We start from the raw sequence: 229,108 nt of genomic DNA on the forward strand, positions 1-229,108 counted from the left end.
TGTTTGATATCTATTGCTGTTGTTAATTTAATTCTTCCTTGAAGACAATGCAGAGATGAAAAGACAGAGCAGTGCACGCACTATTCTGTTTATATCACTGTAATTTAGCCACACATAAATAAAGCAAGGTCAACAATTGGTTGGCCTCTCTGTGTCTGTCGTAGATGTCTAATTTTACTTCATCTCTACCACCCAGACCGGCAAATGTGAAATATCCAGATAACTTTAGGTTATTTCCTCATGCTGTGTTGCATTTGTCAGAACCAAAAAAGAGCCCATAACCATAACAAAATGTACACAGAAGCATGAATACTTAAACTCAGAATGGTCCTAACAAAAGTATTTCATATACTTTTCATACCCTCATATCATACTTTAAAAACAGCATCTTTCCTTAGAATAAGTTGGCACAGACTGGTTTGAAAAACAGCTCATGATAAAAACTTTGCAACACGAAGGAAACTACGAGTTATTGCCACACGCAAGATTAGATGGAACGCCGTGAAAACAGCAGATAAGCTAATGCTGAAACCCAGCGAATGATACAGTGGAGTAGTGATTTTAGTTGTGATGGTGATGACTCAATGGAATTTATGCACGGCTGATGTTTCCTTGTCAGTAATCTGCTCTAAAGCACAAATAAAGGCTTAACTCAAGCAGAAAGGTCATTTCATACCCTGTCAGAGTAAAGGCCAATTAGACTAATGATAGTGACAATCTCACTCAGATACATGAGACTGAAGCCTTTTTATGGCCTTTGTTGAAATGTCTTTCTCACCACTTCTATATTTCAATTCAATTCAATTCAATTCAATTCAATTTTATTTATATAGCGCCAAATCACAACAAATGTCGCCTCAAGGCGCTTCATAGATACAGAGAAAAGCCCAACAATCATATGACCCCCTATGAGCAAGCACTTTGGCGACAGTGGGAAGGAAAAACTCCCTTTTAACAGGAAGAAACCTCCGGCAGAACCAGGCTCAGGGAGGGGCGGCCATCTGCTGCGACCGGTTGGGGTGAGAGAAGGAAGACAGGATAAAGACATGCTGTGGAAGAGAGACAGAGATTAATAACAGATACGATTCAATACAGAGAGGTCTGTTAATACATAGTGAGTGAGAAAGGTGACTGGAAAGGAAAAACTCAATGCATCATGGGAATCCCCCGGCAGCCTACATCTATTGCAGCATAACTAAGGGAGGATTCAGGGTCACCTGGTCCAGCCCTAACTATATGCTTTAGCAAAAAGGAAGGTTTTAAGCCTAATCTTAAAAGTAGAGATAGTGTCTGTCTCCTGAATCCAAACTGGAAGCTGGTTCCACAGAAGAGGGGCCTGAAAACTGAAGGCTCTCCCTCCCATTCTACTTTTAAATACTCTAGGAACAACAAGTAGGCCTGCAGAGCGGGAGCGAAGTGCTCTAATAGGGTGATATGGTACTACAAGGTCATTAAGATAAGATGGGGCCTGATTATTTAAGACCTTGTATGTGAGGAGCAGGATTTTGAATTCAATTCTGGATTTAACAGGAAGCCAATGAAGGGAAGCCAAAACAGGAGAAATATGCTCTCTCCTTCTAGTCCCTGTCAGTACTCTTGCTGCAGCATTTTGGATTAAAGCTTACAGCACCTGGTATTCCCAGGTGGTTTCCCATCCAAGTACTGGCCAGGCCCGACCCTGCTTAGCTTCCGAGATCAGATGAGATCAGGCGTGTTCAGGGTGGTGTGGCCTGTAAGCAAGTATATTTACCACTTTAGTCTACACTCTGCTGAAGAACTGTTTCACTTGCCCTTGGCATGCTGTCTCGCATTTCGAAATCAGTCGCTTAGGATCCTCGTCTTGATGCCTCCCAAGTGAGTGAGAGTCTGCTCAGTCTGCACCTATGTGTGGAGAATCCCAGCGACTATCTCATAGCAGAGGTCCCTAATAAGGTCTTGTCACAGATGACTGGAACGGACGTCTTCAATGACTTGAACCGAGAGCGTAAAAGCAAGGATCACACAGCACTCACAGTAAAGGTCTGTAATCACAGTTTTGATCAATGAAGCAGGGGTCACACACAAGTAAGCAACAACAACAAAACAACAAAAGGGTCAAAGTCCCAGATCCAAAACTCAAAAACTCAAAAACTCAGACGCTTAGAGGGTACAGGATGCAGAAACAAAAGGGCAGAAGTAGAGCCGAAATCAATTCAACAGATGAGTAATTTCAAAATAAAAGAGGAAGTGATTATTTACAATCAGTTTATTTACAATCCATGGGAGTCATGTGATGCTGTGATAAAGCAGCCCTACTTTAAGAGAGCCTGTGCCACACTGTTTATTCAATATGGGCAAAACGTTACCTGATGCTATAAAGTGTCTTCTCGAGGCAGTTAACAGAGCTCAAATGTGAAAACTAGAATTATGAACAGCACCTTTAACCTCAACCTACGCAATAATAAAGATGCTACCGTTTATTTCAAAGTACGCTGCTTCACTTCAGATAAATTAAAGTACGTGTTTGGGTTCAGACGTAAAACCCATTTGTTTTTTTGAGGAAGGACACAGCTGCACTTGGAGCTGACAGAGGCCATTTCATCTCCTTGCAGAAGCTCCTCACGGCCGCAGAGTGCCAGCACCACCAAGTGGCTCCTCGGAGCATTTCGCCCTGGAAAATATAGACGCGGCGGCACCCTGATGAACAGTGACAGGAACACTTAGTCCTTGCTTCTTTTTTTTCCTTGTCTTTTTTTTTTTCATTTAATCACTTACACAAATACGCACAGGCACTCGTGTCCACTCATTTCATGTCCAACATTTCTAACCAGCCACTCTCGGATGATTTAAGACTGGGTCCGTTCTTGTGGCAGAGCAGATAAAATGCAATTTCTTATTTACAGAACTGCAGTCTGCAGAGTGTGTTTGCACTTGATCCAGCTGTCAAGATGTGATTAAAGCGTTGAGTGTACTGCGCAGTTTTATCTGTAACATGCTAAGAATACCCAACAAGAGCACGAACGTGGTAAATGATTATTAGTTTTCAGCTCAACACAGTTCAGTTTTATTTAGAAAAGCACCAAATCACAGCAACAATCACCTAAAGGAGCTTTATATCGTAAGATAAAGACCCTACACTTATAGAGGAAACCCTGACAATAAAACAACCCACTTTGAGTAAGCACTGGGCAAAAGTGGGAAGGAAAAACTCCCTTGTAACAGGAAGAAACCTCCAACCCAACCGGACCCAGGGAAAGGCAGCCAACTGGCGTGACTGCATGGGGCTGAGTTTTAATTACTTAGGATGTATTTGTTTAATAATTTTAGTATTCTACACGTTATTGCAGTGTACATTTTATTAAAAGAAATGGAATAATAAAAAGAACTGAAGATTCTTCAGGTGAAAAGATGTTTTTATGGGTTTTTAATAGGTGTGATTTACTTTTGAGTTGCTCAATTTGCAGTGGATTTGCTTTTGCTTGGGTCTCAGTGTGTCGATAAGGGTTGCTTGCTGTTTTTTTCCTGACAAGTCTTCCTGTGGGTGTGTGAGTGTCGTCAAGGCAGACAACATCGGTAATCTATTACGCTGGATTTGCGAACGCGTCTCTGAAAACAGCTAACAGCTAACCATATGTCCTGTCCTGTTGCTTCTTTAACGTTTTTTTTTTTTCATTATTCTTAAAAAAGCAAAAAAAATAAATAAAGCACTGTGCAATTTCAGAAGATCCAGATTAGACAGGGCGACAGCAAAATTTCCACTTTAAGTGGGGGTTATGATGACAGATTGTCAACTGAAACTGTGTTTGCGGGTCTTTTTTTTTCCCCCCGTCTCCTGTGGAGCTGAAGAAAATGGCCAAAGGCTTAGCGGTGATGTCATGCAGTCTTCAAAAGTCCTTTCGCTGCATTTGTCAAACTTAGAGGTGATGTCATTCAGTCTGGAAGAGTCCTTTCACTGCATCTGTGACACTCAGGAAGCACTACGGTGCCAGGCCCACACACACAAACATGCACAGTACACACATTCCAGTAACATCATCCTCTCAGCCTATATTTTTCAAGGCTACTGCTACTGCTTTTATGTCCTCATCCATTCTTTCCCAACATATAATTATCAATTTATGCCGCTCCTTGAGTTTCTCCCTGGAGTGTTTGTGTCAATAATATCGAAACAGCTGCTCTTTGGAGAATGAGCCTTGAATAAAACAAACGATTTTGGGTGGAAAAAGTCACAATGGAAGCAACATTTACAAGTAAATCTTTTGTTTTTTTTACATTTTTAACACTAGCTACCTGATCAGTGCTTTATTACCAAATTCAGGCAGCTAATCAGCGTTTGTTATTCACATAAATAGTTATTCTTTAATGCGTTCTCCTCCTTGTATACTGTTCTGTGGGATTTTGATCTGCTGTGATTTCTTCTCCATTCAGCCAAACAAACAGCTGCCTGTCTTTGTACTGAATCACTGGTCTGTTATTAAAGGTGTATTTATCCATCACTCTGCGTGGCTGCACAGATAGAAACTCATTGTTCCCATCACTCTCACACACACACACACAGAGTGATGGATCTCTGGCTTCATTATCACTGGACCTCTCTTTACAGTGGGGAGAGAGAGCGCAGGGTGCCGTCAGCCCGGGTCAAGGGGCTGGAAAAGATTCTCACTACAAGGGAGTGTGTGTGTGTGTGTGTGTGTGTGTGTGTGTGTGTGTGTGTGTGTGTGTGTGTGTGTGTGTGTGTGTGTGTGTGTGTGTGTTGACCGAGCAGGGGTTGGTCAGGTATGTGTGCTGTCTTCACTGAAATGCCTTGTTATCAAGGTCGCTGCTACCCAGTTGAGCTTCACTATTAAACTGACCAATTGTAAACTAGAAAACTCTTTTTTTCCCCATTATAATTGTTACATTTCTTCATATTTGCGCTGCTCTGCACTCACGTCTTTTCTCATTTTTCAAACTAATGCTGTATATTTTCTGGCCTTATCTGATGTAAACAGCCCATCATAGACTCCGTGTCCTATTTATCCTCCCATCCCTCACTTCTCCAGCCCTCCTTGTCCTGGCAGCCTGTCATTAGATCTGAGCTCACAGACTCATGGCTTTAATTGTGGCCTGCCTCTCTGCGTCTCTGGCAATTTTCTAGCTGGGTTCTACACAAGGGTGTAGTGTGTGTGCGTGTTTAGTGTTCATACGACACATCCACTGTAGGTTCGGTCTGTATGGCAGGCATAGGGGCTTTCATCTGCCTATGCATTTGTTTCCATCTGTCAGCGACTCCCTACAACCTCAGTGAAGGCTGGACATTTATCCAGGGTTGGGCTGGCAGACGTAATTGACCAGGGAAACAGGATCAGCTCTGTTACTGGTCATTTTTTATATATATGAGGCACAGAGGGATGCTTTCATTTGTTAATGGCTCGGGTTTAATATTACCTAGACACACCAGGGTCTGAAATTGTAAATGCATTAAGAATTTGAAGTTTTTTGAGTGGCACATTTCTATTCTGAGCAAGCCCCGAGTGGAAGTTAAGCAATTATCTGATGGTTAATTCTGCAGCTCTTACATGTGTAAAAATTTAGTGCATGTTGTAGCAGAAGCTAGAAATAGCCCAGTAGTTGTATTAAAATGCTGGAAGGCTAACCTGTGATGTCTACTGTTAGATTCTAGCACATAGGTAGGTGCTTGGGGGATTCTGGACATGCCAAAAGTTCTAAGTAAGTTGCAGTTTCACATAAAGGGTAAAGTCAAGGGCAAGGAGAGTATTTACACGCCTGATTGATTTGAGAACAAAAGTATTCAGCACACAACCAGCTGTGGTGCCCCTGAAGGGAAGCAGTATGAATCATTTGTCCCCTGTATTGTCCAAAGTACAAGTTTGTATAACTGAAGAGCATGAGCACATGGTTATTTCCTGGAAGAGGCGTTATTTACCAGTGCAGACATGACAAATTCACAAAACTATCTGCATAAAAGATTAATTCTTTCATTTCTGGTCTGCACTAATTACATCTCTCCGTGACTTCATAGGCTCATGTTCGGCTAGAAATGTGGCAAATGCCCAGGTTAGCACACGTGCAAACGATTCAGTTAATCAAGTTGAAGTAATTAATTTTATACAAAGAGGTCTTTTTCCCAAACTGAAGGAGGCAGTGACTGAAGGAGAAACTAACCTATTCAAACAAATGAATTCTAATGACGCTTCAGAGACAAGATGTTTGGAGTTGTTCATTCGAGTGAGAGACGAAGAGAAAGCCCAGACTTCCCCACTGGAAAGGACTGAAAGGGAGGAAAGTAAAAACAAGAGAAGGGACCCTGAAGAAAGTAAGCTGGGAGGATGAATAATCCTGTAATGAGAGGAGTCTGAGTTTAAGGTTGTGTTCAGATTTAAGGATTGTCGGCCTCAAAGACCAAACCTTGAGGTTTAAAAGCTTCATATCAGACAAAGCTTATTGTGACTGTGCACATACAGTCCATTGTTCAGTGGTGAAAGGTGTATGGGGCACATTCGACAGTATGTAGAATTTAAATGAAGTCAGGCTTATTCCAAATTTGAACTATTGTTCTTTACTGTGGACTTCATTAAGGTCTAATTAAGTTTCAAATCTAAGAGAAAAAATAAGTGTTTAACAGTATACAAATACTAAACACTCTTCCTATTTTCAAGTTACAAAAAAGAGCTATAAGAACTATAAACCAATCAAACTATATCGAACCAACTAATATTTTGTTTATTAATCTGAATACCCTGAAATTTTATGATTTAGTTGAATATAAAATGGCACAGATAATGTATAAAGCACAAAATAACTTGCTTTGCCCCAGTACTCAGAAGCTGTTCAAAGTCAGAGAGAGTCAATATGACTTAAGGGGAACAGATTTCTTTAAAAAAAAAAACAAGATAAGGACAAATATAAAGCAGAGATGTGTTTCTGTTAGAGGAGTTAACCTGTGGAATAGTTATGACAGTGATTTAAAAAGGTGTAGTTCATTTTCCTTGTTCAAAAATATGTTTAAAAATAGAGTATTAGAAAAATATATATATCAAGAATGAAAAGAGCAAAAAAAACAACAAAAAAAACAAACAAACAACAACTCTTGATTCTTTTGCTTTGATGTAGTTACTTATCTAAGGTGGAAAGGTTTTTTTTTGTTTTTTTTTTTCTTGTTTTGTTTGTTTGTTTTGTTTTTGCTTTGTTTTATTATTTGCTTCGAGCCCTGTGTACAGGAGCTGCATGCAAAAAGATCTTTTGTTAAAAGGGTTGGCGTAATAAGCAAATGCTTCAGCCAATACCTTTTGATTAGCCTTGTCTCATGCTTTCTTGCTTTGTGGTAGATCTTTGTTCTGTCTTCACTGAGATATTTGAATGCTAATCAATAAAACATATCACTCACATGTAAAAAAAAACAAAACAAAAAAAAACATTCTGTAGCTAATATGCCTTACATAAAGTGAAGTTATTGTTAGAAATCTTTTTCACTTTTAAATTGTATATAATCTTCTTAATCTCACTATCGCTACAACATCAGTACACCTTTACCTATGTAAATATTGTCACTTTTTTACTTTCTTATATTACACTACATAAGTTTTTAGTATGAGCAGATCACTTGGACGGTGTTCCTAAAAACAGAAATATTCTGTTAATCCATGGAAAAGGTTTGTTTATTCATTCACTGGCTCATTCATTTATACTGGTTCATACGGGTTTGTCAATAATTTATGCATTCCAGAAATTTAATAGAATACCTAAGGCAAAACAATAAATAAATAAATCTCATCTTCGGTCATTGAGTAGTTTATCTTTTACTTACTCCATTTATTCTTAAGGAGAAAATAGAGTCAAAGTCCAGTATGTACATCTTCCTTCTCTGAACTTTTATTTTACAAAATCATGTTGTGGGTCAGATTTGACGCCATATTTGCCACCAACGAGGTAGAAAAACACATATTAGTAATTAAACGAATCAAGGTTTTATTTTTATTTAGGCACAGAATTAATATGATTACCAACACCTGTGTGCACGTTTACTATATATAAACAATAAAGCTCTTGAATCTTGAATATATGAAAGCGCCCATGTGCACTAGGAATAGGCTTCTGATCATACAGAATGTAGAAAAAATTACAAATTTTACAATTACAAAATAAATCTTCCAACAGCCCCAGAAAAACGAATTTGTAGTTTTATATACTGTGGGGGGAAAAAACAAAAACAGTGTCGCCAACAATATCGCTCACGTGTCTGCCGCGCTCAGCCCCCGTCCACGTGGGTTCCCCTGGCAACCAAAGGTTTCCAAGGTGACGAGCACACACAGCTACATGGTTCACTGTAAAGGGACAGGAAGGACCAGATAGACGAACATTTGTGTAATTAAGTTTGGTCACAATGACCTGACGAAATGTTTGTTGTTGTTTTTTTTACCGGTTTACAGCTGTCATGTCGGAGGGTTTAAATAGAAAGGTGAAGTAAATATTTTTGCTGCCGAAGACTTCTCTCCAAAGGTAACGACGTCGCTAAAACTTTACCAACTGCCTAAACTAGCATGTGGTAAGCTAGTCTGTAACACTCATGCTACAGTAACGTAATCATAATGGTTTACTAAACTATATACGTGTGTGTGTGTGTGTGTGTGTGTGTGTGTGTGTGTGTGTGTGTGTGTGTGTGTTAAACTTGATGCTTCAATTCACTGCTGCACTGTAGGCTGTGTCGTATATTCGTGTCCTTAATCTTTCACAGCCATAGAGAAAGAACAGAAAGCTTGACGCAAAAAAGAAGAAATGGAGGAGGAATACTCTAAGGCTATTCGTCAGGTGACTGATTTAGAAATTAAACTTCTTCTTCCACCTTAACGAGTTGTGGCAATTATTAATCAACTTTTCCTCCCCACTCCTCTACACATACTCATCCTTTCATCTCACTATCATCTAAGTTGTTCATCGACTGTGTGGCTATTTCTGGTGTAACCGAAGAAACATGGACAGAGGAGAATGAGAAAGCTGTGGATCAGTTCATTGAAGACGCCTCTATCACAACCATGGTAGTCTACCTGGACACCAAGGTTGGACTTCGGGTGGAGTACTCGATGCCCTTACTGGTACAACACTCTTTCCTCTCAGCATTGTGGTTGGTGATTTATTTCAGTTGATTTTACTGGTCTTGTAATGTTTGAGGGGAAAATATAAAAGTGGCTTTTTTGTTTTACTGTGCAGGGTCTTTTCAGTCATTTTTTATAACTGTACTATAACTACTAAAAATCAATGGTAAAAGGAAATACTGGCTAAAACTCTGTGAGCTGGTCGACCTTATCTGAAGGGTTGGAGTGCTTCTTCTTCCTAATGTTTTGTTTGTTAATTCAGTTCCCCCCTTTGCCTTCTTTTTCTCTCTTTCACCACTGCATCTGAATATTTATCTTCATAGGGAGAGGTGGTAGGGCAGTTGTCCTATTTTGTCCGCGTGCCAGAAGCCATAATCACACTAGAAACGTTTGATACAGCCATACAGTTTGGCACGGTGCGGGGCAACCCCATCCAGAAGCTGCTTCAAGACATGACCTGTTTGCACGCCCCCCCAGTTGCCATTAGCGCCTACAGGGAGCAGAGCATCAAGGACAGCTATACCAAACACATGCACTTATATCTCGCCTGCCTTACAGGTGGGTAAATTATTTTATTTTTTTTAAAGAAACAGGCTTTTCACTCTTTCAACACTTAGTCTCACATTATACGGTTTATTTGACTTCTTTCAAGTTATTTAGCTTTGCTTTTCGCACTATGATTTGTCATTGAGACTCTTTAGGGCTCATTAAAGAGTCTACACAGGCAGTTTTGTTAACTTCCTTTGAAGTATTTTTCCTCATCTTACTTAACAGAAGTAGTTCTGCTTCTACAAATATGTCCCCCCCAGCCCCGCTTGTTTATGCTTCCAATCTGCAAATCCTTAATACAGGCAGTGAAAATCACACATATCTTTTACTTCCGACTTTTTGCTGCTTTCCAGTTTGACTTTAGGCTTACATAGTATAATGTACGTTTGTACCAGTGCCTTGTACTCTTGATGATAAATACGGAAGCTTTTCTTGGATATGTCTCCCAATATTCCTGCAAACTCATTCAAGCTCAACCCCACTGGCTGGTGAGCATTGTTAAACAGAAGTGATTCAATCAAGCTCCTCTGTGACTGTGAATTGTCTATTTATAGTATGCGTACAGTACTTGTTTATGGGCCTCTGAGTGCAGATTGTGCTGTGTAACAGGCAGGGTTTTAATAGTTTTGCAATTTTCATTAGTTTTTATTTTTATTTAGTTTTATATTTATTTTATTTTATATCAGTTTTAATTAGTTTTTACCAATTGTTTGCTAGTTTAGTTTAGTTTTTATTTTTTTGAAAATCCTTAGTTTCAGTTTAGTTTTGATTAGTTTCAGTTATAGTTTTAGTTGTTTGCAATAATTAAGTGTAACAAAATCCCAGTTTCATCATATCAGTCATTCTGCTCATCCTTGGGTATGTTGCTATTCCAGCTACCATACTGCACCCTGGATAGGTCGCCTGTCTGTCGCAGGGCTAACACGCAGAGACAGACAACTCACATTCCCACCTATGGGTTCTTTAAATAAATAAATAAAGGCAGATGAACAACCATTGATACCAGGCAACTATAAAATGTATATCTTGGCCCCAATGAGACTATTAACTCTCGCAGCACTGGGTGTTCGTAATTTTGGTTCAAGTGAATTGATAAACTTTTTGAAGGTAATTGACTCACACAGTTGTGTAGATATCCCCGTCCTGTTGTCTCGGGATGCATCACGCTGCCTTGCCTGGGGTTAGCTTCTGTTTTCTGGGGATGAGGGTTGAGTGTGCTCCCTTACCTTCTCAAGGTAAGCTAGGTTAGCCTTCTTGTGTGAGCTTTTCAAGTGCACTTTAAGGTTTGTGGGATTTTTTTCCCTTTAGAAATGTCCCTCATAATTTGTCTGTTTCCACTACAAGACACTTGCTTTCTCCCGACTTTTCCTGACATGATTCTGCGCGTGGACGGAGCAGCAACACAGACGTCTCGACTAACGTACTGCCACCTGCTGGCATAATGAGACACAGCAAGAAAAAAATCTGGAAACTAAACTTCATTTTCACCCTTGACTCTTGTATGACACGCACACATCAATGAAAACTAAACACATTTTTGCTATAAATTCAGTTAATTTTAGTTAGTTTTGTGAACACTCATTACAGTTTTAGTTAGTTTTCCTTTTTTTGTTTTTGTTTTTATTTTTATTTCCGTTAACGAAAATGTTTTTTCACTTCTAGTTTTCGTTATTTCGTTAGTTTTCGTTAACGATAATAACCTTGGTAACAGGACTATAGGTAGGAAGGATGAAAAGAATGGAACTTGTCAGATGACTTCAGTTGATGCCACGAGTAGTTGATGGTCACATGTGAGCATTACACACGTGGTGTAATTTTCTTTTCTTTTTGAACAGATGATGTACATAAGAAGTTTGGGAACACTGTTCTCTACATCCCAATGGAAGGCCTGCAGTGCAGTGCTGTGGAGGCCAGCAAGGACAGGAAGCTGATACAGAGAATGGAAAGTAAGCTAGCGGAGCTATTTGTATGCATCTGCATGCAGCTGACAAGGGTTGCTTTTGGTTTCCATGTGTGAAGTGTATGGGTTAAAAGGGTCACACTTACAAATGTCTGTTCTCTGACTTTATACTGAAGACAACATTGAAACTGCACCATGAGCTTTCTGTCTCAGGCTCTCCAGTGATTTTATTTCATTCAAGGTCCATCTTACAAAATTTGCACCTGTTCATGTTTTTGGCTGCTTCTTTCTATTTCCATCATCTATGTTCAGAACTCTGTTGCATTCTCATATCCATGACATTTCTGTAGTCATGCTTAGTAGTTATAGCATAACACCACTAGTTTATGTCTACTTATTACGTGTCTTTTCTATATTGTTTGTTCCTACCTTAATTTCCTGTGTCCTCCATTCACATGTTCTGCATGTTTTAGTTGTAATGATCCACTGGACTGATCAAATCAAGGAGCTACTAAATGCGCAAGACATTGTGAACATGAGAGACAGCTGTGGTCCACTGCGGGAGATATCCTTCTGGGAGACTCGCTCTACCCAGCTGTTGAACATCAGCCGGCAGCTACAGAAGCCAGGGGTCAAGCACATCCAGAACATCCTCCAGGTTGCAAAGTCTCTGTATGTACAGCGCTTCTGTCAGCTGGCCCATGAAATACAGGTAAATCTGCGCAAAGTCAGCTTATAATAAAGATTGAATCAAAATAATGTCAACATTTTATTTACAAAACAAATAGCATCATAAGCGCAAAGTGTTGTGCTTCATATGTTACAGTCTAGCTGGAAGGCCTCAATATGTGAACGTGAAAGCTTTGGTGAATGTGACTGAAATAATAGTAGTAATCATTAATTTCACCTTGACTTTGTGTGTGTGTTCTGCCCAGGATTGTTCTCTTCAGGCCCAGTCAAATCTGACCTTCTTGTCCATATTGAAGGAGCCTTGCGAAGAGCTTGAGCAGCTCAAACCAAGTCAAATGGCTTCCAAGTTTAAACACATTGTCAGTCTCATTCGAATCATCTGGATCAACTCCCCCCACTACAATACCATTGAGAGGATCGTCAACCTCTTCCGCCAGGTACCTGAAATGTTAAACTCTCGCTAGATTTCAACATTAGACTTAAACCAGTGTCCTTTTCATGATACAGTTCATTTTATGGATTTTATTTTGACAGGTCAGTGCTCATTAATCAACAACTGTCAGTACTAGAGATGGACCGATCCGATATTACGTATCGTAATTTACTGACCTAAATTACTGGATCGGATATCGGAGAGAAATAAAAAATGTAATCCGATCCATTAAATATCAAAAAAGCACCTCACAAAACTTGCGACACGGCGTAACTCGGCTCATAACCGTAGCACGTTGGAGCAGTGTGGTCACGTGATAGAGCGGCTGTGTGTATTTGTAGCCTGCTAGCAAACATTTCATCTCCGAGGAAGTTTTCCCAGAGAGAAGTAAAGCAAGTGTGTAAGTTCATCTCTGAATGTTTGTAAAGCATTCCCACGTTAAGCTTAACAACCGATATATGGAGCGACTGCCTCTCTCTCTCTCTCTCTCCTGCTGCTACTTCAATCGTGAAACTGATTAATGATCAGCTGATCGTCTTTTCTGTCACAAGTCCGTCTCTCTTCTTTGTTTTTGGCCCACTTTGCACCAGAAAGAGGAAACCAGCGGCTGAACAACAGCAGCACTATTAACCTTGATAATCTGTTGTTAGAATTTATTTAATATTACTTTCTACACCAGGATCTTTTCTACGTAGCTGACGGCTGGTAACTGTGCAGGGGCGGATCTAGCAAAGTTTAGCCAGGGGGGCCGATAGGGCATGAACAGGGAAAAGGGGGCACAAAGACATACTTTTCTTTCTTATTCTCATTTAAAATGTCTCGCTTTTAATAAATAATTATCTGAATCTTACACCCAAAGTTTTAATCTGATGTAAAATGTATAGAAGTCCATTACTGTATATAGTAACTGTTAAGTCTAATATATCCTAGTAAGCTATAGTACTTTTTCCTTTGGGAAGATACCATCTGTGCAGTCTGCAGTTCTGTTGAAGAAAGATGTTAAATCAATTTAATTATTCTTGAAAAATACTTTATTTCTGTGAATTTTTTTCCCCCTGCATCAAATTAAAGTTGATTACATTGATTAAGCATCATGAGGTGGAGGGTTCCCTATTTTCTTTTGCTGGGAGTTTGCAACCCTATTAGTTAGGTTGCTTAATATTTCTGCTAAGTACTCTTTAAAATACCAGAATAGGGAGGATGGAGTAGGTTTATTTTATTAGATTGATCAGTGTTGCTGATCTATGAAATATTTTGGGTGCAGTGTGTTTTTTTTACATACAGGTATAACAGAATAGCTTTAGTGTTGTTGTTGTTTTTTAACTTGAGTATGAACTTATACAAAAAGCAGCAAGATATTAAAAAAACAGTTTTATTGATTAAAAAACACACTGTATCGGATTCATATCGGTATCGGCAGATATCCAAATTTATGATATCGGTATCGGACATAAAAAAGTGGTATCGTGCCATCTCTAGTCAGTACTTAACACTTTAGGCTCATTTTTATCTATTATCCCTGGCTTGTACTGTGTAATATCCTAAATATCAAAATGAAAAACAGTGTTTATATAAAAGCTCTGGTACTTTCATTGTAGATTTGGTGGATTGTATCTAACTTGTCATACACTATATATCAAATGTGGAGTGCTCATACTGGTTGTTTTTCATCATAGCTACAATAGAAGCTATATAAACTATATCAGCTTTATTTAAATAAACCTAAAACTGAAGTCCATCCGCGGGCCAAGAGAATCTCTTGAAAGGCAGCTGACTGTGTTATACATTGTTCTGTTATTTACTTATCACATATTTTCATTTTGTGATAAAATGTTTTTCTAGGATCAGCTTTTTAAGCTGTATTATTTTCTGTTTTTGTGCCTTCTTTTTCTCACATACTGGTGCTCATCACCATCACCATTATCATCATCAGAGAGACCATGAGCACCCGTTTTGAACATTTAGACATCAGAGTTCTGATAGCTAGCAAGTCAATGGACCAAATAAAATATCTGATCATTTTCATTGCACGACTTATTTTTACATTTGAAATGACAGCTCCACAAGCAGAGGGATAAATTATAATAATTATAAAATTATTATGTTTTGGGTTAGCATGCTTGCATTACTTTTTTTTTGTTGTTGCTCAGATTCACTTTGTCTGGTTAATATAATTCATATAATTTGTAAATCTTGAAGGCTGCAGGGTAATGACCTGTGACTGGGGTAATTTAACAAGTAGCAGACGGGCGATGCTTTCTTTGTTTTCCTTATAATAAGTTAATAAGAGCAAGAAAAAGCTCAGCTGCCAAATACTTAAAATATATGTCCCTGTGTTGCAGATGACTAATGAGATCATCCGTCTGTGCTCTCAAAGGATCTGTCTGGACAGGATTTTTGAAGGCTACGTGTTATCTAGCAAACAAATCCTCAGCGACTGCATGCAGTGTTGCCTGATCTGGAAGGAAGTTTACCTCCGTGCCTCAAAAATTCATCACAAGTAGGAGAAATTTTACATGCATAGAAATACAAAACAGAGTTTTCTTGATTGTTTTAAATTCCTAAATATGTTGTATATAGATAGTCTGAACTTGAACCTAAATTCATATTTAGGTTCATATTTACTTAAATAAGTTCAGCCATGTTGGTTACAGTGATCATCACCTCTGATCTTCTCGTATTTTGTTCTCAATAGAGCAGGGCGATATGACCAAAAATATTTATCACGATATACATTTGAAAATTTGCGATAACAATATAACTGACGATATAATTGACACTAGACAAGATACTTTACAACTCCACAACTTTATTTGTGCAAAAAAAAAAGTATTTTCACTTAAACAAGCAGCTGTTTTTTATGTGCATTAAAGTTATATAAAAAGTTAACAGTGCAAATGCAAATTCCTTGCTGACAGTTTAACCAAAAGGCATTTCCAGTGGAGATTGGCCGACATATCCTCAGCATAACCATGTAGAATATCCACAAAACTTAAAAAGAGGTTATACACACACAATATGGTAATATTATGTTGAAGCACAGTACATATCACTCCGCGAGGCTCCGCCTACGATAGCCGCAACGCTCCGACAATCCATCAAGTGGTGTGGATTCCAGATTTCGAGCGCCGTGTACCACATAAAATCGTTTCCAGGTCAGTAAACACAACCAGAATTCATACATAAGGCACACGGGATTATAAGGGGCACTGTCGACTTTCAGAAAAATCGAAGGATTGATTTTAAGTGTGCCGTATTTTCTAAAAAACACAGTAATAACGACGGCCCGCTAGCATGCTAGCTACCAAAAATAGTGCTTTGTTGTGTATCTGACGGACGAAAGCTAAACCAGTTCCACACCACTGAAGTTGCTGCATTTTTACAAACCAGTTCTGGTTCATCAATTTCATTCAACGATCCGCTTTCGTCCTTCTCATTCTCCGTCGCCGCCATGCTTTTTCCACCGTGTGCGTATGTAAACAAAGGCACTGCGCACGCGCGTTTTACCCATATTCTATCGCCATATTTCATTTTCTTATCGTTGCCCGACATTACACCGGTATTACCGTGAACGGTATGATATGGCCCAGCCCTAGTTCTCAACCTTGAAATAAAAGCTGAATTCCAAAAGGCTGGAGGAACATTTTGTAGCTAATTAGGTTAACTGATAACAGTCAGTCAGTAAAGTGATTATCTTAGAGAGGCAGTTTGGTGGTCAGAGGTTCATCAAAGAACAAAAAAACTATCACATCTAAAACAGTTTCAGAATAATGTTTCTCCAAGTCAAACTGCAAAGACTTGGAATATCTTGCCAACTACATAATATAATCAAAAGATTCAGAGGATGTGGGGAAAAAAGTCTGCGCACAAAGGACAAGGCTGAAAATCAATATTAAGCCTGTGTCTTTGGGCACTCGGGGATCTGCATTAAAGAAAACAAACAAACAAAAAAACAGCAATATGCATGTTTCTGTCTTGAAAATCACTACATGGACTCAGGAACACTTCCAGAAATGACTGTATGTAAACACAGTTAACCGTGCCATCCACAAATGCAGATTAAAGCTCTACCGTGCAAAGAAGAAGCCACATGTGAACATGATGCAGAAATGCCATCTTCTTTGGGCCAAAGCTCATTTAAGATGGACTGAGGCAAAGTGGAAAACTGTTCTGTGGTCAGACGAATCCAAATTTAAAATTCTTTTTGGAAAGGCACCACATCCCCTGCACTAAAGAGGAGAGAGGGACCATCTGGTTATCAGTGCTCAGTTCAAAAGCCTGATGGTGCGTGGTGCCTATGGAATTGGTAGCTTGCACATCTGGAAAGGCACCATCAGTGCTGAAAGGAATACACAAGTTTTAGAGCAGCATGCACGCTCCCATCCAGATGATGTCTTTTTCAGGGAAGGCCTCGCATATTTCAGTAAGACAAACCACATCCTGCATCTATTACAACATCGTGGCTTCGCAGTAGAAGTTCAGACCTTTCACCATCCAAAACGTTTGGCGCATCATGAAAGAAAAATATGACAAAGAAGATGTAGAGCAGCTAGAATCCTCTATCGGACATGAATGTTCAGCAGCTGTTCTCCTCAGTTCACAGATGTTTACAGACTGTTGTTAAAAGAAGAGGGGAGCTACACAGTGGCAAACATGACCCCGTCCCAACTTTTTAGACATGTGTTGCTATCAAAATCAAAATGAATGTTTTTCTTTAAATGAAACACATTCTCAGTTTAAACATCTGATATTCTGTTCTATTGTGAATAAAATGTAGATTTTTGAGATGTACAAGACCTTGAATACCGTTTTATTTACAATTTTATACAGTTTCCAGACTTTTTACAAATTGGGTTCATAGTAAGCAAACAAATTTTAGACACTCTGAAGACTTTAGAGGGATTGGAACTCAAACAGAGGTCAGAGATGCCCTTCATATACACAGCTGTATAATGGTATATACCAGCAGTCCCCATCCCCTGGGCCACGGACTGTACTGGTCTGTGAGTCGTTTGGTACCGAGCCGCGAGAGTTGAGGCTCAGGTGTGAAGTTTATGGTTTTCAGGGTTGTTATCGGTTTTTAGCGCTATTTTTTTATTGTTTTTATCATTTACTCGGATTCCCTGGTTATTTTCCTGTGTGTTATGAATAAATCTTCTTTTTTTTGGTACCAGTACTGGTTTTATGTTGTTGTATTTATCCACGACACCTTAAAGGTCGGTCCGTGGTGCAAAAAATGTTGGGGACCGCTGATATATACAGTGTCCTTTTTCTTTTTAAAGATTTCACAATTGATAAACTTCACTCACTATTTATAACCTCTAAAGATATATTATAAAATGAAAAAACACTTCATTTAGTGTTGCCCACCAACCTCCAGTCATCCAAGCCCATTTTCTGCCTTTTTTCTGTTTCTCTTTGCTCTCTTTGCTCCGTTGTTCTAGCCTTTTCCTTTATCTTTATCCTTTTTCATTCATATCAGGTATTCCCGAAAAGGCTGGGTCCTGGACAAAAAAACGTTTATCGTGGTGATTGAGTCGTATGTTCAGAGGCTCAGAGACCTAATTGAGGTAAATATTTTCTCTCGGTAGAACAGAACAAGTAACACTGCATACTGAGTCACAATTATCAGGTTAACCATCATGAGCAAAGGAACAATACTAAAAAGACATATTTCAAAAAAAAGAAAGGAAAAAATGGCACCCACCTTGTGCTGTCCTACTCTTTCAGTAGCTCTTCTGTAGACAGAACTCTTCTATAAAAGCAGCTTGGGCTCCTGTAAAATGGAGACTAATCACAAAACACCCAGAACAAAAACTGAAAAGAAATTTTGTTTCTATTTAAATACCATTTCTTTAACAGTATACAAAGTATAGTGACAGTTTGCTCATTTGTGTGAGTAAGTTGGCCTTTATTGTTGACAATTTTATAGAAAATCCCTTGTGTGGGATAGATATATATGTTGTTTGATATGAGTTTATTAGCTTCTCTTGTCTGCTCTCAGATATGTGACTGCCAGCATCAGTTTGCCCGTTGGGAGGATGGTCAGCAGAGGGCTCTGCCATGCTTAGGTGGTTGCAAGGGACCAGGGTTTACTGGCACCCTCCTGAAGAATGAAAGCGACTTCCACCGTAGCCTGGAAAAACTACGCTCTGTTGACAAGGGCATACTTGATGTCAAGGATACCACATGGTGCAATGAATTCAACAGGTCAAGCTTTGTTTGTTTTAAAATAATCAAATGAATATGGAATATAATAGGTTGAAAGGGTTTTTTCATGTTTATAAAATATAATTGTTGTTTGTGGGGAGCCGCGGGCAGTTAAATAAAAGGAGCACCAGAACCTATGCAACCCAAATGAGTGGTTTGGCAGAAGGTGCTTATACTGGTGAACAAATATAAAAGCTGTTTTTCTGATCTTACCTCTGGATGCTTATTATATTAATACATCCCTACACGATTTTAACTTCTCCTCTACATTAATGCGTCTCTGCGGATATCAGTGTTAGTATGCGTGTCTACACTTCTGTTAGCGTGCTTTTGCTAAATTCATTACGTATTTTGGCATGTAGACATGTTTTGGTGTGTGTATGCATGTGTACAGGTTTTCTGCATTTGTAAAAGATCTGGAGATGAAGATTCAGGGCCTGATTGGTTCAGTGTTTACGACAGGGAACACAGTTGAGGAAGGAATTCGGCTGCTGGACATCTTTACGCCTTTGTTTGCTCGCAAGGTACTCTTTCACAAAGACATTCACAGAAACAGTTACACAAGTTTTACCATTGGCTAAATTTGTATTAAACAATGTAACACATTTTCATTTGTTTTTAATTAAATGTTACAGGTTAATATCTGGTCCTGTGTTGCTAATTCTAATAAATCAACCCAGTATCATGGCAAAACCCTGCTGTGACTGCAACTTCTGCACATGTGTCCAAAGACACGATGGAATAGCATATTACACACTTTGCCATGACAACGGGGTGAATAAATTGCTGTGCTTAAGTTTGTGTGTTTGTTAGAGTAAAAGCAGTTGCACACATGGGTGAATAGTTTGCTTTTGTTGTACTAGAGACCTTCAGATTTGTTCCGATTACAGGTTTCATTCAGTGCAATGATCGATCAAATGCTATTTTTCTGTTTTCATTACAGCTAAACTTTTCTCTTTGCCCTTTTTTTTTCTGTTACCATCATAACATGTATCTTTGAATTCCTCCATCACAGTCCATTAAGCGCACTGTAGAAGAGAAGCTTCAGGAAACCTGCAATATCTTTTACAAAGAGCTTAAAATCGGAAACAAAGAGCTGAACCAGACCTCAATGTTTTACCCTGATCATATGCCCCGGAAAGCAGGCCAGGTCTACTGGGTGACGTCCCAAAGACAACAGTTAGAGAAATTCATGGAGGTGAGGCGTTTGGACAATAAGAAATACCTTTGATTTTTAGTACACAATTATTGCTTTGTGCAATCACTAACCAACCTTACTTCCATCTCCTCTGCTCTGTTTGCTCTCCTTTGCCTCCAGGTGCTTCAGAAGGCCCACTTAATACTGGATTCTCAGACCTGCAAGGAGTTACTTACCACTTGTGGTCAAACTATGCAAATTTTGGATGAGATTGTGAGGAAGAACTTCAGTGAATGGACTCAGAAGTTGGATGTGCAGTATCTTAAACGCCTGGAGCAGCCGCTCATGGTGCGCTGCAAGGACAAGAAGCTGGACATCAACTTTGACAAGTGGGTCAAACAACACGAGCACACATGACTTAAACACAAGAGGTACAAAGCTTACATGCTAAACTCTAAACATAGATGCACTATAACTGATGGTAAATACACTTTACTGTTAGGTGAATACACAAATGTGCTCTTACACAATAGATTCATGCAAAGACCAAACATTTGGGCATGAATACAAACACACAAATGTGTACATGTGCCGTTTTTATATAAATGTGTGCAAACAGATTCATGACTTCATGTATGAGTTATGAATATTATATCATGTGCAGCCTATTGGGCACCCCCCTAAACAAGTATTTACAACAGCCAGCTAAAAGTAGGCCCTGGTGGACTTTCAGAGATGCTTTTGCTCAGCCTTGTGTTGCAGAAGTTATACTTGAAATGTTTCCAACAAGATAGCTGTTTACTGGAGGCAGTGTATTTAATGTTTTAGCTTAAAACAGTCATTAAAGTGTATGATTTCCCAGGGGTCTCCAGAGATTTACGTACAACTTTACATTTCAGTGTACTTACTCTGTATCGTTATTTTGTATCTTTTTTGTCTAGCGACCTGTTGAATCTGTTCTCTGAGATCCAGTGCTGGGATCGACTAAAGTTTGAGATCCCCCAGAGTGTATCTGACATTTACCAGGACAGAGATGACCTCAGAGGCCTGAGGCAGCAAGTACTGCTGCTGGTCCGCGAGTATAACAGGTCTGACTTGGAACACTCGCTTGCAGCATTACACAGCATCACCATTCATCTGGAGAGCTTGACCAGTTTTTGTGTTGTGAACACGTCTTGTGAATTAACAGCCTTGTAATTGTGAGCACTATCAGAAGATTATTAATCAGTGAGCTAATGAAAATCACTTCAATTAAAGGTCCCGTGTCCTTCCACTTTTATACAAAATGAGAAGCGTGACACCAATACTGATCAACACTTTAAAATGGATTCAAAATTTCGCACATTTACACACCTACAAGCACAGAGAAAGATGTACATGCTGTATTTGATAATCCTGCCTGTTCAGATATTATTCAGTCAGTAGAAAAAACAGATTTACCTAATGCCCTTCTGATCTGTGGGTCCCGTCTGTGTGGCAGGATCACAGAAATGCTCTCTCCTGAGGAGTTGGGTCTTTTTTGGGAGAAAATACGTTTCATTGATAAGAAGATCCAGCCGGGTCTGACCAAACTCCTGTGGTTGTCTAAAGGAGCTTCTAACGTCTTCATCCGTGACTGTCTCCTGCATATTGACAAGGTTGTAAGATTGCAGTTCACCACTTACAGATATTTTTAGGGATGCACCGATACCGATACTGTTATCGGGTATCGGGGCCGATACTGTAAAATGTGTGTGTACTCATACTCGTAAAAGTTACGTGAACCATACCATGAACCGATACCAACTTATTTCATTAATCAGAGGGTGGCTTGTCATTTTTGTTGTAGTTTTTTAGATTGGCCACTAGGGGGCCAATTATTATTTTATTTATTATTTATTTTATAATTTTTTATATTTTATTATTTATATAATAATAATTATTTTGTTTGTTTACAATATGGACACTCTGCAATAATTTAAAAGTTTATTTTATTCTCAAACCTAATTTGTATTTATTTTATTCCAAACAGAAGTGTTTATTTATTATTCTGAAAGCTCGAGACAGTGCCAATAGTTCAGTGATATTTTGTTAAATTACAATGTGGAGACTCTGCAATAATTTAACAGAAGTGCTTATTTTTCACTTGAAATTGTTTTGTGGTCATTTTTATTAAGATTTTATTTTTTATCGGCAGGGAATATGATAAAACCTGTCTTCCAATTAATTGTATTTGTGTGTGTGTGTGTGTGTGTGTGTGGTAGAAGTATCGGTTTTTGTACTCTGTATCGGCAAGTACTCAGATCCAAGTATCGGTATCGTATCGATTTGAAAAAATTGGTATCGTTGCATCCCTAGATATTTTTCTTTTGAGCCTCAGATTGGTGACAACAGTAACTAAACTAGCAACAATCCCATTTTCCTTAACTGTAGCGTATTTTTTTGAACCTGTAATAAACCTCTGTGGATGAGTCTTACTTAGCAGCTTCACTTGTCTTCTTCCCTCTACTTCCTCTTATTTTCAGCTCCATGTGATAATTGATAATTACAAAGTGTCCAGTCAGTCCATCTTCAAACACTGTCATCGGATTAGTGAAGCACTTCTGGTTAAACTGGATGGAAAAACTGTGTACAGGTAAGAACTGATTTAACAACTCATTTTCATTACATTACAAGTCTAATAAATACATAAAATAAATTCAATGTAAAGTATTATTTATTTAGTTCAATTATTTTCATTTAGGAATCTGGAGTTTGAGGATGACCAGCAGGCTCACCAGCAGAACATTCTCCAAATACTTGGCTCAGCACACCAGGATATTGTCAATATCATGACCCGGATCTATGACATCTTGGCAGATGATGGACCTGAGGTATGTCCTCTGTTCATGTTGACTCATTTATACCAAAGTGCTCTGGTATTTTGGTGAAACGCTTTGAAAAACACTATGTGATAGGGTTACGGTTATGGTTAGGGCTGGAATGGAGGGCTGGAGCCTCTGTTCGAAGTGTGTGTCAGCGCCGCGAGCAGAATTCTTTTAAATGGAACACAGAGCGTTTCATAAGGACGTATCTTTCGTGTCTGTATGTTACGCGTTGGGAATGAGAAAGCTCTGGATCAGCAGTGGTTTTTGCCTTGGAACTATCCCATGGATGCCATTTTTGCCCAGTTACTTTCTTATTATTGAATCATGAACACTGACTCTTAACTAAGACCAGGTGAGGCCTGCAGTTCTTTAGATGTCGCTCTGAGTTCTTTTGTGATCTCTTGAGTGTGCGATGTCCTCTTGGGATCATTTTGGTCACTGGCCACTTCTTGGAAGTTTCACCACTGTTTTGCATGTGGCCGGCAATCACTTTGTTAAATAGATCTGGAAAGCTTTTTGCTCCTAATAAATGAAATTGTCCTTTAAAAACTACATTTTGTTCTTACTCTGGTCATTTTTGTCAGAAAAAAAAAATCATAAACAAGTCTAATACAGTATAAAAGAAGTATAAACAAAAAGACACTTATTCCAAACCTTATTCACATGCGCTTAGTGTCTTTAAATATATAATAAACAGAATAGGCAGCACGGTGGCACGGTGGTTAGCACTGTTGCCGCACAGCAAGAAGGTCCTGAGTTCAATTCCACCATCAGGCCGGGGTCTTTCTGTGTGGAGTTTGCATGTTCTCCCCGTGTTTGTGTGGGTTCCCTCCGGCTTCCTCCCACCGTCCAAAGACATGCAGCTTGTGGGGATAAGTTAATTGGATAATCCAAATTGTCACTAGGTGTGAATGTGTGAATGTATGTGAGTGCGAATGGTTGTCTGTCCTTGTGTGTTGGCCCTGCGACAGACTGGCGACCTGTCCAGGGTGTACCCCGCCTCTCGCCCTATGACAGCTGGGATAGGCTCCAGCGCCCCCCGCGACCCTGAAAAGGATAAGCGGATGGATGGATGGATGGATAATAATAATAATAATTAATAATATTAGTTTCTATTGCAGTATTTTGTATGTTACAATTGTGAAATGTTTTTTAAGGTCCAGGAGCACTGGGTGAACTACATAGAGAGGGTGGATCATATGATAGAAGAAGCTTTCAACAGTAACATCAAAAACTCCTTGAAGAAGCTATCCAAAGCCATCAACGGTGACAGCAAGACTACACCCAGCCCCCTGTTTAAAGTCCTCGTTACCCTCCACAGAGCAGCTCCACAAATGGCTCCAAAGGTACTAGATACCTGTTTTAATCCGGTTCAGTCATTGATATTGATTTGTTGACACTGTGAAGGGACATGTCCATATATGTTAACAGTTTAAAACACAAGTATGTGGGTCTCTTTAACAGGTAGAGTTTTCCCCAACTCTCAGAAAGCTTGCTCAGGTTGTGAATGTTATGCCTCAGCTCATCAGTCTCATCTCAGAATTTAAACGACTCCAAGAACTTCTCTTCAACCAAGAGTCCCAGAAGGATCCCATACACATCCTTATAGGTCAGAACATTTTTTTTAAAACATAAAAATACCATATAAACATATATGTCACCATGTGTGTAATTCTATCCTTTACTGGGTGACTCTGATGCTGTTTGATCCACCAGGGCAAGATGAGGGGATAAAAAAGATTCAGGCTGCAATTGCCTCAGGGATGACAGCCAATGCCAGCCAATTGCAATCTCATTTAAAAAACTGGGACAAATACAGGGACATCTGGGAGATGAATAAGGATTCCATTATACAACGCTACCAGAGACTTAACCTACCGCTGTCTTCTTTTGATGCAGATATACAAAGGTACTGTGAAATATAATCTAAATATTTAACGTTGTTCTCTTGAGTCGAAGTTTGTTTTTTCTGCAATATTTTGTGACGTCTTGACTTCCAGGTACTCAGAGAAGGCCAGCAGTGTTCAACAAGAAGAGACGGTGCTTAACATCCAGTTTGTCATGCTGGACTGTTCACCGCTCAAGTCTTCCTTGGTGCAGCACTGTAATGAGTGGCAAACCAAGTTCACTCAGCTTCTCAGTGACATGGCCAGCATGCGCCTAAAAGAACTTCATGCCTCCCTGGGAGACAGTGCCAGCAGGTGGGAAATTAGTGAAATAACCTTATCGTACAGGGGGGTTTATGTCGCTGACTCTGGGACCTAGTAGATGCTTTCTTGTGAATATAATTAATGAAGAGTTAATGTTTGAGGTGTATGTTTTAAGGTCAATATTTAATGTTGTTTGAAGTGAAGAAGTCTTATAAAAGTTTACCAAAAATATCATTGTACTGTAGAAAAAGACGTCAGTTATATAAGTGTTATCAAAGAGGAGTTTGTGTGAGCTGTGCGCTATCCAGTACATGCTTTGATCATGATTTACGAATTGAATGTCAGCGCTTGTTTGCCTGAAGCCCATAACAGCAACATCTACAGGTCAGCCCACGCAGTGCAGACTGCTTTGCCCACACACACTTGCAATCTTGTGCACTTTTAGCAGAAAAATGTAATTGTATGCTACACTTAACCGGCATTTGATACAATCTTTTCCAAACTTAGCTTCGGAGCAGTCGGCAGCGCTAAGTGTATTTTATTAAGCAGAGACCTTGTGAAAGAATTGAAAATAATTTATCGAAGCACAGAGGTTGGGAAGTAACATGCAATTACAATCACATAACAAGCAGTTATTTTAGATGTTTGGATGCTGGGTAAAATATAAATAGAGCAAAATACAATGATTTTATTCACATTAAAACACAGAAAACAAGTTAATGTTTAAACTGAAAAAATATTCGCTTGTTTATAATTTAATGGCAGTAACACATCTGGGACACAGACTGTGTTGCATCCCATCTTCTGTGAATAACAATCCATTTACAGCTATAAACTAAGTAGACCAGCTGCTGGACTAAGTAGACGAATGCTTTCCAATAGTATTGTAGCTGTTCAACAGTCGGTCTTCTTTGTGTTTTTCGTTTGATGATGCATGTTTTCAATTGGTGAAAGGTCTGGACCAGGGTTTTAATAGTTTTGCAATTTTCATTAGTTTTTATTTTTATTTAGTTTTGACTTCAGATTTTCAATTTTATATCAGTTTTAATTAGTTTTTACCAATTGTTTGCTAGTTTAGTTTAGTTTTTATTTTTTTGAAAATCCTTAGTTTCAGTTTAGTTTTGATTAGTTTCAGTTATAGTTTTAGTTGTGTTTGCAATAATTAAGTGTAACAAAATCCCAGTTTCATCATATCAGTCATTCTGCTCATCCTTGGGTATGTTGCTATTCCAGCTACCATACTGCACCCTGGACAGGTCGCCTGTCTGTTGCAGGGCTAACACGCAGAGACAGACAACTCACATTCCCACCTATGGGTTCTTTAAATAAATAAATAAAGGCAGATGAACAACCATTGATACCAGGCAACTATAAAATGTATATCTTGGCCCTAATGAGACTATTAACTCTTGCAGCACCGGGTGTTCGTAATTTTGGTTCAAGTGAATTGATAAACTTTTTGAAGGTAATTGACTCACACAGTTGTGTAGATATCCCCGTCCTGTTGTCTCGGGATGCATCACGCTGCCTTGCCTGGGGTTAGCTTCTGTTTTCTGGGGATGAGAGTTGAGTGTGCTCCCTTACCTTCTCAAGGTAAGCTAGCTTAGCCTTCTTGTGTGAGCTTTTCAAGTGCACTTTAAGGTTTGTGGGATTTTTTTCCCTTTAGAAATGTGCCTCATAATTTGTCTGTTTCCACTACAAGACACTCGCTTTATCCAAAACACAGTCATATTCAAAGTAATCCCAAATTGGACTCTGGCGCTTTCTTCCGACTTTTCCTGACATGATTCTGCGCGTGGACGGAGCAGCAACACAGACGACTCGACTAACGTACTGCCACCTGCTGGCATAATGAGACACAGCAAGAAAAAAATCTGGAAACTAAACTTCATTTTCACCCTTGACTCTTGTATGACACGCACACATCAATGAAAACTAAACACATTTTTGCTATAAATTCAGTTAATTTTAGTTAGTTTTGTGAACACTCATTCCAGTTTTAGTTAGTTTTCCTTTTTTTCTTTTTCTTTTTATTTCCGTTAACGAAAATGTTTTTTCACTTCTAGTTTTCGTTATTTCGTTATTTCGTTAGTTTTCGTTAACGATAATAACCTTGGTCTGGACTGCAGACAGGCCACTTCTGAACCCAGACTCTTCTACTGTGAAGACGTGCAGTTGTATTAGATGCAGTATACTGCTTAACATTGCTTTGCTGAAATAACCACTAGATGCATTTTTCTTTTGCCCATGTTCATTTCTGAGAAACTGTCTCTCTAAGGTGCTCATTTTACACCCAGTAATGTCAGTGAGCTGCTGCCAATGAATCTAATTAGTTGCAAGATGTTCCTTTTGTTGCCTTATCCCATCTCAGTTTAAACATTTTATATGTTTTTAATGTATTAATGAGTATACAGAGTGGGTTTATGATATCGCAACATACACAACTTTTATGCTAATGGGGTTACAGTTATGCAAAACATCACATATGTCATTAATTTATTCTTAATAGGCTATCAAACTGTAGCCTAACGAGACTTTTAGTGGGTCTTATAGTCTGTTGTATTCGGGTTTTCAGGAGTGACATGACATTTCATCTGTCTCTTCTGTCCTCTGAACACTTGCAGTCTTAGTGGGCACTTAATTGACTGTTGACTTTTTACAAATCCTGCAAGTGTGACTATATCGTGCATATACGGGCATGTTTTAGGGTACAGAACACAAAGATGAAGGAACGATCCAGTTAACATTGCCGAAATGAATATAATAAAAAGCAAATCTGACTTTGTGTTGTATTTGTTTGTATGTACTATGTGTGCTTAGGCTGAAAAAATCTCCCCAGACACTGACGGAGCTCAGTGAGAGCCAAAAGCTCTTGGAGACTCTCCAGAGCAATTTGGCCAAGACCGAAGCTCAGATTCCTGTCATCCATGAACAGTTTGCTATCCTCGGAAAATATGAAGTCCCAGTGGAACAAGATGTAGGTGCCTTGTTCATCCCTAAACAAACTGAAAAAGCACATGTTTTTGTGTATGTATTATATACAACCACATTGGATTTTCACATTGTCTTTGTGTCGCTGTAAAGTCTATCCAGTTATCTCTCTCAGTTAGTGCAAGAGTACTGCTGGTGTTGCTTATGAGCGACATGTCTTTCATATTGTTTTGATATTGACAGTAACTGTGCAGTTACACAGAGGGTGAAGTTTATCATTCATTGGGCTGAGATAGTATCAACATATAGTTTACCAATCAAAACATATCTTTTCTAATCAAGGCCAAATTTATTTTGTATACCTTGAAGGTTTCTGAGTGTCTGCACACATATACACACTGTTGGAACATGTCATGAAGAAATGCATTCCCTCTAATCATGATTCAGTTCTGCTGATTGTGTTCGGTTTCTCTGCAGGTGCAGGAAATGCGTGACAGGCTGAATGAGGAATGGGTGTGGTTCCAGCAGGTGTTGATCGACAGTGACGTCATGCTGCAGAAACTAAAGGAAAAGTTTAAGAACAGCCTCCTCCTCTCGTACGAGGAGTTGAAGGAGAAGGTTGAGGCCACTGTGGAGGAGTTCAGTGCCAAAGGTCACAGTCTCTCTCTATCTCTCTCCCTCATTTGCTCTTTCACATATTCACATACTTTATTTTCAAGTTTCTCATGATTTTTTGATTGCGCACCTTTCACTTGCTCTGTTTCTTTTTTTCTCATTAATGATCTAAATTAAGCCTCTTTTGGAACAATACCCAGTTTCTAATCTTTTCTTGACCCTGTATCTCTGCTTTGTTACTCATAATACTTCATCTTTATAATGCCCCTCACCTTTTCCACCTCTTCTGCCTTTTCCTGCTGCTTTTATGTCCAATATTATCTTTTTTTTCCTATTTAGAAAGTTTTACTTTTGTTTCATGTCCTATTTTCATTACTTCCAATCAAGTCTTTGTATGTTCAGTGGTTGGTGAAAAGACTAATAGACCAATATTAAATCCTTTGTACGCACTCTAAAAAATCTATAAAGTGATAAAAGAAATGTTTCCACAGTTAGATAATATAAACAGAAATATTACATTAGACATACTACTGAGGACAACTTGGTAGAAACAGTATGACTTAATCTTTGCTCTTATTTTTTCAAGGCTTAGGTCAGTCTTAGTGTGTTCGGACAATGTTTGTTTCTTCATTTTTTGTCCAGTGCTAAACAGATGATAAATGTTTAAACACATAAGTGTCTGTGTTTATGAGTGCATACCTCACTACGTTTTTACATTTGCATATCCAGGTCCATTTAACAGTGCACTGAGCACTGACTTGGCCTTAAAACAAATAGCAGAGCATCGTAGCCAACTGGAGACTCTGAAACAGGAAGAAAGCACCATGCTCGATGGGCTGAGATTCTTCAAAATAGAACAAGCCCCCTCCAAAAGCATACGGACTCTGGAGAAGGTGTGGACCAGCACTAGGCTCAGAATCTTAACGTAGCATTGGTGCAACACAGTAACATTTGATGACAATAAATTGTGCTATGTGGTTTGTAGGACTTGGACCAACTGCAGCAGGTCTGGGATATCACAGAGGAATGGAACGCCAACTGGAATATCTGGAAGGCTGGCCAGTTTGGTACACTGCAGACAGAGAGCATGGAGACTGCCGCACAGGACATGTTTAAAGAACTCCATAAACTCCAGAGAGATCTGAAGGTCAGTTCTTCACTGAAGACAGTCTAGTGACTGCTAAATTTGCAAAATTTGTTGCCAAAATCACAAAATGCAGTACTTAACAATACTTGACATTTTTTATCGCACAGCTGTGAGGATGTGATCTCTGTCTGATTGCAGGATAAACAGTGGGATATTGTAGATTTCTCCAAGAACAAGATTGACCAGTTTAGGCAGGTCATCCCGCTCATCGCTGATCTGAGGAACCCAGCCATAAGAGACAGGTACTGACTGAAAACAAGCTCTCTGTTGTCATTTCAGTATATGTTGGATGTGTTAAAATGCATGAAGCATCTGTGTGCCTAATGGGGTTGGTTTACAACTACAAATGAGCCTCATTAAAAGATGTGAGCGGTTTATTGCTTGTAGCTAGTGTCTCAAATCAAGCACTGCCACAAAGTGTTAGCTGACACTCCCTCTCTTTTACACTTTGTTTCTTTCTCTTCTTACAAACAGAAGATTTTCCTAGCGTTGTATTTTAGATACAACAGACATGAGTTACATTACTGCATCACTATTACCACACTGTTTACACACTAAAAATTCACGAGTGCTTTTGAAATAAAGACCTGTGTGTTCTTGCGATTAGCCTTGCATATTTCTTCATCTGAGAAAAGTGGGACAAGAATAACTTCACTTAAAATGCGTCTTTCAGGCACTGGAAGCAGATCTCTGAGGAGCTGCAGTATTCTTTTGACCCAACCAGTGTTGAATTCACCCTGGAAAAGATCATATCTCTCGGCTTCAACATGTACACTGGCAAAATCTGCGAGATCTCTGGAGCCGCCACCAAGGAACTCTCCATAGAACAGGTGTTTTTTTTATAAATATAGACAGGTGCTCAGTGGGAACTTTTGTAGCGCTGTGAGTGAAAGCGAGCCTGAAGGGAGCAATTGTTTGATGTGGCTTACTCAGTATTATCCTGTCAGAATCTGAAATTTTAATTCTCCAACAGGTTTCAGAAAGTGTTTCCTTCCAGGGGTTTTAAGAAGGAAATGTACTTTTTGTATTACTGATAAAAATCTTTTCCCTTAATAGACATACAACGCCAGAAAATTCAGAGTAAAATGAAGAAAAACTTAAGTCCAAAAAGTATCTGCCAAAAGAGATCTATGTGTGGGTCACACAGTTCATCCAGCCATCCATTTTCTAGGTTATGGAGCCAGCACTCTAAGCCAAGACCTCCCTCTCGTCAGCCTCCTCCTTCGGCTCATTCGGGTGGGAGATTATATCTCCAGGCCTTCCGAAGTCAGCCTAGAGAATTAATCGCTCTAGCGAATGCGATGCCCAAACCACCTCAGTCGGTTATAGTAGCAGTAACAGAGTCGCAGCTATAATCTGAGTCCTTCCCAAATAGAAGAACTGCTCACTTTATTGACAAGGGAGATCTCAGCCACCCTCTGGAGGAAGCTCATTTCTGCTGCTTGTATTTCCAACCTCATTCTTTAATCCCTACCCAGAGCTCGTGGCTATGGGTGAGGGTAGGAACATAGATCGAACACACTCTTTCACACTCTTCACTACAACAGACCGCTACAGCGTCCGCATTACAGCAAAAACAGCACCAATCTATCACTTTCCCCTCTCCACTCTCCGATCACTCATTCAGCACCTTGTCCCTGACCTGGCCTGGGCACTCCACTGTATCCCAGCTGAAACCAGCTCGCACTCGGAGGTGCTAATTCTTATTCCCGCCACCTCAGACCCAGTGATAGGAAAAAGAATCTCTTGTAAGAGGTCACAAAAGAGCGATTGGAAAAGAAATTTTGTCATTATGCAAATTTAAAAGTTCTCCATCCCCAGTGAATTCATACACTAAAACTCAAAGCTAAGGTGAATTGTGTTCTGTTATTAATCGGGTCATATGACTGTCTCGTCAATCAAGTTGGGTCAATATGAAAAGAGTGGAAATATTTCCTCATTATTTTGCTAGGTCAGTGTGGTTTTTCTCTTAACAGTACTTTTTATGTGACATTGAAGGGTCTGAAGGGTATCACCAAGACGTGGAATGAAATGACCCTGGACATAGCACCTTACAAAGACGAAGGCCACTATCGACTGAGGTGAGAAAGTGAGCCTTGAAGGCGCGGTTTAGAGAAGAAAAGAAAAAGAAGTTTTCCATCAAACCTCAGTATTCATCATACCTTTATGTATTTGCATCACCGACAGTTCAGTACAGCTCAGCACTGTCATGAGGTTAGGTTTTCATACTCTTTACATACGTCTCTATATACTATAGAGCGTATATCCAATGGATCTGAGAGTAATGTGATTGTTTATGAAGTTAGAATGAGCAGATGTGTCAGCGGGAATGTTTAAGCCATCCGCTGCATACAAACTGAGTCAGACCTCAGATCCAGTTTAATCAGCAGGCCTGAGCCATTGCCGCTGATTTTACAGTGCCGCTGATCCACACTGAACATGATGAAAGCAGGCAGAGGGGAAGATACACAGTGACACTGCAATTCAGCAGACTCTGTGCACGGTTAATGCAGAACAGGGCACCACAGCTGTGCAACAGTTTCACTGAAACATTGCTGCTGCGTGTAAACTAACAGAGTGACGTAATATTAGTCTCACAATCCAATTTTAAGCAGTCCTCAATGGTCATGTTTACCCTCCTCTTGTCTCCCAGGAGTACAGAAGAGGTTTTCCAGGCACTGGAGGACAACCAAGTTATTTTGTCCACAATGAAGGCATCTCGGTTTGTCAAAGCCTTTGAACAGGAAGTGGACCACTGGGAGCGTCAGCTCTCCCATGTGCTGGAAGTCACTGAGATGATCCTTAATGTGCAACGGCACTGGATTTATTTGGAGGTACAAGCAACCCAGGCAGAGTACTTCTAAAAATATATTTGGTAGGGATGCACCGATACCGATACTGGTATCGGGTATCGGGGCCGATACTGTAAAATGTGTGTGTACTCATACTCGTAAAAGTTAACCGATACCAACTTATTTCATTGATCAGAGGGTGGCTTGTCATTTCTGTTGTAGTTTTTTAGATTGGCCACTAGGGGGACAATTATTATTTTATTTATTATTTATTTAATAATAATTATTTTGTTTGTTTGTTTACAATATGGACACTCTGCAATAATTTAAAAGTTTATTTTATTCTCCAACCTAATTTGTATTTATTTTATTCCAAACAGAAGTGCTTATTTTTCACTTGAAATTTTTTTGTGGTCATTTTTATTAAGATTTTATATTTTATCGACAGGGAATATAATAAAACCTGTCTTCCAATTCATTGTATGTGTGTGTGTGTGTGTGTGGTAGAAGTATCGGTTTTTGTACTCGGTATCGGCAAGTACTCAGATCCAAGTATCGGTATCGTATCGGTTTGAAAAAATTGGTATCGTTGCATCCCTAATATTTGGTCATTTTATTGTATTTGAACACTAGTTATTTGATTTATACATGTTTCTTGTATTGATAACAATTTAGTTGCATGTTGTCATTCCTTTTCAGTCTTTATCCATCGCTGTCTTGTTTTGTTTTCTCATTTCAGTTTTCTTGCTGCTCCCTTCGAGCATTTCATTTTCTTTTCTTTTTCAGGATAGAACTGAGCTTTGTCTGTTCCTTAGTGTCTGTAACTATATATTTAAATGCTCTTTTATTCCCCCAGAACATTTTCCAAGGAAAGGACATCCGGGAGCAGTTGCCTCATGAGTGCAAAGAATTTGAAGACATAAGTTCTAGTTGGAAAACCATTATGGGTTGTCTCCACAAGGATAAAAATGCCTTGCAGGGAACACACAAGCCTGGTATGACATGTTACTTTTTTATTAAAACTGTAGCACACAGTGTCTTCAGGCCCTAAAAATCCCTTAACAGCTCTATAAGAATATTTCATGAGTTCAGAGCCCAAATGTAAGTTTGAAACTTTTCTGATGATATTAAAAAATATTTAACATAATATGTAACAGGTGTAAGAGGTTAGCTAAACAAGGATTTGGATTGAGCAAAAAGAATTCCAAGCCATCTAATTTGTAAAATAAAAATGTGTTTTAAGTCTATGATCAACCTCTGTGCCTTGCAGGTTTGCCAGAGAAGCTGTCACAGATGGGTTTTGAGCTGGAGGAAATCCTTAAAGCCTTGGACACATACCTGGAGACCAAAAGGCAGATCTTCCCGAGATTCTATTTCCTGTCCAATGATGACGTTCTGGAGATCTTGGGACAATCACAGAATCCACAAGCCATGCAGCCTCACCTGAAGAAGTGTTTTGACAACATTAAGAGTCTGTCTACTGAAAAGGCAGGGACAATCATACTCTGTGATCAGTGCTACACATTTAGCCATGTAAATATGTAAGGAGCCGTAATCGTTACAAATTTTCATGGCTTGTGTTTCTTCATATCTGCTTTTTGATGCAATTTCATACATATTTACATTTTTTGGATTGACCAGAGATAATTAAAGAGAGATAATTAAAAGCCCTTGTGCAGATTTTACTTAGTGTTCTTAAGGAAACTGGTGAGATTTTCTCAGCTTTCTCTTTGTGTTGATTGTGCTTTAAATAATATAAAACCACATTATGTGTATTGGAAACACTCTGCTTTGTCCTAAATAACTGGATTTCCTTCAAAATGTGTGTTTTCTAGACAAAGCTTAAAACACTAGCTGCTGGGATGTTCTCTGCTGATGGGGAGTTTGTTTCTTTATGTGAAAAAGTGGAACTGAACAAACCTGTGGAGGTACAGCACTAACAATGATCCGAATTATAATATGACAGGGGTGTTGTGGTGATAAATGCAGTGGAGAAGATCATGATGCTGAATGTGAGCACCAGTTTATTTGCATGTGTGCATGCAGGAGTGGCTGTGCGAGCTGGAGCATAGCATGCGCCTTTCACTAAAGGAGTCCCTGAAGGACTGCCTTGTAGATTTGAAGAGGATATCAGGACCAAGAGACAAATGGGTCCGAGCTTGGCCAGGACAGGTATGTCCGTTTTTGGCTTTCCTGTCCTGCCTTTTCTTCTTCTCTTATCTGATTTTCTCATTCACTGGCACTGATGCAGTTACTGCTCCTGCACATCCTGTTAATAATGTAGAAATCCCAGTGGCTTAAATAAAACTTATTTCTTTCCAGTTTAAAAGAGATTTACTCATCTTGTGTATTTGGTTTAAGTAATAAGCTACTTTACTCTTCTTATATATTATTTGTATCAAATTTATAGCATTGGCCTTTTAGTTTAGAAAGTTAATAAGTCATTACATTTGCAACCTGTATAATTTTAATATTAAAGTAAGATTAAAACAAGGATTATTTCTCCCTGTTTTAGATGATAATCACAGCTAGTCAGATCCAGTGGACTGCTGATGTCACAAGAGCTCTCATTAACTGCAAAGAGAGAGATGACAAAGCCCCCCTGAAGTCCATGAAGAAGAAACAGGTTTGACTGACTTTTTGCCACTTCACTAAACTTTTCTGAAAGTGTTTAAATACTTACATTTTACATATTCTTTTTTGTTGGTGTCACACTATTTTATGCTTATAAAAACATGTGGGTATTCAAGTCAAGGCCGGTATTGTGTGCGGTTATAGTGCACAGCTGTTATGTTGACAATAAAAAATGACCACGCATCAAATAAATTTGTCAAATTTTTGGCACAACTGTCTTTCTCAGGTCTCCATGCTTCAGTGCTATTCAGAGATCATTCGTGGTAACTTGCCCAAAGTCCTGCGTTTGAAGATCGTAGCTCTGGTGACAGTAGAGGTTCATGCTCGGGATGTTATTGATAAGCTGGCCAAGGCAGGTTGCTACGATGTCAATGCCTTTGAGTGGGTCTCTCAGCTGCGGCTTTACTGGGAAAAAGACCAGGTAAGCTGACTGCAAGACACTGATAGAACAGCTGAGTTGATAAATTGCTTTTATCAGTGGATTGTGGTGGTTAAAGGAACATTTATGCAGGTGGTATAAGTAACATTTAGTAAAGATGGGATTAAATTAGCATCTTGTTTGTTAAAAGTTAAAAAAACAGTACTTAGTCTGAGCTAGCCTGCTGTGCTATGTTGGTATATACAGCTTCTCATATCGAATAGACAAATGAAAGTACTAGCTAATCACTTTCATTAGTTTAATGTAAGCTTAGTAATTTAGACTTAATTAGAATTTAAGCACGGTGGCACGGTGGTGGTTCACACTGTTGCCGCACAGCACGAAGGTCCTGAGTTCAATTCCACCATCAGGCCGGGGTCTTTCTGTGTGGAGTTTGCATGTTCTCCCCGTGTTTGCGTGGGTTCCCTCCAGGTACTCCGGCTTCCTCCCACCGTCCAAAGACATGCAGCTTGTGGGGATAGGTTAATTGGATAATCCAAATTGTCACTAGGTGTGAATGTGCGAGTGAAAGTGAGTGCGAGTGGTTGTCTGTCTCTGTGTGTTAGCCCTGCGACAGACTGGCGACCTGTCCAGGCTGTACCCCACCTCTTGCCCTATGACAGCTGGGATAGGCTCCAGTGCCCCCCGTGCCCCTGAAAAGGATAAGCGGAAGCGAATGGATGGATGGATAGAATATAATTTAAACTCTTTTTGTTTTAGTTTAGTTTTGTTTTGTTTTGACTCCAGGGGAATGCAATGAATTGTATAATCCGACAGACCAACACAGAGTTCAACTATGGATATGAGTACCTGGGCAACTCGGGACGGCTCGTCATTACTCCGCTTACTGACAGGTGACATCATATTACTCAGTTAATGCACACACAGACATCCAGAGTGTAATGATTTTCACCTTGGGCATCTTTTTGGTCCTAGAAAAAAATCTACTGTAGCACGCACTGGCACTAAAGTGTTTGTCAAAAAGTGGGCTGGAGTCAAATTTTCATTTCTTCAAATATTTGTTTTTTGTTTAGCATTACGTGTTCTGTTTTTTTTATTTGGCTAATATTTGTAAAAATATGGAAGATATATAGCAATTCAACTTGGATGCTTTGGAAATGATAACTAGTGCTCAGAGCACTGTTCCCTGACCCTTGCTGAGCATCATGTACAGTTCCTGTGTAAAAGTTTTCTGTTTTCTACATTCAATGATCAGATCTATGATATGCCGAGGTTGTGTTCTCCCACTACAGGTACACGTCTTTCCATCTGTTCTTTTCATTGGCTGACAGAGAGATGCACATAAACGAGTTCTTGGATAGTCACTAGACTGTGTGTGAAAAATAAAACGAAGACCTTCTGTCTGTCAAGATGGTCTCTGAGTGCTATTTTTGCATGTGAATGTAGACAAAACCACAGCACAGCTATGTGGTGCATTTCGGTCATATGTCCTTACAAGTCCTTAAGTACAGATTATACAAGTCAACACACCTGAATCACATGAGTAGTTCGTTACCAGGCCTCTGGAGAACTTCAGGACATGTTGAGGAGCTAATTTAGCCATTTAAATCAGCTGTGTTTGTTCAAGGACACATCTAAAACCTGCAGGGACACCGGCCCTCGGGGCCTGGAATTGCCCACCCCTGTTCTAGAAGTGCATTTGTGAGGTCAGACACTGATGTTGGACGAGTAGGTCTGGCTCACAGCTTTTCTGTCAGGTTGAGGTCAGGACTCTGTGCAGGCCAGTCAGGTTCTTCCACACCACACTCACTCAGCCATGTCTTTATGGACTTTGCTTTATGCACTGGTGTGCAGTCATGGTTGAACAGGAAGGGGTCGTCCCCAAACTGTTCCCACAAATTTCAAGCATGAACTTGTCCAAAATGTTGGTGCTGAAGCATTAAGAGTTTCTTTCACTGCAACTAAGTGACTGAATTGGCTGCACTCCACTCTTTCACCAATCTTTGTAGAAACCGTCTGTATGCCTAGTTACTTGATTTTATACACCTGTGGCCATTAAAGTGATTGGAACACATGAATTCAATGATTTGGATGGGTTAGTGAATAATTTTGACAATATTGTGTACATATTAAGTAACAAACACCATGATTCCATTTCGTATGGAAGCTTGTTTTTGCCACTGGAAAAAAAATGGCCCAGCAGACGTAACCTGAGATGTTGAATTATTATCTCACAATTTCAACTTTATGTAGCTCAAATTTTGGCTCACTGACCAAATTTCTTGAAATTTTGACTTCTGAGTGACATTTTTTGAAAGCTTTTTTTTTTAATGATTTGCATCTTGTGTGCAGTGTTGCCAACTCCTCAGTAAAGAAAATCGCTATTGGTTGTCCTAAAAGTCGCTAGAAGTTGCTAAATGACGTCATCACCTAATTTGCATAATTGGTCATGCTAATGTAATTGTAATCTATGTTGTTGGAGAGAGAAATAACATCGTAGAAGAGACATAAAGTGAGTAAAAAACGTCCTAAATGCAGTTAGAATTTATTTAGAACTACAAATGAAACTTATTTTAGCAATTATTGTTTTTTTAATGTCACAATTCCAACCCTGCTCCTTAATCCGGGCTTGGACCGGCAAAAGTGACCCGAAATAGGCACTCTGGTGGAGTTACTTTGTGTGTGTGTGTTTATAAGTAGTTTTAAACCGTGATCCACAAAACAGCATAAGAGTAAAAGAAGAACTGACTGCGTTACAGCACCCGCTGCTTGTTGAGAGTAAAAGCGATATGCGCTTTCACGTCTAGGGGGTCTGAAAACTCGCTAAATATAGCGACAAAGTCGCTAAGTTGGCAACACTGCTTGTGTGTGTTACAAAAATATTACTACCATGTTGCACAATAGTTCCAGTATGTGTTTAATACTTGTATTACGACATTTTTATTTGTCTGTAAAGTAAATGTCAGTGTTTTACTTCAGGTGTTACATGACACTGACCACAGCACTTCATCTCCACCGTGGAGGCTCTCCTAAAGGCCCAGCTGGTACTGGAAAGACAGAGACAGTAAAGGACTTAGGAAAAGCTCTAGGCATGTATGTCATCGTAGTCAACTGCTCTGAAGGACTGGACTACAAGTCCATGGGACGCATGTACTCTGGTCTGGCTCAGGTAGGAAGTAGTAGAGATGATGATATCAGGTGACCACAATAACTGTAAAAATTGGTACATTAATGCTTTTCATGCCTTGAGTAATTACCAGCTGTGATGCTGTATCTAGTACATGACTGTACAAAAAATATCTAGCTGAAACCGTTTTGGCTTCAGTAAATTCTGAATAGCGTTTTCTTTTTGTGGCATTGACCCTTAGGCAGGCCAAAGGTTTTGCATGTCAGCTAAGGAAAAAACATAATCTACATAATCTGATTTCAAATTTGTGTGTATTTCATTATGTCCACCTCAAATAGACAGGAGCATGGGGATGCTTTGATGAGTTCAACCGTATCAACATTGAAGTGCTGTCGGTGGTGGCCCAGCAGATCCTGTCCATCCTGTCTGCTCTCACAGCTCTGCAGTCCAAGTTCTATTTTGAGGGACAACACATCCGTCTGGTCTCGTCATGTGGCATCTTTATCACCATGAATCCCGGTAGGTCAACAAAATTGTGCAATTGTCACCATATGTTTATAAGATAAGATAAGATAACCTTTATTAGTCCCACGCGTGGGAAATTTGTTGGGTCAAGGCTGCCGACCTTCGCCAGCGCCATCTTAGCCTTCCGACCATACATACATTACAACATCACGTGGGGAAGACAAGTCAGAGAGGTATAACAATGGAAAATGCACAACATGCATTTTCCATTGCATTTCACTCACACACTGAGTGAGTGTGAGTGTGTTCCGTGTTCAGCTGAGAGAAAGTGTCCCTTCACCCGGTTAGGCAAAAGTCAACAGTCTTCGGTCGACGCGGGTGGCCTTGAATGAGGAGGGAGAAAGTCACAACACAGTCTTGTTATCTAAGGCAGAATTTTGTTATTCCCATCAGCTTTTGCCTTGAGCATCCAGCTGACGCCAGGGGGGCAGCATGAGATGAAGATGGTAGTTGTTTTGGTTAGTGCGAACAAACTGCATCCAATTTTACAGTTGGTCTAATGTCCGTCAATGGTCACCAGGTCTCTCAATTCCCGTTGTTCCGTTCCAAGATGTTATCCATATAGCAGAGCCATGAGCTTCTCCAAGATCTTGTCCATACTGTGTTCAAAAAAACAGTCTGAGTACTCACAGCCCTGCCCATCGTCTATCATGTCGGCCAGCCTTGTGGGATTTTGAACAGCCGTAGCCGCTTCTTGTTCTTCGATAAGCCAGGTCCGAGCCAGCTCCAATCAGCCAGAACTCTGTTATCGTGGTTCCGAATTGGTAGAAGTCGTCCAATGTCCTCCATGGAGAGTGTCCCCAGACACGCGACGCAACCGACCATCGAGTATCCAGCAGCAAACCTCTCCTCAGGACAATCAGGCTCTCCCAAGCCCAGGAGTTGTCAGTTTCATTAAGGGACCAGTTGATCAAATCCATAATTCTTCTTTAGGTTTTTAGAGAACAAGTCTGGGAGACTCTCTTAGGGTTAGAGAATAAGCGGGACTATACAAAAGACATGAGAAGCCAAGCAGGAAAGATAAGGGAGAGGGAGAGGGAGAAAGTTTGACCGCCTCTGTCAAGAGCCAAGAGAAGAACATTAACCTATAGAGCAAGAGTTGACAGAAGAGGGGACCTGTACATGAAGATCTCTTTTATCCAAATCTAATCTATTTTCTCGCTTTATTTTCTTTTCCTCAGGTTATGCTGGTCGTACTGAGCTTCCTGACAACCTGAAGTCCATGTTCAGACCTATATCAATGGTGGTGCCTGACTCTACTCTAATTGCTGAGATCCTGCTCTTTGGTGAGGGCTTCAACGACTGCAAGGTACTAACACTGTATGGAAACTGCATCCCAGCACTGTTCTGGCATTAATGCTACAAGCAAAATAACGGCAAGCGATATTAGCATTTAAGACTGAAGTGCGCTCTTTGCTAAAAGCATTAGATTTGTTGCTCTGCTGGTCTAACACAAATATGTTGCTTTGGTTTTAGTGCAACAAAACTGTAATATATTCTGCAGGAATGATGCTGCAAGCAAGTGTTTGAATGGTAATGTTGTAGTCTTGGTTACTGCTTAAAAGAGTTGGAGTTTATCGTGGAGCATGAAGAGATTACATTACAGTATGTAACTGTTGGGATAAATTGAGATTTATGAGGTGCAAGAACAAAGTAGGTCAAAGACAGTATTGCAGGTAGTTTTCATCTATCTATGTATCTATTTCAGGGTTGCAGGGGGGCTGGAACCTATCATAGCTATCATAGGATGAAAAGGCAGGGTACACCTACGTACAACACAGGTTTGCAGTATACCTTAACACAGAGAAACATTCACACTTATGGCCAATTTGAAATAACCACACTGTTAGACTTTTCATCGCCACTTTACAGTAACATACAGTAACATATCTCACTGGCGACAGTGACGCCGTGTGAGATACCGTTATGTCGTAAATTACGTCAACAAAGTAACATCATACTGTGATTAAGAAATTGGTATACTACCGTTTATTCACGGTATGTCACTGTAAGCCCGCTGCAAGGTAATAAACTGCAATATATTTACCAGTAACTTACCGTTATCACGCATCATCAGTACCAAAAATATTCATCTCTGCTAGAGGACACCGTGTCCCAACAGGCGGTCATTTACTGTTTGACAGGTCGTAATTGACCGGAATTTCAGTTAACAGTAACATACTGTAAGAGACTGGAGGGTTCCAAAAAAATTGGATGGATGGATAGACACACACACACACACACAAAATATAATTCATGTGCTTTACACCACTATTTCTGCTGAAATACACATTTCCAAAATCAAAAACTGAAAAGAACTGAAAACATATTTTCATTGAGGAAGCACTTGTTTTTACTAAACCCTGTAATCCATTATTTTCTCAGATGGTTGTACAAACAATAACGATATTATGTCATATCCATATCATGGCAGATAACATATGCTCAAGTGTTGGGTTTTCTTAGTTATATTTTGTAGGGTCTTAAACCTACAATGTGAAGTGCCTTGGCATTTATTTTGTTGGCACCATACAAATAAACTGAATTGTAATGAATATAATATCAAGCCCCACACGTCTGCCTTTATATACACTTTGTCCAAAATACTGTCTCACACCACCAAATCAATGCACAAAACAGGGTCCACAAGGACATGGATGAGCGTGTGTGGTGTGAAGGAACTTGACTGACCTGCACTGAACCCTGATCTTGCTTTGTGGACTGAGTTCATTGATTTGTAGGGTGAGCCAATACATGTGACAATTAAAGTGTAAGTAGCTGAAATAATTTTTAACAAACGGGTAAAAGAAGGAAAAGAAAATCAAAACTGTTGCACTCAAAAAAACCTATTGGACAGAGACAGCGTCTTGCAAGATGGCAAGAGAGCTTGTCTTCATTGTTGTTCGTCTTGTGTAAATGTCCAGAAAGCATGGGCCATGGATCATCTGTGGAGACACAGGTAACAACACATTGTTCACTTAAATTATACAAGAAATTCACTAAAAATGGCAAAAACAGTTACCTAATTTGAAGTTTTCCACTCAAATTCAGTAAGCTGCTGGAGGAAAGTTGTGACATGAGGGTTAATCGCTTCACAGTGGTCCCAGTCTTTCTGCTTGTCCCAACCTTAGAGGTACATTTTGTTCCCTCTTCAGGGTTTATCCTTACAAAAAAACCTTAAAACATGCCATAATAAATAGTAACATACAGCAACATTGAGTTGTGATTTGAAATAATGAGTTACTTAGTGATAGATGATGAATAAATTATAACTATTAGCTAACTGTTTAAACATACCTCTGAATTAGTTCCAATGTTGCACACGCTGACTCCTGGTATTCCAGCTTCAATACATAGAATGAACCAAAGAAGACTGACATCGCATCAGCAAAGGTGTTCTCTTTGTCCAGCTCGACAATTACACGCCCCTCTGCACTCACCATCCAGCAGGTGGCGGTCATTGAACTTTGTCCTTAAATGTATAGGGGCAACATGTTGTCATTATGCAACATAAAATAATTTCAATACTTCACTTCTTCACACTGTCTAGATAGTCATAAAGCAAATAGCTACGTACAGTTAATTATTAATGGCCTTATGTACATAAGTCCGTCTTAACATATTATAATTGTACATAATTGGGAATTATTCTGCACATTAAACACACCTAACAAAGAGTCAGCCCAATTAAATTACCGGAGATGAATCAACTGTATGGTTATTTTGGAGTTTATAGTCTGTGCTGCTGTTAAACTTTACAGTATTTCTGCTGTTGGTGTAGCTAGACTACCATGTTGATCAGTAATATGTAATGTGAAATTTGATATTGTTACTTTGCTGGATTCACTGAGACACATGTCCAACAGCCTTGGTTTATAAAGGAAATTACAGGAATTTGAGCTAACAAAACAGAGACTGGATACCTGTGTCCACGAAAAGCTCCTGTGCCAAACAGAAATTTTAATATGGTCTAATCAGCTCTATTTCATGAATGACGTCTTACCAAGCATAATCAGCCTTGGGGTGCTTGGCAGGTTGCTCTCTGCTTCAAGGGACATCCTGGTAGGTGTTTCCTGCCAGAAAGAGGACCAAGACATTTTATGTAACAAAAAAAACCAACAAAAAACAGGACAGCAAGCAACAGCATCAAACATAGAGCTGTATGAAAAAAGCTTACATCTGCTAAGACAAAGAGGGAGTCTTCATCTTCCTTGTAATACTTCATCATGAGAAGTATGGCTGCTGTGCCAACCTTGTTGTTGGTCAAAACTCCCTCACTTTCTATCTGCTGGATGAGTGTCCTTATACCAAGGTTCCATTTGAGCGTCTGGCTGGAGAAATAGTTAATAATCCTTCCGCCTTTGGTTATGAGGGCCTGACCTAAGCGCTCACTGATATCGATGCCTGTGAGTTTGTAAAAGTGGTTCGAAAGACCTTTCCGAGTAAACAAGAATGGCCACTGCTCCTGAATTTCAGCTACTGAAAGTGAGGGACAACTGTTGATAAGCTGCCGCTGAGAAATATATGTGAGGCACATGAAGTCATCCACATCAGGTCTCTCCACAGCTCCAGGTCCTTCTGAATTAAAAATTGTTAACAGGATGTGTTTCTTTTCCTCTAAAGAAGCTTGTGTTTCCCCCTAAGGAAGTTCAACTGGCTGCCAATTTATACAACCATAGCTATCAACAAGGCATCTAACTTTTTTAGGTGAGGTTGCATTACTGTTGGGACTACAGTCTTCCTCATTCCTGGTTCTCTTTGTTTGACAAAGTCTATGTGTTGTATTATCTTGATTAACATGTTCAACTCTAGATTTGATTCTTCTTAGTAGTGAATAATGTCCACAACCCAGTCTTTCTCCCTTTTCAGTAAAATCTGCAAATGTTTGAGGATATCTGTTTACAATGATCTTAGCAACCTCTTCGCAGGATGCACGTTTAGGGTTTCTGCAGTTAACTTGCACAACTCCACAACAATTCTAATCATACTTCTCCTGTCCTCTGGATGAGCTCTGTCTCCTCTTGTGATTGCATGCGACAGTTGGAGTGGAAATCTTTCACAAGCTCCAGAGTAATGGCGTCATTCAAATTCTTTGGTCTGCCATCTAAAAAAAAGAGAGAGAGAGAGATCATTGGAAAAGCAACTTTATATGGCTATTTCAACAAATATGTCCTCACTAAAAGATCAACCCTGCAATTAGGATTGAGTACTAACAGAAAGGCAGTTTTGGGGACCTTGTCTGAAGATGAAAATCAATCCCAGGACTGCAAAAGAACTACAAACTGTAGTTGAAAAATACATCGTAAAATACAGTATATTTTACAGTTTGTCACAATTTCCACCCTTAGTCCTACCATTACCAACGAAAGGTTAATGGTGTTAGATTCAGTGTCTACTTTTGCTTCGTGCATTGCACAGCTGCAAAGATCCTGAAATTCCTCTATGATGCTCTGTATAGTGCTGGTTGGCAAGAGCATTTTAGCCTGCATTTTTAAATGACACAACGTCAACTGTCTTCTAATAGATTAACTGTGTCCTGTCCTTGTATTATGGCAAATCCCCCAATTTCTTGTTGCCTTGACTGCTGAACTGTCTACTTATGTTTTTGAGAAATATGGCTGGAAAATGATGTTCGGACACTGAAGTATTTAGAGCAACCTTCAAATGGACATAATACTCCCCCCCCCCCCCCCCCCCCCCCCATCTTTGTGGTGGTCTCCCTTCTTGTTCTGTGATTCCTAGGCATATGTGAATGAAGGCAGAAAATGTTCTGAAAGTGGCAGAGCAGTTCTCAGTTCCACAAGAAAGCCTATACTTAGCTACATGTTTGTGGCTTTTAACATGCAAACTGAACAATATAAATTTCCGTTCTAAATTTTGTGGCACTGAAGCCACAAAATTTAGAAATACACATAGTTGCAAAAAGTTCAGTGGCCAATTACCTTTCCTAAATGACATATGCAATGCAAAAAATAAGAGTATTGTCAATAGGGACCAATTCCCAGTTTTTACATGATCAAAATTATTCACAAAAGGCTTCAATAAACAGAAAATGTGTGCCGACAAGAGAGCAGTGCACAAAAATGAAAAGATATTTGAGCTGGACGCTTTAATGGGTTTAACATGACTTAGTCAGCACTCCGCACCGTACAGGTAGTACAAGCACGCCTGAAAACACTGACCAGCTAACAGCTTTAAGCATTTGGGAGCAACCTCGGTAGTTCACCGATTCACCTGTTGCAAACGTCCAAGTTTTCTATCAAGTCTCATAAATCCATCGGCAACTATTACCTAACTAGTCTTTTGAGTCTCCACATTCATAGATATTGACATTTTGTCTTAGCATTTGAATGAAAATATCCTGGTAGGGTAGCTTAAAAGTCAAAACAAACAGTAATAAGAACGCATTTCAGACTTCTGTCGATTAGGTGAAAAAAACACTTACCTTCAGACTGATTAGCTGGTGTCAATCCAACTTTAATGTATCCCATGTCAGTTTTAGGGAAAAAGTGTTAAGTGGTTTCATTTAATTTTGAAATACTCACGCATGGACGAGCAATTTGGAGTCTAGCAGAGTTATCACGAATAGCATACGATCTTCAGATATAATCCAATCAACCTTGCATTTAACCCGATTGAACATCCAGTTACCTCTGACTTCTTTGAAGGCTTCATTTGTAGAGAACTGCACCCATAGTTCAAGTACCAGAATTATATTGTGAACAGGTGAGAAAAGGTTTTGAGAGTTGAGGTTTATTAACTATTGACCCTTTTCACTCACGGTTTGAACAATTTCATTTTCTAAATTAATAATTTAGCCCCACTTACTCTGTTCAAAAGGTAAAAGACATTGCACAAGAATTTTTGACAAATTCTTGTTTTAAAACATCAATCATTTGTTTCATAGTTGTTTTAATTTCACAGTTAAAGCACTGCAATGCATGTTGGGTATTTCTTTTTACTTCTTAGTAAACCTCAGGTATACTTCAAATAAATTACATACTACATAGTATACTACAAGCACTACTATACTACAAGTATAGACTAAATGTACTTATACTTTTCTGTATACTTCTAACTGTACTTAAAGTATGCTTAAATGTAATTTGGTCTAAAAAAAAAAGGAGGAAAATACATACAAAGTAATATAATATATGAGGTTCCATTCAGTTCATGGAATTACATTTTCGTGTGGCTACAACTTACTCCTTAAGTTAAAAATCATGCTGTATATTGTAGTTTATATGTTATACTACTTTCACAGTGAATCGCATTTTATAGTAATACACTCTGAATGAGGATTTAAGTAATTACTCTTAGATCTACAGTAGAAAACAACAGAAATCCAGATGGTGTAATAGTATAATCTCAGTAACATCACCAATTGTTACATTTGCTGTATTTTACAGCTGTTTCCATGGGTACGGTGAGTTACCGTAAAAATAATGTAATCTCATGGAATTTTCCCACAATTACATGCAAATTACAGTACTACACTGCTAACATCCTTTATAGTTTTTTACTGTTGATTTTGCAGTACTAAGCTATGGAAATTACTGCAAAGGCTAACAGTGCAGTTAATTAATCATGTATGTTTTCAGACTGTGGGAGAGAGCCACAGTAGCTAGAAAGAACCCATATAAACTCCACACAGAAAGGCCAGGTGAAGTGGATTTGAACCCAAGACCTTCTTGCAACCATTGTACCATCATGCTGCTAAGATGCCATAGGGACTATGTTTTTTCTGTACCAGAAAGCAGTTCCAGTGAAAAATGGTACTATTTTGAATTATTGTTACTAGTATGCCTTAAATTTACTCTAATTTAATTTTCCCAGGGGGCCACATGAGAAACTGGAGCTGTTGTGGAGACCTACACTAATAAGCTGAACTCAGTTCTGCTCATTATTAATTTCATGTCTTTATAAAGTGCTACTGATAAGAGGATATGTTACGTTTAGGCAATGGAAATGTGAAATGCACAGTAAAAACACCAACGTTTTATCACAATTTAATCAAAACTCCATAAAACACTTATGTGGATGTTTTTGAAAAATCTAAAAAACTGTTAACTCGGGCGCTGGTTTAGCTCCGTGGCATGAGCAGGCGATCACATGCCGCACAGCTGAGAGCAGCTTTGACTCTGACCCGTGGCACCAGGTCTTCCCCTCTCTCACTTGTTAGTCTTCACTGTTCTTAAAAAAAACATAACATTAAAAAAGACAATTAACTTTATACAAAATGCTACTGTTATGTTGGTTAGAGTGTAATTACTTCATCTGCTATGATATCAGGAATGAAAGCAGCTATAGTGCTTTCATTGAGTGCTTGGGTGCCAGCTCCTCCATTAGCTTAAACTCTTCAAATATCCCATATATAACGATGAGTAACAGAGCAATCTGTAAACTAAAGCAGGTGAAAAGGAATAAACTGCATGATATATACTTCTTTATGTTTGAATACTAATTTTACATTGACCTAAGACAGCGGTCCCCAACCTTTTTTGCGCCACGGACCGGTTTATGCCCGACAATATTTTCATGGACCGGCCTTTAAGGTGTCATGGATAAATACAACAAAATAAAACTAGTACCGGTACCGAACAAAGGAAAATTTATTCATAACACACGTGAAAAGAAACGATAAAAACGATAACAAAATAACGCTGAAAACCGATAAAAACCCTGAAAACTATACATTTCACACCTGAGCCTCAACTCTCGTGGCCCGGTACCAAACGACTCACGGACCGGTACCGGTCCGAGGCCCGGGGGTTGGGGACCGCTGATGTAAGAGACTGGATGTGGACCCAGGTCTGATCTACAGTAACATATAAACAAGTGTGATTATCATGTTTCATTTTTGCCTTATTCTTTATTTTGTATAAGTAATTAGACTGTTTGCACTGATGCCACTGTAGCAAATATTATTGAATTTCTTATTGTAAACACAAAACTAAAATGCTGTGTGAGTCTGAGTCCTGATGATACACCAGATTGGATTTTTTTTCTTGCTTTTTTTCCTCTTAGTCTAACTTCTCTGCAGGTTTTATCTGCATACCTCAGGTGTCAGCCTAAGAAATGCTATCTGTGCGGTAGTTTTACCCTTTACACAGTTCTGAATGCAAACAATAATTTCTGTATCGTGTTAAACTATCACAGCTTAAACAAAGAGCTGAACCAATCAGCAGATGAGATATTTTTACACAGTATTGCCTTACCTTATTAAGTTCATCACATTCTACAAAGCCACTGAGTTATTCAAAGACACGGCATGTGGAGGAGGTGGGGTGGTTAAAAACCCACGTAGCTCCAAAATGATGCCTCACATTTTAGTGGTACCTGTTAGTGTATTAGTGTTTTTTTTATTTGCATCTACCTAAAGTGAAGCCTTCTTTGCTGTGACTTTGCTGAACACATGTGATCTCCCTCTGGTAAAAGATGAGTGCTCTCTGACCTTGTGTGAGCATTGGAGAGAGTGGAGGGGCATTGACTTTCTAGGTTAAATTGTTCTTTTTCAGTGCTGAATCCTGTTGGGAGCTGCAGCTAACCAAAGGTCTAGACAATTAAGGATATCGACCAAGAAACAAGGGCAACAAAAACACACTTGTACTGAAACAGCACAGCTTCCCAGTGCTGCTAAATTTAGAAGTGCATGTTGTTGTTCTGTGTATGTGCAAGCTGAAGAGTCATACATACATAAAGGACACCAACTTGGGAAGTTCTTGGTTCCTGTTATCAAAAATATTTTCATATAATGCTTTAACAAGTAATAATAAGTATGCAAATGAAGCATTAGTGAAGCTTAAGTAAATGAAAGTGGTAATTGTGCATGAGCTGTGAATACTCACATCCAGTACAGTACACACAGACACAAAAAGGGCTTCCACAGCTACAGCTTTGGAACGTTTTAAATGGACATTTTATTTTATTAACCTTGTTTTCTTGCAGCGTGAAGATTACATACCCATTAATGTTTTGTCCCACAGAAGAAGCCGCTGGTGTGGTTAAATACACGATCTGCATTTTGTGGATTGTCTCATTTCTGTCACACTGTAATTTTAATCCTGTGTACCCTTCTTCCCTTTTCCTCCTTTTTTCTGTCTTTATGCTAATTTTAATTTCCCTCTGATGTTGTCCTTGTAGGTCCTTGCTAAGAAAGTGTTTACTCTGTACTCTCTGGCGGTGCAGCAGCTGTCCAAACAGGACCACTATGATTTTGGCCTTCGTGCTCTCACCTCTCTGCTTCGCTTTGCTGGAAAGAAGCGGCGCTCTTGCCCAAATGTTCCTGATAAAGAAGTATGTATCTCTCTCTCTCTCTCACACACACACACACACACACACACACACACACACACACACACGTGGTTTGAAGGAAATTGAAAAGAATAAAAATATAAATACTGGAACTTTTATCTTTTAGGAATTCTTAGGCATCTACAGCCATACACTGTCATGATCCGGAGTCTGCGACTCCGTGTTTATGTTATTATTATTATTATTCTGTGGTTATTTTGGGGTTCTTGTACATTCCCTGTTCACGTTTCATGTTCCTATGTTCTGTGTTCCCCAGTCTGTGTGAAGTCTGCGTGTATGTGTTTCCTGTTTTATTGTGAAGGTCTGCGTCTTATGTGAGTGTTTTCAGTTTGCCTCCCTTGTCTCGTCACGTTAATCACTCCCAGCTGTGTCCCCCACCTGTGTGTGATCTCCCTGTGTTCTCTGAGTGTATTTTGGTCGTGTCTTCTGTCTTAGTAGTTGCTGGTTCGTCTGTGTTATTCCCCTCCATTTTCCTGTGTATTCTGGCCGCATTACTCTCCCTGCATCTCCGTTTCATGTCTCAAGGTTTCAGGTTTGTTTTGCTTAGCTTTTCCCAGTTTAGTTTACCCTTAGGTTTTTGTCCACCTCATCTCAGTTTGTGTCACCCTTTGGTTAATAAAGCTTGCTCACCACTTAAGCAGTCTGCATCTTGGGTCCATTTATATTCACACACGGCCTGCCTCGGCACTCCGTGACATACACACTACAGAAACTAAATGATATTGGTCACAAAATAAGAGATAAAGACTTTTTTTTAAGTTTAAAAATGTGTCAGGTTTTTCCAAAAACACTGAAAAGGCTTGTTTTCTGTGTTCATATGAGCGCATAACTATACACCACGTTCCAAATTATTATGCAAATGATATTTTTCTCTGTTTTTCCTAAACAGTCGATTCAAATGACAGTCGGCATAATTTTTGAGTCATCGACCAACAGAGTATAATTCAAACGTTACTGAACAAAACTCCCAATGAAATCAGTATGTTTTTCAGAAATAAAACACTTAAAATGCACTATTCCAAATTATTACGCGCACAGAGTTTCAAAAGATTTTATAGGTTGTAGAGAATTGAAAATGGTCATTTGTATTGTCAATTTGCAGCATTGGTAGATCAATGTCATTGAAATCAAAAGCTGTTTCAATCAAAAACATCTTAACAGGTCAAGTTACATATTAACATAGGACCCGCTTTTGATAGCAGTTTTACAATTCTTGCATCCTTGGAACTTGTAAGTTTTTGGAAAGTTTCTACTTGAATATCTTTGCAGGATGTCAGAACAGCCTCCCAGAGCTGCTGTTTGGATGTGAACTGTCATGTTTGGTTGGGGACCACTGAACTAGACAACGTTTGCCTTCAAAGTAAACATTGTGTCATGTTTCGGCTGTGTCCAGGCAGGAGAAGGACCCAAACGCAAGACTCACCACACAGGAATTAAACTCAAAAAGCTGCTTTATTGCAGAATGGCACGAAAAATATAACTAAACTGGGACATGGATAACTAACACACAGGGAAACAGAGCCATGAGGGAGACTACGACACTGACAAAGAGAAACACAGGGCTTAAATACACAGAGGGATAACGAGGGAATGAGACACAGAAGGAGAGCACAGCTGGGAGTAATCAGGCTGGACGAGACAAGGGAAGCAAAACTAGAAACACTCACATGAGACGTGGACCTTCAAAGTAAAACAGGAAACACACTGACTAAACTCAAAACATGTAAACTTAACAGCAACTGAGACAGAACATAGGGAGCTGAAACATGGGACAGAAAGGCAAAGTAGACACAACATGAACATAACGACGCCCACAGGGAAAGAGCAAAACAGAGCACCGAAACACAGGACCTCTTTCAAAATAAAATAGGAAACAATGAAACACTGACATGACTACATGAACTTGACAACATAAGAAACAGACATGAAACACATGAAGGATAAAGCAGGCTTAACACAAGGGTAGAAAACACAAGGGGAATATAATAAGCAAATGAACATAGAAATCTAATGAGCTTAAACATAAACTATAAACATCAAAATGAACTAAAACTCAAAATGCTGGGTCATAAGACCCAGGATCGTGACATGAACTGCCTCCCACCCTCATATTTTTTTGCTTGAGGATGCTCCAAAGGTTCTCAATAGGATTGAAGTCAGGGAAGAATGGGGACCACACCATGAGTTCCTCTCCTTTTACGTGGATAGCAGCCAATGATGCAGAGGTATTCCTTGTAGCATGAGATGGCGCATTATCTTGCATGAAGACGGTTGTGTTGCAGAAGGCACAGTTCTTCGCTTTCTACCATGGAAGAAAGTGGTCAGTCAGAAACTCCACATACTTTGCAGAGGTCATTTTCACACCTTCAGGGAGCCTAAAGGGGCCGACCAGCTCTCTCCCCGTGATTCAGGCTCAAAACATGACTCCACCACCTCCTTGCTGACAACGCAGCTTTGTTGGGACATGGTGGCCGTCCACCAACCATCCACCGCTCCATCCGTCTGGACCATCCAGGGTTGCACGGCACTCATCAGTGAACAAGACTGTTTGAAAATTAGTTTTCATGTAGATCTGGGACCACTGCAGCCGTTTCTGTTTGTGAGCACTGGTTAGCGGTGGCCGAATAGAAGGTTTATGCACAACTGCAAGTCTCTGGAGGATCCTACACCTTGATGTTCGCAGGGCTCCAGAGGCACCAGCAGCTTCAAATATGTGTTTTCTGCTTTGTAATGGCCTTTTAGCAGCTCCTCTCTTAATCTGATGTATTTGTCTGGCAGAAACCTTCATCATTGTGCCTTTTTCCGCACGAACCCATGTGTGCTCTGACTCAGCCACAAATCTCGTAACATTATGGCGATCACGATTTTCATGAAATATCCAAGGTTTTCATTACGTGTCCAAGCCATTCAACTATTTCACGCTTTTCAGCAGCAGGGAGATCATTTTCTTTCCTATATTGCTTGAAAATAGTGGTCTGCTTAATAATGTGGAGCATCCTTCTTTAGTAGTTTTTCCTTTGATTGGGCTCACCTGGCAAACTAATGATCATAGGTGTCCGAGATTGTTTTCAGTGATACAAAGAGTCCTGAGACACAGTTCCATCCATGGGTTTAATTGAAAAACAACTTATTTAATCTTTATGACACTTAAACACAATTTGCATAATCGTTTGGAACGCGGTGTATGTGTTTGCTGTGACTGGAAATCAGTGGCGTGCAGTGAGTTTTAAAGGAAGGCGAACAAAGCCCCCAATAAAATTCTACATGAAGTATCAAAAATAAAAATATTTATTCTTGAGAAAAACGTTCCCCGTAAGTGTTGTTATTGATCAGTATTACTGGTGCAGATGTTTAAGGTTGAGCTTGTTTTAAACACTTGATATTCTGTTTACTCTGCAGTAGTGCATCATTAAAAAACAGTCACAGCTGAATTAAAAGCCTTGAGCATCGTATCATGTGGCTTAGTTAACTGTATGTATCTACAGGAGGATGAAATATTAATAAAAACTGAAGGTGGTATATTAGCAAAACACCTGTTTAAACTTTATCCATTTGGTCAACTAAGTGATTTTTCAGATATGTTAATCTGAAAGTGTTGGTGAACCTCATCGTGCCCGTTTATCCACGGCATAAATGGCAGAAGTCCCCCTCTCCATCATTAAAGGTTTCATTCTTAATGTGCTAAACGAGTTATTAAAAGTTTCTTACAGCACACGAGATGGTTACAAAGAGAAAACTCATCTGTCACAACCACAATTGAGAGTGCTAACTTACTTGCTAATGCTAACTGTGTTTCTACACAAAGTGCAGTTCATAACTGATCTCAGATCAGTAAAAACAGAGCCAGCAGCAGCTTACCTTGCACGCTAATCTCCCATCAGAGAGTCAAAGTCTGAATGTGCACACCACTAACTGCAAACTGCTTGTCTCTGAGTCATGAACGTGCCCCGTGAGAATGCCAACCACATACAGATTTCTGTGGCTCTGTTGTCAAACTGCCTTAATTCTGCTTCCAGAGATGGTAGCCAACTGCGGTCACAAGATGGCAGTAATGTAAAGTATTGATGCAAACATTCATGAATGAAGCTTTATGACAAAATGCTTTCTTATGAGAGGAGAGCGATCGCTGTCCTGTTATTCCATTCCTATCTAGTGAATAAAGCTCTAAAAAAATAAGCTGACCATTGGGAAATCATGAGTAACTCTCTTCCTGTATCTGTATTCTTAGGTCCTACTGATGGCTATGAAGGATATGAACATTGCTAAGCTGACCTCTGCTGACGTGCCATTGTTCAGTGGAATCATTCAAGACTTGTTCCCTGCCGTAGAAACACCTGTAATAGACTATGGCAAAGTAAGTTAATCTAAATCAGCAGTCAAGATAAGCACGGATTTGATATACAACTGGTAAAAAATGGAAACATTTTAGGACTGTCTTTGTGTCCCTGTGTGCACAAAGCCAAACAAATAATATAATATCTCTTTTGGTCAGTGTTAGGGATGGGTATCGTTTAGGCTTTATCCGATACTGGTGCCAAACCAGTACTTTTGAAATGGTGCCGGTGCTTAAACGGTGCTCAAACCGGTGCTTAAAGAATGGAGAACACAAAATTGGTCCAAAAACCTCTCATGTTCAGCTGTTTTTTTGTAAAAAGATGACAATGTTAGCCTTTTCTGCAGCTATGAGGCATATATGGTATCACTCTTGGCTGGAAGCAGTGCTTAAACAATGGAAAAAACACAAACTTTGTCCAAAAACCTCTCATGTTTAACTGTTTTCCACTTTTTCTTTGGTCATTTTAGCCTTTTTGGCCAGGGTGAAGGGAGTATCTGCCATCAAACAAGAAGACAGCCGCATGTAACTACGACGGTGTTTGCTAGTTCACCTTACATGCATTAATTTAATAACGTGGTTAGCCTACTCAACGTAAATTACACACGAACAACATTAAGCTACTCACGCAGAGAAGAACGGCTGCTGCTGCCATCATCATCCGTCATCATTTCTGCTACACTAGCAGGGCTCCGGGTCCGATAACAGGCACCACACCCGCAGCAGATGCGCTCGGTGTGAGGTCTCGCAGCAAGCTATCAAATACGGCGCATTTCTCGGCTTTAAAAAAAAACGCTATGCGTCGCCAGGTGTTTCATCGGATTTGAGGTGTTACCTCCTTTGACAGTATCACAGTATCACCTTAAAGCACTTGTTGCAGGCTGCTGAGTTTGCATATTTTGCTGTGAAGTACAGCCAGACTTTTGACCGCTTCGCCTTGGGCATTTTTAATCTGTAGCTCTGCTCTAAAAGAACGTACGTACCTGGGCCCGCCTACTATCCTCGGAAACGTAAAATGATTGGCTAGAATCTAAAGTGTATCACAGCTCATGAACAAAAAAAGCACCAAAATAAAGCACCGAAATGTGCGCTGCTTTTCGGTCTGGTTACTACCGTTTATGTCAGAACCAGTGCCATCATGGCACCGGACACCGGTACCCATCCCTAGTCAGTGTTCTTGTGCAATAAGATGTCAGAAATAAGTTTAAAAAATGTGACCCTATGATCTTTCATAATGTATCACTTTTTTTCTGATATGTGCAGTCTCACTTAGTGCATCACCGATCACTGACTCCTTGTCTATCTTTGGTCCCTTTATTTTCACAGTTAAAGGAAGCTGTGGAGGAGGAGCTTAATCGGAGTGGTTTGCAGGTGACACCCTTTACCGTGACCAAAGTCATCCAACTTTATGAGACTAAAAACTCTCGACACTCCTCCATGCTGGTGGGCAAGACAGGCAGTGCTAAGAGTGTTACCTGGAGGATCCTACAGAATGCCATGACTGCTCTGCATCAAAAAGGAGAGCCAGGCTTTCAGCAGGTCCAGGTTAGTTAGGATAGAGAAGAAAGCATTTATTTTTTCTTTTTTTAAAAAAAATTGTAATACTGCTTGCTTTTTTAATGAGAAAGAATGTTTTGTTGCCGGACTTTGAAGTTTGTATTCTTAATGGTAAAAACGCATGCAAACTGATGAACCTAAAGAAATACAGTAATGAGTGAAGTTTCTTGGATGAGCAGTTTTGGAAAAAAAACTAAGTACTGCATTGGGGTTGGTGGTAGGGCTGCCACAAACCATTATTTTGATAGTCGACTAATCAGATCATGCATCCATTGTAGTAAAACGGACAGCTTATTGCACCAGCAGCATCTGCTCTTATATAACTATCATTAGCTTACAGCTTGAAGTGGTTAAGGTATGTGCTAACTAAAAATAAAGACAAGATGGTAGTTTATTAAATTTTAATTAAATTTGCAGATTGTTTCGGTGGAGTTTAATAAACTCAGCCGATTTACTCAGGAACAAATAAAATACTAAAAAAGCCAAACAATAACATTTTTAAGTTATCTAAGTGACTTATATATGTTTAACCTGAGTAGCGAAAGACGGCGGTGGGTTTGGGCTCTAGTGAGCCTTGCCCCCGGTTAGCTATCGAGCTAGTGGGTAACAGACGTCTCCGAAAATGTCGGAGCGCTTTTGAAAATATGTGGTGTCTTGATAAACTGAGCAGATATTTGAGGTTTACACAGCTACATTCTCGCCTGAAAACACGTTAAATGTTTATTTTGTGACCCAGAAAGAATAATTAGAGTAATATTAAAACTAACTAGCTGCCGCCATTGTTGGAAACTGAGCTGGGCCGCGCTATGAATTCTGGGACACAGCTTCTTCTTCTTTGGTGTTTAACGGCAGCTGGCATCCTTGTACATGCAGTGCTGCCATCTTCTGTTTCAGTCCGTTATTACACTTAAATCCTGCTACTTATTCCTGCGTCTTTTGGGATCTTACAAAGCTTCAAACGACGCGTCGACTATTAAATTAGTCGTCGACGATTTTGATAGTCGACGTAATTGTGACTAGTCGACTAATCGTGGCAGCCCTAGTTGGTGGCACTTATCAACATGATGGATTGCACAGATGGCTCTGTTCAGCATGGGTTTCCCAGGAAAGCACGCTGCAACTATGAATCTTCAACTACTGTCACAGGATTATTTTTTCCTTTTTCATGCAGTTACAGAACAGGCAGTAAGCATCACAGTGTTTAGATCTAAACGGAATTAAAGGGACTGAAGCTGGCTGCTTGCTTCAGTTTGATTAAATGAGGTCAAAGCTTGTGTCCATTGTACGTTTTTGTCCCAGACAGACTGAACCCTCCCACTTCTTCCACATTAGACACTGAAGCGTCATTTCAGCAGAGCTCTTCTCAGTGAAGTAATTGGAAGTCACATACGCCTCTAAGTGTGTGACCTTTTGCTCCTCCAAGCCCATCACTGAGAGGAAAACTCACAGTATGAACTCCCTCTGTAATAGAGAACAACTACACTCTCCACCACCACCGGCACTTTTTTAATATTTATCATAATGTGGCTGAAATCCAATTCTTACTAAAAGTTAGGCGCACTCAAATTTTTCAACCACATCGCTTAACACCGCAGTTTTACATGTGCACTTTCTTTGGGGGGGGGAGTCCACACAGACAATATTCATTTCTAAATTATTAACTAACAAACTTGTGCTTAAAGTGCTTTGTCAATATTGTAGAAAATGTTCAACTTAATCATCATCTTGGCCTCCTCTGACGACCTGTTTGCTGCTGTCTGTTGCTGAAAGGCAGTGGGGAGAGGGGACACTTGGGCAGTGCATTTATTGCAGCAAATAATGTGTTTCCTGGATACAAGATTGCTTTTTCAGATTGCTGAAAAAGCAATCTTTGAATGCTTTTTCAGCATTCAAAGATTGATGGCACCGTGTCAGAGCACTGGCTATGAATTTCAGACGGATCAGGCCTTAACTTAACAAAAAAGTTATCAATAGTTCTTTTCATCTTTTCTTATTACCCACAGCTACATCCACTTCTCTCAGGCCTAGGCTGCTCACTAGGGCTGGGTATCATCACTGATTTCTATAATCCATTCGATTCCAGTTCTCAAAGTCCTGATTTGATTCAATTTAGCCTCAGACAGTCAGAAATATTATAATTCTGATTATTTATCAGTACTGATACATGTGAGACTTCATCAGAACTATGAACATCACAGCAGATGCCTTTGTGTGAAAGTAACTGAGAATAAAACACAGAAAAACATGAAGGAGATTTTCCTGGTCTGGCTTTTTATAGCAGGTAAGCTTAAAAATATTCTGCAATTTTGCATAATTTTAAGAAGTTTAAATTTCTTCAGTATTGAACAGCAGAAATTAGGCTTTCTTGTCCGAGATCATTTAAGTGAAAAAAGAAAAAGACAGCGCTGTAAACAACGGTAGACTGGTGGGTAATAAGTAGAGATGGCACGATACCACTTTTTTATGACCGATACCGATATCATAAATTTGGATATCTGCCGATACCGATATGAATCCAATATAGTGTGTTTTTTAATCAATAAAACGTTTTTTTAATATCTTGCTGCATTTTGTATAAGTTTATACCCAAGTTTAAATAAATAACAACACTAAAGCTATTCTGTTATACCTGTATGTAAAAAATACACTGCGCCCAAAATATCATAGTTCAGCAACACTGATCAATCTAATAAACTTAAACCTGCTCCATCCTCCCTATTCTGGTATTTTAAAGAGTACTTAGAAGAAATATTAAGCAACCTAACTAATAGGGTTGCAAACTCCCAGCAAAAAAAAATAAATAAATAAAAAATAGGGAACCACCCCCCACCCTCCACCTCATGATGCTTAATCGATGTAATCAAATTTAATTTGATGCAGGGGGAAAAATGCACAGAAATAAATTATTTTTCAAGAATAATTAAATAGATTCAACATCTTTCTTCAACAGAACTGTAGACTGCACAGATGGTATCTTCCCAAAGGAAAAAGTACTATAGCTTATGTTACGGATTCAAATATTGGGAATGGATACAGGAGGAAAACCAAAATAACCACACTGGTCCGGCCGGGTCAAGTCAAACGATGATTTAATGAACACACGCGTGGGAGATGGACACCATACACAGACAGCATCAGATCTCAAAATGGTGGAGCCTTGATCAAACTCTTATAGCCTCTAGTGGCCCCCACCTAATCATCAGAGCCTAAACATTCTTTCTCACACAGCGCCTAAGCTACGACCTTGGCTCCCTGTTTATCTGCTCCTGATGAAATGGGGCAGTATGCTCTGTTCTCTTCTAATCAGACAAATGAGACGATGACTTTCTGTGAACAGTATTTCTTATAACTCAGCAGTATAATGCATCATAAAACAATATCATTCATTCACAATAAATCAACAGTCTAATGTAATGCAAATCAGTTTACCAAATGTAATAATTATCACCTTCTTCTAGTTCAGGAGCATAATGCAAACTGAAACTACATAATAATTCACAATCTTTAATTAGGGGTCTAACATGGCATAAAATAATATCATAATCCCACACTTACTAGGATATATTAGACTTAACAGTTACTATATACAGTAATGGACTTCTATACATTTTACATCAGATTAAAACTTTGGGTGTAAGAGTCAGATAATTATTTATTAAAAGCTCGACATTTTAAATGAGAATAAGAAAGAAAAGTATGTCTTTGTGCCCCCTTTTCCCTGTTCATGCTCTATCGGCCCCCCTGGCTAAACTTTGCTAGATCCGCCCCTGCACAGTTACCAGCCGTCAGCTACGTAGAAAAAGATCCTGGTCTAGAAAGTAATATTAAATAAATTCTAACAACAGCTTATCAAGGTTAAACGTGCTGCTGTTGTTCAGCCGCTGGTTTCCTCTTTCTGGTGAGAAGTGGGCCAAAAACTAAGAAGAGAGACGGACTCGCGACAGAAAAGCCGATCAGCTGATCATTGATCAGTTTCACGATTGAAGTAGCAGCAGGAGAAAGAGAGAAAGAGAGAGAGAGGCAGTCGCTCCATATATCTGTTGTTAAGCTTAAGTGGGAATGCTTTACAGACATTCAGAGATGAACTTACACACTTGCTTTACTTCTCTCTGGGATAACTTCCTCGGAGATGAAATGCTGGTTTGGTAGCTAGGCTCCAAATACACACAGCCGCTCTATCACGTGATGCATACTGCTCCGACGTGCTACAGTTATGAGCTGAGTTACGCAGTGTAGCAAGTTTTGTGAGGTGCTTTTTTGATATTTAATGGATCGGATTACATTTTTTATTTCTCGCCGATATCCGATCCAGTAATTTGGGTCAGTATCGGACCGATACCGATACGTAATATCGGATCGGTCCATCTCTAGTAATAAGCGAATGAATAATGCAGAAAACAGAGTTTTGAGACGGGAAACTGTTCCTGAAGTACACAGAGAGAGAGAGAGCTGTGCAGGAAGTGTGATTTTTATCGTGGTGGAAGCAAAACAGCACAAGTCAGAGGGAATTCATGACGACATTGATCAAATGTGAAGCGTAGTTTGCTGCTACTTTTGCTGCTGGCTCGGCGAATTTTGGTTGGAGAGACACAAAACCTGCAGCTCAGAATCTAGCGCAAAGAAGACGTAAACACAGCGGACCCGACGCATCAGGATTGCTGAGCTCCGACAGCGTGTCCGTGTTCAGGCCGTCGGGTGAGAAAGCCGAGAAAGACAAAGCTGATTCTGATGCGTCGGGTCCGCTCTGTGTTTACGTCTTTGTGTGGAATCCGTTAATGAATCGATATCGCTTTATTCAAGCTACTCACCTCTCTCTTCCACCTGGACCACGGCCAATCAGAGAGGTCCCGCCCTTGACTATCTCTGATTGGTTTAGTCCACGATAGGGGCGCAATGTGTGCATTCACTTATCTAGGGTTTTTTACAGCCTATAAATGATACATGAGATCCTCATGTGGCAAACTCTGCTACATGTTCTGCAAACAATGTAGCAGGACTATGATCTGCTGAAGAAAGAACACAATTTTAAAATGAGCTCAGACTTTTTTTCTTTTCTGTTCTGTAAAAAAAAGTTTTCATATTGTCATATATCAGACAATAACCATGTCAAACCCCATAAATCCAAGCACTGAATGATTATAGATTGGCTACTCTTCACAAAATCTTCTGACTTATGAGCCTGTTTCTGTTGGTGTCTGTACACAGAGTGAAAATCCAATAGTAAAAATGTAAAAACAAAAATGTATTTACGCAACTGATGAACATTGGTTTGGCCAAATTCATCTAACTAAAGCCTTGCATTTCTTTACATGCTACTCTCCATGATTTTAAAACAGAGCAGATGACTCAATTTTTACCGTTCATGTCTCATTTGACAGGACTATCCTCTGAATCCCAAAGCTCTCAGTTTAGGAGAGCTGTATGGCGAGAATGATCTCTCTACTAACGAGTGGACTGATGGAGTGCTGTCATCCCTCATGAGATCAGCTTGCGCAGGTGCGAACCCCAGAAAAACACACACACACTGTCTGGATGATTTTTCCCCATAGCCTGTTCTACCTTCTAAACTGACTGAAATTGTCACAGGGAAGTTTTTTATATGTTCAGTTTTTTTTAAAGTCATGATGAAAACAAAATAAGTTCTTTGTTCCACTTTGGAGCTTCATGAGTACTGAGAAGCTACAGCATGCTGTGCAGCTTTATCTGCATAATCTTACATAGGGTGAGCTCATTTACAAACATTTATTGGCTTCACTTGTTACCAGAGATGGGCAGTAACGCGTTACTGTAATCTGATTACTTTGTTCAAGTAACAAGTAAAGTAAGGGATTACTATTGCAAAAATGGTAATTAGATTACCGTTACTTTCCCGTAGGAACGCTGCGTTACTGCGTTACTAAAACCGTGATTTTTTTTGCGAGAATGTCTCATGACAGTGACGTAAGCGAGTGCGACGTTCGTGACAACAGCTGTGTGCAGATCAACAATGGATCATATATCGAGTGCAGAGAGAGTATGAGCGTGCAGCGTTTAAAGCGTGGAAGTACTGACCTTACTTTGAGTTTGATTCCATAAAAAGTGACAAAAACATTAGCGTCCGTTGTGCGTGGGAAGAAAACTTCTTTTTACAGCAAAAAAAACCCCTAAACTTCCGAGCAAGCACCGAGTAGCTACGACGTAATGGGAAACTCACAGGGAAACTCGCGGATTCTTCCACTGACCGCTGCGGCACACCGGCACCAGGGTAAACCTCCGCCTAACCCCACTCCTGCTTTACAGGTGAAAATAGAGCAAAAGGACCGCTAGTCTTTGACTTTATTTATTTTCTGCTGTGTTTTACTTGCATTTATTTGAAAGAGTGAGTGTAAACACACAAAAACTATTTTATTTTATGTGCTTGAATGTGCAGAAAATAGGTTTAAATTTTAAACAAATTTCTTCCAGTCAGAGAATGGTGCATATAATTAAATTTTTGCTTGATGCATAAAGTTAAAAGATTAAAACTAATAAAACAAGTTTTAAAAAGAGACTTTTCCATTTGATTACATTTTGTATGATGGATTATGCAGAAAAAGTAGAATTGGGCTGAAGATCTATCACTTTATCGCCTATTCAGGTTGTAAATGGTGTTTTTAAAAGGTAACTAAGTAATTAATTACTTTTGAAAATAAGTAATCAGTAAAGTAACGGGATTACTTTTTTGGGGAAGTAATCAGTAATTAGTTACTGATTACTTTTTTCAAGTAACTTGACCAACACTGCTTGTTACAATAGTCAAAATTTAAAATGAGATCCAGCACTAAAGAGGGATGATTCCTTTTTTTTTTGGAGCTTAGAGAAATAATTAATCGATCTTGTTCACAACAATGTGTCACATTTAGCTAACGGACTCAGGCGCAGCCAAGAAATCCTTGTAGAGAAGACAGTTAGTTTATTGATACTGACAATACCAGGTGATACTATATACAACGTGCTGGAGGGGGGGGGGAAGAGGGGTCCAGGGCTCCGGGGTACGTGAGGGAAAGGAAGGGGATCAGACACGCTCCAAAGAATCACTCTCCTCTCTCCACAACTGGGTTACACAAATCCACACACTCGTCCACGGGATGACAGGCAGGCAGGGAAAGGTCTGTACACAGAAACTTTAGTTAGAGGCGAACAGATGGAAACAACTCACAGATTCTGATTCTCAAACGACTGAGCGACTGACGCTGATAGCTCAACGATCCAGCGACGAGTAGCACAGTGCTGCCCTCTTAAGTAGGACTCGCAATTACGCAGATAAGCAGCAGGTGTGGAGATGGCAGGTGCGTGGGCCAGGGGCGGGAGCCCATAATGAGCACCGCCGCAGCAAGGGAGAGCAAAAACAACAAAAACACATGTTGCCTAAGACGGGATCAGCTGGAGAGGCACAGGGACCACGACACAATGGTTTCAAAATGTATATTACATAGTGTTGATTTTAGAGTTTCTCGTGAAGCCAGTTTACAAAGGAGAGATCTAAAGATTGAAAGTCAGTGCTTTTATTTTTATGAACTATTAAACAATACGTCGACTTCTTACTGTCTTCTTGTTGTGAGTGTGAATGTTGCTATCACACACGTCTCTGTCACAATATCTCCTTTCCTCACTTAAGATGAGAAACCAGATGAGAAGTGGATTGTGTTTGACGGGCCAGTTGACACACTTTGGATTGAAAGTATGAACTCAGTTATGGATGACAACAAAGTGCTCACGCTCATCAACGGAGAGAGAATCTCTATGCCTGAGCAGGTGAGAACAGATCGTGTAACAACACTCATTTTTTCATTATTTGACCTTTGACTTTTTCTAATATCATTTATGGTCGCGCCGTCCTCTTCAAGCGCTCCAGTGTGCTGGTGAGAAGGCCAAGTTTTGAATCGGTTTCTGCAAGGGAAGCAGCAAAAATGCAGCGGCTAAAATAATTTTGTTCAGCCAGACTGTTTTAGATTCTGTTCAGTAAATCCAGAAAAGCAAAAGCTCAAACACATGATAAGATTAGTTTTATAAGACAAAGAAGCAGCATTCAAGTGGCTTAATCCTTGTTATCCGGCTCACATATGAAATGGAAGAAAATTTCAGCTTATCATCAGCCAGAATCGTCTGTGCTTTATTTGATTAACTGAGGGATGGAGCTGAATCACACATGCTGGCAACAAAGCTGTGCACACGCTGGAAGAGATTCACTTGTCCACATAGCTTTGAAGCTGACAGCTGGCTGCTTGCAAACATTTCAAGCTTCGGTTGCCTTGGTGACCCTAGGTGTGTTTACTGCTGGGTTATATGTCAAACAGCGATTGTCACTCTCAGTGGTAGTCAATTTAGTCGGCTGACTGGAAGTTGGGAAAAGTTTCTCTCAGGTCACGCTTTCTTCCTGTTGCCAGCAGTTATTTAACCTGCTGAGTCGCAGATCTCATTCAATTACTATGGACTAATTACTGGTTGCTACATTGCTGCCAGTTGCTTCCTGTATTTATGCAGCTTTAGTGAATATGTATAAAAACTACAATTCATTTGTTGCAGGTGTCTCTTCTATTTGAGGTGGAGAATCTAGCAGTGGCTTCTCCAGCTACGGTGTCCCGCTGTGGAATGGTCTACAATGATTATACCGATCTGGGATGGAAACCCTTTGTGCAGTCCTGGCTGAACAAGCGACACAAAGTACAATACAGTCACTCATAATAACTCTCATTAGGACATGCGTTTCAGTTAAGAGTATGTATAGTTAACGAGTATGATTAGTAATGTTTTCTTTTCTCTGGCACCGTTCTCTTTACTTCCATGTGTCACTCTATGTCACTTCACAGGCTGAAGTGAACCATTTGAAGCCCTTGTTCGAGAAGTACATAGAGAGCACGATCAACTATAAGAAGAGCAACTGCAAGGAGCTGATCCCCATCACCGAACTTAATGGCGTCACCTCTCTCTGCCGCCTCTATGACTCCCTCGCTACATCGAGCAGTGGGGTATAATAAGCAGAGTGCAAATGTAGATTGTAATCCCATCCATGGGTCATTGCACCACAACAGTGATGAATTGTCGATCTCTAATAGGTGTAACTAAATGCATTTTTCCTTTGCTCTATCTTCAGGTGAATCCTTCAGACACAGATAGCCTGGGTAGGATGGTGGAACTGTGGTTCATCTTCAGCCTTATCTGGTCCATATGTGCCTCTGTCAACGAGGATGGACGCAAGAGGATGGACAACTTCCTACGGGAGATGGAGGGAACATTCCCTGCCAAGGTCTTCCAGAGAACATTTTTGTTTACACACTAATGGCATATGAAATGAGTTAACTTCTATTCTATAACCTCATTACATTCCCCAATAAAGGTAGGGAATTAACCAGTGTCAAGTGTACTTATATTGTCATTGTAAATAAACTGTTTTTTTTACAAAAATTTTAAAAAGTAGACCAACACAGTAGCCTGTTTTTTCCCCAATTATCACTCAAACCTTTCAATTCTATGAATTTGTTGAGTAGAGAGTAGATTTGTTGAGTATCAATTCTTGCAGGACACAGTTTATGAGTACTACGTGGACCCAAAGAACAAATGCTGGGCTTCATTTGAAGATAAATTGCCAAAAGGCTGGCGCTACAATGCTTCGTAAGTAATCAGATGTTATTATGCGATCTGGATCTATGACACATTTATGTATCTCCCTGTCTTTTCCCTCAGAGCTCCATTCTATAAGATTATGGTTCCAACTGTGGACACCGTTCGCTATAACTTACTGGTTAAGGCTCTGGTGTTGAAACACTACCCTGTGCTGCTCACTGGGCCAGTGGGCACCGGTAAAACGTCAGTGGCTCAGAGTATTCTGCAGGGCTTAGATAACAAATGGAAGACCCTCACCATCAACATGTCTTCACAGGTCAGTTCATTGTATAGTCTGTGTTTAGCTTTGTATGCCATGTGTGTGCTGATGTTTATCTCTGTGCTTTAATTAGGCCTAATTAGTGCCTACTTGTTCTGGTTACATTTATAAGCTGGTAGATGCTCTGAAGAAATATTTTAAAGATTTATGATTATTCACGTCGTTTCATCTTTCGTTTGCTGTCCAGACCACCTCTAACAACATCCAGGACATTATAGAGAGTCGCATAGAAAAGAGAACCAAAGGCGTGTATGTGCCAGCAGGTGGGAAACACCTGCTGTGTTTCCTTGATGACCTCAACATGCCGGCTCATGACCTCTTTGGCTCCCAGCCACCCCTGGAGCTTCTGCGCCTATGGGTTGACTATGGCTTCTGGTATGATCGCAAGAAACAGACCCTAAAGGTTGTCAAGGTGAGAAACTGAGTTTTAATGAAGGCGTGAGTGAGGCGTGTTATAATTGGAGAGATAGTTTTGCTGCTTTCTAAGGGGGTTTAAAGTAGGGATGCACCGATACCGATACTGGTATCGGGTATCGGGGCCGATACTGTAAAATGTGTGTGTACTCATACTCGTAAAAGTTAACCGATACCATGAACCGATACTAACTTATTTCATTAATCAGAGGGTGACTTGTCATTTCTGTTGTAGTTTTTTAGATTGGCCACTAGGGGGCCAATTATTATTTTATTTATTATTTATTTTATAATAATTATTTTGTTTGTTTGTTTATAATATGGACACTCTGCAATAATTTAAAAGTTTAATTTATTCTCAAACCTAATTTGTATTTATTTTATTCCAAACAGAAGTGTTTATTTATTATTCTGAAAGCTCGAGACAGTGCCAATAGTTCAGTGATATTTTGTAAAATTACAATGTGGAGACTCTGCAATAATTTAACAGAAGTGCTTATTTTTCACTTGAAATTTTTTTGTGGTCATTTTTATTAAGATTTTATTTTTTTATCGGCAGGGAATATAATAAAACCTGTCTTCCAATTCATTGCATTTGTGTGTGTGTGTGTGTGTGTGTGTGTGGTAGAAGTATCGGTTTTTGTACTCTGTATCGGCAAGTACTCAGATCCAAGTATCGGTATCGTATCGGTTTGAAAAAATTGGTATCGTTGCATCCCTAGTTTAAAGTGTGTGACAATGTGGAATGTTTTCTGTTTTATAAGCAGAGGACACTACACTTTTTCTGTTGTATTTCAGGACATGTTCTTGCTAGCATCAATGGGGCCCCCTGGTGGTGGGAGGACTCACATCACGCCGCGTTTTCAGAGTCGATTCAACCTCATTAATATGACTTTCCCTAATGTAAGTGTTGCTCTCTTTATGTCTTCCTGTCTTTTCTTCCGATAATTAAGCAGCGTGATATTTTAGCAGGCAGTTATGTTTTACTTTCTCTGTGTAACGCCTTCTTCATTTACACAGGCACATTTTTGCATTTCTTCAGTGTTGACTGTGGTTTTACTCCTGTTGGCGTTTTCTGATTGTTAGTGCTTTTTTTCATGGCACCCTACAGGAATGACCCTGATTGTAATTATAGCCACGATGACAAATGCTGTAAAATTGCGTTCTCTTTCACATTTCTAACACCCTCCAGTTTACAATTGTGTTCTAGCCTGCCTGTGCGCTGCCCTGCTAATTTACCTCCTACCATCTCCCCCCCCTCCCTCTTTGTCCCCTTATGTGTTTGTTACTCTTATTTTGTAGTTTTGGGCATGTTTATAATTTTCTTGTTTTATTGTTCACTCCCTTCTTCGCTCCCTTCTAATCACCGTCTCTTTTTAGTATTTTCATTTATCAGCTAGCATCAGTTATCTGACTCCAATCTCAACCCTGTTTTCTGTTGCCTTAGAAATTAAATTTGCTTTAAAAGTTGCTGGAGCCATGCTGCATTCAGGATCTAAACACTTGAAATTTTAGTTGCTTTGCCTGGTTTATGTGTGAATTGGGCAGCATGAAATTAGATTTTAAGAAATTATCTTGCTGTTGTAACCACTACACCTGCATTATCCTGGTATGCTACTGACATGCCTGCATGTTGTGTTTTGGGAATATTGTTGCCTTTCCTCTCTGCGTGCAGGCCTCCCAGATCAAGTGCATCTACAGTGCCATGATCAACCAAAAGCTCCAGGAGTTTAAGGAGGAGCTGAAGCCCATTGGAAAGCTTCTCACTCAGGCAACCTTAGAGCTGTATAATGGCGTCACTGCCTTTTTTCTTCCCACACCAGCCAAGATACATTACCTCTTCAACCTCAGGGACATCTCCAAGGTACATTTGTGTACATCAAATTCAAATTCAAATTTTATTTGTCACACACACACAACCATACCCAGTATGACATGGGGGTGAAATGCTTGTAGCTGTACAATGCCCGACCATTAAATGACAGAAAAAAGTTTTACAGTATTTACAATTTACTACAAAATTTACAAATTAACTTAGGAATTTACAGTAAAAAAAAAAAGAAAAAAAAGTGCAAATAGCAGAAAGGATTATCAAGATTATAAATTATAGGAAGAGTGTGGTGGTGCGTGTGGTGATGTGATGTGTGTGGGAGAGTCCAGTCCTACACCTGGTTCAGGGCCCGAATAGCCTGGGGGAAGAAGCTCCTCCTCATTCTCTCTGTTTTGGCCTTAAGGGAGCGGAAGCGCTTCCCAGACCTCAACAGTGAGAAGAGTCCATTGTTGGGATGGGAGAGGTCCATCATAATCTTCCTTGCTTTGGACTTGCACCGCTTGGTGTAGATGGACAGCAGGTCAGGAAGCTCTGATTGAATGATGCGTTCGGCCGAGCGCACCACTCTTTGCAGATCTCGTCTGTCCTGCTTGGTGCAGTTCCCAAACCAGGTGCAGATGTTTGCCGTCAGGCCGTCAGGATCAGTATGAACTTCTGTTGTACGGCACATAAATAGTACAACCAAAGACTGCTTAAAATGCATTTTCTATAAAACACTTACTAACTAAACTTCACCTTGATAAGAATAACACATATCTACTTGGTTACACATTTTCTTGCCTAAAATCACTTTTAGGTAACAGTCTTCATGAGTTCATTCAGGATTTAATGAAAACTCTGAATTATTTAGTACCTTTGAAATTAAAATGCTCTGTGATATATCCCCCCCCCCCTCCCCCCCGTTTATCTCTCGTAGGTGTTTCAGGGTTTACTAAGAGCTCATCCAGACTTCCATGAATCCAAAACCAACATTACTAGACTGTGGATCCATGAATGTTTCAGGTGATCACAGTATTTGAATGCCTTTCTGCAGTGCTTTATAAATTAAAATGCACGGGTACTTTTGTCATGTATACAGAGAATAATATCTGGATGATGTGATTTGTCAATTTCAGGGTTTTCTCAGATCGGCTTGTAAACCACAGTGATATGGACACCTTTATTTCTCTCCTAGAGGAAAAACTGGGTTCACTCTTTGACTTCACCTTCCACAGCATCTGCCCGAACAAGCAACCGCCATTATTTGGTACTTAATTATTTGCATACTGTGCATAAACATTGTGTCTCCAATATGTGTAAAAATACTCCCACAGATGAGTTCACGGGTTGATGGCTAATTTCTAAGTCCATTACCAGCCCAGAAAATGTGAAACTGTTTAAATGCGTTTATTGTTGTTCTGTGGGGTAGGTGATTTCATGAGTGAGTCGTCTGTCTATGAGGACCTGCATGACATGAAGAGTCTCAAGAAGTTCATGGAAACACAGCAAGAGGACTACAATCTGACACCTGGCGTGGTGCCTACAAGCCTGGTGCTCTTCAGAGATGCCATCAAACACAGTACATCTGAAACGCAACACACACAGCCACGCACATTTGCGTGCATGTTTAAAACAGGGCAATACACCTGATGCATCAACCCACAGTGTCAGTTCCAGCCACAAGTCATTGTACTGTTGAACTGTTCTGATCTGTCTTTGCTGTGATCAGTTTCTCACTTTGAACAATCAGATCTATCTTGAAACTGCTTTGAAAAACAGAGAAAAAGAGCAAAACTAAAAGCTGAGAGACTAAGGACCTATCAGCACGCTCAATACTGTCAGCATGCTATTTTGTGGCATGCTATTTAAGTCAGTAGCAGTGCACAATTGTCTAACTCACACTAATTTTAGTTTTTATATTGTATTTCCTCCTGGGATTTCCGGGCACGGTGAAGCCGATGTGTTATATCTTTCTGCTCCCTTTGCAGTTACTCGGATCATTCGAGTGATCAGTCAGCTCAGGGGCAACATGCTGGTGGTAGGTGTCGGGGGCTCAGGTCGGCGAAGCCTGTCTAAGATAGCTGCCTTCATATGTCAGTACCAGGTATTCCAAGTGGAAGTCACCAAGCAGTACCGCAAACTGGAGTTTAGAGAGGGTGAGGTCCGCCACACAACCATTACATTCGCAGACTTTTGAGAAACTGCAATTTATCTACTACCTTCCAGTTAAAATGAAAAAAGCGAAAACCAAACATGCCAATTTAATAATATTAGGAAATTCGTGGATGTCAGCATTGCATAAGTTGAATATGTTTACGAGTACAGTGAGGGATTTTAAGTGTGCGTGTGTCTGTGCGTGTGTGTGTGGCTTCTAGACATCAAGAAGCTGTACCGTTTGGCGGGCGTGGACAACAAGCCCACAGTCTTTCTGTTCAATGACACCCAGATTGTTGATGAATCCTTCCTAGAGGATATCAATAACATCCTGAGTTCAGGAGAGGTGCCTAACCTATATAAGCCAGACGAGTTTGTAGAGGTGTGTATAGCTTTCATCTGGCCAGTATGTCTTTCTATCTCTAGGACATATCATTTGATTTCCATACCATATTTATTCATTCTACGAAGCCAACAGGTAGCATATGGGTAAATGAAATCGGTTTTCACAAAGCGTAGATTCACAACGCTCATATCCTCATGCAGTGTGTAATGCTGTCTCTTTGCCTGTAGGTATGCAATGCTCTTTCAGAGTCTGCCAGGAAAGACAATGTGGCTGAGACTCCTGACTCATTGTTCAGCTACCTGATCGAGCGAGTCAGGAACAACCTGCACATTGTGCTCTGTTTGAGTCCAGTGGGAGAGCCATTCAGGTAGAGTCTATTTATGTAATGTATCCTGACTGACAAGAAGTTCCTGCCCTCTTTTTGGGGGGGTTGTCTCCAGATTTTTTTAAACTACTGAATAAATGTGGGGCTGGAGGAAGAAAGGGATGAAAGTGCTTTTTGCTGTGCTACAGTATTCAAACTGAGAAATCCACTTTGTGATTCCAAGTAAAATGAACACAATAAACCCTCTATGATATCATTTTAGTCATGGAGCTTTGTAAATAAATACATTTAAATCCACTGGCAGCCTTTTACAGAGTGACTGGTCCCTACACCGGTACCGGTCTGTGAGTCGTTTGGTACCGGGCCGCGAGAGTTGAGGCTCAGGTGTGAAATGTATAGTTTTCAGGGTTTTTATCGGTTTTCAGCGTTATTTTGTTATCGTTTTTATCGTTAACGCGGTTTTCCTGGGTCTTTTCACGTGTGTTATGAATAAATCTTCTTTTTTTCGGTACCAGTACTAGTTTTATTTTGTTGTATTTATCCGCGACACCTTAAAGGCCGGTCCGTGAAAATATTGTCGGGCATAAACTGGTCCGTGACGCAAAAAAGGTTGGAGACCGCTGATCTAAGATAAATAAGGTCAAGTTATTTGAGTGATTCTAGAGCAAGGACTCGTGCTGAGACAGACGGCCAGCTGTCTGTACACACAAACATGTAATGAGCAAACAGATGAACACACATTTTCTTTTGTTGATAAAAACAGCTCTTCACTGACAAGCATTAAGGGAAGAGCTTGTTATTATGAGTGGTAGGCCTTTTAACCCTTGCTGCGATTAGCGGTGCAGTGTAGCAGTCGCACAATGTTGAGAAGTGGCTGTTTGCCTACAGGAACCGCATCCTCCAGTACCCAGCTCTTGTTAACTGCACCACTATAGACTGGTTCTGTGAATGGCCCAAAGATGCCCTCCTGGAGGTTGCTGAGAGGTACATGGACGGAATGGAGCTGGGCTCAGTGGAAGGGGTGAGGCATGCACACACAAAGACACATATGTGCACTTTTACCTTTGAGCATTTAAGCAGAGGGGAGAAGATATTACATGATTTGTCTCAAGGTAACATTTCTATGTTTCCGTGTGACGTTTTAGATCCAGACAAAGGTTGCCAGTATCTTTGTGACCACACACCAGTCAGTAGCACAAGTCTCCCAAAGAATGAAACTGGAGCTGAGGAGACAAAATTATGTGACTCCAACAAACTACCTGGAGCTGGTGTCTGGATACAAGAAGTAAGCAGCTTTTTACCTTTGAATTCCTCCTTTGCTTGTCTTCACTTTTCCTACCACACTGAAATGCTTCATAAGTGTTTTACGCTCACTTGGATAGCAATGAAGATACACTGCGCTGTTGTAGGTTATGAGTTTGAGGGTATTTACAGTTGCAGTCTGTCTGACTCTTCTCTACTGCGCTTCCCTGCTTGCCCGTTCCATTCCCTAAATGCGCATCTCTGTTAAAATCAGCTTGTCGGGCGTCTGTTTGCGAATGTGTTTGTGCCGATCCAGACTGCTGGCGGAGAAACGCGGTGAGTTGGGAGAGCAGGTGAGCAAGCTGCGTAACGGCCTTCTGAAAATCAGTGAAACGAGGGAGAAAGTGGAGGCCATGTCTCTAGAGCTCGAGGAGGCCAAAAAGCAGGTTGCCGAGTTCCAGAAACAGTGTGATGAATATTTGTCCGTCATTGTGCAACAAAAGAAAGAAGCCGACAGCCAACAGAAGGTATGCGCTACAGTACATGAACATAACTCACTGCAGAGATTACTTCCACGAGTCACCTAAAGATCCTTTTGAATTAAAACTGAAAACTGATTTTTTTGAAGTGTTATGTGGTAGATTGTTACTGAAAAAACAGAATAAATGATAACAGTTGAACTCACATTCACTCACATGTGTGCTTGCATTCAGACGGTGAGTGATGAAAAGGAGAAAATCGGGGCAGAAGAGTTGCAGTGTAAAGCCATGGCTGAGAATGCACAGAGAGACTTGGACAAGGCCCTGCCTGCCCTGGAAGAAGCCATGAAGGTATGTTTGTCCCGCTGACTGCTCTCATGGTATTTGGTGAGTAATTTGCTACGAGTACCACTGTACTGCATGTGTTTTTTGTCTTATTTGTATTGGATTATCACATGACTGAGCCTTCTAACAACCACACATTGATGTTTTTGCACATAGGCTCTGGAGTCTCTGAATAAGAAGGACATGACAGAGATCAAATCATACGGCCGTCCTCCTGCACTGGTGGAGACAGTGATGCATGCTGTTATGACCCTTCTGGAGAAAGAGCCAACCTGGGCAGAAGCCAAGAGACAGCTGGGTGAGCGACAGCAGCAGTGCAGGAATTAATTGAAATAACAGGCAAAACTGTAGTGTAGTGAAAATGAGTACAGCACAACCAGAGAATTACAGTCCACAGTTACGATCAGCTTTTTTGAGGGAAAAGGGTGATTGTAGATGTTATATTAGGGGTTAAATGTACTCATTCTTTTTCATCTTTAATACAGCAATTGATTGTTAACTGACTGTCATGTGTCTCTGGCAGGTGAGGGCAGCTTCATCAAAACATTGGTTAATTTTGACAAAGATAATATATCAGACCGTGTTTTGAAGAAGATTGGCCTGTACTGCAAGCAAGTGGACTTCCAGCCAGAGATCATCGGCAAAGTATCGCTGGCTGCCAAGTCACTCTGTATGTGGGTCAGAGCCATGGAGGTAAGAGGTCACTACACACGGTCACAAACACTTTTAAACATACTTACAAATAACAATAATCACCGTGGACCTGCTGGCATATGGTAAGTGGTAGTTGGTTATAGTTAAACATGGCGATATATAACGGATTGTAGAGAAACAAAAGATACTGTCGTCCACAGTGCAGTTTAAGCACACTACAGCAAAAGAAGAAAGCACATGCCCAAGAAAGTAGAATATAAGAAGAGTAACAAAAAAGTAGCTTCGTTACATATGAAGGGAAACAGTCTGGGGCAAAACTAAATCCATGAATGTTTATATGGTTTTTCCAGGTGTACGGTCGTGTCTACAGGGTAGTAGAACCAAAGCGTGCCCAGCTGAATGCTGCCATGGCCCAGCTAGCAGAGAAGCAGGCCGCGCTGGCCGAGGCTCAAAACAAACTACGAACGGTACGAAGAACCAGTACATCATGGAACCACCAGACAGATATAAGCGTTTGATTGATGAGAGCTCAGTTTGCAAAAGAGCATAATGGCGTTCCATTATTATAATCGATCTGCATCTGCGTGTGTTTGTGAGCAGTTGGGGGAAAAATTGGAGCAGCTGAAAAAGCAGCACAGTGAAAAGCTGGCCATGAAGGAGAGTTTGAGGAAGAAATCAGATGAGATGGAGGTGAAACTGGACCGTGCTGGCAAACTGGTGACTGGACTTGCTGGAGAGAGGGTCCGCTGGGAGGAGAGAGTTGTTGTACGACACCCCCCCCCACACACACACACACACACACACACACACACACAGAGCAATGGAAAGAGTACTAAAAAAGTGTACTGTAACTTTATGTGTAGGGATGCAACGATACCAATTTTTTCAAACCGATACGATACCGATACTTGGATCTGAGTACTTGCCGATACCGAGTACAAAAACCGATACTTCTACCACACACACACACACACACACACAATTAATTGGAAGACAGGTTTTATTATATTCCCTGTCGATAAAAAATAAAATCTTAATAAAAATGACCACAAAAAATTTTCAAGTGAAAAATAAGCACTTCTGTTAAATTATTGCAGAGTCTCCACATTGTAATTTAACAAAATATCACTGAACTATTGGCACTGTCTCGAGCTTTCAGAATAATAAATAAACACTTCTGTTTGGAATAAAATAAATACAAATTAGATTTGAGAATAAAATAAACTTTTAAATTATCGCAGAGTGTCCATATTGTAAACAAACAAACAAAATTATTATTAAATAAATAATAAATAAAATAATAATTGGCCCCCTAGTGGCCAATCTAAAAAACTACAACAGAAATGACAAGCCACCCTCTGATTAATGAAATAAGTTAGTATCGGTTCATGGTATCGGTTAACTTTTACGAGTATGAGTACACACACATTTTACAGTATCGGCCCCGATACCAGTATCGGTATCGGTGCATCCCTATTTATGTGCATTGAATTTAAAAAAGCAGCACCTCATCGTGTTCCCAGGTGAGCTGCATCACCTGTCTGAACTTAAAATACTACTTAAAATATGGCAAAGAACAATACTTAACACAAAAACCCACATTCATGTTTATGTAATCAAATCTGTGTGTTTTTCAGGGCCTTGAAGAAAATATGGGGTATCTGGTGGGAGACTGTTTGCTGGCAGCTTCTTTTCTCTCATACATGGGCCCCTTCCTTTCCAACTATAGAGAGGAGTTGCTTCAAATCTGGATGAAGGAGGTCAGACAGCCAAACACACTGTTAAAACAGCCAGTAAATCCTACTGTGCAGTAAACTTCTAGTGAACGTCTAAGAAGAAAATGCCCTCTTAAAATGTTTAACTGAACATCTGAATAACCCATGTATACTGTACTCTTTTATTTTGCTTGTTTTTTATTTCTTCTTTCTTTCTGTATCTGCTTACACTCTTTTCAGGTAAAGGGCTTAGGGATCGCATGTACACCAGGATTCAGTTTTGCAGTTTTTATGTCCAAACCCACAGTGGTGAGAGACTGGAACATCCAGGGCCTGCCCACTGATGCTTTTTCTACTGAGAACGGAATTATAGTCACCCGTGGAAACCGGTCAGTGCATCATTCGGTATCTTATTATACGTTTTATTATTATTAGTTCTGGGGAATCTCATTTTATTAGTTTTTTTCTGGATTTAGAGTTGTGTGTGTATGTTTTACATTTTACAAACCATGTGTGAAGGTGTTAATACAACTTCTTATATCTTTCTCTGCTCTTTTTGTCAAGATGGCCACTGATGGTGGACCCTCAAGGCCAAGCTTTGAAGTGGATTAAAAAGATGGAACTGTCAAGGGTAAGAACTGGGTTCTTTCTATCCCACCAAGTGCTGGGTGGGAACATTACATCCTCAAATATAACTCAAACTACATTACTAAACTTTGTTTGACTGCCCGTAAAGGTTTAGTAGATACATTTTCATCAACTCTAACTGTCCTCTCTCGTCTTTCTTTTTTCTTGCCGTGCCTGGTAGCAATGCATTTCCCTTATTTGAGCTGACCTTTTACTTTTCTGAGACTATCACAACTCATCTCAAATTCACTGCACCAACATACTCATGATCCCCCTCAAGTAATTACTGAACCTATGAAGACTGCCTGCCAGTACTTTTTACAAAGCAAATAAGATGAACTTCACTGACATTTAAAAATCTCAACTCAGATGAGTTTATAAAGAAATACATTTTTAATGATTATGAATGAGGAATTGTTTGAGATTATTTCTGAGGCTGTTGGTATGTTTTTGTGTTTGACAGGCTGTGTTTGTTGTTGTCTCTTATCTGCCAAACTCGCAGGGTCTCAAAGTAATCGATTTTCAAATGCCAGACTACCTGCGGGTGCTGGAGAATGCCATCCAGTTTGGGAATCCTGTTTTGCTGCAGAATGTCCAGGAGGAATTGGACCCCTCTCTCAACCCAGTTCTCAACAAGTCCCTGACACGCATAGGTCTGATGCAAATGCATGCACACGCACACATAGGCAAAGTCACACTTTAAAATAGCAGCTGGTGAAATAAATTTTGACCTGGTTGAGTGGTTTCAAATCCAGGTGGAGACTTTTCTGTCTGGAGTTGCATGTTCTCCCTGTGTCTGCAAGGGTACTTCCACCCATAGTCTAAAGACTGCATGGGGTTAAGTTCATTTATAATTCTAAATGAATGTGAGTGTGCCTCTAGGACAGGTGGAGGAAACTGGATAGATGGATGGATATGAGGTGCATGATTTCATTATGTTTATGCGTCTACGTGTTTGCAGGCGGCAGGTTGCTGTTAAAGCTGGGTGATAAGGAGGTGGAGTACAGCGCTGAGTTCCGCTTCTATATCACCACCAAGCTGTCTAACCCCCACTACACCCCAGAGATTTCTGCAATGACCACTATAGTAAACTTTGCTGTTAAGGAGCAGGTGAGCATGCATGTCTGTGAAACCTCTATGAATAACTCCATATAACTCCTAATTTTTGTCTATATACAGTTTCAGGTATTAGATGTCGTCTTAATTTACCTGTCACTGGGATTTTTGTGTATTTTGCATGCATGCACACAGGGTTTAGAAGCCCAGCTACTGGGAATTGTGGTGCGTAAAGAGCGTCCGGAGCTGGAGGAGCAGAAAGACTCTTTGGTGATTAGCATTGCCTCTGGCAAGAAGAGCCTGCAGGACCTGGAGGATGAGATTCTCAGGTTTCAAACATTGACCTTTGTCCTTCTTCATCAATATTTTCCTCACATAATGGACAATGTTCAGTTTAGATCCAGTCTTTTATTACCACCAGCTGTACCAGTAATAGTAATTAGGGATGCAACAATACCAATTTTTTCAAACCGATACGATACCGATACTTGGATCTGAATACTTGCCGATACAGAGTACAAAAAAACTATACTTCTACCACACACACACAAATACAATTAATTGGAAGACAGGTTTTATTATATTCCCTGCCGATAAAAAATAAAATCTTAATAAAAATGACAACAAAAAAATTTCAAGTGAAAAATAAGCACTTCTGTTAAATTATTGCAGAGTCTCCACATTGTAATTTAACAAAATATCACTGAACTATTGGCACTGTCTCGAGCTTTCAGAATAATAAATAAACACTTCTGTTTGGAATAAAATAAATACAAATTAGGTTTGCGAATAAAATAAACTTTTAAATTATTGCAGAGTGTCCATATTGTAAACAAACAAAATAATTATTATTATATAAATAATAAAATATAAAAAATTATAAAATAAATAATAAATAAAATAATAATTGGCCCCCTAGTGGCCAATCTAAAAAACTACAACAGAAATGACAAGCCACCCTCTGATTAATGAAATAAGTTGGTATCGGTTCATGGTATCGGTTAACTTTTACGAGTATGAGTACACACACATTTTACAGTATCGGCCCCGATACCAGTATCGGTATCGGTGCATCCCTAATAGTAATTATAACATTTTTGTTAAAGTAGCCATACTACTGTACCTCCATAAGAACCAGGGATTATATAAAGGAATGGAAAAAGTGTCAACTTCCATTATTCTCTTATTAGTACTTCAGGCAAAAAGTACTTTGAGAAAGAGCAACTGATTAAGACCCTACCCAGCATTAAATATCTATATACATTATATATATATTAATATCTTGAAGATCACAAGTTGTGCATATCACCTTGTTATGGTGATCACTCATGTTTTCAGCAATGCAGTTCTCGAAAGCTCGAAAGGAAATTCTTTCCAAGGAATGAGATGGTTTTCTCCCCATGAATGAGAGCAGGTTTTTGTATTTGGGCTGGGGTTTTGTTTTATTTTTATTGTTTTATGTTTATGTCTATTCTACCAGACTGCTGAATGAGTCAACTGGCTCGCTGCTGGACGATGTGCAGCTGGTAAACACCCTGCAGGCATCCAAAGTGACATCCACTGAAGTTTCAAAACAGCTGGAAAGCAGCGAACAGACAGAGCTCAAGATCGACTCCGCAAGAGAGGTCAGGTCTCAGGAGAGTGGCAGAGGGGATTGTCCTCCTTTGCTTGGTCTTACAGTAAATGTAGCATTTCTTTATTATTGCATGCTGTTTGGAAATGATAGTAAAAAGATAATAAAAAAAAGTGTTTTTGTGTTGACAGGCCTACCGTCCATGTGCTGAGCGAGCCTCTATTCTCTTCTTCATTCTAAGTGACATGGGCCGCATTGACCCCATGTACCAGTTCTCATTGGATGCCTACATTAACCTGTTTAACCTCAGCATAGAAAAGAGCAAGCGCAGCCAGAAGCTGGAGGAGAGGATCACCAACCTCAACGATTATCACACATACGCAGTGTACAAGTAAGCATTGTTTTGAACTCACGTCTGCTTCTGTGTGTCACATGATGTATACGATGCATAAATAAACAGTTCTACTTGATAAAAGAGCGAGCGGATGTAGTGGTATGCTGCACACTGGGCATGTAATATGTATCTGTACACCTGTATGGTTTTGGTACTGATTATGTGATCTGCATTAAACTATGAATCTCCATCAGTTGTAAGATTTTGATATAATTAATCAGAAACTTACACGTCATCATTTGCTACTGCTGCTGTATCCTGGTGAGTCTTCCTAACGCGTGGTTTTGTGTTGGGCAGGTACACGTGTCGTGGTCTGTTTGAGGCTCACAAGCTGCTCTTCAGCTTCCGGATGTGCGCCAAAATTCTGGAGGTGGCCGGAAAACTCAACATGGATCAGTATAACTTCTTGCTTCGAGGTGGAATTGTAAGAAAAACAGAACAGACACATTGTTGATGGTAAAAGCTTTCTTCACCAGTAGATTTGCTAATATCCCTCAAAAAGACCTGTAGGGTGTATGAGTGTGTTTAGTATATGCTATATATACTATATTGATGACATAATTAGACTACTGCCTGATGATTGACTGATTTATGCTTGTAGGTTCTTGATAAGAAGGGGCAGATGGATAACCCATTTACCAGCTGGTTGGCAGACTCCAGCTGGGACAACATCACACAGTTGGATAAGCTGCCCGGCTTCCGTGGCATCGCGTCCTCCTTTGAACAATCCTCTCGAGACTGGAACGTTTGGTTCACCAGCTCTGAGCCAGAGGATGCTCCACTTCCAGGTCTGAATGTGCTATAGAGGGTACATTTTTGTTCTTATGGAGGAAAGTCTTCTCACTGTGAGCAAACTGACTGAGCGTGCTCTCCTGAGAGGCCGGGTGAACTGATGTGCAAGAAAGTCAGCTTTTTCTTACTGCTGTGCAACTGTTTTAATTACTTGACTATTTGTTTTTCTTCTTGTCTTTATGCATCACTCCTAATAAATTGTATAATTACAGATTTACATTTTCCCCCCTTTAGGTGATTGGCAGAGTAACTGTAATGAGTTCCAGAAAATGCTGATAGTGCGTTCTCTGCGTCCCGACCGTGTCTCTTTCTGCATTACCACCTTCATCATTAAACACCTCGGCTCTCGCTTTGTGGAACCACCTGTACTCGACATGAAATCAGTGAGTTTCAGGTCTTTTTAAACGAATTCCTGATATTTTTCTAAGTATCACGATTAAAGGTTTGGATTCTTGTTGATATAATTTTTCTAGTTGCAATTAAATTTTTGCTTGAAATGTCAAAATCTCCAAAAAGGAGAGTTACTGTTAGGTGTCAAGTAAGTTGCCATTTTTTTAATCATCTCACTCTCTTCTAGCTTTTTTTGATGAATGTGCCATCTTTGTCTTCTCCTTAGGTTGTGGAGGAATCAACTAGCTGTACTCCTCTGATCTTTGTTCTGTCTCCCGGGGTGGACCCTACAGGCGCTCTGCTGCAGCTAGCTGAGGCTTCTGGGATGAGCAACCACTTCCAGGCTCTGTCTCTGGGCCAGGGACAGGCTCCCATTGCCAAGAGCATGATAGAGGAGGGCATTAAGAACGGTGCTAGACCAGTTGCTATGTTTGTTTGTTTGTTTTTTAACGATCACCGGGTCTGATTACTCAAATAGGAATCTACACGTAGAACTAAACTGAGCTGACTCTTTCAGGTCATTGGGTGTTCCTGGCCAACTGTCACCTCTCTCTGTCATGGATGCCTGAGCTGGACAAGCTGATTAAGCAGCTACAGCTGCAGAAGCCCCACCCAGACTTCAGGCTCTGGCTCAGCTCTTCACCACACCCTGATTTTCCCATTACCATCCTGCAGGCTGGCATCAAGATGACCACTGAACCACCGAAGGTACACACTCACAGACACAGCTTTGCGTCACTACAGTCATACAATATATACATTCTTGTATGTGTGAGTTTTACACGTAACTGAAACTATAAGCTCTAAACTCTCAACACTTCCCGTTCTCATTCTCAGGGTGTTAAAGCCAACATGAAGCGTCTTTACCAGCTGGTGACAGAAGCTCAATTCAACAGCTGCAGCAAACCCGTATTCTACAGGAAGCTCCTCTTCTCCCTCTGCTTTTTTCACAGCATCCTTCTGGAAAGGAAGAAGTTTCTACAGATGGGCTGGAACATTGTGTATGGCTTTAATGATTCTGACTTTGAGGTGAGAGATTCATCTGATACAGGAAAAAAACTGTGACAGCTATTGGAAAGGACAGAAAAACAAATGTTTAGTGCAGTAATAATGTTTGTGTTTACATCTGCTGATTGATGTAGTGAAGGTCACATGGTTTTGTATGTAAAGAAGAAGATTGATTGATTAGGATAAATGTATGTGCTGTCTTTATTAACCCTTTAAAGCCGGTCGGAGCGGGCACGCTCCGTTTTGCGTAACTATTTTTAAATCCCGGTAGCACTGCAACCACGTAAGCTAGCGCAATAATTTATTTTGCATATGAAACCGGAGGAGTTGTACTTACATCTTATGCCATCAGCTTGTGCAGTTTTGAGGGATAAGCCTCTTAAATTTCTCTAACTAGAAATATATGTTAAAAAACAAAAATGATTTTCAATTCTTTTGTAGTTTATTGCACTTTTTTGCAATTTATGTAATTACTATGCACTTAATGCATACATATTATTAAAATTTGGGTTATAATGGTTGTATTGATGTATAGAAACTTGAAATGCTCCCAAAAATGACACTACAGCATGTAAAAATATAATATAAGCTCTGGCAGACTTGGTTCTATGGTAGGTCTTAAAGGGTTAAAGCCATTTAGAGTAATTAATAATAAGTATGTAGGTAGTTGATTTTATTTTCCTAACAACACAATGCGCTCCTGTGTCAGAGAACTATAATGTAGTAAACAAAAGTACAGCAAAATGCAAATCACACGAATTTAGTTCAGGTGTGTGAGACTGATTCATTATCATTTCTTTTTTCTTTCTGCACCAGAGAGTTTTGCACTTGTCCTTGGTGTGTTGTGTCAGATTTCAAACCCAGTCTGTTAAGCTCTTTGTCTTAATACTTCCCAGGTGAGTGAGAAACTACTCTGTCTGTACCTGAATGATTACGAGGAGATTCCCTGGGATGCACTCAAGTACCTCATTGCTGGGGTCAGCTATGGAGGTCACGTCACCGATGACTGGGACAGACGTCTTCTGACCACATACATCAACGACTACTTCTGTGACGCTGTCATAAACCAGCCATTCTTCAAGTAAGATATTATTCAGTGTGCTAATGCAAGTATACTAGTAGCTGCTTCAAACCAGTGCACTGTGCTAATAATTTAAATATGTTTTGGTAAACAAAAGCTCTTTTGCCTAAACATTTCCCATGTTTGATGCAAGCTGTTGCTTCAAACTGAGACTTTCTGAAGCACCTTTTTGCTCACAGAGTGCTAGCACCACCAAGAGGACAGCGAGGTCATCACTTCTTAAGAAAAGCAGATACACCGAGTGCTGTCAAGATCTCTTACTCTGTTTATTTACTGGCTTCGCAAATCGTGTGTTTCTATCATTTCTACCCAAAGACTCAGATTTCCCCTTAGAAAAATATCAAGTGAAATCTTTGAGGCTTAGAATACAAACCTCCAGTACTCCATTCACGCAGGAGTAGTTGCACAGGAAATTACTACCACTTCATGTTGTTGCTCCCAACAGAACACTTAATCTTATCATACGTATTATAATGATGTTGTCTTTTTTGCACTATTATTATGCTGATGGGCATTTTATATAATATATATATAATTATTAACCCCTTTGTCTCTGTCAGGTTATCAACTTTAACCAACTATTACATCCCCCGTGACGGTTCCCAGGCTTTATACAAGGAATATATCGACAGGATGCCATCCACAGAGCATCCAGAACTATTTGGCCAGCACCCTAATGCTGACATTGCAAGCCAGATCGCTGAGACTAAGACAGTGTTTGACACCCTGCTCTCCCTGCAACCCCAGGTTACCAGCAAGACTGCTGCTGGGGGTAGTAGAGAAGATAAGGTGAGGGTGAAACAAGGTGGGAGGAGGAGAGAACAGGGATGACTCTATGAGTGAAACTACAAAATGGAATAATGTGCATATTGAGTAAAGTTGTTTTGTTTTGTTTTTTAACGCTGGGCTTAACAGTTAATCAGTGTAGTGGGCCGTATAGCCTGAATGGCATCATCTCTCTTTAAATGTATGTGTAGTAGAACGTGGGAAATGTAATGTTCTTTTTTCCAGTTAATGGTTAGTAATTGCTTGAAAAATGCTGTCTGCATGACTCCAGACAGCCATATTTGACAGATTTCTTCCCAGCAATGCTTAGACATCCATATAGTTACATAACACTGGCTAACAGTCATCAGTGTAATAAGATACAGATCTGGGAATCTGTGCTTTATGGCTTATGCTTCACCCTGAAGTTTAAGGAAAGGACTCAGAAGATTTGTATTCTGTAAAACTGAAACTGTGTGTTATTAGGGCATGATACTGTTTATTTGGGTTTTTTTGTTTTTAATAAATTAAATAAAAAACAGTGTTCTGTTAGTTATTAGCAGAGTGCTGTTGTCGTGCAAGATCAAGATCAGAGCGTTTATCACAACTTTAAATTGCTTCTAACACAAGTCCCACATGCTGGTCCCACTTAGCTGCTGCTTTTGAATGTTGATGGATCTGATTATATCTAATCACCCGTGCATGGATTTGCTTTCAGATATAGCTCTGTTTATTATTTCTGTTTTGTTTAGAGTCAAGTTAAAGGCACATTATCTCTTAGGATCCTTCTTGGAGGTATTGGCAGGTTGTCTCTGTGCTTTAAATGCTGTGGTTTTATAGTAGTGTGAAATTGGTAAAATCTCATCATCACCACTTTTATATTGGTTCTCCTGGAGTGTGTATTTTACTATTGGGAATGAACCTGTTATATCTGCTTTATTTGTGTTTCTAGGTATTAGAGCTGTTGACAGATGTTCGTGGAAAGATCCCAAAATACATTGAATGCGAGAGCACGAGAACCGTGTTGCTGGACAACCCTTCACCCCTTAATGTGGTCTTGCTGCAAGAGATCCAGAGATACAACTCTCTGCTGAGCACCATTAAGTATGAACTTTATTGCACCTTGATGAGTAAATCTACAGTTTCAAATGAGATAAATGTAGGTGTCATATGCCATCAGGTAGAAAAACAAATCTGAGGCTAAAATTGTGCAGTATCACAGCTGAATAATTGCACTTTATTTTCACTGAATAATTCAGACCCTGCTAACAAAAGTGCTTTCTCTCACGTGTTTGATTTTTTTTGATTTTCACTCCTTCCAATTAGCCTCTGTACCAGTTTGAAGACAATAACAGAAATTAAAAAAGCAGAAATTCATATTTATTTTTGGCTGGGTCAGCTATTCATATTTTTTTAAGTTATAAAACAATGCTATTTATTTCTATTTTTAACTTAATGTTGTGGCTCAGGAGCTAAAGCGTACTAATCCTGAATTCCTGATGCCTGCATCAGTGTGAGTGAGTCTATGTGGAACAGTTAAGCAGTGGGAAGTAGTAAAACACATAGAATGAAGTGCAATATAAATGTGGTTGAGTACAAAAGTGCTGTATAGGTATCAGTCCATTTACCAGTGTTGTTAAAGACAAATCAATACCAGAAAGTTGTGCACTTGATAGAATAAGTTAAGTATAACATGGTGTGGTCTTGTCGCAGAGCGCTAATAATCCTAGATGTGTTTTAGGCAGCGCTGGGGCCGTTATTCCAAAAAAAAAGTCATGTATTACACATAACTCGTTACTTGTCTTAAAAGTAACATAAAGTACATTTCGTGATTACTATGAGACGATGCGTTTCAGATCAGTTTACAGAATAAACCTTAGATGACAGTTACATGTACCAGCACAAATCCTAATGAGGACTCAGGGTCATCTTTCTTTTAGTGTTTGCATATGAACACGAAGCCAACAACACAAAGCAAAGTTGAAAACCAGCCAAAGACACCTTAAAGTGATTCTACTGTAGACAGATAGAAATGGATGCTACAACGCTGCAAGCCTGACTTCTTGTCACTTGTAACTACAGGGGTCCAACAAAGAATGGCCACGCATCATACTGATGTCTTCGGAAATTTATTTCTCTCTCTCTCTCACTCTTATTGTCTTCAGACACCGTGAAAACTGAAGAAACACAAAGTTTACAACATAAATGTTTTGAGCTTATCAGCCTCTCATATCAGTGTCCATAAACAGTCTTGTGCAAGCAGAACAGAAAAAATGCACAATAATGGATATAACAAAAATGTCCTCTCATTACCAGTGTAGAACACGTATGCAACATTATACAAACAATATACATGAAACCAGTGTGCGCCTCTTGGACCACATGCAGAATAACATTAACGCTGAGGCTGTAAATGCATCTGTAGCCATGTATCCATGCTAGCTCCACGATGCTATGGTTGCACTCTCAACCAAACTCTGGTCATGTGACAATTACAAACTTTACCTCATACAAACTTTACAGCACTTTACATATTTAACGAACCCATATTTTGTAATCACATATTTTAGACATGTTTTTTAATTAATGTTACACTTTTATCATCTTATCTTATACATAAATGAACTAAATTAAGCATGAATCTATCACAGAAACATGAAATAACCAACTTTATTTTAACTGTCTCAGGGACAGTTACATCACTCCTTTTGTTACCTGCTAACGGTCAGGCTCTGCGTGCTGAGTTGGGTTCAGCATGCGCTCAACTTTAACATCAGTCTAGGTTGTTGGCTAGCTTTGTGTTAGCATGCTGTCTGTGCAGCAGTGGTGCTGCAGTTGTTTCTGTCCTAGACGCAGTTTGGATTTCACCATCCTGCTCTTGAGCAATTTCAAAAGGCTCAATGCTAGTTACTGCTAAACACCTATCGATCAAATGTTTTACACATTTTGTCACAGTTGACACAGTTTTACTGTAACTGTGTATGTTTGCATTTTAGATCATCTCTGGTGGAACTGGAGAAAGGGATCAAAGGCTTAGTAGTGATGTCACCCAGCTTGGAGGAGATCTTCAACTGTATCCATGATGCCCGTGTACCATCGCTGTGGGAGAAGGTGCAAACACACACGTGCACACAGTTTATTACAGCTACCAGTGCGGGATAGTTATGATCCTTTACTGATCCTTCTTGGGTCAGTATCCTTATGCAGATGCATTCTTCTGTATATGTCTCTGCTAGCTCAACAAGAACACTGTAGATTATCAAATGCACTTTTCTTCAACTGTGGGTCCATTTTTTGGGGTTGTAGAAATGCAAAGACCTGTTATGAGATTAGACTTCTAGACTGCCTTGTCACCAACAATCACTCACACAAAGCTTAAGTCAAACTTTTAAACAAGTTCATTGAGGTTACAAAAAACATTAACCCAAATATGCTCCACTGTCTTAATGTGCATTCACTGGTTATCTTTTCTCAGCTGCATGAGACGGCTTCTCACTGTTTAAAAATAACTAGATGCACTCAGACGTCCTATGTGTGAAGCACACGTTCTAAGTCATGACAGATGTGAAACTGCATGTGGTACTTTCTGATTATCTTACTTCATAAAGTTGACAGACAGACTACAATGAGGATGGACTGCTAAGATCAATAGTGTTGAGAAAGCTACTTATTGGAAAATTGGGCGCACATGAAAAGCCAAAGGAGATTTTGCTGAATCAGAACTGAAGTAAAACTGAAAAGGAGTAACAGAATGCGTGATTAAAGGCATACTGTGAAGAGAAATGTAACTTTTCTTTGGTTTGGGTATGCTGTACTGTATAATCAAGCACTGACCAAGCATTTCTGAATAAGGGTCGCAGATAATATTTCAATACTGACAGAGCGCTGTGTTTATTTTTCCATTACATATTCTGATTGAATCTGCATTTTAAGCCTTCCTCTCCCTGAGATAGTTACCACAGATTCCTTTGGTGTGTTGCTGCATGACAGAGGCCCTTCAGATGTCTGCTCTGCACTCATATCACATATTGATCCCTGTGATTGTGATCCGATCGGCACGGATCTAATCTGCTTTGAGCCACTGAAACAGCTGCACGCCTGTCTCTGTGCTCACTCACTGGTCTGTTATTAAATGTGTATTTATCCGTCACCCTGCCTGGCTACACAGACATACATTTATTGTTCTGGTCTGTCCACACAGACACACAGATGGGCTCAGTGTGGCTCTGGCTGTATTCCAGCTGTGATTCTGTCCAAATGCTCCATTCTGGCTTCATTATCACTGGACCTCTCTTTACAGTGGGGAGAGAACACAGGGTGCTGTCAGCCCAGGTCAAGAGGCTGGAAAAGCTTCTGACTACAAGGGAGCGTCGGTGTGTGTGTTTAGAGTGTGTTTGTGTGTATCCACTGACAAGGGTCAGTAAGGGCAGTTCATGTTTATATTTATGTCTGACTTAGAGTTGTGGATGAAAAGCATGTATGTGCTTTTGCTCATGGGTGTATTTGTGAGAGGCTGTTAGTCAGGTGGAGCACACCTCGGGCTTCAGCAGCCAAACAAAGCCAGTGTCTGTGAACTAATCGTAGTGTAATAAGCAAAGTAAACCTTCCAAGGCCTGCTCCACTTTCCTAAAAAGACCCTGAGCTCATTGTGCTCTAGCCAGGAGCTTAATACAGCTCAATATACCGTATGTGTCTGTGTGAGTGTGTGTATCTATTTCCTTTTATAGGAGTATTGGATAGCTATTAGAGTTGCTGCCTCCAGGTGAGCGCCTCTGTTCTGCTGCTCACTTGTAAACCTGACGACTCTCCTTATATTTCTTCCCATTCCTGGCTTTTTATTCATCTCTTGGTCTTTTCACTTCAGTTATGGCTTACTCTTTTTCCTCCTGCTCTCATTCAGTCATTGTCCACCTCCATTCTTCATCGCCTGTATCTCATTCCTGTTTATATGTTGGAAGTATTACCTCCATTCTGCTCTCTTTCTTTCTCTTCACGCTTCATCTGATCCAGGCAGCAACTACAGCCCCTCAAAGAGTGTCCTGCTTATTTATCCCTCCGTCCCTCCATCCCTCTCTTCTCCGCCCCTCCTTGGCATAGCAGCCTGTCATTAGTTCTGAGCTCTCAGACTCATGGCTTTAATTTTGGCCTGCCTGCCTCTCTGTCTCCGGCCATTTTGTATCTGGTTTCCTCACAAGCCTTTGCCTGTATTTGTGTGCGTATGTGCGACGACCATATAACGAATGTGTGTGCGCCTAAGAGACATCTTAAATTAATCATTAAATTGTATATTGTCAATAAAGGCTTGGTGGCTTTCCAGACATGAAGCCTACATTTTGAAAGCATTTAGCTCGTCTGTGAACGTGAGGGCCAACAGGAAACTTGCTAAGATGGTATTGTACAGTGAAATTATTACATCCATCTTCAACCTAGGCATCTGTTTGGTCTTTTTACTCTATGACAGCCTTTCTTGGCAGATATGGCGGCTTTAATGTCAGTGACAATGCTGAAAGGTTTAATAGCTAGTTTCTCTGAAATGGAGAATTACTAAGTCATGCTGATATTTATTGTTTTGGAAAGTTACTAGGCACGAGCCATCCCATATGGAAAAGATATATATAAATCTTATAAAGTTTGTATGTCTTGTATGAAACTTGTATGAAAAGTAGGGATGCAACGATACCAATTTTTTCAAACCGATACGATACCGATACTTGGATCTGAGTACTTGCCGATACAGAGTACAAAAAACGATACTTCTACCACACACACACACACACACACACACACACAAATACAATTAATTGGAAGACAGGTTTTATTATATTCCCTGTCGATAAAAAATAAAATCTTAATAAAAATGACCACAAAAAAATTTCAAGTGAAAAATAAGCACTTCTGTTAAATTATTGCAGAGTCTCCACATTGTAATTTTACAAAATATCACTGAACTATTGGCACTGTCTCGAGCTTTCAGAATAATAAATAAACACTTCTGTTTGGAATAAAATAAATACAAATTAGGTTTGAGAATAAAATAAACTTTTAAATTATTGCAGAGTGTCCATATTGTAAACAAACAAACAAAATAATTTTTATTATATAAATAATAAATAAAATAATAATTGGCCCCCTAGTGGCCAATCTAAAAAACTACAACAGAAATGACAAGCCACCCTCTGATTAATGAAATAAGTTGGTATCGGTTCATGGTATTGGTTAACTTTTACGAGTATGAGTACACACACATTTTACAGTATCGGCCCCGATACCCGATACCAGTATCGGTATCGGTGCATCCCTAATGAAAAGCATACAAGAGTGAAAACACATATAAGATCCCTTGAAAAATTATATAATGAAACTTGTATGTTTTGGATACTTAGTAAAAAAATATATGAAAGTAATGAGAAAGTGGCCACTTTCATGAGTAAATCATGTATGGTTTTACTATTTCTTTTCCATATGGGATTTTCCCAGCTATATCTTTACTGTTACAGCTAACACACGTGTTTTGATTATTTTCACTCTCTGAAATTATAGAGAACTGTGACGGAGTCTGTCACACTAACCCATTGTTGTAATTGATGCTTTTGAATAAAAGGTTTTTAAATCAGTGAGTAGACTGACAGAAAAAGTGGTTCGCGAGCATTTATTCTTTGGATCTGAGGCATTAATTTATACGTGACACGCCTTTCATTATACAGATATTTATGTTTGTAAAGCTGTGTTTGGTATTTCATTGTGTTTGATGTTACTGCAGATAAGATGACTGATAAGGTACTGAAAAAAACAGATATGAGGGGATATGACTAATACAGGAACAGCTCGTCTGTTCTGCTTTTCCTTATTTTCTGTCGTATATAAAATTGTGGATACTCACATTAAACAAAATCATAGTTTCAAATGTTAAGGCCATGATGTCTTTAAAATGATTCCTTCAAAGATGGTGACCAGGTCTGGTTGCACTTGAGGTTTGATTGCAGAAAAATGGATGCAGCTCTTTTTATTGTTATTGTTATAGTTTATTTTTTATAGTTTAATCATTAATCAACAAATTGATTGGTTTCGTTGATTGGTTACAGTATGATGAAATCAACGCCCCTGAGTTATACTAATTGTTAGAATCATCGAAGCGCAGGTGGGGTTTGTGGCAGAAATCGTCCACTCCAGCTTGTTAATCAACCAAAGGACAGAGTTTACATTCATTTAAAAGCCTGACTTGTCCACCCTAGCTGGAAAAGCTGGAAAACCAGTTGTTATCAATCATCCACCTTACTCAGAGTTTCTGAATTCTCAGACTTTTTATGTGATTTAGAGCTCAGCTCAGATAAAATAATTATTGTGGGTGAGTAACTTTAACATCCATGTAGACGCTGAAAACCCTCTTCTGTCTAATGATTTCCCAATAACGTTACAATAATCGACTACACAGCAGTGGCAAATGGATTTCATCACAGTAGATGTCTTTCTGAAAGCGCTGTAACTAAGTTTAAGTTTATAATTCATCCATTGTTATCTTCCCCAACGCCTTGTGCCAAGACGGTGCAGAGCAGCTTAACACTACTCCCACAGATGTTGATCATCTTGTTAATATCTCTACTTCTTCACTGTGTACAACTCTAGATAATGTAGCTCCTCTAAGTACGTGACTCACTGGTATAACTCTCAAATGTGTACCTTAAAGCAGATAACTCATAAGCTGAAGAGGAAATGGTGTCTCTCTAATTTAGAAAATCATTATTTAGCCTGGAAAGCCAATTTGATGCTCTATTAAAAAAAGCTCTCTGTAAAGCTGGAACATCTTACTACTCGTCACCGATTGAAGAAAATAAGAACAACCCTACGTTTCTCTTCAGCACTGTAGCCAGGCTGACAAGAAGTCAGAGCTCTGTTGAGCCAACAATTCCTTCAACATTAACTAGTAATGACTTCATGAATTTCTTCACAAATAAAATTTGAATTAATTAATTAATTAATGCTTCAATCTTAAATATGATCAACCTATCTCTAATAATCTGCTATGTACCACAGGCCTTCAAGCTGGCTGTAGTTAAACCTTTACTCAAAAAGCCATCTCTAGCCCCAGCAGTCTTAGCTAATTATAGGCCAATCTCCAACCTTCCTTTCATATCAAACCTCCTTGAACAGATCATCTGCAGAGGAATGGCTTATTTGAAGAGTTTCAGTCAGGTTTCAGAGCTCTTCACAGCACAGAAACAGCTTTAGTAAAGGTTACAAATGATCTTCTCATGGCCTCTGACAGTGGACTCATCTCTGTGCTTGTCCTGCTAGACCTCAGTGCAGCGTTCGACAGTATTGATCAAAACATTTTATTCGAGCGATTAGAACATGCTGTAGGTATTACAGGTACTGCGCTGCAGTGGTTTGTATCATATCTATCTAATAGACTCCAATTTGTTCATGTAAATGGAGAGTCCTCTTCACACACTGAGGTTAATTATGGAGTTCCACAGGGTTCAGTGCTAGGACCAATTCTGTTTACATTATACATGCTTCCCTTGGGCAGTATCATCACAAGACAGCATACATTTTCACTGCTATGCAGATGACACCCAGCTCTATCTGTCCATGAAGCCGGGTAACACACACCAATTAGTTAAACTGCAGGAATGTCTTAAAGACATAAAGACCTGGATGGCCGCTAACTTTCTGCTTCTAAATGCAGATAAAACTGAGGTTATTGTACTCGGCGCTGAAAATCTTAGAAACACGATGTCTAGCCAGATGCTTACTGTGGATGGCATTAGCTTGGCCTCCAGTAACACTGTGGGTTGGAGTTAAATCTTGGAGTTAGTTGCTGCAACTACTTGTAGTCGGTCGCCAAATGCAAAGAAATCAAAATCAAACCAATCACCATGCAACCACTAATTCCTACTTCTGAGGAGGTGGCGCTCCTGTTCCATAATAGAGCCGTTTCAGGCATGCAGCTCTAGCTGTGAACACAGGAGGCCCACCCACCCGTGGCTTTGTGAGGGGCAGCCAGTCTAAAGGAGGGTTGAGGGAGCTAAAACAGCTTGTTTCAGACAGAGGATGAACCGAGGGGCTGCAGTGTAAGAGAAACAGTGATTATTTAGAATTGTGAATCATGCAAAGTGAGTCCCGGTGAGTTTAATAAGAAATATGTGGAGTTGGAAATGAGAACAGGTCATTGTTACTTACTTTTTATGAATTCGATAATAAAACCAATTATCACAATCACTTTTATGCTTTGGTCGGTTATTTTTAAATTCCAGCGAGTCTTTATGTATTATCAAATCAGTCAAAGCAAGTAAAAGTTTTCCTGTTGAGATTTGAAGATGCCAGCATGCTGAGACATCCTTGTACATTTCCTCTCAATTCTCACTCACCAGTTCAGTTTTCGTGTGCTAATGAGACCTACAGGCCATCAGTGCTCAGTGTGACTGCACTGAACAGAACTTGTTCCTGTTTTGAGTAGCTGCCAACAGCTGGAAGCATGAAATGGTTGTAGATTTTCCACGTCTCACTCGTCGTCTCTCACACCCACCCTCTCCTCTAGGCATACCCCTCACTGAAACCCCTGGCAGCGTGGACCAGGGATCTTTGCCAGCGAGTCGATCAGTTTGCACGCTGGGCACAGACGACCCAGCCCCCCAACTTGTTCTGGCTGTCCGGTTTCACCTTTCCCAACGGTTTCCTCACTGCTGTTCTGCAGTCATCAGCTCGACAATGCAACGTGAGCATTCACGCAACCACACGCGCACGGGAGACGGTTATGTAATCCCGCTCACTTTGTGATTGATGGCCATGTATTTTTGAGTGTCTCAGCTTGTTTTAACAGACGGTTTTGTGAGCTGAACCCAGTGAATCGTGATTCCAAACCTGAAGATTAAACAGCGGAGATTAAATTTCACAGCACATAAAATACCCATAATATAGACACCCTGCTTTGCTTGCTGTGCAGTGTTTATTTGATGAAAACGACTCTATTGTGTGCCCCTGCAGATATCAGTAGACATGCTGTCCTGGGAGTTTATAGTGTCCACTGTAGATGACAGCAAGCTCCTTTTCCCACCAAAGGTGAGACACATTTTATTTCTTAAAATTGTATAGAAAATGACACAAATCTGCCGCCGAGCTCCTTTTTCTGATCCATTAGCTTTCAGCTGTCATTACAGCTTTACATCACATCTTTCATCTTCACTCAGACACTGGCTGTGTTTTTCCCAGAACAATCTATTTTCATTCAAAGCAGCATCTCTATTTTCATCCCTCAAATACACTCACGTTTAGATGTTTGGGTTTTTTTATAGATCATGTAAAATGTTTTGATTGGTCATATTTTCTTACATTGTAATTATTTCATTTCTATCCCTGATCTCTTTCTCTTTTTGATTTTTCGGTGCCAGTCTGCACTTCTATCATTTCTTAACTTGATGTTTTCCCTCATTTTTTTTAGCTTTGACTCTTTTTCCTTCTGTCCGGTTTCTCCCCCACCTTCCCTTTCTGTTCTCCTCCTTCACACCCTCCTTTTTCCTGTCCTCTCTGTACCACTCTTGTGTTCCCATGTTCTCTCTCTCTCATGACCTACTGCTTCCCATTCACCTCCTTTCTGAGCCACCCTTGTTTTATTCTTATTCGTCTTTCTCTGCCTCTACTCTAGCTTCTCCGTAACCCTCGCCACCCAACCACCACCACCTTTTGCCATCCATCTTTCTTTCTGCAGCTCTCCTCGTCCCTCTTCTTTCCTCTCCTCATTTCATTATCTAATTCCTTGGCAGAGCTGTTAGGCATGTTTTCTTTAATGCAAGAAGTCACCTCCAAGCGAGTGTTTATATCACTCCCCCTCCCCTTTACCTATTTATAATCCATGTTCTTTCCACGTTTTCCTGCTCATGGCCTTCCATACCTGTCTCTTTGGCCCCTCCAGGACGGAGTCTTTGTCAGAGGTTTGTATTTAGAGGGAGCGGGTTGGGACAAGAGCAACTCCTGTTTGGTGGAAGCTAAACCCATGCAGATGGTCTGTCCTATACCCACCATCCACTTCAAACCAGTGGAAAACCGCAAGAAGATGGCCAAGAGTGAGTGAAATTCCTTACTTCGTTTCACAAACTTTTTTTTATGTTCCACTTTATTTATTTTCATGTGGTTTTTTTGTCACCTGTGTTATTATGTTCATCCATGAATCGCTTAGTTTGGGTTCTTGTTTTTGTTTCACTGACTCAGTTGTGTGTCTTTATGTGAAGGTACGTACCTGTGTCCGTGTTACTACTACCCGGTGCGTGCTGGTGGGGCAGGCCGAGCGTCTTTTGTTGTCGCCGTTGAACTTAAATCTGGAGCTGTGACTCCAGAGCACTGGATCAAGAGAGGAACTGCTCTTCTCATGAGCCTGGACAACTGAAGGCTTTAACAATCACGCACACACTGACTGTAAAACGTTGTTTCTGTGCAAGGTTCAGGTGTTCATTGTGTAGTAGTTCTTATTTTAATTTTTATTATCTGTTTTTGTGACTGAAATGATTTCAAATGTGAATTCTACAGTAAAGTGAATTCTATATAAAGTTGGATTTTACACCTGACGTCGACTCGTTCTTTGACTCTTTGAAGCAGGTCAGACACATTTCTGGAAGCTCTCCTTCTCTTATTTCTTTTTTTTTTACCTTTTTCTTCTCTCTGCTCTTAAAATGACCGACTGTGCACTCCTCTCCACAGACCTCCATCAGTCTTTCCATGCTGACCCCCTCTTACCCTGCTGAAACACACACATTAACACACCACCGTCTACATACACATGCACAGGAAATCTCTGACTGCGAGGTATCGGCGCTTACTGGAAGCCTACTTCTTTGTAACATCTGGATCAAGTGACTGTTGGATCACGTAAGCGTTTGACTGTGTGCTCAGTGGATTCCTTGGTAACGTGATGAGCTATTACATCTATTTTATGTGTTTTTAAAAAGTAGACAGGTCGGGTCTGTAAGTGTATGAGCAGAATAGCATGATTGGAAGGAATAGTGGCTGTTTGGATTCAGCTGTATATCCAAAATTGGCAAAAAAAGGTAAAGAAACCCTTTTGAACCCTCAGCCATAAAAGGCTAATGGGCTATTGTTACCCTGCCGTGGTGATTTGGGGGGGGGGGGGGGGGGGCATAGGCATCCAAATTTGTGAATGCTGTGAAAGACTATGTGCACGTTAGCATATGCTACTTCCGGTGCGGAAACTCCTGTGGGGAGCTTTGTTTCCGGTGTCCTATTCGCGCCTTGTTTACGGTCCAAAACAAGTTAAGCAAATGAATGAATTAAACGGCGATTTACATTTCTATAGATGTCTCGGGCATTTACCCAATATATCTGTAAATGATGTTCATCGACTTGTCGATATTTTTCCCCCACGCCTCAGAGCAAAAGAGAAAATGGATTCAAATGTTATATTTCTCAGCTGTCCCCCGTTTATCAGCAATAGGTGAAATCAAGTAGCCAATTTTATTTTTTGACGGTGCAAAACGTTTCGTGGACATCGTGGACATACAGCACTGCACTTCAGAGTCACACTGCTAGCGATTGATGCAGTGATTCTGTATTGTACAGGAGAGACGGAGGAGATCATCTACGGCGATCAGGACACAATGTGATGTAAAAAAAAAAAAAAGCATGCAAACTTGCACAAAAAAAATCTGCGAAACAGCGAGGTGAAAGGTGAACCGCGTTATTAGCGAGGGACCGCTGTAATTTTGAAGGTAAGTCACAACATACCCTTCGTAAATACTAATGTATAGAAACCGTTACCAGCAATCATTCATTTTTTGTGTGGCTTTATTCACGGTTTGTTAACATGCTGTGTAGGTGTGTACTGGACTAGCTGATATCAACATAACGGGAAACATCTGGTTTGACTATTGTTCACCTGTAGTTTGAATGCTGAACATTTACCTGTTTAAATCATGATAACTGTCACTATACAGAGATGTGCTTCTGAATGTGGACGATGTGTCTTCTGCTGCAGTTCTGCTTGTGTTGAGTGATGTAAACAACTGATCGATCTAAACTCTTTAAACGTCAAAATTGATCATTAGATTTTTTATGACACAACAGTGGTGAGTGTTCCCACCTTCTGCTCTTTGTAACTTAACGCGATCTTTCCGTTTTCGAGTTTTGGGCATGATCTTGGAGAATATCTTCGCAGTAGCGATTGACCGCAAAGTAAAGCTACCGGAAATGTACAACCCCACATCCGGTCTCAAACCAGGAAGTTAGCATTTTCACGTGCACAGGGTCAATAACTCAAAAACGAAGTGATGTAGGATTTACAAATTCATACCATAGGTACATCTACTAAAACTCTTTGAGTTTCAATCCTGGTGGCCTTGATCTTAAGGTCAGAGGTCAACCTTTTCATCAAAGTCACTATTGAGCAAAATACAGCACTATTGTGAGACACAAATGTGTTGTACTTAATGTTATCTGTATTTGCTTAATGGGCCTTGGGAGAGTTCTATACCATGGTGCACGGTCGCAAGGAAAATAGTGTCATCGGCAAGACAACATGATTTAGATGTAAGCATTTTTACAGTATGATATCAGAGTGGCTATCCTTCACCTGAAGCTCAAAGTGACCTGATGACCCAGCGTTTGAAAGGTCTTACTGTATAGTATGTTTATCACAATATAGAGGCTGTGGAATGACCTCAAAACACCAGACACCACGACAATGTGGTGAAGCAGTCTTGAATAAAGTAACGGTTCAGAGTTTGTTCTGAACATTGTGCAGATCTGATCCTCCTTTGTCTTTTCTGCTAAAGGAGGTTTGAACAGTTATTAAGTGGAAGATTTGACCCCATTCCTCCACATACCCCGCAAATTTATTTTAATGGTTAGCGCAGATTAGAATGGTTTGTGTTATTGGCTTAAGTGAGCTGTGTATATGTGAATGTAGTACTAAATGCTTCACATATTTTCCACTGCATATTTCCAGTGTTTATGAGGAGGTCATGATATATTCCTTCTCGGCTTTTTCACACTTATGAACCAATTGCGTTCGTTTTACAACCTTTAAACCAAAATAACGTTGATGGAAATGTGCAAGAAATGAAATTTGTCTTGTTTTTGCATGCACGTATGCAGAAACGTGTCCACGGTGTAAAAAAATAAAAAGCAAGAAAACAATGCAGTTACTCAAGGTGAGGCAGAGGACATTTTTATGCTAATATGCATGTCTCCTGAGCTTGGAAAAAAAAAGGGGGAGGAGAGGGGGGCTAGTGGGTGAAGGAGAAATGAACCCATTCAAACAAATGAATTCTAATGAAGCTTCACAGACAAGACGTTTGGAGTCAGTCAGCGCTGTGAGAGGGAGAGAGAGGGAGAAGCCCCGGACTTCCCCACTGGAAAAGGACTCGGCCCAAACTCCTGAAAGGGAGGGCGAGAAAAACAAGAGAAGGGACCCTGGAGAAAGTAAGCTGGGAGGAAGAATGATTCCAGTAATGAGAGAGGGGGAACCAGCGAGGGGGCGGGGGGGAGCTGAGTTCAAGGTTGTATTCAGAATTAAGGACTGTCCCCCTCAAAGACCAACACAGACTTCCTCGAGGTTTAAGAGCCTCTTTATCAGACCTAAGTCTGTGTGTGCGTGCGTGCGTGTGCGTGTGTGTGCGCGCGCATTGGTGGGTCTCTAGTTGGGTGAGAGATGGAGGGGTGAGCACATGGAATTCAAATTCTAATTGGCTTATTCTCCATCCTGATTGTAACAAATATCAGGCTTGGGAGGTGGGTTTTTGTTTTTGTTTTTTGGATGAGAGCTTAAGCTGAAGTAAACTTGAATGTTGATGTGCTGTGGAGTCGTTTTAGAAACACTGTACAAGTTGTACTAATGAACCCTCCTCACTGACGCGATGTGTGCAGACAGGGATTCAGATTATATTGCTCATCTTGGTGGAAAGGGAGTATTAATTAAGAAGACAGCTTTTCCATCTGCCCATCCCCTTAAATTGAAAACACTTTGAAGAAATGTTGGGAGCGTTTATTCAGCGCGGGTGAAAACAGGATCCAGGATCCACCTTTTTGTGAACTCTTTAGACGACGAGGAAGGGAAGTGTTTAATCACACGTCTCGCTCTTGAACACAGACTGTTGCTTGTCTGCGTTTGGAGAAGCCCTGACAACAGCTCAAGAACTCCTGAGAGCCAACCCGATCTCAGTTGGCTTTATTTGACTTACGCTAATTTGATTTCCCGGCATGCTTGCGCGCAACTTTTCCGTTTCTTGGGAAGTGTAAGGCACCTGACAAGATTACAACTACGAGTGGCTCTTTGGGCCCCATTCGGTTCCAGCAACTCTTCCCCCAGCTGAGAGCTGGACTCTTGAACCAAATGCTTACGAGAAGAGAGGAGAGGAGAGGAGGGGGGCGGGAACTTGCGGCTCGGTTGTTCGCGATCGAATAGTAGTTAATAATGGAATTTGGGCAAGTTGTACTGTGTGTTTGCCAGTGACTATGGAGGCGGGGCAGTTAATGTCCAAGACTCTTCCACTGAAAATAAACCTGCATGAGGGAAGAGAGAGAAGGAGAGAGAAAGGGAGCGGAGGGAGGGAGGAGGAAGGGAAAGAGCCTTTCAGCGGGGACAGAAGGGAAAGAGTCTCCGTTTCAATGGAATAAAAACTGCGCAATTTCTTTACGCACTCCCTGCTCGGATCACTCGCACCGTTGCTGTCCACGAGACGGATATCAGCAGCGCTTTCTGGATGATTGTTGGCGGGGGGGGGGGGGGGGGTGAGTCCGTTCCCCATTGCAACCCCCCCGCTGTCTTTGAGGCTTTTTTTTAAGGCTTCACCAGCTTGCGATTTTTTTCGTAACCCGATGGTGTTCAGATGAAGGAAAAAGAAACGCGATATGACTGTGAAGATGCAACATCACTGATGAGTGTGTTCGTCATGCCTTGCCCATGGGCGAACGCATCCACATTTTCTGTGCCGGAGGGGGGGCGGGGAGGGGGGTCCGCGATCTCTGCGTGCGCAGTGCTTCCCCGTGTCATAATTTGCGCCTAAACGCGTTATTACGGACGTTGAGTGGAAAGGCTTAGTATTTTATTTTTCGTCAGTGGGGGAGATGAGAGGGCTTTTAGAGGTCTGCGTCATCCCGTGGCCGTGGAAGGAGATGGGCTACTTTGCAGATTTTCCACTGTTTTCACAGCCAGAGTCAGCGCGGCACCTCCCCAGCACGTTTTGGATCACACACAGAAGGTAAGCTCTCCGTGCCTCTGTCAGGCATGCTGGCCTTATACCTAATTGTAGGGGGGGTGAGACTCCATTGAAAACAACCTGAACTACAATGTCCTCATTTCGTTAACCTTGTAAAAAAAATGCGAGCTGCTTCTAGAAAACGAGTCCAGCAAACTGAAAATGTTGCACAGCAGAAAGGCGGAATTTCTGTGGGGTCTGTAGGCTGTAGTAGCCTCACGTGTCCTTCTTTTTTTAACCATAAGGACACAATTTGATGGTATTATGTAATTGCTTATAGAGCAATAGGCTGCACCGCTCCAAGTTTGCAGTGATAAAGGTGGAGAAGTTTCGATGTTGTTGCTGATTTGTTGCGTTTTTATGTTGCAGACAGCTGCTTTAAAAAAAAGAGCCAATTTCATATACAAACTAAAGTTGGTGATGTCATGTTTTCTACGGTAAGGAAGGCAGAGTTTACAGGAAGGTACGTCTGGAGTTGGTGATGTCGCAATCGCCGTTAACACATTTGCAAATGTAAGGAAAAAGACCACGGAGCGTGTCCGTGGGTGTGAAATGCAGCGCGTCACTGGGATATGTTTTGGTCATTAGTACGGGAGGGGGGGGGGGGGGGGCTGATAAGAGCCAGCTGAATGAAACGGGGGAGGGGGGGGGGCTCGCTCGTGTCGCATTTTCTTTCTGAGATGTCATGTGGTGAAGTTGTGGCGGGTTCTTTACCAGGAAGAGCGTTTGAATTTTCTTCCCCTTGGATTTTTTTTGTCTCCACCCCTCTCCCTGTTGTTCCTCTAGCACGTTGGGTACTCCGCCACTGGAGGGCAACCCAGGACAGAGCTTCACCTTCGAGTAGGTTACTTTTATGTCCGTTTGGAAATGAATATATTTGCGTGAGAGGACCTCAGCTATGACTGTTTGCATACAGCGAGGCGAACAAAGGTCGCCCAGGGACCTGCTGTGGTCTGTAATGAAGCATCCGGAAGCAGACAGGCTCGGCTGTGTTAAACCACCCGAACATATTTATTATTGTTGTTGTTGTTATTTTGTTTAAATATGGGGACTCAGTTCCGTTTAAGTTAACTTCCAGATTGGTGTCGTTACACTATAGCCTCAATAACCGTAGATGCTAATGCTAGCTTGGATGCGAACAACTCTGACGTAAAGACTAAAAACAGTCTAAAAAATAGTTCATTTTATTTTTTTTTTATTTTTTTAAAGGAAAAAATTATTATTTTTTCTCCTAAAACTTTTTAAAAACTTTTAAAAAAAAATTTAAAAAAATGTAAAAATGTTTTTTCCCCCACAACTAACACCAGCCCCTTTTTTCCCCTTGGAAACCCGCATGGGAAATAATGTCTCTATTTGTATGATGCTACACTTTTATGACTTTAAATCCCATGATGCACTGAGTGTTTCTTCTTCACTTTTCACTGTTCTTTTCACTCCGAGGTTATTGTAGTTAACTAAAAGTAAACTAAAATTTAAAACTCAATATGAGTCTAAACCTTTGTGTCTGTGAGACCGTGAGTCACCGCTTACCATAAATACAATAATAATTAAAAAAGACTAAACCTAACAGCGAAATTGTCCAAACAATAAATTAAACTGAAAAAAAAGAAAACCCACTTTGAAAACTAACTGAAACTAAACTGAATTAAACACAAAAATTAAAAAGAAAATGAAATAAAAACTAATAAGAAAATACAAAACTATAACTCTGTTTCACTCACTATGTGCTTACACCCCACTCTGCATTTAATCATTAGTTATTATTATTTTTTGCTCTTTTCCTCAGCGTGTCTTTGTCCTGTCTTCCTCCCTTCACTGCCAATCAGATGTCTGGCCGTCCCTGAGCTCGGTTCTGCTCGGTTTCTTCCTGTTAAAAGGGAGTTTTTCCTTCCCACTGTTGCCAAGTGCTTGCTCATAGGGGATCGTCTGATTGCTCAGGGCTTTCTCTGTATTATTGTGAGTCTTTACCTTACAATATAAAACACAGTGTTGTTTGGTTTATATTGAATTGAATTTAAATTAGGTTTAAATATTAACTCCCACAATGCAATGCATTAGAGAGGGTATTAGAGGTGGGAATCACCACACCCCCCGATGCAATTTTTAACATTTTACAATATCCCAAGTATTGCAAATCATATATTGTGATTTATCCCCTTTTAAACAGCAAATGATATCCTCAGAGTTAAACTTGGTCAGTCGATTTTTTTTTTTATTCAAGTAGTTATGTCACTTTAAAACCTGCTATAAATGTTGCCATACGTCTGCTATCGGTCTGCCATCGAATTGGATCAAGTTTGCAATTACATGGAGTCTGTTTCTGATAATTGACTGTGATAAATCATTGAAAATCACATATCTGTTGACATCTACATGGACAAAAAAATCATATTTAACAATTACATTTGTGCTCTGCAACCTTCCTGTTCTGTAGGAATATAACCAGAATACTGGCAGTCGGCTGAGTCGAGTCTCCTCATGTTGTGCTCACTCAGACTGATAATAACAGTCTGTCCTCATTAATATATCAGCGCACACTTATTTATGAAACATTCGACAGCCTTTCTGAGCGTGACTGCAGTCAGTCCAAGTCATACTGTGACTGTTTGTAGGAAGGTCACCTCTGTGAGTGAGTCTTCCTACAAATCTGGGCAACCATTCACCAATTTAGTAACCACAAGTTGCAATCAAAAAAAAAAAATCTGTACAATTTATTTATTTTACTACTTACACACATCCTTCACATGCCATCGTCATCCATGAAGTCAACATGAGTTTAATGCTTTATGTCCATACTTGCAGAGAAGCAGTTTTTCCAGTACCTCAGAGCTTCTGTCACTTTCTATATGGACTTTGCTGTTCCAAGCTATTTTTTGGACAAATTGGTGAAATGTAAGAGCGTGTTTTTACCTCTAGATGGTGCCACACTTTCAGTCCAGGTCTTACTATTCATGGGCTTTAATAACATCTGCTAATTTCTCTGACTTTAGTGTTGGAAAGGCAGATAGGCATCTCTGAATCTCTGTGTTAAAATGCTGCTCTGTAAATGTCTGTCATTAACTGATCTATGTATACCTCTCCTGTTCACAGGGACAAAGTGAGGAGCATGGCTAAGCCTTGTCGCGACGTGTTTAAAGAGCCGCCGGCGCCCGACTGAGGCCATGAGTTTGGCTGGCTATACTGCAGGCAAGAATGAGCAAGTGCATCAGCCCCACAGCATGGAAATGGTAAACACGCCTTAGTGATGAAGGATGCTCATAGACACCTAATAGTTTTATGCATGGTTATTGCAATTAAGAGCAGTTGCTAAAACACTGCTGCCACATGCAGTTTTTGATTATTCCAAACTTCCAAAAAATATTTTAATAGTCACTTTTATAGACTAAAAAGACTCTAATATTCACCCAGTATTTGTTCATAGTATCTGACTTATAACCCGCTTTAAAATTATCTATCAAACCATCAACAGCACTAACATTGATTGGTATCTGACTCTTAACAGAAATACTGCTCTGATCTATACTAGTATCGAAGTTTTTGAGTAATTGGACAGATTCTCGTCAGATCCATTGTGTTTATCGGCACGTTTTCTCCTGCAGGGAGGCAGTCTGCACCTGGCCTCTGCAAGTGTCCACCTGCTCAGGTAAGACTTTTCACCTTTTACCCAGAGCCTGAACTACCAGCGCTAGCTCTACCTGCCAGCTCCGCAGTGACAAATGGGATGTGCAAGACTGAACGGTTTAGCCACGATGGAAACCTCTCTCTGTGCTCTGTTTGTCTGTCTTCCACTAGAGATTTTACGTTGTAGTCGGCTTTTGTTTTGCACGTGTATAGCTTACATAGGCTGAACCAGAGGCTAAGTGGCCTCGAATACGCTTTAACATCCATACGTTTAAAGGTTTTCTTCTCTGTTCTGCCCTGCTGTTCGCCCGCATTTACGAGGCGTGTACCAGGCAGAGAAAAAAATGTAGTTCTGCTATTTTACTGATATAAATCTTTCTCTGTTTTGCCGTTCTCACCACTGTCAGGGTTGGGGCCCAGGCTAGAGCCGTGCACACATAAGCGTCTCTGTTTTACAGATGTAACACCATTATTTAGGTGTACACGCACCTAACCCTGCACCAGTTCTGTTTCATTTTCACACTTGAAACACTCTCTAGCATACATCTCAAACACCCCCACTCATGTAGGGACAAATGCACACATGCTCGCAGAGCCTCACACACCTGCAGTGTTTTTTGTGATTCGGCCAGCTCTGCTTTATTGCATGCATTTATAGCTGGCAATGAATCTGATCCATTAGAAGCATGATTTCACTACAGATTACACGCAGCCTTGCTTAAGGCCGTTATTCTTGCACACGCACGTACATGCTGAGCAAAGTATAGCTGCAAGAGCCTCAGAGAAGGAAGCGAGACAAGAAGGTTTGTAGTTCAAATAAGAAACAGCATCAAACCCAGAGTGGTGTCAAGAAGGTTTGTCAAACTTCAGATAGTACTAACCAAGGAAATGCAGAGATTACTGCTGTATAAGAATCAAACCATTAATGGATCAACCTGTGTGAATTAAGCAGATTGTGGTTTGCGACAGGTAGATGACACTGCATGTGCAGAACCAGAGAAGCAGTCAAATATAACATCTAGACGATCAGAAGATGGGTTTTTTAGTAGTTTTTGTTTTCAGTGTCGTCACTTAGGACTTGATAGTCGGGTAGATTGTGCTGCTGTATACCTGTGCAGATTCACGTGTACTTAGTTGGAAATGTGTGACATGTGCAAAAGTGATGAATATTGTGGTGCTGATGTAGAGCCAGCTCTGTTTTACTGCTTTATTTTAACAGGTTTAGCATCTCCAGCAGAAGTTTTTTCAGTTCCAAGATAATCACGGCTGCCATGACTCTGGGACTCTTGCACGTGCCCCTTGCGTAGATAATAACATCGGTGGTTTGAATTTTGGGCCCAGCAGTTATGTGGTGTAGGGCTGCCACAAACGATTATTTTGATAGTCGACTAGTCACCGATTATTTTTGCGATTAGTCGACTAATCAGATCATGCATCCATTGGGCGTAAAACGTACAGCTTATTGCACCAGCAGCATCTGCTCTTATATATCTATCATTAGCGTACAGCTTTAAGTGTTTAAGGTATGTGCTAACTAAAAATAAAGACAAGATGATAGTTTGTTAAATTTTAATGAAATTTGCGGATTGTTTCGGTGAAGTTTAATAAACTCCTTGCTATCTAAAATATAACAGGACACCGGAGTATATTCTCGAGCATCTCACACTTCTGATAATCAGCTGTCTGCCTGAAGTTTATTCAGCTGTGTGAAAACTATAACTTTAATCTCAGCCAAACCGATTTACTCAGGAACAAATAAAATACTAAAAAAAGCCAAACAATAACATTTTTAAGTTATCTAAGTGACTTATATATGTTTAACCTGAGTAGCGTAAGACGGCGGTGGGTTTGAAAACGATCCGGTGTTCTCACGGGTTCTAGTTAGCCTAGCCCCCGGCTAGCTATCGAGCTAGTGGGTAACAGACGTCTCCGAAAACGTCGGAGCGCTTTTGAAAGTATGTGGTGTCTTGATAAACTGAGCAGATATTTGAGGTTTACACAGCTACATTCTCGCCTGAAAATATGTTAAACGTTTATTTTGTGACCCAGAAAGAATAATAAGAGTAATATTAAAACGAACTAGCTGCCGCCATTGTTGGAAACGGAGCTGGGCTGCGCTATGAATTCTGTGGCACAGCTTCTTCTTCTTCGGGGTTTAACGGCAGCTGGCATCCTTGTACATGCAGTGCTGCCATCTTCTGTTTCAGTCCGTTATTACACTCTTAAATCCTGCTACTTATTCCTGCGGCTTTTGTCATCTTACAAAGCTTCAAACGACCCGTCGACTATTAAATCAGTCGTTGACAATTTTGATAGTCGACGTAATCGTGGCAGCCCTAATGTGGTGTAGTACTGGAGTTAGAGTTTTGGCACCGGCACCCTGCCGCTGTAAAACAGGTGAAAGCCTTGCAGTCGTCTTTTTATTTCCTGTATTGTTTTTTTTGAGGATGACCGTGTATCAGATGCAGTTGTACTATCTTATGAAATTCCATCCATAGTGAGTGCAGGTCTATCTGATACGCTTGTGTTGGTGTTGTTCCTGTATCAACATAATAAGGCTTGTCCAGGATTAACGTCACACCTGACCAATCACATTGTTATGATGTCATAGGTTTTTTTGGGGGATAAAAACCCGCTGATGTCCACTCAGGAAAAAACCCCAAACAGGGAGTGTTTAGGGTCGGGGGTTGGTTAGGATGTGATTGTGGTGAGGGTTACGGTTATGGGGTGTTTCACAGTGTTTCCACGTTGCAAAAGTGTGACGGCACCGCACTGTGATTGAACCAACATTAGTTTTGTTGATCCAGGAACAACACTAACAGGATGATATCAGATTGAGCGTGAGTGCACGACAGCCTGTTAATCAGATCGTAGGTATTTCTGATTATTTTATAATTTTATAACATTCTTTCTTTACGTCCTTCCAGTTCATGTGTCTTTTTTCACGCCAAGTTGTTTGACTGTTATACAAGCCCCAGAGGAACAGGCTGGGTGCTGTATGTGGAGTAAGACTGAAAGCGTACTGTGGCCCAGGCCCAGTTTCGGCGTGACTGACAGCCTTTTGTGTGAATTCCCCCCCTCTTAGTGTTGGTTTGAGTCCAAGAGAGCCACCTCCAAATGGCAATAATAAATCTAACGCTATGATGATGTCACCACGCTTGACTTATAAAGCTTGGCAGCACCCTCTCCACTTTTTGGCCCATTGTAAGTGAAACAATTCCACATGGAGCACCTGGGATCAGTTTTGCCAGATGGTTTATTTGGACAGGGATCTAGTTTAAGACCTGGTAGATGAGTGGCACATGTTCGGCTGCAACCCCACAGAGAGAGTGCGCCATAAAAGCACAGCCCTGCAGACGCTGATGGAGTGGAATAAGCCACAAATTTAATTTTAACAGGAATGACGGCTCAGATATGTACACATTAGAAAAAAGAAATGCTTATGAAGTGAGGTGAATAACAGACATTACAGTTGGATAGGCTTGGAAAAATTCTGCTTTTACTACTCAGCTCCATCCTTTATGCAGCAGCTGACTATCTGATACTGGGTTTAGGGTAGAGATGGACCGATCCGCTATTACGTATCGGTATCGGTCCGATACTGACCTAAATTACTGGATTGGATATCGGAGAGAAATAAAAAATGTAATCCGATCCATTAAATATCAAAAAAGCACCTCACAAAACTTGCAACACGGCGTAACTCGGCTCACAACCGTAGCACGTCGGAGAAGTATGCATCATGTGATAGAGCGGCTGTGTGTATTTGTAGCCTGCTAGCAAACATTTCATCTCCGAGGAAGTTTTCCCAGAGAGAAGTAAAGCAAGTGTGTAAGTTCATCTCTGAATGTCTGTAAAGCATTCCCACGTTAAGCTTAACAACCGATATATGGAGCGACTGCCTCTCTCTCTCCCTCTCCTGCTGCTACTTCAATTGTGAAACTGATCAATGATCAGCTGATCGGCTTTTCTGTCGAGTCCGTCTCTCTTCTTAGTTTTTGGCCCACTTCTCACCAGAAAGAGGAAACCAGCGGCTGAACAACAGCAGCACGTTTAAGCTTGATAAGCTGTTGTTAGAATTTATTTAATAATACTTTCTAGACCAGGATCATTTTCTACGCAGCTGACGGCTGGTAACTGTGCAGGGGCGGATCTAGCTAAGTTTAGCCAGGGGGGCCGATAGGGCATGAACAGGGAAAAGGGGGCACAAAGACATACTTTTCTTTCTTATTCTCATTTAAAATGTCTAGCTTTTAATAAATAATTATCTGACTCTTACACCCAAAGTTTTAATCTGATGTAAAATATATAGAAGTCCATTACTGTATATAGTAACTGTTAAGTCTAATATACCCTAGTAAGCTATAGCTACTTTTTCCTTTGGGAAGATACCATCTGTGCAGTCTGCAGTTCTGTTGAAGAAAGATGTTGAATCTATTTAATTATTCTTGAAAAATAATTTATTTCTGTGCATTTTTCCCCTGCATCAAATTAAATTTGATTACATTGATTAAGCATCATGAGGTGGAGGGTGGTTCCCTATTTTTTTGCTGGGAGTTTGCAACCCTATTAGTTAGGTTGCTTAATATTTCTGCTAAGTACTCTTTAAAATACCAGAATAGGAAGGATGGAGCAGGTTTAAGTTTATTAGATTGATCAGTGTTGCTGAACTATGAAATATTTCGGGTGCAGTGTATTTTTTACATACAGGTATAACAGAATAGCTTTAGCGTTGTTGTTTATTTAAACTTGAGTATAAACTTATACAAAATGCAGCAAGATATTAAAAAATCGTTTTATTGATTAAAAAACACACTACATCGGATCCATATCGGTATCGGCAGATATCCAAATTTATGATATCGGTATCGGACATAAAAAAGTGGTATCGTGCCATCTCTAGTTTAGGGCAGGCCTATCAAAGGCTCGTGTCCACAGGCCTTTAATGTATTTTCTTCCACCTGCATTCATCACTTTCACTTTTCTCTCACCAACCAATCAAAATGAAAAAAAAAGAGGCGGTTGGCCTTTGATATGCGTTTACTGTCCTTTTGGAGTTTCACCGCTGTAAATAATTGAAAATACTCTGACGAAGAAGGCTTTTGTAACCTAGCAACAATAAGCGGTCTGAATTTAAGGTCATGGGCACAAAAAGAAAATGCTGTCTGTGGACACAGACGCTGGGATTTGGCATCTTTTCACCACCATCGTACTCCTCCGCTTCTTTCTTTTAAACACAAGCAAACGTGTGCAATCCACATATGAGTGGCCCAGCACAGACATGTTAAATTAAACATGTTTAATTTAACTTCAACTGGGATGAAACTAAAACGAAACAATGCTTCTGGTTCATGGGAGAGCAGACTGTGAGGCAGGATATAGAGGAAGAGAGGTGGTGAGAGCTGAGTCAGGATGCCCGGGGGTAGGACAGCAGGAAGCAGTGGGTGAGGAGGAGGAGGACAGGAAGTAAAGGGAGGGGGAGAGACTCCTCTTCATCGTCCTTGTTCTCATCCTCCTCCTCCTCCTGTCATCATCAGCAGTGTCATTGAGGGAGGAGTGGCGTAGGGAAGAATCGTAGAGGTGGAGCTGACATCATCCACTTCCTGGAGGTCTACGAGGGCGTTTTGCCGCCACATGAAGCACATTAAACACACACGTTTACAGCATCAAAGCTGTTTAATGCTTTTAAATAACAGCTGGTAGAGAGAGGGTGAAAAATCTCTTTCTTTTTTTTACTAAAGAATGAATGAAGAGAAATCTCACAGTGGAAGTTGAGATAAAGCCAAGATAAAGACGTGCTGAAACCAAGTGTTCCTCTGCCTGCCGGGTTATATAACGCTCATGTGAAAAGAGGGCACTGGGTTTGTGTGTGTGTGAACTCTTTTTTAGGCTGTGTTGTTATTTGTGTTTGTGTGTGTAGAGGGTGACAGAGCCAAAAGATGCCTCTCCTTCACTGCCGGGCTTGTTGTTTTGGCCTGCATTACGCAACCGTCACAATTCTCCAGTGGTGGGCTCCATATTTGCGTGTCTGCGTTACTACACGTTTAATAGGCCAGCTACTTAAATACTTGAACGTCTGTTGGTGTTTGTGTTAATGTGCGCACCTGCGTCTGATCCCCCCGCAGTGTTTTTTCTTTTAGGCAGTTAGGGGTGGTTAGATGGTGCAAGATTAGTGTGAGGTTGTGGTAATTTAAGCAAATGGAGGCAATATGGGGTTGCACTAGTTTTTAGAAAGAATTACGCGGGGTAGGTGCTGACAGCTTTTTAATGCAATACAACAGCAAAGCTACAAATGAGGAGAGCTGCTGAGGAAAGTGACTAGATGTGTGCATATGTGTGGTTTGATCACCTTCGACTTTACTTTTTCTGCAACTGACCAGTGTAATATCAATAAAAATACAAGACCTTATACAGTTACTTTCGATTTGAAATCTTGACAATAGCAAAAGGCCTTAAAATTCATGTTTTAAAACTGGGGAAAGTTTGCCCTGGGCCGCTCCAGCTCAAATGTTTTGCTAATTTTAAGTTTTCTGTTCGACCGTCTCTGAGTTATGCACAGATTTCACAGTTAAAACTAGAGATGGCACGATACCACTTTTTTTATGTCCGATACCGATATCATAAATTTGGATATCTGCCGATACCGATATGAATCCGATATGTTTTTTAATCAATAAAATGTTTTTTTAATATCTTGCTGCATTTTGTATATGTTTATACTCAAGTTTAAATAAATAACAACATAAAAAATACACTGAGCCCAAAATATTTCATAGTTCAGCAAAACTGATCAATCTAATAAACTTAAACCTGCTCCATCCTCCCTATTCTGGTATTTTAAAGAGTACTTAGCAGAAATATTAAGCAACCTAACTAATAGGGTTGCAAACTCCCAGCAAAAAAAATAGGGAACCACCCCCCACCCTCCACCTCATGATGCTTAATCGACGTAATCAAATTTAATTTGATGCAGGGGAAAAATGCACAGAAATAAATTATTTTTCAAGAATAATTAAATCGATTCAACATCTTTCTTCAACAGAACTGCAGACTGCACAGATGGTATCTTCCCAAAGGAAAAAGTACTATAGCTTACTAGGGTATATTAGACTTAACAGTTACTATATACAGTAATGGACTTCTATATATTTTACATCAGATTAAAACTTTGGGTGTAAGAGTCAGATAATTATTTATTAAAAGCTCGACATTTTAAATGAGAATAAGAAAGAAAAGTATGTCTTTGTGCCCCCTTTTCCCTGTTCATGCCCTATCGGCCCCCCTGGCTAAACTTTGCTAGATCCGCCCCTGCACAGTTAGCAGCCGTCAGCTACGTAGAAAAAGATCCTGGTGTAGAAAGTAATATTAAATAAATTCTAACAACAGCTTATCAAGGTTAAACGTGCTGCTGTTGTTCAGCCGCTGGTTTCCTCTTTCTGGTGAGAAGTGGGCCAAAAACTAAGAAGAGAGACGGACTCCCGACAGAAAAGCCGATCAGCTGATCATTAAACAGTTTCACGATTGAAGTAGTAGCAGGAGAGAGAGAGAGAGAGGCAGTCGCTCCATATATCTGTTGTTAAGCTTAACGTGGGAATGCTTTACAAACATTCAGAGATGAACTTACACACTTGCTTTACTTCTCTCTGGGAAAACTTCCTCGGAGATGAAATGTTTGCTAGCAGGCTACAAATACACACAGCCGCTCTATCACGTGACCACACTGCTGTGATGTGCTACGGTTATGAGCCGAGTTACGCCGTGTAGCAAGTTTTGTGAGGTGCTTTTTTGATATTTAATGGATCGGATTACATTTTTTATTTCTCTCCGATATCCAATCCAGTAATTTGGGTCAGTATCGGACCGATACCGATACGTAATATCGGATCGGTCCATCTCTAGTTAAAACATAGCTATGATTGCTATAGATTTTTAGCTCCATATATCCACATTTGCTGCTCAATATAAAATTTCACTTTCAGGCCTTTTTTTCCCACAAATCTGAGGTGATGTTTGAACATGAATATTTCAAAAACTAATTAAGATAAAAGCCTGAAGTTTTCTTGGTCTTTCTTACTTTCAAAACAAATTAGGATCTGTAATTTGTTATTCTAAATCATAATTGACCTCCAAAACACACATCTGAGGCCTCAGTTATAAAGGCCTGGAGACTGGTCAGTTGGCAACCCCTGGTTGCTAAGTAAAAATTAGTATTCCCAGAGTGGTTCTGGCAGGTAAAACTGAGCACTGCCCCCAAAAACCTGTCGATTGCTTTCATTGCTAGCAGATTTCCAAAAATGCCCATAATTTGCAAGAAAAGCGTGACTACAAGCACAACTACTCTACAAATGGTAGAAAAACTGCTTTCATTTTACAGGTTGAGTGTCTCCCTTGCTGGTTTGTTTTTTTACCTTTTTGAGATTTACTACCAGTGGCTAGTAGGGAGTCATTCACCAGTCTCTAGGCCTGCATGACTGGAGCTTTAGTGGTTGTTTTCACAACAATTGCCATTACCTCCAGCATCCTCTCTCCATCCGCTTGGGAAACACACATTTTATCCTCATGACCAGTGTTTGCCAGATGATCAGTGACTGCTCTCTAGGCCTGTGTGATTGCAGCCTGAAAGACCAATAACTACACAGACAGTAGCAGGCGCTCTCTCGGGCTGCTGCAGGACGTTTGACAAAATGCAAATGAGGGATGTTAAATCTAATATTGTAACCAAGGGAGAGACGGCGTCATAGCATAAACAACAATACTGATTGATTTCTAATATCGTAACATTTCGTGTGCTTTATTTGTTTCCTTGCCGGGAGTTCAACGTTGAAGACTTCTGGAAGAGAAATGTTTGGTAGAAGAACACTGCACGGACAAGACAAGTATCATCGACTAGCTTATTTCGTTTCAGTTTTTTGAAGTTTGCTTGGTTTGTCAGAGGTGCTAATTAATTTTCCCAAGTGGCAACAAATAAAAAACTGGGACTATTTTGTAGGACGATGCAGATAAGCTTATAAAGACATAAAATTGATAGTAGGCAGAATTAAATTCAGTTTCATTTATACAGCGCCACATCACATGTCTTCATATGAATTGAGCTGCACCACTAAGCTGAAGTGATTTCAGCATATCGGTGCTACCACAGTCCCAGTTTGCCTCCTTGGGAAAATCAATTGCTTATCTGTGCTCTAGAGCATACTTGTCGGATCCTTTTATGAAGTGCAATTTGTTGTTATTGGCGAAATCATAATGACTGCAGTCACACAAAGTTCACTGGCAGACAGTGGCCTTTAAAAGTGTACATGACCAATAAACACCTGCACTCATGTTGATGCTGAATATGGTGTTTTTTATATCACCCTCTGTTGGACATCTTGAACTTGGCTTGTCTCCCACTATAATAAACCTCGATAGCTGACGCAACGTGAGAACTTTAATTGGATTTTTAGCATCTGATTGTTTGTTGTGTTGTCTAGCGGGGGGAAAAAGGACACATTTGTGTGTTTGTGACTTGAGAAAAAACTTGGCTGTAGCTTTTGTTGCTGCCTTAAAAAACTCAGGGCAGAATATGGAGACGGTCTCTGCCTAAAAAAGCCCGAAGAGATGTGGCTAAAACGCTTACACAAGCTTTAGTAGATGGTGGCTGTGCATTCCTGTTGAAGAAAAAGTGTAAATCTCATCAAATCCTAGCTTCTTCTGACTCTCCCAAACTAAATCCCTTTCTCGAACAAATCCACTGCCAACCCCCTTCAAAGTGGGGGGAAAAAAAATCACTGCAGCTATAAGCTTTCTTGTGTTGTGCTCTCTCACCCTCAGACCCTCCCTTCCCACCGTCGTCTCCCCATCTTTCTCACCCAGCTCCTGTTTTGGCTTTCTGCCTCTCAGGTTTCTCCCCACCCCCAGCTCCTCTATCTACCCCACACCCCTCTGTGGCCCCCCTTTGACCCCCTGTTACCCCACATATACCCCCCCTCACCCTCCCTTTCCCCAGGGCAAGCCCACAGCTCCCAGTCCTTTGTGCCTTCTCTTCCCTTCCCTTCCCCTCCCTCCATCCTCCACCTCTGTCTCCCCCTGCCTTTGTGTGCGAGAGGCCAGCAAAGGGAGAGAGAGGGCGTAGAGGAGGAGAGACGGAGCGACAGGAGCTAGGATGGAGAGGGATCCTGTAGACGAGATGTGAAGCTGGAGCTTGAAGCCGTTTATTTATACATGTTCTGTCTTGACTTTTGGGTTTACACCGAGAAAGGTGGTGCGTCCACTTTTACCCTGCAGAAATTCTCAGTCTTTGGTCTCTTTCTATATTATAAAGTGATATGTGACAAAAAGACATAAAAAAACAAAATACTCACACCATCTCTGTCTAGAAGGCGTGGCCTAAATTGATATACCTTCAGTTCTCTCTCTCCTTTTCCATTTAGGCACTTTATTGAGTTCCTGCACAGCTGTAAACACAATCGCTGTAGTTAAATGAGTGAAACGGAGGAAAATAGCCTATGTTTACGGATGGAGAGTACAAGAAAAACTCTGGCTCTCATGTCACTAGTACAGATAACTGGATTGACTTAAAATGTGAGTGTATGTGGTCAGTCGAAACACGGCTGAAATATCCTCTGTGGTTGGAGCTTTACAGGTTCTAGTAATTTTTGCTAGTTTTGGTTGGACTTACAATAATATACATCGCTCACTGTGGGATGGACACAGGACCTCTGGGGTTGTCCTGTGGTATCTGGCACCTGCGGATTGAGAGCGGATCTCTTCAGATCCTGTGGGTTGCGGAGCGGGAGTCTGTGGATACGGTTCGTTCCAGTGCATTCCACGGATGCTTGATTGGATGTGGATCCAGATTGTTTTGGAGTTCAGGTCCATGCACTGGCCTCTTTGACTTGTTCCTCAAGTTGTTTCTGAGCAGTTTTTGCTATTTGGCTGGCACATCCTCTTGCTGGGAGACGCCACTGCTTTTTGGTAATTTCAGTTGGTCTCCAACATTTAAGCGAGTGGATCAGGTCCAACTGAAACCCAAACGATTGCAAAGGTTTCCTGGGAGAGCAGTACACTGCAACGCGATGATCAATGTTGGTCGCTTCACTTTTAACTGGTTCCAGTGCGTATATATTATGTCCAAGTCAACAGGGGGCGATATGGAGCAGTTGTAACACAGACAATATGAGAATCCAGCATACTGTAAAGTCAGACTGCAGACAGTGTAGTGCATACACAGGTTTTTATTATCTGCCGTAAACAAAAACAATGCTAGATTTTAAGTGAGTCAGTATTCTTGAAAATCTTTCGAAGTGCTTGTATGTGTGTCCGCACATATTTATGAATGAGAAACTTTGTCATTAGAAACTTACTCATGAGTAATTGAAGTCATAGTTGACTTGCCTAAGCTTTTAAGAGCTGTATTTAAAACCACGTGTCACCCTCACAAACATAAACAGAACAGAAAAAGACACACGTCGCCAAACTTAGATACTGGAAATAGGTCATTACGCAGCTAAGAGGGCGTGTTTGTCTATTTATGTGAACCAGACAAGATGGCCAGACACCAAAGGCGGCATTCACCTACTGACCTACCAAAATGACTCGCCAGAGCTGCTGGAAGCTTTGGCGAGTCATTTAAAAACCTGCAGAAAGAGCAACGTAAACTCGTGTGAAAGTGAAACCTATTAGGCTTGCGTGTACAGAGCGAGTGAGCGATGGCAGCCCGTGACTGTTGAGATGAATGTATTAATAGGTTTGCCTCAGCGCGTGCACATGCATTATACATTTACCATCCGAAGACCCACAGCACTTTTAAAACGCAGGAAACAGAAAGGTGCGTCACACCGGGTGCGTTCGTGCGTGCTTATCTGCGTGCGGATGCATGTGTGAAACCCACTTGCTCAGATTGCACGCTCAGAGGAGACCATGTTCCTGGAAAGCTGGTTGCCACCCCTGTTATCGCAGCTAACTCGATTAGCGGAGCTTCTCCCGCCAAGCATTCCTCTCAGAGCGCAGCGACGAGCGCGCGCCCACAGCTGACGAGCCCCCTTCACTAGATTTAATTAAATCCGCCAAAATAATATACACCCAGTTCCCAGCTAATGTGGCACTTACTGTTGCGCAAATATGGCTCTATCAGCGATGTGTAATATTCGAAACATCAGCATGAGACACATAACAGAAAAGCTCCATTTACCATTGTTTTAGTGGTAGAAACATAAAAACATGCCTTTAGTCTTCAGGAAAGTCTTTAAATTCACTGCAGCCTCCATGATGGCATCCTAATACGTACTTAGCTGAACTGTTTATGGAAAACAGCACTTTGCTACTGTCGTACCAATTAACCGCAGCTAAGCAGGAATGTCAGATAGGGAGCCAGCCTTTCATGAGAGGTCCTGACCTTTCCCCGTGATCACGCTAATCACTGATCACTTAGATAAACACTCGTTACCGTAAGATGCCATTATTGCCTCTCCCGAGCCTTCCTATGGACAGTAGTAATAATTATGCCCCCGGGTAATTGGCTGACTAATTGCTGTTGGTGGGATACATACATTGCCTGGCGTCAATCCCAAGAGGAAGCTGTGCTATTACTTTTAATTACCTGCTGTTAGGTTTGACAACTGACCCCGAGTGCTGTTTTTTTTGGCGCTGATGGGCGAGTTTTGGCTTGTGGGAGGGGAAGGGATACTGGGTATCAACCTCCGCTCCAGTGTGGTCACTGCAACAAAGGCCCAGATGGATCGCTTCTGTCCACACACACACACACATGCTCTTGAATACACACATGCACACACACTGTGGGATGAGCAGACACACTTTCCTTGTTGTCCTCTGCGCTCTGGCTTTTTAGGCAGCAGACCCATTCATCATGTGTCTGTCTGCAGAGGAGCTGCTATTCATCGTCTCTCCTCCCTCTTATTCTTCAGGAGCCGGCCTGTCTCATACTCTGTCTCTCTACCTTTCTCACTACTTGGCTCTTTGTATTTTGCCCCCCCCCGCCCCCCAATCTCTCTCCTCCTCTTTTTACATCTTTGATTCCCTCCCTCCCTCCCTCTCTCACACCCTCACTCACACCCTCACTCACACTCGCCTCGCCAAGAGAACAAAGGGGACCTAACCACTTACCTTGTCTGCTTCTGCTTGCGTGCATGTGATGCTGAGGGCTCAACCCACAGCGCCGGTTTCCTCCACTGACACAGAAATCACTAGAACCGTTTTTGGCCTTTTATGGGTCACAGAGAGCGACAAAGCCTGGACGCCCACCTGCTACATAGCGCATTAGTTGCCTTCAAGCTTATCAGTACTGGATGCCATACTGTTGATGTGTAAGGAAGATTATATACACAAACAGTAAAAACATTATCAGTGACTTGAGGTGGTCACACATTTTATTAGAACAAGTAATCTTAACAATATTTACTATATTTATTTATTTGTGTCTACGTTGTTTGGAAGGAAGAGTGGTCCTGTACAAAAAAGGAAAAAAGGATGGACTTCCCATTATTATTTTTTTGAGTTTTCTTATTATTATTATCCTTGTGTTTTGAAACCTAGTTAACTTTTTCCCTTTCTTTTTTAAAGGGAGAGCCTTGGCAGAGATGTGTTTTCAGTGTTGATTGATTGCTGAGTCAAGATAATGTAAAATCTGTGCAGAGGAAGAGCCCATTCTTTCTTAAAATTACTAGATTTGGCATTGGTGTTGGCGTTGTTGGTGGAGGCACTCTGAGCTCCCTTCTAGTTCCATGTGACGTATACCTTCTTTAAAATAATGCGTTGGTGTTCTGGTGCAGAGCTGGCTGATATCTTCTAGACAGCTTTGAGAAATGAACCTTCGGTTGGATTATGTAGCAAAAGATGGGATGTTTTGAATTCATTCACTGAATTCATTGGAGAATTTCTTCTAGAAGTCCTTTCCAAAGTCACAGACAAGATTAATGACATCTTTGGCCCCAACAAATTTGTGGTTTTGGAATGGGGTCTAGATAGGGAACTGACACTGCCATTGGGGCGACAGGTGGGGTATACCCAGGTAAGGTTGCCATTCTGTCACAGGGCTAACAGAGAGACAGACAACCATTCACACGTACATTTACAACTGTGGGCAATTTAGAATCACTATTTAACCTAACCCCAATAACAGAAAGGCCCGGGCCAGACGATGGAGTCAAACCCAGGACCTTCTTTTTGTGACGGTTAGACCTTAACCAACAACAAGGTGACCAGAGACCACAGAAAGCGAATGATATTTGGCAACTTGAGCAACTAGGGGTGAAATAACTGCTGGCAATGTGAAGTGAATGAGACCTGTGATAACCTTTCAGACTGAAGAGACTACCAGTGAGTGAAGAATATCGTTGATTGACACATGACCTGGTGGTAAATACACTAGAGGCTCACCTAGGCAGCCAGAATGTCTGCTAGCGACCAGCTGGCAGCCCGAAAGTGCATCACTTCCACTGTGGACCACTCTTTTTAAACCCCACGCCCACTCATGGTAAATTCTTTGTACTGTGATCAGCCCTGATGAATTCCGTACCATTCTCTGTGGCACATAAAAGCAATAATCCTCAGTGTTCAGCGACCTTCTGCGGGGTCGTCACCTGTGTCGAGCTCACAAACCATATCATATCTTTTCCTCATCCACCTCCGCCTGCTCCCTGCACGATAAATTCATTACACCAAATGCTAAACTTTAAAGCCCTCCATAAACTACCTTTTAGACCATCCTCCCACCCGTCCCTGTGCTTTACGATGCTCTCCAACAACTTTTAGGACTACGTTAACCAGGTTTTTTTTTTAGCTATGTACGCAGTGGTACGCTATCATCATACTAATTATTTGTAGCAGTTTTAGACAGCCCATTTTACCAATTTTGGCATCATAATTGAAAATGCGTGTGCTGTTTTAGAGGGTAAACGATGCAGTTTTATTGTTTCATTTGGAAGAATTTTTGAATTCAGCAGGTCTGAATGAGTAGCATTTGGTAAATCGCTGTGGTGTGAAGTGCATGTTCGCATGTTTTAGCCACAGGCGTGCATTAATCTGGAAAAAACTGGCATGTCAACTGGCCTTGAAGTTTCCACACTTTCCATATTAATGATATATATGTGCAAAATGAGCTGTAACTATTATTTTTTTATACATTTTATAGAATTTTGTGGTCTGCTCAGGGGCCATGTGTGTAAATTAGCATTTTTGCTAACCGTTAGCATGCACTGTCCCTGTGAAACAAAGAAAACTGTGAGGATAGTTTTGTTTCATTTAAGAATACAGAAGAAAAAGTAGAGAGGTTAGTGTGGTGTTTCTTCTCTGTGTGAATTTATGGAGTGGTCTGTGAAGGATCTCGCTCTGTTCATACTCACTGTGTGCCTCTGTGTTTCAAACAGCTGGGCACATCAATTTTACAGATGTGTAGACGGTGCTGAGTTAGCTTGTCTGCTGTGTGCCTTTTGTTTATATTCTTAATGCTTTCAGACTCATTGTTTTGCCCGAATCAACTTTTTACGGTATGTACATTGTGTACAAACTTACAGGCCACATACAGCGCTACGGCCAGGGTTGTGTTGCCATGGTGAAGATGAATTCCAAAATGCAGAGTTGTAAGGAAGCCTGCAATTGGCTTAGGAGCCATACATGGGATTGTGAGCCGGCCAATGGGATACAGGCTGAGCTAGGGCTGTTGCTAAGGGGAGTAGCTTGTAACAGAGTCAGCTGGGTGTTTTCTCTCTCTCTCACACACACAGTCTGTTTCTTGCTCACTCACTCTATCTCTCCTGCTGCTAGCTCTGCCCTTGCCCTCATTGACTCCTTTCCCCCCTCCTCCTCGCCTCCCCATCGCTCTCTCCCAGCAGTTTTCTTTTTGCACTTTTACATGTGCAGAAGGGGAAGGAGCACATGTTGGAAATTTTACTGAATATTTTATGCAGCTTGTTGTTTGTTAGAGCCGTCGAAATCCTATACATGAAGCAGTGTGTGTGCACGTGTTCGTGTATGGCAGTGCTCACTTGAATCTGTGAAAGTTTGTATGTGTTTTTCTTGTTTATTTTTTTCTGTATGTTTTCTGAGTACATACATCTGCCTGGGTTGTTCTCTGGGAGATTTTCCTTCCATTCCAGCACAGCGTCGTTCACCAAGTGTTGATATTTTTGTTGTCTTGTGGTTGCGTGATGAGATAGATAATAAACACACAAAAAAAACATGCTAAGTGTTCATGTTGTGGATGTCTCCGGGGACTTGTGGCCCAGTAGCTAGGTGGGTGGGGGCGGGTTTGTATGCCAGCCAAGTAGTATTGGGTACATACCTGGTGTCACATAGGGCTGGACCTCACCCACTACCACCATCTTCACCCTTTCTTTACTCCATATGGAACTACAAAGTGATAACCACTGTTAACTTCACTTTATAAATTCTTTATAAGTCCTTGGTTTTTATATGGAAGTGTGTCGTTAAGGGTGTGATCCAGTCATAAGCAACGGATGTAATTTCACTTACCTGTTTCATGCCGATAACTCCCATAATTCATAGCTCTATGTGCTTTGGTTGTTGCGATACCAGCTTTACAGTCAAGTTCACAGTCTTTGTAGGTTTCTCTGGTTTTGTAGCTTTCAGAGCAACCTGAACCTTGTACATACATGCAGTAAGATATGTCCTTTAATGTGGCTTTGTAGTTTATAGAAATGTCTCTGATGAGTGTCACAGACTCCAAATCGCAAAGCTAGAGTTTTGTGATATTTAGCATTATAAAGGAAAGTGATCTACCTCAATCGAGTTACAACCTCTTTAGCTAATGCTTAATGTTTGAATAATGAGGGCCATTGCTGCTGGTTGAGGGTAAATTTCAATACTTCCAAGCAAAGTTCAATAATTACTTCCTCTGTTTATCCTGCACATGCTTTACTTGGGCAGTATTTTTAGAAGCCAGATGACATAAACAAATAGGTTAAACTGCAGGGACTTTAAGTCACAATTAGATGATCTCTAATTTTTTGCTTCTAAATTCAGATAAAGCTGAATTCGGTCCTTTTTTTTCTCTTCTTTTTTCTCTTTCTTCTCTCGCAAATTCTATGCTAAACCTGGTTGGCTGACACAACCGTCCATGTATAGAAGGAAAACAAAATTTCTTTAAGCCTTCCTACTTTACTTCTACTTTAAAACATCTAATATTCTTTAAGTCTCGGTGCAAACAAGGTGTAAATCTGCATGTCTTACACCTGAAAAACTCCTCAGTTTATGACAGTTTGCTTCAGCAGTAACTAAGAAATTCAAGACTCCACATCCATAATGACCAGTGCTTTTTATATTTTAAATTGCAGCATTATCGTTTATGCAACATCTGTATCGAATATAGTTGATGAAGACATTGTGACATCACTGGAAAGCAAGGTCCAGCTGTGAAAGCTCGAGGTCCACATTTAGGTTACCAACATCTTGGTGTCTGAGTGAGGGGCAGATCTGACTGAGAAACAAAAAGCATACCCTGCTTTATTGCCCATTTTCACTCTAATGGGGACTATGATTTACAAACAAAACATATACATTAATTTTTAAACTAGCGAATGGGTGAACAGAAAGTTTTCTCAGGTTAAATAGCAAGAAAGCCAGATGATTCTCATAAACCCATATACAATCAGACATCTTTTTTTTTTTTATTATTTTTTTGCCTGTCCCATTTGGTTCTTTAGCCGTCAGAATTGTTGTCTGAAGACCAACAAGGATACCCAATGGATTTATTTTTCCAAATGGATCATCATGGCATTGCCGTATTGGTCCATTTGATCGACCTTTGTTTTTATTATTTATTTTATTTTATTTTCAGTTGTTACAGACATGAGTGAGGGATAGGAAAGGGAGAAAGAAAGAGGAAGGAAAAGAAAAACAGAAGGGGAGAGGGACAGTGAGAAAGGGGGGAAAAAATATCTCCGGGATCACCTGTTGAGAGAAAAAGAAGAGAAAACAAGCAAAAAAAAAAACAAAGCAACATACTATACACAACACCATCGCATTAATCTAGCTAAGTGTAAACAGCAGTAAATACTAAATATTGAATGTTGTTGTGCAGCACGCAGGACAGACAGCGCACAATGTGCTTTGAAGTAGCAGCCAAGAAAGGTGTGATTTAAGTCTACGAACAGTGAACACCCGTGTGCACACCTGTGTGGATCGGCGCGCTTGTATTCAAATGGTTTCCCCATGTAATGGTCTGCAAGAGGATGTAGAGAGCCATAGCCCCGTCCCCCAGGGCATGAAGCAGGCATGGAGGAGATCCAGGCCCCAGACATCCAGAGGCCCCAGAGTGCGAGAGCCCAAGGAGGACCACCGGAGGGGCATCCGTGCCACCTTCATGGGAAGGGCTGAGGATCCCCAGACGAGGGGTCACCCAGTAGCCACCGGGCAGAAGCTAGAGGGGACAATCAGACATCTTAACTGCAGGAGTACCCCCACGCCCCCCAGATAAAGACAGTTTAAGGCATGGCAATGAATTCGGTCCTTAAAATCTTAGAAACGGGTGCCTAGCCAGTTACTTTGTTCTCCAGGAATACTGTGAGGAATCTTTGAGTAGTTTTTGACTAGGATACGTCCTTTATATTGATCAAACCTTGATGCCTCTTGCAGTTCGATTTTCCCACATCCAAAATGCAGCATTATTGTTGCCTGTTACTTCGTGGTTTCGGTGAACTCAGCTGTGAACTTTGAGCTGACTTACTCATGCAAAGTGTGAACCACCACAACCCCGATGACTTCATTTATCTCCAGGACCGATTGTGCGTTAATGACAAGCACGGACAGGGAGTAGGACGACTATTGCGTGTTCGTCTACTTATGAAACTGTTGGTCAGCATCAGTAACAAAGTCACCATCATTATTTATTTATTACAGAGTTGCTGCATGAGTTATCAGCCAACCCTTTTTATATAGAGAGCGTTTTATTCGTGCATGCAGGTCTCCCACTGGCGTTTAATATCTAGATCATAGATACTGGACTGATTCATGGCGTACGTGGGGATAGTGAATGAACCGTGCCAAGAGGCTAAGCTCCACAAAGAATGTCTTTTTTGTTTTTGGGACAAGCGGAGTTATACAGCACGTCATCCCACAAGTTGACAGAAGCAGAAACAAAGACTCTGCTCTCCCTACATTATTTGTGTCTCTCCCCTCCTCCTGTTTCCTTCGTCCTCACATTTCCTCCCTCCACGCTTCCTGCTTCCTGATTCTCATCCTCTCTTTGTTCATATTTGTCACTCGCAGGCACATTTTTCACCTTCTGCTGCCTCTTTTTTCCCCTTGTGCGTGTGTCTGTGCGTGTTTAATGGATCAACGTGCCTACTGATGCCAGGGGAATCACTGACCTGACGCTTCCTACTTATGAATCAAACTCCCCTAATAGAGCATGGCTGCCTTTGCAATGACATAACACACGCATTCACACACGCCATGGCCATCCCATAGCCCCCGAGCATTCATTCATAATAATCTTCTCAATCAATTCAGAGCCAGAGATGGAGAGATGGAGAGAAATGAGTGGGAAATTGGGAGAGGAAGGGAGACGGTGAACCGCACTTCATGTGAAAACAAAGCAATTACAGGCATTATTAGTAGTGTTAGCTGTGTGTGCGTGTGCGTGTGTGTAAAGAGGAGATCAAAAGCAGGAGCCCCATCTGGCTCTTAGCTCTCCCACTGGTTCCACTTGGGTTATCACCACGCTTCTCGTATTGATACTGCGCGAGTGTGTGTGTGTCTCTTTTGTGTATGAACACAGCATAAACGTAACAGGTTTGTTCAAATGGTAACCAAATGCTCGCAATAACAAAAAGTGACCATTCGTAGACGCTTTAGTAAACAGGAGTGACTCCTGAAGAGCACATGCACACACGCACGTGCTCCACCTGAACAGTCGGAACGATGGAAAACATTATACACATGTGCACGGGCTGAGAAAGTTTCCTAGTGTGCACTTGTGCAGTCAGGAGGACTTACTGAAAAAGAAGCAAGGAGTCAGTCGCCAGGGTTTTAATAGTTTTGCAATTTTCATTAGTTTTTGTTTTTATTTAGTTTTGACTTCAGATTTTCAATTTTATATCAGTTTTAATCAGTTTTTACCAATTGTTTGCTAGTTTAGTTTAGTTTTTATTTTTTTGAAAATCCTTAGTTTCAGTTTAGTTTTGATTAGTTTCAGTTATAGTTTTAGTTGTGTTTGCAATAATTAAGTGTAACAAAATCCCAGTTTCATCATATCAGTCATTCTGCTCATCCTTGGGTATGTTGCTATTCCAGCTACCATACTGCACCCTGGACAGGTCGCCTGTCTGTCGCAGGGCTAACACGCAGAGACAGACAACTCACATTCCCACCTATGGGTTCTTTAAATAAATAAATAAATAAATAAATAAAGGCAGATGAACAACCACTGATACCAGGCAACTATAAAATGTATATCTTGGCCCCAATGAGACTATAAACTCTCGCAGCACCGGGTGTTCGTAATTTTGGTTCAAGTGAATTGATAAACTTTTTGAAGGTAACTGACTCACACAGTTGTGTAGATATCCCCGTCCTGTTGTCTCGGGATGCATCACGCTGCCTTGCCTGGGGTTAGCTTCTGTTTTCTGGGGATGAGGGTTGAGTGTGCTCCCTTACCTTCTCAAGGTAAGCTAGGTTAGCCTTCTTGTGTGAGCTTTTCAAGTGCACTTTAAGGTTTGTGGGATTTTTTTCCCTTTAGAAATGTCCCTCATAATTTGTCTCTTTCCACTACAAGACACTTGCTTTATCCAAAACACAGTCATATTCAAAGTAATCCCAAATTGGACTCTGGCTCCTGACTTTTCCTGACATGATTCTGCGCGTGGACGGAGCAGCAACACAGACGACTCGACTAACGTGCTGCCACCTGCTGGCATAATGAGACAGCAAGAAAAAAATCTGTAAACTAAACTTCATTTTCACCCTTGACTCTTGTATGACACGCACACATCAATGAAAACTAAACACATTTTTGCTATAAATTCAGTTAATTTTAGTTTTGTGAACACTCATTACAGTTTTAGTTAGTTTTCCTTTTTTTGTTTTTATTTTTATTTCCGTTAACAAAAATGTTTTTTCACTTCTAGTTTTCGTTATTTCGTTAGTTTTCGTTAACGATAATAACCTTGTCAGTCGCTGTGTAGAAGTTTAAAAATAGCAGTAGCACACACACACACACACACACACACACACACACATTGAGCTTGCAGCTCAGAAATAGAAGAAGCAAAAAGCATCTGGCTGAGCTCAGTCTTTTCTCCCCGCTTTCCTCCGTTTTCAGTTTTTTCCCTCTTTCCTTCACTGCAGTCTCCGTCTGAGAAAAAAATCTAAACTAAAAGAGACAGCACAGAAGAAATGGCAAAGAAGAGGTAAGTGAAAATGGACCGAGAGCAGAACGAGTGTTAAGATCAAAGCATTCAAGTATCTGTGGAAGTGTCAGACAGTCTAAGTTTGCATCGCTGCATTTCAGCGAGCATGTGTTTCAGTCGTAGTCGCTTGTGTGCGTTTGTGCACATTCGGCGTCTCGCCTGCGCGTTCCCATGCGCGTTCTGACTCTTCGGCTCTGCACACGTCTGAAAGATGGATTTTCAGTAATCTCTCTCTCTCTCGGCTTCACAGGCAAGATTTTGAGAGAAGCAGAAAAACAAGATTCAAATAGAAGGAGGAGGGGGGGAGAAAAGAACAGCGAGTAAAAGACGGGGTGAGGGTAGAGCAGGTGTCATGGTGAATTTACAGAACACACTGCTACTGCCAGTATTTATCTGTGTACACAGAAATTCTCTTTGCCACTCTTGTGCGTTGCCATTCGGTGCAGTGACAGTTTATTATCTCTCTGATCACTGCTGACTGCCCCTCCACAGAGACCCACAGAGAGAGAGAGAGAGACCGGTGGAGGATGAAGAAGTAGAAATTTAACGTCAGACATGAAAAACATGGAGGGAGGAGAACGATGAAAGCGAAAGATCACACTTTCCATCTTCACTCTTTTTCCTTCCCTTGCTCTCTGTCTCTTTGTCTCTCTGCTACAGAGTTATTTTTGTCTCTGGCTTTCTGTGAAAATACCAAGCTACCCTCTGCAACATTGCAGTAGATGGCAAATTCACTTCTCTCTCCAGTATTAGTCGCAGGATAGGAAAGACTTTTGAATTCAGGCGCAGATAAGACTCTGCCTCTGCCTTGATGACTGCTGAATCTGTAATTATAGCAAGCTGTGCATGAATTAGATAAAGAAAAAGAAGTAAATACAGATGTGCAGGTCAAAGTTTCTGTGGCATCTGAGTCGCTAGTTTGTGATATTTAGAGAAAGGAGAGTTTCAAGGGCCGCAGTTTTCCTTATTTACACTGCAGCTCACATTTGTTCAAATGTATTCTGTGGGAACAGAAAGCATTATACAAGACTTTGAAAGATAAAACGACGAAGCTGTCATGATATATCATCACACACTGGACATGTGTGGCTCTACTGCATGCAGGCTACACTGTACAAGTCCCTCAATGTTAATGACATTAAGTGGTCTACATCAGCGGTCCCCAACGGTGAGTCGTTTGGTACCGGGCCGCGAGAGTTGAGGCTCAGGTGTGAAATGTGTGGTTTTCAGGGTTTTTATCAGTTTTCAGTAGGGATGCAACAATACCAATTTTTTTAAACCGATACGATACCGATACTTGGATCTGAGTACTTGCCGATACAGAGTACAAAAACCGATACTTCTACCACACACACACACACACACAAATGCAATGAATTGGAAGACAGGTTTTATTTTATTCGCTGCCAATAAAAAATAAAATCTTAATAAAAATGACCACAAAAAAATTTCAAGTGAAAAATAAGCACTTCTGTTAAATTATTGCAGAGTCTCCACATTGTAATTTAACAAAATATCACTGAACTATTGGCACTGTCTCGAGCTTTCAGAATAATAAATAAACACTTCTGTTTGGAATAAAATAAATACAAATTAGGTTTGAGAATAAAATAAACTTTTAAATTATTGCAGAGTGTCCATATTGTAAACAAACAAACAAAATAACGAAAGTATTTGGCATTGACGAACAAACTCCTCATCTGCCCGTGGATCATCAGTCCACTGTGCCGTTAAACCAAGGACTGACATCGCGCACACACTGCTTGTCTTTACCTCTTCAGAAAGTTTTGGCACCATTATCTCCCTGAAGTATGGGCGGTTGGGAATTTCATATCGCAGCTCGAGTATGCTGAGAAGACGGTGCAATCCTATGTTTTCCACGACTGGCATTGGCTGGTCATCCAGAGCGATAAAATGAGTCAGAGCCTCTGTTATTTTAACTGCCCGTGGATTTTCTCTTGACATTTTTCTTCGCTTTTCCAAAACCTGAGTTAAAGTTGGCTGTTCCGGTCCACACTGCTGACATTTTGTTTAGCCTAGCTACAGCAGCCTCCAGTTTCTCTTTTTTATCTGGAGCCGCCAGTCTGACTCGCCTAACCCTGTGCCTGTTTAGCGTGGGATGTCCCCCTAGTGGCCAATCTAAAAAACTACAACAGAAATGACAAGCCACCCTCTGATTAATGAAATAAGTTGGTATCGGTTAACTTTTACGAGTATGAGTACACACACATTTTACAGTATCGGTCCCGATACCCGATACCAGTATCGGTATCAGTGCATCCCTAGTTTTCAGCGTTATTTTGTTATCGTTTTTATCGTTAACTCGGTTTTCCTGGGTCTTTTCACGTGTGTTATGAATAAATCTTCTTTTTTTCGGTACCGTACTAGTTTTATTTTGTTGTATTTATCCGCGACACCTTAAAGGCCGGTCCGTGAAAATATTGTCGGGCATAAACCGGTCCGTGGCGCAAAAAAGGTTGGGGACCGCTGGTCTACATTGTCCCCATTAGCATATGCTATAGTCTGCAGTGTAGTAACAGATACTGTTCAATCGCACAAATACACAGATATGCAGTATATATAATAAAAAATGAAGTTTAGCTTCATTTTCAGAGGACGTTTGTGCCCCTTCTGCACACAACTTGTGACAAAAGCCTGGCAGGGTCCAACCCTTGATTTAAAACAGCTGTAAGAACGGTTATGGAGCAGGCAAGGTGCTGCGCGATGACCCTTTTAGATAAAATGCTTAAGATCTGCCCTTTTTAATTTGTAAAATAGTGACATTTTGAAGCTGTAGAACAACTGTTTTTACATGCAGGTTTGTAACACTCAGCTCTTCATGTCGTTGCAGTGCCGCACACTGTTCTGCTTTAGGTTTAAAATTTGGAACCAAATCAATTCCCTTTTTTATGGCTGTTCCTTATTTCCACCCTCAGTGTTGTACATGCCTCAGGCTGCACAGGTGCACTTCAGAGCTCTTCAGTGTCCATAGTTCATCTCAACACGTGAAGGCAGCGGTGATCATACACAATACGAGTGTGTGCTGAGCAGCGTTATGTCAGTTTGTTTCTTGTAATAACAGCCACAGATGTACGCGCAGTTATTAGAGGAAGCTCTGGACATGTAAGATGGATCACAGGGCTTGACATTAGCTTTTTGTGACAATTAGTCATTGATCTTCTCTGACATGTAATAACGACGACTGAGATATTTCTGCACAGCTGGCGTACAGGTATATGTGATAAATTAGAGGTATAGAAACTAGAAATAGCCACAACTATCTGAGGTTGCACGGATGAATGTCTCTACGTCAGATTTGGATCATTGTAATTAGGCTTGTTTCCAAAAACCTGAGATTTTTAATCATGAATCATGAATCTACACTTTTAAGCATCTGAACCCAGTTCTGCTTAAAAATGATGCAGTCTGAGAGCCAGATGTCTTCCCTGTGCTAATGGCTTTATTTGAGAGTTTTTCAATTCTAGTGAGCAGCAGAAAACATGCAAACAGGAAGCTGTTTGGAGAGTGCAGCATAATCAAAATGATTGCAAAGATATGCAATTAACTAGCAGTCTCATTGCCTTTGAAATGGTGACGTGGATCATGTCTGTTACCACTCGTCTGACTTGTACTTCAATTTTTTGGTGCCCACTCTACGTGCACATGCTTCCCGTCATTTCAAAACATGAATCTCTGTCTGACTTTCTATTCTCTCCAAGAGTTTGTGTTGTATTATCTTCAACTGCTTTATAAAAAAAATACACCAGCTATCAGTTTATGTTTGAATAGGGTCAAGTTGCATGCAATCTTTTTGTAATAACAATGGAACAATTTTTGCAATAACTATGGTAAATCAGCAAAAATTGCAAATCCGTTGCCATCTACATACACAGAAGTTCACTTAATCTTTACATTTTGAGAGTCCAGCCATAAGTTCATCTGATCTGAAACAGAAATGGTAAATGGCCTGTATTTATATAGCGCTTTACTAGCCCCTAAGGACCACAAAGCGCTTTACACATCCAGTCATCCACCCATTCACACACTGGTGACGGCAAGCTACATTGTAGCCACAACCACCCTGGGGCGCACTGACAGAGGCGAGGCTGCCGGACACTGGCACCCCGGGCCCTCTGACCACCACCAGTAGACAACGGGTGAAGTGTCTTGCCCAAGGACACAACGACCGAGACTGTCCAAGCCGGGGCTCGAACCGGCAACCTTCCGATTACAAGGCGAACTCCCAATTCTTGAGCCACGATCGCCCCAAATGTAGGAAGTTTCTCTACAAATAGTGACGTAGTTGCAACAGGACAGTGTTTTTACAGAAACATGACATAGGAGGTCATCAGCCTTGCTTTTAGTGTTACCAGTTAGTCAAGTCCCCGATTGCAGTTAAATGCATCACAGACTAGTTGGGCTTATTGGAGTTGACTTAGGGCTGGGCGATATGACCCAAAATTCATATCTCGATATTCTTTAGCTGGGTGGCGATATAAGATATATATCTCAATATTTTTTTTAAAGCCATAAGTTAAGAACAAAAAGAGAGTTCTTAGTCAAACTGTGTCCCAGATGTCACACAGGTATTTTTATTTACATACAGCATAGATTTACATGAAGAAATTACTCAAAAATAAATTATCAGCATTTATTAAATAATCATGCTCCATAAATAAAAGAAAACAATGTTGTTTTTGTGCATAACAAAAAGCTCATAATTGTGCAGTCAAAATGTAAACTAAAAGACGCTGAGCATAGTAACAAAGACAGATTTCACAGCTGCTCTGTTCCCAACTTCTACTGTGTGACTGACAGCATTGAGTTTGAAATCCTCTTTGTAACCACGTCTCTTAACAGGTGCCATTTATGGTCCTTATACACACACAAGACGGTAATATTACGTTGAAGCGCAGTACGTATCACTCCGCGAGGCTCCTCGGTAGCTGTAATGCTCCGACAATCCATCAAGCAGTGTTGCCAACTTAGCGACTTTGTCGCTATATTTAGCGAGTTTTCAGACCCCCTTAGCGACTTTTTTTCTAAAAAGCGACTAGCGACAAATCTGGCGACTTTTTCTGGTATTATTGGAGACTTATTTATGACGACTTTTTGACGTGAACACGCATATCGCTCTTACTCTCAACAAGCAGCGGTGCTGCCGTGGGCGCCTCACCCGTGCCAAAGCGCTCACGGGCGGAGGATAGTCCTCCCCCAGCTGCTATCAGGGCAGGAGACGTTCACACCTGTGCGTCCAAACTGCAAATGAATCGCGCATGAGCGAAGCCTCTGCTCCCACATTGACTGTAATGCAGTCAGTTCTTCCTTTACTGTTATGCTGTTTTGTGGACCACAAGGTTTAAAACTACTTAAACACACACTCTCACACACAAAGTAACTCCACCAGAGTGCCAATTTCGGGTCACTTTTGCCGGTCCAAGCCCGGGTAAAGAAGCAGGGTTGGAATTGTGACATTAAAAAACAATAATTGCTAAAAGAAATTTAATTTGTAGTTCTAAATAAATTCTAACTGCATTTAGGACGTTTTTTACTCACTTTATGTCTCTTCCACGATGTTATTTCTCTCTCCAACAACGTAGGTTACAATTACATTAGCATGACAAATTATGCAAATTAGGTGATGACATCATCTGGCGACTTCTAGCGACTTTTAGGACAGCCAATAGCGATTTTCCTTACTAAGGAGTTGGCAACACTGCCATCAAGCGGTGCAGCTCCGTAGCTTAGCAAAGTCAAACTAAAACATTTTTTGACATATTGCTGAGCGCCGTGTACCACATAAAATCGGTTCGCGGTCAGTAAGCACAACCAGAATTCATACATAAGGCGCGCTGTCAACTTTTGAGAAAATGAAGGGATTTTAGGCTGTGCAGCGCCTGTGGGCTGCATGTTGTTAGCATGGTTAGCTCATTAGCGCGGTTAGCTCACTAACACATTGACGCCGTCCAGCCCCACAACTCGCTAACGGAGATTTGCCGTGTCCATCTTGTCGCTGCCTGCAGGTGAAGCGATGGGGGAGGAGGGGGGAGTTGTGTTCAGTGAAGGAGAGGCGAGGCCGAGTAACGTTGCGCAGAAACAAAAGTGGACGAAAGAGAGGCAAACTTGTGGCTTCACAAGTATAGTTATAACGTAACATAGACTATATCGATATAAAGGATATTGTCACATCTTATATCTCGTATGAAAATATATCGATATTTTTTAAAAACTCGATATATCGCCCAGCTCTAGTTGACTGACTCATATTAACTGCAACATGATGGCAATTATAAATTACGCAGCAAGTCAGTCTGAGTCGGACTGTGACAGGTTGGAGGCCGTTTGTGTCCCATCGGGGAACCTGTGCAATCTCCTTGTGATGTGTTCGCCCAGAACGCTCGAGGTGAACAGCCGGTCACCACAGCGACTTGCAGTTGGTCCCAGAAAACAGCAGAAAAATTCAACGCAATTCACGAAGAGTTTACCATCCTGGTTTTACTTCAGTACGACTGAACCATTTACCTCGACAAACCTGTCAAGCCAAGTTATTACCATTGCACTTCCTCCACACATAGACAGCTACAGTCAGCCGTTGAGCTGCTGATGAGATTTTGTTCTCTCATGTAATGCGACGCAGTTCTAACATTAGTTCAGTGGAGTCTGAAAAAAAAGCGCTAACACTGACATGTTTGAACTGCTGGTGATTTCTAGTCTGCAGAATACACACCCTGTCTATTGAGACCTTGTTTAATTTATAGTTTTAATTTGTTTCATGACTTCCTTCACTTATCAGGTGGGCCAAGTAAATAAGAATATAATAAATCTTGCATTATAATCTGCACATTTTCAAACTATATAGTTCTGTTTATCTAAATGAAGATGAGAAACAGCAGCAGACTTGTGTGAATGATGCTTATCGGTGGGAAAAATGAGCTCTTCTTGCCGTTTCCTCCTTTGTCTTTTTTTCTACTCTGCTTTTTCAATCTCTCCATCTCTCTTCCTGTCACTGGGATTTGACCTCTCATCTAGTGACCTCATCAATATGGAGTCCATTTGGGGGAAGGGTGGGGTCAGGAGTGTGTGCGCCTCTGCGTTTATACGAGGGTGACCCCGATGGGGCCCCTGGCATAGTTCAATTAAGAGTAGGGAAGACGAGCAGGGGAGAGGCGGTAGGGGCCCCCCGTCGGCCGCCATCTTAGGTTTCCGTGTATTGACTCCCTCGGCTGTCCCGGGGTGCGTCTCTCTCCTGTCTGTTCACCTCACGACAGTCGTGCAGGTGGACAAGACAATCGCCGCTTCTCATCTTTCTTACGCCCGCTATATAAATTTCTGCCTGTCTGAGTGTCTGCTATCCCTCCGCCCCTCCTTTACACCCTCCGTCATCCTCATCCCTATAGTCCGTCTATCCTTCCTGGCTTTTTCCTTCCCCTGGTCAGGTGAGACTTCGCTGAGAGGAGAAGGAAGAGGAGTATTAGCTTCACCGTCTGGAGCCAGTGGTAATCTTATATCTCAACAGAGACAGACAGAAAAAAGAAGGGCCGGTGGTAACTTGAGCTTTACTGATTGTATATTCAACACAGAGGTCATTTTTTATAGACACTGGATACGAGTATGCATTTGCACGCACAGACACACACGGGGAACACATTTATATGTATACACATTGGAAAAACATATTTCTTGCTCACCATTAGTGATGTAACCCCCATGCAACAGTGCTGTGGCAATAGTCCTTTTCCCCTGATTGGCTTGTCCAGGCAGCTGGAAAATGGAGTCTAGTCAGCTTCGTGCCCTTGAGCAGTTACATGCTCTGACACACATACGTACATGTAATCAACAAAGAGCGATGAGCTGGAGGAAGGATAACAGAACGCAGTGGAGAAGAAAAAGAAATGCACAGATTCAGAGCCATGGTGGAAACAAAGCATAAAGGAAGAGAACAGGCATGTTTCAAATCATGGCTTTGTTGTTTGCCATGATTATTAAAACTCTTCTCTTGTGAGTTGCTTGCATGCATTCACGCTGATTTAATTCATTAAAAACATGTCAGGTTGAGCGATTCGGAGGAGAAAAAGGAAGAAAAAACTGTTTAAAAGAAATTATATAGAAATAAAATAGAAAGCGGCGCTCAGCTGTAATCTAAAACGAGAGACCGAAGGGAGGTTTTATTGGGTTTTAATCAGTCAAAGCAAGCGATGGTGAAACAGGGTTCGTTAGTAAGTGCCTCTGGGCTCAGTGCTTCGGTTGCTTTCAAGTTGCTTTCTACTGAAGTCTGAGCTCTCTCAGCCTCTGCTGCAGCTGCTGAGCTGATCTCAGTCAGACAGTTTGCTGGCTTTGATTCAGAGACTTTTGCTTTTTAGCTTTTTCGTTTATGTGTAGCGTTGGTGTCAAGTTTGGAAAACTTGGCCCAGTTTCCTCAAAGTCCCCAAAGCCTGGCCTTTCAGTTGGTTCGACTAGTTGTTCTATTGAACACACTGGCCTATTTTTCTACGTGTTTAGAGCTGTAAGGTATCCAGTTACTGCACACACACGATCACAGAAATGATTTCTTTAGAAGTCATGAGCTACTGTATAAAAACACACACTGCATAACCATGTGCTCTCATTAAAGATCATTATCAGATGTTTTCAGACCAATACTGATATCTGATATTCCAATAAATAAATACATAAATGGCCTTCCCAAATATTCATTACGTGTATTCATGTCCTTGCTTGCACTCTGCATAACACTGCTTGGATCAGCTGGTTTTGTTTGTGATGTGTCAACAAGGAAGTTGCAGAGTGCCATGCGGTGGACATGCTATCCAATGTCAACACACTGAATAGTTTTTCCGTGACGGCTCTGCATCCTTTCTTGGCACTTATAAATGCCGGGACATAACAATATAGACCGTAGGCTTATTTTAATGTAGGCTTAAGTTTATCGGCTTTGTCGTGTCACGCTCTGTTGTATTGAGCTGCGTGCCATTCTACTTTTTAAAGTAATTTGTGTTGTGTTTGAGAGAGCATTAAGTGTGCACTGACGATATCAACATTAGGGCTGGGCTATATCATACCGTTCACGGTAATACCGGTGTAATTTTGGGCAACAATAGGAAAATGAAATATCGCGATAGAATATGGGTAAAACGCGCATGCGCAGTGTCTATGTTTACATACGCACATGGCGGCGACGCAGAATGAGAAGAGCGAAAGTGGATCGTTAAATGAAACGGATGAACCAGAATCGGTTTGTAAAAATGCTGCAACTTCAGTGGTGTGGAACTGGTTTAGCTTTCGTCCGTCAGATACACAACAAAGCACTATTTTTGGTAGCGCATGCTCGTTATTACCGTGTTTTTTGGAAAATACGGCACACTTAAAATCAATCCTTTGATTTTTCTGAAAATCGACAGTGCCCCTTATAATCCCGTGTGCCTTATGTATGAATTCTGGTTGTGTTTACTGACCTCGAAACGATTTCATGTGCTACACGGCGCTCGAAAATCTGTCAAATGTTTTAGTACGACTTTGCTAAGCTACCCCCGTACTGCTTGATGGATTGTCGGAGCATTACGGCTATCGTAGGCGGAGCCTCGCGGAGTGATACGTACTGTGCTTCAACATAATATTACCGTATTGTGTGTGTATAACCTCTTTTTAAGTTTTGTGGATATTATACATGGTTATGCTGAGGATATGTCGGCCAATTTCCACTGGAAATGCCTTTTGGTTAAACTGTCAGCAAGGAATTTGCATTTGCACTGTTAAATTTTTATATAACTTTAATTCACATAAAAAAACAGCTGCTTGTTTAAGTGAAAATACATTGATGGTTTTTTTTTGCACTAATAAAGTTGTGGAGTTGTAAAGTATCTTGTCTAGTGTCAATTATATCGTCAGTTATATCGTTATCGCGAATTTTCAAATGTATATCGTGATAAATATTTTTGGTCATATCGCCCTGCTCTAATCAACATGTCTTCTAGTTGCTTTTTCCTTGTGTTTGAGCTGTATTTATATGCATCGCCCTACGTCATGGTTAACATTAACAGAGGGTTAATAGCATGTGCTAACTTAACAGTTTTACATTGTTGGTAAAAAAAAAAAAAAAAAAGCATTGTTTTAAGAAAACAACTCCCGCATTGGTTAGACCCAAGGATTTGGGAGGATGGTCAAAACTGTTAATGCAAGTTGTCTGTTTTTGGACCTGACTAGTAACCAGGTAGTTTTAGTACCTAAGATCACAAGACTTCTAAAAGGGACACGGATCATGTTCATCGAAGACTTAGGTGACGGCCTTTGTGCCGTATCCGCAGACATTTTTTTAGAGCACTTCTCTATTGTTGCTAGGTTACTGTCAGGGTCCTGGGTCCCCTGACCCAGCATGTTTAGTTCTTTGTGCTTTTTGTATTATTGTACTTGTGTGAGTTATTCTATGGTTTCTAGTTTCGATCCCTTGCCCTTCATGTTTCTCTGTGTACCTGTGTAAGTCTGTGTCTGCATGTTTGAGTTGACCTCTGTGTCTTTCGTTCTTAGAGTCCTCTACCTTATGGTTTGTCTCTGTGTTTCTTGCACGATTTGATATCCTCGTGTTGGTGTTGTTCCCAGATCATCATACTAAAGGTTGTTGTCAACATTGCAAGTGACCAATCAGAATGTTGTGATGTCATACTTTTGATGTCATACTTTTGTCATACTTCGGGAAAAACCGGCGTAAAACAAAAAACTGTACTTAAGCTGCGAGAAACCGCCTTTGTCCGCCGATCAACGGACCCTAACCCTGACCCTTTAATAAACGCTAAGCAGAATTGATATTGTCCTTGCAACATTGGAATTTCATAAATACACGAATGGGTTGGTGCGCAAAAGAATAACGTCACAATAATGTGATTGGTCACTTGCAATGTTGAACCTGGAACAACATTTTCATGATGATCTGGGAACAACACCAACACGACGATATCAGATCATCCGTGTTTCTTAGTTGCTGTCTCCGTGTCAAGTTCGCGTCTCTATGTCGTACTTCCTGTTTTACTTTGAAGGTCCGTGTCTTATGTGAATGCGTCCTGCTTTCCTTGTCTCGTCAGTCCTGATTTCTCCCAGCTGTGCCCTCCTTCTGTGTCTCATTCCCCTCGTTACTTCCCAGTGTATTTAAACCCTGTGTTTCTCTGAGTCAGTGTCGTGTCGTCCCTCTTGCTGTGTGGATCTCCCTGTGAGTTTTAGTTTGTTGTTTCCCAGTTTAGTTTAGTTTAGTTTAGTTTGTATGTTTTTTCCTGCCAGCCAATAAAGCTGTGACTTTGAGTTAACACCTTGAGTCTGAGCGCCTGCATTTTGGGTCCTACTCCTGCCTGCCACACTGCACTCCTTGACAGTTACAAGTGCTAGATCAGAAGTAACTGGTTGGTTATTGACAGCCAGGATCAGTTCTTCTGCCAATACAGTCCTACCCCATCTCGATTTTGATTTGGTGGCGGAAGAGAAGTGACCTTGATGAGTGCAGCTTGTTCCAAAACCTGAAGTATTTTCATCTGAAAGCATTGTGAGTGCGAAGAAGAAAAATAAAATGAGCCAAGGACTTTGAGAGCTGTCAATCCAGAGCATTTTCAGAATTGAAATAGAAAACAGACTGCTGCTGCGGGCGGGTCACATGACATCTCTGTGAAGCCAGCTTTTTGGTGCAAAAAGGCAACGTTTGACACCGTGGGATGAAAGCACGCTGGTCCTGAATAATTCCCCTTGTGTGATGAGTGGGACTTAAAATGTTACATTTTAGTATGCCATCAGGACCAATGAAATATTTAGATTTTTGATGGTTCATAATCCATAACTGCATATTGCAGTGAGGACTTTTGCCTGGAGTCACTATTAAACATTGTTTTGATTACAGCACCGAGCAAAAGTCTTGAGCCAACCTGTAATTTCTTTATTTTTTGCTAAGAAAATAGGAAATAGATACAATATGTAAGACAAAATAGAGTTTGCGTAATTCTAACTAGCCCGAAGGTCGATATTTAGTATGACCACCTTTATTCTTCCATGAGAGTCTGATCTACTTCTTCATGTAGTCTTCAGGAGTATTTCTCCAGGCTTCTTGAAGCACATTCAAAGCTTTTCTTTGGATATTGGTTGGATTGTGTTGTGTTCTCTGTCGGGATGTTCCCACACTGCTTCAGTAATGCTCAGGTGGATCAAAATGTGATGGTACATTTCTATGTTCATAATTCCATCAATTTTGACAAGATCGCCAACGCCACTCACTGAAACGCACCCCCGAACCTCGGCAGAGCATCCACTGCTTTTTTTTACATGGCTGTAGACATTTACTGTTGTACTTCTCTCCTGACCTCATCTGAACATATTTATAATTACGTAAACCATTAAACTTCCAATTTGGATTCATCACTTCTGCAGCCAAAGCCTGCAGAACTATTGCTCAAGTCCTCTTTAAAAAAGTACAAGTGTGACCCCTTGGAAGCAAGTAAAGATACACTAAAGACTGAGAGGCACTTCAAGAATGCTGTACAGACATTGCTAACAAATCCACATAGGGGGTCTGCTCTTTTGACTTCACTGAACAGTGCCTAACTTGGTAACCAGTCACCCTCATAATTCAAAGCTGTGGATGTAATATAGTCTGTTATATTTACTCTGGTATTTGTCCTGTCAGTTCCAGTCTCCAGTTCTACCACAGATGGGCTTGTAGCTTTACAGTGTCAGGGTGAATGAGTCCTCAGGCAGGCAGAGGGGACCAGATGTGTCAAGTGGTTGAGCTTGGGGCACAAAAGGCCCCCCGGGGCAACGTTGAAGAGCCTTGAGGAGGACTGGACTTGGGATCTCTCCATCACCACCCCTCACACCCCTTCCCTCTCTGGCTGGGGCTTTTCCTGGGCAGCGTGGCACAGTGTGTGGCCTGGCCCCGGGCCAGAGCCACTAGCCTGCCAGCCTCCCTCCCCTGAGACCAAAGACAAAGCTGGGACATGGCCAGGCACTCCACGCTCTCCGTTTATCTCTCCATCATTCCCCTTTCTCTTGCCAGACTCTTTCTTTTTCTTCTCAATCATTAGAGGTCATTTTGTATCTCCTTTTTTTCTCTTCTTTTCTTTCCTGTTTGTCTCTCCCTTTTTTGTCATATCAGCCCCTTTTTTTTTTACCTGAATACACATTTTTTTCTGTTCCTTTTGTTCTATGCCATGTTTTTCCTCTCCGTTGTTTATGTCAATCTCTCTGCACCCTTCCTAATCACTTCCTGCTCAGGGTTTTACACAGATCATTTCACACATACTTACATATCTCAAGTCATTGTTGTTACACCTGCACATATGTTTGAACCGGCGGGCAAGACTAAACACACACAGGTGCACAGGTATCAACACCTCCAGGTAAACTCTCACACTATCCCCACACAACAATTTTTTACACACAGTCTTCCTGAAGCCCTCTCACACACGTCTCCCACATAAACAGCCATATAGCAGAACTCCACAGAGCCCATTTCCACACCCACACATACACCTCCTCCCTCTCTGTGGTGTGCGTGTTAGTTTCCCTGTCATCCTGTCGCCTTGTGTGGCCTCCACATCAAACCAGCTGCTTTACCCAATAAAGGCTAGTGCTAGCTAACCAGCTAGCATGCATCATTCTTAGAGAGAGTGTGTGTGTGTGTGTGTGTGTGTGTGCGCCCACTCCATCCTCCTCAACCACCCACGGTGCTGCCACCAACAGCTCTGGTTGACTCTGTTACTTTAAAAAGATTAGTGATTTATTGGTTTTTCTTTCACTCTTACTTCATTAAAGTCATTTCATCATTCAGGTTTGATGTGTGTTCTGTTACTGCTGCTCTGACTTCGTCTGTCTCCCTTGTCCCAGAACAGAGAACTTCTTTTACTTCTTTTATATTTATTATTCTGTCTTCCTGTGTTTTCCAGTCTAATAACTTACTGAGTCTGAACCACAACCTCACACAAGAAGGAAGAGCACTCACACATGGAGGTGTCAAACTTTTTACTTGTTATAGATTGGAGTTATGTTCTTTTTACCCCTATAAAGCATGTTGGCTCAGTGGTTGTTACTGTTAACCTATAACAATCCGGTCGTTAAGTCTGACGTCACTAGCCGTGTCTGGGCCTAAACTCCGCTGCAGGTCCATATATCAAACGATCACTATGGCATTACTGAGAGTTGAAAAACTGTCTAAAGTCTTTCATCTTTAATAAAATGATCAGCGTTCTGCTCTACCAGGTGTAACAATTGAGTTTAACATCCAGGCATCCATGAAAACGGAATTTATGACATTTAACGGAGTTAGAAGTTAGCAGGAAGTTAGCTCGCTAGCTTCTATCTAAATACAATATAGCATGTCCTGACTGCGGGGTTTTGGAAACAAATTAAAACGTACAGCTCTGTTATCACTTCCAACATAAATGAAGACAGAAAACTAAACAGCAGTGACGTTTGTAGGGTTACTGAAGTTTGGCTAGCTGGTATATAATGATGTGCTACGTGACCGCTAGCGACACAGCTATGTTAGCATATTAATATTAACAAGCTAACTTTTTTTCCACTCGATAAAAGTTAACGTGAGTGTTCTCGGTGGTCAGGAACAAATGTGATCGCATGGCAGGATGCTGTAAAAGGACCAAACTTCAGCCAGGAGAACAACTGAGATAATCCATCCACAATACGAGGTTAGTCATTCATATACTGCTGCATGGGCTGGGCTGTAGTTACATCGTAAGGTTTTAAAAACTGAGCTTAAATAAATGATTAGCGGTAATAAAAGCCGAGGGAGGTCAACAGTGATCACTGACTGTTTTAGGAGCTTTTTGAGATTAAATAGAAGGAAATACAAAACATTAAACATGTTAACAACACAAAAGCCATATTAAACACAGACTACTTTAGGCCCGGAAGTAGGATTTGTCACGTCATCACTTAACGACCGGATAGTGGAACCTCAGCTCAAGCCTTTTTGACTCTCCTGTGTGGATTCACATTCTTCCTGTATTGTGCAGTTTTTCACAAAGAGCTGCTAAGTTAACACTGCCTGTGTTTGCACAGGACAGTCTGGAAAAGAGATTCATGAGAGTTTGATGTCTGGTTAAATAACAACTAATAAAAAATACATTAAAAAAACCTGCATGACTGGCTGCATGGGTTAATATGTTCACACAGCGACACTGGAAAATATGACAGCGTGCCCTTAGAATTTGGAAAATGTCAACATTTACATCACACCTGTCCATGCAAATTTTGTAACCATGAACTTTGCACTCATCTGCCTGGTGATGGCAAATTTAAGGCTTTGGTTTTACAGTCTGCACTTTGGACGGCCAAATGGATCCATTTGAGCAATCATCACTTTTTATATGGACAGCTCTAAATGTGCAACAGGTACTAGCTTCTGTTAGTGTAGCTTCTGAGCAGAAGCAGCCTATATTAAAGTAATGAAAAAAAAATCTAGCCCATGAACTGAAGCCAAAAAATAAAAGTATAAAGCCCAAGCTGCTGCTGATAAGCCCACATTCCTCCCGTGAACTTTTGTGGCCTTCAGTGTTTTATCCCCTGCTCTTCAGCCTCATCTCACAAACTTATTCTCATCTCAAACACAAATTCTCTCAAAGACAATCAACAATCATGCCCCGCTTTTGTTCCTCTTAAGAAAAACTTCCTACCGCAGTGTACTTCCAGATGGCATTTCTAGAAGTCTTTGCTAATGACCAAGAATTAATTGATTTCTTAGAAAGGGAATGGGAATCCTTTTTGGAAATAAATGATTCTCCGAACACTTCTCCAGTACTTCTTTGGGAAACCAGTAAAGCAGTTTTAAGGGGTATAATCATTTCATATTGCTCCCATTAAAATAAAAAAGATATTGAACAGGAAGACAAATTGGAAACCAAAATTAAAGAATTAGAAAATTCATTGCTCACTTTTCAATCTGAGAAAGTACTTTGTGAAATAAGAAAATATAAAATGAAAGATAATGACCTAATTAATGGAAAGACAAAATTCCTCATTGAGCGACTCAAAAGTAATAAATTCCAGTACAATAATAAGTCGAGCAAATACTTCTCTATTTCTAAATACCTAATCAAACAGAATAAAGAAAAAACAACAAGGACTCAGCAGGGAAACAGTTACACGGTTCGGCAGATATAAACTCATGGACTTTTATAAAAAACTGCACTCTTCAGACCTCAAGCCAAATATTCATGAACTCCTCAACATCATAATCCATCCACATTTAACACAAGATCAAGTCGACATCTTAGAGAAACCATTATCTCCTCATGAGCCACAAGCCCAACAACAAAGCCCCTGAACCTGATAGCGTCCCTGCTGAGTGCTACAAACATTTCTGATAATATCTTTCTCCACTTTTCGTAAGAATGATCTTGGATATTAAAACAACCTCTATAATCCCACCAAGTCTGAACACAGCAATGATCATCCTACTCATGAAACCAAAAGTCCAGTCAAGAGTCCACCCTTCTAGCTTATTATCGTTGCTTTCTCTCGTAAACATGGACAATAAAATTGCTCATAAGCAAAGCTTTAGCACCCAGGCTAGATAAGGTCGTCCCAACTCTCATTCACCCTGATCAGACCAGCTTTATTAAAGGTAGACATTCTGCCACTAATACTTGCACGTTTTTCAATTTAATGCAGCTATCAATCAACAAATTTAACACCTTAATTATATGATTAGATGCAGAATAAGTATTTGACAGAGTTAACTGGAAATTTCTTTTGCAACACTTCCTAATCTCAGGTTCAGAAAATCATTTATCAACTAGATTAAGTCATTCTAAGCTACACCCACAGCCATAGTAGGTGTAGCATATTACGGCCAATGGGTTGAGTACGTCAAGCTTCACTCCCCACATTGGTACGAGACGAGGATGTCCTCTCTCTCCATATATGTGCACTGTTCATTGAACCACTAGCAGCTGCAATTAGAATGAAAAGATCAGAGGCATTAAGGAAACTACTACAGAACATAAAACTGTTCTTTATGCAGATGATGTATTATTGTTATTGCAAGACCCACAATCTTCCCTTCCAGAATTATTTAAAATTCTTTTTCAAAGTTTCCAACTACTATGCGAATTGTTTAAAGTCTACAATCTTACGGCTCTGTATAGATAAGCCAGATGTGGCAGCCCTGGTATTGCCTTATTATCTTCACTTAGGTAACATTAAGTATCTTGGAATCAATATTTCTCCCAAGCTCTCAGAGTTATTTAGCCTTAATTTCGCTCCACCACTCTTAAAGGTTCAAGATGATTTAAATAGATGGTCTAAAGTCCCTATATTACTTATAGAAAGTATAGCAATGATCAAAATGTTAGTTCTACCAAAAATGAATTACTTGTTTTCCATTATTTCCAATTTCCCCAAATATGGTTTAATGGTAACTCCACTGTATCAGAATTCTATTGGAAAAATAAAAACCCTCATATAAAGCTTATAACATTACAAAAATCCAAATCCCAAGGGGGATTAGAATCTCCTAACTTTGAATTATATAATTTAGCTAATCAGTTTAAACACTTTATTGAATGGCTTAAGTTCTCCCAACATGAAACTGCCTGGTCAGGTACCAAACAAGAACTTGAGGCAAAGATTTGAATTTGTTAGACCTACCAGTTATCACCCAGTCTGTTAAAAAACATAAATGTTTCCAAAGTATGACAATAGCATCAACTCTGACAGCTTGGTGCAATGCACACCAAAGCGCACACTCTGTACCATCCCTTCAGGCACCAATCTGGAATAAATGACTTTATATTCAATTATAGCTTGTTCAGTTCAGCTATCTGGAAAGAAAAAGGAATTACTCTTCCCAGTCATTTATTTCATGATATCTCCTTTGTCAGTTTTCAATATTTATAAATAAATATAAATAAAATCAATTATACTTTCTAAACTTTACATTACTCCTATTAAATGTAATTATTCAATTCCAATAGAACAGAGGTGTCCAACTCCAGGCCTCGAGGACCGGTGTCCTGCAGGTTTTAGATATCACCCTGGGTCAACACATCTGAATCAGATGATTAGTTCATTACCAGGCATCTGGAGACATGTTGAGGAGGTAATTTAGCCATTTAAATCAGCTGTGTTTGATCAAGGACACATCTAAAACCTGCAGGACACCGGCCCTCGAGACACCTGTGCAATAGAACATCTCTTAAAACTTACAGCACCTCAGATAACATCTCCAATAAAACAAACACACTAAACAGCTGTCTTACTTGCTCCCACTGTCTTCAAAGCTGTGCATCCTAGTTGACCTACTTGTCATCTATTCAGGTCCCAATGACGGTATTCTCCTTACAGCCCTAACTATTGCCAAGAAGGTCATACAGGAAACGGGAAGGTCAAACAGGAAATAAAAAAATAAACATTGTGCAATGGAAAAACCTTCTAACAGATCATATATCCCTGGAAAAAATGTCTGCATCACCACATATGAAAACTTACTATAATAATCAATAAACTAACTACTGAATTTGCTTGATTTCCAATACTTTAAACATCATGTCCACATATTGTAAATGCTGCTATTTAAACTGACATTTATATACGTATAGTATTCTTAGCCCTCTATTAATCCACAGCAGAGACCCTAACTCAAGGGCATGCTGACCCATTGTGCATTGATATTGACTGTGTGTGTGTGTGTGTGTGTGTACAGGGGAGGTAATCTTTTTAGTTCCAAGAATTGTTTGAAGTTTTTCCTTGGTTTGCTCTAAACTTTAACATCAAACAGTTAGGTCAACCTTCCTGCCTTCATCTTTGTACTCTTGTACTCTTCTCAGTATCCCCCCTCCACCTTCTCTCTCTCTGATCTGGTGAAAGTAACATTGGAGTGTCCTGCAGATAAAGAATGAGAATGTCAGGTTAAACATACTGACATCCCTAACGTACAAACTAAGACATATCATAGGCAAGGGGAAGCATGTCGTGCAAATAATGTCCAATGAAATGGGACAAAGACTTTACGAAGCTGCATGCATTCGAATCAGTGTGTGTGTGTCTGTGTGTGCGCGTGTGCGCAGCTGGTACAGCCAGTTGTTTCATCATCACTCTGTTTCCATGTTTGACACACTGGGCTATTTTTACCCCACAGTCAGCCCGTTAGATGACTCACGAGTACTTGTGCAGCTAGCTTGCTCGTGCACACTGAAGTTGAGGATTTCCACTGATATGCACGTGCTGTTGAAAAAACTCACAGATTTACTTTACCTCTGTTGCTATGGTGTCTGTTTGCGTAGACTGTATGTGTGTGTGTTTGCGTGTTTGTGTGCATGTGTCATGTGCCTCTTGGGCAGACAATGAACAGCTGCATGTGGCTTGTGTTTGTGTATCTGACAGCAGCTGGCCCCTCTCTCTCTCTCCTGTCTGGACTCATTGTGAGCCGTCCTCCTCGTTCTCTGGCTAACAGAGCAGTGACCATTATTTGACGCACACACAACGCCACATTCACATATGATGCTTATTTGTTTCTTGGTGTAAGAGGAACCAGATGCAATGCATCACATGCGCATGCTTTTGATACTTAAAGTGGTGTGTCCTTCTATGTCCTTTGTTCTTGGGTGTTTCAGTGTACACGTTTGTGTTCTTGTGAGCGTGCCACATGTCATCACGCTGTAGAAGATCAGGAGTAAACTTTTGTGCGTGTAGCCCACGTCTCCTGGTTACGGTGCTCTTTGTTTTGTCTTAATTTCCACTCTTTTTCTGTTGTTTTGGCATGCTGACTCAGCTTATCTGAAGAATTAATAGGGTGTGTATTGGAGATCCGGTAAAGTTTAATAGGGTCTGTGTGCTTTCTGGGCTCAGACTCGTGGCCCAGTGAGCCAACAGTCTCTGAATGCTGTGTGTGTGTCTTCTGTGATAGTGTTTTAACGAGTCATTACAGCATATGTGTTGGCAGGGGTATGCTAGCAAAGTATTTACTGTATATGGGCCCTATAGGTGAACCGAAGGGGGTGTACATGCCTGTGTGTTTGTGCGTACCCATGTATACAATGATGTATTGACCTTGTCTCTCATTGCCAGTTCCCAGAAGGTTGATGAATAAATAAAGGCGTGACGCCTTCCCAGTGAGCCTGTGTCTGCTGCTGGCAAGACAAAATGACACACCACACACACACACACACACACATATACATGCATACACACACACGGACGCACACAAAGCTCCCTGCCACTATGTTTGCAAGCCCATGTTTGCACAGTGGAATAATGTTGGTCCTCTGCAACACTCAGTGTCCTGCCTTCTCTGTGCCTCTGCATTCATGGCCATTTCTTGGATATGTGAGTTTGCTTGGCAAACTGCCCAAGTTCTCACCCTCTCCTGGTGGCCTCTTTGTTTTATAGCCTGCTTGGTCAGGTTTCCAAATTGCATCCAAGGCTTCTGGTATAGATTTTACTTTGGAATTTAGCATTGAGCAGATCTACATTCTTAGCTTGTCATAGCTTGTTTTAGAAACACTGCAGATATTACCTGTAAGTTTGTGTGCTGCAGATAAAGAAAAAGATCACTAAACACCCATTAGCTGGGATATCTTCTAAAGAATAAAGATCTCGCTTGGCTTACTAATGTTTAATGTTTGTAAGTGGACCGTCAAGAAAACACTGTATAACAATGTTTTGTGTGGAAGCAGTATAAGTTCAGTTCAACTTTCAATTCACATTTATGTATTTCACATTTAGTCAAATCAAGGCTCTATATTGTAAGGTGAAGGTCCTACAATAATACACAGAAAATCCCAAGAATCAGACAAGCCACTATAAACTAGCACTTGGCAAGAGTGGGAAGGAAAAACTCCCTGTTAACAGGAAGGAAGCTCTGGTAAAAGCAGTTTTAAACAAAAATATATTTTTTTGCATATGAAACCGGAGGAGTTGTACTTACATCTTATGCCATCAGCTTGTCCTAAGTCACGGTTTCATTCCACATATGGCTTTGCAAAAATTGCATAAAAAGCACTTGCAGCAACAAAAACATAATATTCCAGAAACACGCTTTGCCGATCCGATCAGCTGTTTGTAACACTTCCTACGTTGGAATAGACATCAGCGCGAACTATCGCATGTTCGCCATGACCTGCCCAAAACCGGAAGTGATGTCATTTTCGGAAATGTAGTTTTTTACCTTCAGGGCCTCATGAGCCTATACTGGTGTTTTTAAAAGTTATCTTTGACTTTATGACTTTCTGTGTCGTTTCTGGGATGCTTAGGACTCAAATGGCACTGCTGGAAATAGTTTATTTTGATGCATATGCAGTTTTTTTTGCAAATTTGCATTATAGTATTTACTTTTTCCTGCAGTATATAAAAATAAAAAATAAAACTATGAAGACACTCAAAATAAATTTCCTGTGGTGGGAAACTAATTTGTGCAACTTTTTTGTATTGTATTTGAGTTATATCCCTCTTAAATTTCTCTAACTAGAAACAAAAAATATTCTTTTTGTAGTTTATTGCACTTTTTTGCAATTTATTTAATTACTATCCACTTAATGTGTACATATTGTTAAAATTTGGGCTATAATGGTTGTATTTATGTATAGCAACTTGAAATACTCCCAAAAGTGGCACTACAGCATGTAAAAATATAAAGATAAGCTCTGGCGGACTTGGTTCTATGGTAGGTCTTAAAGGGTTAAGTACCCTCACAAGTAAGCCTGCAGTCTGAGAGTGAAAGGCTCTATTAGCTACTGTCTGTAGCTAAAGATCATCTGCACAAGATAAAAACAAAACACATGTTTTGGTCTCATATTTGGGGAAAAGGAAAATAGAACCTCATCATGGTAAAATATGGTGGTAGTGTCATTGCATCTGGGAACCGAATCTCAAGGGACAGTGGGCTTTTCAGACACTCTTTCACTATAAGTAATGTGTCCCACAAAACGCTTTGGCCCTGTAGCTGGACTATGGATATGCAATAGAGGATATTTACTCAGGATGTGTTATTGACAAAGTCTGATGTTTTTGTCTGGTTGAGTTCCCTTTAACTAGATTTAGAATGACATTTTGGGTCATAATTAAGGTTAACACAATTTTCAAACACCAGGGTAACTAGTGAGTTTGATGTGCTCAGACTGTCATGCACAGACACAAGAAAACACACACACGCAGAGCGGTAGGGGTGGTCGGTATGAACTCAGACCACTGCTGAGGTCACAAGGTTTCGTTTGGGGTCAAAAGTTAGGCCTGACTGTCAGGCTACTACACGTGCTCATAGCAGGTGTCCTAGCAACCAGGCAGAGGGAGGGCGAGGTTACGAATACACAATGGAAGAAATGTGTTTAAGCAGTGAGGGACCGACAAAAATATTCTTTCTCACAAATGTAGCACCGCTAAACACCACATGTTGCACCATATTGAACACAGTTGTGGGATTTTTCTTTTCGGCTCGATTTACTGCTGTTGCGTCATTTGGTCATCTCCACCCACTCCATTTCACTGCATTCCATCTTCTAATTAGTAGCTCAAACAAAAACTATTCATTCGCAAAACAGCTTCGCACATGCACTCACCATAACATACCTTTGTACGCTCAGCAATTAAATCTTAATGGCATATTTGGCTGTCACTATTCCCCTGAAACAGTTAAGAATCAAGCACACTTGCAGGGTTTCAGCTGAACTCGTGTTTATAATTCAATGAATAATATGTGCACACATGTTACACAAGGTAAACCATGTTTATTCTTCTTCTTTGTAGCTTTCATTTGTGGCCACATCTTACGAGGGTCTGGTTGGTGTTTATTTTTGGTTGTTTTTTTGCTAAAAAAAATTAGCCTAAGTAACCGTGTTACTGAGTGTAAGTGTTATTGACTTCCCCTTCAGGGGTTTGGCCCTGTGACTAACTTGTGTATGACATTGGTTCAGTTGGTTTTTCTGGGGAATGATAGACTTCCTTTCTGAACTTCACCAGTTCATAGCCATACCTACTGTGAAGTGGATGCCAACAGGGATAATTGACTACAGGAAGCCAGAGTGTTTAGATAGGCTCAAGTTTCAGGATGCAATTATCCATGTTTTGATTTTTGTTTTTTTTTCTGTGTGCTCTTTGACACCCTTGCAAAATTTGCTCATCTGTCTTGCACCAACCACAGAAATCACTTTGGCATCGCTCCACCTCTGTTCTGTCTGTGTGTGTGTTTCTTTTTGGGATCGTGTTGTTGCATTTAACTCTTTTACGTACAGTAAATGAAGTTGCCCATTTAATCTGAAGAGCAGTTCCTTTTCACGTCTACTTGGTGCTTGTAAACTTGTTATATTTACCTTCGGTATAACTCATTCAACTGGAGGCACCTTAGTATTTGTCATTTCTGTGGAAAATCTGGTTGTTGACTTAATTATGTTTTGGGTTTTTGTGGTTTTCTACCTATTCATTTTCAGTCATGTACAATCCGTGTAGACACTGCTTTAGCTCTCATTAACACCACTATAACTCATAGTAATGGCCATCATGAAACCAAGTAAGCTGAGGCGTTATTGGACATCATAAATCATGAGGGTGGAAGGTTACACTTGTCTGTATTTATAACATCTTTTCAGAATGGCTTTGAGTCCTAACTGTGACATATACAACCTTAGTTACATTTCCACATACCATATACCAGAAAAGTTATACACTGACTTTTCTCCTGGCTTACTTGGAAGTTACAAAAAGGGTTAAAAGTGTTTTAAATGGTTATCTACATTTTTATTTACACGTCTCTGCTTTAAGTGTACGTTTCCTTTGCCACTCGGGGGGAACTTGCGTATACTATTCATGAAGGTACTTTTTTTGTTTGTTTGTTTTTTCATTTTAAAGTGTGCATATATAGTTCAAAGAAAGTGGATATCTTTGATGTGGGCTTACTGGTGTAATCTCAGTGAGTTATAAATTCCTTCCTACCCTGTCTCCGTCCCTGTCAGATACTCTTCACACGCATACGAGTTGTCCCTTTTGAGGTCAGGGCTGCACACATCAAAGCGAAGCGCACTTTCAAATGTGCACTTCACTCTATATGTGTTGTTTTCGGTGTTCACGTCATGTTCGAGAAAAAAAAAGCACCTCATAGTAATTCCTTAAATGGCACTTTGCCAGTCTAATTCTGTTGTTCAACAAACCTACCTGGTTCAAGTTGAAATTGATTATTCTCACAATCAATGGATATAGAAGAAAAAGCCTTAAATGCACAAGTTAGAGTGACATTGTGTAAATTGTGCCAAAAAGGTAACTGTTCGAGCCTTATCTCATGAACTAAAATCAGGGCTCTTACAAATGAAAATATGCATGAAAATGCTTAATTATACCTGATATTGTCACAGTTACATATTTACATAAAATTAGGCAATAAGACACAATATATTGTGACCCTCCCGTCACCTGAGAGTGGACAATGGCTATATACTAACAATATGTTTACTTAAAAATCAAACTTTCCCTCCGATAAACAGTTTGAGGATATTCTCATATCATTAGAGTTTCGTGTCCAACAATGTTAGATCCACTTCAAAGAAAATTTCATCAACTCTGGCTAAGAGCAGCTAACAGCAGCAAAGACAGCAGCTCTTACCAACTGAAAAGTTCAGGATATCCTCAACAAAGCACCTCAGTATCACTGTGTAACCAGAGAGAAGTGAGCTTCACTGACTCATCGAATGATATTGGAGTCCTTTCACAAAGTTTTAGAGCGTCCTCCAGAGTAAACAGACGTGGGCACATTGAAAGCTGAGGTAAATAGTGGACTGACAGCCTGCACTCAGTACAAATGAATGGCACCCAGAGTTGCTTGTCCTACAGTGGCCACCGTAGCTAGGATTATGCGCTCTACTTGGGAGGAATAAAAAAACAGAATTCAGTTGACTGCAATTTGCAATTTACTGAGATCTAGTGTTAAGAGTTTGAAGACTTTAACTTTAAGCTACAGTAAAACTAAGGAAAACAGTGCTTTGAAGCCACGGCACGACTAAAATTAACCACGTTTGACCATGTGCAATAACCTGTCTCGTTGCCTTTGAAATGGTTCCTACTTTCAGTTAGCATCTTCAAAGGGACTTTGGTGCATCAAGAAAGTAGTAACATGGAAACACTCAGTATCAGTATGCTATCTAATTGGGATTGAATGGTGGCCAAGTTGGCAATTACACGCAATGTGTTTGTGATAATATGGCAATTAACTGTGATAAAATGGCAAAATAACAAATGTGTTGCCATCTAATTATACAGAAATTCACATTAGCTACTCACATTAAGAAAAAAGCCAGAACATTAAAACTTTAAACCACAAATTCGGAAATCCTTCCATAAAAAGTGATGTAGTTCCTGCAGGATGGCAATTTAGGTCCAAATATAACGATATAAAAACGTCTATCGTTTCATTTTACGCCATCGTTTGTTTCGTGGTGTCGCAAAGTAAAAGGTTTACGGCAATATTTTTCACCGTTTTGATGGTCACTGTAGTGGCTATATTAATTTCTTAAAGTTCTCTCTTTCTCTTATATTTAATATAACCACACTACGGATGGACAAGCACCTGTTTTTATGTGTTGTCGTTAGCAACAACGGCGGTAAAACCATCGCCTTTCAAAATAAAGCTCAAGATCCTGTTGAAACGTTTCAAAATAAACTGAATCACGTGAAAGATTATGCAGAGTGTTTACGGATGAGAAGTAAAAAAGAGCCGTCAGGTGCTAAAAAATAAACCTTAGACTAAAACGTTAGAACAGGCTTTTCCCCACAGCACGGCGTGTAATAAATACTCACAAATAAAACGGTGGCCGTTACAAGTTATGTCTAAAAATGTATCGTTTCATGCATCGGTTAAAACACTCGACTCCAGCTACACGACGCCCAGCAACACTTCACGCAAGTCGAGCTGCCCGAGATTCACAGAATTTACAAAAATGTTACATTTTTGTGATTTGTATCGTTATCGGGACGATAGATGTCTTATATCGGGATATGAGATTGTGGTCATATCGCACAGCTGTAGACACTAGGAAACCTTGCCAAGGTTAAACTCTTATTATACATTGGAAAATAATCACAATACAACCAATTGATTCAAGTCCAGTATTGCAGAGTTATTTGCAAACCTTCGCCTGTCTATCTATCAGAGTGATTACAGTCAGGTTGAGGTAGGCTCTGAGTGTTTCGAGACAGGTTGCCTCCCACGTGGTGAACAGTCATGTTGCACAACGATTTAAAGCGGTCACCCAGAGGTTGAGGTTTTTCTGCTTCTAGTTATTGCTACAACTTATTGCAGTCGATCTCTAACAGCAAAAAATCAACAAAATGTCAATGCAGCCACCGCACAACCACATTTTTCTTCGTGGTCAAGACGTTGCTGTTGTAATTTTACTGTAATGTGGCTGAGCCATTACTTAATTACCTAAATTAGTTAAGCAATAATATGTGAGAATAGTTCATACTTTCTAAAACTGCATCCCTGTGGCCTAATCCCCACATGCAAACAAATACTGTAGCTAGAGAGTCAATGCGGCAAAGAGAGCTATACATGTAGATTCATCCACCATTTACTATGTTATGTTAATGCGATAATTTCAAATCATTAATTGGGCAGGAAAGGTGTAGAAGCAGGTGTGTAAGAGAAAAATTATTTCAGTCTGACGGCAGTCTAAAGAGACAGCAGATTGGACAGACAGATGATAGCATATGGATGAAGAAAGCTAGAAAACTAATTAAAAAAAGGAGAGTTAGGTTGGGTGTTGGTTCCTCTAGGAGTAATGGTCCCAGGTGTGTGAGATGAGGGGAAACAGGAAGGATGAGGAAAGGCGAAGGAATCTAGGTCCCCATATGCTCTATGAAGTCTCTTTCCTTCCCTCTCTTTCATCCTCTTTCATTTCAGGCTTTGCACAGACTCAGTGAGACATGCTGATCTTAGATTGCCTTTATTCCATTTGTGCATCTTCCTCGCCGTTCTGCCTCTCAGCATCTTTACTAGCTCTTACAGTGCACTGCAGGTTAAGTGAGGTGACAGTGAAATTGAGCGGGTGGTGGTTTGGCGATGGAGTGACTGCGTGGCTGTTTGCATATGTTTTTGTGTGGATTTCAGTAAGCTTTGATGATTTGTCCTCGCAGTCTAAGGTGTGTTTGGTGAGGATTCTATTCGCTGTTCTCTTTGTGGATATGGATTTCAGCATTTGTTTCTCGCATTCTCTTGTTTTTTTCCCTATTTAACTTGTCTGGTTGCTGAACTGGTTCTTTGCAGGTTTCTACTTTGTTGCACAGATTTGCGTGTACGGCGCAAGGCCACGTATCCCCACCGGCGTTTCCTTCCTTGACCGCAGCGCAGAAACATGCCACGGATTGAAATGACGTGTCGTCTAAAAATAGCCACTAAACTCACTCTCCCTTCCCTTAAAGCAGCCCCACTCTGGCCGGATGATCACCTCCCCAATCACTGATCTCTCCACCCTAGCATGAAATGCAGGCTGCTCCCACTGTACATTCCACCCAGAGGAATGAGCCAACTCCCTTGTAAATTAGAGAGAGGGGGATTGTCATTGTTTTCTGCCAAACAAAGGCAGCAAGCAAACCGGAGCAGAACAGCTTCTAACCACTGGTTAGTTTGCGTTAGCAGCCAAGGGGGGCGGCTGCTGCGTCACAAGGTTGGAGTGCCTCAAGGATTCGTCGCAGGGCCCCTTATCGCTTTCTTTTTTTCCTGCCATCTCAATTCTCTATTATTGTGGGCATGTAAGTGTGCCCATGTGCAGGCCCTCAGGCTGTTGTCAGGCAGATCATGGGAAATGTTGGGAGCTAGCCAGGCTGTGTGCATTTACCTACGTATCTCTGTTCCCTAAAGAAGAAAAAGAAAGAAAGCAGAAGGAAAGAAGTGAGACTAGGGAATCAGGAGCAGGCTTACAACAGAGGAATGGAGTGAATTCCTTGACGTGTATAAAACATGTCCGTAGGGGGAATTACAAGCACAGCAAGATTCACAGACTTCCAACTTCCTAAAACAGCACTCGCTGTCCCACACCGCCAACCCCCTCCTTCGCCATTCTCAGCCTGCACTCCACTACCACCCCCTCCACCCCCTGCTCCTTGCCCCTGGAGTAGTTAAAGGCAAGGGATAATCTGTGGAGGAATTCCAAAAGGCAGGAATCCAGGGATTATCCAAAGGAAGAAAAATGGTAGATGATGGAATTATGTAGGGTTTACCTGAAATCATTGCTGGGGTTTTGTGCTTTTGAGATGGAAATTGGTAAAGACTTGACTGATTTTTATTTTGAAAATTAAATGCATTTAGAGCTTTGGCTGTGTTAAAGTCAACGTTTGTGGGGTTTTAAGAGTTTGCTAATGCAGACAGTAGGCAGATTAATTTAAGGAGAGTTAAAATCATTGTTTGTTGCTGCTGGATTTTTTTTAAACACTAATGGTAAAGGTAATAAAACAGTTTTAACTTTCTTCCGACTTATTTAAGTCTCCAGGTTACTAGAGGTGGGAATCACCATACATCCCACGATACGATATTATCACAATACTTAATGCACGATACGATATTATTGCAATTTTTAAAAAATATTTTGCGATATTCAGATTCTGTACATAAAGGTAAACTTTATCAATATTCATTTTATCTAATATCAAAGTCTCACACTCAGTCTTTCTCTCATTTCAGTTTTATTGTTGACAAACTGAACGGTTTGTATTACAGTCTAGTCCAACTTAACTGAATGCAACCATCTGGTACAATTATAGCTATTCTGAACTTTGCAGTTTATGAAAACTATGCAGCCCATTCAGCAACTGAAGAATTTGAAAGTAAATTAAAACAAAATATAATTTTACATTAAATAAAAAAGTTTTAAACTTAATTAAAATAAAACATGTCTTAAATTAAAATAAGTAAACTGTCATGTTTATTGCTGCCATAAAAAAGTTAAACACATTTGGACAGTGAAGGAATGCCAGGATTCTTGCTCAGAAAAAGGATCAACATGCTCTGAAGTCAGAGCACAAAAACCTTTTTTGTAACAAAATATCGATTTCTGCTGTCCCTGATACATTATTAGCAAACAAAATATCACGATACTACACAGTATCGATTTTTACAGGTTACCTAGTCTGACACATTATTAGTATTAAATAGTTGCACAACATAAATAATCTGATATTCTGTGTGGGCTCGTTTTCTTCTGTTGCTCCATTTTTCTCTGAGCCACCAGTGGACTGGCAGCAAACACAAAGGAATTGTGGGAATTGTTATTGGATTTAAGGGTAATTGCGTTAATATGATAACAATTTGATTTTGACGTACCAAGGCTTCACAAAATAACACACTGTTTTCAAAGCCGTCACGCGAGTGCTATTTATGCAAAATAATTTATCGCACATACAGTTTTTTTTTCATTGCATGTCGCATTGTAGAGCTCTACAGGACCAATTGAATTAACTGAGAAGTGTTTTAATAAACTGGAAATTGTTTAATGAGTTTGTTTTTGACGTGCTAGTCCTACCACGACAAATTTGTTGCCTTCACCCTTTATTTCAGTGCAGATCTTTGGGGTTCACTGTGGAAAGTGAAACTCAGGCTGTATCTGTTCAAAGCTCTCTGTGGTGCAGTGAAATAACTAATGCTTTCTATTACTTTATTTGACCTCCAGAATTTGGCAGAGAAAAATCGTCCTTGTGTTCCTTACGTGGCTACGGTAAATATAGGCTGGCAGCAGAATAGTGTTGTGTTACATTATTTGTGTATGGCTGTTATTGTAAACAGGCTACATCCTTGGGGCTTAGCTCCTCCTGTCCTACTTAGCTGGTCGATAAACAGGCTTTAGCTTTAATTATGTGATGTCTGATATTGCACGTTCTTACATCATGCTGGTATCTTGTTTATGTGTTTTGTCTGGCCCTGTGTTATTTTGTGCATGTGCGTGTTTGTCCATCACTATTTCTCTGAGCCTCTGCCTGTGCATGCAGTTTGGATATCTGAGGATATAATAACCGTGGGTGTATGTCTGGCAAGTGTAATTGCTGCCACTCTGCACGGCTGGTCAATAGACTAGTACTGTGTGTGTTTTCATGTTTACATGGAGAATTACATCAGATCCTTTTTTTAAATATCTAAATGTCAGTACATATTTTCTGCTATAGTTTCATCTATGTAGTTTTAGTTGAGACATATGATTGATGTGTTTTCGTTAATATACATTCAGCACCAACTTTAGGTACAGCGGTAAAATATTATCCACTCATTTCAATTCATTTCAGTTTTATTTATATAGCATCAAATCTCAATAAAAGTCACGTCAGGCACTTTGTAAAGTAAAGACCTAAAATTATATAGAAAAGAACCCACAACAGTCCCATCCCAAGACCCCATGTGAGAAGGGAGTTGGCGACAGTGGGAAGGAAAAACTCCCTTTTAATAGGAAGAAACCTCCTGCTAATGCAGTTCTGTACACCGACACTAGTTACTTTAACGGTAAACAAAATGCGATCACCGTTTTGACAAAATCAACTGAAAATTAGATTTGAAAAGCTTCATAAAGGTTAGTCAGTTGCATTAGATTTGAGAGGCTAATAAAATGTGTTTTTTGTTTTCTCGCACTACTGAAGTAGGAGTGGGCGATATAAACGACATACGATAGAAACGATATAAATTTGGCCAACCATAGAGATTTTGACTATATCGCTCTACCGCGATAGCGCATGTTGATGATGTCATCAAGCTGCGCCTGTTTTGGTCGAAAGCATCGCAGCAGCTACAACCATTATCATCTGCAAATTATGCCAACAGTCACAGCAAAGAGATGAAGCACTTTTGAAATACGGGGAAAGCCAAAAACTGCGCTTCCTCCACTTCTGTAACATTGATTCATTAATGTTGAATTCTCTCGCAGCTGTTCTATTCCCATGTTGTTGCAGTATATTAATAACTAACCTCGCATTGTGGATGAATAATCTCAGTTGTTCTCCTGACTGAAGTTTGGCCCGTGTATAGCATCCTGCTATGCGATTGCATTTGTCCCTGACCACCAGAATCCCTCACATTAACTTTTATCGAGTGGAAAAAAAGTTGGCGTTCATCCTCCAGCTTCACTCTGCTAATGTTATGCTAACATAGCTGTATCGCTAGCAATCACGTAGCACAACATTATATACCAGGTAGTCCAACTTCAGCAACCCTGCAAACGCCACTGCTGTTTAGTTTTCTGTCTTCATTTATGTTGGAAGTGGTAGCAGAGCTGTTCGTTTTAATTAGTTTCATCTCTCAGTCAGAACATGGTATGTCATGTTTAGGTGGAAGCTAGCGAGCTAACTTCCTGTTAACTTCTAACTCCGTTAAATTTAATAAATTCTGTTTTCATGGATGCCTGGATGTTAAATTAATTGTTACACCCGATAAAGCAGCAACGCTGATGATTTAATTAAAGATGAAAGAATTTAAACAGTTTTTAACTCTCAGTGTTCATTTGACTTTGGGGGACGGAGTTTTGGACCCAGATTACTCAGTGAAGCTCCTCACTACAGCAGCCGTAATGCTCTGACAATCCATCAAGCAGTGCAGCTTACCAAAGTTGTACTAAAACATTTTTTAACAGATTTCTGCACGCCAAAATCGGTTCGAGGTCAGTGAGCACAACCAGAATTCATACATAAGGCACACTCTCAATTTTTGAGAAAATTAAAGGATTTTAAGTGTGCCTTATAGTGTGGAAAATACGTTATACAGAAGAAAATAATATATCGCAATATATATTGTTACAGCACATGCTTCAAATTATATCGCGATATGGATTTTAGGCCATATCGCCCAGTTCTATACTGAAGTATGTTTGAGTGTTACATTTGTTGCATTGTGTTCAATGGCTTTATAATAGGCAAATAAATTAATCAGCTTGGAGTTCAATATTTTTTTAGTTAAAAATACTATAAAACTATAGAAGCCAGGATTATTTAAGGAATATGACAGAAAAAAAGTCAAGGAAACAGCGTCTGTGATTGGCCAATCTCCCAATCAAAGTCTTCTTCATTAATTCAAACTGCTCCGACTTATCTGATGATGAGTCAACCCACCATTTTCAGTTTAAGAGTTTACACTTTCAAAGCCGAGGGTGTGATCAGGTGCATGGATTTTGGGGGACAGGAATGTAACTTCACTCTAAGATGCTGAGGTTTCTGGGAGAGAGCATTCAACACAAACAACCTTGACTGCAACACGTGCCAGCACGCTTCATGAAAATAGTATTTTTATTTCTTTGTCCACCACCTGCCCCAGTTTCCAGCTTCCTTGACAATTCGGCCGCTTCCCAGAAGTGTAAAAGTGTGCTCTCCCGACACAGTGGAGGAGAACCAGGATGTATCACAGAGATAAAAGTTCAAGGGGATAGAGCGATACTTCTCCTGAATAATCTGTCGGCACACGCATGATGACTTTGTAGACAACATTGCCCAAATTTTCATCTCGGTCCCATTTGTTTGGATATTCATGTCCAATTTGTAAGCATTCCCATCTCTCACATTACCAGAAAAAGATTCTGCTCAAAGCAGGAATTGGGTGAGGTGGGGTCAGGGGGTAAAATATATACAAACGCCTGCAGTTTTGATGCAAAATATTAAGTTAAGTGCAAAGTTCACAGGGCTCGCAAAATTTCAAAATCCCTGGTAGCCCTTCGGGCAGGGACTCTTCAGTTTTTGGTAGTCCAAAATAAATTTAAGTAGCCCGAATAAAAAAGAGAGCAATTTTTTGATTGATGTTTTGTTTCCTGTTTTGTTTCCTTTACAATATTATACATTAAAGTATAATATTGTAACGGAAACAAAACATTAATCAAAAAATTGTTGAAAAACAAATTACAACATTGTATAAAAATTACAATCATCAACTCAAATACTTGGTTCTAATTGAACAGACATTTCTATGAACTTGTAAGAACTGTGTAGAACATGAATCAGTCTGTGTCAGATCCTGAATTTGAAATTTCCACTGAAGTCACGGGTAAGAGGCAAGTGGAACCAAGATCGAGGCCATTTGCTTTTTGAAGTTTGCAAAGACTGCTAAATTGTGCCAGTGGTAGTTCACTCTTTGCAACATAGTATGCTGTTTTAAACTGATTTTCAGGTTTATTTTTAGTATGTTATTTGCAATTGGTATTTGTTCTGGGAAAGATATTGCAGACTGAGCAATAATGCATTTCTTGCATTTCTCATGGGTTCTAATGGGGGCCTTTCATAAAATTACTGGTCCCAGTAACAAAGGCGCTTGTCGACTCAGAAATCGAGGGAAAACCAACAACACACCCGGCAGAACATTATGTTATTTACACGGGTGCACATAAGTGGTCCGCATGTGCGCATTCGCTGTCAAAATAAAAGACGCGCACCAGATAAGAAGTCCATATAAAAGGTACTGTTTTTGTCCGCTAGAGTGGGATTTTCACGGATCATTCTGCACCACATCTCTGTGCGTTCGTCATTTGTTTGAAGCCAGCTCACCTCCTGCAATCACTCCTCCGAGAATACGCGCTTTTTTGTGGTTCGGACTCCTTCTGACATTTCTTTGGAGGTGGAGGAGAACCAAAGTAATTGCTTAAAGGAGCTTCTTCGACATCTTTAAGAGTTCTAAACAAATGTCTGTCCTCCTCCAGAAAATCTTATGTACGCAAACACGCGTTGCAACTTCTTATCTTGCGCGTGTCTTTTATTTTGACAGCGAATGCGCACCTGCGGACCACTTATGTGCAGCCCTGGTTATTTAGCTCGTCATATTCGTCGCACTTTCTTTTTGCCTTATAGTCTGATTTGTCATAACTTTTCCGTTTTGTGGTAAGCTTTTCTTTGGCTGTCGCTTCTTCACCCTGACCTGTCTTATTTGGCTCAGCAGAACTAAAATATATATCCTGCTGCTTTTACACACGCACTCACATAACGCTCAGCGATTCTCTGCGCGATCAACATGTTTAAGCTGCGGGAGATTTCACTTGTCATGTTTGCATAGTAAGCTAACGATTGATAAGACGATGTCAGAGGAATTGGTGCGCAAATTATCATCACTCACCAATCAGTGCTGTCGCTCTCTATAAAACAGTTCACGCGATTGCAAAGTGAAAGCAAAAAACAAGCGCAAATTCAAACGCGATTTCAATATGTCACATATTGACAGTGGCTCACCGATGCCAATGACATAATTACCCAGCTACATTTTCGAAAGAATGCAAAAGCATTGACATATATTTTTCCTTCCTAAGACGGGCCGACGGGCAGGGCAGAGATAGATTTTGGTAGCCCGACTGGAAAAATCGCTAGCCCCGGGACGTCGGGCCAGCGATTTTGCAAGCCCTGGTTCAGTATCTACTTACTTTATGTCAAATGGGTGTAACATGCAGTGGAAGTGTTGGTCTGTGTGAAGTGGCTTTTTACTCAGTCTGATTTCTATTGGCCAGTGCTGCTGTGGAAATGTGTGAATTATTTGTAATCTCTGTGGTATGCTTGCTTTTCAGGTACAGGCATTTGGCCACCCACTTAGTCCATACACATCCAGAGTGTTCTCAACAGTGGCAGGTAAGATGAACAAGCTTATCCGTGTGTGTGTGTGTGTATTTTTACTCTAATAGATTATCGATGCACTGCTGGGTTGGTTGGCTGCAGCAGACAGTGGAAATGGGCCTGGCCTCCCCTGAGGAAACGAGATATCTCACACAGGCACACTACACACAGTAGCTGCAGACACAGGCACAGTGTGACTTGCGAGAAAAAAAAGCGCTCTCACGCGCAAGACTTTAAAACACATTTTGCACACTCACACACACTTACGAACAATTAGACACACCACACACCTGCTGGGTTTTCAGATGAAGCTGAGCTCCATACTGGCTCTAGCCGAAGATGAAAGGGGGAGAAGAAGAAAGACGGGCAGGAGAGGAGGGACTAGAGAGAGGGATGGGAAGGTTGAGGAGACAAGAGGAGGCGGGTAGGGAGCTATAAGACAAAGACAGAAAGCAGATAAAGCAGGAAGAGGAGGGGCATGGATGAAGAGTGATGGCCAACTCTTCCACCTCTCCTCCCTTCTTCTGTCTCACTCTCCTTTGTGAACAGATGGATAGAGGTATCAGATTGTAACGAGAGCCAAAACAGGAAAAAAGGGATAGAAAGACACATATGTACGCTACATACACACATGACTGAACACAACACTTTTGACTATGCTGACAGATGCACTACTTTGCATCCCATGTAGTTTACTGGCTCTACGTTGTCCACAGCCATAATATTTACATGCATTCAGGTCAGACGGGTTATACAATGCAGTGAGTTCACTGTATACAAAATGTTACAAATCTGAGCAGTGCCTAGTGGTGATGTTTCTCCTAGATAGACACACAGGGAAGAAGCTAGAGGCTCCAGGCGTGTGAGGAAAGAAAGAGATGAGGCGAGATGAGCCCTGTACATTCTTACATGCAGAGTTATGAGGGTATGGTGAAGAATCCAAAAGTCACAGTGTCAGTGAGTTCAACAGCAGGATGTGTTGAGTTCTTCGCGTATCACATACTTCTTCTCTGAGTTGATGGACATTAATAATATTAGTACTGTAACATAACTGTGGCGCGGCTGTGGGTGGAGCAGGTCGTCTACTCACCGCGTGGTTAGCGCGTCGATCCCTGACTGCTTCATCTCAAAGTGTCCTCGGACAAGATGCTGAACCCGATGCACTCATCAGCGTGAGTGTTGGATAGAAAGATTGGATAGATTCGTGTAGAAAACCACTATATATACATTCAGCAAACATGACTTAGTTTTGACAGCAGAGGTTGGGAGTCCAGCAATTTATACGCCAAGCAACTTCAGGAATGCGGCTTTATTCAACATTAACACACATTTAAGGGGAACACTAGTGGTCTTTAATCACTTCAGTCATCAGTTAACAGTTTAAACATTAACAATCCTACGAGTCTTTGTGCTGTCAGGTGCAAAACTGTACTCCGTCTCCAACTATGTTTATGTCTAACTGTCAATTTAAGGTTTGCAAACTTTTAAACATTCAAACGAAGTGAACTCTCAATAGAAATGTTTTCCATCGTTTTTTTGGAAATTGCTGTCAAAGTTGAGCATCCACTAAAAAGCTGGGAAGTGTCTTTCGGCAGCCGATTGGGGTTAGGTTTCCTTGGACATCTTTAGAGGATTGTTCACTGCTCCCAAGCTTTTCCATAACTTTTTTGAAAGAAGTGCCAAAAATGGCCTTCAAATGCACTTACCGACGGCCTTGCCGAGAGCTGGGTTTGAAGATTAATGTCTCTCTCGTATGTGTCGGGTAAATGGCCGCAGGCAGCAGCTGCTTAGCTTAGCACAAAGCCTGTAAACAGACATCCTGAAGCCTTGTCATCGCTGTGCTTTTGGATGTCATCCAGTTTAGTTTTCAGGAAGCTACTGTTACAGGGAGAGGAAAAGTGTGGCACATAACCCTTTGGAAAACCACAACTTGTCAGTTGCACTCTTCTTCTGATCTAACTCTTGGCAAGGAAGCAGGTCTTTCTTAAAGAGCAGTATTGTAGTCGTACATGCGTCTTCGCAGAGAAGGGTCGCTTTAGCTCTGTGTGTGTGTGAGTGTTGACGCTTATTGTGGTGCTTTTGCATCTACTCACAGATGTTTTTCTTAGTGACTGCTAACCGCACTGGTAATCCTTCCAGTTGAACTTGTTGTGGCAAAGAATCAACAGCAGAAGAAGAGTGCAACACATTTCAGGGAAACAAAGAGGGAGGGGGTGCAAGGAGAGGCAAAGCCTAAACTAGTATTAAATGAACACAGCTGTGCCTCGTTAAACATTAATTGGCAATTAATCAGACCCCCACCCCCCATCCCCAGTTAATTATATCTTTATATCTTTAAAAAAAAAGGGAGAGAGAGAGAATAAAGTAAATTATTCACCAGCATCAGGAAAATCTGTTCCATCACAACCTCTCTGTCTCCCTCCCTGCTTCTTTTCTCCTCCATCTTCTTGCCCGTCTCCTCTCTCTCTGTGCTTCTTTCATTTCATTAATATAGTTTTATGCCTTTATCTGCGCTTCCTTCCCCTCACCCGTCTATAGTTCATCCAAAGATGGAAAACGAGGGAGCAAAAGAGAGATGTCATAGAACGGAGGAAGTGCCAGAGGGGGCGAAGGATGGAAGACGGGGAGGAAGGAGAGGCCCCCGGATGAAGGATTACAACAGGGAGAGCGGGACTGTTAGTTAACTGCGTGTGGGGATACATCCTCACTTGTTGATTTCTTTGTCTTTAGGTCATAAAACCTTGCCGAGTGAATAGAGTAGCCATAGCATAGCCAACATCTGGCAGCAGTGAACAGACAGCAGAGTTTTAGCTGATTACATTGTAGCTCCTCCCCCTTCCGCTGTGTTGATACAGCTAGAGCCAGAATTTGCTGTCCTGACTTAGAAATTTTACTTCTTTGCTGTCAGATGAATAACAGAAAACATGCATGCTGGTTATTTTGCAGTAGCCATTGATGGCTTCTGTCCTTTAATCCGCCGCTTCTGAATGTTTCAGCTTCATGTCCGAATGCACACCCTGCTCACTTTCATGTATTCCCGCGTGGTCCGACCCAGTAACTTTAACCCAGCACATGATGGATGATGTTACAGTGACGACCGGGAGACTCACGTCTCTACTGTGTGACCTCTTAAAGACATGGTTTAGGAAGGCAACGCATGCATTTGTGCATGGAGGAAGGCAGGGGTGTCAAATATAAGGCTCGGGGGCCAGATTCGGCCCAGCAAAGACTCCAAACTGGCCCACTGGGCGGCTTTGGAAAATGCGAATGACGGTTTTCATGTTTTGACCCTTCCCCAAAGCTCAAAGAGTTGCGCTGAGACATTTCTCTCATTTCCTTTTACTTACCACAATAGAAAAACTGTGCAAAGACTGATATTTGCACTGTAAAGGTATAGTTGCACATGTTCACTCTGACAGGGGAATTGGTCCAGGTGACTGAAGATCAAAGTGGGTCATAGGTCTGATTTTGGTGATTTATAGTAAACAGAAACAGGACTCTGACAGTTGAGCTGGTTTTTAAAACCTGCAGTTCCATGATTACTGTTACTAAACTGTACTAAAGTGTGTGAATGCATTCCTGTAACTACATATCGCATGTGGTAGAGTAATGCCGGGCTCACACTGTGCGATTTTTGGCCCATTTTGAGCCGATTTTTGAGTCGTGCGACCGTTTTGGCGATCAGCCCGATTTTGGCCTTCATCGTGCGTCGTGTAGTATACGTGGGGTAACAAGAAGCGATTAACACCTCACGACCAGCTCTCGATCATCAATCGCTTGGTCGTGAGGGTGTCACCGCAGTTTCTCACACTGCGCACGCGCAAACACAAATGTCAGCGAAAAAGACGGCAGTGCAGCGTGTGATCTGGACACAAGCGATGGAGGCACTTGTAGAACTTTGGAAAGCTCATCCGAGCCTTTTCGATGTGGCATCACCAAATTATCACGACCACAACAACCGTGAAAATAGTTGGATGGACATTGCTGCTCAATCACAGCTGCCTGATCAATGCTTTTCATTAGCAATTTAGCAAAGTTGATGGTGGTGGTGCCATCAACTTTGTGAGTGAAAGACAGAGAGGGAGAGCGAGCGACAGATTTTCTGTTATAACCTTCATGTTATGGACGCACAGTGTGAGCACTCGGGTCGCATCAGAGCATCGGGTCGTATAGTGTGAAACCTGCATCGTGACCTACGAACTTCTAACCCCTGCGAGTCAATCGTGCAGTTTGAGCAGGAGCTGAATCGCGCGACTGAAAAAATCGCACAGTGTGAGCCCGGCATAAGTTTGTGGACAGAACGACATCAATTCATCAAACTGACGAGGCGTCCGTGCCTGAAAAGTGCTAAAGTGAGAAACTTCTGACCCCTAACCTGCATGAGTTAGGAAGGACAGGTTTTGAGATGCTGAATCAGCCGGTGTTTGATATTCATCCACTTTGGAGACAGAAAAAAGAAAAAGCAGAAATTCTGGTCTGAGGCAGAGAGGAAACGTGTATTTTCAAATGCTCCCAGGCAGATGTACTCTCAGAGCAACCTGCGAACGATGTTGAGGTTCATATGCAGCATATGTGGCCGCAGGCACTTTCTGTTCCTACTGTAAAGTGTTTGAAGGCGAACTGTGCGCACCGTGTGCGTGCAGTAAACCCAGTCTGTCCTGCAGATCCAGTGCTTCAGGCTGTTCTACCCGGTGCTACAAGCTTATATAACAGTACTGATTACAGCAGCAAGAATAACCTGCCTTGCACTCACTGACACACATTTTTTTTCCCCGCCTCCCCTCGATCTGTCGCTATCTCCTCATCCCAGCTCACACTTGTTTCCTCTCTCCCACAACTAGGCTATTTCCATCTCACTCAATTAAATGATCTCTCAAACATCCTCTCTCTGTTTCCCTCTGTGTCTTTTCATTATCTGACGCTGCTTCCTTTCTCTTTGCTCTCTTTATTGGTGTCACTTTGGCTACATCCCAAAATTCATGGCTATTATTCACCCTTTCTCCACTCATACCTCTATTTCTCGCTTCTTTGCAGTCCTCTCTAACGGTTGCCGTCTATCTGCCCTCAGAATCTCAGTGTCTTTCTCTCGCGCTTTCACTCCGTCTGGGCTTCGGCTCAATAATTACAAATGGTATGAATATTGGCTAGAGGCCAAATCAGCACAGCAATCAATACAGTGAGAGAGTTATGTAACGTGGCACCCAACTGACTGGTCGTCTCTCCTTGTTCCTTGCTCGGTAGTTTCCTCTTTTGCTCCCTACCCTCTGCCATTGTCTCACCTTGTTTACTTCCCTTTATTTGCTTTTTCCCTCATTTAACCAACTGCATTGTCAGTCGTATCAGCAGGTTCAGTTTTAGGCTGAAAGCATATTATACACAATGGTGTGCAGGCTTACGCTGTTGTCACATCTGAATAACTGCCAAGAATCAAAGTCTAAATATGATTTTTTTTTAAATATAATTAGATCTTTAACCTGGTGGGTGTGTGAGATGGAAAATAAAGTTTTTAGAAACAACACAAGAGGACGCACTCTGGAGTTTAGTCTGTGTAAAGGCTCATTTGTTTGTGATCGCTGCCTAATTACAGTGTAGCTTGAAGCCAGGGAGAGCATTAGAAGTGAGGCATGGGCAGGTAGAAACTACACTAAGCAGTCTGTCAATTGTCCTGCTTGCTAGGGTAAAACTGTAAAAGTGCTTCAAGTCGACTCCCAGGTTTTCTGGTTAAATAAACTCACAACAACATTTTATCTACTCGATCAAATGAATTATCTCTTTGTTTGACTTCCTCATTGGGCTGTTGCCAAGCTCCTTTGCTTAGCCATTGAGAGTAGAACTGCAGCAGACTGCAGATGTGCCTGCACTCGGTTATTCTGGGAAGTGTGCAGTTTGACTCCTCTGTGAGCTAGTTGCCTACACCAGATCCCTTTTGTATTAGAGCGCTATTTATGTATCTCGTTTAAAAGCGTTCACTCGTCTAACTGCACATACTTGCGTGACGTCCCATTCCTAATCCATAGGGTTTATTGTGATGTTGGCCCGCCCTTTGCAGCTATAAGAGCTTCAAATCTTCTAAATGGTAAATGGCTTGTATTTGTATAGCGCTTTTACTAGTCCCGCCTAGGGACCCCAAAGCGCTATACACACCCAGTCATCCACCCATTCACACACTGGTGGAGGCAGCTACAGTTGTAGCCACAGCTGCCCTGGGGAAGACTGACAGAAGCGAGGCTGTCATATTGCGCCATCGGCCCCTCTGGCCATCACCAGTAGGCGGTAGGTGAAGTGTCTTGCCCAAGGACACAACGACCAAGACTGTCCAAGCTGGGGCTCGAACCGGCAACCTTCCGATTACAAGGCGAACTCCCAACTCTTGAGCTTTTACAGGGTTTAGCAGTTTGTTTATAGGAATTTTTAACCATTCTTCCAGAAACACATTCGTGAGGTCTGACACTAATCTTATAATAAGTAGGCCTGGCTCGCAATCATTGGTTTAATTAATTACAAAGGTGTGCTGTCAGGTTGAGATCAGGACTCTGTGCGGGCCAGTCAAGTTCTTCCACACCAAAACTCTCTCATCCGTGTCTTTATGGACCTTGCGTTATGCACTGGTGTGCAGTCATGTTGGAACAGGAAGAGGCCGTCCCCAAGCTTTTCCCAGAAAGTTGGCAGCATGAAATTGTCCAAAATGACTTGGATAATGAAGTTTAACCATTAAGAGTTCCTTTCACTCGAACTAAGGAGCTGAATCTACCCCTGAAAAACAACCCCACACTATGAGCCCCCCTCCACCAAACTTTACACTTGGCGCAGTGCAGTTAAACAAGTACCGTTCACCTGGGAACCGCCAAACGCAGACTCGTATATCAGGTTGCCAGACAGAAAAACGTGATTAATTTCTTCAGAGAATACGCCAACATGCTTTTGTACCACTGGATCCAACACTTTGGGTTGACCTTGGTGATGTAAGGCTTGGATGCAGCTGTTCGTCCATGGAATCCCATCCCATGAAGCTTTCTACGCACAGTTCTTGACCTAATCTGAAGGTCACATGAAGTTTAGAGGTCTGTAGCGATTGATTCTGCAGAAAGTTGGTCATCTCTGCGGACCACGTGCCTCACCAACTGCTGACCCAGCCTACCAATTTGGTGTCATTCCACTTTGTTATAATACCACTAACAGCTGATTGTGAAATAGTTAGTAGCGAGGAAATTTTACAAATGTGCACAGGTAGCATCCTATCACAGCGACCAGGTTTTTCAAAATGTTTACTTTTGATTTTATACACCTGTGGCCACGAAAGTGATCGGAACACCTGAATTCAATGATTTGGAAGGATGACTGAATACTTTTGGCAACATAGTGTATCTTTGTCTCACGTACTCCTCCGAGGTTACCGAATTATACCGCTTGCTTTTACGTTTGAACTGACACCTGTAAGTAATGTGTACGAAAACTTGTATAATCATTTTCTTTTCCATCATGCAGATGATGAAGAACCTTTTGTAATGCAAGTAACGACAAAACTGTAACTTTATTGTGACGGAAGTGTTATAGCAGAGCGTTATGTTACTGCATCACAGCCGAGTGCAATGAAACTGAAGTAAAGCGCTACTTTGGTAGCCAGCACTCATCAGAAGTAGGGATGGGTATCGTTTAGGTTTTATCCGATACCGGTGCCAAACCGGTACTTTTGAAACGGTGCCGGTGCTTAAACGGTGCTCAAACCGGTGCTTAAAGAATGAAGAACACAAAATTGGTCCAAAAACCTCTCATGTTCAGCTGTTTTTTTGTAAAAAGATAACAATGTTAGCCTTTTCTGCAGCTATGGGGCATATATGGTATCACAACACAAACTTTGTCCAAAAACCTCTCATGTTTAGCTGTTTTCCACTTTTTCTTTGGTCATTTTAGCCTTTTTGGCCAGGGTGAAGGGAGTATCTGCCATCAAACAAGAAGACAGCCGCATGTAGCTATGATGATGTTTGCTAATTCACTTTACATGCATTAATTTAATAACGTGGTTAGCCTACTCAACGTAAATTATACACGAACAACATTAAGCTACTCACGTAGAGAAGAACGGCTGCTGCTGCCATCATCATCCTCATCATTTCTGCTACACTGGCAGGGCTAGGGGCCAGGACCCTCCTCTTCGGGTTCTTGGGGGATGTTGCAAACTCCGGGTCCGATAACAGGCACCACACCCGCAGTAGATGCGCTCGGTGTGAGGTCTCGCAGCAAGCTATCAAATACGGTGCATTTTTTGGCTTTAAAAAAAACCGCTATGCGTTGCCAGGTGTTTCATCGGATTCGAGGTGTTACCTCCTTTGACAGTATCACAGTATCAGCTTAAAGCACTTGTTGCAGCTGCTGAGTTTGCATCTTTTGCTGTGAAGTACAGCCAGACTTTGACCGCTTCGCCTTGGGCATTTTTAATCTGTAGCTCTGCTCTAAAAGAACGTACGTACCTGGGCCCGCCTACTATCCTCAGAAACGTAAAATGATTGGCTAGAATTCAAAGTGTATCACAGCTCAGGAAAAAAAAGCACCGAAATGTGCGTTGCTTTTCGGTCTGGTTACTACCGTTTATGTCAGAACCGGTGCCATAATGGCACCGGATACCGGTACCCATCCCTAATCAGAAGTCATAATCACCAATAATACATTTTAATTTTCCACTGCAGCTGAAAATGTATTAAATATGTATGGATCTACACGCTGTGCATCTATAACAGTGATGCAGCAGCCGTTTAAGTTGTCCTGTTCAACTTTGTACTCAAATGCTTGTTATTGGAAAGAGAATATTGAGACAGATGCACTGAGGGCTCAGTGTTTCTGTCTCAATATCCTCTGTTACCTCACTATTCTGGTCATGCAGCGTGGAGCTGTGTGTCATGGTGCCCCTACATATTTGTTGCGGGTGGGGGGTTGGGGTCTATAGGAGTCAGGCAGTGCAATAGTAGTGCCAATCTTTCCTCCAGTCTGTGCCCTGGTCAGAGAGCAGTGGCTCCATGCTGTACTTTCCATACCGTCACCCTGTAACCGCCAACCCCCCCTCCTGTCTCTCTCTCTCTCTCTGCCGGCTTTCCGACTGTACTTTTTCTCTTTGCTCTGAAATTCCATCTTCCTGCACGTGGACAGCACTTAAAAGGGCATTTTGTGTGTTTATGTGTGTCTAAACGTGAGCTTTAGGAAACAACTCTGTGAGGAAGAGGAAGCATGGAGTATGTGTTTTTGTGTGCAACATGTCAGCAAGTGGACACTACTGTCTCTACCCCTGAACTTAGTTTCTGTGCCTGCTGTACATGCAGCACATTTTGTACCCACTCATTTAATAAAGTGGTCCAAAGCTCTGTGAACAAAGTGTTACTTGTTATAAAACACTTTAAAAGATCTTTTTGAATAGCTTTCCTTGTTCATTGGTCAGCCTTGCACGCTCAGTATCAATGTGAAAAGCTCTTCATTAGTTACACAAATGTCTTGTGATGTCCTCAAGATAACAAAAACACTAGCAAAGCAGTGGAAGAAAAGAAAGTAGTGGAAAACATAAAGGCTGACATATATATGTGTGTGTATGTGTGCCTATATATGGGTATTTTTGCTGTTAGATGTATCAATAAAAAGTTGAGCAGATGAGGTTCCAGTTAAACCTACATATCAAACATACGTAAACAAATTAGCCACACTGTCCAGTCTCAACTTTGTTTAGTAGTTGCACACATGCAGACTTATGCTATGAATGATCGTTACAGCTTTATGATGTGATCTGATTTGCCTTAACTGTTGGCAAAACTGGAGCAGGTTGCAAGTGAGCCAAGTCTGACCATTTTCTCCATGCTGGATCAGTGACTCAGATTCATTGCGGTTAAAAACTATGAAGAATTAGGCCAAGTCGTCATAAAATGGGAATTATTCTTTAGGTTCAAATTTTGCACAAAAAACACCCCCAAAAGTTTAGAAGGTGGAAACAAAATAAATCCCAAAGTCTGTAAACGTAGGTCGGGTTGTTTCTTAATCTGGACATTATTGTTCGCACTAAGCCTTGTGTTGGTCTCTGTTCCCCAAAGCCACTGCGCAAAGTGACGTCACAGTGACGTCTTTAATAAGTCATTTTTGGACGTACAATTTTGGTCCACTGAATGGGTTGCTTTGTAACGCCAGATGACGTCTTTTTTTAGTGTCTACTGAATGTCTAGTGTTGACATGAGTAGGTCCTCCATGTACATGCAGTTTATAATCCAAACGCGTCGTTGTAGACGTCCTTTCATTGTCCACCTTCAACGTATTTTAGACGTCATGCTATAGACCAGCGGTCCCCAACCCCCGGGCCTCGGACCGATACCGGTCCATGAGTCGTTTGGTACCGGGCCGCGAGAGTTGAGGCTCAGGTGTGAAATGTATAGTTTTCAGGGTTTTTATCGGTTTTCAGCGTTATTTTGTTATCGTTTTTATCGTTAGCTCAGTTTTCCTGAGTCTTTTCACGTGTGTTATGAATAAATCTTCTTTTTTTTTGGTACCGGTACTAGTTTTATTTTGTTGTATTTATCCGCGACACCGGTCCGTGAAAATATTGTCGGGCATAAACCGGTCCGTGGCGCAAAAAAGGTTGGAGACCACTGCTATAGACGCTGTAGTCCCATGCTTCCAGAGAGTGGAGGACATGTTTTCTGTACAGAAACAGTCATGAGTGAAGGAATGCAGGAAGGCAGAGTGATCAGCAGACACCTCCAAGATGGCGCTGGGTTCTTGACGCTAAAACAAAACTGAGCAGCTGCTCGGTGGCTTTGGAGCAGAAATGTTCCCAGCGTCTTACAGGCAGTTTGCAAAATGTGGGCATCGACAAAGACCGTAGAGCAGATAGTCCAGTTCAAACATTCATACTTGCACAACCCGTGCATCACAACTTCTCTCAGTCCAGCTACCGATCACAGCCAAATTTGCTTTCTCTTACAAAGCTCTTCACAATAAAACACTATACTAAATAAACCATAAAATGCAAATACTCTTTTAATCTTGTTAAACACATTGTACGTCTTTTAGAAGGAATTCCAAATGTTTTCTAAATACCTTAACCATTATTATTTTACATTTTAACATGGATTTCAATGTTTTTAATATTTCAACACATTTTAAGAAATGACTTTTTTAACCTGGTTACAAACAAATAAGCTGATTCGTTGAAATAAATAAACCAATTAAGGAAAAACAGGAAAATGTGAAATAACAAAAAAAACCCACATGTACTGAATAAAGTAGGCTAACGCATAATAAATCATGTTTGCTTATAAATAATCCTTATTCATATGTATTGTGTTGATAACGACAATGTTGCTATTCATCATATATCTATTATATATATTAAATTATGTAAATGTGATGATGCAAAGTTCAAATGTTGAATGTCAGTCACATTGACGTCCAGGTTGGGTCATGGTCGGACGTCGTATAGATGTCAAGAATTGACCGATGGACCCAATATAGACACGATCTGCACGTCTATCCGACGTCCAACGTTTAAGTGGGTCATCACCGGCTTCTCACATCTGTTGGTCGTGAAGATTTTTGGTGTTAATCGATTCACATCTGCATGGCAGCAGCATCAGAGTTTCATAAACCACCGCCAGTTTTCTACATCTGTATCGATTCTATATTTTTTTAATCATTAGTGCGTCTACTGTAGGTCAATGCACGTCTCCATCAGGCTTACATCACATTAATGAAGAAGAGAAATCGAGGTGGAGAGCGAGCACGGAGGCTCCTTCTGCTCTCCAATCCCATCTGCTTGACACAGAGGGAGGGAGGGAGAGAAACAGAGAGAGCGGCGGTAGACGAATGAGAACGAGGCCAGATCAGGCTGAGGGAGGGATGGGGGGTGGGAGGGGGGCGAGGGGGGTGGAAAGGGGGGAGGTGCTGTTTAGAGAAAGGCAGGGAGTGAAAAAAAAAATCAGAGGGAGGCAGGCTGGGGGGTTGGGCTCCGAGCTTGTGCATGTGAGAGAGAGAGAGAGGGAGAGAGAGAGAAAGCAGCCGAATGTGTGTTATATATGTATGTGTGTTCGTGTTTGTGCGCACATGTGTGTGTGTGTGTGTGCGCGCTCGCTCTGTTCCTTTCCTTTCTTTGTTTGACTACTGAGTGGGGCGAAAAAGCGAGACAGAATATAGAAAGATAGAGAGAGAGGGTGAGGAAGAGGAACACAGACCGAGGAGAAGAGCAGGATCGAAAAGCAGTGTCACTTTTATTTTATTTAGAGAAGAAGAAGAAGAAAGACAAAGAGGATTTCTGTTTTGGTGTCTTTTTTTTCCCCAGTCACCCCTTCAGCTCTTCCTTTGCAGGCTGTAGAATAAGAAATATACATATATATATATATATATACAACAGCAACAACAACACTGCACTGAATGCTTTTGACAACAGTGTCATATTCAGGAGCAGTGAGTGTTTTGTGTGTTGGCTCAGTGCGCGTGTGTGCGCTGAGGAGGTGGGGGGAAGCAGCCTGTGCAGTTTAAAGGGAAAATACAAGGCACGCACAAAGCTGGGAGCACAGGCAGGCAAGACAGCAGGAAAGGCGAGGGAAGGGAAGGTAGTGGGAATCTGCTGAGCTGGCTGACGCTCTAACCGACAAGCTGCTTTTGGAATTTTTTTATTTTTTTTTGTATTTATTTTTTTATTTTTACACCACCGATCCAGCCCTGGGTCTCCCCTCTGTGCTCGGCCTGGACCCGGCCACGGTAAGGCGAGCTTCCTATCCACAAACCTCTCAGCTGTTTGACCACTGCCGCTCTGCAGACAAAAGCAGGAGAAAGTTGCTCTGTGTGTGCGTTTGTGTGTGTGCAGATGGAGAGAAGCTAAAGCTAAAGGCTGAAGCTAAGGCTGAAAGGCGTGAGGAATACAGCACAAAGGGAGCTTGTGTGCTCCAGCTGGGGCCGTGTGTGTATGTGTATGTGTACGCTTTTGTGGACGGCCATGAGTGTTTATGTCTCGCGGTGTACCCAAACTTTTGCATGTAAGGGATGCCCCCAAAATAGACAAGCACTGAACAACTAAGCCCCCTCCTTTTTCTTTTCTCTCTCTTTTTTTTTTGAATTAGGATTTGTGCTGCTCTGGCTGATTGTGTGTAGAGTTACGGCTTCTGTCATAATAACCATCATATGGCAGTTCTTGGTGCTTTTCATGCAAGCAAATATTCTGAAATCAAACTATTGCTGGGAAGCAGAAGAAACCCAGTAAGAAGACTCTTAAAGCTCCCAGCATGCTGGTTTTTAAACCAGCGGTTCGGTTCACAGCAGGGTGATCTAAACGCTCCAGGAGGATGTGCAGCCAGCTGGCTCACAAAAAAAAACACAAAAGTAGGGTTTTGGTTTTTTTTACTTGCGTCTTTTTTAAAAAAAATCTTCTTCATCCTCTCTCCTCTCCTCTCTTGAGTTTCTTTTCTCCTTCTTTCCTCTTTCCTCTTCACTCCATGCTGGTTTAAATGCCAGCTTTGCACAAAGGCTTTCTCTATTTCTTGCACATTCTTCTGCTTTTTTTTTCAGTGCTTTCCTTTTTCTCGCACTTTCTGACTTCATCTCTCTGTCATGATATTGGCAGGTGAGTGTGCTGGAACATGGATCTTGTGACTTTACCGCTCAGGCACCGGGTGAATGCCTGTCTCTTCTGCACGCGCAGATGCCGACTCCCATTATTAGTTTTTCAACACACACAGCTCACTAATACAAAGCGTGCGCTGTCCTGTCAAGTGTGTTGTGGTCTGGTCGTGGTGGTGGGGGGGTTTTTGGTCTGCTCTGGTCTTGTGGTTAGCACTTGTTTTTTAAAATGAGTGTGTGTTTGTGTGCACGCTCCTCAGTGTAAGCGTGTGAGAAACTCAACACTTGCGCCGGCGTCTGCCTGCAGCTAATATTGGTGTCACTGTGTGACTTTGTGTGCATTTGTGTGAGTGTGTATTGGCGTGTCGGTCCCTGTCCTAATTAAGTCCTTGCCCCCCTGCGTTCAAACCAATACAAACATTCCTAGAATAAAAGCCTGACTAGAAAGACATCTCACGCGTCCCACTGTAAACTGATCCCTCCAGTTCTCCCACTCACACACGTGAGCGTCCGGGTCTGCACATGCGCACACACACATTTCCACACACAAGGCAAAAAAAAATCTCTGTTACTATTTTATTTGCTGCCCCCACCCTTCCTGTTTTCCCTGGGGAATTTCCTCCTTTCTCTCTTTTTTTTCATTAGTCCATTACCAATGAAAGTAGAACATCTTCTGCTCTGACATTTCTTTCCTTTTATCTTTTGTTTCCTTTTCCTACATTTTATTCATTTTTTTTTTATATCCACCACTTCCTGTCCAGCTGTCATTATCCTGTAGTGGCTTGCCAGGCATGGTTCAGCCAGGTCCGCCTGCTGTGGACTGGAATACATCATAGCTGCACACTCTCTATCCCACATAGCCATGCCCAATTAGGAAATATTGTATACAGGACGCAGCCAGCACTAATGCTGCGCTAATCTGTTTATACTGTGCTGCTGGTTCCCATAGAGAGAACAGAGTATGCTGTATTAGCAGAGATAGATCTGACATTAGAGCTGGGCAGAACTGATTAAGATAAGGCAGGTCACAGAGTTGAGTTGCTGCGTGTTAGGTTTCAGGTGTTATATTAGAACAAAGACATTAAATAATGGGATGTGAGCAGTGAAGGAGCAGAAAGGAAAAGCAATGAATTTGAGTTGGTTTTTTTGCATTCTTGCATTTTAAAACAGCTCATATTTTTCATCATAGGAAACCAAACACTACTTTCCAGGAAAACCTAATAGAAAGTTAACATAGGTTCAAAACAATAAATGTAGTGTGCACCACAGGTACATGTCCCCACACAGATTCCTTACAGTTTACCTTCATGACGGCTGCAGTTGTATTTTTTTTTGCCCTGCAGGAACAGTTTTGCATAGTCATTAGTCGGTGGGAGGGGCTGACCCTGCCCAGCTGCGAGTGGACGTGTGTTTTGCCGATGCAGATAAAATACGGGGATGAGGCCTGTGATGACTGTTGACTCTGGAGCTGTCTGTGTAGCAACAAGCCATTTCCTGCACTGAGAGCCATTAGGACGCCACCCAACTCCCCCCACCTCACGTCTGTCACCCACCATGTTCCTGTGTTCCTCTGCAGATGTGCACATACGTAAACACACGATGGATGGGTGGGAGTGGGGGGGGTGCTGTGTTTTTGCGACTGAAATTGTGTGTGTACATGTGCTGCTCTCCTCTTTACCCCCTCCTCAGCCCCAGGGCAGTCCCCCATGGCTGAAGAAAAGGGGTGGGTTGGAGGGGGGTCGGGGGATTGCACATTCATTGGAATGGAGGTTGAGATAGCAGTGGGGAGGAGGTGGGGTTTTGGGGGGTTGTAAGAGTGATTGAGTGTGTTGCCTGGCGAAGAAAAAAAAAAGGGGGGGGCAGAAAGAAGAGGGGCAAAGCCCCCTCCCCCCTCGTGTTTAAAGAACTGGAGGGGGAAAGGGGGGAGGAGAAGGAGAGGAGCAGACAGGCAAGATAGGAGATTCAGGGGTGGAGGTGAGGGGAGGACGGGTGGATGGCTGGCGCCGTGGAGAGAGGGGCTGGGCTATTAACAGCTCGTGTTCAGGTAATAGTTTGAGACGCTTTGATGTTCATAATTGTCTGTTTGCTCCTGGAGCTGATCCAATGAGCTGACAGCTCAACGCGGTGACGCTTTCCAGTCATCGCTGCAGTTCTGGACAAAACTGAGAAGACAAAAGTGGTTCTGAGCTCATGTGTGCAGAATATAGCGTCAAACAGCGATTAAGCCAAATGCTGGTTTAGTCTAGACCGATTCATTCATATGTTGCTTGGACGCTAATTGTAGTTTGTTTTACCATGAGTAAACTCTACTTTCACAGCTGTCATGTGTTCAAAAATGAATTTTTATTGATTCATTTTTTTGATTTGTTTTTTGGCTACATGAGCTAGTGCTATGCTTCTTCTTTAATTGCAGTAGTTATATATATATTCCAGAGTTTGTTAAAACACAAAGGGATAAGGCTTAGATGACTAATTCTATTACGCAGGGGTCAAAGGGCTCAAGAAGATTAGCTTTGGCCTTGGTGCTAATGCGTACCACAGTAACTAGCCTGCATAAGATGCCGTTTGATTAGCCGAGCGCGAGACAAAAGGCAGAGAAGCTGGGCAGGTTGAGGGAAGGTTAGGAGCACGTACTGCTCGACTTCTTATTTGCACAGATAGGTTTGGCTCTGAGCTACAGCCTGTGACGCTCGAGAGAGAGAAACGAATTAGAAAGAGAGAAAAGAAAAGGGGAGCACAGATGAAGAGATGTCTGGGACGGTGAAAGAAAAGTAGCCATGCTGAGACATTGAGAATACACACACACACACACACACACACACACACACACACACACACACACACACACACACACACACACACACACACACACACACAGACCCATTGGCAGGAGTAGTATGCTGAGTGTGCACATGGCTTCTTTGTGTAGAGGAGAGGGGCCAGGGTTTGTTGATTTTAAGGTAATGACTTCCAGTTGTTTCAGTCAGGACAGGGCTCTGTCACTACAACTACAGAAACCCCAAATCCATAAAACACACACACAGAGAGCCTGTGAGTGACTGGCACAGGTGTGTGTGCATCTAAAGCACAAGTCTTTGGCCCGTTGTTGATTTTATTGCTGCTTTATAAAGGTCAACGGTGGAACTGTGCGTATGTTTACAGCGTCTCTTGCATAATGTGCATGGATGGTTGTAGACTGTTAAACTGTGCTAGCTCAGTAATAATGGGCCCTGCACTTCTTTATGGGTCATGATACAATGGGAGGGATCACAGAGAGGCTAAGCAACACCAAAGAATGAGCTTTACAATAAACAGCAGTCAGCTGCATGTTGTACCAAGTACATCTAATGATAAGGAAGTATTTGTTCCTTCTCCTGTATTGCTTCCATTGCTTGTCAGCATCTTATGTGATGACGTTGTGTGCACTCTGAGGCGTATCCTGCTGTTGCACTGTGAATAGCAGCAGCTACTACATGGCTGGAATGTAAACTGCACACACAGAAGGAATCTATAATGCAACTGCATAAACACACGAACGCACAGCAGCTGGGCCAGTGCCGCGTGCATTTACTGCACCCTGTAATTGCGTGCGACAGAATGCTCTTTGAAGGTTCCTGCTCTCGGCCTGTCCTCTTTGTGTTTTCCCCGTATTTGTTTATTTGCGGCGCTTCGCACCAAGCGATGTGGTCCTGCGCAGCTTCTCATTACGCGTTTGCGTGAATTTGCTTGCGTACTCACGTCTGCCTCTCGGCTTTGGGGAACGCATGAGCGCGCGCGTCCTTGGAGCCGCACTCGAGAGCGGTGGCCCGGAGTCAGAAAAAGGGGGTTTGCGTGCAGGATATGTGTTTAACTTCTGCTGCTAATGATGCAAGAACGGAATGCAGTGTTTAGTCCCGCGCCGGCTTCGCTGTTTGATTAATGCGTCGGGGTTTGTCATACTACATCAGATTTTTACTGCATAATGCGCAAACTCAAAGCTTATATAACCTTACATGAGCTACTTGTGCATTCAGTGCAAGGAAGAGAGGCACGGTGGTTCCATTACACTCATTATCTCTCTTCATCACATTCGTGAGGGCTGGCTTTGCAGACGGGGTGTTCGTTTTAACTGGTATGTGTAGTACTGGCATCATGTGACACTTTCATTACGGGAAGATTTTGCCATAATTGGAGTTTAAAGCAAAGTCTTTAATTGGAATATTACAAGTGTGCGTAAAGATCACGCCTGTAAAGCGTGCATGTGCACATGAACAGTAACGCCGGTGACCCCACAGTGACCTCGATTGATCCAGCTGATTGAAAGTAATGCATTAACCTGATTATGGACCATTATTAGGAGAAGGAAGTTGAAGATCTGTGTGTGTGTGTGTGCGTGTGACTGGAGGCTCTGGCAGGTATAATTACCTGTTGGTAAGGAAGGCTGAGTTCAGCTTTCTTTTTCTTTCCTATTACCTTCCCTGTCATTCCTCCTTCTATTCTTTTGCTTCTTTTAAATCCTTCCTCTTCTTCTAATTTATCCACTGCTCTTACTCTCTCTCTCACACATGTGCGGCGTCGCCTGTCTCTTTAACCTAGTTCCACACTGAACCCTGACCTCCTCTCACTTGTGTAACGTCTGTGATAACTGTGCTTTTGTGTGCCCCGCAATGTTTCTCGCTCCACTTCTTCTCAATGCGCGATTCAAAAGTCACAGCTGAGCACGCTGGAGTCACTCTTTTTTGTTTTTCTGGTAAGATTTAGCTTTTATGTTTGTAACTTCATTAGCCTCGTTGTGCATGTGCGATTGACTTTCTTTGTTTTAACTGTTCTGCAGACTTGTGTGTGAAATCAAAACTGTGGTCTGTCGCTCAGTGTTTATGAGGAGATCTGTGTCTCTGCGTGAGTGTGTCTGGAGGGCAGCGGGTACGCCGTGACCTTTATGGGTCTGTGTGTGTGTGTTTGCCCCCAGACTAGTAATATGATCTGCCTTGAAGTCTGGTCCTTCCTCCTTCCTTGCTCTGTCTGCACCCTCCCTCACCTCCCTCCAATATCTTTTCTGTCCATTCACAGCCTTTTCCCATCTTTCATTAATCCTCCCCTCGCCTTTCCTTCATCTCAACCCTAACCTTGTAAATCTTTAGCAATTTAAAACCCTAAACCCAATCGTCTACACCCCATCCGCTTGCATTTTGGCAGTTTTCTATCAGTCTCTCACACACACACTGTGATCAGATGGCTTTGATTGCAGAGATCAGAGGAGAGAGAAGGAGGTAGCTGTGTGCGCGCGTTTGGACATTATAATTGATTTTCTCTGTTGTTCTCTTTTGTTCGACTGGTGTTCGATGCATGCCGGCAAGCTGCACGTTTGCCTGCACTGTACTGCGGCGATACCATATAGTGTGGATTGTCTGCGTGTGGGTTGGGTGGGGCAGGGTGATGGAGGAGGTCATGAGACAGGCTGAGTCTGTCCCACAGGATTTCTATCAGGGATGTATAGAATTACATGCTTCACTGTGTGTGCTGCATGTTTCTCCTCTCTGTGCCGAAGGTAGCAGAGCTGCAAATAGGAAATAAAAACCTGTGACCTTAAATGCATTCAGATGTGTAGAAAATCCTCAGGTCATAAGTTCAAGTGGCTTTGGGAGTTCAGAATCCTTTAATAAGAGATGGCTAACAAATTAAAAACTCCTACACTCATCCGCTGATGGGCATAGGCCGACGTGTAGGTGGTTGTAATATACTGTGCTTCCCTTCTTACGCAGAGTTCGAGGCTAAAAAAGTCCTCCGCCCTCCCGCTGCCTGCCAAATATTCTCCCACAAATCGTTTCTGTCTGCTCTCTTCAGTTTCAGGCTCAGGCGACTCTTCCGATCAAATTCCCGCTTTTAACGCTTCCTGGGTGCAGCAGTGTGGTGTTTGAGCGGTGGTGTCCACTGCATGTGTCCTGTGCTCTGTGGCCATATGGTAGCTACATTAGCCCACAGTGTAAACACAGCTGGCTGCCTCCTGTGGCTGCTCAGGTGAACAGCAGTCTGCCTGCAGATATGGAAAGCTCTAATAGGATCACACACACAGCTGCTGTATTAATATGGCTATGGGCCACCCTGGGATTCATGGCTGTATTTGTGAGGTAGATTAGCGTTGCTATTGCCGCCTGATATCTATTATTGACATTCAGCTAGTCATTAAAAGTCGCTACTCAGGTTTCAGCCACTATTGGCGATTGATGAGTAAAATACTGTGGAGTGTTTTCCAAATATTCAAAACTGCATGGACCGAAAAATATCTTTAAATTATAAGTCATAGATGGTGGTAACTTAGTGCGCTCTATTTCCTGGTTTCTTTTAACAAAGGGCAACATATATATGGCAGTCTGAGTAAGAGGCACAAAGGGAGCGATAAGAAAGAAAAGAGCTGGGGACTGAACACTGCACATCATAAATAAAATGTCAGAAACACTAGTGCATGCTAGCCATTGCTCAGGGTAGCGTGAAATCTGCTCGCGCCCCCTCCTTTCTTATCTTCCCTCACTATCGCACTCCTTCTCTCACTCTTTGTGCATATGTGTGTGCATGTGCGCGGGGTAATTGAGGTGTGTGACCTTGCTGTAGGCCTGGCAGGTGTACGGCAAGGGAGGAGACAAATAAGGGAGGGGGGGGGGTAAAGGGATGGATGGAAAACTGTGCCACTGTGCCTGCCCGCTTGTGCATAAATGCATGTGCTTGGCATATATGTTGTGTAGTGGAAAGAAAAGCCAGTAATTGTGTGTTTGTGTGGGTGGAAACACACATTCTTCAGCTGTAAGGTCCTTTGCATGCGACTTGGAAATGAGTTCATGTGCACGGGTGTGTGTGGGCGCATGTTATTGTGCAGACGAGACGGCATATATAATTCTCTATAGGTTGCAGTCTGTGCTTTGCATTGAGGTGGCTGCATTTTGTTAAGCATCCCTGTCAAATTGGAATATGTCACTATAATTAGGCTAAAATAAGTAGGCAAATGGAAGAGATGATTGACAGCTTTTGTTTTTTGCAATTTATATTACTATCATTAAGACTACATTTCCTATACACCCAGTCGCTTCCTGCCACAAAGATGTGGATGAATGTTGTTTATTCTGACATCCTGTCTCTCCCTGTTGAAAGTGAACACTGTGTTTGTTTTTACCATCATTAATACACTTTCCTCTCACTCTCTAACCTGGTGACACACATTATGTCACAGTAATGTTAGTGTTAACCATCCTCATAACACAAACCTAAACATAATTTGATTATTTTAGAGCCTGTTGGTCAAATTTCATATTAATAAAGAAAAGAAATTATTTAAAAAGTTGGCAACTTTGAAAATATCCTTTCATGGTTTGTATTCGGTGCTTTCAGATATGTTCTTCCCTTGTTGTTGGGCAGCGTAAAGGCATGCGCATGTATGACAGACGGTGCTTTACATTAACATTCACACTTGGAGTCCGACATGTCAGACGACTGGATGGAGTCTTCCTTTCTGACATGCAGCAGACAAGCAGGAAATACTTCCTGTCGGCCACGTTTTCACTCGTGGAAGTTCTGCTTGGCTCGTCTGAGTGGAGCGCGCACGACTCGGGACACGCGACAACCACTCACTAGCTGTAAACTGTTACCAGCACCGTTGTATCTAAAACAAAGTCAAATATTGTGCTAAATAGCTCTCATTCTCATGCGCACCTATGTTGGGTAACACCTGTGTTTGGGGCGACCGTGGCTCAGGGGGTTGGGAAGCGAATCTGTAACCGTAAGGTTGCCGGTTCGATCCCCGGGCTCTCTGTCCTGGTCGTTGTGTCCTTGGGCAAGACACTTTACCCTACCGCCTACTGGTGTTGGCCAGAGGGGCCGATGGCGTGATATGGCAGCCTCGCTTCTGTCAGTCTGCCCCAGGGCAGCTGTGGCTACAACTGTAGCCTCCACCAGTGTGTGAATGTGAGAGTGAATGAATAGTGGTATTGTAAAGCGCTTTAGGTGCCTTGAAAAATGCTATATAAATCCAATCCATTATTATTATTATTTGAAAATGACCAGCGGCTGGCAGAACCTCGCCCCGGCGTCTCGGTTTCACAGTTGCAGCAGTAACAGGTGCTTCAAATTTCGTGTAAATTCAGAGCTCTCATACTCAAACATTATAGGCTCTGATTATTTGGTGCTTCTGCCTTTTTTTTCTTGTTGTTATGGTTTCCATCTCTATACTATACCTGCCATCATCTTCTCCTCACCATCGAGTGGAAACAGTACACTGAGCTCTCACAGATACTCATCGCCTCTTCTTCTTCCTCCCCTCCTCTCTCGCTCAGTACCCTCCCCCCCACCCCCCACTGCTCTCTGCACAGTAGCTCAGTGCATCTGTGTCATGTCACTGGGTTCTGGCGTCCCAGAGTAACCCCCCTCGCCCCCACCCTCCCGTACCAGTGCAGTCTCTCTCACTGTCCTTGTGTGGCTCAGAGTGTCATCCCTGATCTCTTCATCTTCTCTCTCCCTCCAGCCTCACTCCTCGCCTCTCTGCTTTTTCCTAAAGAAGTCTCCTCCTCTCTCTGTCATCCACTCTTTCTCTATATTTAATGTGTGTCACTCTTTTAATCTCTTCCTCTCCCCTTAGCCTGTCATGCAGCACAAACATAGAGAGCACACACACCACTGCTCTCTCTCTCTGTCCTTCTCTCTTGCTCATGAAGCATACACAAACATAAAACTGTCTCGGTGCATACATTAATAGATCCAAGCTCCTTAGCTGACTGCTGCATGCATAATCTATCAGCTCATACAGATTGTGAACAGTGCACTTGTGAAGCTGTGTGCGTGGGGGTGTTTGAGGCCCTAGGCTCCTCCCTCCAGAGGGAGCGAGGGAGGGAGCGAGACAGGTGTGGACCAGATTGAGTTCCGCCTCATTTCCTCTGCCCTGTGCAGCTGGTCAAGGACACGCATTTAGACGCTTTCGCAGAAGCGCGCGTTCGTTATAAGAACAGGGGACACGCACGCTGCGCGCTACCTCAAGAAAAGCTGGAGAAGGCTCAGCCGCGGAGTTAGCCTGAGCGAAGCGTGCGCACTGGGAGTGTTCACGAGGCCATCTGCACTTGAATTCCTGTGGAAGAGGATTACAGCAATGATTACAGCCCGACTGGTCGAGCATTTCCATGGTGACACTGACAGCCCATTGCAAAGTCACTCAAGTCCTTTCCCCTGCATTTCATATTCACAGTGTATCTGTGCAGTGCTACACCAACCATTATTTATAGCTGTCTTTGGTTATTTATGGCGACGTGACAGTGCTCGATGGCAGTCCCTTTATCATGCTAGTGTTAACAGTGCAGGGACATGATGATGGTGACGCTCTGATGAAAATGCACGCTTAACAACACTCATCGCTGACTTCAGCAGGTCTGATCCCAGTGCACAGCTTTATGGGACTCGGGAGAGATGATCATTTGGCATTAAAAAAAATGATCCCGCTCCAACATCATTCCCAAATGTCATTTTTCACTTTTACTTCAGGCAGTTAGCCGATATGTTTTAAGTGCTGCTGACTAAGATTCAGCTCCTACATTACCAATATTACAAAACATCAGTGCTAAAGAGTGTAAAGGATATCCAAGTGAATCGCTTTGTTTTGATAGATTCAAATAGTTCAAACAAAAAGTTCAAGTTTCTGGAAGCTGCTCAGCTAATCGCTGACCTGACTGCGGTGGCGGTGACTGCTATTCCAAGGCTTCGTTCAGTAGGCTGCGAATAGAAAACAGAACACTAACAGTATCAAAAACCTTGTCCCTTGTCTATCCAGATATCTGTTAATCTTTGTCTTTACTACGTTGGGGATATTACACAGTGATGTGTGACAGGTAAACCTGAAAAGGACCACTTAGGTGCACCTTTTGTCTGTGTATTTGAAGCTCTTTTGTGGGACATTTCTTGGTGACTACAGATGAAATTCTGTGTGTGTGTGTGTGTCTGTCTGTGTGTCTGCATGTGTGCGCCTGCCTGCTGTGGCGCCTGACCAAGACAGGAAGCAAGGGGTCACTGTGTCTGGAGGAAAGCCAAGCAAGCCTCTGTCCCATTTAAATAACCAGACACTGATAATTTGCCTTTAAGAATGCAGCCGTTAGAAGGAGAAAAAGAGGAGCGGGAGTTCTGGCGTATAACTTATCGGGCTGTATGTTTACATGCTGGATAAAGGAGTTGACTGCTGGTCGTATTGCAACTACAATATTGAGAGATTTGTGTGTGTAGCTGAGTGTGTGTGTGTGGTCCTGTGAAGATTGCACAAGCCACCATGTGGGGATCACATGTGCCGCAGTTGGATAAAGAAGTCTTTGTGAGCAGAAGCGTTGCTGATGTCAGACACATTCACTCACGTGCACACACTGACCGTATATACATGCAGTATACATAGTAACCTATGCAAACACACTCTCCTGCTCCTTCATATTATTTACCATTCCTGCCTTTCAGTCTACTCCTAAAACGACACAGTTTGGCTGGTTGCGATTTTTTTTTTATTGCATTGCTATGAAATCATAATGGTTGAGAGCGATCACACGCACAGTGGCGTGTTTATAAAGACCTGAGTCAGTCTTTTTGGTATGTGACGGTTAACTTAAATGTTATTGAGCAACTGGATAGTACAGTTCCTCTGCTCAAGTATGTGGGCTTGGCAGGGCTTGCCTGACAGCTCTCCAGCTTTGCCTCAAACCTATATTAAAACAGCTCAGGAGAGCATAAGAGTGCGTCCAGAGCTTACGACCTTATAGTCACATACATCATCCATGTAATCGAAGTCACATAAATGTCATAATCTGATTGGGTGTCGCATGCTTTCCAGTTTGTGCTGCTGTTCACTGCAGTGTACCAGCTACACCTCCGTCCTTTAGACACTTTAAATGAACTTGAAGGCTGTTTAACAGGAATGACTATTTGTCCTTGGTGCCTGCAGCTGTTGATAAAAATTGCCCATCTTGTAACACACACAGAGGTGTCGTTGCCATGACTAATTTGAATCATTTACCACTTTCAACAAAGACATCCTTTTCTTTTCTTCACCTTCTGCAGTTTTTTTTATTTTGTTGGGACGCCACGGGCCACATTTCTCAGTTTGAAGCGAGTTTAAACACGCCATCTGCCTGCTCCTCTCCATTTTAGTACCGTTGTTGTCGTTGAGCTACCCGAAGTGTGTCAGTATGCGCACTTAGGTATTCAGAGGCTGCAGGTGCATTGCCAAACACAGTGAAACGGTGGAATGTCGTAATGTTCAGCGATCGGCACAACCAACCTCTTCATCCCTGTGATGACCCTGTTTAGTGAGAGCTGTAGAGTATAGCCTGTGCGCACAACCTGTGAATTACAGAGGTGGTTTGTAGGCAGCTGACTAGAGAACAGTTTCAAAACACACAGGAAAGTAATGATTAGTATAAAGTTTGATGAACTGATGCAACTTTGAATAGCTGTGAATGTAACCGTTTTATTAAATCTCCACATTTAATGTCCTTTTAACCTTATTACGCCCCTAATCCCTTTGCAGTGGCAGCGCAAGAGTGTTCAGCTGTTGTTAAGTCACCACACCTGGTGGGAAGGCACACTAGTCTTTGTCTTAGTGGTAGCATTATTATGTAATTTCAAATAAAACCTCTTCTTTGTGACATTCTGGTGTTAGTCTCCATATTTATGTTGCGGCTTTTGAGCCGGGTTGTAACATAAATGGGGGCTTGTCCGGGATTTGGACCTCTTGCACTGTACTTCTTTTAGTTTTTACTATTCTTTTAGGTTTGGGAGATCAAGGACTAGGTTTGTCGTAACAATCCTTTTTTCCCAGTTGCAGCAGTAGGCAACCCACTAATTTCTTACTCCTGCTTAGCCCCAAACATCTCAAGGGCGGGTGTTTATTTTCGGATCTTTGTGTCCGCCCTCATGTAAGTTTTTCTTTTTTTTCCGAGATAAACTTGACGAGTCAGGTTTCCGGGGCTTATCAGCAAAGCTGTGTTTTATTTTGAAAGACTGACGTCATAAGACTGTGCCGGCGTCAGAGTTTGCACTTTGAATGCCGTCTACAGCTGTGAGGGACACGCTCTGCTTGGCTGCTCTGGTGTGGTTTGCGTGTGTGTGAAAGAGAGGGAGAGAAGAAAAAGAAGGACAGTGAGGGTAAAAAAAGGCCCAGTGTTAAAAGGGTTATATTCACCAAACACCAATTTGCACATGCTTGCTCAAACTGCTCACAAAAACACAGACTCTCTTTCAGTCTTTCTCACACACTCACACACGTAATTGCACTCTTCACAGGTCTTAATTTTGGCAGCAGCCACAGTCAGGCTGCCTTCATTAGCGTCTGTCTAGACACAATTTATTACCAACTGTTCACTCTTGTTCTTTCGCCTTCTCTCCGCGTTTGTCTCGCTGCTGTTGGATATTCAGACGGTCTCCGGGTGTGTGTCTGCGAGTGTGGTGAGGCTCTAGTCGGTGAATCTGTCTGTCACCCCTTCTTCATGTGGGTGTCATTTTCCTGCTTTGTCCCCAAAGAGGAAGTCAGACTGTCTGCCTTGTCTGTCACTTCTATCCACCCGTGTGGGAGTCAGAGTGGGTGTGATGGTTTGTGAGCCAGGCTCGGTTTTTGACCATGACCTTTTACTAAAGCCGTATGGTAGAAGTTCACCGAGCCAAACATCCCCAACCGCAGCCAACCTGACACTCCTCCTCACTCTCTGTGGCTCTGCCAGCTCTGGCCTCGCAAACAGGCAAATGAAACAGAAAACAGACTTTATGGCTCTGTCGTCTATGCACACAGAAAGCCGGTTCATTGGCTAGAACAGGTCTCTCCACATCAACTCAGTACAGAAGACTGAGTCTGAAAGTTTGACCTACCAACTGAATCAGAAAAAAAACCCCACTGTGTAGCTTGTTAACAAGGCAGTGTGAACAATACAACTCCACTGCAAATTATCCTTATCTACCCGTATCCTGATCCTCACGCACGCACACTCAGGATGTGGTGTGACAACATTCCTGGAGATATGAAGTTGTTCACAGAACAATATGTTCTTGCTTATGATTAGCTCTTTGATGTGTGTGTGTGCGCCAATCAGGGCTGACTTTATAGGATTTGCCCACATGCTGGTGGCTTTGCTAAAGGTCATTTTAAGGATATGACCCAAGCTTCTTTTTTGAAACGCACAACAACGAGAAGCACAGCGAGCAAATGGCTGTAGAGAGATGCACAGCAGACAGGCAATCTAGACACTGGTGAAGATAACCCTGTGATTTAGCACCACTCCTGCAGCAACCTGCTGTTTTATATGTGTGTGTGTGTGTGTGTGTGGGTGGGTATGGGTATGAAGCTTGCTGCCCTAACTTGAAAAGACCTCTGATTCACAGGTGACTAACGACTGGAGCAACTCCAGCAAGGCTACTATACTCACGCCATACAGGCTCGCACATGCTTGAGGGTTGTGTGTGTGTGTTTGGCAGTAGGTGAATGTGCTAGTGTGGTTAATGTGATTATGCTGTGTGCAAAGTCGATAGGTACTGGATCAAGTAGGAAGAAATGCAGGTATCAGCTTGTGCACACATGTGGATTTGCAGGAACTGGACAAGAGTGTGGTTACTTTGTTGCACTTAATTGCACGTATATGGATAGAAATGTGTGTGTATGTGGGTGTGTGGACATTGTAAACATACTGTATGTGTGTGTTTTGCAGGTGGAACACCTTTTAACCTGATGTTTCTAAGACGAGAGCTCTTTAGACAGTTTTTAGAAAGGTGCCGTTTGCTCAGTGACCTAATGATCTCATTGGTTTTCCACCATCTGACCTCATGTTTTGATTGGACCATTTTTGTAGCATCTATATTTCATGTCAGAACTGTTCGGATGCTTGCTCATATTCTGGATCTGGTCACCTAAAATAATAAAAACGCTAAATGCCTTATTAACGTATTCAGCAAATTTGGCTTTTTGCTATTTCATCTTGTCACTGCGACGTTAGCAACATGCTAACAGCGCAGTGCTGTGTTGGTGTTGAGGCCAGACACTAACCTCTCTCTCTACCTATGCCTGTCAAACCAGCCCTGCTTCATTTCCTTTCTCACCTTGTCTCCCTCAACCTGTCTTTGTTTTTTTCCTTCTATTTTCTCTTGTCATGACTAGAGGCCATTTACTCGATCTCCTGCCACCCTCCCGTGCCCGTCTGCGTCTTCATTTCTGCTGCTCTCCGCCTCTGAGCAAAGTCTGTTGCTTCACCCCTCTGCCTCTGTCTCTCTTCTCTGTGCTGGTTAATGTCAAAGGAAGATACTCCCACTGGTTAACCTTTACAGACAAAAGATAAGCATCACTTTCTAGCCCGCTCTATCTCTCACTCTATCTCTTGCAACTTCGCCTGTTTTCTTTCACTTTGTGTCAGACGTAATCTGTCATCGTTTCAATTTAAATATGTTGATTAAATGTGCGCTTTACTCCTTTTTGTTATTTTGTCTTGCCTCCTTCCTGTCTTTAATCATCTCTTTCTCACATCCGCCCCCTCTTCCCCCTCACATGTAATATCGGTACAAAATCAAATGATTATATGAAAGGTTGTGACATTTTTTGTATATGTCATGAAAGACAGACTATTCTTGCAACTATTCAGCCTGCAAGTCAAGCAGGCTTGTGTGGTTTTTTTAAGGTGGCACTACTAAAAGAAAACCAAATTGTTGCTGATCTACCTACACACACACAGAGCTGTTCCGCCTTTACACTGGAGCCAGCTGTGGCTCCTGAGGGGAGTTCGCCCTTTGACCTTGAGTTCAAAGGTTTGGGGGCCTTAGCCACCAGCCTGCAAGATCAGGCTGAGCCAGCTGTTTTTTGCTGCATATTCACACAGCTGTGACAGATACACACACACATATACAAGCTGCTCTAGGCAATGTATACTACGTTGGTTCAGCGTGGACGTGCTCAGCAGGGAAACGTATGGAAGCTGAAATGTGTGGGCGTGTTATGTGTTGCAGCCCTGCAGGTAGAATATCAGAGTGTGAGGAAGAAAGACGATCAAAAAGTGAGATTTATTGGACTGTAAGTTTTTTGCACACATTGATCAACAAGACAGTGGAAAAATGCGTATCCATACACATGTGTGGTCCTTACTGAAGGAAAGAGGATGCAGTGTTTTTTGTCTGGAAGTCAAAGGTCAAATGTTAAGGAGAAAAAAGGGTGGGGGTAAGATATGAGTAAGAGGACTAGTGAGGCGCTGACATTTAGCTCGCAACTATCAACCATCGTCGACAGCCATTTGATAAAAGAGGGGGTATTTAGTCCGTTTTGTGGATCTGAGTATACAAAACAGACCGAATGTGTGTGCGTTGTGTACAGTCATGCCTGTTTAGTGTTTGAGCACATTGCAGGTGCTCTGTGTTCTCAGGGTGTATGTGGAGGCGTGTGTGTGTGTGTGTGCTGGGGGTGGGGAGGTGCACCAGAGTGCCACCTGTTCTCAGTCATGTGGCCCAGCAGTGACACTGTGAATCACCGAACAGGCGGCACATGAGGAACACACACACAGATGGCCACAGCGCTGGTCCCGGCCCTGCTGCGCATTTTGGCTGACACTCTCACACTGTGGTTTATCAGCCGCAGAATGACACATCGACACGATGACCACAGAACATTCAGCAAGCGTCACGCGTGCATAATTAAGACAGGTGCAGAGAATTAAGAGTGAGCCCTGTGAGTTTGCCTTTAGCAGTTTTCATTTTTCCAGCTCTTCAACTAAAGAGCTGATGAAATGATGACCGCTGATTCAACTCACACTGGTGTGTCACATGTGTTTAACCTAGTTTTGACAGTAGGTGAAAATAGAATCACGTTGCTGCTCTCGGGGGGGGAGACTAAATTCATTTTGGGAGTAAAGTCTTAAAATGACAGTGATTTATTTATTTATTTGTCAAAATTCTATTTGAGCAAATGAAGTGTCCAGCTCCACATTCCTGATAACATTATTAATGTTGACACCAGACTGACTTGTGGTCCCCCGGTTGTGGTTTCAGGAGCTGAGAGGTGTCATGGTGTCCGGTGGATGCTAAAGAAGAGGGACTACATCACCTCTGATCTCAAGGTAGGACTCTTTAAACATATACTTTCTTCTCTGATCCACAGTTTCTAACTTGGTGACAATTTTCACATAACCAAGCAGTACTAAGTACAGCACTGTGCAAAAGTCTTGAGCCATCCCGCATATATTTCACACTTTGCTTCCTAGGAGCAAAGTGTGCTCCTATATATATATATATATATATATATATATATATATATATATATATATATATATATATATGTATATGTGTATATATATATATATATATATATATATATGTATATATATATATATATATATATATATATATATATATATATATGTATATGTGTATATATATATATATATATATGTATATATATATATGTGTATATATATATATATATATATATATATATATATATATATATATATATATATATATATATGTAAGCCACTTAACACTAAACTATGAATCATTTAAGAATATAAAAATAAAATAAAAATGCACTTTTTCTTTCGTTGACTTTCAAAAAAAAGTAAAACATAAGATAAAAATTATATTTCTGCACCAATAAGGTGATATTGAAACAGCTATTAGCCAAAAACTGGGGATATATCAACTTGGAGTGCAGTGTTTTTTTGAAAAATTTGAAGAAATTGGACAAGCAGGGGACAAACGGACAAGTGGCAGGGCCTAAAACAGCATCTTAAAGTCATGCCTTTAAGAAACGAAGACAAATCCTGACAAGAGGACCTCAGAGATGCACGTGGCCCTTCATTTGATCCATCTAATGTTCACTGAAGCCTCATCAGAAATGGCGTCAGGGGAAAAGTGGCTGCCAAGAAGCCATTTTTTTGTGACCATGGACAAAGGAAGAGAAACAGGAAGAAAGGGCTGAGTTATGCAAAATTACGCAAAAACTGGATTGAAAAGTGGCAACAGGTCTTATGAACTGAAGTTTGGCCAGAGAAGCGGTATGGCACTGAGTGCAGACAGCCATCTGTAAGACTCGGTGGAGGCTCTGTCGTGTTTTGGATTTGCATTTCAGCCTGCGGTGTTGGGGATCTTGTCAAAATCGATGGAATTATAAACACAGAAAAGAACCATCAGATTTTGATCCACCATCCAAAGCAATATGAAAACTGTGTGACTGAAAAGGGCAGTGATCCCCAAAACACTCCCAATGCAGTAAAAGTATACCCGAATAGAAAAGCGGACGTTTTTAGAAGCAGTGTGGGATCATCTCGACAGAGAACAGAACAAAATCAGAATCACTTTTATTGCCAAGTTTTAAATAAATATAAAGAAATGAAGGGTGGCTTAAGACTTTTTCACAGTGTTGTATAATATACTACAGCTGTCCTTCATAAACTATACTCTGCTTTGTGACCTCAGCATTTAACTGACTTTACCCAGTTATGTAACAGATAAAGGCTATAAAAAATAGGGTATGTAGGTGAGGCAGGTAGAGGAGTAGGTCGATGTGTGAACGGAGTGAGTAAGAGAGCAGTAGGAGTGCACATTACACACACACACACACACAATCATTAATTATGAAGGAGGTGAGTTGCAAAGTCACAGGTGTCAGTGGATTACTCCTCTTTTATGATTTCTCATTCACGCAAACACCTTTTTATGCTTTTGAACTTTGTGTGTGCCGTAAGTGCTGAACGTTCATGTTCTGTAAAAGTTGCTGACTCAGCCATTCAACTCATATCAAAACCACATTAGAGCGCGAGAGACCAACGATTTCGTTTTTCATTCTGTTAGCGATCAGCGAGGAAGCTGTGATTAGCAAAATGCACCGTATCTCACTGACAGTTTCATTTACTGAAAACTTTTCCCAACCTCCAAAGCAGTTTGGGTTATGATGTAAATGTCGTATTGCTTTACACTATGTAACCTTCAACAAAACCTCCCCAGTTACCCCATGTTGTAATCACTAGGCGTGCAACGATACACAAAATTCACAATTCGGTTCGGTTCGATACTTTGGTGTCACGGTTCGATATTTTTTCGATACAAAAAAATGTTCATGCCTTTTTAATTTGTCATTTATTAAAATTATAAATATATATTTTAACTCAAAAGTACAGTTTTTAAATTTAATGTTGCTGAAACAACAAAGTAATAAAAAAAAAAAAATCTCTCTGATCGAGGAATCACTCATCTTTGGAAAAGAGAGTTTATTACAGAGAAATGTCTCTTTCCAAAATAAAAGCTATATTATACGCTTCTTCTGGGCTATATTCTCAGCAGCATATTAAACATATCAGGTCCCCATAAGGAGAATCATGTGCTAACGGCTGTCTAAATGACTCGGGTAAAGTTTGTAGCATGCATGCTTGTTTTTGTCTGCTTCCACTTGTCTTTGCACTAGGATGATGTCGGAGTAAATGTGCAGTCATATTCATTTTGTTCCCACTAGTGCTGTCAGCGTTAATCTCATTGAAATGACGTTAACGCCACAACACGGCAAATCTCCGTTAACGAGCTACCTCGGATCGCCCCGTGCGTGGGGCTGGACGGCCAACACGTTAACAAGCTAACTGCGCTAACACACTAGTTCCCACCAATGTAATTTAGCATTGCGTGGCACATCCGACATACTGTTTTACTTTTGTCCATGACACGCTTACCTTCAGGGTCATACGTCACATGAAGACCAAAATAGTTCCAAACGCCAGATCAGAATGAGGGTGGGGGAGGTTCAATTTGCCGTGTTGCAAGGAGAGCTTAACTTCTGTCTCGCTAGCTTGCCCTGCGCTCAGTGAATCTGCGTTCGACTACTCCGCCTAGGCTGCACTGTCGAGCACAGATCCACTGAGCGCTCAACACAGACAGCATCGTCAGAAGGAAAGTTGATAAAATAAATTAAAAGTTTTTTATTGTTCAATACATATGCTCCGTACCGAACCGAAAGTACTGTATCGAACGGTTCAATATCGATACGAGTATCGTTGCACCCCTAGTAATCACATTATAATGTCACTGCTGCTGCTGTAAGCTCATTTTTACACCACTGGATGGTTGCTGTCTGGTTAAACTCAATGTTGTAGTGCAGTGTGTGAGTTTTAGCAGCAAACATCAAAGCAAAGTTATCTGCAGGGACATGTGGCTTAGCCTTAGTCTCCATGATAGGAAATTGACTAGTTGGGACAATCTGCTGAAAATGTATTCCTTTACATGTGCTCCTAACTTTGTAAGCTCCTTTACTTTTCACTGAGTATAACTTTGGGGGGGAGGGTGAGTATATTAAGCACGACTGGAGTTCTTAGCTTATCATAGCACCACAGTTGGGATTAGCTGGTTGTTTGGGGAACTAAGGGAAAAGCCGGGGCTCCCTATCAGTCGCTCTCTCCTCGAGTAAAGGCCCTAATTATCAGGGCTGCAGCGCTCCATTCAGCCAGCTATATGTGGGTGTGCTTAGGCAGTCTCTCAGTCTGACTGCCTGTGTGGCTCTCTGTCTCCTCGCAGTGTGAGTGTGCGTGGAGGTGATTATTATAGTGTCTGTCGGTCTCTCGCTGTACCCAAAAGCTGACTCACGTTACGCCACATGTACACACGGACATACACGCGCACAGTCCCACACACAATCCTACATATCAGAGGCTGAAAAGTACCATCTGTACCAGGGACACAGTCTCCTACACCCATGCTCACACACCCTCACACACAGACACGTAACTTCACTTGCTACTCTCAAACTTTCTTTCTAGACCCCGTCACTGTTATAAGCTGTTTATTTTTCAAACATGCGTGCATGCGCGTGGCTGGCATGACAAGAATTTGGGGTCTCACACCCATAAAGTAGGTGCTGTATATATTTGGAGTGTGAGAACTGCTCCATCCCCATCCCTGATCTCTTTAATTACACACACAAAGTCTCACACATGCACACATGCCTGCATTTCTTCCACACACATAAACACATGATTGTTAGCCTTGTACCAGAGCTGCAAAAACAGTGCTTTGCTTTTTTTTTTTCTTTATTGTCCCCTCCTACCACACACACACACACATGCACATTCGGGACCCCTGGGACAGGCTGTAATTCCTCAGCTTCCCTTGTTGTGGGAGAAGAAGTATGGGAATTCAGCTCATATATATTTAATCCTTTCAAACTCTTATTATATGGGTGCATGTATGAGAGGAGCAGCTGGGGGAAACTGTTTGTGCAGGGGCAGTGTGTGTGGCACACTAAAGTCCCACCCGTGCCCACATCAATCAGCAGTCCTCTTCCTGTTCACTTTTGCAGGATGATGTTCTCTCACCGCACTCTTTGGTGTGCACTCACTCGAAACAACACTTTAGACAGTAAACACACTGTAATAGAATAGAGTACTGTACTAATCTCACACTAGGAGCAATATGAGAAAGCAGACTCACCAGTCCAAAAAAACACAACAAAAACCCCCCAACAGCACAATATTTCCTTAAAGAGTAACGGCTGGGATTTATATGGTGCTTCTAGTCTTACTAACCATTCAGAGTGCTTTATCTAGCACACATCCATGGCCAACAGACTCCACACAGAGAGGGTTTGAACCAGGAACCTTCTTTCTGTAGGCAACATTGGCCACTGTGTGGCTGGGCTTAAACAGACATTTCTGTTGAGCTAAATAAATAGCATTTAGTCAACTTTAACCACTGTAATTGTGAACAGATAATGTATAATTCACTACTCTGTGGTGGATCATTTACAACTGGAGCAGTACAAGCCTTAGTAGCATCCAAAAGACATGCTAAAATGTGTTTTAGCACATCAGATGTATAATTAATATGTAATTGGACATTGTTGATGTGAACTTTGGTGTGGACCCTTACTGCTATTCTTGGTGCAGCCATTAATGCTTCCAAGCTCCTTGCACAGTACTGTACGTACCATAAACACAGGCTTTAAGAAAAACAATCCATCCATATAAGCACCACTGCCTTCAAGTACCATAAAGACCCCCTCTGTGCTATGTCCCTCCCCGTTTTCAACACAAAACACATTATTGAACAGTCTTTGTCACTTCACAATAGACATCTAGATCCACCCGGTAGGACATGCAGCACATGCCATGCACTTACTTCACCAGGGGCTTGAATCTAGCGCACACTCTCTCTTCTTGTCACTTTTCACTGCGAGCTAATAAAAACAAAAAATGCTTCCACTCATTTAATGTTGTGATTTCCTGACCTACATAAATTAGCCAACTTTACTTTAATTAATAAAAATATACTTTTCACTAGATTTTATGAGGTTACTGTTAATTGTTTACTTTTTACTTATTGCTTCGAGTGACGTTAACATAAAGCAAAAGAGCTGAAGCAAAGGAAACAATTACATCGTTCCACCAGTAGGAGGAAACAGACTTGGCGCTACATTGTGTCAAGTCTGCCAAAAAGAAGAAGATGTCAATATCTGACCTCCCAAATCCACTTCTGGATTGGTCAAAAATTTCCCATAAACATATTCCTAAACTTTGTGGAAAGCCTTCCCAGGAGATTTGAAGCTGTTGTAGCTGCAAAGTGTGGGAGAACGGGATGCTCTCAAGTTCGTATGCATGTGAAGGCAGACGAGCGAATACTGAATGTTCATCCAAATCCGATGTTACATTCTGTGTTTGTCTTTGTTTCATTCAGTGTAAGCAAAGTAACGGTCACCGAAATGTGGGGAGCGATCGTGGCTCAAGAGTTGGGAGTTCGCCTTGTAATCGGAAGGTTGCTGGTTCGAGCCCCGGCTCGGACAGTCTCGGTCGTTGTGTCCTTGGGCAAGACACTTCACACGTTGTCTACTGGTGGTGGTCAGAGTGTCCGGCAGCCTCGCCTCTGTCAGTGCGCCCCAGGGTGGCTGTGGCTACAATGTAGCTTGCCATCACCAGTGTGTGAATGGGTGAATGACTGGTTGTGTAAAGCGCTTTGGGGTGCTTAGGGACTAGTAAAGCGCTATACAAATACAGGCCATTTACCATTTACCATGTGTATCTCTTAGGCGTGATTTTATTGGACTTACCACTAAATCCGAAACGAAGAATATGAAAAGGTTCTGCAGGGCTGGCACGTAAGAGTGCTTGAATTTTGCCCATTTTTATGTCTCTTTTTATCTTTTAAGGAACAGTAAGGTAAGTTATTAAACTATTAGTAAAATTTGCAATAAGTGTTTTAATTTGTTTCTCAGTGCAGCCGACAATATTTAATGATAAATAGCTTTTATCTGTGTCAACTTGCTGAGGTTGACACAGTGAATGCAGTTTGGCCCTCCAGATGAACTCCATGCAAATACTGACAGTACTGATAGTGTCAGCTACAGAGGCAACTCTACATGAAGCTTGTTACAGCCACACTGGCTGGTTAATGAATCATCATATTTGACTCTAAGGATTTAAATATCATTTGTAGATACATGGTTGTTTCTATAAGTACTGACCTCACTCGTTATAATACTGAGCTTGCATGGCTGAAACGATTTCCTTGTTCCTATTTGGATGTCGATGAACTCGCCCTGTTTTGAGTCAGAGTTCTAAGAATCTAAATAGTACACAGTGTAAGTCGTTTGGTTGCTTTTAAAGAGGCTTGTGAGAATGAAGAGGCCTGGGGTCTGTTAATGGTGCTGACTGTCACTGATGTAGCTGCGCCCGTCTCATCAAATCCTCTCCACCCTGACACAGACACGACTGACCGTATTTCTGAGAGAGATATTTTAATGGATGATCCCAAGAACCTCCCCAGAGTACTTTCCCTGAATCTGTGAAAAACACTTTCATATTCATCTGAAGACTAACGCTTAGATTACGACAGAAAAGAAGAGATTTCTGTCAAACCTGCACACTTTTAAAGGTACAAGTTTTTAGAACTTGAATGCAACTAAATAAACAAATAAAATCATCACATGTGAAACCAAATGATGATTTCTGACTTATTATGTGTGAACAGGGACAGCTTAGTAGATGTACATGTATTATGTTATGAAAAAGTTTCACTTATAACTTTAGGCCTTTTTTTTTAAATTATTGATTTCTGGAGCACTCGAAAAAGCTGAGTAACAATTATTTACTATTTTAAGGCCATTGGTTGAGGTTAAGGCTTATTAATTAGAATTTACAGTGTAGCCTCAGCGATTTGCACCGAGGCTAGGAGTGGTTTCACAATGTTCAGATTTTATTGTTTGTTTATTGTTTGTTTGTAGTCTGTCCTCTTTTTAGAATTGTTCCGACCATAAATAAACCGTGTGCGCGTGTATCCATAAGTCATCGTCTTAGCATCATCCATGACACACTCCCGTACTCCCTGCGGCAACTAATTTTGCCTCCTGTTATCCTGCTGAGGCAGTGCTTTCTAAATATAACCTGTGTGTGTTTGTTGGGTTTGTGATGCATACTGTTGGTTGCACCAGTGTGGCTCTTTGGCATTATTATAGAGAACAGGATGGTTGCTTTGGCAAGGAATGGCTGGAACAAATGTTTCCGGCCTTGGAGAGACCCGTTTGTAGTTTTCCAAGTCTTGTTTGGCTACCTTTGAGCACGTGGCTTATAATTCTTGTGCTGTCTGTGCACACAGTCAAATTACTGTCATCTAGTAGGCACAACCAAGAAATATATTAATTATAAGTCAAGGTTTTATATGTTGGCAAAGCCATGAGAACTATGTTTCAACAAATAAAACATACAGTAGTTCTATGTTATTGAGGCATAAAACACTCTGTACATCTAACATATCTATAAGCACCACATCAGGTCCATCCATCTATACTGTCTCATACAGACATTCCACTCTATAAACACACATTTATGCTATATTTATGTAGCTATCTAGAGCACAAACCTCACATCTCATAATGAAGACATTGACCACCTTCACTAAATAACTCAAAGCACAAGAGCATTCAATCACTGGCCACTCAGTAATTACACACATTCAACTAATGTGAATATCTAATCAGCCATTTATGGTCAAGATGACCTGATGAAGTAGATGGTTAAGAAATGCAATTGTTAGTGCGAGACAGGCCGCTCTGACTGCTTTACAAACTACCAATCTACCACATACCCAAAGTACAGAGAATAGTCTGAAAAAGAGCAAATACCCAGTGAGCAGGGGCAGATCTAGAGGGTAGTTATATGAAATGTGTATACTTTATTTGAATCATTTTAACTATATGCAATACCTGCATATGTGGGTTCTTTTAAAAGGGTTGATTTTGCCACCCTAAGGGAATTTCTCTACCTCGGCTCCTGCCGGTGAGCTTCACTTCTCTGTGTGAAAATTCCTCATTTGATGCCTGAAATTAGAGGAGAATGGCCAATCTGCTTAGAGCTGACAGGAAGGCAACAATAAGTCACTTGCTACAAGCAAGGTATGCCGATGAGCATCTCTGAATGCACAACACATTGAAACATGAAGCCGATGGCCTCCAGCAGCACAAGACCACACTGGGTGCCACTCCTGTCAGCTGGAACAGGAAACTGAGGTTGCAGTTTGCAGCAGTTTTGAAGGAAAAAGAAGGGATCTAACCTGGTACAAGCAAGATGTAGAATATGGACACGTCCAGTGAATACGTCCATAAAATCTGAACCAAATACCACTAATTTAAAGTTTACTGAGCACTTATTACACGTTTACCATCTTTGTAACCGTGTTATTAATAAATAGTGTATTCTAGTCAGGTTGAGGGCAGGCTGTATCATTTTAGAAAACTGTTGAGTCTAACATAACAGACTGTAACAATGTACAAGTTGCCCAAAGAGAAGAAACCATTTCAATAGTGGATCTGTGAGGCCAGTAGTTTTGTTATTATGGATGTACAAAAAATCCAAGTCGCAGACAAAAATGTACTCAGACTAAAACACTGCGATAGTCTCTGTCTTCCTGTGGGTAATATGAAGTGAGAGGCGCTTCCTCGTCCAGAAATAGACCGAGGCAGAGAAATAGCTGCTGGCTGTGCTGGAGTCCAAGCGCTGGTCACGAGTCTGCCTGAAGAAAAAAAAACCCTCCGGAGTTAAAAATAAAAAGGTACAAAGAGAAATAATCGGGCCCGGTACCGGCAGTCGGATCTAACGCGAGCTTACCCTGGGATTCCGGGGGCGGGGATTGACGTCACGGTCTCTTTAAACACAGCTCAGCGCAATACGATCTGTGCCCGTCAGCTTCAGTGAGAGAGCTGCTTTGACGCGGAGAGAAACACGGAGAGCCGTGCGAGCGGAGCTGGGGCTTGACAGCAGAGACAGCCATCAGACACGGAGTAAAATATCTGAACGAGACCATCGCGGACACCGGAGACGCTCTCCTGCTGTCAGGAGGCTCACGTTTCGTTTTTTTGTTCTGTTTTTTATCGGGAAAGGAAACGATAGAGACCGACAGGGATTATAGGACGGTAGCTGCTCTGCCGGCTGTTTCTATGCACACTCGGAGCTCTAAACTTCCAAACACAGCGAGTATAAAAGGCTGCTGTGACTGACAGCGAGGACCCGGATACTTCATTCATATTTCATTCAATTTATTTCCCTTCTGCTGTTGGAAGCTCTGCTGTGACCGGTGAGTGCCGGGGCTGGTGGGAGGGGGGATTTAAAAGTCCAGGCGACTTTGTTTTGGTTGTAATGAGGGTGGGTTTTGGGGTTTGAAAAGAAAGTTTACTATGAAATGGCCTCGTGTAGCATCACTAGGTGATACCATAGCCGTACTGTCATGTTCGGTTACTGATCGATTGATTGATTCGGAACAATGAGCGCATTATCGGAACTGGCTGAGTGGAACCGTCGATCGCGTGTAATCGATGAGGTGGGGGAATTTCGCTGTGTTTTTCTCAACCACGGGTGGCTCCCTTTAATCCCACGCGTGTAGGCTGGGTCTCAGTTCGCCGAATTGTTTTCGTCATATTCACGTTTGAGCGTCGTTAATCATACGGGTGCACGTGGGCTTATTTCTGCTAAATTGGCGATCGGATGGGAATCTGCGGTTTTTGTGTACTTAACACGAAACCTAGTTCCCCAACTTTTGTCCTGAAGCTAGTCTGTGCGTGCAGACAGTGTGTGATGACAGCTCCATCCGCGGTCCTAGTTCCGTTTCGCGTTGCCTTGAAAACTCATGATCACGCCGTGGCTGGAAAAGGGGAAGGGGAGTTAGAGGACAGAAAACTGCTTGTGTAATGAGATCTCACGCCATTGTGTGTCTGTGTGTTGGAGAGGGGGGTGGGCAGGATCACAGAGGTCGGCAGCCGTATAAAGTGAATGGATAGCTGCCTCCCCCAACCCCCAAAATCACCCTCCAGTCATAGTTACGCACACAAAGAGCTTGATTGAAAGGAAGTGATTTGCATCACCTCTGTTTTTTTATTCTTTTTTTCCGAGTGGATGGGTGCCGACCTTAAAGTCTGAGTTTCAGGGTCAGATAGTCCACCAAAGTCTCTCTGCGTCTGGCCCGTGCGTATACGTGCGCCTTGGCCGCCTTACATCAAAATAACGACCCAGTTAACTCGTTTGGAGGAGTGGTTGTAAGCGTTTGAAGTATCATAATGAGCTATTGCATCACCACCCACAGACTTTACACACTTTTGTTTTTTTAGTCAGGAGAAGGCAGTTGGTGAGAATTTGTGGCTGGTCATGTCGCTCATTTGTCATTTTATTGCCCGCAATAAACGAGGGGAGATCAGAAAGAAGAGGAGCGTGCTGGCAGGGGATCGCTGAGAAAACAAAAACGAATCCCTTTGAAGGTTCACTTCCGATCGGTCAGATTGATTGGCATGGAAACAGCAGCGTGTTTTGTCTCACCTTTTCATGTCGGGGTAGTGAAAAAAAGTTAAAGCTCCACCTCGCTTCTAACACGCCGCGCCGACTGTGTGCTGCTCCTTCAACCTAAGCCCCGCCCCTTTCCTCCAGTGATCTCAACAGGATTGCGCGTGTATGTGTGAATGAACAAGCGCCGCCCATTTTACTATGACTTGATGACGAACATGGACGATTATTAAAGCGATACACACGCTTCAGGAAACAGACGTGACGGAAAGAAAGCTGTTGGCTCAACAGCAGCGGTTGAGTCATTAAAACCTCAATAAGAAGAGCAAATTATTCGACCATTCCCACCCACAGCAGTCTCCTTTTTCTCCATACATAACTCTGATATAGATGTAACTAGTTCACTATGACTTTTTTCCTTTTTACATGTGCCTGGCATTGAAAATGGGTCAGTAGGCTGGCTTGAAGTGATTACTCAGCTACTCCTGCCAGTTAACACTGTGTCAGATGGTGGGTGCTGCGCATCAACCATTTTTTGTCACCCGTTACACAAAACTGATATAATCAAGTTACAAGTTTTTCAAAGTGAAACTGTTGAGGTCAGTGATCGAATGTGGCAGCGAAACATCTGTGCGACACCACGACCTTGAAACCATTCCAGTAAAGGGTGTAGTTTGTCTTTCAGAGAGCAACGCAGAACGAGAGAGGTGGAGTAAAAAAAGAGGAGTCGAGAGAGGGGTTTGTTTGTGTTTTCAGAACAACGTCTGCTCTGCGGATGATCAGTTTGTCAAACACGTCCCGACAGTTCAGCCGATTAAATCTGGACTTGCTCCATGTGCTGGCTGGAATTTGCCCATCGTTTCATTTCAACGTTTAAAGGAAGGCATCCTGTTCACCTCAACTGACCCCACCCACACCCTCTATGTAATAGACATGATGACATCACGTATAGCGGGTGGGGGGGGATTGCACAGAGCTAATTTTCAGTGCATGAGCTGATCGCCTGTCCATGCAGCGTTTTTTTAAACGTGCACGCTGATAAGATTTTACTGACTGAAGGAAGAAGGGCTTTAAGACTTTGCTGGGGGACCAGCTGGAGGCAATATCTTAGTCAGGCAAGTGTGGAATTCCACTATGCCTTCAGAGACAGACTGCTGGGGATCAAGGTCTGCCAAAATTGGCAGCGGGGGCCCAAAAACAACAACCATATTGTCTTCTGTAGGGTCCAGCATATGGTAAAAGTTATTATGCATGTCTGTCGGGTATGAAAAAGGGGGGGGGGAATCAATTTGGTGAAAAGAGTCAGATAAAATATGAGCTTTAAATGAGGCAAAATTACAATAATTGGCAGTAAAACAAGCAAAAAAACTGGAATAGGCACAACTGAACTTTCTAAATGCACATGCCAGCGGCACTTTATGGACGATAATTGGCTTTTTAGCTTTTGAAATATGGCATCATAGAAGCGTGTGTGGATGAATTCATTATCCCTGCTACTTCTTTCTCATTAGTTTCTACAAACCAGCAGGGCTCCGGTATGTCACCGCCACACGCAAACCATGGACATCGTGTAATACATTTCATAATCTGAAGGAGTGAACTGAAATGTATTTATTTAGTTATTTATTTATTTACATGAGCAGGCAGGGATTCAGATGCACCACACTAATGTAAAACACTTTTACGTTAGCTTTTAGCGTTTGCAAAGTTGAAAGCTTTTCTACAGGAGAAAGGGGGTGTTCCTGTTCTACTACTATTTTAAAGCCAGTGAGAGTGAGGAGAAAGTTTTCCCTTTGAGTTCAGTTTCTGTTATCTTTGGCCCTTTGCCATCAGCGATGATGCCACAGTGGAAGGGCTGTGTTTGAACCTACAGTGTGTGTGTGTGTGACTCATAGCTAAAGTTAAACAGGCTCTCACAACTTGGAAAGAATTTTCTTCCTTCCTTCGGTACCTCGCCTCACCTCCTGTGACTGCATTTACCCACGCTGGGAGAATAGCTGATAAGTGAGTAGGGAGAGATTCGTGAAGGGGGAAAAACCCTACAAGATCAGCAGCTGTGGTATTTGGAGAATCTATAAACAGGCCTCGGATGTTCTCTGGTCTAAACGAACAAACGTCATAACAAAGCTGCTCCGCCTGTGTCACGGTTGTTCTGATAAAGTCAAAATGATCGTAATTACACCCACTGTACGGCGTGCTGACCATCTGCACACATGCTGTCATTATCTCTGATTTGCTGCAACTCTCTCTCTCTCACACACACACATGTCGGGTATTCATGTCTTACTGGGACATCTAATTGACATCATGCCACTTACTCTAACCATAACTCTGGCACTAAAACCACATTTTGAGTCTCAAAAATGCCTTAAAACTCGTGGGGACTGGGATTTTGGTCCGCATAAGGATATGAATACACATGCACACACACACACACACACACATGTTGCTAAGTGTTATTCACACACACAGACTGCCAGTGAAACATAATGTGAGTCCAGCGAGGAAGAGGATGGGGATGGTGTGAGGTCAAGTCTGCCTTGTGTTTCAGGAAACATGTTGATTAGTAAAGCCCTCTCATAAACCCCGTCTCTCTATGTCAGACTCGCCAGCTTACTTCAATAACTGTTGGTTAAGACGCGACCAGTTCCCCTGGTAACTGTTGCCAAGGAAGCTGTCTCTAGTCTTGTTTAGTGTATTTCTGAGCGTCTGTGTGTTTGAGTCTGTGGACTAGGCGCACCTGGAGGATGGGGGAGGGGGATTTTTAGACTATTTTCACACGTGCAGTTGTGTTTGTCCAGAGCTTTTCTTACACTGCTTATAGAAAAGCCTCACTCAAGAGAAGCAGAAAGAAAAGTTGGGGGACTTCTGAGGTTGCTCATGTGCGAGAATCGAGCCGCCGTCGCTTCTAAGATTTCGGCTTTGTCCTTCAGATGTGTTGAGTCATCCCTCTTTTTTTTGGTGTTTCTTGTTTCCTCTGAAACTCTAGAGTTTCTGTGAAAAAGAAGCCGAAAAGCACAAGTGACACAGACGCCCATTCTCCCATCATCTGTTCGTCACTTTTACCAGAAGCCAGAGAGCGCGATCGGGCTTTTCACTCGAGCGGCAGGATCAGAGCAAAGTCAGTTATGTCGCTTGTTTTTGTTGAAGCGGCTGGTGTGAGTCATGAGTTGGACACACGTGCCGTCGCACAGGATGACTGTGTGTCTGAGGTGTATTTTTAGGAACCTGCAGTGGTGAGCTGACCCTGCTTATTTCACATCGGCTCGTATTAGTCACATAAGAAAGTCATTGATTGCACACACTCTAAAACGCTCCGAGTTATCTTTTTAACAGGAAGCCTCATGGTTTTTAAAAAGAACCAAAACCCTTCCCCAAAGCTCGATTTTTCTCCCTCACACATGTGTACACACGCCCCCTCAGGGAGGCCCACTTCCTGTGGTTGTGACGACAGTTTCCTCTCCCCTTAGTGCTCTCTTCCTCTTCTCTTTAAACGTCACTTACACACAAGTGCAACTGGTCTCTTTTGTATGATTCGTGTACCACTGTAACCCAAGTTGTCAGTCACAGGATGTCACAGGAAAATAAAAGGACCTCTTGTTTTCTTCCTTCCTTTCTTTTCTTTTTTTTTCCACCCCGGTTGCAATTTGTGCTTCTTTTTTCACCAAGAGATAAAAACGTAGTCTAACTGTCATCTCTCATCTCCTGAATGAGGTCAAGGCGGTTGTCAAGACCACCAAAATTAATGGAAAAAGTAGCGTCGAGGAGCCGGACAACAAACTGACAGGCTGACCACTGACAGCCAGAACGAGATAATGATTCGTTTGTGGTTGCTGCTAACCTGATGATTGTCCCTGTTGTTTTCTAAATGTTTAAATTGGAAGCAACTTCAAGCCAACACAGTTTAAATATGAAGACTTTGCCTCCACAGATGCTCCTTCTGCCTCTCTGTCACGGCTTCAACATCGAGCAGATGTGTGGGAGTACGCACGGAAGAAAGCAAATGTGAGCTTTACCTGAATTGTTAAACCCCCTTGCTCTGCATAGGCTTAAGTGAATGAGGGAGTGGGTTAAGGGTCAGCTCAGCACAGTGTTTTCTCAGTCCAGAGTTTGTGTGTTGTTTTCTGCAGAAACCGTTTGCTTTGCCATGTCCTCAGCTGAACTGCGCTGCCTTGTGTGCGCTGGCTGGAACATCGTCTTCTAATTCTGTGTGTGTGTAAAGAGGCAGACGTGATAAAGTTAGCCCACATCATCATCATCTTGGAACAGCATGCACTGACGTTAGTGCACACACAAACAAATAAATACAGTACATGTAGACACAGGGAGCCTGGCAACGGGGCGGGGGAGGACGGATGCAGGGGCTACGTGTGTGTGTGAGAGAGAGAGAAATGCATGGTGTTTCCTCCAGAACACGATCTCTATCTGGGACTGATTATGTAATGGCCAAGTGGAGTAAAGCTGCGGGAGGAAGGAACAAGAAGAGAGAGAAGACCATGCATGGCCTTGCCGCCATGCTTGATGGGAGACTGACTGCTGCCAGAGCTCTTTTCTAACTCGTTTTCTTTCAATTATCTGCCACTTCTCCCAGTTTTATCTGGTCATTTCTTATCAGAATGGCTCTGCAGTGAATTTACTCAGACAGTAAAATGCTCCCCAGCCGCCTGCTTTTACCTCGTCCTTGGTCATTGCTCATATTCCTGTTCCAGCGGCCTCGTGTGCTTTCCTCGGACAAACAAGTAAACAAGTAGACTCTAAAGTGTCACGCAGATGAATATTTTCGCAGTGGACGTCGTTATTGGCGTCTTTTTTTTTTCGTTTTTTCTCACAGCCTCACCGCGTTTGTCTGAGGCAGAGGCATAAAGGGATGACTGTGAATAAATGGCAGGCTGTGGCACAGAGACGGAGCTCGTGTAACGATTTAATTTAAACTGTTCCCCTCAGCGCTCATTGGCGGCGAAGCAGGCTTCCCCGTGCACAGCCACAAGCATGTGACTTTGGGCTGTGCCATGAAATTGCTTTGCTTGTCAGATCCCACAGAGAAACGTTTCATTAACTGTCTGACTTCCTGGGTGTGATGGTTGTCTGACGGCACAGAGTTGATCTGTTCCTGCTCGACCCCCGGGCTGCTGTTTCGGGAACTTTAACTAACTTTCCTACGATAACCAGGGTGTTGACAGGAACACCTTTGATGGTCGTGGGGCGGGGGGCAGGGGCGGTGGGGGGATTCCACTTCCACAAGATGTACTCTGGAGGGGATTTCTGATTGAACAATAAATTATGTCATGAGTGATAGTTTTATCAGCTGCGTATGACAGATGCAGGTGTTCTCAAAGTGCTTTCACTTCTTTTACCGTAGATACCGCAGTAGTTTTTGTTTGCTGTGGTTAGAGCGAAAATAAAATGGAAAGCAAGTAGCAATCACACCAACACCTGCAGTGCTTGAAGGTTTAAATTTAAACTTCTCAAAGTACTTCCTGTCTTTCTTTGAATTCTTCGGCAGCAGAACGTTACATTTGGGTGAAACGGTTACGGATTAATCAGTCTGAACATTTTCGTAGAATTTTCCTCATCGTTTCTCCTGAAGTTGCGGTTTTACTAGTTCGATCATTCTCGCGGCCACGAAACCCCCTACCGAACATCTCATCGGCACATCCTGCTTGTTTGTCTAAACATGCGCTCGCGCACCGATTACCCGAGCGTCACGCTTCTAAGGAAGCAGAAATGACATCACACGGTCAGAGAAATTCCCGCTGTTGTTACTTCTGCAGTGGTGCAGAAACGCCCCCGGTCACCTGACTGTAAGTGGTGTCCCGGAGGGGCGGAGTTTCAGGCCCAGCGGTTTGGGGTAAGCCGTCTTCCAGGCGTGCTGAGTCATCGGGGGTTCCCCCAAAAAATAACCTGTGTAATGCTCGCGCTCGCTGCTTCTCCTCTCCTACGCCATACTCTTACCCATAGGTGCTATAACCACATTTCATCGCTTTGGTATAATCTGATAGAACCGCGAGCTGCTCTTGAACAAGTTTCTACCGCCTGTGTGTACGATCTCATTACAGAGTACTGAGTTTCTAACACTATGCTGCTGAGTAGCAATGTGATAGCCAGGGTAGATGGCTGTTTGGTCACACACACACCCTCTATAAAAGCAGTAATTACAACCTGGCCACCGTGTCCCCATTTGCTCTCAAAAGAAGTCGCAGATGATCTCTAGCTGTATTTTTGTTTGTCTTTCTTCTAATTTAAACCTTTCTGCTTTCACCACAATGCAGTTTTACTACATTTTGCCAGTGCTGTGTTTTCCATGTGACGGTTGACTGAGTTTATGGGCTTTTGCTGTTAGAGTTAGACGGGCCTCTTACTTGCCAGCACGAGTGAATGAGCAAGAGTTCTTCACTCCCATTTTATCACTCTGCCATACATCACCTGAAGGGTGAGGATGATGCAGGTGGAGATGATGCACTGAAGCAAAAGAGAGCAGCGGTGGGGTAAAGAGCTTCTCAGTCGATGCTGAGAGAACCTCGACTCAGTCTCGTGCTTTGAGGCCGAGACGCTAACTCAGACTGTTGTTTACCCTGCTCGTGTTGTTGTTTTTCTCCCTGACAAGCTGACATTTTTCCCTTCTCTGTGTTTCAGGATTGAGGAGACCCCGGAAGAAATGATTGGCAGCTGAAGCTGAGACTTAACACAACTGTGAATCAATAAACTCGGTGCTACTCTAAAGGTGCGCACAGCGTGAGTGTTTGTATCACTTTCCTTTAAAGCACGTCGAGTGCAGTCCTGACAGTTAACGCCGGCCTATCTTCACATAGCAGCGGCGTCTGGCAGATCGTGATCCCTCGCCCCTTGAGGGTGGTGTTCATGTGTCAGTGAACAGCAACCCTCCTCGTGAGCTAAAAGTGTACAGTGTTTGAAGTATCCTCTGCTGGGCTTTATATAGAGCCCGTGATCCAGTGTTAGTGGGAGGAAGAAAAGGAAGGGAAGATGAACTGGTGGGAGGAAGAACTGCGTACGGCCAGAGCTAATTCTGGGAAAACTAGTGGAACAGTGCTATGCTGAGCAAGGCAAATGAATCATAACCCTTGTGTGCATGTCTGTCGCTCTCCCACTGATGAATTATGCAGCACATTTCAGATAAAACACCTCTGTACTTATGTTAGGCCCGAAATATCCACCTTAAATGTAATATTTACACATATGTCTTATATTATATTGAATATAATGATAAAGATGAATCTGGGTATTGTTCTCGAAAGATTAACCTTTTAATCTCGTGTTAAATGGATGACTGGTGGTTTTTAACTACTTCACATGTTACGCGTAGATATTTAGTTAGCCTAGTTTCTAACGGCGGCCGTGAACGTGCAGGTTTAAACCTCCCTCTCAGGTTTTGTCTCTGGTCTCTTTTGTTGTCAGTATTGAATCTCTGTTCTTTGAAACACGCACTTCTTCTTTTCATCCCGACACCTTCGGTCTTTTGTGCCGTGTGCGTCCGGTGTTTCTGAAAGCAGGGAGGGGGAGAGAGAGTTATCTCTCAGCTTCTTTCATGTGTTTTCCCCTCAACCATCTCCTTTGTGTCATTTGTGTGTTTGTGGGAAGGTGCGTGGGCGTTTTCATGGCACCGTTCCCACTCTGCACTCCACCTCCCTCCCTCCATCCCTTCCCTCTTCTCCTTAATCTATCCTTCCCATCCTGTTCAGACCGTCTGTTGCCGCTGCCCCCCCCTCTTCCTCTTCATCACGCCTGCCGTAATGAGATTAAACCTTAGTGTATCCACTGGGCGCACGCACACAACGCTGCAGTACACACACACAATCATCCACTTAAAAGAGAGCACACTATTCTCTCTCTCATGCACTAAAACAGCACAGGCCTGCCATCACTGTGCAGCTTGCACACTTGGACCGCTTCCACTTGCGTCGCGTCCAACATCACACAGTTGGCGTGAGACCAAAGCCTCTCACTCTTAGTCTTTCCCTCTGTCTCCGGCTATCAGGAGGCTCATGGTAAGGATTACAGTAACCCCAGGTCTGTCCTCAGAGGTGAGCTCCCTGCTGAGCCATCTGGGCTTCAGAAATAATCAGATTCCACACTGACTAGTTTACTGCTGCCTCCTACAGGCCGAGTTACGCATAGCAGCCGTCATCAGACAAGTTATAAATGTAACTTTCTTCAGGAAATGTTCTTGACAGAAGCAGAGGAGATGCTGGCAAGCTGTCCACTTCTCTCATTCACTTACTTCCAAACACACACACCAGCTTGTCCACACAATAAAATAAAAGACCTGACGGGTTTTTCTGTTTTTAAAGTCTCTGACTCCCCTCTCATAATGATCTCTTGGTCTTCTCTTTCTGCAGGCAGTTGGCTTTTAGGCTCCCGGTGCTGAAGATAGACCTCCACATATTCTCAGTGTTGGAGTGAGGCCCTCTCTGAGCTGCAGTGGAGGGCTTCACAGATACAGCTAGTCTGGTAAGTACTTTTGTTTATGCAGCAAGGAATTTGACGGATCTGTCACAAATCTGCCACGAGAACTAAAAACTATGAAGTTTATTTGTAAAATCTGCATCGTAAAGCACGGCAGCTGCTCTTCGTCCAAAGATGTTTTTCTGTTTTCTGTCTATGAGCGTATCTGTGTGTTAATTGTGTGACTGTACGACTAAACATGCAGGCTGGATGCATCACCCAATAGAGCAGTTTGGCGGGCGAGGCACACGGGATTCCTTCCCTCTGGACGAACTCAACCGGGGGCCATGGCCTCCCGTGGGCGGCCGCGCCTGGCAGCCACCTGCCAGGTATGTAGTCATGACAACACGACACCATATTTTTTGCAAAACTTTGGTTGCATTGATTCATCAGGTTAATCCTGCTGGTAGAGTTCAAGTTAAAGGCGATCAACAACTTTGTATCCCGTCTGTGCTCCTCATCAGGTGTTCGCCTACAATGAACCAACACCAGCTACTTCCCCATCTACCTCCTGGACCTATGGGTGGATTAAACCATCACAGCAAATATTTCAGTAATGGGTAAGTAATGGAACAAAGACATGGGTGGCACAGCTACTTTTAAAATGCAATAGATTTAGAGAAAGCTACAAGAGGAGTTAAAATTTCGATGTCATTCAAATGTTTTTAATCATTTGTGTGTTTTCTACTCCAGGCCGATGCGAGGAAGCGAGAAGCTCGACCTCCCACAGCCAATGTTACCGCCTCTGCAGAGGGAGCAGCAGAGACCTCCCCACCATCTTCATCCTCCACCTCATCACAGAGCGTGGGAAATTAGCCAGCTATATGATTCCCACCTTCCTCCTCGAGGACATCCGGTCATGCCCCTGCCCAATGACCTCTCGCTCCGTCTCCATAATGGAGGCTACGCGGGCGGCGGCGGGCCTCCACCTAACCCCCATTTTCCCTCCAGGGGGCCGAACCAAATGCTGAAAGTGAGAACAGTGTTGCAGTGTTATTCTACGTCAGCCTTTTGCACCGAGCTTAAATAATTCTCTGCTGATGAACAATAAATCACTCTAAACACTTTCTTTTGTTGGTTTTCTGTCTATTTTAGTTTGGGGGTCCTCAGGAGCAGAATGTTCCCCGGGGTCCACCTTTGCTGGGAGATGACATGTGGGCTCAGGTGCACCAGGTAGGAACTCTCTAATTGGTTAGGATCATATTTCATCATCGACAAAAACACCCAGCACTCCCTGTTCAGACCAATAAAACACCAATTCCACTCAAAGTCACTTTTGCCTCCCAGATTTTGCTCTGAATATTTTGATAAAGGGATTCTTTGACACTGCAGTCTTCATCTGCAGCAACTAAGATCTTTTTCCTTTTTCTGTGCACAGCAGAGGCCATACCCAGGAAAGATGCAAGGAGGTCAGCTGAAGCGACCAGGCCCTCCACTGGGTGAACACTCTGTTATCCAACACACGCCTTCACCATCGCTGCATACGCCCTCGCAGCCTGCAGCAGAGGAGTGTCCCAGCCCCAGCAAAAGAAAAAAGAGTTCAGATCAGGTATTGGACAGTCTCAAATATTAAAATCAGCCTCAGTGTCAATTTGTAACCTCGGTTCTTTTTTCCCCCTCCTCAGATCTTTGAGTCGTAAAATATTGTAACGTGCTTTCCCCTGTACAGGTATCTCACCCTGGGCTGCAACGTTTCTCTGGTGCCGGCCAATCGTTGCCGCAGCAGCAGTCGTCTGCTCAGCACCACCCTCCAAAGCCCGCCTTCTGGAACCCCATTCACAAGGACAGCAGTGTTCCCTGGCAGCCACAAACCTCAGAGCGCAAGAACCCACAATCACAGTTCCAGGTCTGAGCAGGAACAAAATCTCTGCGCTGTCTCCTTTTTTTGTTTTTAACCCATCTTGGTAAACGTGGTTTGGCCTGACCACTGCTTTATTTAAAGCAGTGGTCAGGCCCTTTGTATATTATTCTCATTGTCCTGTTTTTCTTTTTCTTCTTCTCTTGTTTTGTGGCTCAACAGGAAAACAACAAACAAGGTATGGGCAGCTATACCCAGAAGTCCTCTCCTGCATCTTTGGCCCCTTCCAACCTCTCTCCTTTACCCAACTCCCCTCCAGGAAGCTACAACCAGGGATGTGCTCCTAAGCTTCAGAAAGACAAGTTACAACCTCAGGCTGTAAACCATCGGTCCCCTCACTCCTCCTACCCTAGTCCCGGCTCCAAACCGGAGAGAGCTCCACCATGCCAAGCTAAAGAGACTCGTGGTCCTCAGATGCAGAGAGGCCCTCTCATTGGGGGCCAAGGTGGCAGCCAAGCTACCTCTCACACAGCATCAACTCCAACCAGGGCAGACAGAGATCATCACCGACATGCCCAGTCGTCACCAGCAAACGTTTCTGCGACTGGCAGCAACAACAGCAGCAGCAGTGTGCCTTACAGCCACTTCCAGCCTCATCCGGGGCTGGTCCACCAGGGTCCTCCTCCTCCACCGCCTCAAGCCAGCAGCACCTCAGTACCTCAGCAACAGCAAAGCGGTCCACATGAGGCCTGGAGATATCAGAGCACGCCCAGCAATCACTCCCTGGTGAGTTCAAGTTATATGCTGCAAGAATGAGTTCCTTTAATAAAGGGCAGCACAACGCAGGCACTTCAGCTGTTAACACAGTTGTTTTTTGATCACTATTATATTAAGTGACTGAAACATTCTTTGTCTTCAGGAGTCGGGCAGCTACAGGCCTCCAGGGCTGCTACCTCAGTGCCAGCAGAGCCACAATCAGGTCGTGGATAGTCGGCATCCAGGTTCCTCCCGGCATCAACATCACGTCAGCCCTCCCCTGCCACCTACTCGAACACCTGTCATCACAACCAACCCTCCTATGTCCCAGACCCCCTACTCTGTCAGCCGCCATAGCAACAGCAGCGGCTCTAATAGAGTTGCTATGGCTGCTTCCTCCGCAGTGCCCACATCTCCCCCTGCTGGCTGCTCTGTGAACAATGACAGTACTAGTAACCGCTGGCAAGGAGGAAGGGAGCCACAAACCCCTACCAGTGCCGTCACGAACTCCAAATCTCACAGGGATGCTCTGCAGCAGCCAGGCAATCATCGAGGCCCAGCTCCCACCGCAAACCAGTCTCACCAACACGGAGCTACCAAGTCCCAGCATATGAAGGGGAAGATGGCGTACTATGCTCAGGCTCAACTGGAAAAACCTCCATTTTCCTCCTCATCTTCTCTGTTCTCCTCAGGGCAAAACAGGGCAGGGGACAGTGTGATTACAAGCACAGTTTCAAGTCCGCTTTCCAACTCTCCAACTTACTGCCCAGTTTCTCGCTCCACCGTCAGCTCTGCGCCTCAACCACCCAGCCCAGCCCTCCCCTCCAAACAGATGTTCTCTCATCCGCGAACTCCAACCTCTGTCCCTCAGTCCATTGAAGAGGCTCTCGACAAACTCGATGCTGAGCTAGAGGGACACATGCAAGCTGAGGAAAGGAGGAAGCTAGAGAGAGAGGAGCAAGAAAGAAAAAGAAGAGAAGAAGAGAGAGAAAAGAGGGAATGGGAAATGAGACAAAAACAGGAAGAGGAGAGGAAGAGGCTAGAGCTGGAAAAGAAGGAAGAGGAGAGGAAAAGAGAGCTGGAGAAGCAGCAGGAGGAGAACAGGAGAAGAGAACAAGAGAGGCAGGAGAGAAAGAAAGAAGAGGAGAGACGGAGAATAGAAGTGGAGCGACTGGAGAAAGAGAGGAAGAAGAGAGAGTGGGAGAAGGAAAGGAAGAGGAGAGAGTGGGAGAAGCAAGAAGAGGAAAGGAAGAGGAGAGAGTGGGAGAAGCAAGAAGAGGAAAGGAAAAGAAGAGAGTGGGAGAAGCAAGAAGAGGAAAGGAAAAGGAGAGAGTGGGAGAAGCAAGAAGAGGAAAGGAAAAGGAGAGAGTGGGAGAAGCAGCAGGAGGAGGAGAAAAGGAGGAGGGAAGCAGAAAGGCACGAGCAGGAGAGAAAGAAAAGACAGCTGGAATGGGAGGAGGAAGAAAAGAAAAAACAAAAAGAGCTAGTGAGGAAAGAGGAGGAGAAAAAAAGGATGGAGAGAAACAGAGACGACAAACTGTGCGGCGCAAAAGGAAAAGAGCAGGCTGCTATCGAAAATCTAGAAAGGCTACTCTGTGAAAACACCTCCACGGTGCCCCCACCTCCTCCCCTCTCTTCTGTCACTGCATCTCCTTCAGGTCCATCTCCACCCAGTGCTCAGGCTTCTCCTCCATACCCCTGGCTAAGCCGTGGCGGTGTACTCCCCTGCCAATCAGGCCAGACACCCGCCGTTGCCGCTATTGCCGCTCACGTCGAAAGGCTGCGGCCTCCTCCTCTTACACCTCAGACAGACTATGCCAGAGAAAAGCAAAGGCAGAGGGAGATGTGGAGTAACAATGGCGGAATGACATTCAGTCCTTCTTCAACAAACAATACCTCAGGGATGAACCAGCCGGTGTACCCCAACAAGCCCCCGGCGATGCAAACTGCACCCAGCCAATCCAAAGACCCAGCCAGGGAGAGAGACAGCAGCCAACACTCTCTCCCCACGGTGGCACTAAGAGAGCCGCCGAAACTGTATCACGCCTTTTCTAGAGAAAACCTCCCACCTCTGTCCTCCACCTCCACCGGGGGAATCCTCAACAAGCAGCCGACCAAAGGTGGCTTGGAAATCGCTGACTCTGACAGTGCTCAGTTTGAGGAGGAGTCCTCTGAGTCCACGCTGCTTCCCGATGGTCTGGCTAACATCATGGCCATGCTGGACGAATCCATCAAAAAGGAAGAGGAGATGTATAACAGTGAAAAGAACGGGCCCACAGGTCTCATTGGCACCTTTTCTCCCAGTGCTGAGCCCAACAAGAACTATCTTTGCGCCCCAGACTTGGTTCCAGCGACCAAACATCAGCCCAGTCATGAAGACCGATCCAACGCCAGTCCTCCTGTGCTCAGCCGCCAAGGCTCTCTGGCATCACCCTGCAGCCGAACATCTTCTCTCAACGAGGACGACGAGGACTATCTTAAACCTTCTCCGAATAATCCTAAACAGCCCGTGGACATGCCAGTGGGAATAGGGAACACCAATTACCGTCACAGTGACTTGGCTAAACTTTATGGTCTCCCTGAACAGATTAAAAGTGACGCTGATGAGGACGAAGATGAAGAGGATTCCGAGGCCCCATCTTGTTCTCCGCCACCCCAAAGACCCCACCTTCATCAGACGGGTGTTAATAGCATGTTCAAGTCTCTAGCAACTGTCCTAGAGAGCCAGAAGTATGCCTACCGTGGCGGGCCTTTTGGGAGACCTCCTCCATCAGCTCTGGTTGGGGTCAAGTATTCCTCTTCGCTGTCACTGGGCCCGGATATCTGCTGCCAGCAGCAAAGCAGTTCTCCCACATCAGATTCAACAAACCCACCATTCAGTCCTGCTCTCCCACCCATGAAGTCCTCTCCTCGTTCTCTACTGGAAGATAAGAAGCTGAAATTGGAGGACTCGGATGTCTGGACAGATGAAGGGGACTCAGAGGAAAGCTTCACCTTTATTAAAAAGAAAAGCATTCCTACGATAAAGCCTATTAGGGTGATGAAGGAGGAGCAAGAGTTGACAACCATCTCGGAATCTTCTTTGGCAGAGTTGGGCAAGAGCTGTGAGGTCATGCTTAGCCGACAGTCGATCCATTACAAGAGCTCCTACAAAAAACATGACAGCCAAGGTCAAATGGGGAACAGACACAAACCCGAGAAAGTAAGGGAACACAGAGAGAAAGGCAGAAGCAGAGACAGACAGAGGGACAAAGAAAAGAAGAGAAAGCACGGTCATAGCAGCAGCAGAAAGCATGAAGATAGAAAAGAAAAGAAAAAGCATAGAGACAAGAAAGATTCTTCTTCATCCACCCATTCCAGTTCCAGCCACAAGCGGCACAAAGATGGCAAGAGCCATAAAGAGAAAGATCGCCGAATCCTAAGCGATCTCAATCTTCAGAGAAGGGAGGGCTCAGAGAAAACCTTTGGTCTCTATGAAACTGAAAAAAGGAAATGCAAGGAAGCATCCAGTACCAGCTCCACAAGCGAAGGCGAGCGTAGAGAATGGACGGGAGAAAGATCTTCTGAGCACAAAAAAGGCGAATCTGGGTCTTCGTTAGGTTCTACGGATTTAATGAAATTGAAGGCGTTGTCAGATGGGCCACCAAAAGAGCTCAAGATTCGGCTGATCAAAGTGGAGAGCGGTGACAGGGAGACGTTCATTGCCTCAGAGGTGGAGGAAAAAAGGATTCCGCTGAAGGACATCAGCATCAAGAACACTGCAAGTGAGATTATCCGATCCTGCAAGTAAGTGTATATTAAAAATTGATTTCATGTAATGTCTCACAAGTATTCAAATGAAGCTAAATTAACATGTTTCATGTTTGCATCTGTCAACCTTTGCCTTTTTTTCCTGTTGTAGGGCAGCCAGACTCAAAGGGAAGTTTAAAGAATCCTACCTACTGCCAGCCTTCTCTGTGAAGCCCATCATAAGCAAAGAGGAACCAATTCCCAGGGAGAAACTCAACCCTCCTACACCCAGCATCTATGTACGTCACTATGTTTCTAACGCAAACCTATTGAACACAAATTCTGTGGTGGCCAAAGACTTCACATGCGTTTTCCCAACATACAAAATTTCAGTGTTTTATCACTTAACTCTTTAAAGCCGGTCGGAGCGGGCACGCTCCGTTTTGTGTAGCTATTTTTAAATCCCGGTAGCTCTGCAACCACGTAAGCTAGCGCAATAATTTTTTTTGCATATGAAACCGGAGGAGTTGTACTTACATCTTATGCCATCAGCTTGTCCTCGGTCACAGTTTCCTTCCACATATAGCTTTGCAAAAACTGCATAAAAAGCACTTGCAGCAACAAAAACATAATATTCCAGAAACACGCTTTGCCGATCCGATCAGCTGTTCAGAACTCTTCCTACGTCCATCAGCGCGAACTATCGCATGTCCGCCATGACCTGCCCGAAACCGGAAGTGACGTCATTTTCGCGGAAATTTAGTTTTTTAACCATCAGGGCCTCATGAGCCTATACTGGTGTTTTTAAAAGTTATTTTTGACTTTATGACTTTCTGTGTCGTTTCTGGGATGCTTAGGACTCATATTGCACTGCTGGAAATAGTTTATTTTGATGCATATGCTGTTTTTTTGCAAATTTGCACTATAATATTTATTTACGTTTTTCCTGCAGTATATAAAAATTGGTGTATTTCAAAAATAAAACTATGAAGACACTTAAAATAAATTTCCTGTGGTGGGAAACTATTTTGTGCAACTTTTTTGTATTTACAGTTTTGAGGGATAAGCCTCTTAAATTTCTCTAACTAGAAATATATGTTAAAAAAACAAAAACGATTTTCAATTTTTTTGTAGTTTATTGCACTTTTTTGCAATTTATGTAATTACTATGCACTTAATTCATACATATTATTAAAATTTAGGCTGTAATGGTTGTATTGATGTATAGCAACTTGAAATGCTCCCAAAAATGGCTCCACAGCATGTAAAAATATAATATAAGCTCTGGCGGACTTGGTTCTATGGTAGGTCTTAAAGGGTTAAATATAAATTGTTTAAAACAACACAAAGAGATCTATAGGCAACACACCAACAATACTCACGCTACTGAGCGATACCTGTGATTTAATTATGCATAAAAAGAGATTTTGTAACGCGGTGATGTTCTTCTTTGCAGTTGGAAAGCAAGAGGGACGCCTTCTCCCCTGTCCTCCTGCAGTTCTGTACTGACGCCAAGAATCCTGTTACTGTCATCCGAGGACTAGCTGGATCTTTGCGACTCAGTAAGTTTACAGTGGCTTATGTGTAAACAAATATAATGAAACAACATGCAAGTAGACTTTATGAAGAAGAGAAACAGGATTTGGAAAACTCGTACCTAATTTTCCCATGACCTTTTCAGACCTTGGGCTCTTTTCAACAAAATCCCTGGTGGAAGCCAATGCAGATCAGATGGTGGAGGTGAGGACTCAAGTGCAGCAACCTGCCGACGAGAACTGGGACCCTAGTGGCACGGGCCAGACGTGGCCCTGCGAGAGCAGCCGCTCCCACACCACCATCGCCAAGTACGCCCAGTACCAGGCCTCCAGCTTCCAGGAGTCTCTCCAGGTATTTTTTGATTAGGGGTGGGTTTTTATAATCGATTTATCCATTAAAATCGATTCTGGCTTGGATAACGTAAAATCGATTCATTAAAATCCTGAATTGATTTTTTAATATAAATTTATTTTGCCCGAAATGCCAGAATCTCTGGTGAAATCTCACAAAATTTCAACAACCACCAAACAGCTAAGACAGTAAATGAGAGCAGGAACACGGATTCTGCACAAAGACGTAAACACACAGCGCGACCCGCGGATCAGAATCAGTTAGATGTCGCCTTTCTCACAGTCGGGGCTGAAAGCCGACAGCTCACTGATTCAGATTCTGATCTGTCAGCGGGTCCGCGCTTTGTGTTCACGCCCTTTTTGCACTGATTCTAAAGCTGTTAGTTTGATCTCTCCAAACTACGCTTCACATAAACATTGTCATGAATTCCCTCTGACTTTTACTGATTTGCTTCGACCACGATGCACAGCTCTCCCTCCCTTTCTCTCTCTCTCTCTCTCTCTGTACTTCAAGAACAGTTTCCCGTCTAAAGATCTTTTTTCTTCAATATTCGCTTGCTTGTTACGCACAAGTCTGCCATTATTTACAGCGCTGTCAGCCGCTGTTTTTTTTTCCCTTTTACATTCTTCCGAAAAGAAAACCTAATTTCTGCCGTTCAATACTGAACAAATTTAAACTTTTTAAAATGATGCAAAATGCAAAACGCTTAACCGTGTCTCTAATAAAACCGCTGTAACGTCAGAGGTAACGTTCATATGTTGATTAATGGTTTTCTTTGGTTTTTGATGTACTGCAGAATATTTTTTATAAAATCCAGGCCAGTAAAATCACCTTTATGTTTTTCTGTGTTTTATCTTCAGCTACTTTGACACAAAGGCCTCTGCTGTGATGCTTACACCTTTGATAAAGTCTTGCGTGTGTCAGCTTCTTTTTATAGATACAAAAATATGTAAATGTACTGATCTGAATTATAATATTTCTGACTGTCAAAATTTCCCAGCTTCAAATCAAATCGAATCGAATTAAATCGAATCGTGGATCGAATCGATTCAGGACCCTTGTGAATCGGAATTGAATCGATTCTAAAAATCAGTGACGATACCCAGCCCAGTGATATTTTTGATCCAGTGCTATTTACAGAAATTAAGATTGTTAGCTTTATATGGTAATCCTAAAGATTCAAATAGGTGGTGGAGCAAAAAATAAATCCATGTCAGTGTGGATATATGTTTTCTCTGTGACCATAACCAATATATGCTAATTACAGCCCTCGATATAATTGAATGTAAGCATAAAATATAACATTAATTAGTTCAAACTTCAGTTCCAATAACTGTGGAAGCATCTAAAAGAGATGCAACAGTGTTGAAACTAATTCTTTCATTTTGAGCAGAAGTTGAAGGAACTCATATTCTTTCTTTTTTTTTCCTGAACTGTTAAGAGCAGGTTTGAAACAACAGCTTGGAATATGATCCCAGAAAGGTTTAAGAATACAGCAAGAGTTAACTTGTCTGTCTTTGTTTGTCAGGAGGAGAAAGGCAGTGATGAAGAGGAGGATGAAGACGATGAGAAGAAGCCACCCAGCAGTTCTGAGACTCCCAACAAAGACAGCTCTAAAGAAACTTGCAAGTAAGTGAACTTTTCTATAAAACGTTTAACCCAGGCACATCAGGGTTTTGTCATTTGTACTAAAGCTTCAATATCTTCTTCAGTGGTGAGCAGAAACCAGTTGGGAAAATCATTAAATTTGGCACCAACATTGATCTCTCTGATCCCAAGAGGTGAGTAGCCTAAAACAACTCTTTGTGTGTTTGTGCAGCTAATAATTGCACATCACCTAAGAGGACGGCATTAAAATATTTTGTCTCTCTGCTCAGGTGGAAGCCTCAGCTTCAGGAGCTGCAGAAGCTTCCAGCATTTATGCGCGTGTCATCCAGCGGGAACATGCTGACCCATGTCGGACACACCATCTTAGGCATGAACAGCGTCCAGCTCTACATGAAGGTCCCAGGGAGCCGAACACCAGGTAAAGGAAACTATAGGCAACGCGGGTTACCATCTAAATGAAGGTGTGTTGGAGCTTCAATCGCTATTAGCAAAAACATACAATGTTGCGTGTGCTTATTTGACAGGTCACCAGGAGAACAACAACTTTTGTTCAGTGAACATCAATATTGGCCCCGGAGACTGCGAGTGGTTCTGTGTCCATGACAACTACTGGCAGGCCATCAGTGACTTCTGTGAGAAGTGAGTAGCTGCAGAGTAACAGTGGATGTGCAGGAGTGTTGTGGTGAGGCTGGTTTACAACAGTTGGACACCTTCTACATGTCTGCCTTTAATGTTCTCAGGCACGGAGTGGACTACCTGACAGGGTCCTGGTGGCCAGTACTGGAGGACCTCTACAACGCCAACATCCCAGTCTACCGCTTCATCCAGCGGCCTGGAGACTTGGTGTGGATAAATGCTGGTACTGTTCACTGGGTTCAGGCTGTGGGCTGGTGCAACAATATCGCCTGGAATGTTGGACCCTTGAATGGTAAGAAGGGCACCATCTAGTGGCCAAATGCATATTCATTCAACTTTATTTTTTAAGGTAGCATTTCTTGTATTTTTCAATATTGTTTCATGTATATTTACAGGCTACCAGTATCAGCTGGCGCTCGAGAGGTTCGAGTGGAACGAAGTGAAGAAGGTGAAGTCCATTGTCCCCATGATTCATGTGTCCTGGAACGTGGCCCGCACTCTGAAGATCACTGACCCAGACACCTACAAGATGATCAAGTGAGTACAGCTGGTTTTTATCACTTACACACCAGAGTTTAGGCACTTGGTAGGTAAATCCACAGCAGCACAAACTAAAAATCTGTTTTAGTGAAAGCAGAAAATATTGCAATGATTTTAAAGTGGCGATCCACAGAAAAACTGCCCGTGAATATTGATATTGATTGCAAATGTGTGTCTCTGCCTTCCTGTCAGACACTGCCTGATGCAGTCCATGAAGCACATCCAGATCCTGCGTGACCAGCTGGTGGCTGAAGGCAAAAAGATTTCCTATCAGAGTCGAGTCAAAGACGAGCCTGCCTACTACTGCAACGAGTGCGATGTGAGTAACCGAATACAGAGTTCTCTTTTCTGCTAACACAAACTTAAACAGACTTTCGTTGCTTTGTGGCTTCGGTAGTTATCTTCATCATCTACAGAGCTTTTTTAGGGGTGTTAGAGCGAGTTTGTTGGGGCACATAGAACGGCGACTGAGTCTACTGTCTCATCTTTACCATAAGCTTACAAGCTAGGAAAAATAAGACTTTTTAGTATCGTCAAACTCTGAAGCTGTAGATTTGAAAGATGGCTCCTGAAGTTTCTACCAGAAGACTCATCAAAGTTCGACCCCTCTGCTGTTCTTTCCTGCCGCAGGTGGAGGTGTTCAATTTGTTGTTTGTGACGAGTGAGAACAACAGCAGGAAGTCGTACGTGGTTCACTGCGAGGACTGTGCACGACACCGCAACCCGAGCCTGACCAACGTAGTTGTGCTGGAGCAGTACCGCATAGAGGAGCTCATGAACGTATACGATTCCTTCACCCTGGTGAGACTTGACTTTTTAGTGCGTAATCGCAGTTCTTTCATGAAATAACTCGATCAAAGACTTATATATCTATTTTTAATCTTTGTTTCTATGTCTCGTCTTTCCAGGCCTCCTCCTCCCGATGACAGAGCTCCCCACGTACATCTCCTCAGCCATAAACCAAAACTCCTGCGAGGCAGGACAAAGACAGTTTCACTTTGGTTTTCAACTTACCCATTCATTATTATTTAGCATGATTCTTGCGACTACTGCTACTACTTGCCGAATAGCCAGTTGAATACGTTTACTCCTTACTTGTTTACAAAGAGAAAAAAAAAAACCAAGCCGCCAATAAGATACCAGTTTACTCTCAGATGGTGCTTTCGACGAGAACCCCTGGACTCTGGTGGTTAACGGGGGCAGTTGGTGCTGTCATTGAACAAACTGTGGAGGGTAGCTGATGGTTTCAACGGCGTGTTTCTGTCAGTACCGGAAAGAACTCTTCTCTTCTCTTGAATATTGAAATTTGTACATGCTGTTTTGAAATTTCTCGTGGGGTGCTGTCTTTTTAAAAAATAATTTATTGTTGTTTTGTTTTTTTTCTAAACTAGATCCGCCTAGATATATACCACATTGGCCTTGTATTTAGAAAAGAGAAAATGGAAAAATACTAATAATAGAGTTATGAACATTTTTCTAAAAGCATTAAGAATTTAAAAATTGTTTGGAATGCTTCAAAAGATACGGGTTATAGCAACTTTGGTTGTTTTTTGAGGGGGGTTGGGGGAGGGGCTCTTGTGTTTTTTTTTAAACTTTACTTTTTTAAAAAGTTTGAATGTGTTGTAAATTTTGTTTTGATGAGTTCTAGCTTTCGTTTTCTCTGGAGATTAATATTCAGTTGTCACAGGTTGTCAGGTCTTGTTCATTTCTTCACTCTGTGTATGACCTCGCTCTTTAAAAAAAAAGAAACAGTCATTGTCCTCTGGTGTGTGTTTTGTTTGTTCCAATATGCAGACTTCGTATTTCCTGAACTTTTTTTTATTTCTTTTGGCATTGTACATTTAATTTAAAATGTTTCCTCTATTTATTGGATATTGGCGTTCTCCCTTTTCTGATAGGGTTGTACAATTTTGCTATGTTTTATTCCCTTTGTTTTATGGTGACTGTTTGCTCTGTAAGAACTAAAACACGGAGGCTGTGTCCGACGGAGTGGAGGCTACTGTTTCTCTGGTGCTCGCCTCTCGCCTCCTGTCTTTTCTCTCATGATATATATTAAATTATATCTTTATCTTTAATATAACACCACCTTTCCTGTAGACAATAGGCACACTGCTCACGTAGAGAAGATGACTAATGGAATGCTGTGTTTGTACGCTTATTAAAAAAGGAACAGAATGACTTTTTTTCCAAAGTGTTTTTGAGAAATGGTAATTTTTTTTAATATGTAGGGGGCTTTTAGATGAGATTTTAATGATTTTATGATATCTGTTGAATATGCTAACGGGATAGATGGTGCTAAATGTTCTCTCTGAACAATTTTTCTTTTTTTTTTGTCTTCTTAAAATGAGAATTCTATTTTTCCTGTTGCAATATTATCTTACACTTTCCTTCTCTTTGTGGTCATTCGTTTATAACTGCACTGTTTAGAGAATCCACACAGACATACTTGCAGACATACACACCAAACTGAGCCAGACATGTCTTAAACACTTGTGAATTTGTGACATTACTATGACTATTAATAAACGCTTTTTGATAAATTCAGACTGAGCACAATTTGTCTGAATTTGTTCACTTGTCATCTGACACCGCCGTCTTTCCTACACGCTCGAGACTTGATGTAGAAGTGGAGAATGGTCAAAGGATGAATGCGTGCCATTACAAGAAAGTTTGCTGTGTCTCACAGCACCATCTAAAGAGCATGAAGGAGACTCCAGGAGGCAGTTACTCTAGCAGAGCTGGACGGGGCTATAGAAGGTCTTTAACGCATCAGCAGAACTGGTATCTGCTCCTTTGTGCAAGGAGGAACAGCATGAGCACTGCAAAGAAGTACATAATAACGCCAACAGGCCACTGGTGTAAATGTCTATGACCAAACAACCAAAAACAGACTTCATGAGAGTGGCCTGAGGCTCTGACAAATATGTAAGACTGCGTTCTTCCATTTGTGCAACATCTCTAAAGTTAGAAATATCCTGTCTCAGAGTGACGCTGAAAAACTAGTTCATGCATTTATTACTTCCAGGCTGGACTACTGCAATTCATTATTATCAGGATGTCCTAAAAACTCGCTGAAAAGCCTTCAGCTAATCCAAAATGCTGCAGCAAGAGTCCTGACAGGGACTAGAAAGAGAGAGCATATTTCTCCTGTTTTGGCTTCCCTTCATTGGCTTCCTGTTAAATCCAGAATTGAATTCAAAATCTTGCTCCTCACATACAAGGTCTTAAATAATCAGGCCCCATCTTATCTTAATGACCTTGTAGTACCATATCACCCTATTAGAGCACTTCGCTCCCGCTCTGCAGGCCTACTTGTTGTTCTTAGAGTATTTAAAAGTAGAATGGGAGGGAGAGCCTTCAGTTTTCAGGCCCCTCTTCTGTGGAACCAGCTTCCAGTTTGGATTCGGGGGACAGACACTATCTCTACTTTTAAGATTAGGCTTCAAACTTTCCTTTTTGCTAAAGCATATAGTTAGGGCTGGACCAGGTGACCCTGAATCCTCCCTTAGTTATGCTGCAATAGACGTAGGCTGCCGGGGGATTCAATTCAATTCAATTCAATTCAATTTTATTTATATAGCGCCAAATCACAACAAATGTCACCTCAAGGCGCTTCATAGATACAGAGAAAAGCCCAACAATCATATGACCCCCTATGAGCAAGCACTTTGGCGACAGTGGGAAGGAAAAACTCCCTTTTAACAGGAAGAAACCTCCGGCAGAACCAGGCTCAGGGAGGGGCGGGGCCATCTGCTGCGACCGGTTGGGGTGAGAGAAGGAAGACAGGATAAAAGACATGCTGTGGAAGAGAGACAGAGATTAATAACAGATATGATTCCCATGATGCATTGAGTTTTTCCTTTCCAGTCACCTTTCTCATTCACTATGTATTAACAGACCTCTCTGCATTGAATCATATCTGTTATTAATCTCTGTCTCTCTTCCACAGCATGTCTTTATCCTGTCTTCCTTCTCTCACCCCAACCGGTCGCAGCAGATGGCCCCGCCCCTCCCTGAGCCTGGTTCTGCCGGAGGTTTCTTCCTGTTAAAAGGGAGTTTTTCCTTCCCACTGTCGCCAAAGTGCTTGCTCATAGGGGGTCATATGATTGTTGGGTTTTTCACTGTATCTATAAAGCGCCTTGAGGCGACTTTTGTTGTGATTTGGCGCTATATAAATAAAATTGAATTGAATTAGTGGGGCCCGTGCTCACTGTCACATTGAGCCCACAGTTTAGTATATTCCAGAGAATACCAGAATTGGCAGGTCCACCACTGGAGCTCTGTGTATTTCAGAGATGAGAGCATTTTTACCATGAGCACATGTGACAGACGTGAAAGGGTCTGGGGAACCCGTGGGAAACATTATGCTGCCTGTAACATCGTTCAGCATGACCAGTTGTGTGGTGGGTGAGTGATGATCTGGAGAGGCATGTCACAGACCTTTACAGGCTGGGCAACGGAGGCAACAGCTCCCTGACTGCCATTAAGTATCAGGATGACAACCTTGGAGAAATTGGTCAGACCCTATGCTGGTGCAGTGGGTCCTGGGTTCCTCCTAGTGCACGACAATATCATGTGACAAGAGCATGCAGGCAGTTCCTGGAGGATCTATTACATTCAAACTACTGAGTATTATTTTGAGTTGCTGTGATGAAATTTCTGCAAAATGAACTGACCTGACAGAGATTGTTGGGTGTCTTTAAATTCAGCCTTCTGTAGCTTGATCATTTACATTTCAGTTCAATTCAATGCAATTCAGTTTTATTTATACAGCAACAAGTCACATCAACAGACGCCTCAAGGCGCTTTATATTGTAAGGTAGACCCTACAATAACACATACATGGACAAAAAATCATATGACCCCCTATGAGCAAGCACTTTGGTGACAGTGGGAAGGAAAAACTCCCTTTTAACAGGAAGAAACCTCCAACAGAATCAGGCTCAGGGAGGGGCGGGGCCATCTGCTGCAATGGTTGGGGTGAGAGAAGGAAGACAGGATAAAAGACATGACAAGCCATTTCCATCAAACTATGGCTGTATCCCAATTCAGGGTCTGCAGCCTTAAAGGCCGCATTTTAAGGCCGATTACGTCACGGCGACGCGACAAAGGCTGTCCCAATTCGAAGGCTGCTCGAAATGCAGCCCTCAAATGCGTCCTTCATTTCCCTGAATGGATGTGGCGGTGTAGACTTCGTGGCCCAACATATCCCAGAATGCATAGCGCGGCGGTGGGTGTGGATAATTTTGCAGAAAAAAAAACGGCAGAAGAGGGGCGCCGGAAGAGTAAACTTTAAGTAAGTACTGAATATTATGTCACTTATTAATGTGCAAATGTTTAATAACGAAGAACATTAAAACATTACTGTTGGCCACATGTCGGCAAAGTTATGTGACATTAGTGACGTTTGTACTAACTTGGTTTTAAAGCCTTTACTTTAAAATATACACCGTTCAACAGTTGACCTTAATCTTACAGAGAATGTGATGATTTTATGGATATTTAAAGTAAGCACTGAGACAAATATAGTAATGACAACATATTAAAAGAACAATATTTGTCTCTTATATATAACAGAGTGTCAAAGATACTTGTCTTTGAGTGAAGATTTAAGGTGAAAGGAAATATAAATAAATGCAGCTTGAATCTTCACTGAAGCTCAGTATTTGAAACAGAGTTCATTCACTGCTGTAATAACTAATACTGATTGAAATAATAACTTTAATATTGGCCATATTATAGTTACATTACCAAAGTGAGATGACTTTAGTCTCATGAACAACATTAGCTAATTGTTATTTACTAGCTAATCTTAAATGACTGTTCAGTACAGAAGTGAAGCCCAATAATCATGATTTCACAGTCCCGTGGTCTCAGCCTCAGATACTTATTAAATCAAAGCTCATGTAGAAACAAAAAAACAAATGAACAAAATATGTTCTCCTTCATTTCTGTCAAACAAAGCTGTATGAAACGTTTCCATCTGTTAGTATCATGGTTGCTAGGCAACCTGGTCAGCGCGACGGAGGCTAGACCGTCCCATCCAGTGTTGCCAACTCCTCAGTAAGGAAAATTGCTATTGGCGGTCCTAAAAGTCGCTAGAAGTCGCTAAATGACTCATCACCTAATTTGCATAATTGGTCATGCTAATGTAATTGTAACCTACGTTGTTGGAGAGAGAAATAACATCGTGGAAGAGACATAAAGTGAGTAAAAAACGTCCTAAATGCATTTAGAGTTTAGTTAGAACTACAAATTAAATTTATTTTAGCAATTATTGTTTTTTAATGTCACAATTCCAACCCTGCTCCTTTACCCGGGCTTGGACCGGCAAAAGTGACAAAATAGGCACTCTGGTGGAGTTACTTTGTGTGTGTGTGTTTATAAGTAGTTTTAAACCTTGTGATCCACAAAACAGCATAAGAGTAAAAGAAGAACTGACTGCGTTACAGCACCTGCTGCTTGTTGAGAGTAAAAGCGATATGCGCTTTCACGTCTCTTTTTAGACGTGAAAGCTTTTTTTTAGGGGGTCTGAAAACTCGCTAAATATAGCGACAAAGTCGCTAAGTTGGCAACACTGGTCCCATCTCACAAGCCTCGCACTTCCGGCCTTAGCGGTCTTTGAGTACGCGGCCCTTGTGGACCGTTAAGGCTGCAGATCCTGAATTGGGATACAGCCTATGTGATATCACTGTCGCCAACTCAGAAGGTCCTATGTTTGGTTCCTGCTTTCCGAAACCTGACACCTAACTCATTATTCGGTCCATATCAGAACAGATATTCAGCATGATTTTTTTTTCACCCCACTGAGATCTCAATTGTTTTCCAAGTCTTCCTTTAATTGTTTTTGAACTGTAATTTATTTACTTATTTATTTCACTCTAAGCACCACTTGTTGTTAATTCTTATAATAATCAAGTGCTCGAATGCAAATGTTTCTCAATAATACCACTGAAGGAAGCTGCGCAGTGAAGTTAAAGCAGCACAAACTTGGGAATGTGTTGGTGATGCATTAAAGTATATCTTATAGATCCTAATTAGTCGGTTCTACACTGCTGGACCTGCAGCTAACACAGTTTGGAAAATTGGGCCACTGTCATGATACTCATCATGTATCGCCAGGCTTTTAGGTTTGCTACTTTGTATCAACACTGGTCAAAAAAATCCACTGAAACATATTTATTACCTCAAAATAAAAAAATTAAAATATATATTACCTTTTCTATATTTGATTTGAAACACAGAGCTCTCTGTGACACAATTTGCCGAAAAATCAATCGCCACATAAATCCTGTCAAAGCCTTCATTAATGTGAGCGCACACATGGAGGAGCAAGACACACGTTTTTGTGTTAGCTGTGTCCAGCTTGTTTCAAAGTATTCATTAGCTGCACCTCTGAATACAACAGCTTTAACCTCTCTGATGATCCGTCTGCGCTAACCATCTTCTTGCGCCTCTCTTCTTATTTATAGCACACATTCAGCCACCTCGCCGCTCTAAAACATGTCACAACCCTCCTTCAAACCATTTAAAAACAGTCATATCCTTTGGCTGTGACATATGTTTGGCGCAGCTTTGTTATTCGCGGCCTCACCTCGGGCTTGCTATTGTTAGACAAGCGTGTGAAAAAATACGGCTAGAGTAATCTAAAAGTTTCCAGTTGGACATCAGAATCCAGGATAAACTAAGGAAGGAGATTGCACAAGCAGAAAAACCTAAGAGATAGCAGAGCAGGAAACAGCACAAAGCAATAACAGACCTGCCAGACTTTCCTCGCAGATTATACGACAACAAGTCACACAGAGAACGCATTAAAGTTTGCTTTAGATTACTCTTTGTTTATACCACCACAGCCACCAATGAGCGCTAGTGCAAAAAGGTAGTATGTCAATGCTTCAAGTAACTTCTAGTCAGACAAATCCTGGTAAGACACACGGTTTGTAAGACACATAAGCTACGTGGTTTATAAGAATCTATCTGTTCAGATGGTGATTTATTCTGGTCAAAGTCACACCTCAAGTTTAGCATGATGAGCAGCAGTAGCAGCAGTCCGATAATAAACAGATATAAGATGTTGCAAGAAATATGAAGAATGGGAGATTACACTGATAGGAAGCAGTGAGGTAAGACGGCAACATCCCAAGAGACCCACAAAGGCTGTAATCAGTGAAATGCTAAAGATCAGAGCATAAGCAAAATAATTAGTGTTGTCTGATCCTGATTTTCCAGCCCTTTTCCTCTGCTTTGAGCTTGCACTGTTTATTTACTTAAAGCCCTTCTTTGGCTTCTTTATTATCCCCAGTTACCCAATAAATCTGAAGACATCAATGGGACAGCTATACGTGGTATGTAGAACTAGAGGTGACCTTCCTGCTTAATGTAGCATAAACGTATAAGCCTTTATGCTACAGTAGAAATGTCACTACTTCAGATCTTGGTTGTTTTTTGCATGATCTCGACATTACAGATGAAATGGTTACTTCACAGCCTTTGCTCTCATGCTCAGTAAGAGCAGCGTAAACAAACATCAAAGTTTGATCGTCCTGATTACACCGCTTGGCAGTGATTGCATAGCTGAAGTATTTTTTTCTTGGCTGAGACGAGAGCGTTGGCTCTCTTATCGCCACCTGACTGCAGCGGGGTGGACAGATAGACAGACGGAGGTGGTCTTCCTGTGTGTTTTCAAGCAGGATTTCCTTCAGCCTGTCCTCCTGCTGGCCCCATGGCCTCTAGCTTAACCCGAGGACATGGTGACCTGCCAACGTTCTGTTACTGCGCACGGGAGGTTTTTTTTTTAGCATTTAGAAAAAACATTTGTCATAATATAAATGTGTAATTTTACACATGGAAACATAGTAGTTCCTTTTTAATAATCTTTAGTTATTATTTGTGTTATCTAAGGACAAAAGATATACATGTGACTTCAAACTGATTACACAAAAAAACCCACGAACCATCTATATTTATATTAAATCTATTAGTGCTTAAATTCTTTAATTTTACACTTTATCAGGTACCTGGCTGATTTGAACCCAACAGCACAGACATTGATCAGGTCTTCAAAGCTGCAGACAGCTTTGTCGAGCCCTGACAACAGGATGTGTTAAGAGCAACAACGTGACGCAGTATTTAAAGACAATGTCTTTTAAGCGGACGGCGCAGGTCAAATCAGTGTTTCCCCTACTTAAAAATCTTTTTAGCTAATCTAAAACTCATTTCTATAAAGACTTGAGCATTTGTTTTTATTTCACAGAGAAAAACTGAACTATGTTGTAACACTGCACCATGTAAAATGTAACGGAGCAGTGTAGTCAGTATATTTAAGGGGCATGAACAGGGGCATGAACTACGCAACAAAAAACATGTATTAAACATTACTGCACTAAAAACGACACATGTGTTTTCATATCTTTGTGGGGACATCTAATTGACTCGCTAGCTGCTTACCCTAACCATCAACAACCCTCAGCCTAAACCTAACCATAACCCAATTGTATCCCTGACACTAAAACCACATTTTGAGTCTCAAAAATGCCTTCAAACTTTCCGGGACCGAGAGTTTGGTCCCCATAAGGGCTGTTGGTCCCCACAAGTGTAGTAAACTTCCAATTTTTGATCCCCACAAAGACATATAAACACAGACACACACACACACACGGTCAAGCTAAATCTAGATGTATAAAATTTGCTTCAGCTCTCACTAAACTTAGTGATTCTCTGTGCATGTAGCACAAAGAGGGGCGCTATTGTGGACTCAAACCAACCTTTCATGCGTGCACGGCACTGCCACACACTGGTGTCACAGACTACCTCACAACGTAACCAAAAACTCCTTTTAAAAGGATTCAAAGTCAGCATTTCAGCACAAACGCCTCACACCAACTGTGGAGGGGTGATGATGGGGGCTTGTTTTGCATCCACAGGACCTGGGCATCTTACAGTCACTGAGTCAACCATGAACTCCTCTGTATATAAAGTATTCTAGAGTAAATGTGAGACCATCTGTCTGACAGTTAAAGCTTGGCCCAGACCTGCAGCAGCCACGTCAAAGTCAACCTGACTGAAATACTGCGTTGACACCTTAAGAGAGCTGTGTATATCAGATGGCATCATCTGCCTCTTATTAACTCTGAGTTTATCATCCTGTACGTTTAAATCACCGGTTAACATTTTATAAAGCAGTTTTTGGACTCTGCAATACAAATAAACACGATAAAAAGAATGTGCTCAGCTCCGTGGTACCTCCACCTTTAAGACAAACCAAGTCTGCCTCTACTGCCCTTCCCCCCCCCTTTTTTCTGCTTTCCTGCACCTCAACTTATCAGGTCAGCCGCCTCATTCTGACCCCTAACACACAACACCCAGCCCCCATTGCAACAGGGAGAGGGTGAAGGGGTGTAGCATGTCCTGGATAAGAGAGGTGGAATGTGTGCAGTGAGAGGAGTTGCTGGAGAAAAGCAGGGGAGGGGGGTTGATAAGTTTGATGGGTGGAGAGAAAGTGGGATGGATGCAGGGAGTGCAGGAGGAGGGGAGATACTGCACTCTGGACTCAATCAGATGGAGGGTAAAAAGAGGAGGGCAGAGACAGAAGTTTGACATACCGAAGACAAAGACCACAGCAACTGGAAGCTTCAGTTATTTCCACCATCATCTCTGCACCGCTTCGTCCACAGCAACAATTTGATCGGTGGATTGGAGAAGACGACAGAAGATTTAAGACGCAATCTTTTCCACTGACATCTCAGGATAGCTGACGGAAACCAATTTATCACCTGAAGAGATAAGTCTTCAGAGGGGAACCTCCAAGAAGATCTCAAAGCCTGTTTTAAGTTCACTCTGGAGAACTGGAAAAGAACAGTTGAAGGAATAAAAGCAGAACGAAAGAGCTTCATTAAAGTGTGCAGGGAGTGCACGAGTGTGGCTGACAGACTGGTCACAAGTCTTCTGCAGAAGAAGTGAGAAAAGCAGCAAAAATCTGGAGGAGGAACAGCAAGAGGTCCACCGGGCCCCACAGCACAACGTGAGTACGACCTCAAACAATGAAATCATATTAACACTGAACAGCTAAGATATAAGTTGCTACACTGAAGCGAAAACATTGTTTACACCTATTTACTGATGTTCAACAGAACGTAATGAGTATAAGAGACAAACAAGTATTATTGCAGCTATTTTATTCCAGATAATACAAAAGAAAGAAAAAAACAATAGAAAATCTCCCTGAATCAATGAAGCATGACAGCACACAGCGCTACACATTATG

At 41.7% G+C, this 229,108-nt stretch overlaps 2 protein-coding genes, 2 long non-coding RNA genes, 1 other non-coding gene and 1 pseudogene across 12 annotated transcripts; 4 read left to right on the top strand and 2 right to left on the bottom strand.

Annotated features, from left to right (window-relative positions):
- Positions 1-1,618: 1,618 nt before the first annotated feature.
- On the bottom strand, positions 1,619-1,738 carry LOC146521620 (5S ribosomal RNA). The gene has a single exon (XR_014873477.1). It is a non-coding gene; the product is annotated as a 5S ribosomal RNA (ribosomal RNA).
- Positions 1,739-8,271: 6,533 nt separating this feature from the next.
- dnah2 (dynein, axonemal, heavy chain 2) lies at positions 8,272-93,970 on the top strand. Of its 3 annotated transcripts, none has more exons than XM_085138916.1 (88): positions 8,272-8,524; positions 8,714-8,787; positions 8,907-9,071; positions 9,395-9,629; positions 11,456-11,566; positions 11,994-12,232; positions 12,456-12,647; positions 14,986-15,143; positions 18,126-18,213; positions 18,648-18,853; positions 19,248-19,377; positions 19,869-20,051; positions 20,172-20,380; positions 20,933-21,079; positions 21,472-21,628; positions 22,496-22,605; positions 22,714-22,843; positions 23,995-24,183; positions 24,302-24,446; positions 24,554-24,746; positions 24,838-25,038; positions 27,808-27,964; positions 28,396-28,570; positions 29,263-29,426; positions 29,519-29,680; positions 29,819-29,922; positions 30,354-30,510; positions 31,679-31,761; positions 32,334-32,514; positions 33,329-33,467; positions 33,743-33,960; positions 34,308-34,400; positions 34,519-34,644; positions 34,988-35,098; positions 35,333-35,527; positions 36,272-36,378; positions 38,465-38,654; positions 38,951-39,131; positions 40,319-40,446; positions 49,281-49,433; positions 53,680-53,805; positions 55,111-55,329; positions 60,720-60,837; positions 62,978-63,114; positions 63,886-64,023; positions 64,170-64,328; positions 64,454-64,606; positions 64,880-64,971; positions 65,044-65,239; positions 65,430-65,654; positions 66,455-66,559; positions 67,332-67,520; positions 68,404-68,489; positions 68,603-68,733; positions 68,896-69,045; positions 69,455-69,622; positions 69,842-70,002; positions 70,194-70,333; positions 71,180-71,312; positions 71,437-71,576; positions 71,850-72,060; positions 72,247-72,363; positions 72,514-72,655; positions 72,881-73,050; positions 73,362-73,478; positions 73,612-73,776; positions 74,649-74,771; positions 74,967-75,115; positions 75,291-75,357; positions 75,856-76,006; positions 76,315-76,463; positions 76,605-76,738; positions 77,890-78,034; positions 78,174-78,373; positions 78,674-78,800; positions 78,978-79,164; positions 79,403-79,551; positions 79,785-79,968; positions 80,076-80,266; positions 80,396-80,587; positions 81,463-81,647; positions 82,208-82,436; positions 83,365-83,516; positions 85,409-85,523; positions 91,951-92,127; positions 92,397-92,471; positions 93,322-93,472; positions 93,638-93,970. In XM_085138916.1, the coding sequence occupies exons 2-88, from the start codon at positions 8,755-8,757 to the stop codon at positions 93,790-93,792; spliced, it is 13,320 nt and encodes a 4,439-aa protein (XP_084995042.1). In that variant the 5' UTR covers positions 8,272-8,524; positions 8,714-8,754; the 3' UTR covers positions 93,793-93,970. The 3 variants fall into 3 exon arrangements, with proteins under 3 accessions (XP_084995042.1, XP_084995053.1, XP_084995036.1); XM_085138927.1 differs by having other exon boundaries at positions 8,272-8,478; positions 8,678-8,787; XM_085138910.1 differs by having other exon boundaries at positions 8,272-8,478.
- On the bottom strand, positions 42,425-44,213 carry LOC146521622 (uncharacterized; annotated as a pseudogene). Its single transcript, XR_014871724.1, has 3 exons — positions 43,315-44,213; positions 43,141-43,210; positions 42,425-42,609 (listed from the first exon to the last, which is right to left on the bottom strand). The product of XR_014871724.1 is annotated as an uncharacterized LOC146521622 (transcript).
- Positions 93,971-96,625: 2,655 nt separating the features above from the next.
- Positions 96,626-187,901, top strand: LOC146521623 (uncharacterized). 4 transcript variants are annotated; one of them, XR_014870449.1, is made up of 5 exons: positions 96,632-98,617; positions 101,705-101,841; positions 102,214-123,597; positions 158,061-158,121; positions 187,687-187,901. It is a non-coding gene; the product is annotated as an uncharacterized LOC146521623 (long non-coding RNA). The 4 variants fall into 4 exon arrangements; XR_014870450.1 differs by lacking the exons at positions 158,061-158,121; positions 187,687-187,901 and adding an exon at positions 152,673-156,921 and having other exon boundaries at positions 96,626-98,617; positions 102,214-152,045; XR_014870456.1 differs by lacking the exons at positions 158,061-158,121; positions 187,687-187,901 and adding an exon at positions 156,194-156,921 and having other exon boundaries at positions 96,627-98,617; positions 102,214-149,338.
- LOC146521624 (uncharacterized) lies at positions 158,128-168,086 on the top strand. The gene is made up of 2 exons (XR_014870467.1): positions 158,128-161,895; positions 162,013-168,086. It is a non-coding gene; the product is annotated as an uncharacterized LOC146521624 (long non-coding RNA).
- Positions 187,902-202,362: 14,461 nt separating the features above from the next.
- On the top strand, positions 202,363-220,391 carry kdm6ba (lysine (K)-specific demethylase 6B, a). 2 transcript variants are annotated; one of them, XM_085138938.1, is made up of 22 exons: positions 202,363-205,152; positions 206,786-206,897; positions 207,097-207,220; positions 207,356-207,451; positions 207,585-207,864; positions 207,987-208,064; positions 208,270-208,440; positions 208,561-208,737; positions 208,912-209,475; positions 209,609-213,231; positions 213,347-213,473; positions 214,631-214,736; positions 214,856-215,061; positions 216,590-216,690; positions 216,774-216,842; positions 216,939-217,087; positions 217,194-217,308; positions 217,410-217,597; positions 217,701-217,842; positions 218,038-218,164; positions 218,476-218,646; positions 218,754-220,391. In XM_085138938.1, the coding sequence occupies exons 3-22, from the start codon at positions 207,102-207,104 to the stop codon at positions 218,769-218,771; spliced, it is 6,627 nt and encodes a 2,208-aa protein (XP_084995064.1). In that variant the 5' UTR covers positions 202,363-205,152; positions 206,786-206,897; positions 207,097-207,101; the 3' UTR covers positions 218,772-220,391. The 2 variants fall into 2 exon arrangements, with proteins under 2 accessions (XP_084995064.1, XP_084995075.1); XM_085138949.1 differs by having other exon boundaries at positions 208,273-208,440.
- The last annotated feature ends 8,717 nt before the right edge of the window (positions 220,392-229,108 follow it).

The sequence above is a fragment of the Neolamprologus multifasciatus genome, chromosome 3 (genome assembly GCF_963576455.1).
Source record: "Neolamprologus multifasciatus chromosome 3, fNeoMul1.2, whole genome shotgun sequence".
NCBI lineage: Eukaryota > Metazoa > Chordata > Actinopteri > Cichliformes > Cichlidae > Neolamprologus > Neolamprologus multifasciatus.

Excerpts from the sequence above, each read along its gene's own strand:
- kdm6ba (XM_085138938.1), top strand. The coding sequence starts at position 207,102 with ATGCATCACCCAATAGAGCAGTTTGGCGGGCGAGGCACACGGGATTCC. Across the intron at positions 208,441-208,560 it reads GAAAAAAGAGTTCAGATCAG|GTATCTCACCCTGGGCTGCA; the intron begins GTATTGGACAGT and ends TCCCCTGTACAG. Across the intron at positions 215,062-216,589 it reads GCTTCCAGGAGTCTCTCCAG|GAGGAGAAAGGCAGTGATGA; the intron begins GTATTTTTTGAT and ends TTTGTTTGTCAG.
- dnah2 (XM_085138916.1), top strand. The coding sequence starts at position 8,755 with ATGGAGGAGGAATACTCTAAGGCTATTCGTCAG. Across the intron at positions 35,528-36,271 it reads TTTACTGGGAAAAAGACCAG|GGGAATGCAATGAATTGTAT; the intron begins GTAAGCTGACTG and ends TTTTGACTCCAG. Across the intron at positions 92,128-92,396 it reads CATCAGCTCGACAATGCAAC|ATATCAGTAGACATGCTGTC; the intron begins GTGAGCATTCAC and ends GTGCCCCTGCAG.